Source organism: Ruditapes philippinarum, unplaced genomic scaffold, assembly GCF_026571515.1.
Source record: "Ruditapes philippinarum isolate M1 unplaced genomic scaffold, ASM2657151v2 ctg812_1_1_1_1, whole genome shotgun sequence".
Lineage (NCBI taxonomy): Eukaryota > Metazoa > Mollusca > Bivalvia > Venerida > Veneridae > Ruditapes > Ruditapes philippinarum.
Window position 1 is genome coordinate 1942 of NW_026862783.1, and position 272501 is coordinate 274442.

The following is a 272501-nucleotide window of genomic DNA, read 5'->3' on the forward strand; positions in this document are numbered from 1 at the left end:
TCAATTCATTTCAGTTCACGACAACTGAAACAGATATGGAAAACAAAAGGCGGTGAATGCAATTTGGTGAAATTAGAACTTTGTATTCCTTACCATTGTTTTATTTACTCCTTTTGTCAAAAATGCAATTGATTCGAGTGTCGTGGGAAAAGGAAATCGTTTATGTTGCTTGATGGCATTACTTTAACCGAGAATTCTATAAACAATTATGATAAACTGTCTTCCCCGTGCCTAAAAAATGTTTACTTTAATCAAAAGGAATGTTTATTATTCGGATATATATCAAAACACAATATCGTTTGGACAAATGTTTCTGCCAGTTTTTGACACGGATAAGAGATGAGACGATCTAAAAGGCGCCATTTTATTGCTTTGAACGGTTTCTGACATGTCGTAAATTTACACATTTTGCAGCATCACATGCAACCATGCATTTTACGTAAACGCTTTTCGGCTGCTTCTCATATACTTACTGCTGTTTAAAAACATTTCAATATATCGCCCCATAAGTTTTCCTTCAAAATGACAGCATCATTAACTTGAATCATGTTTTAATAAGATCTATTTCTTTTTAAAGATTTCAAAGATATTTCCAAAATGCTGTCTATGAAAGTATATACATGTACATAGATTAATAAAACGAACAAGTGAAAGGATTTTTTTACTTTTTTTTTTCAAAGGTTTCTTATGGAACAAAAAAGTGACAAAGAGAGAAAAAAATGATTGGAAAGATAAGAGTAATTTATTTTTTGAATAATTTTGAACTGGTCATAACGAAAATAATTCATAACTTGTGTTCAATTATATTTTGAACAGATAAAAAATAATGAATGAAAACTTATTTAACTTCGATGATATAGTATTATTAAATATACATGGAATAGAAAAGTTATGATTTTTTTGGTAGATAACCTGTTATCGTGTCCAGCAAGTCATTATTTTGTCATTATAACACACTTGATATGATAATAGCGTGTTTCGTATCATTAAACATGGACAGGACGAAAAAATAATCGAAACCGAATGATTAGCTTGTTTTCACATGCTAATTGATACACGACTCTCACCTGTACTGTAAATTTACCGATGAAGAAATGAAGCAGGGATGTTTTTGTTGTGTAGTTAATAGAAAAGATGCATCTTCTTGTTTTAATATCACATACAAATCTTACAATAGCACGCAATGTAAAGAGGTATAAGCATCAGAGGTAGATACATATGAATGAAATGGAGAAAGAACTGAACATCATAATTATGCTCTCTTTATCTACGGATAAGTTAAAATGAAACGGAAAGCCACGATCGCAAAAAAAACTACTGAAATTCAACTACAGGAATTGAATTTTAAAACGGTGAAAAAAGCAATAGTGCAGTAGGACAAAACCAGCTTATATCATGTCACTGTCGTCTGGTTAAGACAATAAATCGTTTTCTTTCTTAAAAAAGTTCTCTTGTTTTCGGTGATATTTTATGTTGCTTTAATGGCTATCTATCAATCAGTCTTGTAAAAAAGTTTACTTTCTTCAGTTACCATCGTCTCTGTTATCTTTCTATGTGAAACCTTCTCCATCCCAATATCTCCGATCTGATTAATTATTTATAGTAAAACACTTTCCAAGTATACAATAACATGCGCGAACTTATCAATCATATGTATTTTACTAAGCACAGATACATATCCGTTGACATAGACCTATCATTTCCAGTTGAAATCCTTTGGGTAAGTTTTTGTTTCATAGGTACACATTATTTCACCTCATTCGGTTCCATTTGTTAATTATTTCCTGAAAAAGTCAGCATAGATGTGATATATTGCTCATAGACATGCACACGATACTGACTTTTAATTTGTTATTGATCACCTTTCTATAGTGACAAAAATATAACTGATGATAACAAGCTTTAAATAATAATACAATTGAAGCAAAAGAAAGAAATGAAACAAAAGAGACATTATTGTACCCCAAAGCCGGTATGATTCGGATGACAGATCGTGTAATCAGGGTAATTTAGTTACAGGCCTGAGGAAACATAGTTCATTTCATGAATTTAAAAACAATACTTGTAGGCCCAAAACATGATTTACACAATCTGTGCACCAAATGGTGACAGCAACAATCATACGATAATGTATTTTCGTGGCGTCAACAGAACTCTTAGCCACCACAGAATGCTTTTGTTATTTGCCTTGTTCGTGATAAAATATACTTTTGGACCAAAATCTGAGGCAATTGCAACTTTTCGATGTTCCGTTTTGAATATGAGGTTCGCAATTTGGTCAACAATCCTTCAATAACGTCTCTTTGGTGGCGTCAACTGAACAATGAGCCGCTGCAGCTTTTTAAGATTCATTTGCCTTGATTGCGATTTTGTAAAAGTGTCATCGGGCACTCTTTATCTGACCTTATTTAAGATTCGTTATTTCATAACTGCACGAGATTAGAACAAGAACTGTTGAAGCGTCTCAATATGTTTTATTAAGTACGGGTTCTCACATATGAACATTTTAAACAGTTCATGCCGAGAACTACAGGGAATATCTTGTATTTCCTATTCGAGCAATTTACAGTCAGATGACTTATTATTATACACAATTTACGCAACTATTTTGGTTCATTCCGAAATATTTGTTTAAAATACAATAAAGTGTTTGTAACTGATTGCGCCACGATAGCTGGCATCATTAGCAATGGCTATCCGTATCCTTCTTTCTATCAAAGTAATATTCTATTAGCCGAACATCCCAGGTTTCAGACAGTGTGAGAAATACTTCCATGGGTTGCAGAATATAGGCGGATACTCTGGTGATCGGCAACTTACACGAAACGGGTCCTCGCTCAATTAAAACTGAAGTAAGAAAATGAATTCTAGTAATTATGCAACATGGTTCTAATGGATATTTTACATCAGAACATGCGTCTGTGCTTCTGTTGTACACGGACGTCTGCTTTCCCATGAAAACCACATAAACATTCGTCTTACTGAGAAAACGAGAATTTTTAGAAACAGAAATCATTTTATGGCATGAAGTCAGCCCCGCCTGATATGATATTGTTTGTAATCTGAAAATGATGGAAAATGAGTAAATTCAGCTATTTGTTTACAACTGCAACTAAGTGGGTCTAATTAAGTGCTTGCCGAAGTATATGATGATGATTAATGTGCGAGATATTCCAGAGTTTATTGAAAGGAATGAGTCCATAACTTAAAATAACTTATTAAGAAACTTCTTCGCTTGAAATTAAAAGCTAATTTATTAAATTTATTACGTCATTTTTATTGTAGATGACTTTCGGTTGTTTTTTATGTTAAAACCGAAACAGAATGGCAAACGTTTTGAATCAAAGAGTCACTACATGTAACTTTTTGAAAACACACATTACTAACAGAGAAAACGGTAACTGTTGTTGATTTAATTGAATATCATCCCATAACAACAAGGATCCAAAATAAGTTGTTTAATAGGTTTAGTTCAGTTTTTATTCAGTTATGTATAATGCCTTTGGCCAATGTAACAAATATGTATTGATATGTTTTGATGATACAGGCGGATATAGGTACTAATGTCATCGAGTCAATTATTACATGTATTTGCCCGGTGACTAAATCTAGACAATTTTAAGGTACTCATATCCTCAACAGCACAAGAGAGCACTTCTTTATCACTCCCACGTGTAACACTTTTAGACTGTTTTAAACTGATGAACAGCAATAAGCAATGAATGATATTTTATCTCGTGATGACGCCGATATGTTATTGGTTCGAGGCTATTTTAGTCCTGACCCCAGGTGTCAGCTAGGATCCTCGGAGCCAGTCGACGGAATTACGGTATAATATCTTCGTCGGTGATAGAGAGCTTCATTGACTATTTATAGAATTTATAAAAGCAACATGTTATGTCGCTATGACTGTCATTTTAAAACCTAATAAAATCTTATTACTATATATATGACCTTACTGTGAAAATTTGGGTAATATAAATACTTAACATAAGTGATATGACTATAAACATTACAGTTTAATAATTTAGGAAGAATAAACATAATGATTATGTTATGGTAGAAATGTTCCCATGCCACTCTGACAGGCAGGCATTGCAAAATTTTTGTTGTAATAACCCAGAGTAACAACAGTTAATCCTTAGTAAATTGTAGAATTAACACACTATATATTATATGTACATGTATATTATATAATATTTTACATAATCAGACTGTTCTTACATTATTAAATATAAGATTTATTAGGCAACGCATTTCATTTGATAAATATTATATTATAGGGTGAGAAGTGGTCTGAAGATAAAATTCTTTTGTGTTTTCTTTATGTTGTATTTGTGTGAATAAATCTTTTTACAAATGTATCTTTATTCTTTGATTTAACTTCTTTTGTCAGAATCGTTTTTTTTTTTTTTTTTGTTAAAATAGATCACGTAAAACATCTTTGAGCACAAGGTGTTTAATTGAATCTTTTAAATGTGGACAATTTTCATTAATTGTTTTGAATCATCAGACGGTGTTTATTCAGATAAGGTCTTTGATATGGTACAATTTGCACAGAGAATATATTCATGGTCAAGAAATCAATTTAAGTTTTAATTAAGACGCTGGAATGACAGCTATGTACGATCATGAATGATTTCAAGAGTAATTTTTTAAATACTTTCCGTTTTATTATCAAAATGATGAAGTTAATCTTGATTAAACCGGGCTTTATCCAGTGAGTAACCGGAAGTCTGTGTCGTAGGCGTATGGAATAATTTTACTTAAAGATGAAACATTCTTGAAAAATTCTTAATAAAAGGAAACTGTCAGCTATATTTCATAGAACATTTTTAATAATGTGATAAAGAGATTCTGAGTTTATTAGATTTTTTGATGTTGTTCTTTCTTCACATCCTTCACATGCTGGAAGCAAAGTGATTAAGCATTTGCTGCCCATTGCTTGCCAGGCCAGTCTTGCACATCCATGCAGTCTGATCAGGCATTATACTGTTAATATCCCCAACACAGAAAATGGACAAGTCCATTTAAGAAATCATGCAATTTAAGTGTTAATGGCAGTAATGTTGATGTTGAGTTGATGTTGAAAATCTCAAACGTAGATCTATTGACTGGTTCTTGTTTAAATTGATTCACGGAAGGCAGGGTATCACTTTTTAAAAATATATTTTCGAAACCATTTTCCAGTTCTTTTTTGCGTCAAGACTAAGATGAAAGCGTGTTATTAAAAGAATTGATCACTTATTTTTAATAAAAAATAAGTTTCAAAATATTTAATACATTTATCATAATGTTTAAATAACAGAGATTTCAGGACTTTTTGTGACGATATACAGTGCCAGTTATCAAGTATGTTCAATTCTTGCTAAATAGAAGATATTCAGTTTTGAAGATTTCAGTTTTCCAAAGTCTTCTACCTACTGACTATTTTAATTTATAAATGTTATTTCAATTTAAAACATGCACCTCCTAGTAATTTAACTTGGGATAATAAAAACTAAGAACACAAATATTTAAAATGCAATAAAGGATAGTTCAGCGTATAAATTTGCAGATTGATCGATCGACGTACTAACGTATAACTTGGCATGAAATACATGAATGTAAATATGATATATTTATTCTATATACATAAGTTCTATATGTCACTAGAGTTTAATATCAATACACAAAAAAGGATTAAGCCCCGCCTCCTCATCAATCCGTTCAGTTATGAGGCGTGACTCTCTATCAATCATCCAGTCAAAATCCAGGTACGTACCAAAATAGAGCTGTCAATTACATCCCGTCGCTTCAAATGATTGCACGCGCGTTTGGATCAAAGGGGAACCGATTGTAAAGTCAACACAAAATAAGAATGATATCAAAACACATTCAACGGTGCGTTCAACATTTGGACAAGGTTTATTTGTAAATGGATACACTGGTCTTTTTTCATTGAGAAATTAACGGATTTATATTGTGTATTGATTTAATTTGCAAGTGGATTAGCATGACAGTGTAAAATGGGATGTAGTGGTTAGCAGACGACAAATTTTATTTGAGAGAAAGTTTCGAATTTATGAAAAAGTTTTATCTATATTGGAAAATACGAGTGTTTAGTTCCTTGAACAAGATATAATGCCACTGAATTGCTTATTTGTGATTTTATGCTAGTTTATTTGTTTACCGTTTTTATTAGGATTATTATTTTATAGTTTGATATTTTTCCAGCGGATATTGAATTTCTCGTGCAATGTCAATATGAATCGAAGTGTACAGCACGTGCGTCCGCCAAGGGACATTTACAGGAATTTACGTGGATTATATGTAGCTGTTATTGGAATTTGTCTTCTGCAAGTTGTTAAAGGTAATTTTGTCCAAATTTAGAATATTCTTTTGGCTATTAAAGTGAACTGTGTCGGACCGTTTAGATGGAAGAGGGGTCTACCAGTGTTATCTCAGTTGGTCGTACTTAAGATGTCTGTCATCAAAGAATTTTGATAAATTTGAAGAATGTAAATTAGTTCATATCAAATGAAATATGTGGGACACAATGTTCTGAAAATTGTAAAGTAATTCAAATAATGGTGTGACATGTTTTAATGATTATTTTCAAAAAACAAAATGGAATAAGGCACCTTTATTTTGTCATTAACAGTCACCACATCAGTTAGTTTATGAATGTTGACAATTTATATCATAAATGTAAAATGTGAAATGTAGTCTTAGTGAAGGGTTGATGTAAAGGTTAAACTTTATATTGTTAGTGATTCAGAATAAATGGCAAAATGACTGTACTATGATGCATATATTTTTCAAACCATAATTCATCATTAAATCACAATTTATAGAGGCTAATAGCTGTAACAAAAAACAAATGAATAAATGATACCAAAATAAAGATATTTGTTTAGGATCTATTGATTGTTTTTGTTAAAAATTCAATTTTTTCCTTAATTTAAGTATTAACATTCATCGAAAGAACTGTACAGGGATAATCATTCTGTTAAGCTATAATTTAAAAAAGACAATCTTGAATGAATCTTGGCAAACACAATTTTTTGTAGTAACTAATACATGTTAAATAAGGATTATATTAAGATGTTTTTGTTTCTTTCTATAAGGATTGGCTTTTCATTTTCCATGATTGTCAAATAGCTTAAAGTCCCTTGCAGACACAGGGGAAAAAAATCGTGGAATCGAGAAATCAACAAGAAACAGAGATAGGAAAAAAAAATCAAGGAGAATTCATTGAGACAACAGAAACCTATGCAATACATAATGCAATCTGTATTTGAAATGTTTCAACAAGTTAAAACAAAGATTGGTCCAATAGTCTCAATCCTGATTTTCCAATGTTTGGTATCAGACTCTAAGATGCTGATTTTAGATTAGACCAGAATCAATGTATTTAAGAAGGAATCTGGTGATATCCTAGGGTTTTAGTGTCAAATATATGACACAAACATTTGGGCTGTCTTATCAGATAATAGCTTTGTATCTGATAATTATCCAACAGTTTCCCTTAGCAATCAATTGTTTCAAAATCTAGTAAAAAATAAAGGACAGATATTGATCATTTAATTGTATCTAAGAAAACTGACATTTTGTAATGGATTTTTAAATGTGTATTTGGAAGGTAAAATTGGTCCAAAATATTTAGACATGTATTGTGGAATTTAAGCTATTTTATTTTACATAGGCTAAATGTGCTAAATCATATTTTCCAACAAATGTAAAACTGTAAAAAAAATGAAAATGGGATGTCTTTTAGTGAAGGACTTGAAATAATATATATGAAGTAATTTTTTGTTTCTCCACAAACAATTCATTAGTTTAAAACAATGCATGATATTGTTGTTTTCAAATAAAAACTCTTTTGCATTCAATATTATTAGTACAATTTTCAACTTATCGTAAGATATAATTTTATAAATAATTCTGAGATGTCATCTCTCGATTGTCGTAGCCTTTTTTTCACATGTTCTCCCCATTAGTTAAATCTTTTGAAAATCATTTATGCAAGAATGATTGAAATGTTATTAATTTGTTCAGCAAGGAGACATTAATCAACATCATGTTTTTATATTTCTAACTAACTGCTAAACCTTTGATCACTTGAATAAGGCAGCAACAATATTCCTGAGTTCTGTATGAAAAAAAAGCCTTTGATGCCCTGTTTTAATATGCTGAATTAAACTTATTAGCACAAAATCTCATTAATTCTAATACTTGCCAGTTATAATGGAAGGGTTTTTTTTTCTCTCCAAGGGGGACAACTTTTGAAGGGATAAATCACTCAACTAATTGAAAATAGTGATCACAATTTTGCTTCATTTATGAGAATTATAAAAATTTTCATTATCAATGAATTAAGACTTGTCATTTTGATAATCTGTTTTAATTTCAAATTATTTTTAATAATTATAAATCTGATTCCAATCTGCCTTTAAATGTCATGAGTCTGGGAGAACTGCCCATGTTCAGGTTTTTTTTCATACAATACTGTGACACAACGGTAAGAAACTCTTTTATCTAGCTAGCTCTGTCTGAAAAAAACTACTGTATTAATAGCATTTGGAAATAATATGCAAATGAGGCTATTTTCTTCATTGATTTAATTAATGGAAGGTCAGCAGAGTGAAACCATATCCCTGAAGAATTTATTTGAGAGATAGAGTTTATATTCTAGACACCATGAGAGTATAGAAGATTTCAGTGCTGTAAGATTTTTGTTTAAGAGACATTGATTATCCCAGTATCAATTATTATATGCTAACCAAAGATAGTAGTGCATTATTGACTTTTACCATAAGTTATATAGCAGATGCATACTGATATTAACGCTTCAACAATAGCGCCTCAAAATCGTGGAAAGATCTAAAGAAATGAATATTATTCAATATTTATAGCTTTAAGCACCGTTTCATAAACTTTATAGTTTAGGGCAGACTTTTATTAATACCAAAGACAAAATAAAAAAATATGCTGTAAAAATACACTTTTATCTTCACATGATTTTGATGTTATTAATCCACAGTGAACATTATTTTATGATATAATATTTCATTGTATTTACAAATGGATTATTATTGGTCTTTTTGACTCATCTAATGAAAAAACATTATAAATTTACTCCTCCAGATGATGCAATTTTTATATGAATATGACTTAGAATTTTAGGAAAATTTATTTCCTTAAATCCAATATAAACAATGTTTATATTGGATTTAAGGAAATAAATTTTCATAAAATTCTTAGACTTTTGAAGATTATTAATGTCAAGCAGATCTTTCTGACATTTTGATTCAAATAAAGGGAGGTAACTAATGATTATTTATGGTTTTTTCTTAACCCTTAAACTGCTGGAACCAAAAGTGATTAATAGATCCCTTCTCTGACCTTTGAATAACAATAAATTACTCTTTTGTTAACAAATAGGTTGTGGTTAAATTGTTATTGTATCAGATAATAAGAATTAGACAGGTCAGGGATCAATGCTTTAGCCTTTTCCACCAGCATAGCCAGGTTAGCCTGCAGGGTTGTATGCTGTTGGCTGTCCAACAAAGTTTTCATTTTGATACATCCACAATTATTAAAGGACAGCTCCAAAAATGGAAGCTGGACAAATCCATTTAAGAAATTCAGCAGATGTTAATTAATGAAATAAATGTAAAAACTTATTTGTTAAGTAAGATATATTCTGTGCTTTAAGAGAACTCAGGTTTATATACTTTTTAAATACACATATACATGCTTAAATGAGAGAAAAAGTAAACTGTGCATGATATAAATTTCAGCAATTAAAGTATTGTAGGTAATGTTTAAAGTCTAGCCATCTATATCACATGATTATGTATAGACGCTAAGGTCATCAATGTATCAATTTTATTGTCTTTCCTAGGTGTGAAACGTTCATTTCAAATGCAATGATAGCATTATATGACTAAGACAAATTCTAAAAAAAAATGTCTTAAATTTGTCAAATATTTAATAAACTATTAAACATTTCTAGCATTCATTTGTAGTTTGTTACAGTATGGGAGCGGTGTTTATTTTTGAATTTAAACAAATGTTATGATTTTTCTCCCAAGCAAAGAGCTTGATGTCTGTAATAATTTGCAAAAGCGAAGGAGTATTGAAGCTTTACAGACATTGTGACAATTTATATCTACTTTTTATTGTAATTTGTGATTTACAGCCATAAAACAGAAATGTTTAATCAATTTGCGGGTAGCTAGGGAGTTTCAGCATGTCAGAAAGAGAGTGGAGGAACAAAGATTCTTTTCTAGGCTCTGCATCAGCAATATTTCCCTTGATTTCCTCGGAGATTATTTTCTTTATGACAGTTGTGACACTCTGTAACTCTGTCTATCTTTATTCTGTAATTAATTTAAACTTGGTGAGATTTTTTTGGAAGATGTATTGTTGTTTTTTTTGGATGAAGTTTTATTTATTCGAGTTTTTTTTTCTGTTTTGAAATATCATAAAGATATTACTAGCATTAGACTTTTTCATTAGGTTAAATACCAACTCGGTTTAATTTAGGTTTTTAATTATGCAAGAACATGTTTTTATTTTTTTCTCAGATTTAGACTAATAAATATTCAAGAATCTACTATATAAATTAGCAGGAGAGGTTTGAAACATTGCCAATTCAACCCTAGTATTAATTGTCAATTAATTTTATTGGGGCACTTGAAGTAATAAATGTTGTGCATTAAAAGATGCAACAGTTGAAATGCTTAGTTTGTGCAATCAAAACTACTTAGTACTCTTGTTGAAAAATGTGGATCTGTTTTTGTCATTTTTAATTGAAAACAGGTTTATTCATTAGTAAAATTAGAAGTGTGGTTTTGCTGTGCAATGAAGTGAAGATCCGTGAATTCATCGAATGAAAGCTTTTTAGTGATTCTAATTATGATAGGCTTGTTGGGCGCGCTGTGAGCTAAGACAAATACATTATGTTTTAGTTATTAACAGCCGTGGCATTTATTTCTATGTACTTGTTTTTATGGCTATTAATTGCCTTCTCAGATAGTTGTGTAATCCATCTCTTATTTAATGGTAAATTGAGATATGTTCTTATTTATAGTCAGTTGAAACCCCTGTTTTTTTGTTATTATGTACAAACACAACAATTTTTTGTTACTAGGTACAAATCAACAATATAATCTATTATGTATAAATGATTATATTGTATGTATATAGAACTAATTAACACCAATGTATAGGACCCTTGGCAACTTTGTTAGCATTTAACAAAATCAGATTTAAGTTATCTCCTTTAAAAATAATTATATCACTTTTATCATAGATTTATAGGTAGTAAACAATAAAATTATCTCCCTTGCAAATACCACATTTATAAGTGATCTCCCTTATCAGTTAGTTTATCAGGATGCAGTTAAATTGCAGCTATAAAACACAGTGTCTGGTCAGTGGGATTGCTCATTATCATTAATCAGCTAATTCTCACATGAGAAAGTTGAAATGTAAAAATGAAAATAAAAGTGCCAATGTTAGCTCACAAGACAAGTTTAATGTAATAGTTAAATTTGGCATAAGTGATCAGACGGGCTGGACAAGGAGATGTCTTGTGTTGATAATCCATGGGGAGTAATTAGCATGGTCATTAAAAGGGCAGTTGGTTATATAGATAAACAAATGCCATCATCCTGTCAATGGATCATGCCACTGTTTAAGTTGTTAAGGTACATTGGCCTGCTGTTTCAATCCATAAATGCTTATGTTACATGAATTTGTAAATGTTGCATGCAAATTAATATAATTACCTCCCTTTATGAGTGACGAGAAAGAAAAAAAGACGAAATTTTCGAAAATAAATTATCTGAACGATATTATCTCAAATGTTTTACTAGGCATTTACTGTAACAATCTTGGAGATAATTTATTGAATTGTAAACAAGTGAAAGTCTTAAATATCTTTGAAAATTGTAAATTGATTGAATTATTTAAAGGTTGCATATAATTTGAAGATTCTTCTCTAGATTATTAAACACACCTGAATATACTGTATACATTTATAATAACGCATTACAATAAAGGTTGCATAATTTTTACCTCAGTGGCAGTTGACATTTATTTATTCTCTTCACATGCAATTAATCTTATTTCTAGCACAACATATATGCTAAAGTTTAAACACCAACTTTTTACTGCAGTTTAAAGATGACATATTTCATGTTAGATTTAGATCAGCCAGGGACCAAAGCTGAAAATTCATTAAAAACTTGCATTTATTATACACTGATACCTTTAACTTCTTGTTTTCATTTTAAAGTGTGTTTTATGGCTGTCACAATAGGGACTACGATGGGATACCAGGTCGACCACAATTGCTATCTAAAACAACCAACAACTCAGAACAGAAAAATATATACAAATTTATTTACAGAAATGAATATTTATAAATGAAAAATGATTGATTGTATATGATAAACTACTATGATAAGTCACTGCACAAACAAACACTATCAACGTATCTCAGTCTATTTCTCCCATACAGTTTCTGTCATGTTTCTATAAAGTGGTGGCGTTGTTTAACAAAATTCGTCACAATGGCGGGCGTCTTGTATAAAATCTTATCAAGCGTAACTGTACTTCCTACAGTGTTGGCACAGTTGATAGGATCCTGAACAAGGGCATGCGTCACCCTTTAGCCATGGACATACGTGTGGAGGGCCCGTGTCATCTTCGGGGTGTCCTCAAATAAGAAGCTACAAAGTATAAAACATGATAAGTTCCATGATAATCAAACATAAGGGTATAATAAAGTCCCTTGGAAAAGACTCGACCTTTGTCGGTTTCCAATAAAATAACGTGCTTCTTTGAATAAACAAAATGTCCACTATAGTACACCATACATTCCGTGGAACAAAAATTCAATCACATCCGCATAATACTGCGTTGCAAATATAGTCAAAAATACGCCACATAATAACCACCAATAAATAAACGTCTTCCAAAATCATGCCACTGAAGATCCTTCTCTAGAGATACGTTAGTTTTGATACGTTGTATTTACTTATAACAAAAACTGATGATAAATGAAATGAAGTAAGATGATAACGTAAATTAAATTGATTGAAACAAATCATTACGATACTGCAGCATTTTACATAAAGTTACACAAATACGGTAGAACCATAATAAATTATTTATGAATAGATAATATATATCTATAAAATATTCACGGCTCCTATACAATTACAATATAATTAAAACTTCAATTAACATACATCAATTAACATGTCTCGGTATAAATTTGCAATAGCGAAACACTAGAATAAAAAGAGCTTTTAAAATTTTATCTGCAAAAATTTAGAAAATTTAGAAAACAATAAATTACTGCCAAATAACTAAACCTGAATCAAATAAACTATAATTCTAATAGAAAATAGTATTTTACGAAATAGCAAAAATTTATGAAACAAAATCACTAGAAAATTAAATTTACCTTGTACAAGCTGTAATTTTATGACAAATATAATTTGTCTGTCACCGTCATAGTGACCTGTATAACGTCCAGTGCATTGCAATATGTCACTTAAAATTTAGTCATTATATAGCAAACTACTGAGTACTGAGCGGGAAAACAGATCGTGCAAAACATGAACAATCGATTTGCACGAAATAAAGCTGGGACGGCGGGAAAAATAGTAATGTGAAATAAAGGCCCGTCCTTCAAATACAGACATAATACATATATCTGGTTCATAAAACAAAAATGTAACTTTCTTATTACTGAAAGGATTTTTGTGAAATAAACGGCAAAATGTTTAAATTGATACATGGAAATTTATGCAAACCATAAAAATACTCTAAATAATAATTTCACCCGAAAACTCTAAATTGAACAAAAGATGATGCAATCTCACATCAATGAATATAGAGTAAAAATGAGGTTCGGCGTGAAAATATAATGCAATATTTTACAAATGTACTTTCACTTTGTGACAATGGCTTAGATTTTCCCAGCTTAAGTGCATTTATATAATGGTGTTTCAAACATATTAATGGCTCATAGTATGTTTTTCTTTTCTTGGGTTATTTACTCCGCTTTTTGCAGTGAGATATTTTAAAATTTGCCGACAAAACATGTTTCATAGCAACATTTTCAACTAGTCATGTTTTGAAATACATTAATGGTGTTTATTTGAAGTTTTAATTTTCATGATTTAATGGATTTGTTCAATCTATAAAATCTAGCTTAATAGGCCCTAAATTATACATGTCTGATATCTGGCTGTGTCTAATTATTTAAATTTAAGGAGAATTATGTAACCTTTTTTTAAATTTTTAAGATTAAACTTAGTAAATTATCAGTTGACAGTTTGATTGATCTGTTGTTATTTTGTCTTTCTCTTTGAAATGGAAACTTTCATCCAAAATTGGAGAGATGCTGTGACAAATGACAAGAAGCCTCATAGAAAGTTCTTACATCACAGTATGGGGATTCCAATAAAAATGTGATTAAATTCAAATCTTAATTGATATTTATCTATCTTCCGTAGTATGTTGTTTATAAGTTCTTTGTCCTTAGAATTATCTTAAGATTAAGTGCACCTTTGCAACTGTAAATCATAATTTATTTTTGTCTCTCTTAACCAGGTGTGTTGAAATAGGCAACACTTCAAACTGAAATGATTGTAATTCTTGCATGCAAATTTAGCTTGTCATCGGAAGTTTTGTGTTTGAAGGGAAAGGTTGGCCCGAGATAAGAGCTTAATTGAAAACCACTTTTACCAGTCCTCTTCAAAAGTGAAAATAAATTTGAATCTGAACTTTCAAGAGTAATTTATATGTCAAACAAAAAACTTTACTGAGCTTTATTCTTATTCAATCTTATCAAGTCAAATTTCAATAAAGTTTGAATTAATGTCTCATAAAACGGTTTAGCAAGTAGAAGCTAAAATCTCTACACAGCAATAAAAATCGGGATGAAAAATTACACACAGGCTTTTTAGCAGGTAATATAGAAAAGAAAAGTTTGAATTATATTCTTTTTGAGAGACCATTTGTCATTGAAGCCTTCTATATTTAAAGACATTAAAAATCTTACATAAATAAATAAATATAGGTAACTTTTCAATATCAAACTACCAATTTGTGGCATAGACATCTTAATTGCAAGTCAGTGTGACTTATTAGCTTAACAATTACAGGTCATTTCTATTATGACAATGATTTAAGCAAAAGGTGTAATTTACAATATATATATATATCAATATTAATAAAGTTTGTTAGAAAAATGTTATATCAACTGAAGAACTGTCTTATATATATGCATGATGTTATGGCAGGAAAAGGATCTTGTTTTTATAGATGTTTTTATGTATCATAAATTCACTCTTTTCTTCAATAAAGTGATAAAAGACTTATCTCATGATTCAGCAGAATGACTGTTATGGAATGCTGTTCAAAATTTTGACATAATTTATAAAACTTATTTTCAAGCATGCTTATTTCAGGTCTCTATTTCCACTAAACAAACACTTGACATCAAAAATTCAGCGCGGGTTAGCAACATAGGTTTTTACGTAACTTTGTAGCTAAAATTACTGTTATCAGTAACCATTTAAGGAGATAAAGTAATCAGTAAGAAAGTTTACTCGTTGATAAACGAGAAGAATCTCCCCTTGATCTTGTGTACAGTCGTTATATAATGTATTGTAATGTATGAGAGGGACACTTACAACACACCTGGTCTCATGCCAGCATTCACAATAAGTTCAAGCTGAAAATATTTGACTGATCTGTACTTTTTATCGATATTGTACAGTTGTCTATGAGCTTCACTCAGACTCCGCTGCAGTTGCTTCCCTTTGATTACTTTTCCTCAGTCAGTGACACAAAGGTGATGATGGTTAGAGATGCTAGTTAATCAAATTGTTTCCTACATGGGAGAGATATTTATTGTATATTGTTTATAACTATATAATGATGACAACTTGTGCCCATTATAGAGTGGTAAACATATTTATAGATAACAGACAGATGACTGTTGAGGTTTTATATAATCCCACGCTGGTTCTTTCATAATATTTTCATCAGCATGCCTTGTACTCTTGGCCACCCTGTATAAGGTTAAATTGTTATAATGAAAATGTCAGGTTTCTTGTCTTAATGATGGAAAGATTATTTGTTACGCTGGGCAAAGTTTTATTGTGTCTCTCTCTACTTTGTACAAGGATGGGAAATTTTTTATAGAATTAATTTTATCAAATAAATACGAAACCCTTTTTCAAGTTATACGCTTTCTGCTTTCTGCGGTAGATTTAGTTAATATTGTTTGACATAATAAACAGTAGGTTATACCGAATGCAAACATTGAGCCACAGGTCATGAATAAATTTGAATTTTTCTACACTTATATATGGAGGGATGTTCATCCGAGATGTATTCATTTGAATAGTATCTAAGTTCTCATGTTGTCGTGAAAAAGTAATCTCAGCTGCTTTACATTTGAAATAACGTTACGATACCATTTATGACTGTTACTCGGTTACTTGGGGTAAGATCAAGGATAAAACATTTAGATATATACATACAAAAATTCAAAGTTTTTAAGCAGTCAAATGATCACATTTTTACTATATTATGGCATTTCTCGAATGCAAAAAGTCCATGGCTGACTGGTACAGGTTGACCCTTCAACATCTTTTGGACAGGATTCGAATCCCAATACAGACATTGCATATTAAGAAAGCTAGACTGTTGTATTTGTCCTTACACTATCTTGATGTTACACAGAATATACAATCAGCAAGGGGTAAAGTTCTCACTATTTTTCTGTTTTTCTTTTCTGATAACAATAATTAAGTGAAGAAAGTGCAGATTTCTGTGAATGAATTTTAAAGAGATCCAATCAAAATGACTTATGATATGCTGTTGCTCTTGGCATGCATTTCATTTTATTAGATTGTTTTAATTGTGTCATATTCTCTAGATAACATTGTCATCAAATAACATTCTCATAAATTTAAGTGTGAAATTGATAAATATAACTTTGGCATAACACATAACTCATGCTCTCAAATGACAGAAATTCTGAAATGAGAGATTTTTTTCTTAAACTGTTCATTGTTTACAATGAATAAATTACAACACCGCTTTATTTATGATTTAGTAATTGGCTTAAACAGAAGAGCATGTGTTTAAATATGATCATATTTAAAGATAAACTTTTGACTTCACTACAGTTTATTCTAATTAGTAGACAAGGTCACTTGAAACATGCATAGAAGATAACCAGTCTTGTAAATTTTGTACTTGGTGTAGGTTTTCGTAGTAACGAAGACAAATCTGCCATTAAACTGGCTGCCACGTTAGCTTAAGTCAGAGGAGAGTGTTAAGTCCAAGAACTTGAGATCACAAGTTTGATCCAGGCACATGAGTTTTGTTGATGGCTTTGACCTTAAGATCAGTTTCAAATCCAGGGAATTTCAGGTTCAATCCTCGGACCATTCCAGGCTTTGCTGGTTTGGTCCTCGGACAATATAAAAATTTCTTAGTGACAATTGATCTTGGACATTTAGTCTAATGGTTATTTGTCTCTCACCCAATCATGTGGGATAAACGGACAAATTGGAAATTACTGGTTAGTTATCCAGATTAGCCAGTTAAATGGATTGACCACCTAAATTGACCTAAAACTGAAAAAGAAACTAACAAACGGATCTGCGGAAAGTGTTATTCAAGCTAATGTTGGAAGGTTCTGGAACAGAAGTACAGAACTTACAAATTAGCTAACCAACTGCCAGTATATACTTAACCAACGAACCATTCATAAAAAGTTTTTAATTTTAAATCCTATATCACCTTTTAAAAAATGAGTTATTCATTGAACTTCCATTAGCAGTTTATACTAGCTGCCCTTAGGCTCAGCAAGATACGGTTCCAATGTGTGACTTTTAATTTTTAAAGTGAGTAAGCTGAATGCATAGGAGTGTGTCTAGTAAATTAAACTGAGGTACAGGCAGGTTTTGGACATTGTTTTGAGAGGTTTAAAATTGATTTGAATAATGTATCAAACAGGTGACTGTCATATCTGCTGTTGGCAGTCTGCATGTGATAGAGAGGAATTATTGAACTTTTATGGTATTGCCCAGTTATCACCTTTTGTTAGAAGTGTGCAGATGATAATTATATCTGTGGGTGGGATAGTTGGTGTATGGTGTGTGTATGGTGTATATGTTCAGCAGTTACTGGGTGAAATTTGCTTGTTAATTCATTGGTAATAGCACAGCAGTTTTGATGTAGTAGGATAGAAGTGTGAAGTGTGCAAACTACTGCAGCTGTTCTAAGCATCTATGGTGACACTCGGGACCTGCTGAAAAAGAACTTGTTTACATATTGTGGTGACATATCATAGATCACTGATACATATTTGTTAAACAAACTCTCAGCATGGTTGATATATATATATTTCTTTACTCAAATGGAACAGATTTTGTAACTGAACCGAGATAAGTTTAAAAAAGAAACTAATCAATTTTTAATTCGATACTCGCCATATTTTACGAAATTTGATAATTTTAGTTCATACAATAACATTAACAAATTGATACAGTTACTGTTTAGTGGTTAGCAAATTCGCTTTATTATGTTTCAGACCTCAGAGGGATTTGGTTTCCATTAAAGAGATCAAGTGTTCTAATTTAGAGGTGATTTAGAAATATTTTGGTTGCCACTGTTTTAAAATAAAAAGTTGTAAAGATTTGTCCAGGTGGTGTGGTGGACAAATGTACCTGGTTGGTTTTAGTTGTACATTAATTGGTGGCAAACTTTTGACAAATTTGATCGGTTAACGCTAAATTTCTTATTGATTTGCGTGTTTTGTTGTTGTAGACACTAATAGTATGGTACAAATGGGGTAAACTTCGGGTAAAGTCCGTGAAATGGTTGCGATAATTTTTCAAACATGACGTTTTGATTTCAATGACTTCAATGTAAAGCATAACACAGGTGTGCAACTCAGATTGGGAAGATTTAAAAGTGGGGGGGGGGGGGAAGTATTTTAAGTTTATGATATAAACTATATATCAGGATAAAATCTAAATTGATTATGTTGGTCGCTTGAAATGATAAATGTGGGAGATTTATTTGAACATGTTGTACATTAAGAGTTAAAGTAAGCCATCTTCAAAACTTAATGACTGTGGTTTTTATATATATTTGATAGATTTGTCAGTGAATATATTTATATATCTATCTCGTACATACTACACAAGATTATAAGGTTTTTCTAAGTTGCATTTTGTTATATCCAATAGACTTCAATTTCTATCATCATGTAGTTGATTATAGCTGATTGTCCTTCCTGTTGACATTTTTGCAGTTCTGCCAAATAAGATGCTGTTATAGAAGGTGACAACACATGTTGTATAGATCTATTAACTACAAAAGATCTTTGGTTTTGTGGATTTCATTACTTGTTTTGAATTTATTAAAATACTTTGATGTAAGATTTCCTCCTGCTAAATATCCTCTTGGGTGCTCTTAGATAAGACAGGGAATGCTAAAATGAAACTATATGATGTTATGAAATTGTTCAAAATTTAAATCAAATATGACAAAAAGAGGAAAAGACCATAGTCAGAAAAATAGCATTTGAAAGCATCAGATTTTAAAGATGGTTGAAAGAAAAAAATATTATTTTAAAGGATTTGATTTTAAGAGATTGTTTAAGATTCAGTTTGATTATTTTTTTTATATCAAGATTGAATGAATTGTGTGATAAGTTACTCTTTCAAACTTAAGAAACCGGTGAGAAATTTCACAGAAATGGAATCTGACATGATTAATTACCTCACTTAAGTTTTAAAGGGGAGAATATTGATTCTAGAGAAACAGAAATTAAACACCTCTCAAAAACATGCAAGGAAAACAAGAACATTTTCTATTTCTGAGTAAATTGATTTTGTAATCTTGAATCATCCGACATTATGATTGGTTTCGTCCAAGAAAAAAAAAACAACAAGATTTCAAGTGTATTCACACTAGCTTTTAATTGATTTTACAATTAATGACAAGTTGAACTTAAGCATTGACAGTTTTCTTAGATGCTAAGAATATTTAACTTAACATGGAAATTGATTACAATTGATTTTCTGTCATACAGACAAATAAAAAATTTGCTCAGTTATATGTTCAGAGGTATCCTTAGAAGGTGTTTTATTGTTTTTATAGCAAATTTTCAATGTAAATATTGAATGGTCTGAAAACTAATATCAGGTCAAGTGTTTGCTTATTAATAATTGATAGAGAGAGATTGGCTCAGATGTGAGCACTGATGAATAATATTGATGTAATGAAAGTCAATCCAAGGCATTATGGGAAGGGAACGACTGCACAATATCATGCTTTTAACAGAGCGAGAGGGAAATATTTGATTTGGTGTGTTACGAATATTTGGTTTTCAGTTATAACAATGGTGTAATGTACTGGGACTCTCCAGTTCTCTGGTGGTCTTCAGTCCTATTTGGCATCATTTCAGGCATGTTTATAGCATTAATTTATGGCTCTCTTTTGGAAATCCAACTCACATTTGTGTGTGACAAATGTTTAAAATCTTCCAGTCATCTCTTTGATTTTTAGTTTAGGGAACAAAAATGTACTTATTGTCACATTTGATACTATATAGTTGGGTACCTGAGCAGTTCCTGGCCTTGAATCAAATCCAATCAAGAACTCACCTGGTTTTCTTGTCCTTATTGCTTATTTTACTGTGGAACCAGGAAACTTAAGTAACATAGCTTTAATAAATTTGAATACAATAAAAAAACCAATACGGAAACTTTCATGTCACATCAAAATGCAGCAGCAACCTTTGATGAACATGAAAGTAAAACAGTTAAACGGAACAAAATATTGTAAAATTGAGAAAATTTTTAGTCAAGTTTTGGTTTGGTCACATTACAAGATTTCAATGATGGATGTTTTATGACCTGAATAAATATTCATCATGCATAAAAAACTAAGGAAATCAATTTGTTCCCAATTTATTTCCTGGTGTACGAAGAACTTCAAAGGAGGGAATTCATCAGATTGCTTTTAGGAGATATATTTAAGGTATTAGTATTAAATCCTGACAAGATAGCGCTATAACTTAGATTGACACAGATTAACAAACTTTTAACATGACCTGGGAAAAAATGAATGAGGATTATAGGTTTATATCGTCAAAAAAAAACTTCATTCCAACTTCATTTGCAAAAAAAAAAGTCAGAAAAAAATACTGAGTGTTTATATCATTTATGATATCCAGCTAAAAATGTGTACACTGAACACTATACTGTAGATTACCTTATTAAATTTCTCAGCATTGTTCCAATATTAAAATGAGTAGACACATCAAGACTGCAAGCTGCCTTAATATTTAACAATCGGCAATGCAAAGCCATTTATTCAGGAATGTTTTAACATGAAAGAATTTATAACAAAAAAATGAGGATGACCATAGTTTATAAATCATATTTCATTTGTTTTATAGTGAATGTAACATGTGCCAGCTGTCATATTGGTGGACACTAAATTAAAGACGAGGATTTATGTCCACCTAGTGTCCTTAAGCTACATCATAAATGCTAGCTTCATTTACATTTATGGTTTACTTATCCTATATTAAACCATCTCGCTCTATTTATATTGATCTAAGTAAAAAAGAAATATACTTTTTCAGTAGTTTTCAATATTAAGGGACTTGGATCACTGCATAAGTTTGAATTTTATATTAATTTTTTTGATAAAAGGTTGTAATACTTTGTCAGAGATGTGTTAATAATCTACACTTAACTTATCCCCACTAAATACAGTAAATCAAAGTTGACATTGCTGACCACAACACATGTTCAAATTGTCATACCAAATTTATGGCTATGTATTAATAATAATGAAAAAAATCACAGTTATTTATCACAGTGCAAAATAATAACAAAATGTTAGACAGTTTAATTCCTAAAATAAAGAACAACAACATTTTATGACTTTATTAAAATATATTACAAAACGATAAACATAAAATTTTGATGTCAGACCTACCAGAAAGTGCATAAAATCTGATCATAATAGATCAGTTAGAAGCCCTAAATAATATTCAATATTAAGTATTGAAATGATAATGGGAAGTAAATGAACAGTTTTATTGCAAATAATTGCAGAAGTAGGAGAATCTGCTACATTAAACACTAAATTACCCATACATCATGGGACAGGGTGAACACCTGAATGCATAATGAATTTATAAAACCTTATTTAAGACATCATGCATTTTGATTACCGTTACATCATGCATTTTGATTACCGTTATGTTCTGATATACTGTCATATTGGAGGTTAACCGAATAACATTGGGTTTGGCAGATCGAAGTATTATATTCCCAAATTAAATATTCACAGATATTCAAACTTGTGTTTTAACAGTTTATTATTAAAAGTGTGTCCTGGTTTTGTTGCATTTGAAAATAATTGTATAGCACTCTAATAGTATCATCATATGTAACATTCTAAATAGCGGAACAATAACAAGAGCTTGTTAAAGTTTCTGTAGTAATTATTTATGCGTGTTTTACCGCATGTGTATTACAATACCAATCATAAACATCATATCATTAGACAATAAAGAGCCCATTTATAAAACTTGTGAACCCCCATGTCTCGTAAAACATAAGCGAAAATGTATCTAAATACATAACACATGGTTTCCTCGGCCTGCCAGAATTTTGGGTCGCCACTCTGTTGTGTCTTTGCCGAACAATTTACGATTAAAAGACATGTGTAACAAGTTAAACCTTTCATCTAAAGTTGTTTTATGGGCGATTTGTGAACAGATTTTCACATTTTATTATATGTATAGTAATGTATGCCAAGACATAACTCTCTGATTTCATTTCACAATGTTTCTGTTTAGTCTCGTGTCTAACTTGTCATTTTTAACATTTTTAAGACTTTTCACCAATATGCTGTCTTACACTGTGACACCTTTTAGTCAATTCCTGAAGCGATCTGTATCTCTAACGTGTAAAGAATATGGTCACGTTTTTAAAGTACATTATTTTGTTGTTGAGTAAACCAAGTATATAATTTTATGCTACTTTTTACGTCAGGTGTAGAAAAAACTTAAATACCTGGCATCAAAAAATTATATTTAGGAGTAACTATATTTAGTAAAGTGCGGTTAGTCGATCTGGTCTCATGATAATTTGTTTCTGATCTGATATGCAGCAGAAATAGCAGTATTAGTATTATTAAAGGGTTAGATTCTAGTAGATTAGGTCCTAGTGTGGCATATTGCAGGTGTTCCTATTGTCCTTATTTAAATGTTAAATTTTTTGTATTGTTTTCTTGATAAGCTGTTGATAATTTTAATGCTTCTGTGAGTTTGTAAGATATCTTGGGATATAGATGGAGGATTAGATTAAACTATTATCTAAGTTTTTTTTTTGTAAAATGACAGATTTTTTGACAATTTTGGGCTTGATGAAACTGTGATATGCTATTATTCATGTTGAGGTTATAATTTCTATTGTGATTTTAAAATAAAGAGTTGTCAAAAATATTGTTGTGGGTAAAAGGATCATTCTTGAAGAAAAGCTTTTCATGACTAGTTACTATATTTTGATGTTTTGAAGAAAGTTATTCATGACTAGTAGCAATATCAAACAGGAAAAGATCAATCTGCGGCAATTAAACATTTTAAATTATAAATTGCTGGAGAGAATTATAATAATTTGTCTGAAATAACAACTGAACATGGCATTCTCATAATCCAACTATCAATTATTATCATATTCTATCTTCTTATTCTTTCATACCTTTAAAATCGTTTATTGTTCATGATATGAATAGATTTTTACTATTTAAAGATAGAATAATGAATATTCAAAAACTGTCAAAATATGATACAGGCAGTGTTTGTTATGACTGCCTATTGAATATGATTGTATAACATATAGATAACATTAAGTAAACATTATCAGCACATTATTCCTGCATTGATATGTGAGAAAATACTTGAAACTTAATTAACCATTAATTTAAATATTTTTTTCTGTTTTGTAACAAAAGGTTTCTATCAATCAGCAAGCAGATCTGCTGCTTTGAGCACAGATAAACCTTTTTGACAGGCAATGATTTATCGCTTTATGGCAAACTGTATAACCCAATATGTCCTATATGAGGAAATGAGGAAATTAGAATGTGTTAATTAGTCTGTTAATGTAAAATAACCATGTATGGAGTATCATCTACATAAATTATGGTAATATGAACTATTTCAATCAAAAGCTTAGGGAACAAACCACAGTCTAAACCCAGTTGTAGCCGACAAAGACTCTGCCAACATTATTGCTGCAGACATAATATTTATTGTACTTCTAAGCTCAGTCAACAAATTTGTAAGCACAAGCTCAGCCAACAGACCTGTTTAACAGATCTGTTCTTCCAGGTTCTGCAAACACCTATAACTTGCAGGCTCATCCAACAGATCTGTTTTCTCCTAGATTCTACAAACACCTATACTAGTTGCAGGCTTGTCCTCCAAGCTCTTCTTACAGACCTGTTCTCAAGAGATCTTCATTTTAAACAGCTCTGTATTTGCCGCATTCTGTTTGCCTAGCAATATAGTTATTCAGGCTTATTGCTTGCCTCTTGCCCTTTACAGCTTTGAGTTTGAATCCGGAATGTCCATGGTGTTACTCTGGTGCCTGTTTGTGCCTGAAATAATTAACAGAGGGGCACCTGAGGTAAAGCTGAAAAGACACCATATGACATCTACAGTGTTGGTGTAATGTAAAACTCAACCAAAGACAGAAATTCGAACTTATTGTATGACGTTTCTTCTTTTACAAAAGGCTACCACCGCAATATATGTTCAGCTCACTTCTAAGAAATGTTTCCTCTTTAATGTAACAATTTGATTACATTATGATATTACAAAAGTTACTATGTTTTCTCTTTAACAAAGTTTCATGCATAATGAATTGAGTTAGTTTTTTTCTCTGTTTTTTGATAGATTTGAAATACAGTAGTTCATTAAGTAAATGGAATTAATAAATTGATGACAACCCCTTGAAACCTAATATTATAAATGTCTTGTCATACTGCAAAGATTGACAAGTTTGTGGGAAGCTGAAATCATTACTGTTCGGTAGATGAAACAAAGAATAAATTTTAGTATCCCTTTGGTAGTCATATGATGGTGAATGGCCCATAAAATAAGAATGCTTCCTGGTTGTAGCCCTATTTATTTCTGTCCAAATAGACAATAATGGTGATGAGTATGGAAGAGGCCCTTATTTGTCTCGCATCTTTGTTGATCAATGCACATCTTGGTCTGTTTTTGCCATTTTTGGCAAGTTTTAAAATACTATGAATCAATTTATAAGTTTTTCAAATATTTTGAGTCAGAAAAATTATTCCATTATTTTAGTTGATATTTCGAAATTATTTATATTCAGCATTAATTTTGCAATGTTCGATTTTTGGAGTGTACAATAAAGGTTAAGAAATATGGTCAAGTAACTTAAATCAGTAAACATTTTCTTATACAAAGTAATTACAGTTTGTTAAAAAAAGTCCAGATATTTGTTTTGTTATAAGGAAACTCCTGCAGAAATTTATTGTTTCATTGCTACTCTCTTTCTACTTGGGCCTCAATTTTTTATGGCTCTGTAAATTAAATAGAACCCTAGAAAGTAGTGATTTTCTCAGAATAGGCTGTTGTTTTAATTAACAGTGACCATAAAATATGAAAAGCCTGAATGGTTTAATGGTGGCATGAGTATAGTTTGGGAGACATTAACATCCTCTGGAAAATGATTAAAGATTCAAGTGACTTCATATGAAGATGAGCCTGTCACAATCTCTGTGACAAGTTGTATAGTTATTTGACAGACTGTAACTTTGTTTTTGTGTTTTATGTCAGAAAAATTAAAAATTCTATTGGATATGATTTTTGTGTGTGAAATATTTGTGTAAGATATAAACATGGGTTTTAAAGTGGTTTTAACAACTTTATATGTATGAGCAACAGGTTGTGACAATAGTCAGTTTATTTTGATATAATGTAAATACATTGTTGATTTATATCAAATATTAATCAATATTGTTTCCATCCATTAATTTATATTATAATTTCATTTGCTTGTATATTTTCAGGTGAGTTCATACAGTGTGTGACATTTTGAAGAGGTGAAGGTGTACAATAAGTTAGTAGACTGGTATTATTATAAGCAATTTTAAAGTTCTAATTCAAGATGAAAAAGGTAACCAGTCAAGGAATAGACTGATTATTCAACAAATTTAAAAAAAAAACAATTGAATTTTCTAACAGTAATACATTATTTAAAAAACAAGTCTTGGAGAAAGAGATTTGAATTGTCTGAGTGTTAACTGTAACTGATGGATTTTCTAATAGAATATAAGAACATTGAGCCTGCAGGATTCCTCTAGGAGGAATAGAATTGGTCATAAAGCGACTATTTTCTTGTTCCCACTGGCCTCTTTTAGTTTTTCTTGTACAATTTACGTAATAGATGAAGTGATAACATTATTACTTTTGGTAAAGCTTCAATCAATTTGAATTGTTTCACCCTAGGATATGACACATTTATAAAATTGAATTTGACTTTTTGTTGCTATGGTAATACTCTTTCACATGCTAAAAATATTAAATGAAAATGCACACTTACATAAATGAGATTTTTACCAGGGAATAGGTCTGAAGTATGGGGGGAGTCATCTGTCTGGGATTTTGTCTTTTATTAAGATCTACTTCTTGATATAAATTATGTGCCTGGAATATCACAGTGCTGTGACAACTTCTCAATTATTCCTAGAATTTTGTCTTCAGTTGTTTAGAATGATTACACTGAACAGACCCGTTCCTTAGGTCAGATATCTTTCTTTTACAGAAAAAAATTACTTTGTAGCTTAGATATCATTAATTTCAATTCCTTGTATTAATTATTCATAAATCTTTGTTACAACTGGCATTAATAAATATTTTATGCCGGACTGAGGCAGACACAATATACAGTGTACTTAATATTGCTGCGATACTCTGTATCAGCCTCCGTACCATATGTCTGGGACAAATTCCAAATACTAGTCCATATTAAGAAGATTTGTCTCGGCTAACTGAAATATTTCTTAACCATGTGACACAATAGACACAATTTATGATCAGCACTAAATTGAATGAAAATGTCTTCTTGTCTGGCATTTGTTTCAGGACAGTCTTTATTGAACTATGCCTAAAAATTAACTTAAAAGTTCCCTGCGCTTAATGGAAGTCGCAGTCAGATTTACTCCTACATCAAATTGTGAAACTAAGTCGCACATAAAACTTGCATGAGGATAACGGGTTTTAGAAAGCATGTAATAGCTGCAGTAAGGGATAATAAAAAAGCATCTTGTAGTTTTATAGCATCATTTGCAGCTATTGTTTCATGAATTGAGAGCCGCTACCATTTTAAAGCATATGGTATGATATCTCAGTGATAGTGCCACAAGGTTCAAGCGTCCAGTCATTATATCTTCACTCAAAATGCATTTCATTAATTCCTAAAGGAGGTAATGTGTCATGAGGAGAAACTTCCATGAAACTAGAACATCAGATCAGATTTCCAGGCCTTGCAGGCCCATTATTAATGTATTTTAGCATTGAATGTTTTGGGAAATAGATTGATTGCATGGTAATATCAGAGACATTGATGGCATTTTTGGCCAGGAGTGTATCATTATGCGTACAGGCACTTTAATTAAAACGACTGATTACTATTGAAAATTAAGCTGAATATGCATTTTCCAAGAAAAGAAGCTTCCCTGTGTAACATATCATTGATGAATGAGAAAATTGTTTCATTGCATTGAGTGGGTGTACTGGTGTTTATGGATAACGCACAACTCTTGTGAGCATTTTCATTTAAAAGTTGGAAAAAGATTTTAGTCAAATTATTTGCCGACTTGCTTTAGGAATCAAGCTAGAGCCTTATTATTATGCTTTAGAACATCTTTCTGAACTTGTTTCATAAAAAGTATTTATCAAATTACAACTCATGTCAGATCCTGTATATATATAAGATGTGATGGAACATAGATATGATATTAGGATGACCAATAATTGTTTCTTGAATACACCAGTCCAAATAAAATTGTTTTAATTTGTAGTTTTACAAACTTTTAACTTCAAAGATTGTTTGTACCGTTTGTTTATCTATTAGTAAATGTTTGGACACAACTTAAAGAGACATGTCAACTTAAAAGTCAATCTAAGGACAGACTATAAGCCCAAATGGGTGTACAACATCTGCTTATAGTCAAAGTAATCAGAATCACTGACTCCATCTATGTTTTTATTCACTGAACAGGGTATGAACAAGATTTAAAGACATACGAATATTTTTCAAAATTCCTATCTTGCTTGCAATATATCCGTTGTTATGCAGTAAAAAGAAAAGACTGCCTTTTATCTCTGTGTTTCTAATGGGTAAGTTGTAGAGGTGTCCATTTGTCTGTCTGGGTCTTTTCTTTTCGCAGCTATAAGGTCACATGCAGGTCTGTGTTTGATTCTATAATAGCAATTAAGCAGACTGCTTGATTAGCTGGCTTAAGAATAAATTCCTCATATGGTACCTCAGTGTGCTTTAAGCTTCTCTAAATGTCTTAGTTAATCAGGGCTAGGACATCCTAGGTTAGGTTTGTGTGACTTTTTGGATGTGATAATATAGTGGACATTGAGATAAGCGTTGACCATAGTGGATTTTTGTTTATATACCAGACTGTTGACATTGGTATCTGACATATCGCTATGATAAATTGACTTGCCTATTATTCTAAACTTAGAGAGTAGAGATTTATTTGTTAAGCACAATTTCATTCTCTGATAAGATTTTAAAGTATGGATATATTCCAAGTACAAAGCGATTAGCTGGCTCTTGGGATCTGGAAAGTTGACATTTTTCCACAATCTTCAATTCTTAATGTCATTACCTAGACATTACTACATTTATCAAAATAATGTTCAAAAAAAAATATGGTAACAAATGTGCTGCATATTTCATTTAAGTATAAAAACATGCAATGAAATTGTCTTTTCTGCCTTATACTGTAACAAAGTGCTAAATTTCGCAGTAAAGTAAGAATGTTGTATCTAAATAATGCATTAACCTTAACAGTTTTGTTTACCTATTATGGTTGTAAGGGCTTGCACATCAGAGTAATGCCCAGGAAGTAATTAAGTGCTTTTAATTGGGTTTTAGCAGTATCTACTTCTCTTAAAAGGCTGTATATTTTGAAGTCTGCTTAAGGTAGTCCATCCATCAGAAATGTTGTACGAATTCAGCCAACTTTGCCAACTTTATATAATTTGAATTGTATAAGGTTTATGAAATTTGCAAAAAGTGCATAATTTTCCCAAGGCTCAGATGAATGTATAATTTTTGTAATAAAAAAAATATTGTATGACAAAAGGTCTGAAATTTCAAATATATACTGCAACAATACTACTGAAATTTGTACCAGTGTACATATAAGTAAAACATAGAAAAATAAGTACATAATTTAAAGTCCCATAAATGTTATTTTGACTAAAATGCATTGTTTAAACAAAACCTTATAAAAAAGAAATTTAAAACCAGATGATATAAAAAAAACTTTTTTCTCAAGAAACTGATACTTTTATCATGAAATAAATTGTTTTCGCTTAAATTCCACTCTACTCAAATAAATCCTTTAATAAAAAATGTGGTGTCAAAAGTCAAAGAAAAAAACTATTATCGTTAGTTTCATATATTTGTGAACGTAGTTTTTGAAGTGTTCTATCATTGGCCTAAAATCAATTTTGTCTGTAAACTTGAGCAAACACTTCAAACTATGAAAATGTCATCAAATTTGAAGGCAGATGATTGAAATAAAGTTTACAGGGACTTTAACTGATAAGATATAGGGTTAGAGCTAAATCTATAATCGATAAAAGTTGTGTAGACAAAACTTTAGATTAACTTGATCCTCCCCTGGGTGGATGACACCTGTTTAATAGACTAAATTGTTCCTTAACCAACTTTAAAGGGTACATTACAAACTGTTTAAAATATCTTGACGGGTATATCAAGGAAATAGGGGGAGGTCAAAGAGAACCCGTTTTATGTGGCTTGATGTTCCTTCGTGAATATCTGCGCATACAGGTCTGGTGTATTGTAATTCATTATGTAGAAATAAACTTTCTTATCAACAGTGTTGACGTTCTGTTTGCTTATGGGGAATTAATTTCGGGTACAGAAGTGAAAAACTTACCATATCTGGTCAATTTTATGTCATACTAAGTCACCAAGATATTGCTTGCCTCAGCTTTCACTAATTTACCAATGTTTGTGCTGTTAACTTAAGATGGCCAACTATGACCTTTAATAGAGAAGACGAAAGACAAAATGATTCGGTAACTAGCAAATACACCCAAATTAGGAATGTTATCTTGCGGAGCCCAGGTGTGTGATTACCGCCAGCAAACATACGATGACATAACGCTCCACTTAATGATGTATAGTTTTGAATAGTCCCTCTGTTTTCAGAGATCAGTAATGGAATGTAAATTAGGAAAACATTGTTTTAAATTCACTTTCGATGAAATAAAGATAATCCCATAATTGCCTTCTGAGCTATTGTGGTTACTTATGCAGTTGTAAAGTGGCATGTTTCAACATACTAAATGGTTTCGCCTAATGAAATCTGGAGAGTTTATGAAAGATCAACGATGTTTTCAGAGAAAATGTTTAAAGAGCTAAGTTAATTTGTTACAACCTGTAAAAATAAACAAAAAGAAAATCCTGACATGAATTGTGCACCGGTATCTACCTGGCATGAACAGAAAACTCTTGATATTTCATATGTTTAGGTTTGTACAGCTTGTTTTGACACAAAACAAAAAAATGTTTAGAGGAAATGTAGCATGCTAGTCAGCTGTTTGTCTTAGTCAAAACAAAACTGTTGAATAGTTATTTGATTTTTTCAAACTGGTAAAAATATATATCAGAAAATAATTATATGGATTGTGTAATTATTTTTTATAGTTGTATAATTCTCAATTATAATTGTATTTTTAGCGCTGCATTTTGGGGAAAAAAGTGAGGTATTGTCATAACCCAGTTAATATCAGTATTGGTTACAAATGTAACCTTGATGAAATAAAAGAAAATTGAATTGTTAACCTTTTTGGTTAAGTTCTCATTTATGATCATTCACTTCAAAACTAACTAAACTATTACACTGAAACATTATATTTTGATGCACCTAGAGTAAGTACCCTACACACCCATTTCTAGATAAAATGGTTTAAATACATGTAAAGGTCATTGCAAACTTAACAAAAAATAAAATTGCCATTAAAGCAAAGTGCATTGGCCTAAGAACTTCAAACTATGTGGGTGCACCCTGATGCAGTAAACCTGCCACACCCATTTTAAGTCAAACGTCATTGGTACATTGAAAGGTCTTAGTTCAAGGCCACAGGGACCAGATCATAACATAAAGTTGGCCATTAAATCAAAGTGCATTGACATAGCAACTTTAAGTTTTGTATATAGTAGGTATACCTTTACGAGTTGTACCTGCAATGTACATTTTCATGTTAAAGGTGAAGGTCACTGATATCATTAGGAAGCTTTAAGAATATAGACACACTGATAGTTATTGCATGGAAAAGAAACTTTGATATCTAATTTAGAAAGTAAAGATTATGCTTTAAAGCTCATATCTTGTGGCTTGTTTTATCCAAACATTCCAGATTTCTCTGTCCTTTGGAATGATATGCTGTCCTAAATATACGACCCTCAGAGGAGTGTATTACAAAGAAATCAAGTTTTTACTGTATTACTTCACAAAGAGATGTCTTTAAATTCTAATTAAGCAGTTATATTTCCTTGGCAACTGAACCTATCAACATGTTTCTATAGGGATCTGCCCCCTTTTTCATCAACTGTACCATGATTACCATCTGTTGGATATGCCCCATTTCCATTTGTTTACATTTTCCCAGGGACATGTTTCTTTATCACTATCTACAATTTGTACATGAACTGTTAAATTGAGTAATTTGCTACGATTCTAACATTCTAAAATTACTTAACCAGACTCTTTGTGATGGTATGGATTGCTTGTATAATGATGATATTTACTTAGTGTTAATTCCTCACATACAAGCCTTAACCTGTGTAAAAAGAACTGAGAACACACTAAATTAGATGCCATTTTAGTTAATTATAGATATAATAATGTTGTACTCTAAGGTCGACCTAGCTTTTGTCAAAGAAAATTGTATATTTCTTTCCTGTTTAGCCATGAAAAATCTTACCATAACATAAAACAGGCATAGCAATTACTGGAGAATAATTGCACCATAAGAGGATGACAAAAACTCTTGATTTATGCTTGCTGCTCGCTTTAAAACAGTAAGCTGTCATGTTTCTAATCATACTAATTACAGGTAAGGTAATTAGACAAGACAATATAAACATCAAGTATACCTTTATATACTTGTGGTTAAATGTACCACACAAGTATATTTGGACTGTTGTTTATGTAAACAAGAGTAGTCCAGGGAAAGGAGGGACATTAAAAATACATTTAAAATCATATAAGACGAAGGTATTATGCAAGAAAAGTTTGTTATTTTACTAGATGTTTATGAATGACTCAAACCATTTATCGTTGATATGGAAGAAGGAAAAAGAACTGACATATTTAGAAGAAACCATTTCTGAAGAGAAGGCACATATAATCATTGACAAGAGGAAATGTGTTTGATGGAAGACTTATGGGTAAACTTTGAACATTGATACATTGACATGACATAGCTGTCTGCCCACTGATCATCATATTCACCTGGCTATAGACTCAAAGTATGGACATACTGACCACATAGTGACCAAATACCTGTCACACTATAATTACTGATTGATTTAAGGTGATTGTATATACAAGTTATTAATTCATATGTCAAATCAGTCGCTAATTATGTCTCCTTAATTTTATATGATTTTTTTGTGCTCGTCTTTCATGAAATTTATCGGAAAGTAATAGTTTGCTTCTGCACTGAAATTCACCGAAATGACAAATAGTTTTTCTGAGTTGTAAAAAAGAATGTGTTAGCATTTCTTCCAGGCAAAAACTACTTGTTGATTAAAACTGGTCAGAAGTATCTTGTACATTCTAAAGATTAATAACAAATCAATTTTTGTAAAATAAAAACACAAGAAAACACGATTTCAGTGAATGATTAATCTTCTCTGTTTACAACGTTGCTATACTGGTGTGTTTGAGAGTAGCTGGATCATTTCTTTAAAGTTACTGCTGCTAGCCAAAAAATAATGTAAGAATAAAAATATTGAAAGTAGCCTCAGGTAGTCAGTAACATGTTTTACACGGGATGTTACCTACTTACTTGGTCAGAATAAAACCATTGCTACAGTATTTAAATGATTAGTTATTTTATTTCTTCATAGTACATGAGGAAAATATTGACCAGTGTAATGAAATGTGTTAAAAGAAATGAGTTTAAGCCATTATCCAGGTTAACAGCTGTCACCTTGTCCAATTAGCAAGGAGAGTCGGCTACAAGCTTTAATCAGATACATTTGTCAGGTATTTTCTTTCAGATTGGCCTTTATGATAAGGGTTCATGTTTCCTTTATGATTTTCTTTATTTTACTATGTAAGGTTTATACCCTTTATTAATTCACATATCTTGTCCTATGATCTCTAATGTGTTATCACTCTTTTTATCACTTACTTAACTTCAGTTATAACAAAAAAGGACCCATCTTTTACCACATTAAAAATGGTAACTTGGCCATGAAAATATTTTACAGTTGTGTTAAAATGTTGATATATAAGATGTATAACAATCTTGTTGAATGAATAATTTATTTAAGATTTGTCATTCCTGACAATATATCAAATGATGATCCCTCATTAGAAAAGGTTATTAGATGTAAAAGGACAGTAATAATGCACAGGTACACAGTGTCTGTAATTTTCCAGTGCAGTTCATGTAATGAAAAGCCCAAAGTAATGATAAATATGACTTGTGGGTACACAGGTGAACTCTGAACACACCTTGCATTGACCCATAGAAAGTAGAATTACAAGAGATTCCAAGTGACAGGTGACCCCTTTCACATTCTCTAATTAGGTGGACAGGTTTTGGCACATGAACACTTTCACAAGAATTTGTTCTGCTGTCAAATGCCCCATTTAATCTTAAAAGTACTGTAATTTAATCTGGGGGAATTAACTACTGGCGGTGTGCTCCTGATTTTGGGGTAGTTAGGGGATCTTTTGGGTGATTTACTGTAGGATAGTCTGGACTGGTTCACCAACAATTGTTGCATTTATCTGTTCTTTAATCAATGTTTAAGGTTGCACAATATGTATAAGCTTTGCTTTGTTTCTTGAAATTTCAAATTTTCTAACTGTCAGTAGTTCATTGTAATATTATCAGAAGTTCCTAGAGTAGAATTTTATGATTAAATAGTTAACTAATTTTATAACAATATTACTGTAGGAATGCCCTTTGTGAACATATTACACATAATCCTATCATTATCTTATCATCACCATAATTCTAAGCTTAAGAAGTTGGAACTGTTGAACACAGATTTGAAGGCATTTTTTGTTTTCTTGTAAGTGATGATGTGAGAATATTTGTAATTGTATTTACATGTTTCTGACTGTATTATGAGAATGTACTGACAGATGGAGGAATGATCCAGCTTAAATCATCTCTGACTAGTAGAACTGTTTCACACAGCAAGGTGCTGTACAAACAATGCCACAAATTACCTGAAAAATCTTCCCCTATAACACATACTTTAAGTGAGTTTTTTTTTGTTATTGTTTTTTTCAGCTTGATTTGTAGCTATATTCAGATTAATTCCTAAGTTATTGCACAACCTTGGCAAAAAAAGCTCTTGTGTTGGCAATTAACTCATTTTTTATTACTCAGTAAGTTCTTACCATGGAAATAATGTCACTATAAAATTTACTGTATAGTTTTTATAACATTTAAAGGACTTTCAAGGTAGACTAAATGTGCAAAAAAGACACTGTAAATCTTTCGTAGAAAATTGTTCTTATATTCCCCCTGCATCTAGTAATTGGTTGTTTAGATTTTCAAAGGATTTGAAGATTTCCGAAAGGCAGCGATTTAAACATTAAAGGGGAAGCTTATTACCAATTTACATGGTAATTATTTGTAATTACTCTGCTGGTGAGATGCTCCTGTTTCTCCAATGAATTGTATGTTTGTTAATGCATGTCTGTTATGTAATGCGCGGCTACACATAGTTTCACTTTACCAGTATCACAAAAGTAATGCAACATTTGGGAGGTGAATTTTCCTTGTAGATTTTCTGATATTACGTTTATCTGTTCTTTGAACTAGACATGGAATGTTTCAATAGATATATACTTTTCATTGACATGTAATGTCTATAAGCTGATGCCTAATTTTGCTGTTCCTTTCAAATGCAGTTGCTAAAGCAGGCGCTATGAAAGTAAGATCAAGGCTGAAAGAATATACCCTTACTAATTACACCATGCAAAATGTCTGAAATTAACCCGTCCATCTTTCATTCTGGAAATAATTATTCATTTTATTTTGGAAAATTTCATTTTAAGTACTGACTGAAAAGTCAACAATGCAGACCATAATCAGAAGACATTGATGTGCCAGCTGATCTTGGTCTGTACTTGGTGCCAGTACTTGGTGAAGTACTTGGTGCATGGGTAGAATCATTTGGTGACAGCAGACTAAGGGTTGATGATATAAAGTTTTACTTGAAGCCTTTGTACCATGAGGCCAATACATTAACATTGTCTAGTCTTTTTAAGTTCTGGATAATTAAAGCATTTTATTTGAAAACAAACTTTAAAACATATGTCGGCATGATTTTGAACTGTGAGAGATTACTTTCAGAAGTGCATTTTAAATTGATTTATTGCCAGATAAATAAGTGAAATGTGGCAATATAGCCTTTTATGGCTTGTCATAAAGACAAAGGATTTTCTCATGAGACAAAGGCAAGATTAACTATTGTCATTTAATTTTATGTTTTACAGAAGAAAGTGAACTTTGGAGATTTTTATCAGTGGAGCCCACACCTTAGATTAGCGCCATGTTCATTGATTTGCATTCAAATCCTTTTTCTATGTCATAGCCCTCTGGTTGAAGTACTCTGTAATTTTAACGATTTTTATCTTTATAATGAAGTGGGAAGTTTAAGGCTTGTTTACAGGGGGGTGATAGGTGTCGTGAACACCTGCCAATCAGTCAATCTCTTTACCACAATTTTTTTGGTTACAATTCAGTGCTGTACAGTCATTCATGAATCGGTTTGTTACCACTAAGATAATTGCGTGATTGTTTTATTTAGGGCCAGTGACCATTGGTTAAGTCATTACATACTTTTTGTTCGTGTGCACTCAAATTTTGAAAAGATCAAAAATCGGAATGTAACTGCCTCTATGTTTAATAAAATTTAGCATGCGAACATTTTAGTATCATAACAGTCTTGAGTATTTATTTGAAAAGTAATTTTTGAATAACATGTGTCATTGATTGAATTTCACGCTTTAACAATCGGGTTATTTCAAATTTTTATTTCAGTATGATTTCAATCTTGTTCATTTGTATGAAGTTTGTTTGCTCATGGGGATGAAAATTATAGCATATGCCTTAATGTAGAATGATAATAAATGGCCTAATGTTGATCAGACACCTGTTAACATTTCTTTATATAAATATGGAGCATTCAGCTCGAAACTGTACCCCTCCCACTCATTTGGTGTGCAGTGTCCCGCTGTCACTACTGCATTGAAAATGTTTCTCGTTTAACTTGGTTTTATTTGACTAAACTTGCTGAAATTGAAGCATTCATTCAGAAAAAGCCGTTAAACACCTGGCTTTATTAAACTTTATTTATTGCCTCTTGTAAACTTATAATCTGTTTGATGTTATATATTTAGATTTACTTTGTAATTTCTTTTTAATTCCAAACAAAAGATGAACAAGTCTCATTATTTTTTTTATACTTTTGATTTTCTATTTTTAATATTTTTCAAGTTTGATTAAAGTATGTTCAGGATCAATAATGTTAATAAAATAACAACAAAGTAATGGCCCTTATATAATTTGTTTTGTCATTGTTTATAGATCGAAATTGGTCTGGGATAAGAACCCATGTTGTCTGATTGATATTAAGTCCGACAACTTTGATTTTGTTTTTAATTATTTCATTGTGAAGTATTCATTCTTTTGACTTTTGAATTTACTGACATGGACCAATTAGCATAGCCATTTATTGTAGTTTCAGTGGTGTTTTTATTTACTGAAACTTCAATAGACTAAGGAAGGCATTTTATCACTGCAATCACCTTAATATCTTGTTTTTTATTGCAAACATACTTGAAATTTTATGGGTCACCGCAATGAAATTCAGAATGAAATGTTAAATCAGATATTTAATGAATTTTGAATATCTATGTCTTGCTGAATTAGACTGAACAAGAGCTTCCAAGATTCTGATAGGGTAAATTATGAAGCTATGTTCAATCAGTCATCGGCTCTGTTAACCTGTCTGGCCCAGCTATGCTGTTAGTAAGTAAGTAAGTAAGTAAGTAAGTAAGTAACGACTTTATTTAACGAGGCTTACACATTCAGTTTCCCGATCTTCCATGTGGGCCTCAGCATAACATTATTACAATCAGTTTACATGTACACAACATATACACAACATATATACACAAATATTATTAAAATAGATCAATTAAATTGAAGTAATGATTGATACAGCAAAAGATGATATGATTGTACAATAATACAGAGAAAAAGAGCAATATGTACAGATAGGTCAAACTAACATAGTACCTGTTTAAAACAATATTTAGTACATATTTAAAACAATATTTATACTTATGGAAATTCAAATGATAATTTAAGTGATATTATTATCTAATACATATTGGCTCATGAGTTATTTTAAAATATAACTAAAATATATCTATATATATACATAAATTTAAGTTCAATTGGAGTAGGAAATCATCATTTGGCATCATTGAATCATAAATTTTCCTATTGGGAAAATATGGGACAAAAGTAAAAGAAACGATAACAATAGTAATATAGTAATAATAAGAGTACATATAAGTAATTTATACAACAGGAATAAATCAACAGCTAGTTTAAGGTGAAAACTGCCATTTGATATAAGCTGATTGAAATTTCCGAAGAGTATCGGAATTTCTTATATGTACTGGTATGTCATTCCATATTTTTGGTCCAGAGTATGCGAATGATTTTCTGAAGAATTCTGTTTTAGGTTTTGGTATAATTAGCTTTGCATTTTGTGCTGATCTGAGGTTTAAGTTGTGCCTTTCATTTACTGTCTGGAATTTATTTTTCATATATGTTGGAAAGTCAGGTTCATTAATTGATTTATACATAAGAATTGACTTTTTGTATATGATTCTTTGGTCAAAAGACATCCAGTTTAATTCTTTGAATAATTCACTTGATGGTGTATCAAAATTTTTGTCAAGGAGTATTCTTGCTGCCCTTTTTTGAAATTTAATGACATCAGATAGTAATTCGTTATTGCAGTTTCCCCAAATAGTACAACAGTAGTCCAAGTGAGGCAGTATGTATGCATTAAAAAAAAGTTTTCTTGAATGAAGATTAAGATACTGTTTAAGTCTAAGAAGTAAATACAGCTGTGAGTTGCATTTTTTTATAGTTGACTGGACCTGTGTTTTCCATTTAAGATTGTTGTCTACATACATTCCAAGTAGTTTTTCAGTGTTTGTATATTCTATTTCTTGGTTATTAAGAAACAAAGTAGGGGGTTGCATATTATCTGTTTTTGTGCTTTTTATTGATAAATGCATAGCTTTAGATTTCTGAGCATTCAGAACCATTGCATTTTGCATGCACCATGTGTTAACATTATCAAGATCTTTTTGAAGGTTGCTGTTTACTTCTTGTAAAGTATTGCCAGTAGTTGTCAGAGAAGTGTCATCTGCAAACATATCAGTAATTGATCGTTTGATATGAAATGGTAGATCATTGATGAATATAATGAATAGAAGGGGCCCAAGGACTGAGCCTTGGGGTACACCTGAGACAACTTCAGCTGGTTCAGATAATACACCAGAAACATTTACTTTTTGATACCTTTCTGACAGATAAGATTTAATCCAATTTATAGCTTGTGAAGAGAGATGATAAAAAGGTAGTTTTTCAAGTAGTAGGTTATGGTTTACTAAGTCAAATGCCTTAGATAGGTCCAGAAAAAGTGTACCAACAAGTTCGCCATTGTTTAGTGTATTGATCCAGTTATGTGTCATTTAGCACCACACCACACTGCAGTGTTTATACAGTTTCCCACCCAAAGCTATCAATGTTTATTTGTGTTCCTTCAGTTTGCATGACACTAAGGAAATGCTTATACACACTAATATTACTGTTATATTTACATCTCCATACAGGATTAACAAGTGCATTTTCTTAAACCTTTTTGAGTTGTCCCCCTTTTTTGTAGATAACAAGATTATCAATTCCCTATTTGATTTAAATATTTACCTTTTACTTTTAAGATTTAAGATAAAACACTTAAATGATATGTAAAGTTAGTGTTTTTCCTACTTTTCCTTTTCCACAATTAACTTTTTGGACTGATATTTTTCTGATATTTTGAGTTGTCTCCCTTAGTTGACACTAGCCGTGTATGAAGTTATTTTTAGAGTTTATAAGTTGAGAGCAATTACATAAAATATGATGTACTGATGTTACATACCAACTCCCTAGTTGTAATCTTAATGTTTCAAACAAAGTGAAAATTATGGCTTTGTTTGAAATTGATCAGTAGAAAAAACAACAAATAACCCTTCAAAATGTTTGACTTTACCTTAAACATTTAGTGTTCAAAGTTTTGCTAGAAAATGAGGGCACTCCTTGAAGTTGAAACAAAACAAGGGGAGTGATCCTAAAGGGTAGAGTTTCTGTTTTATTTATGGACTTGAGATTGTTTTGATGCAAATAAAGAGTAGAAATTATAGCTTTGAAGAGGTGAATGAATGGTTATTGTAGATTCCTACTTTATAGGATTAATCATAAGCATTGGAGCCAAGGGGATATGTAACAATTGAACTTCTTAAAGGGATTAATATTGCTGGCTTTGAGAGGAAAATAAAAGACTGTTAGACTGTCTAGTAATGAATCAGGCCATACATTAGGTGTATACTCTCCCCACACCAGAGAAAAATAGCAGAATTTCTGTCTGCTATTTAAACTTATGTGTAATTTATCTTTGAAAATAGAAAGGCTAAAAGGTTTCTTGTATTCTTTTAGTTTGAACTTTGATTTGAAATTTAATAAAAATAAAGATCTTAAACATAATAAAAATAAAGATCTTAAACATAGTCAGTTGGCTGCAAACTTTATCATAATATAACTTGAGCTCTACCTTTTCTCTGGAATTTTTCCTTCAAAGTATTATAACAAAAATATTGTGAAAGGCAAGATCATGTTTGACAATTTCATTTATTATTAATTCCATTTTAATTATATATATATATATATATATATATAATATATATATATATATATATATATATATATATAATATATATATATATATATATATATATATATATATATATATATATATATATATATATATATATATATATATATATATATATACATGTATATTACACAGCAATCCCAAATATATTACTCAAAAAGTAGATGTTGTAATGACTGGTATTTCATTTTAAAAGAAAAAAAAATGCAGCATTTGAGTACTGAATTTCTGTGTTGTCTAATCTCCAGACAACTTTGCTTTTGCGAAAAAAGGAAAGAAAACTGGAGAAGAGTTGAATTCTGGGAATCCATCTGTCAATTTTGGCTTTGGTGCGTTTAGTGTTAGTTTCACCACCCATTTCATCAGACCTCATCACAATAAGAGTAATAAGAATTTCTGATTGTGTGGGAATTCTTTATCCTGTGCTAAAAAAGCTTTTTCCTCAATGGCTATCTTCCTACCTTTTTATACCCACACAGGGATTTTGTTCTCAAAAGAGATTATCTCTGACTGGTTGGAAGTATTCCCTGTGAGTAGTGGTGTAGAAATTGTAGAAATCGAGTAGCAGAGTTTATTGAACAGAAAATTATGGTTCTGTGAAATATTTCAACTCCCAAATGAAATCACACTCCAATATGATATTATTGATGTTTATAACTTTTAAGATAACTTTGTAGGAAGGAAGTGCCGCTTCAGGATTAAAGCATTTAAACAGCAATATTTCTCGTATTTCTGCTAGAAATATTATCTGAAATTGTACATTGCTGAAATCAAAGAGGTATTTAATGTGTTTTTGCTGTAAATCCTCAATATAAACCTTTGAAATAGGTGTTTTCACATAAGTAGAAATTATTGAATTGTAAAATTTCAGGAGAAAAAATGTCTTAGATATTATAACAGCATGTGAGAAACTAATACATTATGTACCTTTTGTAATTATTTTGACTGAGGCAAATTAAAGAATTTCATTTACTATCTGGTTTAATGCACGTAAGAATTGCGATGTGTAAGTGGTTTGAAAAATGATAGAAAAGTTATTTTTAGCTTCTATATACGTTATAATGACGCAGTAAATGTTGTCATCAGAATACAAATTAAGTCAAGTACAAATGACATTTCTGATGAATGGCTAGGAAAATACTTCTTTCCGATTTTCTGAACGTAAAACCATTATCTCCACTAGGCAAGATGTCCTTGAATGGTAGTATAAGACAATGCTTTAGACCATAAAAAGGGTGGAATAAATTGCAATAGGGAAATCATGGACAAGTTGATTAGAATGAATTGATGAATATTTTGTGTTGCTGAGGGAACCTATGAACATTTCTTGGCATTGGTTCTAGGTCACATTGCTTATCAATCTTACAATTCATCATTATGTCATTCTAACATTTTCATTAACATCAGCATACTAAGCTATATACAGTGATAATATCAAGAGGATTTCGCTCAGTAAATGAATTTATTCTTTGTTTACAGTTTAACAGGAATGAATATGATATCAATCAACTTTTATAAAAACATTTTGTTCCATCAGTTAGTTAGGCTTGTTTCAGTTGAGATGGCTCCTAACATATTTTCAATAAAAGCCATATAAACATTCAAACGTCCATATCGTGCATGCGTCGGAACAGTTCTACGAATCAAACTGTCTGCTACAGAGGAAGCTATTCAGGAAGTAGAATTTGTAGGATGTATTACTCAACATTTGCATGTGCTTTGCTCCTTTGCAAACAGACCGAAGTGCTTTGTTGATTGATGTTGGCATGCCTTATTTTTATGATGAAAAATGCGGATTACTCGCAAAATTAGAGAATGCTTCTTTTCAGTTTTTTTTTTTCAAAGAGTGCAAGCGCATTGTTATTTGTTTGAATGCATGTTTGACTCGGTGACATAAAGCTAGATTTTATGTGTTTTATGTTAATTTCTGATCGTGTTTTATGATAATTCCTCATCTAATGTTTTTGCAATGGATCATGGTCATATCCTTGTTAAAATCTATTTTAAAACAGGAAAGATGGGATTTTTGCAGGAAAACATTAAAAATCATTGAAATGCAAAGTAGCTAGTTGATTTAATAATGCATTCCAGAAACGAAACAAAAAAAGATGTCACTTGACGTACTGATCTTGCAGAATTGCTGATGTTGTAGCTGCTTCGAACATTTTTATACACATGCAGAAGATATAAAACACTACTTATATTGCACACCTGAAGGCAGTCATTCAGAATTTCAGTAAATGAAAATCATAATGGCTTGTCAACACTTAGAATTTATAGTTTCAGTAAACGTAAAGCATAGGGTGTAAATTTGTCAGAAATAATTGGGAAACTCATAATTATTGTAGTAGATATTATAGAATCGTCACTGATAAAATTTCAATTAACATTATTAGTAATCACAATAAAACAATATTTAGACTGTTGGTTAATTGATTATTGTTGTTAAAAGAGATAAGGTCAATAATCAAATAAGATCACATCATCCTGTGCACATTGGTTAAACTGGCCGACATTTATTTGGGACGACATTATATTTGGGACGGTCATTTTCTTAATGCACTATAATGAGTACTATTGCATCTGAATTACAGTAATCTACTCTGTATGGAAGTGACCTAGGAAAATCAATCCCTTAAATTAATGTCTCTATCAATGTGTTTCTATAAATGTCTTGTAGATGTATCGCTGGTGTAGTTTTTCCATGAATCATCGTGTACAGGCCAATACTGAATAATGCACAGATCACAGTGACAAAAACATGAGATGTCCATTTATACTAAAGTGTCCAGCAATTATCCATCCAGTCTTCTCAAATGACCAACCATTATCATATCCGTTATTGACATCCACGAGAAATACCGTCCTCAAGTTTATAGCGCCTTTTCCTTTTGATTTGTCGAGTCCCGCCAATGTTCTTTATCCCAGAAATTCTATTGAGTTCAGCGCAGATCATGATATTGTTTTTTCTGTATTTAACATATTTACTTGTGCAGGTCTAGTACGCTTAATTTCAAGTGAATACTTCAAAGAGTTCTCTGGAGACGATATTGGAATTCAGCTCCTGGAGACGTCACCATTGTCAATCAGTTCCAATCTTTCAGCTATTTTAGAGGAAAAGCTGATGTCTTGGTTATAACTATATTGTTATTGTTATAACTTTGTCACAAACTTGTAAAAAAAAAAAAGGATTGAATTTTCGTCATGGAAATGCAATGCTCCTGTTGAAAATAAAGAAAATTTCACCTACTTAAATCATCATGCAAGGACAATTCCTTGCATGTTTCTCAAGATGATTTGGATTATTACGAAGAATGTTTTCTTTACAAATTTTTCTTAAACGTTTTTTAGAGGAGGGATAGAAATATTTTTTAACTGTAAGAGAATAGAATAATGCTTGCATCCATCTTACTTTATACCCAGACACTTGATTATTTTTTAAGAAGGATGTGCACAAGAATCTTTGCAAAAGATTATAGTGGTTGCCGTGGCAGCCAAGCAAGAAATTAAATAATGTAAATTATGACATTAGTGTCACATTCAGGAGACAATATCCACTAACTCTTGTCTCCAAACTACCTTACTATCATGTCAGAAGCCATATAATCAGTTATGGGTCACAGTAGTGACCAGAGGGGTGTCGAGGGTCAGTGACTGACCAGATGACCATTCTAGGCAGGCACGGAAAGTTGATATTGTTCTAATTAACTGTATGATTCATAGAACTATTGATGTGTAAGAACTGGAAAAGAGGTTTTCTATTTCATTTATGGAATATTTTAGGGTTCATGGTTCTAATAATTGTAAGGTCATATTGGACCCTTCAGTTATTACAGAATAAGCTGCCGTTAGTATGTTAATCTATCTTTATTGCTGAGACTTGAACAAGTGGAAGCTGGAGGAAGAATTTTAAAACAGTCATTTTCATAGTATCTGTACGGCAAAACATTTCACAACCTAATCATTTGTTGTAAAGAACTTTGCTTTAATTTTCTTCACAAAAAAAAAGCGCTGACTGTTATCACAATTTTGTTAAACATCTTAGATATAAAACAGAAAAAAAGGTTACAGTGTACGTTGAATATAAAAGTGTATGACCAAAAACTGAACAAAACTGTTGTGTTCAAACTGGATAAAAAGGAAGAATTCAAAGAAACCACACGTCAACACCGGATAAATGTTAACAAAATTTTAATAAAAGATCTACCGGTTTCGAACCTATCTGGTTCTTCATCAGGATAAATTTTACAAAGTATAAAAAACTGTTGTGTTGTTAATGAAAAATACGAACATTTAAAAAGTTAACCTGATGACGAAGACTGTAACAAACTGAAATGTAAATCTATAGATTTTCATTACCATTATGAAACAAAATGTCTTAACATTGAAATCTAGTTTCATGCAAGCTTATAAGTCAGGAATTTTAAAAGAACAAAAAACAACTCGAGTTGAATAAAGAAATAAAAAGCAAAAACTATATCTAATGCCAAATAAAAAATGATGGAAAGAAAGAACATCTAAAGACGAATGAAATAATCTCTTTTATGCGCCAGGAGCTAGGTGCATGTTTGATCTTGAAAAGTATCGAATCAAATAACATACTGCAAAAGGTCATCTACAGGGATGCAAAAATGAAATTTGACAAGTCCATTGGTAATTTAAGAACAGAGATGACTATCAGAGAAGAGAAAATAATTGGAGAGAATTAAATGTGTTTTTTATCTTGAGAATCTTTAGACAGATAAAGTTTCTAAATTGCATTCTGATGGTACATATGATCTCCAATGAATGTTATACTGTGTACTATGTTAAATGAATCTGACATCTTTTCCATATCTACCTAAGTTTCATAATACTGTGAATCATAATAGTTGAACGGAAAAACATTCCTATTTTTCATGATCTGCACCTTGATTAATGGTTTTATTCCATTTTGTAGAGATATTGACATTTTATTGAAGCAGTCCCAACTTGATTTTTTTCTTTAATAAAGGTTGTACACCTTGTAAGGTGATTATGTAATTATTCACAACAGGGTATTCAGACAATCCTCTCTCAGAACAATGGCTGCAGACAGACACCAGGGTCTGCTCCCTAATATGGCTATGCCTATTTCGAGTTAGTTCAATACTGATGTAATGCAATCAACTGAAAGCAGGAGATACCCCAATACTGCAATACTTTCTGATAGGAAGTCAGACTCTGTACAAAGTATATTGAAAGATGACCTCACCATGCAATAACATTTATTGCTTAACAGACTGATTATTTTTCATGCCGATTCATTAGTTGAAAATCAGAAAATGCATTGAATACATTTTTTACTAGCCGCAGCCACATGCAAAAAAAAAAAGAGAACTTGATTGGATTGCTTTTATAAACGAATATTGTGATGAAGATGTAATATCATATGTTTTTGTGTGGGAACTTTATTATCAATTTGTACATTATATTCCCAACAGGGAGGAAAGGTACGTTTTATTCAAATCAAGCGAAGGTTTTTGTTGATTTTAGATGGAGCCTTCGATAACTACATTACCTGGGGACAATTTACTTTGTAATAAGCTGATACACATCTTAGCTTTTTAACATTGGAAGCTTTATTGCTACTATATGATGTAATGAGGCAGAATAGCTTAAGTGAAACCTTTTTCAAACTATATGTGTCAGTTTTGCATTAGCTAATTAACTGGCAAGAATCCCTGTGCCGGAACGGGATTAAGTAAATGTCAAACAGTCTAGTAATAAGCTTGTTATAGAATTTTCTTTATGCCACTAATCTGCACAGTCACGTCAGACGACCTGCAGTGAACTAAACAGAAATTAAAAATATATTTTTTGTAATAAGGTATTACCAATTTTAACATTACATAAGTTTACACTTGAGGTTTTTGTGTGACCAAAAAGAAAAATGCTGATTATTGATTTTTTTTTTTTATATGTTGCTTCATTATCAGATGATGATAATAATTTATGCAGTGCAGAAATTTAAAAAAGCAAATCATTTTAGTTTTTATGATGAAGTAGAAAATAAATGAACAGATGTTTCGAATTGCATTGCAGCCAAATACTCCGGCGGGGTCTGTCGATCATGGTGCATGGAGGGAAATTTGCTGGTCTACTGTATCTTTAATTCCTTTGTCTTACACAGTTGCATGATCAGGATTGAAATTTACATTCTTTGTCTGACACACACGAGAGCAGTAGATTTCAGCAATTACAGAAAAACTGTCAACACTGGTCACACTACACTAAAGACAGAATTTTAAGTGGTTCAAATTTTGTGTGAAGTAGTAAATTTGCATATCAACGAGATGTCAGATCATTCGCTTTTGTAATTTTCTTTCTTAAAGCTACTAAAAAAATGTGAAAATTTAAAACAAAACAAAAAACAGAAAATAATAAAAAAAAACCACTAAACAGATCAGATGATAGGAATCAAAGATTCACTAATTTTCTATTAGCATTTCCCTTGCTTGGGGCTTCCTGGACATCCAGTTGAAAGAAAGTATTGTTTCGTTATGCAAATATTTAAATAACAGTTGACAAAATATTTTGACAAGATGAAAGCCGGACCAGACTTGACTGTTATAAAAATGGCCAAATATTTATGTTGTAAAGAAAATATATTGTCATTTAGCAATTGTCAATGGCCAGAATAGGTTCCTGTATTTTTTCAAGATTTGTAAACAGATAAATGTCTTAAATTAATGTAATACTATTTTAAAACAGCAAGTTACTTAACGAAAAGATATAAGATAAGCTGTATTAGTGGGCGAGTGGGTCTTGTCCTTAAAAGAATTTAAGCGCGAATATTACAATTAGTATAGCATTATATATAGTATTATGTTCTAGCATAAGTCGTTCTTGTTGGACTTACCATGCGGTCAATTCAGTATTGACAAGCATGGTGGTTTATTGTTAAACAAGTATGCTTGACTTGTGGCTAAATTACCCATACTGTGACTTTATAAGCTGCATAAAGAGCAACCATAATTGAAATTAAGTCCACCTGAGAACTTTTTATTCCAAATTAATAAAAAGGGATCAAAGTGTGATTAATGCTTATCTTGGTTTAAACTGCCTCTTCAAGCCTGTAATAATTGGTCACTATATCCCAGTTTAGCTGCAGCAGGTCAGAACTTTTTATGTTTTAATGACCCTCAATCCATTGTCCTCTCACAGCATGTTTGATGTTAAATCGTTGAATTAGGGGTAATTTACACTGATCTATTGTGAATTTAGTAATCATATAGTTCAGTTTTTACCTCCTGACCAATCATTAAAGATCTTGTCCATCCTGTTCAAGTTGATACACAGTCAAGTTATTCACTTCACTTTGATGAAACTATTCACTCTCGACTAAGTCATTGAAATTTTCATTTGTTTGTATATGAAAGTTTTTAAATCTGAAGGAAACAGAATGATGGTTCTTTCAATAGAGACCTTATTTTCAGTATCATTAATTTTTGCCTATTCAAAGCTATACATAGGTTATAAATACAATTTTTTTTATATTGTATTTCAGACTTGACTTAAATTGTGTTTTAACCTTTAATAAATTACTGCAATAAGTTTGATACCAAACATGGTGAAGGTTGAAATTATCATGTTTTTTTTTGCCCAATAATTTTGTTGACAATAATCATTAAAGCTGTGAAATTGTTCTGGACAGCTTGTTTTTAAAAAGCTCTTTTATTAACTCCAATTATTTCCCTGTGTTTGATCTTGTTTACAGAAGTTCTAATATTGTAAACATTCATTGACCACTGGATCACATTGAGACATTATCTGTTCGGTCACCAACTGGACAGTATCCATTCCGCGTTTGTGATAATTTTTGCCACTTTAAATTCAGTGGTCCATTGTCCAGCTGTCACGTGTTACACATGCTATTGAGGGTTGCATGCAGTCATGCCGAGTGCCATGCCTCCGCCCATTCTATTAAAAAGGGTGTCAGGGCCAGGTGTATTTTTACGATAAAACATTCAGAGTGCCTTGCTAACAAATTGCTCCTCATTGCCTTTAAATAGACTCCCCGCTTTTCCTTTTATATCCGCAAATTCCACTTGAGTTTCCCTTTAAATCATTAAAGCATTTACAAGAACGTTTTCTGATCAATTTATTTCAAATGTAATAAAGGATTAGTTGCAAACGGTAAATGTTTGAGTGTCATTGAATCTGTGTAAGAGCTCTTAAATTATTTGTACAGTGGTAAGACCCATAATGAGAAATAGATTTGCTATTATATTAAAAAAAGAATGGAATTGTTCACACACTTGAAATTATAACATTGAAAATACTATTTATAAAACATGTCTTTCAGTGAGATTTAGATTACATATGGTAGTTGCTAATTATTTTCACAATATTTAAAGCCCTAGCTACATTTACATGTATGCTTTTGCTTATTTTTATTTCACTTTTGCTTCTTTGCCGATTTACAAGTGTCAGTGAACTACTGGGTTATTAAAATATTAACAGATAACGATAATAAATAATATTTTAAAAACTTGCCACCCAAGAATACTACAACATTTTTTTTTTAAAAGTCATTGAAGAACAAAATTTTATCATGCTTGAAAATGAAATTTGCATAAATATGATAACTTAATGGAAGATTTTTTTTTCTGTATATATGATTAAATTTTTAAGAGTATGTGTGACTCAAACAGGCTGTAGTATTAATAGAGAAGTCAAGGCAGATTATGTTTTTTGTTATGATAGGAAAACTTAGAGAATGTTAACAAAATATGACAATGTATTTGTTATTTCAAGAACATCGCAATAAGAGAAACACTAAATTTAAGTTAAGTCTGGCTTGCGGTTGGGAAATTAGTATATTTATATTACTGACAGTCACATAATGTCTGTAGAATCTGATATTTATTTGAATTGTATATCTTCCTTACATTCAACATTTGCTATTTATATTTAATGTTATATTGCTGCACTGAAGAAAGAATTTATAAGATTGTTTAACTTCTATATGATTGTTTAACTTCGGTTTTCTGATCATATAGACGGTTTTATGATTTCATGATTGTACAATAGCTGTCACAGAAATTAAATTTTACTTGAACGTAAAGGTTATTAATTTGTCTACAATTTTATCCAAAGTCTTTAACAATGTGCCATTGATTGTCTGAAGAAAATAAAAAAGAAAAAAGAAAGCACTTCAGGCCTTGTAAGATGTAATTAGAAAGATGGTGGTATATAACTATTGTGCTTCTGCTTAAATATATGTAAAATGAGCCAGAACCTTTGATATCCAATTTTGATATCTGCTGAATTTCTGTTTTTGACTAATCATGCTTATATTTGGAATATTTGGGTCTTGAACTTGGTTTCAATCAATACCTGCGACACTTGATACGAGTGAAGCACACAGAGTCATTGTATAATAATCATCATCATCATCATCATCATCATCATCATCATCAAAATAAAATAATAAAGACTTTATTAAAGAGGCAATGCTCTTCCCTTTAAGCCTCTATCAAATTTTCATATAAATTAATACATTGTATTGTACAGTTACAAATAAGATGTTTGATTAATAACAAATAATAACGAAAGGTATTCAACATACAAAAGCACTTTAAAAACACTGAAGAAAAGAGAATATAAGCAAAAAAAAAGTAGAATATAAACATTTTAAGAATGACATGTACCTTTCAATCACACATATTTATGTATGATTTTTGTGTATTTGTATCTATATATAAATACATGATACATGAGAACTTGTTCCCCTGTAGGTGAGAGGAACAATTAGTGGCTTGTTTTTCTGGCTATCAAAGACATAGTTATCATTGTAAACACTGTTTGTATTACCTATATAACCAACTTCTGTTGTAACTTGATTCTGTTGCCACGGTTAGTAACATGTAAATGTCCAAGGCTTATTAGCAAGTAATTTATGATTAACCATAGTTATTCCAATAAACAAAAATCTTCCCAAGTGTTTCACATCTATTCCAGTGTTTAAACATTTTAAAAAATAATAAATAATGAATGTTTATATATCAATATAATAATTTTCTTTGTTATGACTTTTCAATTATACTGATACTATAAAAGTCAAATGGCAACTCAAGTTTTACAGTGTAGGAAGATCTTGGGTGCCTTTTTGTGTAGTATATAGCTTAAGCAGGCACGTGAGTAATACCAACAGCCTTCCACCAGCTAGCTGTGCAGTAGTTCCCTTGCATGAAAATAAAAACTCTAAGACCCGAAATCAAAACTTTGTTATAAAAGGTTTTTCATAAAATGTGAAAAAATTTTGATCCTTTCAAATATGTTTTTTTTTTAAAGATTAAACATACTAAATGATATAGTGAGGTTTTTTTTCTGGAGAAGTGACCAGTGGCTGACAATATTTTAATTTTCTAGTTATCCACAAGCTCTGACTCATACAAAGAACAAAAATACTGGAAGTGTTTATTTAAGTAAATACTGTGGATACAGTAATATTTTGTGGTATTCTCGGAACAGATTTGTTGTTCTTTCTTGATGTATGAATGCGAGGAATAATAAACATATGCCAGATATGACAAATATTGCTATAGCTTGTTTGCAATCAGTCAAAACTCTACAATATGCTCTTCATTTCATACCAGCATCAAAGAGATGTTTGTGTCCAGTTATCTTGTCAGTTAATCCTAAGATATAGCTTGTAAGGTGATGGTAACAAAACAAAAGTCTTTTGATATAGCCTATAAAGTGACAGCTATGAGGCAAAATCAAGAGTTCAAGACTTAAAACAGGTTGTGTTCAAGACAAAGTTTTAACCTTTATCCTTGTGAATTTATTGTGGTGGATTTTCTTTGTTTTGAACTTGATTTGTCAATTGTTAATCTAAGGGATTTTGATATTGAAGTATAAATTTGGGCGAGTCTGATTGGACCAGCTTGGATTGGCATGCTTACATTGCTTTAAACTTATGGTATTGCAGCTAAGCAGCTTATTTGTAGACTTGCAGTTAACCAGTTAATTTGTTGAGTTGTAGTTAACCAGCTAATTTGTAGAGTTTATAGTTAACCAGCTTAATTGGAGAAAGTTGTAGTTATTCAGCTTATTTGTAGAGTTGTTGTTAACCAGCTAATTTGTAGAGCTGCAGTTAACTAGCTAATTTATAGAGTTGCAGTTAAGTTGCTAATTATGTGAGTATTTTTTGACTGTAGCAGATATTATGGTAATGATTCATAGCATTTTAACTCTACATTTTATCCTGCTGTATGAAACATTTTTGACACTTTTAGTGTGTGTGTGTGTTGAGTTTATTTACCCTCGCCACCGGTTAAAAACCATATGGGCGAGCATATGCTTCATTTATTAAAGGGAAAACACTTTATTTAGTTAATATCTGCATATGTGACTAGTGAGTACAATATTTCCTGCCCCAACAATGCAAAATAATTGCACTGAATGGGGCCGGAAAACGGTGGGATTACATCCCACACTAAGATTAAAAAGCTGTATTTAAAATTTAAACTTAAATTAAAAAGGGGGGAAGACGCTTATACGCGGACGTCTTCTATATAGGGAACAAAAAAAACCCCTAATAATTATGTTTAATGATAGCTTCATTTATTGCAAATCATATTTATAATGTTAAAACAAATATTAAAAGGGGGGAAGACGCTTATACGCGTACGCCTTCTATAACAGACCAACACAGTTAGATTTGTTTATCTTAGTTTTTTATAAACTTTATTTAGCACATGAGAAGGTTTATAAGTATAAACCTTAGCAACACGCCCGAGAACATAGTTTTTTACAAATGGCCATCATTTAATAATTTACTTTTCGTAGGGAGAACAGTGCAGAAACGATTTTGACAGATAGCGCCGAACCACGTTTAGTAGGTAAATTTTGATTGGCCGAAAAATGGTGTGATTTGTATGGCTAGTTAGGGATAGGATATGATTGGTTGATAGTAAACAGATTTCATTGGCGCATTTACTATCCGATTTTGGAGCTTAGCTCGAAGAATTTTGGGGTCTAGACCACGTGGTCTCTGTATTGACATTTCTGCACCGTCTCCCATATAATGCTAAAAATAGTAACAACGGCGTCTGTTGGAGACCAACCACGACACCGCTGTTTAAATATTTAAATACAAGGAGGGGAATAGTACTGATACAATTGGTACATGATCTTATAAGAATAACAATGATATTCAGTAATTATATTGTTATTCTAGACTCTCTATAGACCTATACAAAAAGAATATAGAGAGATAGAAAAATTAAACCCTAAAATGGCTATTAATAACTTGCTTGGTTACCTACAATGTGATGAGTACTGCCTTTTAGAGAAGAAAAAAGCTGCCTCATACTTGTTCTACTCAATGAATTAACGTATGCTCCATTTTTGTCATTGAGTAGATCACAGTATAAACTGTTTTATAAAATATTTGTTTATATGGGTACAATCTGATATGGAGTCTTTGCTAACATTAAGGTTGTCTTTAAGAAAAAAAGAACAGCATTGTAGTCCATAGGGACTTGTTATGCTAGTTTGAACACTTTTAGAAGTACTATTGTACTATTAATCACCAAGGTGTGTGAGGTTTTCTGGATGTTTATTGGTTACAAGAGTTTGATAAATGAGAATTGTAAACTGTTTAAAAAAGAGGGAGAAAGATGTGATTGTTTGTTTTGAAGAGGTGTAAATGTTGTATTTGCAGAAAACAAACTGATTTAAAGATGTCTTTAGGAAATAATATTTTAAGCTTTCTGATTAAACTTGTATTATGATGGGTTTTTTTTTCTTGCAAGACTATTGATGGATTAGAAAAATATTTTACAAATATTAAACAGAGAAAACTATATTATTTTTAGATTGAAAACAAATCTTTAAAAAAAATGAAATTTCAGTAAAATGCATCAAGGCATTGCAGTTTCTTTGGAATGTTACATTTAATTTTGATATTCCTTTGTAATTATTTATGAAAAGATTCCGTGCAAAGCAGTTTCATGATCTTCATTATTTTGAACAAGTTTTGGCTGTTTTCAACCATAAGCTCTAGATCAATAGTCTTCACCAATTAACAGAGGAAAACACACTTTGTAAAAGGCCTTTTGATTAACTTAATGCATAATTATTTCAACTCTGTTGCAATAAAAGTAAATTGAAAATTTGGTAATGTATTTGCTGATTCTGTAGAAAAGTGAATTGTCAGCAGTTTTGTTTTTTCATGCTTCATGTAAAAAAATAAATTGTGGGAGCATTATTATATTTATAATATAAATTTATTCACTTAATTATCTTTCCATCAACTTGTCTTTGAAGGCCTTTGTTTACATGCCAATATTTTTTGCTGATACTTACATAATCCTCTGTCATGGAATTTTAAGGATGATCGGGTCAAGGTCATTCAGACACTGAAAAAAATTAATTTATTACTTTTGTAAATTATTGACCATTTAATTCTTATTAAGTATTAGAGGTACATGGGATTTGAAGTTGTGTGATGAAGGTCAAGGGCTTGGAAGATAAAAAATCTCAATGTGGCGATGTTTTTTTGCTGTGTCAAAATGACTTTGATGAGCATCTTTGGGTGTCATATATATTCTTGTTTGTAAAACTGAATGTTCATGAAAATGTTTATGTGTGACAAAATAGCATTACTAAACTATGAAAAGTGAATTCTTTCTTACCCCCAATGAAATAGTAAAAGTATCCATCCGTCTGTCCACCATCCTGTTTTGATGTTTTTTAGTGAGTAAACTATTTTGACGACAGCAACAACAAATAAATAATAATTTTCATACCATATCAAATGATAGTTAATGAAGAATATGATTAACGGATCAATAAAGATTAATCATGGAACCTCCCCAGGGATTCAAAAATTGATAAATGAGTGATAGTTCACTAACTTTAAATGATGGCAATAAATTCCGAGAACTTTGGCAGGCTTGAAAGTAGATTCTTGATTTTCATGATAATGAAATTAAAAATTTATGAAGTTTTACTTGCGCTTTATGCTGAAGGTTAGGCAGTAAATCATGTATCAAATAAAATGTTTAGTATTCCGAGCTAAATTGGTTCAAGCAGGTGTGATAATCTGATATGATTTAATGCAAAGGTAAATTGCTGTTGTATTTTAAGGTTTATTGAAGTCATAAAAACTGAAATTTGAAGCAGTTTTGAAATTAATACATATTGTGTAATGTGAGTTTTATAACATTTTCTACTTTAAATTTGCTGTGTTCCCTATTTTGATGCTATAAAAATGTTCTGTGGGACAGCATATCATGTAGTCGTGACGATGAAATCAAGATTAGAAAAAACTGTTGGGGTGCTGTAATTCTATATAGTACTTATGCTTACAGTTCTCAGACCATATTTCCATTTTACTAGGCAGGATAATGAGGTCTAACTTTGACAAAACAATTTGCATAGCAAAAGTGCAACTAAGCTTATAATTTAGAAAATATGTACTTATACTTATGATGAAAAATATTACTTATATTATATTATCATTGTATTTGAATGTTTTTAGAAACTGTACTTAAATGACAATTTTTGTTTATTTATTTCAGGTAAGTGCAAGAACATTGCCTGTTTTACTATCAATTGGGGTCAAAGGTCAAGTAGAGTGGATGTAACAGTTCAAGAGTGTTCTGTGTTGGACTGTGGTGGACTATGGCACAGGATTTTTTTTTTTTTTTTTGAAAAGTTTTAAGGGTGAGATTTAACCATATGCATAATATAATGTAATGTGCAGTCTTATTAACTTATTTTACAATCTTTCACATTTGAAAGTCAAAGTCCAAATAAAGGTGTTGAAATTCAATTCAACATACTTTTACTCTGTTAATCTACATCCATTTAATTTTAAGTAAAACCTTATTGCACTATCATTAGAAAGTCTTCTTTAGAAATTGAGAATATCTGTTGACATGATAGCCAGTTTTAACATAAACTTGAGCATTTTAACATTAAACTGAGATGACTATATATTGAAAGATGATAAACTGTAAATGATATTTGTACAATTCTTTGTTGAGGGAACCTTTTGAACTTAGAGGGAGGTGTGAAGTGGCCGGCCATGGGTGACAATTGCAGGGTTGAAAGACTGGTAACTTATTGACCAGTGTCTGGCAAATTATTTTATTGGTTATTCTTTGTTGGTACTTCAATGAAAAGATGCAAGTGTTTAAATCGTGTAGAAGAAAACCATATTGTTGATAGTACTAGTGTTCATTTGAGAGGCTGAAGTCAATTATAATAATCTTTAAAAAATATCATTTCATTATTATTGTTATAAGTGTTAACCTTACCTACCCTAAAGATCTTAAATGGACTTATTTCAAATATTCAAATATTTCAATCTGGACAAAACCATTTATCGTTTATAGGGAAATTTTCAAAATATGTAGTCACTGAATAGCAAACAGTGCAGATGATCACAGGAATAGATGTGCTGGCTGATCTTGGTCTGAACTGATTGCATATCGAGAATCTGTTGCTGCCAGCAGGCTAAAAGTTTGGAAAATACTGTTTTTTTTCTATAATTATTTACTGCAAGTCTCATTTATTGACACTAAGATATTTCTGTTTCGGTAAAATTTCAGGAAATGTTCAAAAACCCTATGCATTTCTATTAGTTCCTTATCATTTTGTAGACAAATGCACAAATTGGTTGAATCGTCTTTTAAATTGCTACACAATACTTTAAGCCCATACAGTATGTTTTTTCCAATGAGAAGTAGATTGCCTCTACTACCATCTGTTGTAAGCAAGTGTTTGTTGCTAAACTGTTGTAACGCCAGCAACATAAAGAACTGGTTACGTCGGTATGCTGATAAATCCTCCAAAAAAGGTAGATGATGCAGGGGAAGCTTGATTCAAAGCAATATCATTGGAGCAATGTGTCCCAATTCACAAAACCATAATTAGAAATTCCATGAATTTTATCTACTTTGACTGTCAGTAATTGTTCTCACTGATTGTCAACATCCCTTGGGTTTTCAGTATTCATTCCCCATCTATGTAGTGTACCTTGCTTGTCACTCACTTTGATTCAGCTCATTGAATTAATGTCTCTCTTTATTTGCTTCCATTGCATTTTATGTCTTCGCAGATTTACTTCAAATGAAGATTTTTCATCTATCCAAATTAGTTTTTTTCCAGCGTCTGACTTATCTTTAAATTGCTACAGATTCAACAACAATTGACAGATTGATTCACTTGTAAGAAAATTTGCTGCAATTCTTAACAATAATTCAAACACTACTCTAGACACAGACTGTCAAATATAGAGGCAAAAAACCTTGTGAAATATAAGTGGTATTCACAGCCAGTGTGGTGTTAAAGGTGTGAGTTGGTCGGTGTTATGCTATATTAGCCATCCTTTTACACAAATTTGCTTCTCATACAAAGTTTGTTCTTACTGGTGGAACTCGTGCACTTAACTTAAGAAAAATGAATATGGATCTAGAATTATGCTTTAGAATGTAAATTTTGTACAACCTAGCACCTTTAAGTCTTCAATATGTTTGTAATATATATATATAATTTATTTTGTATCTGAAACAATAGTAAATATAATACGACTTTGCCTAACTAAAACTCTGTTAATTATATTGAAGTTGATTACGTAATGGACAATTCGTCTTGACATAAAGAAAAAACTACTATAATAGCATTCCACTGTAATCATATTGAGTGTGTTTTGTTCTGAAACTAAGGTTTTTGTTCCTGCTCAATAATCATTTGTAATGGTTTTTTTTTTCATACTGATATTGTGTAGATTTGTGATGTTAGTAATGTTAAATAATGGTGATATATTGGCGGTTTCTGTGTTGCAAAGCTGTTGAGATGGGCAGACAAACCTTGTACAAGACATGATGTATTCCCTCCACAGATAAACACCAGTAATGGATAAGCCAAAACAATTTTTTTGTCCCAGTGAAAGGATTCTCAAATATTGTTCATAATGTTCAAAAGTTGAAAATTGTAGGATTTTGTTTATTGATACTGTACTATTATTATTCAAACTGCTTCACTGATGATCTTAATGGTCAAAATCAAACTTCATTGGTCAAATTGAGGCTGCTTATCAAATCAGTTGCCTATGATTTAATCAAATGACCATCAATAATTGATTAGTCAAGATGATCAACAATTAAATATTCATTGTCAATACAAAGACTGCATTTGTTATAAAAATATTTTATAAGCTTAGTTAATTGCATAGACGCCTGAAAATTAAATAGTTTTTATTGTCATTTTGTTTTTATTTTCATTTTTATCTTGTCTACATTATTCCCTTGTTTGATATCATTAGGGATATTAAATTTTCAACATAAAAGAGCGGCTATATCTTTATCAAATTACCTTAACTAGGTTAAATGAAATACCACAAGATGATTCATTAGCATAATGGTTATTAGAACTATCCTTGTTTTCATTGAAGCTCACATACTGGCCTTTCTAACTACATGTATATAGTCTATCCAGTGATAAAATATCAAAGTTTACTTATTGCTTTCTGGGGAACCACTTCTCTCAAGCCAGTTTAAAAGCTGGGGGTAAGAAGATGGCAGCAGAATTAACTGTTGATTTATATCTTATGATCATACTGAAGATTGAAATTATTACTTGGGTTTATCACTGTAAGCATCAGTGAAAAATGTAGATTTGTCTATGGGTAATAAATCTTGCCAGAGCAATATTGGAAGTTGGGGGGAAATGGAACCATAAGTTTTGTCTTTTTACAACAGAATGCTATTGTATTGATTGGGGACATTTTTATCATACCATTCATTATAATGTGTAATATAGGGTTGTATCAATTCTTCTGCAAAATTTTCTCAAAGGATATGATAAGAATTCCAATTATATAGAAGAACAGCAATATGAATGCAATCAAACATATATTTAAAATCAACTTATGCCAATGATATAAATTACATAGTTAAATCAATATAATTAACAAAAAAAATATTTAAAAATTTCACTAGCAATGTTTTAGCCAAGTTGGGCCTTCTTTAACAAAATTAAAGATATTTTAAAATATAGAAAAATTGAATCCCAATGAAATAATAATAAACCAATAAAAAATAAAATCTGCTGATGATCAAACTGTTGCCCAAAAAAGAAAAAAAAAGAAAAGGAAAAAAATGTGATTTTGACAAGATCAGAACACAAACAGACCAGTACAGATTCAATTTGCCTGCTCCACCTTTTGTTTTCTTCCAGTAAGATTCATTTATCAGGATTATTTTGATATGTTTGTTACATTCGCAATCTGTAGGTCATCTTGATTGGTAGCAGAAGGACTGGAATAAATTCTCTCCAGTGATAAAACCCTCTACATCCACTGATAAAGCCCTTATGTAATGACATAAACTTGGATAACATTATATTCTTCCAGTAAACTTTGATACAACCTTGTTTGACAGATTTAGTCCTATCTATGATGCCACTTATATTGTTAATTTATTTCCTCTTCTTCAAATAAATAAATTTACTTTTTCTTTGTTGCTGTTGAAGAAAAAAAGTAGGTAATGTCTTGACATTCCAATGGTATATGTGGACTTTGAACCAAGTTGGTTATTACAGGGGAAAGTTTTCTTTTTATTTACCTGTCAAAATTATAGTAGATATTTAGATATAAATGATATCATATACATAGTTTTGTCTTCCTGTGATAGATTTATTTGTTTAACTTAGATAATGAAGCAAGAAAAAAAACACATCTCATACAATTCCTTACTTCTTAGAAATGTGTAAGTAAATGTTTGTGTAACAGAAATTTGTTAGACTAATTTTTCTGTCTCAAGTATTTGTGGCATAACAGCTTAGCCAGTAAGAGCTTGCATATGTATATAGATATTTTGATTGTTATTAATTAGAGGCAAAGGTAAGAATACATCCTTTTTGATTACTTTGAAAGGGGTGAGAGATATAAAAAAGTGCATTTTGATAACTGTTGATTAGATAAATAAACCCTGCAGGAGAACAAGAAAGCAAAGAATGCAAATTACTGGCTTATTTCTAATATGTTTTGCAGGGGTATAACAATTATATGTAGTGCAAATGCTGGCACTTTGGTAAGTCCTTGTCATATAAAGTCGCATCACATTTTGCACTGAGAAATACAGAAACAAAATGGAGTATCACATATTTTTTCATCCAAAATCTGTTTACTCATTGCAAATGGCAATATTTCCATGTTTGATTCTAAATTATACTTAAATTAATAATTATCTATAAATGTTCCCAAATAAAACCAGAATTTTGTTGGTCTGTTTGTTGGTTTGTATAAGTGATACTTATATATTATGTATATCATTTTGGAATGTTTTTGCTCAACAATAAATGAAAATTTTTGGAATAAAAGAATCTTGATTGTTTTCGACCACACCCTTGATTTCATTACAATCCACATATTTGTACTGAAATGTCTTTTCTTACAAATCTTTGACTTAGATATGTATGTTCAGAAAAAATGGAATAGAAATACATTTAGATAAGGCAACATGAGAAGAATCTGTTGAATATTTAGCAATTACATGTGGGTCATTCTTAATTCTTTTGGGGCATTTTCATTCTTTGGGTTTCATAAATTGTATTCTTAGCATTAATGTTATGTTAAGAACTGTATTGTATATTCCAAGAATGCTCCTGGGACTGGTTCCTTGTCATAGAAATCTTGACCAGACCTGATCTAATGGAAAAGAAAAGCCATAATATTTACATTAATGCTACAGCCAGATATTCTCTTGGAGCATCTTGACCCATGTCAAATATATATTCTGGATAAAGTTAAGAATCAGGTCTTAGTAATTTAGTTTATCTGGCTATGGTCAATATTTGTCTAATTAAAGATAGAAAAAAACTAATTATGTCTAGCAGTAATTGAATTACTATTCTCAGAATGAGAAATTATTCTAGGCTTGACATGATACTTTTATTGAACACTTTGTCTTTGTTCTAGCTGTTCTAATTCTATTGTTATATCTGTACATCAGTATAATTGCAAGAAATTACACTGTATTTTTAGATAATTCTTAAAACAATGGCAATCATAATTAAGTCAACAGGCCCTTACTTTTATATATAGTCTAAACAATTAGTCTTGAAAACAAAACTGTTGCAAATGTTATTTCATTTGATGTTGCAGGTTTGATTTAAAAGAAGCAACAACAATTTTTTTTCAAAATTAATTTTTGATGTGTGACATTAATGATTGTTTTTAAATAATTTGATAAAATTAAGTTATGTTTGACCACAGCTCTGAGCAGCTGTCAATTGCCAACAAAATGCATTAATATAGATCACTCTCGTTCTAATTATACAAACAATTCAATTGTGTCCATTCTCTGTGTACATTACTGTTGCCCCTGGGATCATGAACACTGTATTTGCCTTCTTTAAAAGTCTGATAATTTCTTGTAGCACTCCCCTATGGAAATTGTGGGCATTCCAATCTCTATCAGCCTGACCATTACCAGCCATTACACACTAATTGGTTTATAATTAGAAGTCAGACTGGTCTCTGATGCTACCATACAACACAAAGCAGAGTCTGGTAAAATGATGGACATGTAATGAGCTACACGTGCAAACTCAAAAGATTTTGGACAGTTTTCACAATGAAGCTGGCATGACTTTATATATGACAATAAGGGTACATCAAAACATGAATCATATGATGGCATGGTCATTAGGTGGGGAAATTAGTTTAGATTTATATTGGTAATGACAAACTTTAGTTTTGCTTTGTCCCAGTTCTCAGTATACTATATATAAGGTAACAACAGTGAATTGATATTTTTGGCATTTAGTATTTCTTTTTTTTTTCAAAATTCTGAAGCCATTAATTTTGATGTATAAGCATCATACCAGACCTTGTTATACCATAATTATATAGGTTGTGGTCAACTGAAATGCACCCCTTCCACCATGAATCATGTTTTTTTTTATACAAATAAATGAAAAAAAACACATATTGCCTTTAAATTAAATCAAAATGTACACAGTTATTTTGTAATTAATAATTAAGGGGTTCTAGTGTTCTGCATTATTTGCTCTTGCGTCTGTTTTGTATTAATTTTCACCAGCCTCAAGATATAAATGATGAAGATTTATGAAACACCTCTAATAGCACTATAAATTTCAGATACAGAACATTTTTAAATTAAGAAAAACATTTTCTAAAAGCTGACTTGGTTGCAGAACTAAATTGTGCAAAGTGTTTAAAAAATTTCCACGATTTAAGTAAGATTTAAAGAAGCAATTATTAGGAATTTAACAGATTACGTGAAACTCTTCTAAAAAATTGCAGTGATATTGCCAATGGTAATAAAAACAAAATGTCAAACTTTCCTCCTACAGTCAAAGAAGAGCAGACATTATTTAAAAGCAATTCCTTTTGTTCTTCAAATTTTCTCTCAGAAAGACCAACATGTTCTTCCTTTTAACTGACTGACTGACAGGCTTTTGATTGTTAATTTATTTTCATATTACTTTTAATTCACCATTTTCTGTTTGCCCAATCTTTCTTATGTTGCAATTTGATTTGATGTAAATCATATGCCATTGTCAAGACAGTATCACATAAACATATCACAAAATGTAAACATAAATGTTGATTTGTTCGGAGAAGACACAGATGGTATGCAAGAAGCCTAGGTGAGGTCTGGCAGATGATCTATCATGGCTGCCAATATGGCCGCTTTAATGGCCACCTTATCTGCTATTGGATGATAAATACAAACAACCCAGCACCTGGCCAGTCAAATGTCATGCATCATTGATTTTCATGTTCCATTAAAATGGAGAAAGAATTTTGGTGAGTTTTTGAGCAAATGTTCCCAATATCAAGACAAGTCTTGTGAGCTTTCTTTTTGAACCTGGGAATCAATCATTTGGATTGAATTCAATCAACAGGAAGCTTTACAGAAATTTATTTTTCTATTTGATTATAGAAAACTTCCTTCCAGTAAACAGTTCGGAAAATTTCATTAGATTTAATGTCTGGATAAGCGTAGGAAATTTATTTATTTTGCTGATTTTGTTACTTGGAAATAATTGCAGTCAAAGATTTTCTATTAATTTTGTGTTCTGTTGCCTGTTATTGTCTATAATTGTGTAACAAAGGCATCTCCAATAGTATCATTGATTGACATTAGTTCAACAAGTTTCTAGGTTAGATAATTGCTAATTCAAGTGTCAGAGAAAAGTGAGTGTGAGAGTGTGCATGATTTTAATGCCTTCTTTGAACTCATAAAGTCTTTCAATATATACGTATCACATGAATTACATAAGTGTCCCCCAACTTTCTTCAGGTGTTTCTCTGAAACTTATAAGATATTTTTTACATAATTATATACCTGAGATTCCCAGATATAAAAGTAATACCAAGGTAGGATAAAGCTTCTGGTGCCATTTTATAATGTTAGTTGGAGACCTAGCAAGTCCAATGACCATAGTGGAGACCAGCAAGACAATGAAACATGGTTGAGACTGAACAAGTTGATAGAAAATGATGGAGACAAGCAAGTTGAAGGAACAGAGTGGAGATCTAGCAAGTCAAAAAACATGATGGGAGAAAAATCGAGCCAGTGGAACATGATGAAGAATGGGTGAGTCAATTGAACATGTTGGAGACTGAACAAGTTGATGAAACATGATGGAGACCAAGCAAGTTGAAGGAACATAGTGGAGACCTAGCAAGTCAAAAAACATGATGGAGAAAAATCGAGCCAGTGGAACATGATGAAGAATGGGTGAGTCAATTGAACATGTTGGAGACTGAACAAGTTGATGGAACATGATGGAGACCAAGCAAGTTGAAGGAACATAGTGGAGACCTAGCAAGTCAAAAGAATATGGTGGAAAATGAGCATGTCAAATTTGAACATGATGGATAATGAATAGGAATAAATAAGCGAGTCAACGAAACTTGTTGGAGAATGAGCAAGTCAGTTGAACATGGTTGAGGGTAAGCAAGTCAGTTGAATAAGGGAGAATAAGCAAGTCAATGGTTAGCTTGATAACTTGTATTATTGGATATCTTATTTTTCAAAAGTCCCAAGTTATTCTTATAATGGCTTTCTACTGAGGAATGTCTGCATGCATACCATAGCACTTGAGAAATGGAGATGTTTGTATGTTGTTGCCAAATGAATCTGGTTTTAACTGTTTAATTATCAGCAAGATGGTATTGACTGCCTTTATAGCTCATTTGTCTCTCAGATAAAGCTTTATTTTTATCCAAATGTTGACATTTACTTCCCCGATTTCCAATATGCCCAGGTGTTTGGCTTCACTTTGACATGTACTCACGATTTTGTGATGTTTTTCCTGGTACTGTATTTCTTACAATCAGACTGATACATGTTCTTACTATAGGTATCAAAGGTAGATGATTGCGTAATATTAAACATTTAAGGTACATTTATACATTATAAATACGGCACTGTCAATTTTAATAACTGTTTGATGGAAAAATCTTTAACTTCTAATAATGTGCTGGTTACTTAAACTTCATGACACTTAACAAAGTCTATTTTTAATCAGTAGATAACTGCTGTAGGAATGCAACTAACATTCTTTTCATTAAATTTTGTTATTTTTGAAGCATTTATGATACCTTTGCAAAATTAAAAAAAAGTCTGCAAATGTACAAAGCTTGCATTAAGTTAGAATAGTAAAATTGCCTAGGAGAACTTGGAAAGTGAAAATATGTTAAAGTCAATGATACGCCTGTTGAAAATTTTGTCACTCACAGCTAATCTACTTGAAATATCTCTAGGAGCATATTTTGTGGAGTATTTGGTAGCCAAAGGCATCTTAATGAAGCTGCTGCCAGTTTTCCACAGCAAAAAAAAACCCTGAAAGTTTTATGTAATTTGTTGTGAAGCAATTAGTGTGATTACTGGCATGTTTTTCCTCTTACTGTTCAGGGAGTTTGTACTACCTGACATTGTGACAATTTGAAGCAAATAATGGAGGCTTATCTAACACCAAATCTGTCATTATATGATACTCATAATTATGATATAATAAAAACTGTATTAATTAATATACCTTGCCATAATTAAATAATATTGATTGTTTTAAAATTAAATATTGGAATATAGATTGAAGTAATTAGAGGATAATTTAGAGCAGTTCATGTTGCATAATGAGTAGTGAGGAAATATATTTGTACAGTAGAAACATTTATTATTTGTGACAATAGTTAAATATTTTTCTGAAATTGATCCACGCCAACAAATAAAATTGTAATAGATTTTATTCCTTAAAATGATTTTCACTTGCCAACATTTCAATTAAACGAGGAATGAAAAGAGGACAGAAATATTACTTTGAATTTTTTGTAACTGAAGAAAATTTGTCAGAATATATTTTATTCTTGTACTCTATGACTGTAATGTCAGTGACATTAGGAGAGAGGATATTTGAAGCAGCAAGTTATAATAATGTCATAACTTGAACCTTCTATATGACGTGGCTGATGAGCAAAAACACCATTCCAATTAAGTTTTATAGGCAACATTTGTGATATTTGGCTCCGACAATTTATCAGCCTTGATTCGTTTTTATTTTGGATATGAAGTCGACAATCGTCGAAAGAAATTCCAAGTAATAATGGAAGAACAATGTCTCTGATATCTCGTGTAGACGATGTGACAAGGTTTAGGTTGATGCATGGAATATAAAACAATGCTAGATATATCTATATACAGTATTCTTTCCTTGATAATGGAATCAGAATTAATTTCCATACATAAGTCTCTTACATTGTTTAATGTCCTATTCTCAAGTTTTCACTAAATCTAAATGTATTAAGTGTAATCTTAATTTGCCATTGAGCATGGGGTAGTTTCCACTAAGTCTAAAAATATAAATGTAACGTTAAATTCCCATTGAGCTTTATTTTAATTTTATGCTTACAAGAGAGATATTGGGTTTTATCCTGGTGATAAAATCCCATTTCAATCACAGTGTGGGTGTTTGAGCTCTGTCAAACTATTTTTGGCGTTTTAATTTTTATAATTCCGTTAATTTGTAAATTTACAAGAACGTTCATTGTTGCGTTTCAATCTAAATGTGTATTTCTTGATTCAAATAGCATATTTTCTAAAATTGATAAAGTTACTCAGCAATAATGACTACAAACATGAATATTACTTTTGTTTTCGCAGCATTTGCATAGCTATTGAATGTGTGACGCCATCTTTTTTATGTGTGTTTTCCTACCCTACAATGACAATGAAAACAGTTGAAATTTGCTCATATTTAATATGATTATTAGGCGTAAAATGAAAAGAAGATTCGATTTTCTTAATATGCTGTATATCACATAATCTAACTTTTATGATGTAAAATGTTCTTATAATGTATCTTTACTGTTAACAATAGGAACTAAATATCAATTGTAAATGGATAATGATAAGTATATACATGATATAGTCTCTTATAATTCTATTGTAGAATGGTCATATGTACTTTTTATCAATTTTTAATATGTTTTATGTATATATGTATGCATATGAAAGAGACTGAAATAAACTAATAAACTATCAAAGTATGAAAATATTCATGTTTTCACTCAGTGTTACACACTTTTATCTCACTTCTCAGTGTGAAATACCAGCATATTCATTCAAAACATACAAATATCCTCTATTTGTTTGACTGGAGGATGGCTTTCAAAAAGATGTAGACCCTCTTTAACTTAAACTCAGTTATAACTGAATATGATTATTTTTTATTGGAACTAAATTACTAATATCTATTATTGTTGATAGTTAATATGTTATTGTATTTACCTATGCATCTAATGCTGATCACTGTTCCATCATCACTGCTCCTGATGTTTCAGATATGATCTGTTTTTGCTTTGTTTAGTTTTCTTCATCTGATTGTTGTTCATCTGGTAAAACCGAGAAACATTGTCCAAAATAGAATATCTCAGCTTAATGCATATGAAAAGTTTATTTTGATAGAAATTAAGTTGGAATGTAATTATAATACATTTAGATATTTGACAGAAATGAGGCATGTTGAGACAGTAAACAATTTTTTCTCTCATGAATGAAAGGAAGTTGGTGTGCAAATCACATCAGAGCTGCTTCTGTTTTGTATATTAGGAAGGAAGATGTGGTTATTCTTTCTATATTTATTGGTTATTTATGAGAGATAGGGTGGAATTATGCCTTATTTTATCATTATAATGGCAAAACAAAGCCTGTGAGATGGTTTCACCTTGTTGATTCTAAAAGATATTCAAGATAAGTTCTGTTATTGTCTACTGGTAATTTTAAAGTTTGCTTCCATGCTGAGAAGATGGAATGCTATAAAATTGAAAATTCATGATTGCCTGTATTAAATCATCATTTTTTCTTAAAGACAAAGATTAGTTAAAGAGATTTTAGACTCCTGGAATAGTTAAATGTTGATCATAAACTTTATTAAAGCATTTAATAGAAATGAGGGTAACTCCCATTAATTGACAGATATTATAAAAAGTTATTAGCAATAAATAAAATAATTACAAAGAGGATTTTTTTATCATTCTTTGTAAAATTAAGTTTTGGAGGAAAAAAGTCAATATTCTCCTGTGATGATTGAATGGTTCAGACAGCATATACTTTGAACCCCTGCCTTCAATTTCCTATCCAGCTAAAGATTGTGCCAGTATTTAAGTTAGACTACTATGGTGCTTGCAATTCCTCAACCCATATTCTGCTAAATATATCTTAAATGGACTCCTCCATCTTTCAATCTGGACAAATCCATTCATAATTTTTAGGGAAAATTACAAAATAATTATTGACTAAATACCATGATCGGATGACTCAATCCAATGTTCTGCACTAGTCATACGGGTAGTCTGTAACTGTCAGCAGGCTAAGGGTTAAAATAATGCACCTTCAAGTAAAGCTGAAAGGTAAAGTACCAAGAGACAGTAACAATGCCGATGACCGAGTTAGATAACTCCCATTCATAATATAGTAATGTGATTGATTAACTGTTTTAGACATGTCAAGATTATCTGTTTTTTCATGGGTATCCAATCAGATGCTAGGTGGTAAAATATTATTAAGGAAGGGAGAGGTCATAATTGAGATGATTAAAATTGACACCTGTCCTTTTGTATTGGTCAGTGCTGAAACTGTTACCATGGCAATGCACACCTTGTATGAAAAACAGTGTAAGTTTCATACAGTGAAAATACCAAGTTTTATGTTAACTTTGTCACATTTGAAGTAATTTATACTACCTCAGAAACACATATTCCTGTTTTGTATGATCTAGTAATTATAGAAATGACCTTATACCATGTTGAAATGTGTGATCTGGTTGCCAGTACTATGCTATTATACTCACACATAATGGTAATACCATTTTTTTCATTATTGAGAAAGTGTAGGACTTCAAAGGTTATAAAATTACTTTCCTAGACAAAGTGTTGATAAGGACAAATCTAGCTAGAAATGTAACAATGTGAAATTTTAGAAGTTTGAAAATATGATATCAAATTATAAAGTGATGTATTAGAACAGTTTACTAGTGGAGTGGAAATAATTTATAAAGTGAAGCCAGATCAGCTTCAATATCATTATCATTGTCAGCAATTTTATGCAGTTTTAACTTCCAGTTTGATTCTATCATGGCTAAAAATGTATCTGTAATTAGTTCCCAGAGGCTTGAATTTGCTCTTATTTCTTTCAAATTGTGCTATGGATAGCCTTGTGTCATGATAAAGCAGAAATGGCTGTAATCTTGTAATGGGCAGAAAAAGATCTTTGGTTATCAACAAATCTAAGCCTTTTGATCCAGGGTTTTGACACACCAAATGTTATATTTTATTATCCCTGCAATTTTGTCAAAAATCAATATCATCTATTAATCTAAACATTTGTTGTAATTAGTCTTTGTTAGAGAGGTAATGATTTCACATGATTTGCCATACAGTTCCACTGTCCTGATATGTCAGATATTTTCAATTTGCTTTTGTAAGATTTGTTTGTAATCAGGTGATATTGGATTGCAAATAGGTAACATTGTTGCTTATTATGCACCTGCTGTTATTGGATTCACGTTTCAAAATACCATCTAGAATTCCGACAAATCGCTAAGTCAATTGTATCCAAGACCAAGTGCACTTTAATTTGTTTGTTACTTCTTTGTTTTTAAATGTGTCTGTTTGATGACATATAACATTTTTTTAGAATTGAATAATATTCATTTTGAAGTAAGAAATTTAAAAATCTATTGAAGTTTGTTTTATTTAACAATGAGATGAATGACTCGTCAAATCTCTATAACGGCTGATGAGATTTTAATGACTTGGGTTGAATCACAATCTCTTTATTGTGATATATTTAGTACATGTGTATGATACCTTTCAATGAAACTTTGTTTTCAACTTCAAAAATAATAAGTTTGTTTTTTTTGGATGAAGTACATAATATAGTGGGAACGAAACATATATTGTTTATGTTGAGAAATTACGGAGAAGTTAGGAAATAGATTGTGTAGAGTGCTGAAGTCTTAATTTTATGTGTTTGGAAAAGAAGTATGTTCATGAATTAATGATAAATGATGGCTATTATGTTTATCCTGTTTCCATTTATTTAATCTTGTGCCCCCAAATGTTAGAGGGTCATGGATTTACTACCAGGTGCATGCTGGGTAAAACATATCTCAGCATCTGTTCTTTCCTCTTCAAAATAATGATGAGTGTTCACTGGTATATTTAGTAGATCTTTGTTAAATTGTTTTTCAAGTGGGGATACCATGTCCAAACTATGTTTTTGCTATATGGGGGCTAGATTTAGGAAATGTGATAATTATTACTAATGGATTTTTGGTGAACATTATCATAATATAGTTTGTATGGGTTTGCTTAGTGGCCGGCTTAGAGTGTGTGAGTTATGATGAACAGTATGTGGGTGGTAAATGAGCTTTGAATGTCTATGGTAGCCATTTGATTTCTTTGATAATGGACTATTAGTACAGATATTAGCATGTTAAAGTAGATCTTTTTCTTAATATTTCTTTTCAGACCAGAGGCTTTAATGTTACCCCAATTATTCATCATATTTTTAAGTATCCTTGATGGAAAATTAGTGAAAAAGGTTGTACATAAATTTAGACATTATTGAAGCTTAATTTAAAGAGCTGTTAACACTTCATACTTTTAATACTCTTGTCAAAAAACCCTTATATGACTTACTTTTTCTAAGTTTTATGATATAAGATAAGAGTATATACAATTATTTCATGTTAGTTCTCTCCATACCAAGGAAGTTTCATTTAGGTCAGAATTGAAACTTATACCATAATGGAAATCTCCTGCTTTGCATTTAATGGACTATTATATCCTGGTATCAGTTTGAAATGTCCATAGATTTTTATATTGGACTGTTTAATTAAGCAGATGTTGCGGTATACAGTCTGGTCTGGGACTGCATGGATGACCAGCTGCTGTAAGCCAGAAATTTACTGCCAGTCTGTCTTAAATCACTATATAATACAACATGTAATATTAAATTGTTTTTGTAAAATACGAATAAAAAATTAATCATGATAACAATTTGATATACAACAATGCAGACAACAAAATCCTGAATATATATTTATGTATTTATTGTTCTTTCTTCCGCTGATTACTTTTTTTATTCAATAAATAATTTATTAACATTTGAGGATAGACAATAAGAAAATATTGTAAATTGTTTTTCTACAATGCTTATAATAAAAAATTCGACACATGATAATTATTGAAATTATTATTGAAAATCATTCATACATACTATATGAGTATTTAAAAATACCACTTTTTGTTGATAGTTAAAGAGACGTGGTGAGGTTCAAGATTTGAAGTCAGCCAGGGGAAAATAAATACAATGCATAGATTTATGAGTACATCGTTATTTCCTTGATATTGGTATCCTTTCATTGAAGACATGCAAATCACCAACTGTGATTGTGCTGTTTGAATGAATGTTGTATTTAATTGAAAGAAGTGATGTTGAATAATATATTGTATATATTGATTGTTTCAGATGGGATTCTCTTTGATCGCAAGTTAAGCTCCATTGCTGTTACTTCAATTTGAATTGTTTGATGTAACGTTTCGAGTTAGTTACTAACTCTTATAATATATTTCTTTAAACTAAAGCTGCTTCAACAAACATCATTCCGTACGATTTCTGAATTATATCTTTCTAATATTGATCACGATTGTGGAGAAATAATGTCGACAAGATGAAATTGAAATCTTACTCAGGATATTAAACGCAAATGAAAACGATGTAACAATTTCATATTTAGAGATGAATTCACGACAATGATAAATTTACACATTCTTCTATCTGTCTAACGTTAATTTTTTCTTCATTGAGGAAACAATTTTCCTGTGCCACAGTTTAGGGCATAATGTACTTCTGTATTTCAAAACAAAAATAACGATTACAATATAAAGACAAAAAAAAAACAACAAGCACTGAAAATAAAATGCTATTTAAACTAAAGACAGATTTTTACTTGAACGTACACGAATTTCCATAGTAACTACTTGTTTTTGTCACAGACGTTATTTAAGATCTGTAGGCTATCTTGTATTCGAAATTAAAATATGATAGTTTCTTTCAATTGCACCTGTTTTAGAAGGTTTTAGTTTAAACTCTTTCAAGCATTCTTGAGCATGTTAAAAGCTGTAGAAATGAGAAACTTTCATTGAGAAATTGAAATGTAAGTATGTAGCTTCAATCAGATAAAAATGCTCTTTTCATGTGTCACTTTTACGTTCAAGTACATACCTTAAAAGCTTCAATTTGTATTTTCAATGAACAATTGTTGAATGGATTTTGTGTCAAAATTGAAAAAAAAAATCCAAACCTAATGCTATAAAATTTACGGGACATTTGAATGCCCTAAATATTGCGAACAAATTGGAAATTAATGACTTATTCAACAAATGCGATATTGTTGAAGAAAGGCTTTTTACTCTAATTATATACTTCTTATAGATTTCTTTAGATAGATTTGATAATTTCTAGGTCACGCACACACTTAAGTATAAGAAATGTGCATGCGATTTATGAGTATATATATCAACAAAAAAATTATTATGTTTACCACTTCTGACGTGAAATGTGTATTAAGACATATTATCAGTCGTCCAAATGGCAAATGTGATAGGAGAATTTTCTTCAATTGAAAAATCATTTTGAAAAAAAGTTAAAAAAGATTAAAGAAAACGTTATGAGAGGTTTCTGCATATTGAAAAGGACAGCGGTGTCATTAAATGTTAATATAAAGGACTGTTTCTGGCTTTGTAGAGTTATAACATCATGTAAATCCAGTTGACATGGGAGACCAGCTTCCCGTCTGTTATTGCAATAATTTATACCGTATTCAATTACTTGAGGAAAAAGTTAAAAGCTTGTCACATCCCTTTTTCTGCTTCATTTGATAACAAATTGATGCATTTTAGCTGATTTTTAAACTTTGATCATCCAGATAATATTTTTAATGCAGGATGCGTTTTTTAAATACAAATAAAGTGAGTGAAATTGAGTACAAGTGTGCATCTTTTGCCGGAGAAATGTCAACATAATTACCAGAAGTTAATGTAGCATTTGTATTCATGATCAGTGTTGCTGAAGGCTTGAGAAAAGACAAGTCCCTATCGAACAAAGATTCTGCAGAGTTGCACGTGTTTGATTGTCTGTCATTATATGCACCAATTTTTGACGAATTAGCAAAATCATACAACATGATAATGAAGTAATCACGTAAGAATGTTTACTTCTTTTGAATGGGCTAATTTGTCTTGGAGGATTTTGTGTAGTAAAAATATATAAAGCTAATGTATTAGGAATGATGTCACCCTTTAAATTTGCTGAAAAGTTAAAATGCAAATAAATTGGAATGTGCAAGCAGTACTTGTTTATCACCAGGCTGTCACAAACTGCAAAACATTTTATAGTTTATTAATGTTACAGGACAACATTTGTGTTGGTGTCAGAACTGACATTTACATTAGTAATCTTTTACCTTTTACCTGAAATTATGAATGGAATACTTTAATTATCAAAATTCTGCTTTAAAAATTTGAGCTATTTAAGTTAATAGAGTCGACATCTCTCACAACTCTCTTTACAAAAACTTAAAGTACTATTTTAATGGCGAGAATTGACTTTTACAATTTACTAACTTGGAGCACTTGGTCAGTGCATGAAATTGTTTGAGCAATCTATTTTATGCCGTTATGATACTACCATAATGAATAATTTACTCAGGAATAAAGTCATTTCTCTATGTTCATCAAGCTGTTGTCTGAGGTATGTCAATAGCACACACTCGCTGTCCAGCAACAGCTGTCCACTAGAAATGTCCGCCCTATGTCACCAACCCTGTCCAGTCATAAATACTTTGATTCTGTACTACTATACCGAAATATTCTAATTTGCAACTTGCATATAACAGCTTGTCCACCCTCTAGTTTAACAGACATAAATGAACAACAAAGAAATTTAACAGCATATAAAAAAATTAATCAGATTATTTTACAATTAAGTTTATCAGATTTAATATCGTCAAGCGATGATTCTATCTATAATAAAATCTGTGTTCAGACTATCAAGGGATCTGAAATTTTCAGCACTGTTCACAGAGAGAAGTTTGTCACCATTGTTATTTAGTTGAGTGCTACTGAAGCTTATGGCTCTTTAGTCTGTTTGATTTGTACAGCAGATAAACATGGCTTCTTCCAGTTGACTTGTGCTGTTCGGGCAGGTGCTTGTCTGCTTGTCACATCCTATATGTCTCTGTACCACCAACCATGTGACCTTAGGCTGTGGCTAAGTTAAACACTGCTGCACCAGTCAAAATATTCTTGTCATCTTCGTCTTGACCAAGGTTACATGTCATATTGTGACTGATAGAATATGAAAGTAAAGATTAGCAACAGAGCTCACCTAGCAATTATCTGTCCAAATGCCAACTAAATATTTTTTGTATGTATATATTTTTATTAATTTGGCAAAATAGTTATTTTTCTGACATCATTAGTGAGTGTAGTAGCTCTAGGATTTCCCCAGGTGTCCTTGATCACAAAAAGATTAATGATAAATTGAAGCAAGAACATGTAACTGATCCCCTATTTCTATTCAACACTGATGTGTACAGCAGTCATGTCAAAGGGCACTGACCATTCTATTATTGTTACACTGTTGAAAGACTGTAGGAAAATTGTATTGAAAAGATGGAGAGATATTGTGTCATTGAAATGTATACATATATCCCCAACAAGTATTACAATATGGGATGCCAAAGTGGTTTCTTAATTATGTTGATGTTTGATATAAAATGAGCTTCAATTAAAGATTTGGCAGGAGATGTTTAAAGTGATCAAACAATGATAGAAGGAGTACTTCCTGTTTCTCCTATCTCAATTTGACTACAAAAATATCCTGATCTATTTGTACAGAGGGAAATCGGCTCTTTTCAATTTATTGAAGAGAAAGTAAATTTGATGAACAAAGTTGGTTTATACTTTGTTCTATTCCTTCAACAAGAAAGTAGGCTCCTTGTGGAGTAAATTGGAAGGTAAATTATTTAGTTTGGCTGGAGCTTTTGAAACTGAAAACATGTTTTTATATGTCTATCTTTCTAGTCTCATTGTTACAGCAGACTAGATATATCTCTTGATTGTAGTGGTAATGATTCCTTTCAGAGCAAAATTTGATGTTCAATTCTTTAATAATGGCACAAAATGTTTTGAATTACCTCAGGAATTTGTGGCAGTTAATGGTATTTGATTTTAGAGAAAGAAACATTTCAGAAAGCAGGTAAATGTATGACAGAATCTTTAATGAGGCTGAAGGCATGTGTTGGCAAAGGAGGGAGTTTACAACTTTTGTTATGTAAGCATCTAAGTTTAATGTAAATGAAGTGTAAAATTTTCCATCCACCCAAAAGTTTATTTTCTTAAACACCTGTATTTAAGTTGAGTTATTCTCAATCTTTACTATTTCATCTTGAGCATTTGGTTTTCATCAACCATGATTCCTTTGTAAATACTCAAAAGAAAATATTTAGGTAGGCATTTGTAGAAAAAGTATTCAGTTTCCATTAGGTATGAACAAACTTTTGAAAAAGATGTTATTGTTTATGATAGAAATTGTTCTGGTGCAACATCAAGTGAAACAGTGAGGTGTGTGGTACATTGTGATATGACTCAGGTCTTGAAATATACTCTAAGTGCAATTCCTACACAATTATTGTAAATACATATCCTTTTATCTAAGGCATTTTATTATAGAACTGAATACTGGTAAAGACCTTGACCTTATTCAGTGCCTTGTCATAAAGAAAGACAACTAAACCCATTACTTCTCTCTTTGGTTCATGGCACCTTATTCAGTGCCTTGTCATAAAGAAAGACAATTAATCCATTGCTTCTCTCTTTGGTTAATGGCACCTTATTCAGTGCCTTGTCATAAAGAAAGACAATAAAACCATTACTTTTCTCTTTGGTTCATGGCACCTTATTCAGTGCCTTTATAATAAACCCGTATTACTACTTTCTTTGGTTCGGCACCTTATTCAGTGCCTTTATAATAAACCCGTATTGCTACTTTCTTTGGTTCATGGCACCTTATTCAGTGCCTTTATAATAAACCCGTATTACTACTTTCTTTGGTTTGGCACCTTATTCAATGCCTTGTCATAAAGAAAGACAATAAACCCATTACTACTTTCTTTGGTTCATGGCACCTTATTCAGTGCCTTTGTAATAAACCCGTATTACTACTTTCTTTGGTTCGGCACCTTATTCAGTGCCTTGTCATAAAGAAAGACAATGAACCCATTACTAAATTTCTTTGATTCATGGCTACGGAAGCATTCTGATCAGAATTTAACATTATTTTTAGCAAGTATTTCTGAAAATCAGCCATAACAATTTCATTTCCACCTGTAATTTTAGCAGGAGTTTTCATCAAGATTTTAATCCAGAATGTTTTTACAAGTGTCTGACATTATCTTCAATATATTTGCTATCTGTCAAAGCTAACACTTCTTGTTTTAGAACAGATTGACCTGGAGAAAACCAACAGTGTAATGGAAACTCAGTTTAGGAAAGACAATGTGCCCTCAAGTGTTGTTAAAGATGAAGTAATAGATACTGTAGGATGGTTGTAGATTTGTTTATAAATTCTTTTAAGATAGGCCAAACTGTCCCATGGAGCCACAACTAGAACTCATTATCTGAAAACCAGTATACTATTTCTGTTTATATACACATCTCAAAGATAATTTCACTAAATGAGCAAGTAAATGTTGTTTTATTGCCCACAACTCCTAACTAAAGCCTGAGCAAAGCAACTTTAATTGGACAGATACAGAAGAGGATGTATGAAAAATAGGTTACCCTTGCTTGAATTGACTCAAAATGATACACCTGTTTCAGGAATTCTGTTTTAATCATTGCAAAAGATCATGAATGTCTTTATCATGACTTTCTAGCCTGCCAATTTGGTTTACCATACCATAATCCTTGTCACATGTTGAGGTTCTGTTTAAAATCATTCAGGAGTAAAACCTTGTTGTATATTAGTAAAATTGGCTTTTAAGTGTTGTAACTACAACAAATTAATAAGGAGGATATTTTTTTTCCCTAAATTGAAGAGATCATAGACTTTGGCTTTTAAATTCGTTAGAGAGGCATTTGTTATTGTATTTTTCTATCTTCTTTTCCTAAAGTTCAAATTGATTTCATATTGTGTAAAATGCTGATAGAGATTGATGTGTTCCATTTGAAGTTGTGTTATAACATTTCAGTAATTATTATGTAAAGTAGATTTGACATCGCTTTGAAATTTTGTTTCTTTGATAGTAAGAAGTCAAGCTGTGGTATTTGGGTATATGTTTGTATATACAGTGTATAATGTATGATGATTTACAAGTTTATATTTACATTTTGATAATATTCATTTCACCTGGTATGTCAATGGTACTCAAGTAATCTACAGGGGTCTGTGCTTGATAATGTTTTTGTCAACTGGTCGTCATTTAGGTTCTTCTCCATCTCCTGCACTTATACTTCATTGTCCACAGTAGTTGCTGTGTTTGACAGATTGTTCACCATTACTAACATGATATGCTTGATGATCTATCTTTTCGGTGTTAACTAAATGTCAGCATGCACTTATATATCTTATATATGGTTTGCCTGTTTATTTTAATGTCCTTTTTCTGAAAAGATAACATTTTCTTTTTGCTCCTGTATCATTTATAGGTTGGTTTTGAGATACACCTTTAATTAAAATATTACAGGTAAAAAATAGTTTGAAAGTAAATCAAATTTTTGTGTGATTGAAATGAACTTTATAACCTGTCCCCTTAAGGCATTTCTTGATTTATGTTCAATATGCCGAGGACCTATATCTGATTATCATTTATTTCAATATAATATTGCCTTGCTCAATAACTTAAAAGATTGTTTACATTAAAAATATTTGCTGTTATATAAAAATAGTATATAGCCCATGTAATATTGCAATAAAACTTAAAAGAGTCAGTGTAATTAATTTTTTATATGGTGGAAGCAATGAGAATGCATTTGTATGACCTTTCAAACCAGATTAAGTTTTCCTGTTTAATATTTCATGAGGACTTTTGCAAATTTCTGATTGAATATTTATCAGAAATAAATTCATTGAATTTAATTGTTTTATTGATGAAACACGGAAGAAAGAAGTGGTAATAATATTTGGAAACTGATTTCAGAATCAGTAAAAGTTTATTACAGCAGTGCTTGATGTATTTGCCAGGTGTTACAATAGATTAGTTATTCCAAATGAAAGTAGAAAACCAAATAACAGAGCTACAGACCTGCTATAAAGTGTATTGACCATTGGACAGTTATCAGCAACGGTTATCTGTAGCAGGCCTCCTGGGACCCTCTTGTTAGTTTTTATGCCGGTAATAAAAGGTACCAGTTACACCTTTATTGACTTCATATCAGGAGAAAGTGTAATAAATGGCTCCCATGACAAATGGGCATGGACAGAACAGCTAGTTAAAACAATTGAAGAAACTGATATACATTTACTGACTGATAAGGAAGGGCTCTTACCTGGTCTCATAGAAACATGTTGCTACATGGGCCAAACATAGTGTGTACATGTTGATATTGTGATTATCACTGTTCATTATAATACAAACAAAATGCGAAACTATTTAGGCCAGTTTTTGTTTGTGTGTGTTTGTGTACCTGTATGTTAAGTATAACTCAAAAGAAGCAATAGTCTGTATAGAAAATTCATAGATTTATAATTAACTTTTTGTAAGAGGAAAATTAGTTAATTAACTTTCTCAAGATTATATTATAAGGAGAGGTGTACTGTTTAAAGCTCAGTTTATATTTAAGAGCAAAGGCCATTAAGCTGATGGAGATATTAAGGGAATGTTTAAAAGGGATCATCCAGATTTATATTAGAAACCCCTTCTGTTTTTCTCATTACAGTGTATTAACCTACTATAGTTATACAATCTTCAAAAGAGCCTGTCTTAAATTAACAGTCCATCTTTATCATAATCCTGCAAAATCTCCTCACATTTTACCCTAACAAATAGATCAAAGTGCCCTTAATGAAGGAGTTGCTTTTAATATAGTGTTTAAAAAGATAGGTCATTATTCATGGTTGATTATATTATTGTTGAGGAAATTTGGTATAATACAGGAGAATATGATGTAATAAGTGATGTTATCACACAGTTAGTTGATGTTATCACACTGGGGTGGGGATGATATCATATATTATCACACAGTATGTGGAGAATCTGCTCCAGCTATCACATCATCTAGCCTTCATCTCCTTGATTACACTGTAAGAACTACAAACAGACAATACAGAAGCTGATGAAGTGGAAACTGATAAGCATACACAACTTGATGGTTACAACATTGTTCGCAGGAGTAGAAACTTTACAAACAATGATGTCACTTAGTACTCTGGATACAGTTGACAAAAAATTACATATCTCTACAGAATTGACAGCTGTATATCTAGTTAGAAAAAGCTTAATGCTTACCAGATGTTATTGAAATATTATGTAACACACAGGACTGTCTTTTTGATAGGTATTAGATTCCTTCATTAAAGACTCATCCTTTACAGAAGACAATCATGAGGGAATATAAAAAGCTGTTTCCATAGCTTTTTGTGAAGAGAAAGTATTTAAGCGCATTTCAATTTACTGAAGAAAGGAGAAATCTCATTTTCTAACACACTTTGGAATGTGCAGATAATATCTACCTAGAATTTGAAATTTTTGTTGAAGTACCATTTTGTTGAAAATGATTTCACTGAAAATGTATCTTTGGAAAAGAAATAATGACATTACATGCTAGGTTTATCAACAGCTTGAATTGTTCTCCTTAAGAATTCATTAGAATGGTGAAACTGAGAAATTCTTAGATGATATTGGCTGTTTGTTACAAGTGAAAAAAAATCTTGTTGGAGGATTTTTTCTTATCACAGGGTGCAGAACATGTGTAACTTTCATCTGATAAGATCTTGGTACAAGCTCGTCATGAAGTTTAGGGAGAAAAAATATCCATCTGTTTATATAATTATGCATGGTAGGAAAACCAAAGTAACATTTTGAGCATGTATACTTTACTTTATGGATTTTGTCGACAGGCAATCCACATAAAGCATGGCAATCGTGAGTTTTAGCACACACTATAGGTTTGATTTATACATATACAAACTTGTGTGAATGATAAGAATCAACTGCATATATATCTGTTCAGTAAACATGGAGTTTCAAAGAACAATATGTTGTTATTATAATTATGCTATGTTAGTATAAACATTATAATTTGTTGAGCATTCAGTAATGTATTTGAAGTTTTTCCGCTCATTCATGATTTTACGTTAATCAAACAGGACAATGGTTGGTTTGACTTTTACAATACTGTTCAAATAATGGCGGTCTTATTGTACCCCTCAAGGGTATTAAAGTGGCAAACTAACAATCTCTTCTCTAACTCTTTACCTTTTTATGCCGGTGTGTGTAAATTACAGGTATGTAAATAGATTAGTTGAATAATCGAGTCAATGTGTATGTTATATTTACAAGATTACCATTGTTGTAAGAAATAAAAGCAGTCAGAACATCCATATTTGCTTTTGATCGGTGTAACTTCGGGTAATGTGTGATTTGTGTATTGAGCAATGAATTACAATGTCTCTCAATATTTATGTTAACAATTTTTATTTCACCTGATGCATTGTATGATCTCCTTAACAGAATAGTATAGTGAAAGCAGAACATAATTTTGATATTTTATGTTGCTCAAAATAGGTTCATAAAATTGTCTATCTTTATAATGTTAAGTAGAAGGCCTTTGATTGAAGACCCAGGAAAAAATCTCATATACATTTTATATACCTTGTAGAGCAGATAGCCTATGTATCAGTTACCTAATAGTGATTGAGGGCATCTGGACATACAAACACTAATGCAACATGTTAGTTCTACTAATTACAGACCATCAGGAATAATTTAGTCCAGGTAAACAGCTGGCCAACAGCCTAATGGTTCCACACATCATCTCAATATTTATGTTCACGCCCAGTAATTCAACATGACAAACCCACTTTTCCATTCACTCTGCATGCTGATACTTTGTTAAACCTAGGAATACTGGCATCAAAGCCATGAGTAAAGAGTTTGGGCCAGTCTGCACATATATTTAGTCTCACCAAACACTTTACCTTTATATGTATATGCTTAAATTTTGCATGCATACATTTTGCATTTTGAGGCAGTATTGAAGCTTTGTGAGCAATATGCAGATCGCTGTTAGCAAATAGTAATGGTTTGTTGGTTAATGATATATTAACTAAAAAAACATGCATTCTTTATAATCTTAATGAGATAATCAAAACTACTGGCATCTTCTGTTGGATTATACCAGTAATAAAACTTTCAATAAAAAGAGAAGCCCAAAGGTGAGTATACTCAAAATGTCTGACTTCTTGAAAATATACCAACAATATTATAGCAGTTTAAATTTGTCTCGCTTCCTTTGATCTCAATGATTGCTTTGAAATTTATGTCAGAAGTTAAGTCATGTTACACTTAAATCTGAATTTAATGCAAAAAGCTGAATGTTTAGTCACATAAATGCTTTTCTAATGGATTAGTAAACATTATGGCACCTGTGGACTGGTTTGCAGGTTAAACAGTTTAAGGTTAACTGGACTGGTTATCAGATCTCCTCATCACACAGGTATAACATTCTAGATGAGGAAGTTGATTGCATTTAAATGTTGAGAGAAAATGAAATGGCCGAATCATCATTACAGTAAATGGATGTTTCTGCTTAACAACAGCAGCAGCCTATCATTACAGTCCAGTAATAAGAATTGGAGTTTTAATGAATGATTTACTGCTTTTTCTATTGAAATGTTCAAGAAAAAAGCCCAATTTGTTCAGTCCTCTTTTTGTTTAACAATGTGTAACAATATTTACATAATTTAGCAATACTTTCCCATGCTAAACAAAAGTAAACATTATAAGATTTGTTCAATGTCACATGTTTTGCATTTCTTCCCCTGGCTTTGTCGGTTTATGACACAGCATGCTTTTAACATGCCAAGGAAAACCTACTCAAAAATCCTTATACATATTGCTGTTTTGTGATTAAGACACTTACTCTTTTATCCCTGTTTTATTTTTGTTTATGCAGAAAACATTACTTCATATAAAAGATGCTGTATCTATTTTATTGGTGTTAATATTTTTGTATCTAATGATAAGTGTTATACCACTGTGTGGGAAGGCGTACACTTATCACCGTAGGTTCTCGGTGTGTTTATGCATTTCCTGACAGTAAACTTAACAAATTGTTTTGATCAACATATGATACACGAGAGCTTCTGGATCAGATAAAGTGGAAAATTTTGCAATTATTGAAAAGATTGTGTTCAGATTAACCCTAATCGTATGGTAAATGTTGAAAGACAGTGCTTAAAAGATTTGTCTTTCAGGGTGGCAACATAAACCAGGAACATGCAATGACCTTCACCTTTGATGATATCATTGATGATCATAGATGCCTGGTTACTTCTTCGGCTCAGGATTTTTTTGCTCTTTGTGATGAATTCCATGTTTACATGTCTGACATTCATGTAAACTTCCAACATGCAAAAAGAGGTGCTCCTTAATTATACATCTGATGATCAATTTCACAAAACACAAGAAAAAAAAACACAACTTATCTACATTTCAACAAAATTTCATTTCCAGTGACATGGTGGGTTGAGTAAGAGAATAATTTGCAGAAATTTAGAGCAGTCTCTTTGAATACTTGTGCACAATGACGTGATGCTCAAAATTCAATAACTTTCTGTCTTTTTATCAAATTGAAATATTTTAGTGCTGTCAAAGGTCTAATAGCATCATTATTAATCACCCTCACAAATAACTCAATGAATTTAGTTGTTTTTTTTAAGAAACATTATGTTTGTATTTTTCCATGCCATGTGTCAAAATGTTAGAAATTTAATTTCCTGTTAATAACTACATGTAATCATTTACGATTGTAAATTCTTAATTTAAGGATATTTAGCAATTAAATATGATTTCATTTTTGGTAGATGATATTTTAAGGGTGACTATTTGATGTAGAATTTTTAAAAAAATCAATGTTGCTTAGTAACGGCCAATTGTATGTGTTAAGAAATTGAGGTGGCCTATAATTTAGGTACATTAATTAATGATAGGAGAATGATTACCAGTTTGCATGTCTACATTTCTGTCATTCTTCAACACATCTACAATGTCTGAATTAACAAACAACAAACAAGAACCGGTTGAACCGGGTGATGCTCCCCGAGAAGGTTCTGGACACAGGAAAGTATAATAAAAATGAACAAAGGGCAATAACTCCAAAATTACACCAGGCTTTGTTTAGGTTCTTGAAGCGTTGCAGTTCTATCCAATTATATCTAGCTACCTACAAAGTTTCATGTTGATATCTCTAATAGTTTTAAAGTAATGTCCAGGACAAAAGTCAAAAAGTAAAAATAAACAAAGGGCAATTACTTCAAAATAAGGCAAGGCAGAGTAATGATTCTTAAGCACTGCACTTCCACCCAATGAGACCTATCTATCTACAAAGTTTCATGTTGATATCTCTTATAATTTTAGAATAATGTCCCAGACAAAGTTCAAAGTGTCAAAATGAACAAAGGGCAATAACTACAAAAGAAGGCAAGACAGTGTTACAGTTCTTGTGCACTGCAAACTTACTCAATGAGATCTATCTACCTACAAAGTTTCATGTTGATATCTCTTATACATTAAGAAATATGTCCCGGACAAAGTTCAAAGTGTAAAAAATAAACAAAGGGGGATAATTCAAAAATTAGGCAAGGCAGAGTTAAGGTTCTTGTTCACTGCACACCTACTCAATGAGATCTATATACCTACAAAGTTTCATGTTGATACCTCTTATACTTTTAGAGTTATGTCCTGGACAAAGTTCAAAGTGTAAAATAAACAAAGGGGGATAATTAAAAAATTAGGCAAGCAGAGTTACGGTTCTTGTGCACTGCATACCTACTGAATGAGATCTATCTACCTACAAAGTTTCATGTTGATACCTCTTATAGTTTTGTAGTTATGTCCCGGACAAATTTCAAAGTGTAAAATAAACAAAGGGGAATAATTCAAAAATTAGGCAAGGCAGAGTTACAGTTCTTGTGCACTGCACACCTACTCAATGAGATCTATCTACCTACAAAGTTTCATGTTGATACCTCTTATACTTTTAGAGTTATGTCCTGGACAAAGTTCAAAGTGTAAAATAAACAAAGGGGGATAATTCAAAAATTAGGCAAGGCAGAGTTACGGTTCTTGTGCACTGCACTTCTACTCAATGAGATCTATCTACCTACAAAGTTTCATGTTGATACCTCTTATACTTTTAGAGTTATGTCCCGGACAAATTTCAAAGTGTAAAATAAACAAAGGGGGATAATTCAAAAATTAGGCAAGGCAGAGTTACGGTTCTTGAGCACTGCACACCTACTCAATGAGATCTATCTACCTACAAAGTTTCATGTTGATACCTCTTATACTTTTAGAGTTATGTCCCGGACAAAGTTCAAAGTGTAAAATAAACAAAGGGGGATAATTCAAAATTAGGCAAGCAGAGAGACGGTTCTTCTGCACTGTACACCTACTTAATGAGATCTATCTACCTACAAAGTTTTATGATGATACCTCTTATGCTTTTAGAGTTATGTCCCGGACAAAGTTCAAAGTGTAAAAATAAACAAAGGGGAATAATTCAAAAATTAGGCAAGGCAGAGTTATGCCCCTTGTGCACTGCACACCTACTCAATGAGATCTATCTACCTACAAAGTTTCATGTTGATACCTCTTGTTGTTTCAAAGTTATGTCCCGGACAAGAAAAGGGGACGGACGGACGGACGGACGGACGGACGGCCGGACGGACGGACGGACAAGGCGGCGACTATATGCTCCCCCGAAATATTTTCGGGGAGCATAAAAACAACACAATGATAAAAGAGACCTGGCAGAGACAACAATGTGTTTGGTTTTTTGTTCCTGCCCAGGTGGGTGCATTACAGAAAATGTGTTGTCAATGTAGTACCATCTGATAAGCCAACATCAAAGACAGGGAAGAATGGAAGCAATGTCTTATCTTGCAAGGTTATGCAAAAGCTGACTTGGCTTATCAGTCGATGGTGGGCTAATTAGTACTTGGGGAACTGTTGTTGCAGGAAACCTTGAAATCTTGTATGAAATGCGTAATGAATCATTCTGTCAAATGAGTTTATGTTACCTTTCTGTGGTTTCTCTAGTACAGATAAACTGGACAGTAAATTATATGACCTTTCAGAATATATAGAAACAAAGTAATTTTATTGAATACAAGTCATTAGCAATCGAAAGGAGTGGCAGTTATTATCTTGCATATTGTTTCAATATTTTACACTAACAATAATTCAATATAAGAAGAAGTTTTTATCTGTAACTTGGCAATTCTGTGAAATGACTTATTGAACTTTCTCAAGTTCAGTGAAAAATTATTCAAAATTCATTCAAATAATTCTCAATATTTATTTCAGGCTTCTAGAGATATGAGGAATATTCAGAATGACAATTCATAAATGTTCAAGACTATCTTGTTTGTAAAACATTGATAAACTATCAAAATAAATCATTGGAATGATTCTAACATTGGGGAACTATCAAAATCAATCAAGTACCACCTCTGATATCTATGTCAGAATCAAGTTTCTCATTACGGGACTGACCACTGTACTGTACTAGAACATACAGCCAGAGGGCTTATCAGACTATCTTTGTATGAGTTTGTAAATTTGATCATTGATCTGAAGTAAACTTTCATGCTGTTCAAAGGAGAGGGCCATGTATCGCCTCTGTGTACAATTTGAACAATCAAGATTGATACAAATCAGGGAATTATGGGTAATTCGTAAGCAAACAATCATATAGGGCCGCATATTGTTTCTCATTAGGAAATAGGCTTTGATTTTGTTACCAATTACTGTTTTACTTTGATATGTTACAGTTTAGAAAAATATCTCCTAGCAGGTATAAGATATTAATACACAGTGTTGATAAATAGAACTGATAGCGATAATGAGAGGGGTAGTTTGACAAGTTGGCAAAGAAAAATGACTCTTTAAAACTGATTAAAGTTTATGTTCTCTTCAAAAATGCATATGGTAGTAAAGTGGTAAAGCTCAACTTTAATGATTGTCAGTGTGAAATCAAAGACGGTGGTATTTCTTATCTGGATTCCATTTAGATGACTTATGGTTTTAGATGGTCAGATTGTATTATTATGGGAGCCTACCAAAAGTATTCCCAGTGGTCAGTTTTAATGGGGAGTTTTGGTGGGGGGCAGTTGATTAATGGTGATGGTTTCACCACTTTGATAATTTATGGGTGGGGTAAGCAGTAAAATAGACACTAGATAGCTCTTTAGTTCTCTGATGACAAATAGCAGTCTGTATTATATGCACAAAACATGCACCCAGTGGCTTCTTTTCTTATAAGAGGATCACAGATTTATTGTTATGACCCTTCTGCTGCACAGTGAATTATAAGAAAGAGACCCCCAGAGAACTTTTGAAGTATCTTATTTCAAAGGTCAGGCTCCAAATGTTCTTTCATCATATCCTGCTTATCAATGTCAAATTTTTTAAAATATTGAAATGTAAATATTTTCTTAAGATCATCAGACACTACTTGTATAAAGGTGAATATCACAAGATTGAGTATTCAATACTTTGAACTGCATAGTTAAGCTACTTCTGACATGGTTTGATGTGTATTTTGGCAATAACCTATGCATCTATTCTAAAACATTACCCTGAAACCTGATAAAAAGATATCATGGATCAAGAAAACTTCCGCAATGAAGGAAAAAAGTGTAAGTTGTCGGCCTGTACCATATAATGTGTATTTTTTGTGAAGAAGTGTTTGTGAGGGCAAAATTCGCCAAGGAAGAAAATGAAAAGTTTTGTGGAAATTTATTATCGTAATAGATTGATTACATTGCAGATTCCTGTTTATCAGATTTATTACATACAATACCTAGCTTTTTGTTGAAATTGATGGAATAATGAATACATAACTCATGGTTTTTATACCATCAACTTGATAAAGATGCCTATTTCATGTAGCGATTAAGATTATAGACGTGACTTTTCGATATAATCCTAGTTATGGGAAAATATATGAGTATTGTTTGTCGAACACCTGAAGTGAATCCAAACTACACGTCAGAACGTTAACATATGAGAAAAATAATGTACCCACAAAATGTCTACTTTAATCTTGAAAATGTACTTTTTTTCAAAATTAAAAAGCTATTTACAAATACATTTCACTTACATAATGTGATTTTTTTGTAATTATTTCTGAAGGTAAATAGATGGTAAGGACGAAGGTAAGGACTAATTAAACAGTCTTTTTGAAAGTCTATTTGATGTAATTTGTGGTTAACTAGACAATCTTTACAGAACTTTATTGGAGTAATATATATTATATAATTGTTGGAAATATATATATTATAGTAATAAATCCCAGATATAATTTTATCAAGGTTTACAATGAGTGGCTATATTATTATCTTGTATGGGCAACAAAGAGTCGGAGCTTTATTCTGCTTATCTTTTCTCATATTGATTTTTGTTGTTTTGTTTATCTGATGCTAAAAGGAAACAAAACATGTCTCAATGTTCGAAAACTAATTTGTACTATTGTAACATCTGTTCAATCTGTCTAGAATCTGCAGATAAACTTGAAATTTTAACATTAGAATTATTATTTTTGTAACAATTTTAATAATACAAATGAACATGCTTGTATATTATGACAGAATTTTTACATGTTTTTGGCCTTTTTGTTGTAAAGATAACAATTCTTGTGGCATGGCCAGCTGGGTATCTTGTCAACCAGTCTAAAGGGTCACTTATCTGCATGGGTTTAAAACTCATCCGGGGCAAGCTATTGTTTCCTTGAACAAGAAGCTGTATACTTACTGCTGAACACTGTTAGTTCCAGGAATAGATGGGAGAGTGTGTTTTAAACTCGTAGCTTCCATTTTACACAATCGAACTAAAAAAAAGTTTGAGCCCTATAAAATGATCAAACGTGAAGTATTTAAATTCTAATAAGAGTGTTACATTATAATTTAAATTTCTATGTGATTTGTTCATTATAATATTATACTTTAGTCTTAATCTGTCTGTAATTTGCACCTGGCAACGAAACCTGAGGAAATAATGTAATATTATAAAACAAATTTACAAAATGCCATCCTATTTCTTTGGCAATTAAAACAGTTAATGGAATTGTTGCTTTTGATTTTACCTATGCGAAGGTAACTGCTGCCTTTATGTATCAATGTGTCATATAAGAACAGAACCTACAAATTCAGCAAGAAAAAAGGTGATATATAAGATAATTCCATGACTCAACATGAAGGAGGCAGAATAAGAATTACTTTGAAAGTAGTAATTTTGTGTATTGAAAGAGTTTTAGCTGAAATATTTGTGTTTGATACACAAAAAAGTAATGTTCCTAAATTACATGGCATTTGAATATTTCTCTTCCAGCAAATCATGTTGTATGAGCAAGCTTTGTGTATTCTAGCATGGAAGTCCCCATGGAAATGTTTGAATTTTCTGAAAAGACAGCTTTTAAATTGATAATTTGTTTGAATTAAAGAGTTGTATTATTGATTAGAGAAAATAGAAAAGTCATAAAATTATTTTAATGCTTATTGATGAAACTGTAAAGTCTTTGTTGTTTGACTATTCAACAGGTGCTATTTTATTGTACATCTAAAAGCGGGTAAATCTGCTGTTGGCTAAAACATTTTATCAACAGAGAAATAATGGACAATAAAAATGGCATAAAAAAGTCCTGGTTGTCCAGTACAATGAAAAAAAGGCCGCTTGAATTTGAACAGAGAGATTTTATTACCCCTTTTTGCGGAATGGTCATCAAAGGTAATTAATGTAATAATGACATAAAAAGGACAGGATTGTGCCCGAGGGTAGGGGTGATCAATGACAAGGAACAGCCCCCTCAAGACCTCTCCTGTCAGTAAGATACAATAATTGGCAACTTATCTTGCTTAAACATTACATCTTTTAGTCTCCATTGCCTGCCACAGAATAAAATCAACAACCATCTTGTAGACATCAGTCCTGAGTTGAAGTGAAACAAAAATTAGATTTACAGCTTTGAAAATTAATTATCTGCCTTATCAATGTCAAGGAGAAAGGTCATTTTGAATAGGGGTGTTGACAGTTATCAACTTCTGATAAAATTATGACACATCAGTGTGCAGTTAAAGTCAATGATTTGTTATTATTCTTACTTATTATTATAAATATCATGATAAGAATCTGTTAAAAATTTAAACTTTAGAAATATTTTATCATGATAAAGGGAGATTGTTTGATTCTAAAGCTCATGTTTTGATTGTTTTTAGTGTTTTGAAAGATGTTGACACTTTATTGATATTTGTTATGACTATTTCTTAAGATATTTTGCAAGTTATAGATCTCAGGAAGTTGGCAGCTGTTTTTGTCACTTTATCTTGAGCAATATACTTTTGTGTTTAACACAGTACATAATTTTGTCAGTTTCATATCCATTTTTTCAGGACTGTTTCTGTCAGGTCTATAATACTGCAGGAAATTGTCAATAATCCATTTGTCATACTTTAAATGTGTTACACAAAATTATGGTGTATAAAATGAAATAATCAATTTCTAAATCTGTACATGTAAGTTTTATTGATAGGAAGGTATTGAAATATTGACATGGGCTAGATTAAGGTGTGAACAACCCCAAAAATTATTACAAGTCTACAATTTCTGGTGTTATAATAGGTGAAAATTACAGGAAAATCTCTGTCTGGCATCTGTATAAGAATTACTGCAAGTGTCAACTACATATGTTACTTCCTTTATATTTCTTATTATAACTTTGATAATTTGGTGAAAGTATGCCTCCATCTAACAAAGACTTGTTATAATTGAATAAAATTATCATATTTATTTATTTATTTATTTATTTATTTATTTATTTATTTATTTTTATTTATTTATTTATTTATTTATTTATTTATTTATTTATTTATTTATTTATTTATTTATTTATTTATTTATTTTGTTTGTTTGTTTGTTTGTTTGTTTGTTGGTTGTGCTTTTTTAAAAATTCAATGTTAAAGCTCAATGAAGTTGATTTAAAATATCATCCTAGAATTGCATAACAATAGACCTTTATTTACATCGTTCATTAACGAATGTTCTGATATAACTGTGAATATACTAATGAAAAATGATTGACAGGCTAGAATTAGAGATGATTGATCATTAATTGGTGCTGATATTTACATCACAGTGCTAATGAATTCCCCAGAGTGAGCATCAAAGCTTGCTATGTGTACATCTACTGCAAAAACTATATCATTATTGTTGTTTCTATAAATTATTGCAGCTAGTGGTTATCAGCCCAGGATGTGGTCTCTGAAGAACTTCCCTCCTGATAAAACTACCATACGCTTTCTTTACTACAATACTCCACCCCCACCATTTCTTGCAAAAAATGCACCTCCACCAAAGCCCCTCAGTTGGTTGATGGCAAAGTGATCCCTAAGTGAAAATTACAACATGACCAAAAGCCCTTGATGAGTGAACAAAAATCTTTTAAGCCAATGAAGGCAGTGACTGGAAGCCTTTCCCCTTCCCTGACAGTATGATACATCTGAATTTTTCAACATCCTGCATTCCCCAATCACACAGTAATCACAGTATCTTGAAATGTTGGTGAAATGATGTATATACAGTACATCTATTAAAAATAAGAAAAATATTGAAATACATATAGTACAATTTAAGTTCCTTAACCTAGAATTTTGATTTTCAAATACACTTCTTCTTAATGTTGACCATAAATAAAATACATGTATGTTGTTATTATGATCATTTAATATGTTAAACATGGTAGATGCCTAAGGTTGCCCTCCCCTGCTGGGCAATGTTGGCTCTTGTGTATATTATTTACATATCATAACTAAACAAACCACCAAATCATTTTAGTTCACCTTTACAATTCTAGCTGTATGGATGGACAAGCTCTGATGTTACTTTGCTTTATGTGGATTTTTTTAATGGCAAAATAAAAAAGCTTCAGTTTCCTTTAAGTGGATCTTATTTCCAATTGTGATATTTGAGCAAGGACTTTACAAGTATTTTTTTAACTGTTTAATGAAAATTTTGTCTAAAAACAACCCTTAAAAACAGGACATAATTTATTGATATTTCTAAGTGGCTATTATCCTTGTTTTAAATTTGAGAAAAAAAAATATTTAAACCAATTTTAGAGGAATTTACATAAGTATCAATTAAACTATTCAGTGAAATATGACCAAGGGCAAATCTTTACTTCTCTAAACAGAAGGTTTACAGTTTTACAATCGCGTAGTGTACAGTCAGTTAGTTCAGTGAAGCATTGAAAGTTAGACAGTCAGTTCACAGTAAAGAGTTGTGTGGTAGAAGTGTGTAGAAGGGTATCGTAGAGGACTGCCCTACAGTTTCTCTCTCAGTATTGGATAGTTCTCAGTTAGCTATCAGTTCGCGCAGTGGATTAATTCAGTCAAATATATTGTTTGGATATTTCTAGCTGTTTAAATACAGCTTTTCTGAGTATTCTATTTATTGAGAAGTATTTAATTAACTAATTTACAAACCAATTATTCAAATGTTTTTGAATTGTGTTCGGTCGTATTGTACAAAGGATTGAAATGTAAACTAAAGGATAAATATAACGACGTTGGACTAATAGTTGAAATGACTATTGTATGGTATATAATAATAATGTTAGAGGATTTATTTTAGGAGATTAAAGTTGGAGTTAAGTGGATTACAGAATCAGTATCTTGCATCAAATCTCTACTCCGGATAGATGTCCAGTTAGATATGGTTGACAGGATTATTTGATCAAAATGTTCAGATTTAGATAACATAGACAAAATCCTCCAGTTTTAGCAGAAAATCTTGGCTATATTGAAACGATATTTTCTTAATGTTGTTGTTATACTGAGTTTAACATTGGGCAGTGATGGATTGATGTCAATGATAAAATGTTCATTTGAGCTGTTCAAAAAATAGTACCTTTGTTTTCATTAAGGTTAACAATTTAGAGATATTTTGTATAGGTACATTGTTTTGATTTTCTCATTGTTAATGGTGGATTGGTAGATTGTTTATGGGAACAGGAATGACAAATGCTGAGTTTTTGTGATATAAAAGATAAACGGGGAAGATAGAAAAAATATGTAAAACGGGAGTACGGTCTCGGGAGACGAGTTGCTTGGGATAAATTTATGCAATGTGTGCACAAAGGAAAGTATGCGTAAAGAAAGAACAAACAATGAGAACAATGAAGGAAATATACAGAATTCAGCTGTTAACATTAACTTTTTTTGTGTTTTGTGCAATTTTTGGAGTAACACAGGGTGTATCTACAGAAATCACAGAAGAAAAAGAAGGTATAAAATATCAGAAAATTAATATAAATTTTTGAATTCAATTTCAAGTAAATAATATTTTATTCAAACCTATAGTTAATCATATTAATTCATAGATCTGCCAGTAATTAAGATATCAAAAAAAAAAAATATGGGTATTGGTGTGTGCACTTGGTGCTTTCCTTCAGATTTAGTAGTAAATTTGCGTAAGTTAAAAATGTACGTATTATAAAAAGAAATTTGGAATAGGGAATATGTAAAAGACATAAAGGTAAAAAAAAATATAAAATGAAAATCTTTTTTTCGCTTTTCAAAATTGTTTAAAATAAAAGTTTTACTTTAAGTGAATGATTGCGCATTCTGCTTATTTCTTTTTCTATTTATTTTCAAGGAATAATTTACGACATTACAATCAAATAAACAATGTTAATGATATATTGTCTATAAAACGAGTAAGTATCTGGTTTCAAACCGAAGCTGGAACATGGCTGTAATTGCCTGTTTTTGTCACCGGTAGCTCTAGCTAAACACCAATTGTTGTAACCAAATCGTGCCATAATTTTCTCTTATCAGCAAAACCAATTTTCCTATCTCGCCTAGTGGCGTTAAAATTGAGAAATAAATCTACATTTTGATGTGCAGTTTAATAGAAAGTCAGTTTCCGTTGGGATTTGATGTCCCGAAGTTTGCAGTGTACATTACAATTGAAATTTTCAATGCCTTTAACAAGTTCGGTATCATTAAACTATTTGTTTTAAATAAGAATTGTTTAAACTATTATTTTCTTCAAAGGGGCCAGTATAATAATTATCCTCTGGTAACTAATAAAATAACAACCATGGCACTCTTTTAAGATTAATTTGAAAATTTGGCCCTCACATTTTGCCTTGATGTTTGAAATTTATGATGTTTTGATAATTTTAAGTTGCATGTCCTTTATAATAAAGTTGCATTTGCACTATGCAGTTGGCTGACTCAACATAATAATGTAGAAAAAACTGTGAACAATTGCAGCAGAAAGCACAAAGCCCAATGGAATATCATGACTAATGGAGTAAAAAAGGAAGTTTCCAGCTGAGGGTTCTAGATCAGGTTTATTGGAATTGATCATCAATTTATTGATGAGCTTCAGTCACTTCACTCTCTCGCAATTTAATTTCCTCCCACCATTTTAATTTCGCTTTATGATCCCTCTATCACAACAATAAAAGTCTTACATTCCATCACAGTCACTTGGAAAAATTGTAGAAAGTATATTTTTGTTTCAAACCAGATATACATATGTATTGATTGGATAATTAAGTTTCATTGGGTGTACTTTGTGTTTGCCATTTACAGGGCATATGTTTTCATACTCCATTAAAATGTTCCCAGGCAATGTAAAAACTATTACCTATGTGAAAAAAAAGTAAATCTTACCTCTTGGATTCTCATCTACAGATTACCCTGATCAATGCTAAAATCAGCTTTTTATTATGTCACTGCCATTAATGTTTTTACTTGCCAAAAATTACATTGCCTATTGGTTTATTCCGTTAGTTAATTATCATTATTTGTGCAAAGGGAGCATTGAAAATTTTATTTTTTTTTATGTCAACTGTATTAGACTTTTTTATTGATATTTTTATAGAAAACTTAAAGATAATGTTCATTACACACATTGTCTTTGAGGCAAATAAGATGAACAAATATCTGTAGTTACGAAAACATTCTATGTCATTAATTGACTGAATTGTCCAATTTCCATCTTTTCAAATCCCTGCACTAAAGTCATGAAATTTTGATGAAATCTGGGGGTACTTTTACAATTGATAGATTACTGCAATTACATGTAATTAAAAATTAAAGAGTTCCTTTTTTCCCATGGTTCCCTTAAATTGGATTAAACAAAGGGATGTAGGAGTTGGCATCACAGCCACAAGATGCTACAGAAAAAGGAATGTGCAAATTGGTAGTTTGCAATTTTATCTTGTGAGAAGTGCTGGTAAATAATCAGATTTCCTCCACGATTTATGAGCTTAGAAATAGTTTTATTGTGCAGAGAAAGAGTTTTACTGTAAGGTCATTAGATTTGTCTCCCTTACTTTTTCATGACCATTTTGAGACTTGTTATATTCTCTTTAAGTTTTCCTTAATTTTACAGTTTATTACTGTTCATTGTTTTAATGGAATGTTTTTTTGTGTGTAATTTCAGGTGATTTTGGCTTTGATGGAAGAGCAGGGCTTCTTGGTGGACCAGAATTTCTACAGGAACCAGATGAAAATTATTATGTCACTAAAAATAAACCAGCAACTATAACATGTATAGCTTCAGGAGCTAAAGTAATATCATTTCAATGTGCCACTGTTTGGATTAAAGAGCACCAACAAACAACATTCATGTCAACTGACCCTCTGACACTAAAAGACATAGTACAGACAAGTATAACAGTGACCAAAGATGATGTTGAGGATTATTTCGGATCTGAGGGGTATTGGTGTGAATGCTACGCATCTGATCAAGAAACGGAAAATTCTGGTGCCATCACTAAGAAGAGCAAAAAACGTGGACATGTTGAAGTTGCATGTAAGTATCAATTAAATGTTGTTTATTTACTTGTTCTTAATCGAAAATGTACTTATAAGGATTAAGAATTCATATCTTGCATATCTAGAGATGAAAGTCAATTTGCAATTTTTTTTTATATCAGTAAGATAGAAAACAAATATGCTCTGTTTTCTTTTCTGCAGCATTAATAATCCCCCCAGATAGCTTGTATGAGCTGCATCTGATAAGATATGTTCTTTGCTTGAAAACTGTATCTGTTAACCAATGAACTTGGTAAGGTAACCTTATCAAATAGATGACAGCTAATTTGAATATATATCTTGGCAAACTGATGGCAACAGATCTGGCTTTCAGCAGAGATGTTCCGCAACTTCTGTACATCTGTATGCAACTTGTATTTCTGACAGAATGATATAGATTATGTCAAAATATGGCCAGAACATTTATACTGCTGAGTATTGTATCATATCCTTTGATGGATTAGTTATCTTTGACCTTACCTGATTGATTAGTGGAATCTGACCTAAGTGAATTAATGATGTAGTCTGACCTTGTAGGTCTTAACCCACTAAAAAGCAGATAGTTTTAGTATTGATACCAGAAAAAAAAAATAGTCATTTGTTTTTTGTTTTTCCCAAAATTTGAACACATTTCAATTTGGCTCATGGAAAAAATTGGTACCAGTATTTCTTTTAATTGATACTTAATTGCTTTGTTTCACTATTATTGATTAGAATCTATCAAGCCATCTTTTTCTCCAAGAACAATTTCAAATTAAATAGATGTCTCTTGCAAGCAGGTTTTGTGACTTCACTTGAGAGGTTTTTTGCATCCTACTGTCGGGGAAATTGATTGAGACATGTAACAATTGGACGATTCTCTTGTAAATTGAATAACAAAAGTATTGATTGTAAATAGAAAAGAGAACCATAAAATAACAGTAACTAAGGTTTATTGCTATACAATTTAATGGATGAGAACATACAAAATCATTGTTATTTCATCAACTTTTCATTAAAGTTGCATGAAAATTTAACTTTCGTGCAATAGATGGTTTCTTGCATGAAAACATATTATCCTTGTATATTTTTTCTATTCACATATATACACTCCAGACAATTAAGAATTTGTAAAATTCAAATCCTTTGACAGTTTTGAAATGAATCATCTTTTCTTTCTTCTTCTTTTCTCTCGATAAAAATCATTGAATTAAATCAAGTTATTAAATAAAATAGCACAATAAAAGTTTTCAATCAGAAATAATTTTTGCTTATCGATCCATGCATTAAAAATTGATAGTAGTCAAACAGTGTTTGTTGAGACCACACACAGGCGTTTAGAGAAAGAAAATGGAGATTAACAGATGTTGATAAATTTTAACAAAAAAAAAATCTACAATCTATAGGCAGAACCACTTCTATAGGATTCAATGCTTAGACAAGAGATGAAGTTTAGATATTGAACTTTCATCTACTACTTTCCAGTGAAAGACATTATACAACAGCAGTAAAGAAATATTTCGAAAGTCTGTCAGAAATGCCTGAAAAAATAGCTATATAAAATGCTATTTCAGGACATACACATATAAAATATTATTAAATTGAATAAATCTATGTAATTTGTCAGTTTTTGTTTTGTAACCTTTTCATCAAAATGTCAGAATGTCTGTATATATGAGATGTTTGGGGCCTGCCCAAGTAGTTTTGGTAGCCGACAAGTCTTTAGTCAGGACATATATCTGTCAGTCCTTGATGGATAATTAGTTGGTAATTTATTGACATCTATATTTTCTCCCATGATTAAACTCACCACTGGCTTTTGTCATTCATGTCACTAAACATATTATTTCATTTACTGCATTTACTGTTTTGCAAGGTCTGTTTCCTGTCACATGATTGTTTGTAAAAATAAAAACAAGAACCACTACCAGCATACTACTGTATTAAAGAATCTTGTAACTCCTTCAGTTGACCATTACATTGAGATTTGAGATTTTTGAAAGTTTTCCTAGTAGTTTAAACATTTTAACCTCTTATTTTGTATTTCAAACTGATTTGTGCTTTGAATTGGGATAGGATAAATTTACTCAAGCGGCAAGCACTTGATTAGAATAACTTTAACTCAATAATTTGTATTACAATTTTACATTTTGTCAAAATAAGGCTGCAAGAATCACCATTTGAATTTACTGTTTAAATATTTCAGACTTGCGGAAAACATTTGCTGATCCACCACATGGAGCCCGTGTAGAATTGAAGGGTCAAACTTTACTAAGATGCCTACCACCAGATGGAAAACCATTACCAGAGGTAATATTAGTACAATGATGAGTTCAAGGAAAGATATTAAAAATATATAAATATGTGTGTGTTTTAGAGGATTTTGTAAAAGATTCAGACCTTTCATAAGTATGTTTAGGGTAATAAGTATGTGAATGGTTCAAATGCATGGATATCATGTCTTGAAAAACTTTAATGAAGAACAAGTTCAGAAAGAACATGTGACATCCTTAATGTAATTATAAACAGTCTGTTTACATGACGCTGTATATATATCTGTCGCTAAAATGCATGTTCATTTTTCCATCTATTTATTTTGTTATGCTTTGTAAAGCCAGTAACGACTTCAGTTCATGTATTTAGAACAAAAACATTAGAATGAGAAGTTGGTGAAAATGACAAAAAAGTTACTCACACAAAAAAAGTAATTTAACCACACAAGCCCACCTGGCTGATTGATAAGGTCTGTCTCTATATATTACACTTTCCTGCTAGTTTTCCTTCATACATTACACCATTCACAGCTCATTTCATCCAAAAATGATCATTCAAAACAACATTTCAACATTTTTTGGCCTAGCGACAAACTAGTTTAAGCTGTGTGATTTGATGGGAATATATATATTTTATGATCCATGTTAAAGTAATTATGACAATCTGAATTTCAAATCTTGATTCATTGGTTGTACCTTGTTTCGCTTTGATGTTTCGCTAAAACAAAGCCTGGGTAGCTCCAACTTTGTAACAAACCGTGACAGGAACGTATGTCTGCAGGCAAGGAAACTCATAAACAAGAATCTGCAAAGCTTACCAAGGTTTTAGGAAATTTTTAAAAAATGTGTTTACTATATACATGCGTTTCATACCAGCCCCGTACAACAACAAAAAATGTCTAGGCTTTTTTTGCAATTAAATATGTCATTGACCTGTTTGTTTATTATTTCAAGCTCCTAAATTTTCTATAATGCCCCTTGTTCTCTGACCATCAAAGAGGAAAAATCTTATAAGACAGCTTTTTTAGCTTTTTTCCAGATTGTTTAAAGACATAAACCCAGCGCTGGAATTTAAACACATACCAGGGGGGTAGAAAAAATGTTTTTACAATTTGGAAATTCTATAAGTGAGCGAAATAGGGGAATAGGTTTCAAATAGGGGAATAGGTTTCGTCACGAAATCTCTTTGTTTAATATCAGAGTATTACTAACTTTAGAAGCTGGCTACATGTAATATAAAGAGTAAGGATTAAAGATGGATTTTACTTTGACATTAAAAGTTTCTTGAAAGACATTTCACTGCTTGTCTTCATCATCTTAATGAAACAAAAAGATTTAAGTTTGGCAAGGGTAGTGATATGTAAGATTATTTGAAAAGCTTTGGATGATAAAAAAAAATTATGCCGAGAATCTTTTCAAGATATTTGAACCATTAAAAATTGGGATATTTTGCAGCTAGCAAAATTTCTCTATCTGATAGACCTCCCTTTATTGTCAAATTGAAATTGCCTGCATGCGTTTATTTTTACAAAATTTCTAAAATTAGTTTCGTTGCTCTGTTTGTCAGTGTGAAATGTATGGCTAGTAATTTGTATGGAACCATCAATTAAAATATAATTAGTCTTGCCAGTCCATCTGTCATTCTCCTTGCATTGAGTGCAGAAAAAAAGGATAATTTTATGTTTAGATAGATGTTCGGAGATAACCTTAACCATTTATAATGTTTTCCATTATGGCAAAAGAAATCAAACATGAATATGGTATGGTTCAAAAAGAAAATATTGAAAGTCGCTGAAAGGCGATAAATTTTAGTAAATCGCAAAGCTTGAAATTGAATCAGTTATCAGCTAAGATCTGAATGGATGGAAGAATTCATAATTGTATGTTAAACTTAACATATTGGTTTATAACGCAGAACTAAGTGGGTATTAATATTGGTAAAAAAAGTCAAAATTGTATGCAAGCGGAACTACTTTATGTCTATGATCATTATAGCATTGATAGAAATAGTTTGCAATTTACAGATTATCCTTCGTTTCACTTATTTTGACAAAGTTTTAATTTCTTTAATAAGGGAAGATTATCTTTTCAAGATTACAATCTTAGTTTCTTACAAAGACCATGCAGGAGAAATTGTAGACTGAATCTCGATGTACGGATCATTTTTCAAATTTCGGTGATGATTAGTTGAAATGATTAGGCTTCCATCATTATCTTTTGCCTTTTCAAGGTTCTTTTGGTTGATTACATTTACTTTTATGAATGAACCTACAATCTTAACTGGCCTCATTTTTTTCTCATTTATTTTTGCCTTCTCTTAAAGTTTAATTGTTGTTCATATATTATAAAATAAAGAAAACTTTGATGAAAAATTTAGTGATGTGAAATGTGATCAGCCTTGCAAAGGTTACCGATTAAAAAATGCATTTGTGCTGATTTTAATGTCTACGCCAAATAATCTTAAAGGAAATCTAGAAAATTAAATAATCATATCTATGAAAGAAAAGGAACTTAAATGGTGTCTCGTTTCGTTCCTATGGCTAACATTCACATTTTTCACTCCCTCCGATACAATGAATTTGAGTATGACATGCCATATTAAATAAGTATTTTGATATCAGATGCAGGCAGTTGTTCGTATGTGCATACGAGACGATTTGTCAAATTTCACGGAACAATAGACTGAGCTACAGCTGCAAGCTTACATCACTGAAAAAAAATGTCATAATCTGTGAAGATAGGCTTCATCATTTTACCAATTAAATAGTATAACTAATGATGGTAGGATGATTTAGTGGGGATTTGAGCGTAAAATGAGCTTTTACTGCAGGACTATTGAGAGTTATATTGGCAGGTTGCCTTTTCATAATGTAATTTATCATAACAGTCAATCGGAATGAATTGTAAATTATGATGAATTACATAATGTATAAAAAAATGTTATATGGCAGTGTCTGTTACATGCTAATTTTTCATCTGGGAAAAGCTGGGAAAACTGAAACTTGCTGTGAAATAATGTATTTGCAGCTTATGCTGGCTCTTTGATGTCTGATAATGTTAGGAGATTGCAATGTTGATTTTAAGAGTTATTGCCCTTGATATGTTTACACCATTTGCTTAATAAGTTGAGAATTTGCTTGTTGACAATAAAAATTGTACCAAAAAAATGAAATTGTTGTTATCATAAGATGAGTACAAAGTATTTTCCAGACCTTTATTTCTGGACATTGTATGCATAAAACAATTTTAATTTTGTTTTATAAGGTGAAAACCATTTTCAAAATTATGACGATATTTGAAGAAATTGTGCTAAGTTATTATGGTAATATTTGCAGGTGTATTGGTTAAAGAATGGACAAGAGATTGATGTACAGAGTGACTTCAACTTCATTATTGCCAGTGAGGGTAACTTGATCATCAACCAAGCCCGACTGAGTGATGCTGGCAACTACACATGTGGTGCTCGGAACATGGTTAAATTTGTCCATAGCAGAACAGTACCCCTTGTTGTCTTTGGTAAATACTCTAATTCCAATGTCCTTTTATATATGCATGATTAAGTAATTGATATTTAATTGACAAAATATTTAAAACTCACAGAGAAGGTAGAAGACAATCCTGTACAAACATATTCGAGCTGTATAGTATCTTTCTTTTTTGCCTGATACCAAGTACAAACTTGAGGTATCTTACATGTGTGTGAAAAGGAGCAGTGATGATTTGATATGCAGGGATGTAATGAATAGTTTATGTCAAGATGTACCACAGCCGTGGCATATAATGTATATACTAACAAATGTTTTCTGTCAGCCAGCATTAAGCCTTAACTTGAATATATGGGAAAACGCATGTTACATAAGTAACCTATGCCCGAAATGTTTCTACTGGATAATTGTATGTAATTATTCTGTAAATATATAGGGTATGATGGCCTCCAATGTACAAAAAAAAATCTAATACCTTTTGTTTTTTTACCAAATTTCAATAATTGAAGTAGACCATTTGATTTTTGTCTGCATTTATTCATTGAATATGACTGTGTGTCATAATGTAATAAAATTAAGAAAATACTGGGAAATTTTAACATTATATAAAGGGCTAAATATACCATTTTCCATCAAAATTTAACATGAATTGTGGAGGAAATTGAAATTAAAAAGTAATTACCAGAAAGCAATTATGAAATTTAAAAAAACACACTAATTGTTTCCAAATGATTTATTTTTATTGCTAATGTTTAATACAGCCGGATTAGGGAGGAGGATTCTCTTTTTGGCGGTGTTCATGAATTCCTCATTATTTCTGTTTATAACTTCTTTATCATAAATTTTTCACATAATATACCATATGGTGCGTACTCTTTGGTCTTTAAGAAAACACTCTGTATGTTACAAAACCCAACAGCTGATTACATAGCAAATGAAATGTAATAGTTCTAGCCTTAGGCACGTTATTATACTAAGTGTTAATTAAGATTAGCAAAAATACCTCTTAACATTAACAGAAGTGCAGCATTTAGTTTCCTACCTGGGAGTGATAGCAGCAATAATTTCTGAAAGCCACAAACTTTAGTTCAATCTTTAAGATCACTTTTAATGTCCTCCCTGTAATTGTTAACTTTTCAATTTATCAAAGCTTTAGCTTATTTTCATCAAAATCATAAATTAAAAGAATTGTATTAATTACATACACCGCCTGAAGTTATTAAGATATTACTCTAATAAAATATATTTCCATGTAAAAAGCTGCTTTATTTTTTGATAAAACAAATTGCATCTCTTTCACCATATGAATATTGGTTTTCAAGAATAGCATTAGATCGTAAAAAGAAATTCATTACAGAAAAGAAAGGCACTATTTCTTCATTGGAGTCAGGGGAGAATAATTTACTTTAGTAGTTATAGTTAAGTTTTTGCTAGTTTATATGAATAAATAATGAGGTATAAGACAATATGGTAATAATTCTGGCAAATATATTCAAGATCAATGTTTATTGTCATACACTATTAGATTACTCCATCTTATTATCAGATTATTTATGTAGGTATTATATACTGCTATATTATCTTGATACACTAAAATCTCCTTATTGAGAGACTAGCATGTAAATTACAATGTATTTGCCGGCAAAGCAAATAACGCGGCCATTATTTTCTAGAGATTTTATTGTAAAACTGTTTGTCATTTTACACCTTAAAGACATTGATTTACCCTCTGAATCATGAATGAAAATTGCTTAATCCATAAACTTTCTACAATTTATTGAAATAGTGATTATAACCATTAACATGCTGGTGTCTAGTCTTACAGTCTAAAGTTAACATGGGAAAATTAGCCCTCAGTCTATTCAGGTTTTAGCTAAATGCTTTCATGTCGCCAACATTGCATGTATGTAGATATGATTATGCTGTCAGATATTTTTTAATTGCTTTTGATGTATGTTATTTTTTGTTGTTAAAGAGATGAAATGGATTGGTGCAGTAATTAAAAATTTGTAGAATTAAGGTAAACTTTTAAGTGCAAGGAGAGAAAGCATGAAGAATGTACAATATCTTATTTATAAGGCCAGCCCATATGTTTATATATAGTCAGTAAAGGCGTTGTTTTGTGAGATACTGCATTTTATGTACATCATTATGGCTATTTTAGAAAACTGTAGAATATTACAAAGTCAATCAATAACACTTCTATAAATAAATAAGTCACAAATATATGTAAAAATATATATTTAAACAACAAACTCAATGTTAACTTGTATATATTACAGTAAATGGTGGATGGTCCACATGGTCACAATGGACGTCATGCTCGGCGTCATGTGGGCGTGGCATCATGAGGCGTCAGAGATCATGCAGTAATCCGACACCCAAAGGTAGCGGAGATGATTGTCCTGGGGAATCTGTCCAGAGAGAATCTTGTACTTCTATATGTCCAGGTAATTTTAATAATGTAAACATTTACATGCGATAAGAAATTGTCACTGAAATTTTTGCAGAAGTGGAGTTTTGAAAACCATTACAAAGAAAAAAATGTTTTAAGCAAATGAAATATTACTTCTTTTCCAGGTGACTTGGTGTATATGTAATATTTTGAATGGACAGAGAGTGGTCAGCTTTTATTAAGATAATATCAGCCTTATCTTATGACTAACCACAGCAAATCCTTCAAAATATCATACTTTAATAATAATAAAACATTTTCCATTCATATATTTCTTGCCAAATCATATCTGCCAGCCGTCTGCATATTTAGGTTTTATATAATTACATTAAAACCAAACTGCTCAAAGATTATTGATGTAACCATAAAATCCCACTGTTTCTTGATGGTTTTAAACTGTCAGACATCTTTGTAATACCAAACCAATTGAATTTGTTCTAAATCCATCTTGTAATTTCCCAGTTGGTTCAAGGGAAAGCTTGAGGATAATTTAATTGTTCTTCAAAAGATGTTTCTGTTTTGTCTGGGTTATGCTGCAATCAAATGAAATTGACCTAAACAGCCATTCTGGTACATTACGAACAAAATCCTGTTTCTTACAACAGTTTTGGCATTTTTGCACATGATTTGTGAATTATATATGGGTTTTAAACAAGGCTGTAAGTAGGCGACCATCCGTTGTTCATTAAAAACTGTAATGAAATAGAGCTTTTAGCTTTGTGGGTTTTTTGCTGCTGCTTTTGTACTTGGTGTGTGTTCTATATGTTTGAAGGCACGAAACAGCGAATTATATTTCTCTTTCTCGTGACATTGGCACAAATTATATATGATTTATTTAATTACACAAAGAATGACTCTATATGTACCAGTTTACTTTTCTCTTCCTTTCTAATCTAACTGGAGAAAATGCCTCTTTTATCACACCTACCAGTACCATGTTGGGTCTTATTTTGTACCAGATCAATTGATAAATTTTTATAGAAAGGAAATTTGAAAAGATATTCTTAAATAGTCAAATTTCAAACAGATATATCCAAACAAGGGTAACCCTAAAATATCTCTGATAGGACTTCATAGCCATTTTCATTGCTTGGTCTAAGTTTCAGTGGTACAATTTGAACTCTAGAAACATTGTAATTAATGATGATGTCACGAAAAGAAAAAGCCTGTGTATTGCATTACATAGTACTAGATCAAGATGACAATTCATTTGTCATGCTTTACAAATTGGAAATATTTATTGTGAAGAAAAATGAAGTATTTATTGTAGATATAGCTAGTATGGCCATGAAAGGAAGTGAGATTTTTCTCTGATACAAGAATATGAGTTGTTACGCAGCCGTTACTGCTCATTGCTCATTTTGACAGCGCCATCTATTCCCATTTGGGTATAATACATCAGAATGACAATGTTTCACACAATTCATCAAAAGAAATAAAGCCACCAGCATGGGATATATGAAAACTGCTTTTTACCATTCCACACAGTTTCTTATGTATATCATTTCAGTAATGGATTGTCCCTTTTCAATGGGAAAAAATAACTAGATCGCAGAAATTACTCTAAGGACTTTGTCCATATCATTGCAAATATAGAATAACTAATAAAAAGATATTCCTGATATTTCTGTACACACATTTGGCAACATTGATAAAAAAGACACTCTTCCTGATAGATAGCTATAAAGAAATATTCCCATATTTGTTTGCCTGTGGTATTTTCCTTTTAAGATTCTGTAAATTGTTTTGATTTAAATTAAATAAAAATGCCTAAATTACCATTATTTTGTACCCGTAAGGCCTTTTGAAACTTTTAAAAACTTTTTTTCATGAATTTTTAAAGTGCATTTTAGTAAATATTTGTTCATTGTCTGTGTTTTTTCATGTTTAAATGCAGTTCTCATAGCTGTATATCTAATTATACAAGGTTTAAATTGATTAGCAACAATGGTGTAATTAACTTGTGAATGTTGCAGCACCAAGGATGAATTATTTATGGTAGCAATTACTAATCAGTACATGAATATTGGAGTAATAAAAGCTGAGCTGTCTTTTATGAAGCTTTGATCATTTTTATTATCAAAACTATTTGAAACAACCCTAATTATCTGCCTTATTGAACTGCTGAGAGATTTTTTTACAGTGTTCACTATTATTAAATATTTCATTCTTCTCTTTCATTTCTTTGTTATTTCATGTTAAGACTTGTAAACATTTGAGCAATCTTAAGTAGTTTTATTTATTATTTTCTTCATTGAAACCATGAAACAATACCTGTCACTTTTATTAAAAGTAATACTTAACATTTAACTTGCATGCTTACATGTAGAACAAATATTATATCAATAGCTTACATAGAAAGATCATTAAGTTAGAAGATGTAAGTCATTAATGATTTATGATACATTATTGACAAGATACTTATAAAACTTGATAAAATAAGACTCACAATATTTTTTCTGTGTTTTCTGTCTGACAAACAATAAAAACATTAACAAACACTTCAGCGCAGACATTTTGTCGCGGATAATTGTGTTTTCTAGGTATTACAATTCAAACTCTTATAGGTGAAAGTATACCACGCAGTTTATATAACAAGAGTCTTGAAGCAGGTTTGGGTTATGTAAACTAAAAGTTTTGTTTTTTTTAATTTCTCTGGAGAAGAGTAACCAATCCTCTGGGTACTCTAAAAACACTTTTATCAGAATTTTAGCACACTATTTACTTAGACAATGCATTGTCTATAAGTGTGTTATCTTTTGTTTAGTGACTAGTGACAGATTTTTTCTCTTTGGGTTATTACTTATTCATGTGGGTAATATGGTCTCAGATCTCTCAAAACACCATTAAAATAGCCTATTAAATATAAATTTAGCTTCATTTATTTAACTACCAGTTTATTTAAAATGATAAATTTGATTTTGGATATGTACTACACTCGGCTTTTTACAATTAAAACACTGGAGAATTTCCTCAATAAATTCTCAAGTTAGTCATACAATGCCCATTAAAAATTAATGTTCACCTTGGTACTATTTTATATAAAAAAGAAAGTTAGATGAGATTACACTAATCAGACAAGAGATAATTATTTTTGTTGGCCTCGCTGAAAAACCTTCCTATAAGTTATCTTAACATTGTCAGAAATGATTAATGGCCCTCAAGATGGATGAAGGCTATAAATGTTAGTAGCAATCTATCCCCAATTTACCTTTCCTATTTTACTGGTTATCAACATCATCTGTTTTGCCCTTCAGTTCATTTTCAATTTTGATATGGTAACTCCCAATTTAATGTGCCTTTAAATGACCTTGTGTCATATCTCTGATTGTAATACACTCTTGTTTCAAATCACTTTGCAAGCTGTTGTAGTGAAAGTGTTATAAATGTGTTACAAACTAAGGATTCTGTACAAAGACACTATATCATTAATATTGATCATTATTATTGATTGTAATCGATTCAGTGCACATTTGTGCAAGGTTTAGATGCATGCAATTTGTTTGCACTTAAATGGTAACGTTGTAAGCATGTTGCGGAAATTAAAGCGGCACTGAAGATGAAAATAGAAATACTTGAGACAAGTGTTTTGGAGTTGGAAGCATTTATTGGTCCATTTAGAATAATACCTTGACATATGGTCTAGTTAAACTTGTCTGTGTTCTAGCACTCCTATGGAAGGCTTGTGTCCTATGTTAACAGATGTAGCCAAAATTATAATGGTAGAAAATTTCTTGTAATGGTCTCCAGTTTTAAAATATATATTTTTAATGAAAGAACGTAAATGTATTTGTACCCATCTAGATGCAGTATAGTTGATATTACAAAAAGAATAGACCCTGTTGTGTTGGTTTGCTGTTGAAACAAGGAAAACAAAACAAACATGCTTGTTAAGATGAACGAAATGTTCACTTTTATGATGGTTTATAAAATCAATTTTTTTGCCATGTATGATTGATTATAAAGATTATTTAATGATAGTGCATTTATCAATATTTATTTATTATTTCTTCAGTGGATGGTTTATGGAGTCACTGGTCTTCTTGGTCAACTTGTAACACAGACTGTATACATCATCGCCGTAGAGCCTGTGATAAACCGTCTCCGGCCAATGGTGGTACTTACTGTCATGGAAACGACCTTGACACACAGAATTGCACAAATGGAATGTGTAGAGGTAAGAAAAGAGTTTTGTTTCTCAGTTCTTCTTGATAGGGAGGTGATGGAAGAAAATGGTATGAAGAAAAAGATTGCTATAAAAGATTTTATAGTCGTTCATCATTGATCTTCTTTCTAATTCATCAAAGAAGCAACAGTCATGACACTTGTATATAAATTTATTTTAACAGACTGTTTTCCCTGCTATGATACAACAGTGAGTGAATTTGAAAATTTGGTGCTCCCATGGTATTTTCCTGGAAAATCAGTTTTTATTTACATAAAAGATGGCCCACAATCTGTGTATGATATGTAAACAATGCTTGAATAAGAGTTGATTGAAGACCTATGAAATAATGATGGAAGTAAAAACAATGCTTACCTGGTGAGCTGTTAGACCCACCTGTAATTTTGTTAAAAAGGTTATGACATCTAATGATGATATGGGGGAGTAAACATCCTTTAACCAGTCTGTAAACAATCTCAGCCATTACCTTCTCAGACTGTGCCTTATATTAGCCAGACTGTGCCTCAAATTAGCTGTAACCAGCACACTAATGGAGTTTACATTGCTGGAACCATTCTGGTTTTACTCTTTTATAATCCAGGTATCATGCTCAATTAGCCAAATCTCAGACTTTGTTAAAACATTCCTAGAACAGAACCTAAGTAACAGGAAAACAAAGAGCTATGGAATTTGTTTTTTGCTGTGTTTATTATTCTTCATTATACTCATTGCTTCTTAATAGGAGGACCTGGTAGACATGTTTTTTCACAGTTCCCAAAGATCTTAACTAATATCTATGCAAATTTATCCTCATTTTATCATCTGTCTTACTTGGGTTTTTTTCATTTTAATGATTTAAGTGCACATTATGGTTAAAATTGTATAATTGAAATCTATGGAGACAAAGATTTTATGTGTCCTGGTTCAAACCCTGAAAATTATGGGTGTTTTAAGTACAGTACATCTTTTTTATCCAAATTGGACAAACAAGATGTAATTGTTAGGAAGTGTGTTGCATTAATACTGGAATACCATTGGCTGATCCAGGGCTGATCCACATAAGACTCATCTGTCGTAAATGTTAATGGATTTTAAATGTAAGAATACAATAGCTTACATGCATACCATTTGCTAACGGTTTTATACATTTATTTTTGCATCAATATGTCATCTGTCCTGTCAGTGTCATAAGCCGGTGATTGAAACACTGGTAAAATTAATTTGAATTTAAATGTGGGAACTGGCGCACTATGTAAACTTGAAGCAACGCCTGTCAGGCACAGCCAACGTGAGCTAAAATGTTCAGATGTGCATAAATTTGCATACAGTATGGTAAACGGTTTCTTAATGTCTGTATCCTGGTTGCACTTGTCATGAATTTTCATTATTTTGATTAGCTATGAAACAAAACTTTATTCTGATTCTATATTTCATTCAATTTTAACCAGTGTAATTTGACATATATATCTGATATATATATTTGCGTATCTCATGAGAAACAATAAGATAAAAATGAAATATGTAATTTTAAGGTTTAAAGTATGATGGATGTTTGTTTATGATCCATTTTGAAGTGGATAAGCCTATGACATTTCAAATATTTGTTTTGTTTAAGGAGACAAATACTCTTATTCTGTTTTTATGACCAAAAGATATGTTATTGATTATTATTAGCATTATATTTAGCTGCCAAGCCATTAAACACTTAATTTGAACTACTACAGTCGAACTTTGTTCGCTCGAACTCGGAGGGCCTGTGCAAATTTGTTCGAGCGATCGGTAGTTCGAGCGAACCGAGGTTGAACAATAATTATATAGAACATAGGCTTAAGGTTTTCCATCTTATATCGGTCAAATGATAAATACGTCAATAAAACTGTTTTTTAGTACATCTGTTTGTCGAATACGTCATATAAAGAATTATTATCCCATTGAAAACACTATTAACAGTGCACGGTTCTAATCTATATTCATGCATATTGTAATTTGTTGAGTTCGATCGGGCGATCATTATCCAAACTGTGAAAAATGTTCAAGATTATTATGGGATGAATTTTATTTTAAACAATGAATCGATACAATATTAAAAAACAACATTTTACAGCAGCATCTATTTGTAGTCATTTACTAAAATAAACACACGTACAAGTATCATTCTATAAATAGATTACACTGTTACAATTCACGTTACATGAACCACGGTTGTAATTAAAGCCGTCCGGGTAAACGTCATTTACTTATTTATTTACTTTGGGCATTTCAGGAGTTACTTTCTTTTTATCGTTACTAAAGACTGCAAATAAACAATTGTATCATAACAAACAAATCGGTAAAACACCTTTTATTTTGTATCAATCAACCATAATTGCCTTTGTCACGATCACGAGGTGTTAAAAACATGCGTCGCCGACTGTCAATTATTTAGAACATGTCGACCCGCAACTTTTGTTGTCTGTTTGAGTTCGACCGAATAGGTGTGATTTACACTATATTCCTGCCGAAGGGACCGGAGATCAGGTTCGAGAGTTCGAGCGATGGGTGTTCGAGCGATCCGAGGTAGAACAGTAATATATTATATAGGAATTTTGCCGGGACTTGGCGATGAGTTCGAGCGAATGGAGGTATTCGAGCGATCCGAGTTCGAGCGAACGAAGTTTAACTGTATATAAACAGTATTTTATAATATAAGGACATAAAATTATAAAAACTCTATCATTTGAGTTGTTAATTCTTGATGGAAATGAGTCAATGGAATGTTTGCACTCTAAAACAGGTTTTATACTGTAACATGAGGTCAGCTATGACATATATTTCATTTAATCTAGTAAATATGGTTGTATACCAAGTTATAAACTGTTACAGATACACATGGGGCTATTAAACTCAATGAGAACAAGGATGTTCCCCCAGCAACAACAAAAGTTGCTGATACAATAGGTAAGGGTCAAGGTCAGGGGTCAAGTCCCTCCTGTGGCATTATCTGAACAGATATTTGGTGAAACATTTAACACTAACCAGTTACCAAAATTGTTATATGTTAACCAATCTGACATTGTTTTGTTCTGTGCTAAAACCAATAGCATGTATGTATACCAATAACCAAATGGCTACTGCTTTGTATGTTGTAGGATCCATAAGAAGATAAAATTGATAACATATCCATCTTACATGTGGTACATGTATTCCTATTTATTTTGTAAAAAAACTACAACCCAACTTTGCAACATATTTTTTTTTGCAGCATAATTCATTTTTGCAACATATATAACAAGCATTTGGTTATATTTAGACCATTTCCTGTTTTTGGGAAAGCTTTGACATTTGTTTTTATAAATATGACATTAAAATGGCTTATCATATTAGAGGATTGGAATAAAATGTTATGTCTCTAGGTAATAAATGTACCATTGAGGTAGAATGTTTTCTAAGTAACCATGGCATAATTAATGCCAAACCACACCCCTTTTTACTACATAGTTACTTAACAATATGTTTGAAAAAAAATGTCAAGATTTTTTCCTAAATATTTGTACAGTTCAAAGGAGAAATAATTGACCCCTGACTCAAACCCTACTGTAGATCACACTGCATAGAATTATTATTTTTAGTTACCAATGAATATGTTATGAATTATATTTATTTATTTTATAATTTATAATACTTTGTACCTTACACTATCCATAGGATAATAGGAAAATATAAATTAAAATTATATCTAAGTCTAGGCTTTTGTTTGCACATTTTAAATTAGATTTTATCAATTTTTTGGCCTGAAAACTTTTTGAATTATTTACTTTTATTTTGCCTAACTGCATGATTTGTTTTTCAGCATAACTAGTAGTTTTTGTTTATAGATATAACAATTAATTGCCTGAAAGTTAAAAAAAAGAGTAATATACCTCGCAAAAAAAATCATAATTGAATAAATTAAAAAAACAAAAACAAACAAAAAAACTTGCAGCTTGCACATAATAGCATGTCAGTGTATTGTTTTTTATCATTTTTGTAGAATGTGTAATGTTATTTATGTAAAATGTAGTGTAATAAAATGTAGATATCCTGCATTTGTTTGTGTAGTACATATCATACATATAGTGCCAAAGTCTTAAGAACATGTGACTTTATTGTGAATAGACACTTAGCAATGCATATTTTCCACCTCTTCAGTAATACTCATTTAATCAATTTTCATTTATTACTGGTGTCTCTTGTATCAAAGGAAAATAGATAAGTTATTTATGGGAGGTTTTGCATTAAAGATGATGATAATGATGGTTTTGATGCAAATTTCCAACATCAACTGTAGTTAATATTCTATTACTTACTCCATCTTGCTTTTATCATAAGATATTTTAGTACCTCTTGTACTCTAAAACAGCAATTTCATGGCAAATCAATTATTCTGTGCAGACACTCTTTTTTCAGGAATTCTACTCTTTTAGTATACATATTTGAATTAAAAAGCAAAAAAACATACTATATTAGATTTAAAGACTTGCTAATGATACAATGATATGTATATTAATAAATTATATTTTTTTGTTACTATAGTAACTGTAATTTTATGATTTCAGATACCACAGCAACAAAAGATAATTCCTATTCTAAAGTTTTATCAAGACCTGGTGGCGCAAGTGATACTGAACCATCAAGACAAGGTTTGTACACAATTTTATGAAAAAGATCACTAATAAAAAGCTCTTTTGTAAAGCCTCAATTTTTTACCTGTTTTCATTTAAAGCCTAATAAAATATTTCTGGGATGTGATTGATACATCGGCAATCATAATTTTTAATTGTCCAATCTGTTTTCTGGAGGGAATCTTTGCTAGTGATATCTGTATGTTTTCCTCTTTATTGTTTTTTTAACCTAAATGATATATGACAATGGTAGGAAAAAAATATTTAAAAAAAACTTCTTCTTTTTTTTTGATGAAGTGGTTTTGACCTTAATTATTGCTCTTGTCTTGTCAAGATGTCATTGTTTATATGCCATAAGTCCTGAGTACCAAACTAAAAAAAAGTGAAGTGAATAGTTCACCTGTGCAAGGACCACCTAACTTTACATAGTTTTTGCACAATTTCTGTCTTATTTTCACACACAGCTGAACTATTATTTTTTTTTGTTTGTTTAATAATTGTCAACTTAGAGTGATGACATTTCCCTAATATTGTACAGGTATGAGCATTTAAGTTTATTATGAAGCGCCAAAATGATACCCCTGGTTAAATGGCTTTTAAATAGGTTTTTGAATTAAAAAAAGAAAATGAAAAAAAAATGCAGGGTTGTTTACAAGAAGACTGAACTTTTAAGTGTTAGATTGATATAAAACATTTATCTTAATATTTGAATCAAGCATTGTTTTCTTGTCAAGATATGTACCAGTCTTAAGAATATGTATCTGACATAGAATGATGTGAAATATTTTTCAAGTTTTACATTGTTTTAATTGATATTCATGTCAAAGGCCGTATCAATTTACACCTACAATAAACTACATTAATGTTATAGGTAACATAATAAGTCTTTTAAAATGTATATAAGGTTGACATCTGTTGTTAAAGAGGGCATATTTTGTCCCATATGTTTCAGTGTATTACAATGTGATTTACCACAGCTTTTGTTTGAACCCTGAAATAAGTACCTATAATTGGAAATCTATTCTTTGATGTGCAAACAGCATCCAACAAGCTGTTCAATTAATAGAAGAAAAATTGACACGCTATTGTATTTACATATGCTTGAACAAAACTGATTTGATCCGATATAAAAATTCTCTTTCCTCTTAAAACAACCTAGGTTTAATTAGAGTGAATTGGTTATCGTAAACAGTTGCTTTAGGCGGAAATTAATTTACATTATTGTACTCACAATTTGGTTATCAATAATAAAAGAGAGAAGTTTCTCAATTTGCTGGAAAAGCTTTTTCCTTTTTCATGTCAGTTGAATTGATTCTCTAATATTCCCTCTAACAAGATGCAACTCTGTATTTGTAAAAAAGCAAGACTTTTTAGAAATGCTAGACTAGATTTCTTTTCACAGAAGTTTTGATGTGTTTATCTTCTATCAGTCTATTGTTTATGTGGGGGCTACAAAACTGACTCCATCGTAAATTCATTTCTTTAAAAAAAGCATTATATTAAGGTGACAAAAATTTTTATGTTGCTCTTGGTCTTTTTTGTTTGATTAGGATAAATTAGGATAAATAAACAGAAAGAGAGAGAGTGACTTTACTAACCTTTAGCAAGTAATGGGGCCTCAGTAAAGGAGTGGTCAAGGTTACTGACTTCAAATTGCTTTTTAGCTTACTTTGTATGTAGGGAATCCCCCGCCCCCATCGTACGGTGTTAGCAAGTGTTGGACATAAAATGTGTTTGTAGTTTTTATAGAAGCAACTTTAAGCAGAAGTAATTACAACAATATGGCCTTGAATGTAGCTATACTTGTTCACCATCAGTAACTGCATCATCATTATAGCAGGCGAAGGAATAACTCTTCAGGTTTAACATGAATGATATGGAACATCCTATTGTTATGATTACGCATCAATAGTTATTGAAAGCAATTGTTAGTTTGTTTTAACGGCAATAGCTTTAGACAAAATCCTGGAATGTATCAAATCTGAAACTAGAACCATTCTTTTTACATATCCCATTCAATAAAAAAAGACTATAATCTTGTACAAGTTCTATTGACAGAATTATTTGCCCCTATTATGGTAATATAAAAAGGAAAAAACATAATGAATAAATTTAAAAACAATTATTGCCTTAATTTAATAAAGTTTTGTTTTATAGGCAAGCACTAAAAAAGTCGAGCGCGCTGTCCTTCTGACAGCTCTTGTTCTTTACTTTGTATGTTCAAATCCCAGCCCAACCAATAAAGTAACTTGTTAAGCAAGTGCATTGACATAAGAAATGTGTTTGTGTATTTATAGAAGAAGCTTCTGAAGCGGAGAATAATGAAAACATCACAACATATATCGCCCTGTGTGTGGCTATAGCTGTGTTCATCATCGTCATCGTTGTCATCATCATTATAGTCAGGCGAAGGAATAATCATCATCAAAACATGAATGATAGAGAACATTTACCTAATGGAAGTAAGTATATTTACCCATCATTTCATATTCTTTTAAAACAATTGTATATCCTTGGAAAAAAAATTTAACAGGACAATTTAGCTTTCAAGAGAAAAAAATCCTGACATTCAGTTCAAATACAGTGAAGATAAAACCATTCATTATTTACACTTTATTCCTACATTAATAAAAAAAATATTTTAATTTGCTACAATTCATAATTGAATGAACTTATTTTCCCCTATTGAATGGTTTAATAAAATAAAAACAAGCGAAAAACACACACAAAAAAAATTTCAAAACAATGGTAACATTCGCATTTAAATAATTTCTTCTAACTCTTTCATTTTACTTTACTATAAATTATTACAGAGTATTAGAAGTAACTTTCAAAATCTGAATATTTGTCACTGTTTTGTCAAAATTTAGAAAAAAAATAAAAACTGGCTCTGTCCAACAGTTTAATTCCTTTCAAGATATTTTTATGGACACAAATAAAAATGTTTACCCTTAGTAATTAACATAAAATCTATAAATTTTCCTCTCTTAAATGCCTTGTAATGTCATTGTTTCATCTGTTAAAATGAAGTGTTATAATCAGAGGAACAAATAAATTAGTTTTTTTTTATATTTTCAAATAAATCTGTCAGCAAATAATATATGTCCCCCAACTGTACGTGTTTTGAGGGGGATATTGTGTGCAAGTCGGCAATAACAGACATATTTAAGTCCTTTACATGAAACATTGCATCAATTTTATGGGTGGTCTGAGGGACAAAACCTCAATTAGTCAGTTGCAGGGTATTTCTGTTTGCCTGAAAAGGTTTTATTAATTCCTCCATTTATAGATTGTTTGATGAAAAATGGGGAAAAGGTTTGGTATTGTATGAAACACCTGCAGTTTAGCACAAAAAGCGATTTGTTTTCAATGAGAAAAAAAAAGACCTTTCACTAAGTGGTATTACTGGTTCACTGATCTTTCATGTTAAAATAGTAAAAAAAAAATGAAAGCTAAAATACATATGTTTATAAATTAAGTTATAAATTTCAAAGAAGAAAGGGAACAAAGACAGAATTACATTTGCGAGTAAATAAATAAAACTGCCGGAAAGAAATTGCGTCAGTTTATATTGAAAATTATGATTGATGGCTGGGAATTGAAATAAGTAGGTTAGAAACTCATTCTTGCGTTGGTTCTTAAATTTATTTATAATGTTGTAAATATGTTTGTCACATTAAATTAGTATGTTCAGGCAATTCACAACTTAATAAGAAATTGAGAGCTAGAGGAAGGGATAATAAAATAAAGACATTTATTATTAAACAGTTATTTTGAAAATATGAATGAAAAAAAAGTTTATTGATCAAATCAAGCTATATTGTTTATTTCTTATTAAAATAAGGTATTATACTATTGACTTTGTATTTGTAGATATTCATGGACATTTGCATACCCATGATGAAAAGAAAATGAAAACTGGTAGGCCCTATTTCCTTACTGTATCCATGCTTTCAAGGCCTATAAATAATGGTCTTGGAAAAAGAAATTCATACAAAGCTGTCCTCACAAGTTATTCAAACGCAAGAACTGAAGATTCTGTTCATATTGTCACAATTTAAGTATGTTAAAGCATTGATATTTTCAATCAATCAATAAATTTATCAATGTTTCAGTTAATGATAAACTTGCTTAGAAAATGACCAGCGTAATAACTTTGACAATTTTTTTCCAGAGACATTGTTGTCGGCCTATCAACCTGATTTGACACAAGTTACAGTTCCACCTCCGTCTACGCCACTAGATCATCCAAACAATAATCACATGCAACGTGTCAACTCATATGATAAAATGCCACCTACATATGCAGAAATCAAAGAAAATAGACTCAGTGCACAGATGGGAAATGGACTTCCTAATGGTGTTAAAATCATAGAACCTACACCAAATAATATGTTGACACATAACTCCTCAATGGATCAGTTAGCAAGAAAAAATGATAAAAACAATATGGTGATTGTGAACCCGGTAAATACCGGTGATCCTCGCTGCAATGAAAGTGAAAATCTTAGAGACAGTCGTGGTTCACTGAATTCTGTCGAGTTGCCAAGTCATATAGACACTGACGCTGTGACGTGGAGTACATTTGATCATAGGGGTGGCAGGTTGATGTTGCCAGAGTCCGGAGTGACCCTGCTCATACCAGAAGGGGCCATTTGTAGGGGGAAAACTGAGGAGATTTATATGGCTGTCTGTAGAGATGACAAAGATAGACCAAAATTATCAGGTAGGTTTTGCGGCATAAAAGTAGTTTTTTCAAATCCCTACACAATACCAAATTATTTTTATTATGTTTGGAAACTAAAAAAAAAAAATGAAAATAACGAACATCTAGTCTTAAAATGAATGGATTTAAAACTCTACGCAGCAGTTATTTTATGTTTTATTAAACAAAAGCCCTCGGCTTTTCCTTTCTTTCATTAAAACAATGCCATTGTTACAGCTTTTTTACAGTTTAAAAACAAGTGTGGAAACAAGATTGTCAATTACAGTGTAGACGTTAATTGTGGCGTGACTTGTAACTATGTTGTTCTGGACCATTATCCATGTAAAACATAGCATTAAGGGGCAAAACATTAGGTGACATAATGAAATAACATCATTAATGTCTCATTTTTATGACTCCTGTTTTCCCTGCCTATTGTTTCTGAATCGCTAAATAATGTCTTTATAGTAAAAAAAAGCTCTGCGCTACATTTATGTCTTGTTAGAAATCTAATATGGAAGATTTTTATGTAACATTAAAAGCTATTTTACTTTGGTCATTTTGCTTAAATTAATGGGATTTTCGTGGTTCTAAAACATTGTTATGTTGTGTTTTAAGGTGGCTCAGATTTTCATTTATTTTTTATTTTTGGGGGAAAATTTTCAGTTAAAGGAATGTAGTTTTTAAACAAAGAACAACTGAAAACAGGCAAAATAGTGTTGAAAAACAATATGATATTTTTCTTCAAATGTAAAAAAAAACTTTCACAAAATTAATTTACAGAAGTAAACTTTTTTCCACAAGAGATTAGTATGTTTCATGCCGAAGCAGAAGATCGAAAGGCCAGTATATTGTAATAATATAAACATTAAGTTCTAAAAGAAAATATTACATAATTTTACAGAAAAGCAGACGATACAGTTTTTTTTTCCTAAAGAAAATATTTCCTAAATTTTACAGAAAAACAGACGATACTAAGTCCAATAGTTTTATGCGGTCCAACGGGGATGATGTTGCAGAAGCCTGTTGTGTTATCAGTACAACATTGTGCTAGTATGAGGCAGGGAGGCTGGAAACTCTCCATCTGCTCCAGTAGTACACCGCTGGAGGAACCACCACAGTGGCAGGTACAACATGATTATGTGAGTTTAAATCCCCGCAGAACAAAAAAATGCTTAATGTTGTGATATGCTTCAGTTTTGTGAGAAAAAAAGAAAGAAAAAAAGTACAACAGCAGTTAAAAATTGCATGATATATATTATTATATTATACCTCTAAACAGAGGTTCAATATAGTTTACCACTTTACATGTTGATCATTTTATTCCGGAGGGTGGCGTTATGTTCCCCTTGTAATGTAATGGTTTGTTAGAAATTAATAGTTCTAAAGTTGGTTTCTGTGGTTGATAACCAAAATGACAGTAGAATGGCAATTTAAAGCTGCTAGTGTCATTCATTGAACAAGAGTATTCATGAAATTTTAGCAAGCCATTTGATAAATCAGTTTAATGTTTCCTTTATACAAACTACATGAAGTTATCAAAATAAAATATCCGGCTTGATGACCTAATTTCGAAGTTATGTAATATATCTGTCTTGACTGAGGGATATAAATCATTTGCATGTTTTGCAAAGTTCATATATTTGTACTTCTATATTAAAAGAATGCTTTAAGAATGTTTACTTCCATAATGGTTTTATGACACATGTTGTAATTGCCTTAATTAACTGCATATTTCATACATAACACCTGTCTGACAGCAAAATTTCTACTTTCTTTTTTTTATAGTTGGCTGTCACCTTGGGTCAGGAAACAATTAACACACAAATCTACACACAAATAGATGCTACACATTGTCATCTTATGACAGAATATTTACAACGGTATGCTCTAATAGGTGAGCCTGTAGCACAGGGTCGTGCTGTCAAGATTCTGAGACTGGCTGCTTTCGCACCTTCACTACCTCCATCAATGGATTTCAGCATCCGGGTCTATGTTGTAGAAGACACACCAGATGCATTAGAGGTACAGAAACTTTTACAGTTAACTCTTACTATACCTTGTTCTACACAGATGACATAAATAAGTTATTATCATATTGTAGCTACTGTTCAGAAAGTTAAAATCTCATAGTTTGACTTGATAATCCCTAATGTTATCAAAGTAACTTACATTAAATAAAACCAGTAACAATACCAGTAACAGATCATGGGTAAATAAGCCAATTGGTCAATCCACATACATGTTTTTAAGTTTTCAAAGTAAGAATTAGCTCAGTACCTCTTTAGGATTTGGAAATGAAAAGGAATTTTTGTTAAGACAAGTTATGAATAAATCAGAATAAGGATTTGTTTATTATAATAATGACGGCAGTTCATTTAAATTATACATTTAGTGTTGATGCTCTCTGACAGAGTGATTTTATATGATTGTGATTATTTTAGGGAGTTATGCAAGTAGAGCGACGTCTAGGTGGCCGGTTGTTAGACAAACCAAAGCAGATTCCATTCCAAGATGGTGGACATAACCTTTGTTTGACAATAGAAGATCTTGGCAATGGTTGGAGAAGTAAACTTGCTGCTAACTATCAGGTATATAGAATTATTGTTTAATTTGAATTTACTGGTTACAGATTTGGTCAGAAATTTGAAATACTGACTTCATGTCCTTAAAAACTTTTTAAGTGTAATGCTAAACTGAAATATTAAAAGATTGTTAACACACCAGAGAATAACACCAACAAAAAGTAAAGCTGTAGGAATCTGTCTTCTTGACAAAATTGAGATTTTGAAATCATTGAGGGAGCCTGGTCTCTTGCGAACAAATTTTTTTTCTCCAAGAACTATTAAAAGAATGATGATGTGGTTTGAGTATTGGTCTGTAAGGGGGAAGTTGTTAGAAAATTAGACAATTCTCATTAATCTCTTAAAGCAGGGTCATTTGTTAAATATTTTAGATTTAATAAAAGTAGGATCACACAGTGTTCATATCTGAAATCTTTTGTTTCGACAGTCTGGATGTTTTTGAAGTGTTGTTTCAATCACAAGTTGTTAAGATGTCTGCAATGGCTGCTTAAAGCAGTATGATGGATTACTTTTCAATGGACGTTTTCACTCAAATCGAGGCATTCAATTGTCCTTTGAAAAATCAATGATGTTTTAAAGCAATTACCCATAAAATTGGTGAGGGATTATTAGTTAAAGATTACAAAGCACCAGATATTTTACAGACCAGGGTTGGTTAAAGTGATTTTGGACTAAATTGTTTTTGTGTCCATGCGCCAATAACGTGCTGTAGTAAATATGAAAAATTACCCATAATTCCACTTAATGGATCTGAGGCTCATAATAGTTAATATCAAAGTTTGGTTATAATAATAAAACGATTGGACGCATTTATAACAGCTTAATCACCAAGTAAATAATGTGAAAATTATGCAGATTATTTAAAGCAGACTGAAGGGATATTTTTGCATTTTATCTGTTTAGCACATGTTATGTTTAAAAGAGAAATCAGTCATGGGATTTTTTGTTAAAATTTCAATTACCAGATCAAGGAAGGCTGTAGCTTGGCAAATTGACTAAATCCTTAAAATCCTGAAATCCATTATGTAAAGGATTATATAATGCGACTGGAGAATTGTACTTTTTATAAATGCAACTTATTTGCCCAACTTTTTTTTCCTCATAAAACTTTCATAATGATATAAAAATTTTATGCTGATGTTTCCAATTAACTTTAATGTAAAAACATTAAAATCTCTAAAATCTTCAAAAGCAATAAAAGAAGATTCTGAAAATTTGAAAAATATTGGAATCTTGATGTACTTTTGAAATTAGAGTCAAAGTGTCAAATACATATAGTATATGTATTAAGATGGTACATCAGTTTTTTTGGGGGGTTTTTAGGGGTGGGGGGTGGGGGAGGAGAACAAACTTGGTATTATTATAATGAGATCATTTAGATAAAACCTTTATTTAAATCACGCTCCTGTTCATTAAATATCTAAACTGTATTATCCAGCCCTTTTGTAGATTATTATTAGACTTGACAAGATTTGTTAGTTTTTTTACTATGAAAAAAAAGATAAAGGAAATGAAAATCTTAAAAGATGATAAATGAGTTATAATTTACATTGAAGCGTAATCTGCTATGTATCATTTGTGTTTAGTTTGTATGATAGTTATGTAGTTAATTGTGATAGATGAGCGGAACTGAGAAACAATTCTCATCTAAAACAGATCTCATCATAAGAGAATCTAATTACACCCGTTATTCCAAAATGTTGTTTTCTATGTAAACAAGTAGTGCTGGGTGTTGGGATCTCTTTTTTGTTGGGATTGTTCATCAGCTTCAGTGTCCTGTTTAATGTTAATGGTTCAAATGATGTTATCCTTTCTTTATCTCCAATGATTAATGACCACTCCATATAAAACCTTTGTGCCGAAAAATGACAAAATGGAGGCAAACTATTAACATGACTCTACACATGTTTAAGGTTGTCAGATTTCAGAGAAAAAATCAAACAAAGAGGGTTAGATCAGATAAACTGTATTTATCTGCTATTCATGCGCATTTCTGTATGTTTTAGGTGTGTGTGTGTGAAAGGTTATGTAGGGTCAGGGTCTAAACCTTCATGGTATGGTTTGAGAATTGAAATATGTTTGTGTGTGGTTGTGGTGGGGGGGGGGTGAAGATATTGTTGGTATTTTCATACAGAGTGATTTGACTTGTGCTAATTTTCCCTGAAGAGGTTTGAAAAATGGGAAATGTAATGGTTAGATGTTCATCTTGTGATACCCTGACATGTGCCAGTGGTTAATAGGCACAAAATGTTCTATCATTGATAAGGGCTCTTTTGAAATGATCGGATGGGGGAAAATGGTACATGGGCCTTTGTTTGATTTCCATGAGGATAAGAATTGATAGTCAAAAACTCATTTTTTCTTACTAATTGATGGGGTTAAAAAATGAGAATAGATTTTAAAAAACAACATTAATTTGCATTCAGTTTCGGTATCAGTAAATGATCAATTCGCATTGAAGTGAACACGCGGACAGCTGTGGGAAACATTTCCGATTTTAAGTGACAGATTATCCTTTTGCCGATCTGTAAACATTATATAATTATCTTCATGTGATAAATTTTGGTTTAAAGATTTAATTTGAGGGTTGTATCTTGAGAGATTTTTTTCTCTTTAACTAAAACTGGGTCAGATTACAATTGTATCAGCAAAGTTGTAAAACTGGTAAGGTTCAATTTAGGTTCACCTTATAGAAAAGTTTATGTCTTCGATAATTGGTGCTTTTATTTTGTTCAAAATATATCTTTTGACATGTATTTGAATTAAGAAATATTTTTTGTTTCCAGGAGATACCTTTCCGACACATTTGGAGTGGGAACCAGAACAATCTGCATTGTTCGTTCTCGCTGGAGATGGTTGAACGTGTACAGGATGTTATACGTTGTAAGATTCAGGTCTATCAGAAAGCTATCCTCAGTAATAGACAAGTGCTCAAAATCAACACTAACTTTAAAGAGGTAAGTTGTTTTTGGGGTTTTTTTTATCTGAGGTTGTATACTGTTGGACAGTGTAAGAGTTAACTGTCATGTCAATAATAGTGTCATATATTTATATTTCTTAATATTTTTTTATAATTGTATGAATACTGCCATTGCCTGCAGTATTATGACATTGAAATTCCTATTTATTATCTAAAAAATGTAACAGAGTAGAGTAGAAAAAGGCATGGTGAGGTAATAATATATTGAAATGAGATAATTTTTTGAATGAAGTTTTAAAGGTTTTATTCTCATTGATATTTTCAGCCTCCTACGTGCTCTAGCCCAGTTGCAAATACACTAAAAGGTCGGTCCTCCACTGTCACCTCGGCAACAAACTCGAGTTCTGGTGTAAGTTCAGTGATAAATGTTGACACATCAACTGCGGCCTCACGTTTGCCATCACATATAAGGAATCAGCTGTGTGTGTTGTTAGATACACCTTGTGCTAGAGGCAATGACTGGAGAATGCTTGCACAGGCATTAACTGTAGATAGGTTAGTATATAACTTAGACAAAATCACATTAAAATGTTGGATTTATTGTCTGTTAGTCAATATTATAAAGTTACATTACTGTATGATTGATTTGATCATTCTTACCCTGAAAGAAATTCCTACAGAGCATATTTGACATTGTTTCATTTTTGTTATATATAAAAAAATACTGCTTTATAAGATAATATTAAAAGTAAAGTTGCCTATTTAAATGTATGGACAGTTATCTGAATATGCTGATGTATCCAGGAAATATATCATTTTTATATTCCCTCATTTTATATATAACGATTTTTGTATTTCAGGTATATAAATTATTTTGCAACAAAAACGTCTCCGACAGAACATATATTGGACTTATGGGAAGCAATACATCGAGAAGACACTGCAGTCACTGACTTAATGAATATCTTACGTGTTATGGGACGCTTAGATGCTGCCGCAGTTCTAGAAAAAGATATCGGCTCATGGTTATGAACCACAAGTGGTCTATTTGACAGAGTATAGTGAAAAAATAAAGTGAGCAATTCACTCTAAAAATAGTTTATAGTATGCTAAATAAGAAAGGTGTTGTAATGGTCAGAATTGTGTCCCTTCATTTAACTCTGCTGTGAATGATGGAGGGCGATATAGTCTGCTTGAAATATAACAGTAGTATTGCTTCTTGTCAATACTGGAGGTTAAAAGTAGGTGCTTCTCACCTTGAAGTTAGACAATATAAATAGTGCTTTCTGGTGAAGTCAAACTCCAAATAAAAATTAGTGAACAGAACTAAAAAAAAAAAGAGTTTTCTCAAATGTTTTCCTCAGATGGTGAAGCCAAAAAGGTAGACTAAGTGAACTTGTCGGAGAAATGATCAATAAAAACATACGTATGTGTGGACCTATTCTTACCATAGTGTTATATGTCTGACATGGGAGGAACAAAGGGTGAACTGGAAGAGAAAACCCCAGACAAAAGACTGGTTCTATGCAAAGTGTGATATCTGCAATATAAAATCACATCTTGTTAGAGAAAACTGCTGACTAATGTGTCAATATGTGGATCTGATGTTGTGTGGGAACAGCTTAAAGCTGTGTTGCACGACATGTTTTATTTACAATTTATATTATGTATTGTAAATGGATACTTTTTCTTTAAGTCTGTGATCTATAAATACCTAGCATGAGAATATATATCCTATTTTGTATAGGTACTTTTTTGCGTCAAATTTAGTCCAATGTTGTTTTTTTTATTCTTCTTTTTTGTATCATTTGGATATAGTGCTGAGAGTAAAATCTTATCAAAAGTGAAGAAAAGGATTTCACAGGGCATTGTGTCATATTTGAATAAAGCTTAATATGCTTAAATCTCTCTTTTTTTTTGTTGAGTGCAAATTTCTTATTCAAATTCAGGTTCAAATAAGTAAAAAAACTAAATACAGAATAACATCTGTGTTTTAATTTTAAGCATGAACAAGATTTTAAGATCTGGACAACACAGTGCAAAGAGTACATGGTTGCTATGCATGTCTAAGAACTACTTTTACCTGTAGCTCATTAATATGCAAAGCTTGTGAACATTTTATACATGTAGGGAGAAATATTTTACCTGCTTACTATGCATATATGATCATATGCAAGTTTGGAATTCACAAAAATGATATATTGTGCTTAAAAACAGAAATAAAATGTGCTTACATAGTAGTTAAAATGCTAATTTGCATTTGATGCAGCGGGAATAAATTCTGTTGTTCTTATATCTATGTATTATTAGTTTTATTATTTTTTTTGGCATTTTTAAGAGGCAGGAAGCTTGCTGTTGGAATTAGATTGACATTATATCATTTAACTAGGAGAAATCATGAAATCTACTACACTTGTTAAGAATGTGTTCAAGACGTGAAATATGATACTGTTTTTGGAAGTTACCATAGTTACTGTTTATGATTATTTAATGATACATAGTTATATTGTTTTTTATTTAAAATTTGTTATTTGTGCACTTGTAAATATGTATATAGAACTATTGATGTATATAGAAAACAAATTCGCGCAAGGAAATATCATATGCAAAGGTAGCTAAATCTTGCTTGTTCTAATTGTAATGACTTGTAGGATTAGTTTCCCTTAGTTTGAAGAGAAACAAAAAAAATAATACTTAACTTGAACTATACTGTTTACTATCCAGATATCTTATGTTCTAGTCATTGCATTAGAATAGATAGTCATTGATTATCTTTTATATAAATCATTACTATGATAGGAACAGAAATTTATCCAATTATATTGTAGTAAGAGAACTACATAGACAGTGAGTCAGAACTGACTGAACTTTACACAGAATGTGTTTGTCCACAGTAATATAATCAGACACCCGATTTACTATATTACTATATATCCAAACATTATTATGCAAATTCATTCTACTACAAAAAATGTTTATCTTCTTTGGAGAAAAAGGTAGTTAATTAATGAAAGAAAAATATACTAAGAAATAAAAAAAAGGTTAAATAATCAGTGACTGAATTAGAATATTTGCAAGGTCAGTGGACGCTCTCTTTTATACTGCATTGGTGCTAACTACAGTTATTCATACCATCACTTCACACTTCATACAAATCTATTTTACCGGAAGCCACATTACTTTCCACAAGCTTGCATTTTGTATGTACTCATCTCATGTTATATATATATATAATCAAAGGCTTTAAGAATTGGAACAGGAAATAGTCAATGCTGAAATCAAAATACATGTTACAATCTTCCATAGTAGAATCACCTATATATGAATAATGTGCCATTTGTGAACAGTTTTTGTTTTTATTTGGCTAGTGTGAGTAGTATCACGTTTTTAGCTATTACTATTGTATCCTTGTATAAAGAAATCTTTGAGAAAAAAAGATAAGAAAATAAGGAAAAACCAATATTTGGCATTTTCATTGAATTTTAGATAAAGTATTTAGACATTCATGGGACAAAGAAGCTTGTGCCTACTTTTGGATAATGTGAAGTGATTATAATTCAGTTTAAGTTGTTTTTCATCGACATTAAAAGGACAGTGCAGAATTAATTAATAATTCACCTCACATACTTTTTTTTCTGTTTATTAAGAAGTCCAGGACATTAGAGATTAGTTTTGCTTATCTTCTATATATCTAACATTGAAAGTTGAATCTCTAAACTCTGCAGTGTATGTACTTGGGTCAAAATGCAGTCAATGTAAATATAGAATTTGATTGACGGACATTCCTGATATATTTAAAGCTATTTTCGGTTTAACAGAGCAAGATGAACAGCTGTGATTACCCTAGGTCAAATTGATTTTCAACCCACTGAAACCAAAATATCACAAGTTATAAACCTGTTTTGTTTTCTTTTGTTTTCAAGTTTGTGTTAGTTTTGAGTTAATTTCATTTTTGTTTTAATTAGACAAAACCAATATGTTGGTGAATACTATATCATCTGAAAAATTCTTAAATCATCAGAGATATTTACTTGTATCTTTCATTTAATCTTTTGACAATGACTAAAGTAATATTATTTTACCTTTTAGTTAAGATTATTCATCTGGCAATGTTTTTAAAGAATGACAATAATACTTTTAAATTTCACTGGTGCTTTCATGTCTGTATTTTTGCTTTCTATGCTTAAACATTCTCATTCTCAAGTTCTTTACTGCAATGCTGTCATTGGTTATTTTTTAGCCAATCAGAGTGCAGAGTTTTGGACTGGTTCAGATTAGGAATTAAGCAAGTCATTGTCTCATATACATGTAAGTCATTATTGGAACAGTGTTCCATTACATGACCCCCTATTCACCACTGCCAAATTATCACAGAGAGAAAGTAACTGTGCTGGTAGATAATTTACTAAAATTAATATACCGTATTTATGATTGTTATTTCAAATGTGAGCACATTGTGAGCAAAGAAAAACAAAATATAAAACTTGGTAATGCAGGTGATAGATATACAGATTTACATTGTTTTCAACAAAACAGATTACATGAAAATATTCTTATGATTAGACTGTTGTAAGTAATTTGGCAGTACAGTTTTAGCTTTTCTTATTACTTATCCATATTTGTATTGATGCAGAAATTTCCATTTGAATTTGTATGAATGACATTTTATTCTTATTTATGTTTGTAAATAATGAAAACTACAAATTAAAAAAATATGTCAAATCAGATGTTGTTTGTATTTCTTTAATTATTTTCTTTTATAACCAGAAGCCATCTTATAATGTTAACATGTATTGTAGTTCTGGTCCTTCGGGATCATTGATTAAAGCACTTTAAAATGATTTTGAGTCGAGTACCACTCAAGCCGTGCCAGGGAGCGTGAGAGATGTTGCACTATTTCATTACCCCTGATGTACAGCCTGAATCAAACCGAGTCTTCAATTTTCATGTAATTTTGCTGACTTTAATGCTTTGGAGTGATTATGCCACAGCTGTAGATAGGGTGTGTCTAAGATGTTGTGTTGAAGTACTAAGTAAAAGCAGTTATTAGCTCGACTTTTCTATGAAAAGGGGAGCTATCCTACTCGCCCCGGCGTCGGCGTCGGCGTCGGCGTTGGCGTCGGCGTCGGCGTTGGCGTCACACCTTGGTTAAGTTTTTCGTACCACCCCACTTTATTTCAGAAGTATTACAAGTATGGCTTTGAAACTTACCATACTTGTTCACCATCATAACCTCCATCTACAGACAAGAGTACATAACTCTGTCAAGGTTTTGACAGAATTATGGCCCTTTTTTTGACTTAGAAAGTGTATTGAGCTTGGTTAAGTTTTTGTACCACCTCACTTTATTTCAAAACCATTGGAGGTATTGCTTTGAAACTGACCATACTTGTTTACCATCACGACCTTCATCAACAGACAAGAGGACATAACTCTGTCAAGGTTTTTGACAGAATTATGCCCCTTTTTGACTTAGAAAATACATTGAATATGGGTAAAATCCACTTATTGCCTTAACCCTTTGAGATATTGCTTTTGAAACTTTTAATGCTATTTCACATCATTACCCCCATCTGTACGCAAGAGAAGGTAACTCTGTCAAGGATTTGTTTTTAAAAATTAAGGCCTTTTATCGACTTAGAATCTTGGTTAAGTTTTTAGTACCAGTCCACTTTTTGACTGAACTGTTTGAGATATTAATTTGAAAGTTGGAATACTTGTTTACAATCATGATTCCCAAACATGTCCAGGAGAAGGTAATTCTGTCAAAGATTTTATTTGAATTATGGCCCTTAACTGTCAATGTTTTGTATTATAGGCAAGCACTAAAAAACTTAAAAAATCTAAAAAAATTCATTCCTATCCACTTGTTCACTTTACCATAAATTATGTCATATAAACATTGCTGTAATATTCAAGGGTATCAAACAACTAGTTCACTTTAAAAATACAGAGATTCTTGTATTGCCTTTTACTGCAAAAACTTTTTTTATTGGCAAGCAATAAAAAAGTCGAGCGCGCTGTCTTACGGACAGCTCTTGTTATTATTGCACCTAACTTGAAAGCAGATAGATTGTTTACTCAGATTAATCTAGAAATCTTTTTACTCAGGTAAGGAAATGTGTCGGAAATTTTCAAGAATCATTTCTGCCTGTTAAGAATGAAAATGTCATTTGACTTTGGAAATAAAACATTTCTAGATGTTCAAGTACTATGCAGTACAATGGAATGATAATATTTTGATTCAAAATATGTGTATGCCTTAACAGAATTTTAGTGACACATGACATCATTAATTATCATCAATTAGTGTGCTACTCCTGGTCTCTGTCACAAGATAAGTACACGTTACACAACTATGAAATACCCTCATCTACCCACCTTTCGCTGCAGTTGCACTACTCCCTACCCCAGAGCAGTTCAGTGCAGTCATAGCTTGCATCGAACATGTCTCACCCTAGTTTTCAACATTTTATCCTCTTTTAAACAACTCATAAACCTTGCGATTAACGATGCGCAGACATGTCAACGTCCCCGCGAGGGGCCTGACATTAACGGAATAACAGATAGATAGATACTCGGAGATCATGTGGTCATTTTTGAAAAGTCATTAAGACGTAGATAAAGCCTCTAACTCTTTTCTCTTTGATGTAATCATTAATGGTAACTTTATAAGACATTTGTTTTCAAGGGGCGTCCATGAAATGAAAGGATAATATATTGATTCAACATACAAGTGGTTTAGGTCGTTGCCTTTCATCGCTGTAGGTTTGAGCCGCGCGAACGTAGGTGATCCATTTGTGCCTGAAATAATGCACAAAGTCAGAACCTGGAATGTTCCCTCACCAGTAAACGCAACCATCACCTCGTCTATATATATAAAAAAATCAAATGTTATGTAGGCTTTTCACCTCAGCCGAAAGGAAGACGATAAGGATAAATATTTAAACATTACACACGTAGATGTATTTTATCAATGCTTTCCCAACAAACTGCTGTAATGCCGTATGAAAAATATGGTTGTTTTTTATTTTCAAAGTTTTGTTTAAAGTGAATCGATTTTTTACCAAGTCAGATACAGGTAGAATAAATAAAAAAAACTTTAATGGCGAAGTGAATAATGAGTTGAAAATAGATTTTCGCTAAACTAAAAATGGAGATGATGTGTCTTTAAATGTAAACTATTCCAACATAGTCTATTGTTAGTTTTTGACGAATTAAATTCCAATCCAGCGTGAAATTGAATCTATTTGCCATGTTCTCTTAGAATACAGAAATAAAATATCTTCAAGTTTCAAGAACATAGACTCTACATAATTATCTGTTAAGAAACAAACTTATAACCCGAAAGTGATTTAGTATTGTTCTCTTTAGAGCCAGAACTGTCTGCACACCAAGACTCTATACTTTTGGTATCTCAATTTTTGTATTTTGATATTGAAATCTCTTAATTTCCAAATTATAAGCACGGCACATCCAGGTAAACGATTACGTATCACATTATCAAAGCCCCTTTATATCTTGAGAATGCACTCTATAGGTTTTAAACTTTTAACTCATTGTCCAATGCCTATTAAGACCAAAATTTGATCAGAATAGCCATCATTAAATATCTGGATTTTTGTTGTTGTTGTTGTTGTTAAGTATTCAGCAACACCGACACTGTATTAATGGTCGTATGACTACTTGTGGTGAAAGACGTCAGGTGTCTGTTGTTGCTTCAACTTAAAAGCTTGTAATCAACCCTCTGTACAATCTCAAGATGTTGTAGTTACCATCAGCCAGGGTATACAAATGTATGTTACTTTTGACAGAACAAATCATAGCATACACATTAAAAAATAAAATAACCCACTCGGGTCAAGTACAAGTTTAAAAAAAACAACTCTAATGTATCGCCAAAATGGCAAAAAGAACTTTACTGCAAAAGAAGGTGTGCAAATATTCTGTAATAATGACTGCGAAAATACAAAATCGATAGATGAGAAGAGAAAAACTAAGGGATTTCCACTATGGAAATATCGACGTGACAGGGTTCTAGACCTTGTACACTATTAAGTCTGTACGAGAATCATGCGTAGCAGAGTCTTACTGTCCGAACAGACTTAATGCGATAGACTGTGATTTCCATCTATAAATTAGAGAATAACGGAATCTCAAAAGAACACCCAAACGACAAAATTGAAAATGATGCAAAAATTTTGTTTTCATTGCTTTTGATAAATTAGAGGAGGTACCTTAGAAACAAAAGTCAACATAAGCTCATATGCATAGTTTCATTTGTTTTACACCAGTATGCGTTGAGGATTTTCGTTTAGCTTTATCAATGTATCTTTACAAAATTTTTAATGTTCTCAAAGAATACAACCCGACCCGGAATCTCTCGTCAAGTATTTTATGCCAGAAGGACACCCAGCCAGTTTACTGTTGGCAGACGCTTCTACCCAAGTTCCCGCCTAAAAAGATAAAAGGGCGAGATTTCCTTGTCTTCCTCAACGAGTGAAACTGGTTATCAGAGACAATTTTCTAGAAATAAGAGGTTATTAAATTTTATCTTAACATACTGTTACTTTTTAAATTCCCTATCATAATTCAAACTAAAATTCGAAGTGCTAAAATACCTAGCTTTATCTTCAAATGGTCCCAAAAGGATTCTGTAAGTCAGTGATGAGGCAAGACTATAGTAATGGACGTCTTCGTCATGAGCATGATCTACTGCAAATAATAACAACACTAACGGGTCTTAAATATATATTCACTGTCGATTATAAAGTGATGGTTCACGTTACCAAGCTATTTTGATAATGCAATTTAATGAAACCGAGCTGAAAAAACAAAATAACTTCATACCATGTATATATATATTGATTCTTGAACGGATGAATAATTTAACTTCCTGGTTCTAAAAAAGTCAGATTTGGCTGGGCTCCAAGTAAAACGTATAAAATTACATTTACATTAGCCATTACAGTTATGTTTACATATTGATTTTTACAAACTTGGTTACAGATCTTCACAAAAACGAAACTGACGATATGTTTATACATACGTAGTTTTCCACATTTAGAGAAGATAAGGACAGTGGTATTTATAAGTTAGATTTAAAATGGCAGAGAATATATTATATAGGCGGACAATGACTACAAAAGAGGAAGAAATGGAATCGTTAGCACTAAATAGTTTCTTGGATAATATTGAACTGAGTGAAGATGACATTAAATCAAGGGTATCGCTGTTTAGTTATTTGGAAGCATTAGCTGGAGCTGTAGATTATCAACCAGATTTCCAACAAACATCTATTACTGGGTCTACAATGGACGGTGTATACTGGAAAGGGTATGAATCTGACCTTGACACGATGGTACGTTTATCTTATGTGGCTGTAGTTGAAAATGGGGACCAAGAAGTATCAGTGAAAGGACCAGTGTTTGAAATGGTACATGAAAATGTTCACCCTGGCTACACAAGGCTTAAGCTTATAAAAGATGGTCCTAGAGAGGAAAACAATATATTTGCAACTACACCGGACGGTGCAAAATCATTTTGTGTAAAGGAAAATGGTGAATATTTCTTATCTGCATACAAAATGAAGTACGCATCGAATCTGTACTTGCATGTTCCAGAGAAACCGCAATGGGTCGTTCAGTCCAGTTACGCATATGGTGTCGAGTGGCCGGATGATGAAGAACTTTTAGAACATGGACCGGCAATTTGCTTTTCTGACCACTCCAAGGAAGACGAACCACCTTCTGATATGGTTCCTTCTTTTACATGTCCAAACTGGCCATCAAAGGCAATGGAATGGGTTACCAGGAAAAGAACTCATTGGCCTTCAGCTGAAATAATCGAAACTCTTGTAAAGCAGGGGTGCAGAGTTGTTCCCGTTGGATTCAGGGGAAGTCCGAATAAGCATGTTGAGTGGAGAATTTCTTTCACTTTAACTGAACGCAGTTTGATAAGGACTTTTAATAACACGCAATACAAATGTTATGCTTTGCTGAAAATGTTACTAAAGGAAATCATTGATAAAGAGGTGCCAGAAGTACTTTCGTCCTTCCACATGAAGAATACATTGCTCTGGACCATTGAAAAAACTGATGCTGACATCTGGAGACCAGAAAAGATGACATTCGCTTTCCTGCAGTGTCTAGAAAATCTGGCTAAATGGGTGAAGAAAGGATATTGTCCAAGTTATTTCATAGTTGAAAACAACGTGTTCGACTTGAAAGTAATTGGAGAAAACCAAAGGAAGTTGGTCAGTATTTTCGAGAGGATAATTGCGGAAAAATGGAAATGCCTTTTGGAGTGCGAGACATTTAAGAAAAATGAACATTTTATGGAGCTCATACAAGAGCAAAGCGAGCTGTCCTTCACCAAAATTATTGAAAATTTCAAAGGCGGCGATCCTAATCAGATTTGGTTCAATCATGACAAGAAACTATTTGAGAGATACGAGCATGCACGAACAGAGATATTTAGCCAGCTTGACGGGCATGCTGATATTGACCTTACAATTGTCGATCATCACGAAATGATAACGAAGCTACAAAATGAGAGGTCTCCCTCGCAATTTCACAGTACTGCTGTTGAACCTCTTGTCTTGTCAGTGATGACAAGTCTTGGGTCACATCTTTTTGCCAAACATCAAAATAAAGGAAACACTGAGACGCTTACAAAAGCAAAGGAACTGATGGAGAAGGGTATGGCATCCGATGCTACATGTGGACCTCTTAAACTCGCAAACTTTGAGCTTATGAATGGAAATACATCACAATGTTTACAAATCACAACTGATGTTTTGGCAAATCAACATTTGGTACAATCACTGCTTCCCCAGTTTCTACCAAAATATATCGGTACAAGTGACGAACAATTAGAAAAGTATGAATCTTTTGTTTCATCTACGTCAACAGTACAGGAGCGTTTCCGAAGCTCAGCAGCACATGCGGTTGTCTTCTTTCCTACTGAAATCGATGCATCTCCTAAAGCAGTGCGGTTTCAATTGAATAGCCGTGTACCGGAGTCTATGGCGCATTTGCGTTGGTTGAAATGGGCAATATACGATCCGCTTGTGTACGCACATTTTTTGAGGTTCCTATGCTATCAAAAGTTGCAAAATGCCGACAAAGGACAAGAGGAGCTACAAGCTATTGAATCTTTGATTGATAATGATCAAGTAGGATATGAAATGTCGGCATTCAACCTTTTAGGTTTCTCATACGCGAGCATGGGTAATGTTGAAAAGGCCATGGGATTCTTACTAAAAGCCAAAGAGATAACATTATTGCCTGACGCTGGCCTGTGGCAGTTTGGTGGCATACTAAGCACTTTGTTGGGTGGAAGCAAGAAGAAGGACTAAACTAAGAACCAATGAAGACATATTGTAACTTGATTTGACTTTGTATCTTGATAGTGTAATCGTAGAAACACATCTACTTCCGATGATCGCAAAAACTGATACAATTTGTATATTTTTGATACAGTGATCGTAGTATAGACTCGCAGTAAATGATACAGTGATTTTGTTTCTACACTTTGGTAGTATTAGTTTAAGTCAAGTATAGAAGTTGTTGAAAATTTGTGTTACATTGATTCATAATGACATTGTTTTTCAATAAGTAAATTTTGATTTAATTAGAGTTTTGATGCGTAACAATCCCAATCTTTTTATATAGTAATAGTATAATTCTGGTGATATTTATATACATGACGTATAATTAATGTTTATGAATGATGTACATATGTATGGTTGATACATACTGCTTATTTATGCATAACGATGCTTATGCATGGTTATAGTTTTTATGCATGACCACTGCAAAATCTTTTTATTTTATACATGATTAATAGATAATGATTATTCATGATTAACTGATAGATGTTATGTAAAAATTCACTGTTTTTGTATACCCCTGTTTGTATACCCATGCATGATTGACACATGAAGACGAGTATTTTTTTCTATATTGTTCGTTGGCAATTATTTAAGATAAACTTGTTCTTTACTAAATATATCGCAAACCAAGCTCTGTTTTGCCTTATACAATTCTAACCGTCTCCATATTTTCAATAAAATTACAAATTAAGCTACTTGATAAAACAGTTGAACCAATTTTAGTATTTGTGGTTATACGGTGTTATGGGAAGCAACTTATTAGAAGCGCTTGCTTTAATAATCATGAAAAATCAGTGGCAATCTTGAGTACGTTGGGGATTTTGTTTGTATCATAAGTTTCTTAAACCGGCTGTATTCAGTTGCAAGTAGAATTAAAGGGATATTTCTTATACTTATTTAACCAAAATATTAGCATATTTTGTATGAAAATTTGCAGAAATATTTTGACTTTACGATGGTATTACGATCCATATTAAATTATGGGAAAGTTTTTTTTTAAAGATATTGATGGGGGTTAATTAAATGTAGAACACTTATTTACTACAACAATTTTGTATAACAAATAACCTGGCATTTCTACATGACTTTACTTTGAATGTTAAACAGAAATGAAAAATCTGTAGCATTTAGAAATATGTTTATTTTGCAGCCCATAAACATTATCATTATTATTATACACATATTTTTATAAGAACAAAACAAACAAAACAAAAACATTTTATAACTAACCATAAAGAAGTGTTCCGTTTAAAGAGACAATAGGAGAAAAATGAGTGTTGAGTGTTTAGATGTTTGTAATTATTTACATTGAACTTAAATGTTTACAAATATATTTAGCCTATAAAATGTATTTGTTATTGTATTTGTATCATAAGAAGTTCAACCATTCATTTAACAGCACAAAGCTTTACAATATAACACATTTTGAACGTCTCTTCCCCGGAAGTGGACTGCTCCGTCTGATATGGGATACTAAGGAACTAGCCCTGGTTTGAGCCATGCGGAGATCTGTTCTCATGCTGGGTCGTCGGGCGTTTGGTTGCACGGCTCCACAGGCTTCACTAATTTTACGGTTGATTGACCCAAAAATACCTCTGTTTCTTCCGGTTCCATGATATGACGGTGTCACTTTTCTATGTAGTGCAGGGCTCATTTCTGGTGGTAAATTAGCAAGTTCAAACAGTCGAATGAACATTTTCTCAATATTGATGTTTAACATTGCAGACGTTTCCACGAAATCACACATTGGTCTTCCCGACAATATTGTTGAACTCTCAGTCGCGGTAACAGCACGCATTTTTGTAAGGTCACATTTGTTTCCTACAAGGACTAAAGGAGGAGGTAGATGACATGGGATCAATGTCGTTTGACTACAATACTCTTCTAATTGCTGAAAGATTTTCTTGGCTTCGTCGAAAGACTCTCGACTGGTGATGTCAAACACAAGTAAAAACATATCCGCTGAAATGAAAATAAAAATATGAATATTATAAAAGCATAAAATCTCTATTGAATATGAAAATGTATGATAACAGAGTGATAGCAGAGTGATACTTATAGATGCAGTAGGTACATTACTGTTCATCGTCTGTTACCGAATCACAAACTTTTGGAGTAAACAAGACTCGAGAAACACTCCAGTCTTAATAAACCAATGACAAAGGCAGAAAAAAATACAAAAGCAAAATGATTATGTAAAATATAACATAATATAATTATCTCATATAGAAATTGACTCTGGATAGTATTTTTTCCTGATTATTCATTGGAAGACCCGGAAATTTGAGGGCAATAACTGACCAGGCAAATGAGCCGATGTCTGGTACGTAATAAGACCAAAAATTTTAACTGAAATAACAAAAAATGCTATTTATAATGAAACAAACCTGTCACATATGATATTCTTCTCATGGCTGGAAATGGGTGGAAACCGGAAGTGTCGAGGACGTCTAACCTGTACGCTTCTCCGCGAATCTTGTAAATCTTCCTGTAAAAGTTCTCCACAGTTGGCACATATATACCATCAAATGTGTCATATATAAATCTTGAAACAATGGCCGATTTCCCCACTTTACTAGAGCCGAGAAGAACAAGTCGTCTGCAGTTCTCAGGTAACGCATTTTCACCTCGATCTTGCAACGACATTGCCTAAAATGAATAAAGAAAATGATAAAGAAAAAATCCAAACTGTATTTTATATGGATCAGAATAAAACAACAACAACACGACTGATACAAAATTAATAAATAAATGTGACAACTTAGATTCATAATGAATAAAGCTCCAAACACTCGAAAAGTTAATAAAAGTAATATTGACACTGAATGCGATTTAAATCAACTCATGCAAATGTGTATGTTATGGTAAAAAAAATTAAAAATCGTAAGTGACGTTTGTATTTAGAATTTTAGATATGCTATGATAAGAAAATCGCTACAAACCATTATCCCGTTATGTTATTTTGAATTGCCTTGTAGCAATGGTTTGCTGACAATACAAACATAAATACGGTAACTGACAAGGGGATAATTGACTGTCAAATTTCTGTGTTTGTCGTCTATAACTGGAAGAAACATTGTTATTGATTTGGTTCCATTCTTTGTATCTTTATGTTACAACAAGTAAACAACTATTGTTAAGGAAAGGCAAAGTATAGCAACTCTTCCGAGGTGTGCTTGGTTCATTTTTTTCCACAGAGCATTATGATATACTAAAGATAGTTAACAACTTGAAATGTGTCCTTGGACACGGATGCCCAACACTCCACGGTTTTATCAGTCTACTGACGTACAGAGGAAAACAAAGCCAGCAAACCCCCAACTACACATGCTGACAACAGTCCTGTAAAAGTTCATAAATTGCAAACTTCTACTAAATCAAGGGCAGTAACTCTACAAAAACTGGATAAATCCATAAGCAAAACTTAGTGAATAACTATGCATGCTGACCAACATTCTTGTGAAGTTTCATGACTCCAGGTCAAACACTTTTGGGCTATGTGCCAAACAAATTGAAAATTGCAAATTTATACTAATTCAAGGGCAATAACTCTAACAACACAAAATTTAACCACTCACAAACCTCAGGTGCACAGCTTTGCATACTGATCAACATGCCTGTAAAGTTTATTGATTCTAGCTCAAGCATTTTACACATGACACATTTTGGAACGGTTTTTACTAGGTTAAGAGCAATAAATATGTCATGGCAGAGTCAATGAAATACATATATACAAAGCAGAAAGAATTGAATGGACCATTACATGTAAATATTTTTTATAGTAAAAAAGTAATCTGAACTTTTCATTCTTTGCAGCTGAATATTGACACCTATTTGAATACTGTTCCCACGCATGTAGGTGAGTTATACAAAACATGAGGAACAATTGTATATTGTTTTATCATAACATATAGGGAGATGATTTTTAAAATATTTTTTCTGAAATTATGATACATTGTATAATGTCAAACACTTTTATAGTTTTCAAACAAGCCATTTCAAAGTTTCATGATATGCTCCACACAAAAAAACAAAGGGAGATCATTACAAAACGTCATCAGGTCATCAGTCAGAGTTGACGTTCTTCAATCCAGATCAGTCAATCTATTTCACAATCTATAACCTAATATAAATAGAAATCTAAACATCTCCTAGTCTCTATCTATCGGTATCAATTCATTTACAGTTATGCAAATTTTGCAAAAAAGGGAGATAATTCAAATATGGGACCAGTAGTTCTCCGTGTATCATATATTCAAGTTTATATTCAACTCTTGAATAGTTTTATTTAGAGTTATACTTCGGACAAGCAAAACGGCAACTGAGAAGACCACAGGGTCACTCCCACATACTACTACATTAAACGTTGTTTGTTGGAGGTGTCTTATGAGCTTGTCTAACATAAATGGGCATATATAGTTCTATAAACATGTTACAATTCTTACCCATTAAGAAAGATTTGTAAAATAAGTGACAAACAACAAGTCAGTGTATGATTTATAAGCATTTATTACAGTGTCCCTACATCACAAAAGCAATCTATATATATTTATTAGTTTAAAGCAACAAAATACTACACACACTACTGTTAGCAATTACAAGAGAGCCTCGGAGACCCTTGTATTGCTCACCTGAGTAGAGACTTCAACAACGTTCACCCTATGCTTGGGCAAGTACCATCACTACTCCATGACAGAAAGTATAAAATGTATTTATATATGTATTGTATCTAATAACAGTGACCTTGATAAAGCAACCTAAAATCACACATTAGGGTAGGGACTTACAGTTACGTAAATTTACCTACATAAAATGTGGAAGATACTAGTTAATAATTGAAGGCTGAATCACAAAAAATAAGAAATCTATTCTGACGCATAATGTACCAATGTCAAAGATTTATATGAGGTACATTTATATCAGACATCTAACGTATAGCTCATTAAAAACATGCTCTAAGGACAGAAAAATAGACAAACGAGCTGCGTCACGACAAAACCAACATAGTGGGTTTGCGACCAGCATGGATCCAGACCAGCCTGTGCATCCGCGCAGTCTGATCAGGATCCATGCTGTTCACTATCAGTTTCTCTACTTGCTATAGGGTTTGTAAGCGAACAGCATGGATCCTGATCAGACTGACCAGGTCATTCTTTTAATAACCAAATATCTAAATCTTGGTCTTGTGGTTTCCGAGAAGTATATTTAATACCTTTTCATTAAAGATATTCTATGCTCATCTTTTAGTAAAATACTTTTATAGCAGAACTTAATTGAAATTGAGTATACTCTTCACGAATATGTCTAATCTGAATAAGTGAATGCATAAACTAAGTTTGAGAAGCTGCATTTCGCTTTTACTTGTCAAATTAATTTGGCCTATCCTTTAAAAAACTGCCAATTTTTTAATGACACTATATAATCATACTGTGATTACCTGTAGTGTGTAGAGTTTAAATGCAACATTTTTCCTCTTTTTGTATTCAAAAGATGTTTATTTAACTTTTCAAAAGAGACAGTATAGTTATTATCAGGGTTTTTTTTTTCAAATATCAAATTTGAGCATAATACATTTTGTATATCTTTAAAAAATAAACATTCAAAGTCTCTTTCTAGCATATGTGCCCATGTATGTATCATACAACATACAACAATTTAGGGAAACTTGGCAGAGCATCCTACAATAAAAATCTCAGGTTAGTTCATTTAATTAGGCTAAACTATTAGAGAGGAGTTGTTATTTGGACAAAAAAAACAGCTGACGAAAATAGTAGGACAGCAATCAATCCTAAAAGCTCACTGGAGTATCATGACCATTGTCATTGTGCCCAGGTGAGCTGAAGATCTTACAACAAACTACTATATGTATCAATAAAATTAAAGGGTAATGATAAATTCAGAAAAACTAAATCAATCCAATAGCTTTACATGTTTGACTATTTTACAATGTCAAACAAGTCTAGATTTTGGTGATAATGATGACGATAATGATGATGATAGTTAATTTCAAGCAATAACTGCCTATACTATTATTCACTAGCAAAAACAACCTATTTTTCTCTATTGCACCTTGTACCAGGATTCACTTGCAGATCATTAAAATGAAAAACTAATAACAAAGTAAACATGAATGCCTTGTTTATTAATTTATGTTATAATTGAAATATTTCATAGACAAAGTCAGGTGATGTGAAACATAAAACGATTATTAAATTTACTCACTGCTTTTACAAAAAGTCTGTATACTTAGATAATAGTTACAAACATCAAGTGTATATTGTGTAAAATAAGTATAGAGTGTGAATACCACAACAGTATAAGGTTATATCATGGATGGAAATACCCTGACATAACAAAAATATAGCCAGAAAGAACAAATGAGTTCATGTTATACAATGAAGTTCTCTATAAAACTTCTGTGATGTATGACCAACTGACATGAAATTATGCTATCTCTTTAAAGTGACAGTTTTCCAGCGAGTGACCTCAATGCTATCAACAGATTGACTATAAATGATTCAACTGTAACAAACTTATATATATATAATTTTAAATTTTACTTTACATATTCATATATTATATGTTGATGAATGAAAATAAATGACAAAAAAAAAATAACACAAAGAACCCCTTTACATCTAATGCACATAAACACAACATAGGAAACAAAATTATATCTCACCATAGGTGGAAACAATCAAGAAAGAAAACAAACCAAAGACAAGTAAAAAATCATAAAATACAAGACAAAACTATCATAAAAACATTTTAAAAAGAGAAAATACTTCAAATACATTAACAAATGATATAACAACTACCACAATAAAAGGGCTTGGTTCACTAACCCCATAAAAGTGCCCTAAAATTTTGAAAAAATAAAATAGCTTAACCAAATCAAATGCGTTTGTTTTTATGTAGACCTATCCTAAACCTGTACAAATATGTAGCCCATTAAGATTTTGTGATGAATTTTTCCAACAAAAATATCACTTTCACACACCCTGGTTTTAACTAAACTGGCTTTTTTGTGATTTTTTTGCATGTTTTATCCTAAAAATAGGTATGAGCCACCACATGTGCCAATTTATCACTTGGCATCAGTGTTCAATAAATAAAAACAAACATGAAAATGTATGTTTGCAAGTGGCACACGTGGTGGCTCATATCTAAATTTGAACTTAAGGCACAATCATAATTGAAAAAATCATGTTTAAAAATTCAATTTCAAATAAAACAATTATGTCATAACATGTTGTATCAATAAATAAATTACAAATATTTATAATAGATAATTATTTCAGCAATGTCTGTTGTTGAGAAACTATTAGACTTAATGTTTTATCTGTTAAATATAATTTTCCAACAACAAGGACGAAACGATATTTTCGAAACGGTTTGAGTACGAATACCGCTGTTGCCAACGATAAATGTTTGTAAACAACGACACCACTACAAACAAGGTATATTTAAATGTTTATTATATTCTTACCCCAAAATAAATATTTCACATTATTAAACATAGATCTATATATATTTTAAATACTGTATACTTTATTTGAGAATAGTCATATTCCTCTAAATTAAATAAATAAACGATCGACTAGCAGCAGCGGTGCAATCAAGTGTAGAGATCCAAACTTGAATGGCTTCAATCTTAAATGGATATGTATGTGAACAAATTTTATTGAAAATGAATTTACAATGTAATTAAGTTATGAAAAATATGAAAACGGTATTTGAAATATGTGCTATAAATGAATATTTAAACAATAAACAGAGCCGTCTGCAGGTAATTCTATTTTTAGCTCATGCGTGCGATCGATATCAAATACTTGATTACTTGGCGCTCAATTTATAAATTCCGCTGTAGCGCAGTGGATGAGACATCTGCTTTTGACGGGAGCGGCCCGAGTTCGAATCCCACTACTGATGAATTTTTTTTTATTAGTTTTTTTTTCTTACAGATATGGTCAAGCATTACATCTGCACAATTTGCAATAGAAAAGCAAATCGTCGAGACAGAAGACCTGTACCGGCAAATATTCAGAAATATTTAAAGAAAAATCTGTCAATTACTTGCACACCCGATAGTGTTGTGTGTTCTGGATGCAGAATCAAATTTTATAGAAAACTTAAAAAACCAAAAGAATCAGGTCCCGTACCGGTTGATGAGAGGGGTGATGCTGGCGATGCACTCGTTCCGCCGTCCACAAACGAACGATTCACTAGTCCTCCATCGGTAAGTGCACGCGATTACAACCATAATATATTTAAGAAATTAATAATAATCAATAAGTAACATTACATGGTATAAATGCGTTGTTTTAATGTTGTATTATCTGTAACCTAAATAGATATTTAACATGGACTGTTAGGCACACGTTCCACAATATATAACATAGGTAGCTTAAATCATCATATTTACTGTGTGTTTGAGTTTGAAATATTTTTTGTCAAATGGGATTGCAGTATTTTAATTGTTAAATATGAAAATGAGATGTATATGCTTAATTCAAAATAAAATATATGTTCTGTTCTGTTCAGTATTTTAAATGAATCGTAACACATTTACTTTGGTAATCAGCAAACTGTGAATCAATGTAGTAAATCGACTGTTTATAAAAATATTTTAATTTGAATTGAAATGAATATAATTAATTTAAAAACACCAAGTTTGTTAAAAGTTTATTAGTACACAATTAAATTGGTCACGCGGCCAAACGTGTTCATTACTACGTATTCACAAATCAGTCGAGCGGCTCTTGGTAAAATTAAGTTTTAAAATGCTCAACACTTACTTATAATTAAAACTTCTTAGGACATTATTATTATACCATTTCTTACATTACAGGTAATGCTGAAAATCTCTTCCACAAGCAGAAGCCACAGCCGCTGTTTCGTGTGCAAAAGGCCTGGACCAAAGTTGGTGTGCCTTCCAGCAGAAGGGCGCTTTACAGTCTTCCTTGACCACAACATACTAGTACCAGCAGACGCAAGGTGTTGTCCAGTCCATATTTCTGATGGGACTCTGACTCAAGACTCTTTTTCAAACATACAAACGCTGACAAGTACCTCTTTGCTTAATCGATCTTCAATATGTAATATACTTCAAAAAATGAGAAACGCTTGCCTAAATCAGAATACATCACTTAATTTTGATGCATTAGACGAACGTGATTATCCATCTCTTACTGGGCTTACCAAACCACAGTTTGATGATTTTTGCAGTCATTTGCTTCAACACATTAAAACAACGCCTAAAAGGTCTCCAAGAACAACCGTTGGACTTTTTCTTGTTAAGCTTTACTCTGGAATGTCCAATAAACTCCTGTCTACAATATTTGGCTTAAGCAAGTCAAGCGTTCGCCGCGCAATTGAGACCGTTCGTCTAATATCAATGAGAACATTTGTTCCGCTATATCTTGGCATTGAAACTGTCCCAAGGTCAACCCTCATTCAGAACCACACACGCCAACTTGCAAAGACACTTTTCAACGCTGATGACAACCAACTGATCCTTGTTCTTGACGGAACATATATTTATATCAATAAGTCAAATAACTTCAAGTTCCAGAGGCGTTCATTTAGCATGCACAAAGGCCGCCCATTGGTTAAACCTATGGTTGTTGTTACAACAACGGGTCACTTTGTAACTATAGTTGGCCCTTACCTTGCAGATGGCAAAAACAACGATGCGGCTATACTGACCCATATGCTACGTGCCAATATTCAAAACTTCCGGGAGTTTTTACAGGAAGGAGATATTCTAGTAGTTGATCGTGGCTTCCGGGATTCGCTGACTCTCCTCACTGATCTTGGAATCAATGCTGAAATGCCTGCCTTGATCAGCAAAGGACAAAAGCAGCTATCGACGAAGGAAGCTAACTCCAGTCGGCTAGTTACAAAAGTATGTTTAAAGGCACATCGTGCATCATAAATACATATTTTTGTCATTCTTTATAAATGTCAGACAAGTTATAATAATGCTTTAATAATGAATTTAGAGTATGTTTCAATTAGATAATTTACAACTTAAGAAAATAGCGCTGAATGTGTTGTAATATATCGTAAAGTAGCATAATATATACAAAGTAGTATTTTGACTTCCGTACAAAAACTTATCCACTATGTAATTAAACCAATTGTCAACTGTGTTGGAGTAGCAAAAATCATTGTTTGTGTATAAAGCAAATGAGTATTTTATGGAAAATGTAACATGGTACTTTTTTTAGGAATAAATTGATAGCATGAATTGATGGGCCTTTAATATATTTAATCGGGTTTCGTAGAATATAAATATTTGTTTAGGCAAATGAAAAACATTTGATGCAGTAACCATATGCTACGTTTTTTTTTAAATTAGTCTGCTTTGATAAAGCTAAAATGTAAATACATTGTAATATAATAACTTATAAATAATATTCAAAACATTTTGTTTTCTTTACTCATGATTTATGCGTACATCAGCTTTTTTTTCAAAATAAAGTTTCTCAGCTGTATATTGCTTAGTACGTATTTACGTTTTTTGGACGATTCATGTTATCAAATTATCATTATTAAAAAATTAATAATACAAATAATCATGTCATCAAAATTAAACAATGTCTTTCTTAAAGAGTTGAACGAAATATATAAGTTATGTTGATAGAAGAAAAGTATTGACCTAGTGCTTGAACTAACCACCCATAGTTTCAAAAAAAGACAGTATTTCTAGCCTATTTAGATACTATTCAAATTGAGTTTATGTATAAAGGTTGTTTACCTTAAAACTTAAATGAATATAGTGTAACGTTTGTGTTTTTTTGTAATTATACAATTTCTAATTTTCAGGTACGATGGGTTGTTGAATGGGCCAACGCTCGAATCAAACGGTTCAAAATGCTTGCAACAGTACTTCCATGCAGCCAGGTGCCCTTCATTGGAGACTTTGTTAGGATTGTATGTGCTATATGTAATAAATACCTTCCTGCACTGAGTTCACCGTCTCAGACAGAGGCAGATACGCAAGTTGCCCAACAAATGTTGTTGTTGGCTGAACGAGCCAATACTTTACAAGAGTATGTACAAGAGCGTGGTCTCGAACGTAAGTTTAAAGTATGGAAGTCGGTTGAGGATGTACCGTTTCCGCGACTGTCAGAGGAAAATCTACACGACCTTACGCTTGGTGTATATCAGTTGAAGCTTGCGTCCAGTTACATCCAGGAGCATCTCACTTGGGCATATGACATACATGTCCATGTAGATGACACGTCACTACTGACAGTACGGTTGCAGAGTCGTCACACAAGCAGCAGACGATATCTCATGTGGATACGGTCCAGTGATACGGCAGTAGAGGCTTGGTACTGCCAGTGCCGTGCTGGGGCACGAGTTGTTGGAATGTGCGCGCATGTTTCGGCCATCGTCTGGTATCTTGCTTTTGCTAGGCATCAAGAAAGCACGCGGTACGGTGTAAGGGACTGGGGTAGTCATCTAGAAGATGCCGCTACATTCCAAATCAACTCCAGTTCTGACAGTGATTAAACATTTGCAAATAATGAATACAAGAGACAACGGACTTTTACAATTGTAAAATTATAAATGATTCTTTATCTTTTATCATTTTTCGGCTTTTTAAACTGTTAAGATAATCGACAATCAGTAACTTAATCAATAAGAATATTTGGTAATTATAATACAATATAAAATGTTGTAATTATTATTCCTGTAGGTACATTTATTGACTTTGTAAAGAACTTTTTTTGCCAGACAGTCAATAGCTTCAGTTACTCATATAATTATGACAAATTAAAATAATTATTCAATTTCTCTTACACAGTGTAAGATGAAGGTATCAAAATGAGTATTGAACCGCGTCACTCGCTGATGAATAATCAAAATATTACTGCGAGCTGTACAATCAGTGCGGATGTGCGTGAACAACTTTTTTTTTGGTTATAGAATTAAATAAAAAAGATTATTTTTTCGTCTGAGTGATAAATGGAACATATTTTCAATCAACATGATCAAATTCAAAATATTCTCCATCGCCAGTCCGGCCGTGAAAATATATAGAATCTTATCATATTTCCTGAAAATATTTTCTAATTTCACTCAAACGAAAAAATGTCCTCTAATTATATAGCTGTATAAAGAAGGTAAATAAATACATGTAATAAAAATGGCGGAGACTGTTTTTGAAAAAAAATGAAATAAACATGTACAAACTCAAAAAGAAAAGTGAAATTGAAAATACATGATTTTTTTGAAAAAAAATTCACTACTTTTGTTATTGCTTTAATTATCGTCAGATAATAGGTCCGAAATGAAACGAGCTTCATTTACATAATATGTGTAATATTGAAATTAAAAAAGTAATATAAATAGGTATTTATGTTTATTAAGAATCTATATTTTATTTCTCAGTTATCTAAAATAAAGAATTCAAACGGCGCTATGAAACGTCAAAATTTGCGGATTATTTTCCCGCGTCGATGACGTCGCGCTAACAATGTACATAATACGTACATGTTTCTCAGGCTTAGAAACAACGTCATATATGATAATAATGAAATATAAATAGCTGATTTTAAAATAAGATTGTTCAAATCTGAATTACTGTAAGTTTCAACACTTTTCGAGGTTGGGCCAAATTTGATGGTTAGTGAACCAAGCCCTTTGGAATATTAAAACAGAATATAAAATTTACATTAATCACTATTCATTTACAAAATGTATAATCATAACATTTTTCCCACAAAAGCACAAAATACATTTAGAAGATCCTGGCTACATTTATTTACATACAATATTAAAAATTATTACAAGACATTGAACTCAAGACTCCTGGTTGCTTTAAAACTGTTTTTCATTTCTTCTTTAAAGAATCAGTCAAAATAAATTATAATTAAAGTCAACCACTGAATGTCAGCAAATGAAACACTTGCGAGCATTATTTTATAACATTTGTATTTACACACATGTTTTTAAACCAATGCTCTTACATCATGTAGATCAACAAAATCAAATCTTTTCTCCACAAACAGCTGACATGTATCTTACAAATTTTCAGGCTGAAACAAGAGACGAAATGAACAAAAAAAAGTCTTCTGCTTCTTAAGTTCAGAATATACTATGTTTTCTTTTCAAACTCAAAACTAGGATATATATTACACAGGAAAGAGGTTGCTCAACTCTTGACATTACATGTAACAACATTAATTCAATAGTTAACATACAAATAAACAGGTATAAATGTTAATAAAGATATAAATCACAATTAAACAACAGATTACTTAATGTTACAATGAAACTCATAAAATGTGTACAGAATAAGCAAATGATGGATATATAATCAATGATATCACATTTAAATTATGTACAACATAGTTCTTTACGTCTTGAGATGTCTTACATATCTCACACTTTTATTATCACTAGTTGAGTGTTCAATCTAACCTACAGTACATAGTTTTGTTCTTGTTATTCTAGTTTTTCAAACCCATCCGAAACAATCTTTACAACAAAGAACATTTTAGATCATAAGAAATGACCTATACATTATTGCATGTCACAACGTCTCTTATATCCCAGGTTATGTTACAATATTTGATTTATGTTCAGGAGATGAGGATTTATGAAAACTGTCTGACACACCAGAATCACATGTTGGATCTTTCTGTTCATGTTTATTCTGTTTCTCATCTGAAACAAGATATCAATATTTCATTTTGTTATTTTAACACACACTAGGTACAATAATGAGAGACATATGCCAATAGTATAGAGTTACCTGGTAAATTTTTGTACTATTATACAGATACCTTTTGATGTTTTATCAAACTGCTTTTTTCAAATTCAAACATTACATAAATGTATCTACATAAAAGGTCCGTAACAGTTATGAAACACATTTGTTGTTTGCTTTTTTTCAAAAATAGTAAAATATCTCATATAACTCAAAATGATCCAACTCATTTCTTTATATTTACCAGAACCTGAATCAGTAATTTTCTCAAGATAGTCTTTGTATGTTAAGTCTTTACATTTGCCACTGATTAAAATACATAAAAAAACTTAAAATCTAGCTTTTTAATGAATAAAATTTTACCTATCAATGATACATTTTTCTGTAGAAAATTTGAAACGTTCATAGAATTTTATTGTAGAAACAAAGATTCCTAATTTGATCATGAAAGTAAACCTTACCAGTTCCTGTAGTCTGGTTCACTATATCTTTTAATAAAGTGACACAGTCTTCTCTCTTTATATCCTTCAATCCTTGTAATAGTTTATCAACTGTACCTCCATTCTCCTTTAAAATAAGAAATATATTTATGATGAAAAATAAAACAAAATGTATGTTAATTCTATAACCATTGAAATGATACTATTTCAAAAACAGTCACAGTTCTGCAAAAAAGTCATTTTAAGAGAATAGGGTTTACTTAAAACAATTGTAATTTTCTTATGCTACTTTAAAAGTTAATGTAAAATCAGGTACGTATATTAACATTAATATACGTACCTGGTAAAATCAAGTGTAAGAAAAATTATGAAACTTTTCAACCCTTATAACTTTGACCAAATCACCACTGCAGGGGCTGACCAGCCTGATCATCTTATCTGTCCAAAATGTTATACAATCGACTGCTAATTTTAAGTTGGTTTATTTGTTTCTGCTTTAATTTTAGACAATTCCAAAGCCTGATAAGTCCAGTATAAAACTTCAGCAGACTAATGGTATACCTCATAAAAGTTGAGAAGCAGTCTAGTTGGACTGTGATCTCCCAGATGACCTTGCATCAACATCTTCATTCCTAGCTTATCAGCCAAAGCCTGCCAGTCCGAGCCTTCACAAGAAGGATCTAGCTTATTGGATAGAATAAGTCGTACAGGGTAATCCACCCGACACATATCTCCACCTGTAAATCATACACATGTACTTTAAAATAGGCAGAATATATCTCCATATATAAAATTTATTTATTTACTTTATTTATTTACAATTCTTAAAAATATTCATACACAATGAACTTGTAATCCTGATTTTTGTTATTAAAAAAAAACAACATCTTTAGCAAAGAGGCCAGGCTTCAATGTTTCGTGATATATTTATCGAACTATCGGTTTCGGATAATATATACGCTTCATCTGGTTATAATTATTAATTGTGTGTTATATAAAATATATTTGTATATTATAAATTTCAGCTCATAAACTCTTACAAGCACATGATATCAATATAATCAAGGATGAATATAAGAACCTAACATGTCACTGATTTACACACCTGAATGATACACACCTGAGCATATCCCTAAACTGCTACGTCCACTATCATTGGAAATAAACCGCATGGATGACATTTTAGTTGTAACATGTTGCATACTGTCTGTATCAGAATCTGATAGACTTGAGTACGGCTCTCCATTTAAAACTCGAAGAATCTGACAAAAGTAATTATTGAACATTTAGTAAATAATTATAAGAATGTAAGAAGATTTATTTTAATTAAACATGAGTGCCAGCAGTAATAATAATCTAGTCAGGTAAGCTTGCAAACCTGTGCAGTCTGGTCACACTCTATATTGTTGGTTGCTGAATTTAAACTGTTTCGATATTGAAAATCCTTGAATTAACAATGGACTTTGCAAGTTTATTACATAAAGTTAGCAGCATCGTGCTCATTGAGAGTAACTGAACTGTCTAAATGTCTAAAAAAAAAATATTCATTCACAGATATATTTATTGTACTATTCCAATGAATAGTTTCTTAGTATCACTTTTCTCCAAAATTTCAAAAATGCTTATAAAGTATATAGCTTCCTTCTGGTACAAACTGTGTTCAGTTATAAAACCATCTTTCAAATAATAATATGTCACTGAGTACTTTTAAACATTCAAACAGCACAGTCAATTACACAATCAATTATATAATATTTAAAGTGAAAAAAACTGAACAACTTTTTATCTTTTCACAAGGTAACAAAATTAGCACAAGTTTTTTAAAAGTGATGGTATATAAACTTAAAACACTATATATATAACACACACCTTTTCATTACAATTAGCAAAGTCTGCAGGTATTAATCCTTTCCTAGTGTGTTCTTTAACTAGTTTATTGCCTTTTCCATGTTGACCGTCAACAGTATCTTTATCTTTTTTCTTTGGTTCTTTTTCTGTGTCTAGATCTTTATCATCAACATCATCAGATTTTTCAATGTTTTTATTGTCTGCAATATCATCATGTGTATTCTCTTCACCACTTTCTTGAGAATCACTGTCTTCAGATTCATCCTCGTCACTAACTATATCATCATTCTCAACATTAGGGTCGGCACCACCTGCCATTAGAAGAGCTACCATGCCGACGTTTCCACGACCACAGGCCACATGGAGGGCTGTATTACCATCAAATCTCTTCATGTTCACATTAGCTCCGGCCTGTTAATATATTAGATTTATACATAAACTGATGAACAATTCTAGAAAATATGTTTTGAAATTTTATCTAAAAATGGTGAATGGTTTTGCCCAGACTGGAAAATGGACAAGTTAATTTATGATACTAAGCACTGAAAGTGTAAGGAATAAACTGATCTACATGAAAATGTTAAATTAACCTTTTCATTTGATATGGTAAGATGTTCTATTGATATTGTTAAAAAACATCCTGATTTAACCCTGATGTATACATAAAAAGAAAGGGTGTTCTGGAAGAGGGAAATACAAGAGGGCCATGATGGCCCTGAGGTCGCTCACCTGTATATAGCCCCCCCCCCCCCCCAACGTTGCAGGGCCAATTTAACCCAAGGGCTTTTATTTGCACAAACTTGGTAGACACCCATAAGAAGATGTTTTATGCTAAACATCTAAGCTCTAGCTAATTGGGCTTTTTAAAAGAAGATTTTTTTAAAGTTTTTACTATACACATATAGTTAAAAACAATGACACCCCTGGGGCCGGGCCAGTTTTGACCAAAGGGCTTTTATTTGAACAAACTTTGTAGACACTTACTAGAAGATGTTTCATGCTTAATATCTAAACTCTAGCTATTCGTGTTTTTTCAAAGAAGATTTTAAGTCTTTGCTATACACATATAAAGAAAATCAATGACCCCCGGGGCGGGGCCAATTTTGACCCCAGGTCTTTTATTTGAACAAACTTTGTAGACACTCACTAAAAGATGTTTCATGCTTAATATCTTAACTCTAGCTATTTGGGTTTTTCAAAAAAGATTTTTTAAGTTTTTGCTATACACATATAAGGAAAATCAATGACCCCTGGGGCGGTGCCAATTTTGACCCCAGGGCTTTTATTTGAACAAACTTGGTAGACACCTATTAGAACATGTTTGATGCTAAATATCTTAGCCATAGCTCTTTGAGTTCTTTAAAAGAAGATTTTTTTAAGTTTTCACTATATGCATATAGGGAAAATCAATGACCCCCCGGGGCGGGGCCAATTTTGACCCCAGGGCTTTTATTTGAACAAACTTGGTAGACACTTATTAGATCATGTTTCATGCTAAATATCTTAGCTCTAACTCTTTTGGTTCTTTAAAAGAAGATTTTTTAAGTTTTTACTATATGCATATAGGGAAAATCAATGACCCCCCTGGGGCGGGGCCAATTTTGACCCTAGGGCTTTTATTTGAACAAACTTGGTAGACACCTATTAGAACATGTTTGATGCTCAATATCTTAGCCATAGCTCTTTGAGTTCTTTAAAAGAAAATTTTTTAACTTTTTACTATATGCATATAGGGAAAATCAATGACCCCCGGGGCGGGGCCAATTTTGACCCCAGGGCTTTTATTTGAACAAACTTGGTAGACACCCATTAGAACATGTTTCATGCTAAATATCTTAGCTCTTACTCTTTTGGTTCTTTAAAAGAAGATTTTTTAAGTTTTTACTATATGCATATAGGGAAAATCAATGACCCCCTGGGGCGGGGCCAATTTTGACCCCAGGGCTTTTATTTGAACAAACTTGGTAGACACCTATTAGAACATGTTTGATGCTCAATATCTTAGCCATAGCTCTTTGAGTTCTTTAAAAGAAGATTTTTTAAGTTTTTACTATATGCATATAGGGAAAATCAATGACCCCCCGGGGCGGGGCCAATTTTGACCCCAGGGCTTTTATTTGAACAAACTTGGTAGAAACCCATTAGAACATGTTTCATGCTAAATATCTTAGCTCTAGCTCTTTGGGTTCTTTAAAAGAAGATTTTTTAAGTTTTTACTATATGCATATAGGGAAAATCAATGATCCCCCGGGGCGGGGCCAATTTTGACCCCAGGGCTTTTATTTGAACAAACTTGGTAGACACTCACTAGAAGATGTTTCATGCCAAAAATCTAAGCTCTAGCTCTTATGGTTTTTTAAAAGAAGATATTTAAAGTTTTTTCTTTCGGTTGCCATGGCAACCAGAGTTCTGCATGGAATTAAATTCTTTGAACAATTTTTAAAGGTGACCACCAAAGGAACATTCCTGTGAAGTTTGGATGAAATTGGCTTAGTGGTTTATGAGGAGATGTCATTTAAAGTAAAAGTTTACGGACGGACGGACGACGGACGGACGACGGACGGACGACGGACGGACGCCGGACGGACGGACGCCGGACGAAAAGCGATCACAAAAGCTCACCCTGTCACTTTGTGACAGGTGAGCTAATAAAACACGAAACAGTAGCAGCGCAGGAAGTGTTAAAGCTCATCTGTTAAAAAACCTAAGTTAAAAAGGGGCATAACTAAAAAAAAAATTACACCTTGTCATGATAAGCAAGTATTTCAAGTTTCATGTTGATAAATTTTAAACCGTTTGAATAATGGGCTACATTACAGTTTTTAGCAAGACAAAGATGCCGCAGCAATCAAAATATCTAGACTACTTCTTCAAAACACTAACAGATGAGCTCAAATTTACTAAAATAAAAGAGATCTAAATAGTCCCCACCTGGAGGTGCATCTTTGACTATTGTCAATATGCAAATGCATCTTTCTCTTATACAAGACCTTTATCATTTTTCAACATTTGTTTCATCACCTTCCTTTATATAATATAAAATATATAAAATACCTGAAGGATAAGGTAAGCAGCCAATGATAGGTCATCTGTTTCTACAGCATGATGTAAAGGTGTACGCCCACTTTTTCCGTCAGCTAAATTTACGTCTGCTTTACCATATACCAGCAACTTCATCGCTGTCAAGTTCTCTAACTGGGCTGCTAGATGAGTTGGTGTAAAACCTGAAATGAACCAGATCAAACTAAACTAATCAGCAATCATTTTTTACAAATTATTTGCATAAACAGTAAAACTAGGTTATAAGAAACTTGTTAGAACCCTGACATTTTGATTGCTATATCCGAGGTTTCATATAAGCAATATAAGGAAAAAGTATCTTATAAACAACTTATATAAAGTAAACATGTATTCCGTTTTGAATTTTAAAGTAAGATATTGGAAACATTTGATACATTATGTCAAGGAATAATACTTAAATAATAATACTTAAAAGGAAGTGCGTAAGTGGCCTAAAAGATTTTTTTGTAGGGAATCTACTTGAGTAAGTCAATTTTTTCTCATATTAACTTTTAAACACTTACCATCATAACATCTCATGTTTAGTTCTGGGAAAGGCTGTTTGGAGCTGACACCTGGACGTAAATATTTCAACAAATTTTTAAGGCAGTCATCTTGTCCATACAATACAGCAAGATGAGCCGCAGTGTAACCATTACGGTCTACCAGGGTGGTATCAGCGCCGGCACGGATCAACAAGTCTACAGCATGAGGCTGTTGTGTTATAACAGCAAGATGAAGAGGGGTCTGAAATACATTTTATATTTTAAATAAACAGTGTCAATTATAATTTTTATCTGCACAGGACAATCTGGGACTTAGTAATTTTGGTGTTTGTCAAACATTATAGTATAATTTAGAATTACAAGTTTCTAACTGATAATAATGAAGAATACTTTCTGTTTAACTTGATTATTGGTTTTTATTACAAAATTATATACATGACTAAACATTACTGGATGGAATGATAGACACTAAAACAGTGTACAAAACACTGAAATGGTGAAAAAACATGTTTTTGAACTCAACAGTCTACAAAACATGTGCCTTTGACAAAACATGTGTTTTGAACTCTAAAATAGTATACAAAACATGTGCTTTTATTTTATCATCTGTAATTAAGCTGTTACAATCTTTTGACAAACAAGGACACCATTCAACATATTCATGTATGACATTTTAATAAATAAACTAACCTGGTGATGAAAGTTATAGGCATTTATCCTGGCATATGCATCTGGAAGAGTTACCATGACATCTAGAATGTTCTGGAATACTTCATATCTTTGGTTGATTAAGGCTGTATGCAAAGGTCTGAAACAGAGATGTTTAAAATTGTACAATATCAAAATAATCTTTACTTATTGTGTCCACCTTTTAGACAATTTTAAGCTGCATGCCTTCTGGTTGAGCCAAAATATTCTTGAGAAAAAAGTACTAATATTTTAAGAGAAGTAAATGGATTCAAGATTCAAGTAATAACTTAATGTTTTGTGTGATTAATGACTGATTTTTCTGTATTTATCACTATATTTCTAATATGTGACTAATGCAGTAAGTGCTATTTTTGCATATTTTGACCTTTTTTTGGTAATTTACTTTGAATGTTAATGTTGCTTGCAATTTGTTAATAACGTTTTTGTTCACTACACAATATTTTACTTATAAATTCATTAAAAAAATCATTAAAACTAGAGGATGCTTTTGTAAAAAAGCGCATGTCTCCCCCACTGCTGAGAATAACTGTGAATGGAAACAGGAATGGAAATGGAGAAATTGACCAACGGTCACTGTGACCTTGACCTTTGACCTACTGACCCCAAAAACAATAGGGATCATCTGCTCTATAAGACCAATCATCCTATGAAGTTTGAGGGCTGTAGGTCAAAAGGAACTCTAGTTATCATCCGGAAACGAGAAATTGACCAAGGTCACTGTGACCTTGACCTTTGAACTACTGACCCCAAAAACAATAGGGATCATCTGCTCAATAAGACCAATCATCCTATGAAGTTTGAGGTCTGTAGGTCTAAAGGAACTCTAGTTATGATCCGGAAACGAGAAATTGACCAACGGTCAGTGTGACCTTGACCTTTGACCTACTGACCCCAAAAACAATAGGGATCATCAGCTCTATAAGACCAATCATCCTATGAAGTTTGAGGGCTGTAGGTCAAAAGGAACTCTAGTTATCATCCGGAAACGAGAAATTGACCAACGGTCACTGTGACCTTGACCTTTGACCTACTGACCCCAAAAACAATAGGGATCATCAGCTCTATAAGACCAATCATCCTATGAAGTTTGAGAGCTGTAGGTCAAAAGGAACTCTAGTTATCGTCCGGAAACGAAGAATGGACAGACGGACGGACTGACGGACAGGGCAAAAACAATATGTCTCCCCCCGAGGTGGGGGAGACATAATTATCATGAATCTGGATCCATGTTGCTTTAAGTCATGAGTAGCTAATAATGATTTATGTTTAAACTACTTTGCTATTTTTGTAACAAGCTGGCAATTAAAACTCTCTTCTTAAATTTTCTAAACAAGGATATATGTATGAAATGTAATAAATTTAAAGTTTTTAGCTAAATTCACTTGAGCTTGAATTTCTGAACAAATTCTTGCAGTAACTGTAAACACTTCTAAAATTTTTTTAAATTTTTAAATTTTATTTTTTTTTAATTCAAAGCATATGGAATGCAGTTTTAAACAAATTTAACACTAGTAAAACATATGAAATATGAAATGAAACGGAATATTTTCCTCAAAAAATATATCTTACAAGTCTCCATCTTGATCCTGTACGGCCATTAGAAATCTCTGCACCATTAGTAATGACCTGATATCACCCGACGCCGCATAAAACTGTAACGCCTCTGACGTCTTCATCGCTAACTTCAACATTGGGTCCATTTCTGTCTGTGCTGAAAACATAAATATATATGTTTATAAAATCATCATTCACATCCTATATAAACTACCATTTCCCAGAAAACACTAACATATACAGTATGTTTATAAAATGGTCACCATATTCCAACTTTTTATTAATGCTGTGAAAAAAACCAACAAAAACTATTCATTGATAGTAAAAGTATATGATATTAAGAGTCTTATTCTAATAAAAACAAAGACAACACAGAAATGATACAAATTAAAGCAGAAAATCACTTATATGTGTTTAATTACAGTATATATAAAAGAGTATTTATATCTGATAAAATCACAATCACCTTTCCTCACATCAAGCTTTATTTTTCATATTCCAAAAAAAAGTATATTATATTCCTATATTCAATAAATTCAAAACCTGATGGAATATCTCTTTTGCTTTTAAATTATATATAAAATTATTTTCATAGACATAAATATATATACATTGCAATATATATATAAGGTATCAAACTTAAAGCAGGATTATTGTTAATAAAATGCATAAATTTATGTTTAACCACAATCTTTAAACATTTAAATACCAGTACTTCCTTTCTTTGAAGTACTGAATATCAATTTTCTATTTTATAGGGTTTTTAGCATGTTTGTTTAATTTATTTTTTTTCAGTGCTTCCTTAAGGTAATTATCAGTACCTTGATGGGATAACACGAATTTTCTTACACTAAAGATTAAAATTTTCTTCCTGTTAGTTCACTGCAAAGATCACTATCTCAACACAAAATGTTCATATCTAGATTTAAATTTTACTAAAATACAGAAACCCTACTTTTTAAATCCAATGCATGTATTAGGAAGTGTTCATATTGTATCATCAAATATTTTCCACTGTTAAATTTATATTCTGGCATAGGAAGAATGATTTCTTAAACCATTTAATTAATTATGTGACATTTTAAGTAGAATTTTCCAATTTTGGTGAATTTTCTTAATTTCCTGTTCTCTTGTGTACACTTTTTTCTGTATACATGAAAAATTTAAATGGTTTTTTTTTTTATTTTTTGTAATGGTATCTTTTAAGTTTAAACAAATATTTACATATCAGAATTTACAAATAGGATATGAAGTAAAATTCAATTGTAAACCTTCCAATCATGTTGTATTTTATATCTTTACCCCTACAGTGCTAAATGAAAAAGAAAGAAAAAATGAAAGAAAAAACTGCCAACTATGTTTTTTTCTTTTTTTAGAAAAATCAAGATGATTTTTTTTCAGCCAACAGTGTAGAACCAGGCTCTATACTGATTAATTAACAACTATGAGAACTTCTCAAAACATTCAATTAAAATGAAAATGGATAAGCAACATTGATATTGCAAGACTGTATATAACAAAAATATCATGGTAGATTAAATGAACTGTTGAACTATTGAAACTTGAACTGTTTACTGCTGACAATTTCCCTCCAAATTTGTCTAAAAAGAAACTTGTAAAAAAGGGTCTATGTGATATGTGAATAGGATTTTTTAACTAGTAATAGAAAGAAAAATTTCAAGTGCACATTTACTTTTACTTCACTTAAATTGAATATGATACTGTACCCATCCTGCCAAAAAAATAAAGAAAAAAAAGAAAAAGAAAAAAAGAGCTAATTCCATTAACTGTTGGTTTAATAATTGTGAGATTCAATATACAGAAGCAGAGAAATTTGGTAATGAACAGTAGTCATACCAGACTGTATAGAGCAAGCACTGTGGTCTTGTTCTACACAGATGACATAAATAAGTTATTATCATATCACAGCTACTGCTCAGAGAGTTAATATCTCATATTTTCATTTTTGTATTTTACTGGATAAAACATCTTTCTATTCCTTTGTTCAATCATGGTTACATTAAGTTTATTTTATGTTTGTTTGACATTTTTTAGGTCACACTGACACTGTTATGGTCATATGGTGACTTTCCAACTTTACCAGCGTTAGATGTCAGGTACCACTCTGTATGTTATTAAATTTTCAGGCATCAGTGGGTACCCGTGTAGAACCAACAACAACAGCTGGGCGGTGGATATGGTATTATGTAAAATAATATATCATATAAAAATGATCATGATTTTTTAAAATTAGATAAAAAATTTCTTTAGTACTTCATTTCACAAAAATAACAATATCATGTAATGACCATCACTGATCAAAGAAAAACATGACTAAAACCAGTATGAGATTTTTATACGACACAAAACTTGTACAAATGTAGCTAACTTTTAATTCTGAACCTTCTAAAACAGAAAGTGACTAACATTTGCTGTCATTACATAACCTGGCCAGCTTGTACATCCATGCAGTCAGACCAAACTCTATACTGTTGGTAGCTGAATTTTTGTGTTTTGATAAAGAATTCCCTTAAACATTAAATGATTAAATGGACTGTTCAAAATTCAAAGAAAGGCAAATCCATTATATAAACTCAGCAGGATCAGGATAAAGAAATCAACGACACTTACCAAATGAAAATGTTTTAACAGCCGAAGACTTTAATTCCTTCATTTCTTAATTTTAATCTTAACAGACTAAGTTTATAAGTTATATCATTTAATTAAGTAATCTCTTTTCTTCAAGTTTTTTTTCTTTTAAATTATTGCTTTATGCATTAAAAAACAGAATTATGAAGTTCACTTTTAGATAACAATGTCTTAAAAAGTAGAAAATGGGAAATCCCTTAGTGAACAATACAATAATACAAAGATGTAAACCGTTAACATTTTTTTCAAAATATACAATTATAGTACAATGACCTAAATGAGTAAAATTACACAGGGAAACAATGATTGTATCAATTTCAAACCTGACTAATCAAATTTCAATCCCAAGTTTTATTCAAATACAATAAAGGAACTGAATATTCATTCATTATTCATTCATACTTTTGAAAAAAAACAAAAACGTAGGAAAGGTCACTTATTAAAAAAGAGTCTATTCTTAGTTTATTTCTTATACAAGACAACAAAGAGTGAGGGAGGTATAGATGACACTATGTAGATACTATATAAAACAAACTGGCTTTTACCCAAAGTGGTGGGTTTTATCTGTATATCACAATTATTATAATATCACAGGACAGTTTGGTTAACCACAATTACACCACCACTATTACAATTACAACCATTATACAAAAAGTATGACAAAACAAACGGTTCACCACAAAAACTATCGGCATGAAATAATTGTTATAGTATCAAATTAGAATAGAAGAACAAAATGTGTCACCTAAGTGCAATAACTAGTTAACTCCTAATAGATTTAAAAGGACTTAACCCATTACTGCAATAAGGTGACAAAATGGCAGAACAAATTTTGTTATAATATAAAATCTAGAACAAATTTTAGAACATGACTTTTTCCAGTTTCATATGATCCCACACAATGTTTATAAGTACCCATAGAGAAGTTATAGTTACTAGAGCATTGATTTATTTCTTACCCTAACTTTACTTTCTATTTTATCAAAAGTTTAATATGAATTTGTTGCATTATATACACCATTGATTATATTTACAAATTTACAACAAAATTTTGATTTGATATTTATGCATCACATCTTCAAAAGCCATTTATTTCAATAAAAGCACTTGCAATATACCATAGTTCTTGACAGCTTCTATGCAAATTTTTTGAAGAAATTGTAAAATGTATTAAAAGAAAAGTACTAAAAGAATAATAGCACCTAATATAACTGCTAATCAAAATTAACTGTATATATGCAAATGGTAAGATGTAAATATTGCTGATATATATTTGAAGATAAAAGATAAAATTATATGCAATTATGTTACTGAATATAAAACAACTTTTAATTTCACCAAAAAATTGTCCAATAATAAAAAATGATGACATGTTCATTACCAGAAACAAAATACCTTAAAGTAAGACATATGATTCTATTTACCCTGTAAATATCCTTAACAAACAATGATACTGTTGAAGTTACACTTCATAAGTGACTTAGGTTGTTTCCCCAAACTTCCCCCAGGAGTATAACAAACCACTTCTTTATATAACAGTTGATATCTCACAATTGGGGGGAAAGTTGATAAGATGCTTGATCATTCAAATTATAAACACAATAGATAGATAGATATGGTATTTTACATGGGGAAATTTCATTTCATAATCATATAATATAGAATTATAAATTGCATTTTCCGTGTAGATATAAAGGAATGGTAATTTTAGAAGCATAGTGTCTACTCTTGAATGCATTGTAACAAAATTTTAGCTGGGTAGACATGATATAGCTAATATTAAAGCCATCTAGTTTTCATCATCTATTGGTCAACATACAGAGGTTAAACTTGTGTAGTGTTTCCTGAAACTTGATCAGTTTCCAGGAATTTAACGCAACATTTTACAATGTTTACTTCCGTGAATTTTCATTATAAAATTTATGTTTTAATAATGAAAACTGCAGGAAATTAATGATTTTGCTGAGTAATTCAAGTTGTAATAGATTAAAAATAGAATAATAACTTGGTACTTTCCTGAAACAATGACAAGGTTATAATATGGAACAAAACTATTAATGATAATTATTTTTTCTATTCCATTGTGATATTAAAATGCTTCGATCTCACCATGGTCAGTTACAAATTCATCATGGTTAGTCCATCACACTAATTTAGCAGGGTTCTTACATCGGCTGCCAGTACAGACTGGAATATCTAGTATGAGTGTAACTGTTTACACCAGTAATGAGGCTCTGCTGAGGGTCAGCTAAACAGTTACCCATGAGCTAGGTATTCTTGTCTGTTAAGACAGCCGGAGTTTGATTTTTTTTCTTGCAAATTACAAATCATAATTAGGAAGGAAATCTCAAAAACTAATATTTTCATTAAGCATTTTTTTCTTATAGTAGCATATGATTTTACATCTATTCATTACGGCAAAATGATGTCATTCTAAGAATGTAATTCATTCATAAACAGTGTGCTAGGATGACCTCATTAAAAGCATGTGTCTTGTCTTACATTGGGGGATGTAAGACAGGTTTTTCTAGCACTGGTGTAAACAGAAGATAATCCTGTCTCATATGCCAGAAAGTACAAGAACAAAGTAAAAGTTAAACTAACCTGATGTGTCAGTTTTCTGCACAGACTCGGCCTGTACACATGTTTCTTTAGTGGTAATAGTTTTCGTAGTTACGGTTGTTTCTTTACTACTTTGTGATACAACAGTTTGTCTTGAAGTGACATCATGCACCGAGGGGATGTATGGTGCCGGTTGTTCCTGCACTGGTTCTGATACAGTCACACCTTTTGTTATTCCAGGGTCAATCTTTGCCGACTGCGGTATAAAATTACCAGGTGATGCTACTGATCTGGAAACCAAATCTGACATGTCAAAGTTATCAGCTCTAGCACTGTCGACCTCATCATAATCTTCACAAGGTTCACCTCTAGGTGGCGCTCCATCTACCATGTCTAAAACATCAATAACGTCCTGTAGGTCTGTATCCTGAGAACCTCTTGCAGTATACCTACAAGTTTGCTGGGTAAATGGCTGTTGCTTTATGTAACCATAGTTTCTATATTGACCTTGGTAACCTTTATTCTCCATAACTTGGCTGGCAGCCTGGTTGTATTGATCAAATAAGCTTGTATTGAGTGGTGAGTTCAGCTGTGTATGCGACAAAATGTAGTCCATCTCTAAATTTTCAGATGACAAATTTGAAACTTGTACAGGTTGAGAAACCGGTTCTAATTTGAGATCATTTATTGTCATCTGGAGGTCTGACTCAATCTGTGCCACCTGGGAATTTAACATACCACTCTCTGATACAGGCATGCTCTGCATCTGTGATCCCATGGGCATTTGTGGAGACATAGCATTATTCTGTGGAGAGCTTGGATGAATTTGATGCTGTGGAGAAAGAGCCCCGGCTCCAAACTGTTGTACTGATGCCTGGCTCATATTCTGAGGGGAACCCATCATTACTCCACCATTATTATATGGTGATGTGGCAGACATGTTGCTACCAACAGAGTTATCCATCGCCATTGTTTGACCTTCCATAAAGTATTGTGGGGAACTGGCTCCTTGCATTTGAGCCATAGGTGGGCTAAGGTTGGAGACCTCTTCATATACAAAATCTGTGGAATGTGACAGTATATCTGCAGAAGCACCTGAATATAGAGCTGGTGAATTGGTCTGATGGAATGATGACAGTGTTCTCTTAGCATGCAAGACTGGTCTTCCTAAAATACAATGATTACAATTAATAATTTTTTTAAAACAATAACAGCTTTATTTGAAATTTCATAATTTCATAGAAATACTGATTAAAAAAAACAATGAAAAAAAAAGTCCCATTAGGTCTTAAAATTAACATCACTTCATCTATAATGAGATAAAGGATAATAAATATGGAACATTTAAAATATATAATTGTTTTATGTTTGCCATCCAGTTTAAAATTCACCAACTTACCTGTATTGCCTAGATTTAGTGGTATCTGTCCAAACTGATGAGCTGATAATGGAAGGCTATCAAACTTTGGTATTGCTGGAAAAATACATAAATGACCCTCAAACATTGATAAAACAAAAATAATTACATAATGACATAACTTTTGCCATTTTTTAAGGAAACATTTCAAGAATATAAATAATCAACAATTTAAATCCGAAATATCTCAAGGTCTTAAGGCTTAAATTATTATATGCTTTTTCTCCTGCTTTTTAAACACTTCATTTACTTCAACTCAATTAAATTAAGCTTTGAAGTAGAGTGCCTCCTCATTTCACATCAGATAGTTCAGGAAATAAACTTGAGTCATTAAAATTTAGATCACACCTATTTTCAACATCAAGCACGAATCAATTTAAATTAAATATTCGTAAGTTTAGAAACTATGGTAACTTACATCCTCCATTCTGCATGCCGTTACTATTATCTGTACTTCCTGCTCCACCACCGTTACTTGACCCTCCTATAGAGGGTTTCATGTTGTCAAAACCACCAGTATGAGGGTAGTTAGGTATCAGTTTTCTACGTTTACGGTAAATATCTTCTTTATCTGAAATAATAAATTTAAAATTAACATAAAGACATTGAATGCTGAAAACTGAACTTGATTCTAGTAGTCTAGTACTGGTATTGAGACTGCTGAAGTTAGCTAGTACTGGTACTCAAGTACTACACCCACTAGTACTGATGCATTTCTAATGCTGGCATTAATTAGCCACCAGCAAAGTGGAAACTGCAAAATTGAAAATATTGCCAGCTTGTTCATGCATGACAGTTCTAAATGCAATCTATTGCCCACATACACTAGCACTGGCTTAAGCAGAACTCAACATTTATACATGAAAATGGTTTTTAATTTAGAGTTTCGGAACATCCCTTGATGAATTCATATAACATTGATCATTGAGCCTACAATGCGACACTTTTGTGCCATTCCATGAAAAGCGGTATACAGTTTCCAGTCTGCAAATATCTGCTGTGGTCTGATCACAATCTATACTGCCTGCTCTATTTATAACTCTAATCTAATACTGACGGGCCTTTTAAACTCACAACACATTTTACTTTTAACTCACAGCACTGAAATTTATATTTAACTAAGTATAGAAAACTTGTTGCAAACCAATTTAGGTCAAAGACAACTAAAGGTCATGCTGATAATCAACAGCTATAAATTTCAAGGATAATACTATAGTCATAATAAAAGGAAGTACATGATTTGAAAAAACAGCTCATTCATTGGCTACATTTATTTCAAACCTCTAAGCGACAACAGGCCACAGATACAATGTATAACTAACAGCTTATATCAACTTGTTCATGCATATTAAGTTTGGCATTTCCTTATTACAAATTACTAAAACAACAACAACAACAACAACAAAACACATGACAAATTATTAATTTTATAATATGTTTTAAAAACTTCCCAGACGTTTTACTTTGTATCAATGCATTTTGTAATACAATCATCTCAAACCACTTGCACCCCATTGGTGTGGGTTTGAATCCTACCATAGACTTTGGATCTTTTCATGTAATAAAGCTATCTAGCTGGCTTACATAATATTAATGGTTCTATTCAGGTCCCTGTTTGTGCCTGAAATAATGCACAGAAGGGCATCTGACGTCTTCCTTGGAACATCACCATATGACCTATATTACATCACCATATGACCTATACTGTGTAAGACCAACCCAAAAAAAGTCTATTCAAGAGGAAGTTTCAGTCACAGAGATAGTTTCTAAACTTATGTAAGTCCTTGAAAAAAATTTTTTTAAGGTCTGGTGTATATGGAAAAGGTTACTTGTATGAAATTATTACCTCTGATTCTGGGGTAGTAGGTGAAGGACTTTGGATCACTTGATTCACCGTCAGATTTCCTCTGTAACATTACCAGTACATTGACAGGAGATTGAATGTTTACATCACGATACTCTGGTGTCTTGAAGACAATAGCAAACTAAAAATAGAATTTAAAAAAAAAATAAAAATACATGTATGATTAATTATATCAACATAGAAACATCCTATTCTTTTGGAGCTTTGCCTAACCATTAGTTTGGCAAAACATTATTTATTCCAGCTAGATATGTTTGTTTAACACAAATGCCCCTGTCCCAAATCTGATGTTTTACTGGAATTTTCTGAATTTTAATAATTTGACCTTGAAACTCAAGGTCATTAAACGGTCAAAATCATATTGCAATGTGTCAAAATGAATCTCTTGATTAAAGGTATGATGTAACAGAGAATACAGATGCTTGCTTAAAGTATAAAGATTATGTGTTTAAATTTATCCACAGACAACTGACAGACAGACAAACACAGACAGATAAAAAGACATACAAAACATACCCCTAAATCTACTGAGTGTGAGTGTGTAGTGCAGAGGATATATTAAGGTAATAGGAAGTTTTCCCTCAGTACATGCATACTCTAGAAAATGCCCAGTTAAGTCACAGGGCAGATCATTCTTTCATTCTTTATAATATCATACAATATTCAGGTATGGTGATTATTTATATTGTATAGATCAATTCTCTTTTCAGTTTGTTTATAATGTATTTCAATTGTGCAGAGTCATGGTGTACTTCCTAGTTTATATAATTATAAAAATTTGGATCATTTTACTGTTGAAAAAAAAAACAAAGGTGAAAATTGCATGCCATTTATGAAGAATCTTGCATTAAAATGAGCTGCAAAATGCTTTGCCCATTCATTTTTAAGTGCAAAGAATGCTTATAAATACATATTCATTAAAATGAAAAGTACAAATTTTACAATATAATACCCTTGACAACATGAAAATGAAAATTGTAATAAAATGGTAAAAGGAAATAAAAAAGATTGTTCTTAATGCATTGCTTACTCAATATCATAGTAGTTGGGAAACCATCTACATGGGGGATTTTTTTTTTCAGTCATAAATTATAATAGTTATTCAAACTATTGAAAAATCCCCCAACTTTCTTAAATTTCCTTCTCCATGCAAGGTTAAACATATACAGTATTGATATAATTGTGTATTATTACGATATCTTATATTTCCAATAAAAAACAAGTATGACCTTATCTTTTGTTTACTTTCTTTCATCAATGTTTAAAATCAATACATTTCAACATTATGAGTGACAGTGCACAAAATATTAAAAACTATAGTATCAATTATTAAGAATTTAAGTTTTCTGGAAATGTAGGTATGAGCTTAACCTGCACTGAATTTGGACAAGTCAAAACAAATTTCATATATTAAGCAACCAGCCTGCCTTGTTATGTCTAGTGCAAAGAGGTGAAAGTCTGCACCATTTGCTGTTCCCATATTGCACAGTGAGATTGGTGCCCAAATAGCCAGGGATAGTCTAACTAACAGTAGTGAAGGCATTTAGCAAAATAGTTTACCATCTGAGTGTTCAAGTAGGTCTGAGCCATTAGCATAGGTCTTACAATTGTCAAAGTGAAAGTCTTAACTATGCTCAGGGTTAGGGGGCAATATCTAATGCAAAGGCAGTTAATTATATAAGCATGATTTGCATCAATCCTTTAAACACTAGATCAGCATTGCTTACATACATTATCAGAGCTTTGCTTATAAATATTATTTCAACATGTGTTGCATAAATCATATCAATATTGATTTGTACATTTCATGAGTATTACTTGCATAAATCATGTAAGCATTGCTTTCATAAATTATATGAGCATTGCTTGCATACATTGTTAAGCATAGCTTGCATTAATTATACAAACATTACTTGCATTAATCATATGATCACTGCTTGCATAAATAATATGAGCATTGATTGCATTAATTATATAAGTATTGCTTGCATAAATAATATGAACATTGCTTGGTATGATAATTGCTTTCATACATTTCACAAGCTTTGGTTTCAAAAATCATGAGCATTACTTGCATAGATCATTAATTATAAGAGCCTTTCTTGCATCAGTTATATAGGAATTTATTGCATCAACATTAATTACATTGCTTTCATAAATTATATGGGTTCATAAAGAGGAACATGAAATATAAACAGCTGTGTTCTGTATAAACCTGAAGTCTTATTGAAATAAAGATATTTTTAGTGAAATATAATAATCTAGCAAATATTTATTCAAACTTAAATTATTTGTGCAACATGCATTTAACAACAACCATGTCTTTCCTTGTTTATTTGTATTTTCTTTTTGAAAAACACTTCAACAGAATTTCCAAATAATGAGATATTACAGTTTCACTTTCTATCTGCAAATTTATGGGTACCATAATCATATAGCAAATTATATCATACCATATGATGATATAGAAAACTGGTGAAAAACTTGGAATTTTTTTTTGCACTGATAGAATAAAATCAAGAAATGTCCTAGTAAAATAAATTTTCAAAAAATTCATTAAAATTTTACCTCAATGTATATTTCAATCCTTTGCAAACATAGATAGATATCCAGTTTCGTTTTGAATCCCCTCTTATCAAAGAAGGGTAATACCCTCATTTAGTTATTCAGTTTTACTTCCTAGTGTGTGACCTCTTCAATAAATGTTAACAATTCATGTACCATGGCCTCTATAGAAGACAAGTCACCCAAATACCACCCCCCACCACCCCACTCATGAATTTGGCAAAATTACAAACCATGAAATAATCAGTAACGATTCATACGCAATTTTATTGAAAAATGTTGTCATTCTTCTTATTTATTCTACAATTCTTATCAAATGTTTTTATGTCAAGGAGACATAACAAAATCAGACAACAACAAAATCATACAACTCAAATTTGACCTGAAAATTTTGTATGAGTGACAAGACATTTTATCTCTGACCAGTCAACTTGTTTTTCGTAGAAATGTTACGATATCTGACTATAATCTTGATTCATTCTTGCATATCCTTAATATAAACAAGATTAACTGATTGCCTATCCCATGAACAGTTGTAATTTTATTTTATTATTTTTGTACACTACATATTTTAAGTTAATCTAAATGACAGTCATAATATCACAGTTCTGTATTACGTCATGCATTTCTTACAATAAGTTTTATGTCCTTTTCAAAAAAGTACAAATTAATTGAACAGCATCAATTCAAATATAGAAACAGGATTTTACTCTTCAGTTATTACCAGCGATCCTATGATTATATGAGTCACTATTTAATATTAACATTTTAATCACTTACGCATTCAAATCACCATTACGTCAAGACGTTTAAAATACGCATCAAGATTATTTTATCCAATTAATACCAAATAATACCTCTTAACACTCCAAAGTTGTATTAAAAAATAAAAGTCAAATCATATGGGAGCTATAAGTTAAAAAGTATGATCTATATGTATTGATAGGGTAATGGTTTATTCCCTGTTCTATATACAAGAATTGGTAATTGTTTACAATCCAATCTGATTCATAGTAGAGGGGAATTTTTTATAAACATTTACTGTAGGTGTCAATTTAAACTTTATCGGTTTAATCATAAATAAAGGTTTAAATCAAACTGAGTGTTAAAATGTCAAAAAAATTTTTTGGCAGGTAAAGGTAACAAAGAAAGCAAGGTTTATCCGAAATTCCCCTACTTCTTTTAACTTATACGATGGATGTATAATAATTTGTCCACTGTTAACTAAAATATCAACACTTAACCTTAATTATTATCTGCAGCAAAGTGTTTTCAACTGTACAAGAAATATTTAACTTACGAGGTACTATAAATTAATTAAAACTTTAATTGGAGAACGAATTGTAATTAAAGAAAGTGGATGAGACAACCTAGCACTTTGTTTGATAGGCTGACCGCTCAAATCTAATTGACCTAGTAACTGTGATATCATTGTGGTGATTTTCCAGCTTTAAAGCTGCTAACTTCAGATAAGCTAAAATATTGTAAGAATATCAAATTGAAAAATACTTAGATTTTACGAAAAGTAAAAAGGTTCAAGATTCAAGTTATAATTTAAATTACATGTTATGTGCAAATATGACTAATTTTGCAGTATTTATCACCATATTTCTTTTGTGTTACTAATACAGTAAGAGCTATTTTTGCGTGATTTACGTCAATTGTAAGCACCATTTGCAATAAGTAAATTAATATCTTTGATCACTTCACAATATTTTACTTCTAAAAAATATTTACAATTTTTCATGAAAATTAGCATGAATCTGAAGGCATGTTGCTTTAAGTGGTTATATCAACCATAACTAAACACCTTCTACTTAAATACTTTTAACATTATATAACCAGGTACACATGACTGTTATAAGAATTATCTAAGAGTAACACTATATGACTTTTTGACAAATGTAATTTGAATGACTTGTTGTTTATAGAAGTAAGAGGTGTAAATCACAGATAAAGGTATACTTTGGAAATTCGCAAACTCCTGGGGAAAATATAAAGAGCACCGAAACACGAGGCTATCTGATTTGTACGAGGGGGCATAGCCCCCCGAGTATTAATCAGATTGCCGAGTGTTTTGGTGTTCTTTCTCTTTTGTATCATAGTCAAACATAAAAGCACGTTCCCTGTTGTCACAATATGAAACCCCGGCAAAAATGAATCAATGAACGAACATCTGAATATGACATTTCTGTCGCTTTCCCTTTCTCTGCCGTCACAATATGTAAACCCCAGCAAAAATGAGCCAATCAATGGGCATGTTCTGGAGTGCGGGTAACTAATACCCGCACTCCAGTTAACGCACTGTGCATGTATATGTATACGATTTAACCCTGACACATTTTCAACAGAAAGGTCTCCAAACTATGATACAAGGTCTTTTGGGACACAGATATAACTAAACATGTATCTTCTAGGCTTATTTTAAATCATATTTCATCCCCTTAGATTATAAAAGAAGTTTACCCCTTACTGTATAAAGTTTCAATTTGTGGAGTTTTATAAGAGAATGCCCGTCATGCTTAAGTCCAAACTATTATATTTTAGTTAAATTATTGATAAATGAAATGTAAATGCTAGATCTATAACATTTTAACTATCTGAATGTTAGTTGCTACAATTTAACCAATAGCCTAATACATGTAGTGGCAATTGATTATCTATGTGACTAATGCTGACCAAGATCACTTAGCATTTGTCAAATGCTAGGTGATTTTGGTCAGCTTTGATTAATAAATTTTGTATGCCAATTAATCATAGTCTCCACTGTTTGTGGTTTTAAATATTCATAAAAACAATGAATGGTTTAAACTATATTGAAAGATGGACAAGTCCAATTAATATTCTGTATTAGGTATGGTAAGGGACCTCAATGTGTGTGTGTGTGTCATCTGTATAGAGAAATACCAGCCAGCAAATCTCTATAGTCTGACAAGATTTTATATATTGACTGATTTATTTCATAATCAGGTTAATGTTTGTTTGTTTTCTGGTTCTGATGACTATTTTAAAACATTATTTGGTCATACCTAAATAACCAGAAAGTACATGTAAATATTTTGTGACCCGCTACTAATCCTGTATGATATCTACATCAGGGAGACTAATGACCATTACACCCAATGTCCGAGATCAACTGTCAATTGAATTTTTACCATACCTAAGGATCAAACCAGCAACCCCTTAATAAATAATCTGATGCTTTCTCTATTGAGCTAAGCTTGTGGATTGAGATAAAGATATTTTATGAATTAACAATTGCAAATTTCAAATTCAAAGCTTGGCATGTCCACTACACATTCTAAGTAGGGTACAGGCCTCATGTACACAAAGAATCTATGTCAAAATCTAGATATGACATAACAGTTACGAAATTACGAAAATAAAATGATGACTTTACTCTTTTTAAATTAATTCAAATTTCATCTTGATCTTAAAATTGCTCCATATCTTTATATGAATATTTTTGTAGTCAAACTTCTTAAATTCTATCATCAAATGAGTTGGTTTTTATGCAAATTAGCAATGATAAAATTTACAAACTGTCAAAATGTATAATTCTTTTGCCAGATATTGTAATCGCAGGATGCATAATTATAAAATAAAGTAAATGAAAAGATAAAGATTACATTTTCCTAATGTAATGAAATAATTGCATAAAAGCCTAAGAACTTAATACATTTACATGTAAATGGAAAGTCTTCCTTCTCTTAAAAGGGGAATAACTTAAATAAGTTTACTAAAATTATATTAATATAAACCTAAGAAAATATTAAATGAACATTAGAAGAGAAAAATATAAGTTTATGATTTCACAATCAATATACAGTTTTTGCCTCTTCCATACTGACAGTAGCATTTCCCACTCCTCAGTTACAAATGTGTAATGCATCTACTTTTCCAGAACAATTTTTATACATAGATATATAGATGTACATATAAATACCCATTCCAAGCATGCCTTAAGGTTTACTGAAACACATTAATAATGAGTTGGACAAAAAGACCAGCCAGGTCTCTATAATAAATAACAAGTTTAACTAGTCCATTCTCAGTAATAATATGAAATAAAGGCTTTTGTAATAATATTTCAAGGCATTTCAAGTTATGATGCATTTTAATAAACAGGCAGACTAAAAAAAACTTCATTTTTAACCTTTTAAGATCATAAGCAAGATTAAAGCAAAATGATAAAGAGACTTCAGAAGTCAAGAAAAGGAAGACTGAATTTCAACCTATATTCATATATTAGTTTTACCATATCTTTTACAAAATCTATTTTCTATTTTACAGAAACAACACATATAACAAATAAAATAATTATACTACATTGTATTTTCAATTTTTGACCAGTAAATATTAATTCTTAATCAAAAATACAATAACTATCTAAGATCAAACAAATATAATTAAACAAACATGGGAAGGTCACCATGATCAGTGTTACTACAAAGCTTGAGTTTCAATTATTCACACATACTAACCATGTTCTTTTAAATTCTGTAATATTATACTCTCAATCTATATATCTATGCCATCAACAACATAATTTACAAACTAAAGATCAGTACTTTGGTCTCTTTTTTTTGCATTACATAAGACAAATCCATTTTTCAACCTTTTTGACGGGTTTATACTAGTTTTCCCATACCTGCATTATTTCAGATTTAAACATTTGGTTGAGCTTTAAGTCATACTAATGCTGAAAAGGAGCAATGGCCAACTTTTCATCTTTTCTAGTGAAGGAGAAGAGTCTAAACTATCTCATAATTATTATAATCAAACTTTAATGTCCATGTTTGCTTAATGACAATTCAATGTTGAAAAAAATACAATATAAATCTGAATATTTTAATACAAATTGTAGAAATTTCATTCCTTGTTCAATGTTAAGAAATACAACAACTCAAGTACAAATCACGGCACATACCTGTCTATGTACATCAAATGGTCCGAAGAGACCGTACGATTCCCATACAACATTTCCTTCTGGATCCTGCTCCACAAATCTCACCATTATATCATCTGAAACAAAATAGAATGTTTTAACTCTTATCCTCTGCTGGCAGCAACAGTAACTACCCATGTGACTATCTATGTTGCCTAAATATGAGCTGCAATGCTTGTCATTCAGTCAGTATTTTATTTTGAAATTTTCCCCCCAAAATGACAAATGGTTTTGTCCAAATCAAAAGATGGACAGGTCCATTTTAGATATATAGTGTGGTAAGGGTTAAATGTGAATAATCATCAAAATGTTCAAACTTAGTGGTTCATAGCTTAAATGTGAAACCTAGGTTATAACCTAATTTCATTTAAAAAAAGTTTAAAATGAAAGTCACAGAAATGGGAAAAAAGAACTCCTTAAACTGCGAGAAACTGTAGTAAAACGAAAATGGAGACTGTTTTTTTTTGTTTTGTTTGTTTTCTTTTTCTTTTTTTTTCAGATATAAAATTTAAGAGTACAGGTAAATCAAATATACCAGTATTTCTTCTACATGTATTTTACATTGCTTTTAGGTGTTTTATTTTCTTTCTTGAAGGAATTTAGAAATAAATTTACTGAACAGAATGTCTGAACATTTTTGAGAGAGGGAGGGAGCAGGATGGTCAGGCAACACTCAAAAAATTATTGAATGCATATTTCAGATAAAGAGTTTTTGCAGCTACAATAACTGATCTTTTATTTATTTGCACTTAACAAACTGGTAGCTATTACACCTTGAATTCTTTTAAACACAAAAAAACAAGGACATAAACAAATATTAGAAATGTCAACACTAATGATGTTATGACAAAAATAGATAGCTAAAAATAGAAACAAATCATCTTAATGTGTTAACAGAAACTGGAATATTTTAAACAATTATTCTTGAATCCTTTGAAGGTATTCTTCTCACCAGAAAACTTATGATATCTGTTAATCTATGCCCAGTTTCCATCATTTTGAAACAACCAATGGAATATGCAATCAATGCTTAACAATGACATCAAAATAATAAGAAAAGATCAATGTCTCTGTTAACTATACTTTAAACACAATGGAAATTACAAGGACTAAAACTCTTACCTTTCTGAACTTTTTCACACAATAAGAAGACTTCATCATTTCCGGTACAGCATCCACTATATTTATCCATTCGACATATCTTTAACGCATTGGCACCTGGAGCTTCTGTAAATATAAATAAATTTTACATAAGAAAGCTATTAATATTATTCAGAACAGTTTACTTTATTCCTGTTTTTACCTTTTTTGGGGTGGGTTTGCATTGGGTAGAAAAGCTGTAGTGACATGTGGTCAATTCTTAGGTAACACTTTGCAATTGAAATGTCCCTCATTCAAATTCTACAAAAAAGGACACTTTACATTTTCTGGAGATTAACCACACATTTTTTCTCTTCCCCAAGTTTTAGTGGGTACCTGAGATGGAAGAATATTGCTGTGACAAAATAACATGTGGACAAAGAGTGGAGTATGGGGTAAAGCTCTGGACTCTTAATCTGGAGGTCAAAAGGTCCACAGGTGAGATTCTTTTTTATGCATAGTAAGGACGTCAAGAAAGCAGTTAACCCCCAAACAAAAGGAAAAACAGAGATGGAAAAAACTTGGACTGTCATATTTGGAGAGAAAGACTCCCTTAAGAGATCAAAATCTAACAAGTCTGTCAGTGTGAATATACATTCAGCATAAGCTGCATGAAACTTAAACACTTGAAATGTCTCTACTTATACATTGATACTGTCAAGGTCATAATAGTGACCTTCAGATATACTAATGGAAGAAGTGCACTACCACATAACATTATTTCAGGTTAAGATGGATAACTGGATTGGACCACTGGGATCCAGTACAGCAGCAGGAGTTCTTATATGAAACTAATTAACTTGATTTAAACCATTTGTGGTGAGGTGGCTCTATGATTGTTATTTTTACATTAAACTCAACAACAGCTGTATATCAAAATTCAAGTTTTACTTAAAGACCTGTCACTTATGACTGGCAAATTACTCCACATACATGTACTATCTTTCCACAGTGCCTCCCTCTTGACATAGAAGACCGCAGAATTGTTCACTTCATATTTCGTATTTATTTCTAATAATTTTTCAAATTGATTTAAGTAATTGTTAAGAGGAAATTTCATAAAGAATAACTTTCCAGTTTTATTTTGTGTCTTTTCATAACAAAAGGTTGTTTTTTTTAAATGCTTTAAAACTGGAACCCTCATTTATTATTTGATGAGTCAATTTATCTGTATGGATTGAATTTAGTGATTTAAGCAGGAAACTAAACACTTGCATGGAATATACCATTTTTAGGATTGATTGTAAAGTACATGGAAATATTTACATAGCTATATAGGTTAGTGAATTTGTCTGTTACATACAAACTCACATTAGTTTCCTAAAAAATGATATTTTGGTTTCAAATGATGCTGATTAGGCTTACTTCAATAGATGAGATGGAAATTGGATTCCTTGAATACAAGGCTGGCTACAGAAAATGTTTAAGCATATATATTTTCTATCCTCCAATAAGTTAAAATTGTAACTTTGCCAGCAATTTATGTCTTTTTTAGAAATTAACTTCATGATATATATAACATGTTATCCTTTACATCAAATTTAATTAGTTTATTTTTAAGTACTTAGGAAGAGGAAAGAAATAATTACCAAAGGGAAATAATATGAAAAAAACTGTCATAGTCATGTAGCAATATGCAATGTTATGTTAAGTTTCTTTGTTTCAAGTGTTCAGTACAAGGAAGTAAATTTAATACTGGGAATAACTTCAGACATTCTGCATGGTTTCGGTGACCTGCATTTCCTGTACAGTGTCAAGATTTAATACAATTTATTGTTGAGGACAAATCCATTGATTGTAGAGGTATGCTACAAATAAGATATTACGATCATGCATTATAAAGACAAAAAAGATTTTAAAACTATACATGTTTTCATAACAATCTTCTGTTTGTTTATTCAAAAACATTAAAACACAATTAGAATATAGAATATACTAGAAAACATACAAGTATAAACATACAAAATATACAAAAGCTAAACAATCCACTCATCTTTAATGTAAATAGGTGGAGTAGTGGGGCATTGATCAGACTTTGTGGATAAAAAGTTCAAATAAGCTCAACAAGAGCTGTCGGTAGGACAGCAACGCTCGACTATTCTTAGTGCTTGATAGTAAAAAAAAATGCTTGATATAGTTACCACCTCCTGTTTACAGGTTGGGGTCATGATGGTGAACAAGTGTGCAAAGTTTCAAAGCCATATGTCAATGGACTTTGAAAATATTTGAACTATTACAAAAACTTTAACGTAAATTCTAAATCGAAAAAGGGGCATAATTCTGTCAAAATGCTTAATAGAGTTACCTCCTCCTGTCTACAGGTTGGGGTCATGATGGTGAACAAGTGTGCAAAGTTTCAAAGCCATATGTCAATGGACTTTGAAAATATTTGAACTATTACAAAAACTTTAACGTAAATTCTAAGTCGAAAAAGGGGCATAATTCTGTCAAAATGCTTGATAGAGTTACCTCCTCCTGTCTACAGGTTGGAGTCATGATGGTGAACAAGTGTGCAAAGTTTCAAAGCCATATGTCAATGGATTTTGAAAATATTTGAACTATTACAAAAACTTTAACGTAAATTCTAAGTCGAAAAAGGGGCATAATTCTGTCAAAATGCTTGATAGAGTTACCTCCTCCTGTCTACAGGTTGGGGTCATGATGGTGAACAAGTGTGCAAAGTTTCAAAGCCATATGTCAATGGACTTTGAAAATATTTGAACTATTACAAAAACTTTAACATAAGTGGTTACGCCGACGCCGACGCTCGGGTGACTGCAATAGCTCTACTTATTCTTATCGAATAGTCGAGCTAAAAAGGGGCATAATTCTGTCAAAATGCTTGATAGAGTTACCTCCTCTTGTCTACAGGTTGGGGTCATGATGGTGAACAAGTGTGCAAAGTTTCAAAGCCATATGTCAATGGACTTTGAAAATATTTGAACTATTACAAAAACTTTTATCGTAAATTCTAAGTCCAAAAAGGGGCATAATTCTGTCAAAATGCTTGATAGAGTTACCTCCTCCTGTCTACAGGTTGGGGTCATGATGGTGAACAAGTGTGCAAAGTTTCAAAGCCATATGTCAATGGACTTTGAAAATATTTGAACTATTACAAAAACTTTAACGTAAATTCTAAATCGAAAAAGGGGCATAATTCTGTCAAAATGCTTAATAGAGTTACCTCCTCCTGTCTACAGGTTGGGGTCATGATGGTGAACAAGTGTGCAAAGTTTCAAAGCCATATGTCAATGGACTTTGAAAATATTTGAACTATTACAAAAACTTTAACATAAGTGGTTACGCCGACGCCGACGCTCGGGTGACTGCAATAGCTCTACTTATTCTTATCGAATAGTCGAGCTAAAAAAGTAATTCCATGTAAACATAAAATACCTATCAAGATGACATAGTTTTCAGCAGTCAATAAGCATTCATGTTTTTTGGGGTATTTTTTATTTTATTTTTTTTATGTTAGTTTCACTAGATTTTACATTTGGAAAAAAAGATAATTTTAAAAACATGTCATTCAAATTCTCTTGAAAGGTTGATTTAATTACATCTACTTTGGGTACTACTAATTACTTATTAATTAATTCTATTATTTCAAATTATTAAAGAATATTTCAGGTAATTCCTTATGGCCAGCATTAAATGCTGTTATGGGTGAATAATAAATGTAATGATGGCAATGGGTAACCAGTTAATTGGATACTAGATCCGACATCCAAGTAAAGCTTAACAAAATTGATACTCAAGTTCTCAGTAGAAAATAAAAGTATCACTTTTTGATGTAAATTTAATTATTCTGAAATTGAAAATTAGAATTTCAAAGATATAAATTATGTCCACTATAAACCTGCTAACATGAATCAAAACAGAGACACAAAAATTATATTGTAAATTGACAACAGTTAACATCTAAACGGGGTAATCAACAGTTTGACAGGTGTTCTTGGTGTCCATATAGGCAATAAACAGCAAATCTATCACTTATATCATTACCAGTATGTTGCTGAAATTTTTTCTTAGTTTCAACTATATAATACATGTAAGATATGAATAACACAAAAACAAATGTACATAATAAGTATAGTGCAAACAGGTTGGGGTACAAGTTATTACTACATTAGCAACAGCCCTTCCCTCTGAAATTTGTTCTCAGGTACTTGTAAACTGCTTTGAAGGGCTACAGCTTTAAGAATGTCTTTTAATTAAGTGATTAATTACAGTCTAGAGTCAACAATATAATTATTTTATTTTCAAGGTGATTCCTCGCAATTTTATTACAACACTATTCTGTGTACTGACGGTGTCTTTCTTATGAATAAATTACCATCTTTTTTTCTTTTTGACAGGTTTAACAAAAACAGAAGATAGATGGAAAATGGTTGTACATTTTGAAAGTCCTAAGAAATCTTCTGAGTAACTGAACACTTGATTGGAAAGATGACCGAGTACTCTTGTTTTGAAATGGGAACTGAATAAATGTAAGGTAAAGCTCTTGAGTACTCTTGTTTTGAAATGGGAACTAAATAAATGTAAGGTAAAGCTCTTACTGCTATCATATATAGGGTCTGATATAATAGATTCCAGTGCTGCTGTAACATTGCCATCATTGTCTGTTAGGTAACCTTGGTAACACAGACGTACAACATTTAACTGCATTCCTTTGGCTTGAGATGCTGCCTCCTGTTTTGCTCTCTTCTTTTCATCCTCTGTAACAGAAATGAACATAATTTGGGGTTTTCGTTTAAAAAGATGCTACAACATTTCTAAAGATTTGGCAAGTACTAGTACCAGACAAAAATTAAAGTAAAAGAATATAACCATGGGTGATTGGGTCACTCATGTTGGGGATTTAACAGGCTATCCAGTATAAATATAACCCATGAAAGTATATATTTGACTATGTAGCAGAAATTGGCAAACCATATATAGGTGTGTAACAGAAATTAACAAAATATTAACAGGAAGCAAAACTTTATAACAAAATTTAAGTTTGCAACTTAAAATCTTTGTGCTTATGTTTACCTTAAACCAAATGAAGCCACAAGAACAAAAAAGGATCTTAAAAAGTCCCCCTAATATGAAATTAAAAAACTCAAAACCAAGAAACACCCATTAAATTTAACATGTAAAATATTATTTATAATAGTAGTATAATATACAAGTTACTATAAAAATAGGTTATTTTATTTCTCTTTCCTATTAATATCATAATATGTTAGTTACAGTATCATTTTGCATGTAAACAGGTGCAATGTAATTATGTGGAGAAAATCTTACATGATAAAAGTATCAAATGTTTACCTTGCATAAATATAACAAAGCAAATAAATGACACATTCTATATAAAACCATATAAAATATCAGAGTAAAAAGACAAAATGCAAAAAAAATATACAAAGTATAAAATATAAACTATTTGGGGAAAGTGTGAAATTATCTATGTTCAATACACATTTAAAATTAAAAGTTATGCACACTCAGGCTATAAAAAAAAGGTAGATAGCATTTAGGTTTAAGAAACAAAGGAGATGTTTCAGAGTCAAAAATGAATTTAGGATACACGTATACATTAATTACTCTCACCCTGTAGTGTATCTTACAAACATCATGAAATAACACTGGCTATTGGAAACAGTTTAACATTTATTATTATCAATCTATATTACAGTAGTTGTCAGAACGACAAACATATCTGACAACACTTGTACAGAACCAAGCCATCAGACTACACAGACTCTGTACAGTATTACAGATGACTGTTTAACCTTACCATTTTTCTATCACACACCCTTATATTAACCCGTACCATGATAAATATCATTAAACAAAACCATTCATTTATGGGAAAATTTCAAATTAAGTACATTTACTGAAAAAGTGAACAGTGCATACGACAGGGATGTTGAGCAGTGCATTCGACAGGGATGTGCTGGGTGATCTAGATTTGCACTGGTTGCATAGGTAGTTTCAGTCACCACTAGCAGTTATTTATCTGTAAGTATAACTGGTCAAATTTTAATGTTCACCTTTTAGTACGACAGGTCTGTTCCAGTTATGCAATTCCCTCATCTTTGCCTCCTTTATGGCATTACATATACGCTGTTCTAATACCTCAGATGCCTTCTTTCTTGTTACATGTTGTATGCATAAGTTTGGAAATCTAAAATTAAAGCAATAACTCATTTCAAGTAAGTATTAAAGATTGTTAGTCGGTTGGCTAAGTTTTAAGTCACACCGACTCTGTAAAGATCATATGGTGACCTCCAAGGTATATTAATTTTGTGAGTTTAACAACAAACTTTCTGTAGGCCAAATTTACTCGGATAACTTCCACACATGAAGTGAGGGGTCAGTAGTTTGAAGTCTGCCCCTTTTAAGAATGTATTATTTCCTGATGGTTTCTCATATCTAAATACAACATACATTGTATATGCAATCTAAAAAAGGATCAACGATTTTATTACAATATAGGTATTTCAAAATACATTGACAAAATAATAAAAGTAATGAATAAGCACATTTCAATTGATGATATCAAATTACCTAGTATCATTAATTTTTTTAGAACAGCTGTTTTATAATGTTATTAAAATTACTGTTTATGTATCTTCATCTTTATTTATTTGCCATTTTATGTATTAGATCACCCTGTCTTATAACAAAACATAATTGTTTGATATAAACAGATAATTACGAGATTTGTGAGGTGCCGGGTTTCACATCGACTATACACACACCATCAGTACAATGTTTACCAACAAGTTTATGAGCGTGAGACTTTGGCACAGTCTCATCTGTTACTAGGCTGACGCTTATCCTTGCAGGTCCATGGTAATTACGAATCTAAAGATTAAATCAAGACATAAATATTTTTATTAGTGATGAAACTAGTAGATTTATTTGAGGATTTGACATCCTTTCTCCATGGCTATGGTAACATGGTAAAGATATGATCACATAAATGGGCTATTAAATGACTGTATCTTACAAAATAACAAAAACAAAGAAAAACACCCCCATCACTTTTAACCAGTTCAGTTGTTCATTTTAATCCAATGAAAAGCAAATCTTCTAGTAATTAAAATGTAGTCATTCTGGAAGTGTTTTAAAACATTTATTCACAATATATAAATAAATAATTTTGACTGCTAATGAACTGTAAAAAAACAACTACACCCTACTCTTTTTAACACATGTGGAACAAAATAAACATTTCTATTCAATGTTTTTTCTTTACTGTTAAATACAAAATCAACAATAGAGCTCTACCAAATGCCCATTTATCTAAACATTATTTACTTGATGAACAGTTAGACAAAATTCTTCCTTCTTATCAGGTTTTTCACTAGATTAGACTAGACTAGCATTTTCTTCCATGTTTGAATTGAGTCATAGTGACAGAGAATGAATGTCTTAAATTATAAAACATGCCAATACTATAGACAAATGTAGTCATGTTCTACCTTTACAGCTGGAACCGTCTTTCTGTGACGCTCACTTGAAGCCCCTTGCAGGCCTCCGTGTGATGGACCTTCACACTCGTAACGAAAACGAAATCCTCTCTGCTGTGGCTGCTCTATTATCTTGAGCCTTGGTTGACCATCATCTTTAAAAGGTAAAGATAGAAAATGCCATTTTAGTCTTAAACTGGGGTGGATGAAGACAGAAAAATACCTCAGTAACCTGTCTAAGTCATTATGAACAAAGAAAACATTATAACAATGATCAGGGCAAACATTTTTTTATTTGTTTAATTTTGTATACTGACCTGTAACCTCTAGATGATTTAGTTACTATAATACTAATAACATTATTAAGGGGCAGCACGAAATACCCAAATATACTCAAATATTGCCCAAATATACTAGAAATAATTGTTTTATACTTAAAAATGCTGTTTTAATTATGAATTACAATATACACTTTCACTAAGTTATAATCAAGCATACCCAAATATACATTTTCCTATTATTGTGTTTTGAACCAAAATATACCCAAATATAGTATACTCCATTAAAGCTATTAATTTCTTTTCAAATAATACAAAGAACACTTGTATGAAATTTCAACATAATTAAACTCTAAAAAATTAAATGTAGACAACAAATATAATCATACCAGACAACAAATATAATCATATCTTTATCTTAAATTGCAAGTTAATGAACCTAGTAAGATAAGCAAATGTCACAAGTTTATTCTCTTACAACATCTGAACTGCCTGTTTCAATGGAATGAAAGAAAGTTATAGCCGACTAAGTCATATTATTTTATAAATATTAATTCATTTTCTGATTATAATCTGTATTTTATACAAACAAGAATCTGTATTTTATACAAACAATATGGAATATTGCTATATTTGGGTATTCCGTGCGGCCGTTATTAAGCTTGCCTGTATCTTTATAATCATAATTTATTCTTGACATATCAGACATCCATTCAATGTCATATTTTTACTTTCTCTGGAGGAATTTATAGCAACACTTAATATTTAATTTGTCGCATGTTAAACTTTAATCCTTCCTGCATGAGTCAAAACAAACACACATGTCTGCAGCTGTTTTAAACCCTTAATTATGAGGATTTAACTTACAGTTTGATATCGATCTTCATGCAAGTCTCGTTCAGTAACATTTTTACTGGCCAAACAAGACATTTTGACACTGTCTATAACTATGTAATAAAACTACAATAATATGTTGTTTACCTTCATCACTAATATGGTCCATCTCATAATGTCCATTTATCTGAGGACTGTCAACAGAATCTGAGGAACTTCTGCTGTTCCCATTCTCCTCCATTTTGAACTTTGATCTACGAAAAATAATTCTTGAACTTATTGTTGAACGAAAAACAACATTATGTAATTTAAAACTGTAACAATAATTACGTGTTTAGTCAAACTATTCGTACACACAGCAATAAGAAGGGAAACTACCGAATTACACTGAATCTATTTTTAGTAACAAACTGGTAAACAACCTACATTAAATAAACGTCCAATTTCATAAAGGTATGCACGTGTACAATATGTTGAAATTGTATGTATTCAAAAGTATCTTGTATAAATAACTTATGTTTTGCCTTTTTTACTTACCTATGGCTTAAAATCGATTTAAATTCAAAACACGGAAAAAAATATGAAGTTAGGGAAATTCCCACTTTTCTCCGATTGGCTTCCTATTTCGGTAAATTCCGTAAGTGTACGGATTTATCCGTAACTTTAAGTGTATTTCGGAACGAGTAAACATATGCGGACCAAAAACTTTTTGCAGACGACACTAAACTATATTCTGTCATTAATCGGCACAGTGATGAAACTCAACTTCAGGACAATATATTCGAAGCGTGCAATTGGGCAAGTAAAAAGCAAATTGATCTTCAACACAAAAAATGTTAAACTATGCATATTGGACAAAACATACCATGTGATTATTTTATGAAAGACTCAAGATTTTAGAAATAATACCTGCAAAATTCAACAAGTAAATGAAGAAAACGACCTGGGCGTGATCTTTGATTGTAAAATGACATTCAGATAGATAGATAGATTTATTTCGGCAAAGGAAGCATATACATAGTTGACAATATAACATAGGATAAAATAATGAGCATTATTAAATACTATATCACATACGAGTAAAACTATGACATGCTCACCAAAACCAAGGATAACACAAAAAAAGGGCAAAAAAACTCTTATTTCCATTGTGGTCCTTTGTATTGGCGGCATGACATAGAGAGGCAAACCTAAATATAATCATGTTTAAAAATACTAATAAATCATAAAAATGTATATCACAGTCAAATCTTGAGTTAATGATAGTCCTGTTTACAGCTAGGATTTAAAACACATTACTAAAATTGTAATAAGATAAATGGCAGACAATTTAAAATCCTGAGCCGAAATATGTAAAAACATGTTTAGAAATTTTTTAAATACTGTTCATAAGATGACTTTTGATGGCAACCTTAAAACTTTGTAACCTGTTGATCTCCGTTAACTTTACAGGTAAATCATTCCATAATTTAATACCAGAGAAAGCAAAGGATTTAGAACCCTGGCCTTTGACCTTAGGTAGACAATATCCACCCTTTTGACTAAGTCTTGTACTATAATTATGTACGGAATCTTGTGAAATAAAGTGTTCAGACATGTAATCCGGACTCAGGCCATTTTTTATCTTAAAAACATGACACAACATTATCTGTTCAACTCTTTTGTGGACCGGTAACCACATTCAATAAACATATCAGCGGTAAAGTAAATAAGGCAAACAGAAACTTGGGACTTATAGTCAAAAACTTTACTTAAATGAAGAAAGAAATGTTTCTACAACTTTATAAATCTCTTGTAAGGCCTCATCTTGAGTACAACTCTGCAACTTGGTCACCTAAATTAAAAAAGATACAATGCCAATTGAAAATGTCCACAGAAGAGCCTCTAGAGTATTAAGTGAATTTTCCTGTACAGAATAATGCGAAAGACTGTTACAATTAGGCATTCCAACTTTAGAATAAAAAGAAATAGAGCATACATGCATTGAACTAATAAAATATATTAACAACAATTGATAAAATAGACAAAAAATATTTAAAAATACGAGAAGGAGCCATTACCAAAGGTCACAAGTATAAAAATACTCAAGCCAAAGACAATAAATTACACAAAAGAAAAAAACACATTCAGTCATAGAGTTGTGGATTCGTGGAAAACACATTAAATTCCAAGGTCAGATGCTACATCATTGAATTCATTCAAGACAAAATGGAATAGGCTATGGATCTGCTAAAGTATGATAACCATAATTAAACACGAGACGTTGATATGTACAACACTAGAACCCCTCACCCTCATCAAATCTTAGTAGTATTTACATGTTGTCCTACCATTTCTTCAGATTCGTTAAAATAAAAGCTTCTATTTTAAGTCTAATATCTTCGTGACAAAAATAAAACTTTTCCTGCAGATAAAATGCGTTCATATCTGAGCGGTAGATCTACAAAATTTATAAAAAAAAACCTCCGACAGGTAATTTTTACCATTTCTTGCACGTGCTTATCCAAAAATTGAGCTATGACATCATTAACCCATTACTTCATGAGCATTTTGTGAAAAATGGCTGTTTTCATTGAAAAGTCTTCGTTACAAGTTCAAATTGCTATATAGTTTTATATAAAACTATAAAAACTGCTTCAATACTAATCAAACTTGGCACAAATGTTAACTGGACCATTGCCTTTGCAACAACATGCTCAGGCTTAAATTTTCTGTAACCATGGCAACGAGGGGACATCTCAAAATTGCCAAAAATCACCATTTTTGCATTGACTTTTTCCATCAAAATTGATTTCAAAGTGCTGCAACTTCTCAATGGATTGAGATAGAATCACCTTATGATTGATCTGGGGTCATTTTTAGCCTTTCACAAGCCCAAAATTTTCTTGGCGATGAGGGGGACTACTGCCCCCCTTCAAATCCCCCAAACAGAAGGGGGCACATCCCCCTTCTGGCAACCCGCTTATGTATCTTTTGGATGGGGCGGCGCCGAAAAAGTGGTCACTTTTTAAATAACATTTCTCAAACAAAAACAAGTGTTGGGGGCCTAAATAAGGCATTTTTCACCATTTCAGACAACAAGAAGGCGGGGGGGGTGAAAAAGGCGATTAAATCGTGTGTATCGCGTGATGGGTTAACAGACTGAAAATGATGAAAGTACTTGAAATTACGCAAAATCGCGTTTTTCCATGTTTTAACACGGCCTATCATATAAATTTGAAGAAAAAATGTTGTTTTGTAGATTTTTTGATTTTTTTTCATTAAAGGACTCCTGACATGACAGGACTGCGGATATTTTTTCGAGATTAATGTTCCATTTGGTGTAGACATGATTGCAAAATGTCCAATGGGTGCGTCCAGAATAATTATTCAAATTGTGAAAATGACGCAAGATTGTTAATCGCGCTACTTAAAGAAAAGCTCAAAGTAAGTTTCAATTTATTTACTTTTCGGAGAAAAAATGGAAGCACTGCGGCGTTGGCCGCCGCCAGTGTTCCGACAATGCATACTCAACGAATATACGTATTGTAAATGATTTACATCTTTGGAATGAGATCAAACAGTAATCCAAATCGTAAATGAGGTGTCTTTACACATACTTATAATTCAAAGACAAATATAGTGTAGATATTGATAAAAATAGTAGGGATTCTATTATTAAAGTAACTTATAATTTTTCTGATGTATTACGTGAGGTAGCAGATCCATTGTTTTCTAAATCATATATAATATAATTGTAAGTCGTATTTTCTGACCAGTCTATTATAAAACAGGTCGACTGGTTTGATGTAGAATGCTCAAGGGTAAGAAAGCAATATATGTAGAAGCTTTAGGCATTTTTAACAGTTTAAAGTCGAATCAATCAAAGTAGATTTTTTTTTGTAATTTGAAATAAACGTAGAAAGATTTGTGCAGAAAAAAGAAGTATATTTTTGAACAAAAGGAAATGAATGATATTGGAAATGAAATTTAATTCACTCTAAACCTTAAGTTTTTTGGAATTATTTTAAACGCAAAAATAAATCTACAAACGAAATATTAATTGAACTTAAAAGGGGAAAAGCATTTGGTAGTGATTTTATTTTGAATGAATAATTGACTGAAAGTGTTGACATTTTAGGGTCGCACATTTGTGATGTTTTAATGCAATTTTAGATTCTAGATATTTTCAAGATAAAAGGTTGTACTTGTATATAAGAAAGGTGATAAGTAATAGAAAGAGCATCGAAACACGAGGCTATCTGATTCGTACGAGGGGTCGTAGCCCCCGAGTATTAATCAGATTGCCGAGTGTTTTGATGTTCTTTCTCTTTTGTATCAAACACGTTCCCTGATGTCACAATATGAAACCCCGGAAAAAGGAACCAATGAACGAGCATCTGAATATGAATTTCTATCGCTGTCCCTTTCCCCGTCGTCACAATATGTAAACCCCAGACAAAATGAACCAATCAATGGGCATGCTCTGCAGTGCGGGTAACTAATACCTGCACTCCAGTTAACGCACTGTGCATGTTAAGTATATGATTTAACTCTGACACATTTTCAACAGAAAGGTCCCAAACTATGATACAAAAGAGTTAAGACTGATGTTAACAATTATAGGTGTATAACACTAGTTAGTTGTTTTTCTAAGGTATTCACAATAATCTTAAATAAACGTATCACGTCCTTTTGTGAAAATAATAATGCTATATCTGATGCAAAGTTTGGATTTAGAAATGGTAAACCAACTGTAGATGCTTTATTTATACTGTTAAATATAGTTCAACATTTTTTAAATGAAAATAAAAAATTATATTGTGTATTTGTTGATTTAAAAAATGTTTCGATACTATATATAAAAATGCATTGTGGCATTTCTGTGCAGAAACAGTTCTACGTTTATTTACTGATGACTGTCTACTGTACCGAAGAATAAAAAACAGCAAAGAACATGAAATTCTTCAGCAAGACCTCTATCAGCTTGAAACATGGGCTAATACCTGGGGAATGGGCTTTATAAGTGTGCAGAAATTTTACATGTCATACGATGCGCGCGCATCCTCAAAGTTCTGATAAGTACTGCGAACACTTTTTCAACCGGTATTTTGAACAAAAACGAGTAATGTAAAACAATCAGAATACATATGAATTTGATTTCTTTTGCAAAGAAACTGTTCTTACTTCCAGTTTTAATATTCCAAATGCCTTGACACAAGTCTCCCCTTTCTCGTCAGTATTTCGTGTTGAATGAGATTTTAATTTGATTATGGGTACTGCATGCGTACACCCAATTATTTTATGATGTTAAAAAAGTGTTTAATATATTATATGATTATTGACCTGTTCAATTGATAAAATGCTTATAATTTTTCAAGTATTTTTTTTTTTAATTTTGATAATGTATTTATAAAAATAATTGCCTTACCGACTGCGTATATATGTTGGTTTTAGGAACTGAATTCACTTACCGAAACACGACTGGTTTGTTTTTTAGTTTAATAATATTTTACTGCAACTAATCTTTACATAAATACATTAAAGTTACATGAATGATACAAAAACAAATATTTACAAAGAGATATAGTGCAAAAATGAATCGGGCTACAAGTTACAACAACATTAGCAACAGCCCTCCCCACAACGTCATTTTCAAGATCAATAACCCTACAAGAAATTATTATGTCATTGTTATGCAAGCTATGCTAACATTTCTATATGACCTTGCATGGAAAACTAAGAACTAGGGGGCGTAGACGGCAACTTGCACTTTGAAATTTTCCAGTACCGTCCATGAACAGGCTCAATAAAACCGGATTGTCGATAAAACCGTGCCTGCAACATTTTCAATTTTACGGTGTTGGGCTTTCTTTAGGGATTGTGTTTTGCTCTATTTTATAACATATGCAAGTTAACCAGTTGTACTTCGGCCGAGTATCTTTTTGGCTTGCAGCCGTGGCTGCAAGCCATTTCATATGGAAAACTTGTTCCGGTTAGGTGGTTTTCTGCTTACATTTGTAAGTGCATGTTTGAACGGGAAACCAGCTGAAATCGTGCCAATCGCAACTTTTCGGCCTTTTTCGTCACTCTTCGGATTAATGATAATAGCCGATGTAGTTCCGATTGCAATCGTGACAATTCGGGCAATTCCGTCATACTGCAGAATCAATCGAATGCTGCGGAATCAGAATATTACTGAAATCTAAGCTATTTTAGTTATACCTCGGTAATCCCAGTTTGTTTATATAAATAGGATTCGTATTTTTACTTGATTTATTGATTTAAACCGTAATAAATTATAAACGAAATTGTTCCGTTTCAATTCTTTTTCAAGACGCAAAAGTTAGTTTCTTTTATAATTGTTTTTTGTCTGTATTAGTTTTATACAATAGAGGATGTTGACTGTAGTAGTATTCCGTCTTCAAATGGTGGTCCAATTAACACAGAATATTAGTGCATGATCGAGTTATATTTAGATCTATTGAATTTGGTGAGGTAATCTAAAAATAGTCCATGCATAGCATTAACCTTACCACGTGATGATCTATAGATAGCGATGCTTATTAATTGGTACCACGTAACGAAGTGGAAATGAAATGTGCACACTTGTTTCCTTTCAGTATGATAGATAGATCTCCACGTTAGTATTTTTACGATTGATTATTTTCTTTATTAGTTTTATACAATAGAGAATAGATTTCAAATCGTTTTGACAAAAATATTCGTTTTTACAAAAATAAAAACAACTAAATATGTTGGGATGAAGGCACAACTGTGCAAGCCTTTCCTTTTAAAAGGAAACTTTATTTAAAGATACTTCTTGTTTTCTCTTCATGCGTCCAGCAGTATTATTATTTTGTGTCGCGTTTTAATCAGATAGACTGAACTGCGTTCATCTCAAAGCGTTACCGGAGTCAGAGTGAAAAAATGTGGATACCAGTCTGATTGTTGCTACGCATGACAGGATATGACGTTAACAGTCAAAAGTACCCGTATATTGATCTCCATTGCTGTGGTCGGGCGCCTTATGTGAGTTGATTAATATTTTTAAATTTTCTTTATCTTCCCGTCGTTTCCTTGCTTATTTTCTGTTTGTTTATAGATAATGGACCTTTATTGCGTAACAATGCATGAATAAATACTATTTAAGTTTTGCAGAACATCTATTTCTAGGAAATTTTGGATGTAAACAAGATGTCACGTGTAGACAATTTTTGAAATGTCAATATTTTTCTAATATGTATCAATACGTATTGCTGCATTGCAAACATGAACAATCACATGTCTTTCACCAATTTTGTAATTATGAGTTAGGCATGTTGTCTTGCACATCAGTTTGGTGCCTTTCGCGATGTGAAACTTGTCTTAGAAATCTAGATTAGAATCCATTCTTGCCATCTTGGTAATCGTGTTCTTGGTAATTTAACATCTATTTTTTAACATGTAAAATCCAATAATACAATGAATAATATGAAATTAGGTGCTATCTATGGCGCTGAAATCTCTACTGATTTGATATCAAGCATAACGTGTTTAGTATTCATGCAACCAGATCTTTCTTGCACTTAATATTTAAATGCATGAATTTTTTACTGTACTCGGAAACAACAAAAATGGTGGTGATCGAAGTGCTTTGAATAATTCTGAAAATCTCCATTTGATGTGGGAGCATATAGCGTTGCACTTGTCCGTCCGTCAGTCCGTCCGTCAGTCCGTACGTCCCGAAATCTTGTGAACGCAACTCCTCTTAAACCGGATGGCAGATTTTGCTTAAACTTACAGGGATGAACAACCTTAATGTGTAGATGGTAGTAAAGGAAGGAATTTTTGCTGCGACCAAATTTAACAGAATTATGGCCCTTTGTTGATTTTTTCACTATATACTATGTAGAAATTTTGTGAACGCAACTCCTCTTAAACCGGATGGCAGATTTTGCTTAAACTTACAGGGATGAACAACCTTCAGGTGTTGATGGTAATAAAGGAAGGAATTTTCGCTGCGACCAAATTTAACAGAATTATGGCCCTTTGTTGATTTTTTCACTATATACTATGTAGAAATTTTGTGAATGCAACTCCTCTTAAACCGGATGGCAGATTTTGCTTTAACTTACAGGGATGAACAACCTTAATGTGTAGATGGTAGTAAAGGAAGGAATTTTTGCTGCGACCAAATTTAACAGAATTATGGCCCTTTGTTGATTTTTTCACTATATACTATGTAGAAATTTTGTGAACGCAACTCCTCTTAAACCGGATGGCAGATTTTGCTTAAACTGACAGGGATGAACAACCTTCAGGTGTAGATGGTAGTAAAGGAAGGAATTTTTGCTGCGACCAAATTTAACAGAATTATGGCCCTTTGTTGATTTTTTCACTATATACTATGTAGAAATTTTGTGAATGCAACTCCTCTTAAACCGGATTGCAGATTTTGCTTAAACTTCCAGGGATGAACAACCTTAATGTGTAGATGGTAGTAAAGAAAGGAATTTTTGCTGCAACCAAATTTAACAGAATTATGGCCCTTTTTGATTTTTTCATTGTATACTATGTAGAAATTTTGTGAACGCAACTCCTCTTAAACCGGATGGCAGATTTTGCTTAAACTTCCAGGGATTAACAACCTTAATGTGTAGATGGTAGTAAAGGAAGGAATTTTTGCTGCGACCAAATTTAACAGAATTTTGGCCCTTTGTTGATTTTTAGTTTTCAACTTGTGGCACATGTAGTCCAAAAAATATTTGACCTAGAGTCATAATATTGACAGAACAGTGGCGTGTGGGGGCATCCGTGTCCTATGGACACATTTCTAGTTTTTCCTGATTTTGTGCATCATTCTTTTACCGGAAGTGTTATTTGGTACACGTCTTCTAGCAATAATCTGGATTATGTAGACGCTCAAAAGTGCCATGATATCTATATTTAGCCCAAAAGGATTTTAAAAAATGGTGGTACACAGTTAGCTAAGGATTTTTCTCAAACTTGTTAAATATATATATTTTTTGAGGGCCCCGATTTTTTGATGTGATTTCAGTTTCATTTATTCATGTCATACATGTTATCTAAGAGTGCTACAGCCCTCTGTGAATTAGGAAAAAATGACTTTTTAAAGTCTTGCACTATGGTCCCAGTCTTCAGAATAACTAACTAGCCCAAATTAATTTCCCAAAAGGGGAAGTTAAAATTATGACCAGTCTACTTGATCAGTAAGTTAAAAATATAGTGACATTTTGAATAAAAGTAAAAAAATACAGGTTATGATAGCTCAGAAATACATGCTCCCCTAAATGGGCCTTTTGAAATGTTTTAAACTTATTTATTTTGTTTTAGATAAGACGTCCCAGACCTTTATATGAGATTTAAAGATGCAAAACATAGAGCAAAAACTAGAATCAACTCTCGGCAAAAGAGCAGACTTAGATAGTCGACTCAAGTCAGCATGTTCCAATGTTCTGACTCAGAAGATAGATTTCCAGGAATCTTCTAGGCCACATTCATCTGTTAGTGATATGCTGAAGGGCAAATATGTCAACCTGGCTCCTGCTACTACAGTTTCAACCCAGAAAAGTCCAACAAGTGAGTAGAAATTTTTTTAGAATAGGTAGTTAAAATTTGTATCTTTATGTGAATCCACTTACGCCCTGTTACCATAAATAGAGATAAATATTACAATTAGGTAATATACATTTTAAGGATCTGCATAGATCTATCATTCTGTGTCTTCGTACAGATTTTGTGAGTATCTTACTTATATGGGTCTTACACTCAAAAATCATTGTAAGGAATACAAATGATTGATAATTACAGGTTCAAATTCTTGTGAAAATGATGGTGAAGGCTTGCCAAAACCAAAGCAAGTCCTTTTCAAAGAGCCATTGGACTTTAGCTGGAGATATCAAAGGAGCGGCATGGACAAAAATGGGAAAACAGCTCCTGAATGCTACTTGCAGTTTTTGAACACCCCCCACCACTCAAAAATTATATACAAGGGACCCCTTTTCTCTGTGTAATTTTTTGGAAAAAATTTTTATATATCCCTTTAAAGTTTTTCTACCAAATCATGTTTTGGAACAGACTGTGCTTTAAAGACATATGCCATATTTTTTATTTTTTAAAAAAAAGAATGTTTATGACTTTTTTTTCCATGACACTAGTATTGTTAAATTGAAAAATAATCATCATCATCTTTTTTATCAGTTTTCAATATAAATAGATGCTTGTCAGATGATATTTGTGCTTTTAAGTGAAATAAGAGGCCAAATATACAAATTTAGTCAACAAAGAAAAAAACAAAAATAGAAGGTGATATTTGCCCTTTGTGTTTTTTCATTTTTTTTTGATAAGCATTTTAGTAAAAAAATTGAAAATTTTTTAAATTTTCTGTATAATTTGGCTTCTGCAGGTCGATTGAGTAACGAAAAGTGTATATTGTGTAATCTGCAGCGACTTACCAAGTTGTCCCTAAATGCAGGAGAAAGTCTTTCACCAAAGTGGTTCACTAACAACCTTCAATGTAAGTTTGTTGTTTTGGGTATACTCAAGTGTTTATTCAACCTTTTGCTTTATTTGAGATTTGAGCTTATTGTATCATGAAAAATACTTTGTATGTCCTTTGTATGGCAATGAAAAAATCCCAAAGGAATCTTCTATATTTGTTAAATGTTTGTACTGTTGTTGCACCTTTTCTGTTTCTTTCCTATCTGTTCAACTTTTCTGTTACCTCTTATGCTTATTTTCTGTTTCTTGGTTGTAATCCTTTGTTCTCTTAATATTTATATCCTACTTTTTGTAAGGTTATTTACTTAAATTTTCTGTCCTCTTTATGTTTATTTCTTATATCTTCTATTCTAGTAGTGTTTATTTTCTATATCTGATATAAGTGTCTGTTCTCCTTATGTCTCTTTCCTATTTCTTTCTTCTATTCTCTTGCACTCCTGTTTCTTTTTATGTAGGGATAATGGAAGATAGTTTATTGAGCCTTAGTACAGGTAAACAAGAGTAGGATTATTTCCTTTCATACTGGGCAAATTTTCATTTCTGAAAATTATGTTCTTTTGAATTTTGGAAAAATTATATATTTTATTTACATAAGGATTGTGAAACCTAAAGAGAGTAGCCATATTGATATTTCCTCAGTCAGATAATGATGTGATTGAAAACACTCTCATGTGACACAAGAGTACATAAATTATGTTATTATGAAAACTGTTGACTGTTAGAGGCCGAGAGGCTTTGATTTATTGCAGTAATATCCCAGGTTTGTTATTATTGAGCAAATCATTATGGTACATAATCTTTAAATATTGTTTTATAAAGCACTTGATTCAGTAACCTGATTATGACAGACTTTAACAATTATTAAACTAATTTTGTGCAGATATTGGTCGCCATTTCCGAAGTGGGCGGCAGGAGGATGCTCATGAGTTTTTACGTCTCAGTCTTGAAAAGATGCAAAAGTGTGCTCTCTTTGGCTACAACAAGTAAGTAAAACAGAACTAACACCCATTAAAAAAATGGCTTGACATTTTTGAATAAGTGGTTTTGAAGAAAAAAAAGGTATGAAAAAAAAAATATATTTAAAGATTGCATCTTCAGTATTTACATAAGGTAATGCTAGAACTTTTTGTCAGTCTATTAACATTTTGAAAATTTGCATTGATAATAACTTGTATAATGAGTCTGACTAAAACAAGGTCGGTCTGCATGTCCATAAAGTCTAACAGACTACATATATTGTCAGCATGATTACAGATAATGAAGTCCATAAAATACACATGCTTTCCTAATTCAGTGCAGGAAAAGTCTATCTGACAAATTTAGTGGTGTTTTAACATTAAGTGTTAATGTGTTGTGTACATATTTCAGTCTGGACAAGTACAGCAAAGAGACTACAGTCATTAACCAGATATTTGGTGGATACCTTCGCTCTCAAGGTAACATGGTTAATATATCACAACTTTCATTGAGTGATTAAGTATTTTCTTTTTCTATTTAATAACTTATAAGCCACTTGTGGCGAAGGGATTGCCTTTAAAGGTGACCACCTGTATTACATGTATAATAATGAGAAATAACTGCTCAGACTCAGATAGCAAGCTTTTGAAAAAAAACATAAAAAAGTAAAACAAAGTAACAATAATGTAGCCTTAAGAGTGTCTGCAATAAAGACGAAATGGAATAAATGTGTCATTAAAGATATTTGCAAGTTTATTGCATGTAACCCTTTCTTACAGTTTTGTGTTGCCGCTGTGGTCATAGATCCAATACATACGATCCACTCTTAGACATCTCTCTAGATATCAAGTCAGCAGACAACATTGAGAGAGCATTTCACCAGTATGTAGCTGCCGAGAAACTTGAAAATGAGAACGCTTACAAATGTGAAAGGTTTGTTGTTGTTGTTGTTTTTTAATTTCTAATTAACTTCATTATTTAATAATTTTTAGAATTGTTCAATATTGTATCCACTTAGTGAAAGGTGATGAAAAAGATTTAATGCTTGAAAGATAAGTTGGAAGGTGAATGATAAAGAAATAAAAAAAACTATACTGAGTTCATCGGATAATGTTTCCACATTTTTTGCCAACCTTCAGACAGCCAACAGGATAGATGGACAAGGACAAATCTATATCCCCCTTGTTCAAAGTTATGGCTTGAAAAGCACCTTGTTACTTTATTTACATTCCTTTTGTATGTTTTCAGATGTAAGCAGAAGGTGACAGCATTTAAGCGTTTTTCCATCCACACAGCACCAAATGTTCTCACAATACAGCTTAAGAGGTTCCAGTATGGTGTATCTGGTGGTTTCTATGGCAACAAGATCCATAAGCCTGTGCGCTATCCACTGGTTCTTAATATTCGTCCTTTCATGTCTGTAAAAAATGTAAGTCATTATGATGGGGTGTATAATATTGATGATACAATGATCCCATCTGGCTGAATCAAATTTGTTCAAAGTTCCGATCTGAATTTCACTCAAGTTGAAGAATAATTATTGATAATAATAATAATCTGGAAAGATTATATTTACCTTTAAAAAAAATTTCAAATTGATCTGTAGACACACTTATAAATATTAGAAAAGCACAATTTCTTTGATAAAAAAAATTATTGAAAAGTAGGGTGTATAATATACTTATTTATATTATATTGCCTTTTAAATGATGTTATGTACATTGGTTATATTATATTCTCAATGTATTAGAAGTGTTTTTATGCTCCTCGAAAAATTTCGGGGGAGCATATAGTCGGCTCCTTGTCCGTCTGTCCGTCCGTCCGTTTTCTTGTCCGGAGCATAACTTGAAAACCCTTGGAGATAATTTGTTTAAACTTCATACAGTGGTAGAAGGCATTGAGGGGGAGTGCAGTGTCAAAGAACCATAACTCTATTTTGCCCGGTTTTTGAATTATCTCCCCTTCTAGAAAAATCTTGTCCGGGGCATAACTCTAAAAGTATAAGAGATATCAACATGAAACTTTGTAGGTGAATAGATCTAAATGGGTAGATGTGCAGTGCATAAGACCAATAACTCTTTTTGTCCTAATTTTGGAGTTATTGCCCTTTGTTAATTTCAACACTTTGAACTTTGTCCGGAAAATAACTCTAAAACTATAAGAGATATCAAGATGAAACATTGTAGGTAGATAGATCTCATTGAGTAGAAGTGCAGTGCAAAAGAGCCATAACTCTGTTAAGCCTCATTTTTGAATTATCTCCCCTTACAGAAAAATCTTGTCCGGGGCATAACTCTAAAACTATAAGAGATATCAACATGAAACTTTGTAGGTGAATAGATCTCAATGGGTAGATGTGCAGTGCATAAGACCAATAACTCTTTTTGTCCTAATTTTGGAGTTATTGCCCTTTGTTAATTTTAACACTGAACGTTATCCGGAACATAACTCTAAAATTATAAGAGATATCAAGATGAAACATTGTAGGTAGATAGATCTCATTGAGTAGAATTGCAGTGCAAAAAAACCATAACTCTGTTAAGCCTCATTTTTGAATTATCTCCCCTTTTAGAAAAATCTTGTACTGGACATAGCTGTAAAACTATAAGAGATATCAACATGAAACTTTGTAGGTAGATGTATCTCAATGGGTAGATGTGCAGTGCATGAGAATCATAACTCTGCCTTGCCTAATTCTGGAGTTATTGCCATTTGTTTATTTTTACTTTTTGAATTTTTCCAGAACATAACTCGGAAACCATAAGAGATATCAACAAGAAACTTTGTAAGTTGATAGATAACAGTGATTGGAAGTGCAGTGGAAAGAACAGTAACTCTGCCTTTCCTAATTTTGGAATTATTGCACTTTGAACTTTTTCCAGGGACATAACTCTGAAACTACAAGAGGTGTACTTTCCTGTGTCCAAAACCTATTCGGGGAGCATCACCCGGCTCAAACCGGGCTCTTGTTACTTCATTGTAGTTGTAAGATTGAAGATGAAGAAATTATTGGTAATGTCTGTTTATGTTAATAAATATTGTCAAAATTTAAGGGACCACCAATCAACTACACTTTGTTTGGTTCCATACAACATGAAGGCATGTCTTGCAGCTCTGGACATTATGTTGCAAATGTTAGATGTGGAAAGAATTGGTACCATTTCAATGATTCAAGCGTAAGTATTATTTTAAGTTAGTCTTTCTTGTGTTAATTTTTTGAGGTCATGGGTTTACCAAAAAATCATGATTTTTGTATCATAATGATAAAATTCAATAACCACCTTGTACAATTGTGTATGGGAGTTTTCTAAGTAAATTTGAATCCAGTCTAAATAGAATTTTTGATATTTCTATTCAAGTCTTGCCATGGTATCCTTAGACTATTTAGGCAACAGACAGTTACACTATAGCCTCATTATAACGCTCATGGTGGGGTCCAATGTCTCAACACCGCGTTCTACCGAGGCTCTCATTAGAACGCTCATTGCGAAATTACCGCATTACCCCACCCACCGCATATATATATAATGCTGACGTTTTACTTACTGTTCAATAAATATCGGCATTATCTTTTTCTTAAACAATTCAATGATGTAAACATATATTATATTCACAAATAATACTAATTATATTTAAAAGAAACAGAAAACTATCGAAAGAAAAACAAATCATGAATGTAGTGTAAACAGTCAGCCATTACAGTAATGGCGTTTGATTAATAAGGGGACACAACTAAAGCTGGACTGTAAATTATGTTAATCAAATGCCAATTACTTCCTGTCATGGCCGCTCTCTTTACAGTGCAGGATTTTAAATTGATTTTGGACTTGTGTGGGTTATTTAATTCAGCGAGGTTTACATGTCAAAGATATGTGTGTGAATTTTAGTTTATTTATACTAACCACAGGTTGCCCATGTCACAGTTATGATATGAATTTGAGATTTTGGAAACAATTTGATGCATGACTGACGGACAGGTAAAACAACAAAGAGCGGATAAACACTTACCTGGGCATGTTTTTCACACCTTTGGCGCTCATAAATGTCCTAATAACAATTGTTTATTATACTTGACTGTCAAATTGAACAAGCGTATAGCGCTCTATGACTAGATCTACTTAAAAAAAAATTTTCGGAGGGAATTTTTTTTTTATATTTTTTTTTGGGGAGCCAAGATCTATGAGCACTATACTGAGATTAGCGTTTTAATGAAGAGCGAGATATTGAGGCTTCAGTGTATATGTATGGGTCTTTCAGCTGTTGTTAATGCGACTGTTACTTTATTTTGACAGAGATATGTAAGGAATGGTCAGCACTGTCTAAACGAGAATTCTGCCTACATTTTGTTCTACATCAAAGAAACCGGAGGTACACCGCAAATTTGTCCTGCTGTTAAAGTTCAAAAGACAGTTACCAGCGTTAAGGTATGTTTTCATTCTGACCTAAGTTCATTACTTAAAAGTTTATTCTTTTACCTTTAAACTAAAGGCATTACTAAAGATAAGAAAATGTTTTACATATCTGGCATTGAGATGTGACATAGCATTTATTAGAAATATAGAATAGATCACTTGATATGTCAAATAATATTAATAATATTTATTGTTGTGTTTGATAGGATAACTATGAGAGGAAGGACAAAACTCAGACAAATGGATTTGGTCATTCATCAACCATTGTAAAGACCCCATCATCACATAACCAACAAGTAAAATCAGGACTTCAGCCAAAGATTGCCACTCCTACAAATGAAGCCAGGAATCAAAAGATGAATGGACAACAGAGCCATAGAATGAATTGTAAGTTGATTTATTGTTCAATTTAGTTTATTTCTATATACTTATAAAACATATAGAAAAATCATGGGAATACTTTTTACACCAAATTAATATTGTTAATACATTTGTACTTGTTATTATGTATCATTGAACCAAGAAATCATATCAAATGTTACAAATAGGAACGTACATAAGGCTTTTGTATCTGTTACAGACCTGTAATATATATTTCAGCTGTGCCAAGCAATGAGATTGGCAAGACCATCAAGTCACCATTTGTGCCTCTTTCTGCTCAGCGTGAAAAAGTTAAGTTCAATATTGGTGGTGATAAGAAGATGGGAGAACATAAGACCCCTGAAAGGCCAAAAATGAATGGACAGAAACAGGGATCTCCTTTGAAGACCACCACACCAATCAAGTCTGAGGTGCCTTCTTCTGGAAGATTGGTGATGAAAATACTTGTAAATGATGGGAAATCTTATACATGGGAGACATCTCCAGATGGTGAAAAGAGAATCATCTCTGACGATGATGAAGTTGTTGCTAAGATGAGCAAGGGACAACGTAAAAGATTGAGGAAGAAACGGAGTATAGTGCCATATGGAAACGATTCAGATAGTGATTGGAGTTCCAGCAATTCATCTCAAGACCAAAGTGCCAGCAGCTCTAAGAAGAGCCGTAAAGATTATAACCAGGAACAAAAGGGGTTGGTGTTTGATGGAGCCTTAAATACAACCACCTCTGTACCTGGAAATGCTCATTTATACAGCACTGTCACCATGAAAGATAAGGTTAGTCACTCTACTCCTCATGTAGAAAGGTCAAAGGACATTAAGATGTTTTCACCAAAGAGTAGCCATCAGTCTCCATCATTAAAGAGACAGTTTAATGAAACCTTAGTGTGTGATATTTCATCAACATCTGCAAAGCACTCTGGCAATGGTGAGTGGCGCACTAGTATGGAATCAATGCAGTCTCCTTCAATAGGTTCAAACCACAGTCACAGCTCTGTACATAGCAATGGCTCTACAAGTGATTGGTCAATACAGAATAAGGACAAAACAACCAATGGCCATTCTGAAAGGAAACCTGAAGGCTGGACTATCACACCAGGAAAGAAAGATAAGGGTTTCAAGAATGAATCAGAAGAAAACGTTCGAAATAGCAGTGCTTCAAGAGTTGATACCAATTGTGCCTCCAGTCCATTTGAAGATGTTAGTGATAAAGTATGCTTGATAAGACAAGAAAAATCTAGTGATGAAAATACAGAAGAATACAGGAAGTCAAAGAAGCATAAAAAGCACAAGAAAAGAAAACACCATGAAAGAGAGCACAACTATGCAGAGGTTACTGAAGAGTCTTCCAGCAGGTCACATAAAAAGAAGAAAAAGAAGAAGCACAAGCATAAAGATCGTGATGAGCACAGAGAGGAAAGAAAACATAAAAAGAATGAGAGAGAGAACAGCAACATTGATACTGAGAGAGAAGAGAAACCATGCAAGAAAGTTGACAGTGAGCTAGATGAGGGACACAAGCAAAAATACAGGGAAGACGAGAGAAATGAAAAGCACCACAGGCACAAACATGGCTGTGAGGTGTCCCGTAAGAAGAATCGTAAGGATTCAGAGTCCTCAACTGAGTTTGAGTGGGTAGAAAAACAAGTTCCTGTACGTGACTCAGTGTCAGAACCAGGTGAGTTTACTTATTTTATTGTTTCATTTGCTATCTTTATAGAGAATACTAGTCAATTATTACCATGGTAACATAATTATACTGTGATATATTTTAAACTTCAAATTGATAAATTCTTTTGTCCTAAATGGCCTTAATTTAATTTGTGAAGAAATTATTTATTTGTATGTTAGTAAAATGATTTATATATTCTGGTTATCTGAAATTAAATGTGATTAAATATTTACGTTTTAGTAACACCTAGTCATAGATGGGATTATCATGTAAAGGATGGCTATAAGAGGGTATCCTCCAGTGGCACATCAACGCCAACAATATCCAACAGTTGGGATGGTTTAAAGGCTTCCAAGGTTGCCCAGGAACTTGAGAAAGTCTCCTCATACAGCTATGGTGCACCTGGTTAGTTCATCTTGTGTTTTCTTTAATAAAAAGTATATGTTCTGTGCTTGTTTTTATTATTGGGGAAAAAAATAACTGTTGAAACTTTTACTGAGATAAAATGTAAGGTTTTGTACATAAAACCATCTTAAGTTTCAATGGTTTAATGTAATGATATTGTTTCAACAAAAGCAAGATGGTTTTATATTAGTTTGATATGGCTGTCATATTTTTTTATTGGATAGTTTTGAATACAAGTTTAATGTAAGTTAATATCGAGGGTGAATTTATTTTTTCAGTTACTGGCTGGGATGGTAATAAATCACAGATGGATGTTGAGAAAGATAGAGATTATATCAGTCATAAAAGAAAAGATTCAGATGAGGAATATGACGAAGATTATGACAGGGGAAAGGTAGAATATTATTCACACAATTAAGTATGTTGTAGTATGTTGTAATTCATTTGCTGTGGTTTTTCTCAATTGGTTTCGGGAAAATTCTCACTAAGATTTATCACAAAAAAAGTTAAAAAGCAGGTGTAAGTTCAGATTTTTTGGTAAAACTGCATGAATTTAAAGAAATTTTTAATTGGGGGAAAAGTCTTTTACAGACCTCTGTTATATAAGGTGAAAAACCTTGTTAATAACCAATAGTCATCATATTCTTTAATGTTTGGAATCTGTGCAGGTAGCTTTCAGAAGATTGAAGGTTCTACTGTGTCAAATATAATGCATATAGACACTCTTTATATGAATATCAATTTATAGTCACAATAAGACCTTTTAGTGGAATTAGATAATTGGATTTAAAAGACAACGAAAGAAGACATTTGTTGCAGCTAATTACTGTTAAGGTATTAGGACCCTAATGGGCACTATAAGGAACTAAAAAATTGACATCATAGGTCAGATGTATACCTTAAAGTACACCTGTATGCAAAATTTAAACAAAGTTTACCGTACGGAAATCAAGTTATGGCCACTTTTCTGAACTCAAGCTAGGATGTTATGAGGGCCCTTTTTTAGAAATAAGGAACCTTTAAATAATCTGCAATAACTTTCTAATGAAAAATGTTTTCCCATCAATTTTTGGTAAGAAACAAATAGTACCATTCAGCTAACAATCCACATAAGCAAAATTATGGTTTCTACTTAAAATTTATGAAATCTGTATAAAAATGTTACCCTACCCCACCCATTTTTACCACGTGTCTGACCATTTTTCTACTTAGGGAGCCTAATTTAAAAAAATCTTAAAATTTACCCAAATGAGTGCCTGTTTTCAAAGTTTCCCTAAATTTTTAAAAAAGTATATTGGTTGATCTTGTGAAATATGAAATACTTTTACCGTCTAGTTTTGATTATATTACACTTTGAAAATATCAGGTACCATATTTATTACTAGATTTAGCATAATTTAGCCAATAAATACCTATATAAATTAAAAAATCAAAATTAAACACTTTTTTCTTTCCAAATGTGACATGAGAGATACATAAATAATGTAACAAGAAAAAAAGAAAGAAAAAAAAAGTTGACCCATCTGGGGATTGAACCCATGGCCCTCATTTTCAATGTAGTTAACAGTAGTTCTAGCCTATTTGAATACTCTTCAACGCGGAGGTAATGCATTAGGGTGCTAATACCTTAAGTTGCATAGAGATCAGCATCAAGTTTGAACTTTATTTATTTTACAGCTTGTTTTGAGAACTTGATTATATTTATGATTAGTTTTTACTTTAGTGAGGTTTAGAATTACGGATATTAATAGGTTAGTCATTGTCTTTATTTTTATACTCTACGCATATTCACAATATTTACACTTGGTTAAGACATGAATCAGTATAAAAATTTGTATATATAGGTGAAGAAAGTAAAGCACAAGCACCATACAGAACATCGAAGTAATGGTAACATGTTCCAGCAGAAACAAGATCAGATTAGCAGGTCAAAAATCAATGTAAGTTCTATGTAACTCTCTGTTCTCATCTCAGTTGACTGTTTGCTGGCATTTAACTGAATATACACTAACTGAAGAGTCTGAAGTAAATAGTTTTTGTATATAACAGATAGTGAGTTCTTGTAAAAAAAAATATTATTTAATTGTTGGTGCAATATAAGCAATAATATAGTTGTACAAAATGTTTTCTTGTATTCAGCATATTACAAAATAAAGTTTCCTTTTCATATCACAGCATAGCATTACTAAATATTATTGCATGATAATTTACAAAAAAAGAAGAAGAAGAAAATGGTTGTTGTATTTCCTTCAAATGACAACGCTCACTAGTTCTTGTCAGCAATAGAAAACGTGTTACACTTGACTTATAATGATAAAAATGTGAAATGTCTATATATATATATATTTTCAGTGGTCAACTATAAAGATTGGAGACAACAACCCATTTAAAAAACAGCAACCAGATAGACCTCATCATCATCAAAACTTGACATAAATACAACAAACTCTAACCATTTATTTATGCACTTTTTATATAAATATTTATATTTTATAAAGCGATCATGTTTAAAAAAAAATATGAGAAAAAAGTGTGAACAAACATTTTTTATACAGACTGAAATATTTTTATGATTTTAAAATTGTTAAAGATATAAGCTGCTCATTATTAAAATAGTATTACTGTTGAGTGAATGTTTTTGTTTCTCTTTTTGACTTTTATGTGGAAGTTTTGTGACTGCAAATATTAATGTTTTAGGAAACTTGTGTTAATTGTTGGTCAGGTCTTGTATCAACAAAGTCAGTTAGTTATATTGTACATGTATGTATTGTTTGATGCTTTCTCCAGTGCTTTGTTAAGTTTTTATGTTGACTAAAACACTTATTTGTTTGTTACGTAAGATTTTGTTTTAATAATATTATAACTGAGGTGTAGATATATGCAAAAACAGAAAATAGCTGTAAGCCCTAGGGACTGTGAGGATTTAATTATTTGAAGTGTTAAAATTAACAAGTTACTAAAATGTCCCTGAGAAAGAAAAAGAAATGCAAATATATTAAAATTTTATTGATGTAAAAAATATAACCAATATATTCGATCTAGGGTAACTATGAAAAAAAAAGTTTATATTTTTAGTAGGGAAAAAGCACAACTTAGTCTTTCCAACTAACCTATTGTTTCACACTAGTCCAGTGATATGGTAATATGTTTCATTAAACCTACTGTTCTTTAATGTAAACTTTTCTCTGACTTTTGCAAAACAACAACCCAATCCTTAAATTGTTTATATGTATTCCTTGGCTTTATCAGAGATCATTATCTTTAACAGTAAACTGTAGTAATATATATTTTTATGTGTTCATTTATATACATATTTGCTTCCATTGAACAGTTTCTTTTGATTAATTTATGATACATATATGCAATACTTTGCTTAAAAATTTATATTTCATCTGTTGGTTTACAAAAGATGTAAGTCTATTCTACTAAACGCTTGCACTATTTTTAAACACCTGAAAAATGACAAAAAAGTTTTATAATGAGGATAATGTTAATGTTTTTGATGTGTGTTTAATGTTGCTGGATATTTTTTGGTAAAATTTTAAGGTTTCTGAAATTGTATATATCTTGCTGGCAAGTAAATAATTATGAATATTTGATTGTTACAATAATTTGTTAAGATAAGTGTGGCAGTGTTATGTGTTTAAATTATATAAATAAATATTTCCTTTCAACAAAGTTTATGGTGAATGAAGGCAAGTTTCAGTTAGCTTTCTTGAAATTATGACATAAAACAATACTGTCACATTCAAACCTTAAAGAAAATATGACCAGAAATCAGTATATTTCAAGTAAGCTGTTATCTTTGTTTTGTGAAACCAAAGTAAGGCAAGGAATGTAGGTTAAATTATTGCCTTTGTTAGTGAAGGTCTTGCATTTGATGTTTTTTTGTATATTTTGAGTTAATATTTACCATGTACATTAGCTTTATATAAATTATTATGGTCATCTTGATATTTGTAAAGTGACAGAGGGACAACTGTATGACTTGTAAGAGAATAAAAGTTCATTGTATGACTGTAGTTATGTCTATAGTTGTATGCAGATTATTTGATTTATTTATATTGATTCACAGCTGTAGATTTGAATCCACGCAGATTATTTGATTAATGGATATTGATTCACAGCTGTAGATTTGAATCCACACATTTTTTTTGTCCCCCGCCTTTTCGAAGAAAAAAGGGGTATATAGAAATAGGCTCTGTCCGTCCGTCTGTCCGTCACACTTTCGTGTCCGGTCCATAACTTTGTCATAAATGAAAGGAATTTGAAATAACTTGGCACAAATGTTTATTATAATAAGACGATGTGTCATGCGCAACAACCAGACCCCTACCTCCAGGGTCAAGGTCACACTTGCTCATTTAAGGTCAACATTGCCTATTTGAGGGTATATGTCGTGTCCGGTCCATAACTTTCTTATCTATGAAGGGATTTTGTAAATACTTGCCATAATTGTTCACAATAATCAGATGATGTGTCATGCGCAAAAACCAGTCACCTACCTTTAAGGTCAAGGTCACACTTGGAGGTCAAATATTAACATAGTCTGTTACAGGGTATATTTCGTGTCCGGTCCATAACTTTGTCATTTATCAAAGGAATTTAAAATTACTTGGCACAAATGTTTGTTATAATAAGAGGATGTGTCATGCGCAACAACCAGACCCGTACCTTCAGGGTCAAGGTCGTACTTGCTCATTCAAGGTTAACATTGTCTATTTGAGGGTAAATGTCGTGTCCAGTCCATAACTTTCTTATCTATGAAAGACTTTTGTAAATAATTGCTATAATTGCTCAAAATAATCAGACGATGTGTCATGCGCAAAAACTAGTCACCTACCTTCAAGGTCAAGGTCACACTTGGAGGTCTAATATTAACATAGTCTGTTACAGGGTATATTTCGTGTCCGGTCCATAACTTTGTCATTTATCAAAGGAAATGAGATAACTTGGCACAAATGTTTGTTATAATAAGACAATGTGTCATGCGCAAAACCAGACCCGTACCTTCAGGGTCAAGGTCGTACTTGCTCATTCAAGGTCAACATTGTCTATTTGAGGGTATATGTCGTGTCCAGTCCATAACTTTCTTATCTATGAAGGACTTTTGTAAATACTTGCTATAATTGTTCACAATAATCAGATGATGTGTCAAGCGCAAAAACCAGTCACCTACCTCCAAGGTCAAGGTCACACTTGGAGGTCAAATACTTACATAGTCTGTTACAGGGTATATTTTGTGTCAGGTCTATAACTTTTTCATAGATCAAAGGATTTTGAAAATACTTCGCACAAATAGTCACTATAATAAGAGGATGTGTCATGCGCAACACCTGCATCCCTACCTTCAAGGTCAAGGTCACACTTAGAGGTAAAAAATTAACATAGTCTGTTATAGGATATATTTTGTGTCGAATCTAGAACTTCTTCATAGTTCAAGGGATTTTGGAATAACTTGGCACAAATAGTCACAATAATAAGCCGATATGTCAGGTACAACACCTGCACCCCTACCTCTTAAGGTCAAGGTCACACTTAGAGGTCAAAGGTAAACAGTGTCTGTTATTTGGTAAAGCTTAACATGATAAATTTTTAAATTCCATGTTTCATTTTTTTTCTTTAACAAATTTATTGTTACATTTGCAGATCTAGCATTGATCATAATTTTTGACTGAATGTCCTGAGATCCATACCTCAATCTTTTGAAATAGCACAATTTTATGCTTCATAGAAAACTCCCGAGGCGGGGGACGTTGGTAACTCTGTTACAAATTCTTGTTTGATTAATTGTTATTGATTCACAGCTGTAGATTTGAATCCCTACATGGATTTAAATTAAAACTGTTTGACTGGCATATTAAAGTTATTTGTTTGAATTAATCAGATGTATTCCCAAGCCTTAACATATTTAAGAGTGGCATCAGAGATCTTGTCACCATATTACAAAAAAGTTGATGTAATTTAAAATACCACATCAAAAAAAAAATCTGTTTATGTAGGAAAAGACATTTTAAACATAAGAGTTTTAAATTATTACACGCTTTTCAGTAGTTTTGTTAATTTCCAGTGAAAATTAACATAAAGTTATTTCTCAGTACCCAAACTGTATCTGAATGTGGTTGTAATGATTGAAAATTTGCTTAATTAAGGGCAGCACAATTATGTTTGCATGTATCATGTTCTAATTGTAACAAAATTTGAGAAATGTTACAGATTTTTTTGTTGTTGACATATCACGGACATCAAGATTTGATCATGTTGTGAAGGAATGCACAAGACTTTTCGCATTAGAATCTTAAACGATGACTTTTTCTGCTAGAAAAGCATGAAATGAATTTGAAATAAAAATTTGTCATTTTGCATATCAGATTAAATTATATTTCACTGGTGAAAATCGGCTTTAATAGTTTCACTAGTGGCCAAGTCACTCATGAAAATATTGTATCTGATGTTTACTCAATGAAATTTGTTTTCTATCTTGCATGCAAAACAAACAAAATAAATATCCCTTTATATGAGATAGTATCTTGTATATGATAGATATACAGAAATAAAATGAAATGAGCCGTTTCATGACAAAACCAACATAGTGGGTTTGCAACCAGCATGAATCCAGACCAGCCTGCGCATGTGCAGTCTGATCAGGATCCATGCTGTTTGCTATCAGTTTCTCTACTTGTAATAGAGTTGGAAAGCGAACAGCATGGATCCTGATCAGACTGCACCAATGCGCAGGCTGGTCTGGATCTATGCTGGTCGCAAACACACTATGTTGGTTTTGTCGTGACACAGCTCAAATGCAGAGGATATTGATTAATTTTATGGACAAAAAACATTGTGTTTGTGGTAAAAATCATATTATTTCAACTACCGGATATTTCACATAAAAATCATAATTGAGATTCATAAAATATTTAAAGAAACAAAATCCTACATTACAGTTAAAATATACCTCTGATATCTGATTAATTAACTTTGATTTCTTCTTGAATTTCTGAAATAGAAAAAGAGCGAACATTGTCACTGCATTTATTAAACTGTGTTTCTTTATTTGTTTATGACTGCAACATTATATATGATGTTATGTTGTAATTATCATATTAAATGTGTGAAAATATTTGTTATTTATAACAAAATGCAATAATGAGTTTATATAAAACATGATGAAATTTATGTATGTTCTTATTTCTTTATTCCTTGGTGAAAGTTAAATTTAAGAAAATTCGAATCAAAGATATACATGGGAGTCAGGGGTGACAACCCAAGATATTACTTATAATATGTTTACAGTTACACATGTATGTGTTATACATGCCAAGGGTTGTTTAGGAACTTTTGAATTGCATATAACAAAATTTAATCCTTCCATTCCAGTAACAGCATCTGTCATTTTTTCCAAAATAAGTTGGCTGCTTTTAAAAACGTTTTCAGGATCTGGAATAGAGATCAAATGCTGATAATGTCACTCTATTCCTTGCTAATAAGGTTCTGGCATCTAGCATGCTAAGACAAGAGCTCAATTGTTTAACATGCAATGTATTTGGTAGTGAGGTGTACAGTATGGTTGAGCGTTGTCCTGCATTAGAATAACATTCGGACTGCAATTGCTTATGGTCGTACATGCTGCCAAGGTGCAAATTATCAAAAATGGGTTCATTTTGCCATCGACCTTCCTACCTATAGCATAAAAGACCCTCTACCATATCATGTTTTGAGATGCATACAGTACTGGTGCAAAACATTCATTGCTCTGATGTGTCTATATGTCAAGTCTTGGTGAAATCTAGACTCATTAGCAAACAAGAGTTTTATTGCAGGGTCTCCATTGAAAGTGGTCACATTCTCTGATGTGGTTATTTGTCAAAGGAACAGGAATGGCAGGACGTCTGGCATTCATGTATCATTTGTTGTATTTTGCAAGTTGAAGTAGCAGTCTGGAAATGATTACACCGGGTCTGAACAACAATAATATCTGGGTCTTGTGCATGTGTTGTACACCTAGATAGACCACCACGGTGTAAGTGTGATACATTTCCTTTGTGTTGGAAACAATTCCACATTCATTGAACAACTTTGTTGGAAACATTCAAGGTGTGGGCAACATGCCTATCTGCAACATATGCCTGATGGCAATTTAATAAGAAGGTATCATGGACAAAAATATGCCTGCAAGATATTAAATAAATAGCGAATTTAGTCTTGTAAATTAAGCACAAATGATGATTTTTTCCATTGGATGTGAAAGATTAATTATACAGTCTATTTTTTTAGGTAAAACTGGTAGCATATTTGTAATAGATTGTTCGCATTTGAAGGGGCATAACTTTGTTAATAATAATTTTTAACAAGAGCGATCAGTGATCGCATGTGTCGCCTCATGATGGCCAATTTCATGTTGGGACAAGTTTTTTGACAAACAGACAGACAGATGGACAGTGCACAACTAGACTTGGTACTGATCATTCCTGTAAAGTTTGGATGAAATTGCACTAGTAGTTTATGAGGAGTAGTCCAGACAAGCTTTTGTGTATCTGGCAACACACAGAAAAAAAACACCTTTTTATCAAAGGGCCATAACTCGGCCAAAAATCATTCAACTGGAAAACCCGTGCAATATGTGCAAGGACTTCAGCTACAGATCAATCCTGTAAAGTTTCATTGAAATTGCATTAGTGGTATAAGAGAAGTAGTCCGGACAAACTTAAAAAATAAAAATTATTAAAGGGCCATAACTCTGACAAAAATCATTTAACCAGAAAATGCTGACAATATGCACAACTAGACTTGGTACTGATCATTCATGTAAAGTTTGGATGAAATTGCACCAGTAGTTTATGAGAAGTAGTCCGGACAAGCTTTTGTGTATCTGGCAACACACAGAAAAAACACCTTTTTATCAAAAAGGGCCATAACTCGGCCAAAAATCATTCAACCGGAAAACCCGTGCAATATGCGCAAGGACTTGAGCTACAGATCAATCCTGTAAAGTTTCATTGAAATTGCATTAGTGGTATAAGAGAAGTAGTCCTGACAAACTTTAAAATAAAAATTATTAAAGGGCCATCACTCTGACAAAAATCATTGAACCGGAAAATGCTGACAATATGCACAACTAGACTTGGTACTGATCATTCCTGTATAGTTTGAATGAAATTGCACCAGTAGTTTATGAGAAGTCCGGACAAGTTTTGTGACGGACGGACAGACAGACGACGGAGAAGTGATCCCTTTATGTCGCCACTACTCCGTAGAGGCGACATAATAAATTACTTGAAAAATCAAACTTACCTTGTGTTTTTATATGATATACTTACATGCCAAATATAAACATAGAAACTGAAATCCTTAATTGAAAAGTTGTCCTGCAGAACAGAAAAATTGGTTGAAAAAGGGCATAACTCTATGATAATTGCAGCAGAAATCGAACTTGACCCATGTTTTGATATAACATACTTACATGCCAAATATAAACACAGACACTGAAATCCTTATAAAGCTATCCTATGGAAACCAATAATTTCACCCAAAATTTGAGTGAAAGGGGGCATAACTCTATCAATTATAATTTGATAACAGCGAAAATATAACTTGACCTCTGTTTTCAAAATAACATGCATACCTACATGCTAAACATAAACACTATCATTGAAATTCTTCAAAATGAATGCTGTGGAAACTAAATGTCAAGGGACAAAGGATTGAAATGGGATAATTTTAATTGGCCATTTTCATTTTCTTTTGTTTAATGGAGGATCATTGGCCTTTAATCAATTGTTACAGAATAAACACTATGATATTATTCGCTTTTGTTCTGTTTAATGGTCCTCTGTCTATTTCTGATTGTACAGATGGCTGGTAGGATGGACGAGAGGCTAGCAAACAATATTTTGAAGTCCATTAACAGGACTGATTGCTATCAGAGGCACAGTTATCTCTTGTTAAAGTTTATTCATTCCAAGTTTAATTGGACCAATTGAATGACTTGATTACTGGAGTTACTGGTAATTTACTTGAGTCCTATAATTGTGATTCTTAGTAACCTCAATAAAAGATTAAATGACATTAAACAATAATACAGCAGGTGGTTTATATGAACCTCTTAGAAGGGAAAGTATATGGCCTAGGCCTAAGCCACTGGTATATAGAACCAGGCCAGTCTGTACATCCACGCAATATGACCAGGCTCTATATTGTTGGTAGCTCAAAATAGAATGCTCATATAATCAATTCAATGAAAACAAACGCTTTTCTTTAGCTTTTGACGTTTAGTCTCCTGACGTTTTTAAGAAAATAAATAAAATCCTCCGAATTCCATGCAGTGCAAATCTATTACATAAACACTGGTTAAAGGCTGATGAAGGCAAATTTCACAGTAAACCATTACTGTTTTGTGATAGACTTGGGCAAATAATGTTATGTTTTTTTTCCAATTAAAGTATAACAACAAAGTCTGTGAATGAATAAATTTATTACCTTTCTGATACATAGTATGCAAATTAGCTAGTTTTTGTAAGTTTATTGTATAATTCTATCATCTATACATATAGAAGACTAGTAGAGACTTGAGCAGATATCCTACAACATAGTACATCATGTAAATTATACACAAACTTCAGTCATAAGTTTGTTTACAAAATATCCACTTAATATCTCCATATAAATTCATATCAATATTAAATTGTTTAAATGGCATTTCATAAATACATAGATTAACTTTTAACACTTAATTTGTAAATATTTTACTTATCAAAATGTAAATTAAAAGACATGCATGTTATTTTGGTGATTTTTTAAATTCATTTTATGTGCATATAAGCTAAAAATTGTGTATTTCTTAAACTCTTACATTTAAAGTCACTGTGATAAATTCCTGCAGCACTACAGATAAAATCTTCATCTTATTTAAAAAGCCCGAAAGATTTTAATAACGTTTCAAGGGACATAACACAATTAAACTTGAATATAATACACCTTGAAAAAGAGCATCATGTATTTATGCCATTTTGAAAATTAATTTAGATAGGTTGAATGTTTCAACAATATTTTTCAAAATAAATTCTACTGATGGTAGAAAGGACATTGTACTACAAGAAAATCTATCTCGGGATAGAAAATTATAAACATAAAAAGTGTGCCTATTAGTCTAAATTATTAGATGAAGTACAGTAAAGCAGATACTGATAAAACAAGGTTGCCAGCAACCTAGCTTCATTACTAAAATGAAAACTACATATTCTAAATAATGTCTACTGGCTGATAAACATGTCAAATAAATTCACAGAAAGCCATGCAGAGTTATATTTTAGCAACACATTGTCAATGTATTTTTCCAATCCTATGATCTAGTATAAGTGTATACAGATCAAAGAATTGGTGTACACATAACGGTCATATTTATCCAGCAAGATACATGCCAACATTGTATATACAACTAAAACATGTTAAATTATAGTTAACTGGCCAAGCCATCTTGGATACTGTGAACATTCTTACAAAAAAAGATTGTTTAAATGTAATAAATTAGACAAATCATGCCAAAGGAGCCCTTATTTTTAAGTCTGTTTACTTTTCTGTTACTATAAAGTACAAAACATTACTTACTTATTTTGATTTAAAACAAGAGCGATCAGTAATCACATGTGTCGCCTCATGATGGCCAATTTCATGTTGGGACAAATTTTGTGACAGACTGACAGACAGACGGACAGTGCACAACTAGACTAACCACTTTGTACTGATCATTCCTGTAAAATTTGGATAAAATTGCACCAGTAGTTTATGAGGAGTAGTCCGGACAAGCTTTTGCGTATCTGGCAACACACAGAAAAAAACACCTTTTTATCAAAGGGCCATAACTAGGCCAAAAATCATTCAACCAGAAAACCCGTGCAATATGCGCAAGGACTTGAGCTACAGATCAATCCTGTAAAGTTTCATTGAAATTGCATAAGTGGTATAAGAGAAGTAGTCTGGACAAACTTTAAAAATAAAAATTATTAAAGGGCCATAACTCAAACAAAAATCATTGAACCGGAAAATGCTGACAATATGCACAACTAAACTTGGTACTGATCATTCCTGTAAAGTTTGGATGAAATTGCACCAGCAGTTTATGTTGAGTAGTCCGGACAAGCTTTTGTGTATCTGGCAACACACAGAAAAAGAAACCTTTTTATCAAAGGGCCATAACTCGGCCAAAAATCATTCAACCGGAAAACCCGTGCAATATGCGCAAGGACTTGAGCTACAGATCAATCCTGTAAAGTTTCATTGAAATTGCATTAGTGGTATAAGAGAAGTAGTCCGGACAAACTTTAAAATTAAAAATTATTAAAGGGCCATAACTCTGACAAAAATCATTGAACCGGAAAATCTTGACAATATGCACAACTAGACTTAGTACTGATCATTCCTGTAAAGTTTGGATGAAATTGCACCAGTAGTTTATGAGGAGTAGTCCGGACAAGTTTTGTGACGGACGGACAGACGGACAGACAGACAGACAGACAGACGGACAGACAGACGACGGAGAAGTGATCCCTATATGTCGCCACTACTCTGTAGAGGCGACACAAAAAGGTATCATTTCACATTTTCCACTACAGAATGCTTACAGTTTAGTTACGTATTATGTAAGAAATAATTGCTGTACATATATCGTACAGGAAACCACATAATGAGCTGATAACTTGTTTAGCTTTCAGCTATGTTAACTTATTTACTCATATTGAGTAAGGTATTATACAATGGCATGATCAGAAGCATTTTAACTTTACAAACAAAAGCTACACATGCAATACTAAAATAGTCTTTTCAACATTAAAACAGAAGCTTGAATCATGGTATCTTATAACTTATCTCAGTTTAGTAATAATTCAAGAATAAATAATAACACAATTTATACCAGTACTATCTTCTTTAAGTTAGGAAGACTTTGTTTTTTCATTCAATTCATTAGTTTTATTTGAGACAAGAAAAGAAAATGTGCTACCAGTATACCATGCAGTGAGTTAATGCATACTGCAAATAGTCTCCCTTTAATCCATCAAAATTCACACACAAAAATCTTAAGAAACACAATCAAGAAGGAAGTTTAGATGAATTTTGAATGCAACCTTAATAAATTCACCATGTAAATTTTTGGTGATTTTATTTTTGAATAATACCTCAGTCCTTATAAATTTGATTTTTTTTTCAACCTGCACTAATGTTGTACATAAAAATCAAGTTGTTTTTTATTACATCAAATATTTTAACATATGATTACTTAAGTTAGAGACATGCTTATATTTTTTTATTCTAATATGGTTTGCACTATTTCATAATCAATTCAAGACTGAACTCTTGTGCGAGTAAATTTATACTATCATTATGACTTCATTAAAGACATCACAATTAGATTAATAATGTCACTGTTGAATGTAGTTCAACATATCTTCATTGATTCTCCTTTATCATAAGCATTGTACAATGTAGATTTTATAATCATTTTTTTATACTATCTTAAAATTATAAACTTTATTATTAGGATGCTTTTAATTTATAATTTAATTAATCAGATTATTTTTACTATTTTACTGCACATCTGAAATAAAACCATGCCTCATTGAAAGCAAAATTAGCATCAGTTTTTCTTATTGAATAATTTTCATTTTTCAGAATGCATGTTCATCATTATTTAACACAAAAAATCATAATTATCTAAATTCAAAGCTCATCCATACATTTTTTTGTACTAAACAGACTTGTTTGAAACCATATTTACTACTTCAATTTACACCCAAAGGTTTTGTTCTCTATAATGTGAACTAGATTCGTTGCTGCGTAAATCCATGCATTATATTTCATCTTATGACTTGAAAATTATCATTTGAACACAGAACAGAAAAAGAAGTTTAAGGAGAATACCTGAGTCAACGCAAAATTAATTTAATCTCAAGAGAGAAAAAAATCTGTCACCAGAAGGAGAAAAAAGATGCAAGCATAATATGGGGTAAAATGATTGTTTAAAAAGATGATCACAATACACAAATGAACATTATGTACAAATGACTGGTTTTAACTTTATTATTATGACTTATTTACAAAAATATACAATATTTATATTCCTCCTTTATAACATATAACTTTCTGTGAAGGACTCATGATAAAATAATGAATGTAAGTGTTCATGATGAAGGAAAATAACAAAAATTGATGAATATAAAATGAAAAATTCAGAATCTTTTAACAAGATAACAAGCAAAATTTACTATAACTTGCTTTATGAGAAAAAAACCCCAACAAACAAACATCATATAAGGTTTTGAACCGTTATCAAGTCAATGAATATTACAATGTCTATATTCGAATTTTGAACCAACAAAGTTGACTGCTAACTTGTCAACATTAATCTCTGGTAAAGGAGAAATTATTTAAGCAAACTGCCCAGGTAAAATATACTGCCCTTGAATAATGTACAGAATTTCCGACTTCACTTGTTATAGTTTTCTTAAAACAAACTAAGATTTATATAGTAGTAGCTTTTTTGCTTTTACCAATCACATACACAGTGGAATTGTTTGTAACTAAAAACGATATTGTTTTCTTCTAATTTCATATATCAACCCTAAAGTGAAGTTATTTCAAAAGTCTTTAATAATGGAAAAACTAAAAATAATAATATCTTACTATAAATGGATGGTAACTAATTCTTGCCCAACAAAAAATTAATATTACTTTCTCCCTGAATTTTTTTTACAATATACACAATTAATATTCCTTGCAAAATATCATAATCTTGTGGCTTGCACTCATTTTTCTATTAATAGTAACAATATCATGAATTTTTTAATTATTTCTGACATGTTGTATAACAAAGTATATGACTAAACATCATACTCATTCCAATTGTTGTGCTATGATATCATATACAGAAAAACATAGCACTCGTTTGTCATGACATAAAAATATACTGACATTTACAACCTGATACTTATACAATCACATTTTGTTATATTGAATTTCAAAATGAAAATATAAGTAATGAAAAGAAAACCAGTTCATTTAAATTATGAAAAATCAAAGTAATTAGGTAATTCTGTAAAAGTAATTGTATGACTCAAACATTAAAAGCATTCATAATCATAAAATAATTGTTATAAATACATGTAGATTCTTTAAAATAAAAAAATCTTTTCCAAACAGAAGCTTTTATAACTCATACTAAGACCCTTAACTCAAATCTAAATTCCAGCAAAACATAATAAAATATATATGTTAAGAAAAATTGAAAATAGTTTCCGTTACAAATGAAATCAGTACAGTCATTTACACTATATACAGCAAATCTTCCTACACAGGGGAGACAACTCACACCATCAAATCATGATTACACTTACATATCACAGTATTAAAAATTTCAAATACCCACACTAGTTTTTACTGGCATACAAGTAAATATTACACATTTTATCATTACCCTAATATAATAAGGTTATCAAGTCACTTTGCAACGTTGTAATGTAAAATCTCACAAGGAAACAATTTAAAACGTTTATCTTTTACTGACACATAAGTTATCACTTTTACATCAGTAGAGAGCCACATTCACCAGATAAATATAATTTCATGATGCATGATGCACATTTCACAGAAACGTGTTTTGATATTGTTTATATAGACACAGTAGTATGACATGTGTTATTAAATGAACATAAGTAATGCAACACGCAATTCTTACTCTCAATACTGTTTTGGTGGTAATTCTGATTCAGTTCAAAAGTGTCGCTAAACCAAAATAATTTCATTCTCATTTTGTGACCACACCAATGAAGTTGTGAAAAGTCAAGTCTATAAATGTATTGGTACACAAGTCTAAAATTTATGGTCTGGTGTTGGATAGAAGCTTGGTTTACAAGCTTCTTGCAGACTCTTGATCAAATCTGGATCTCTAGAAGCTTATTTAGCTTGAGCAGCTTTCTTCCTCCTGGCATTCAGCATGTCATAGAATGGGTTCTCACTAATACAAGACCTATAAATAAACAAAAATAAACAAATAACTTTTTTTTGACGATAATAATACAAAATTAGAGATAATTGATAAAGAAAAGTACAAGAAATAACAGAATTCTAAAATGTCATATCTAATACAGCAAGGCTTTTCAAGCTAGTTAGGGAAAAGGCATCTGGTTTAAATTTAAAAAAAAATCAGCATTTTGAAAGATTTTAGAAATTTCATGAACTTGAAAACCTACTATATACATGATCATACAACCTATCACTTCTTTTAAGATACAAGTCAAAACAGTTTAATTTTTTCCATATAGCTAAAACTGCTTTAATTTTTGCTGCTGTTGGGAATTTAATATTTAAATTGGGGAAAAGACGGTATTTTTCATTAGGAATTGGGCCTTATATGGTGATATGACAGAAATACTGTGTACAGAAGTCTAAATCACAATATCATTCTTTAATTAAAAGCAGTCATATGTAATTAAGCACTGTTTAACTGCTAATTCTGCTTTCGGGCAGCTGTGGTGATGATATAGAAGGATCAATGGCATCTCCTAAAGTCATACCTGCCTTAATTGTTGGTCAGGCCTGCCTTAATTGTTGGTCAGGCCTGCCTTAATTGTTGGTCAGGCCTGCCTAAATTATTAGTCAGTCTCAACCAGCCTAATTCCAGTTGACAACCTAATTATTTGTATTTACAATGAAATCCATTCAACTACAAATGAGCAGTAAAAAGTTCAGGTAGGAAAACACCCATTTCATAAAATTAATTAAAAAAAGTAAAGTTTCTTACTTTATACACTTGATCCATTCATCTTTCTCATCTGCTGTAGCTGCTGACATCTTGTACACATTGTGCTTGCCTGAAATTATCGAGATTTTCTTACTACAACCATTAGCCTTTGAATTTCTAAAATTTGAAGTTAGCCAACAGTATAGAGCTTGGTCAGATTGCACATATAGAGGCTTGCCTGGCTCTATACTGGTGGCAAAGGAAATTCATTTTCAATCTAGCAGGGTCAGAGCTAATAAATCAGTTTGAAAACTCTAAATAAATGCTTGTTGAAATTGTTCTGTAACATTATACCATTATACTACTTGTGATAATGAATTATATGAACAACAGAAACCCAACAGATGCTCATCCATAAAACCCATGCACACTATAATAACAGGATTAATTTTCCTTTCCATTCTCACACTTTCAATTAACTGACCTTGAATGCTTAAACAAACATGATATCAATTCAACGACTTATAGGTAATCGACACAAGCATTTTAAGCTATAATTTCTTCAAAAGCAGTATACCTGCAAACACCTCTTAACCATGAACATCACTTTCTCACTCAGTTCAAATTGTCATTGAAACACTCTTTTAATTAAGTAGATTACAAACCATATACAATGTACAGAATGCTGGGAGTATTTACCTTCTACAACTTTGCCTTCTTTATCCACCTTACATGCCTTGATTATTTCGTTAGTGGTGGCATACAGCTCAAAACAATGTGGTTTGTTTGATTTCTCGTTGGACATTCGTACCTGAATATTTTCCAAAGGTATAATACCCTTTGGTTCCTTGTCCTGAAACATAAACAAATGTACTTTGACATAAAAACAAACTTTCAAATCTTCTCTCATCTACACTTCCTATGAGTGTATTAAATTGTTACCACTCAATTTATGTCATATTTGTTTTAGATATTTCAGACATCTATTCATGTTAAATTATTTTGTATTTTAGTCCAATTGTAATAGTTCAGGCACATAAACAAGACAACAAGGGCACGTCTATTTCTCAAACGTAAGTAAGAAAACAGGGATGTTTGTATAAATACTGAGTGATATGCAACAAACAATACAATGACTGCCATTTGAATATGCTACAACTTACAGTTGGGACAAAACACCTTCCAAAATTCACCATTTTCTTTTGGTGGCTAACAGTAGAAACAAATGGTAATTTTTCTGATGAATTTTATGAAATGATGCAATGATAACATTTATTTGTTGATGGTAGATTTAACTTTCAATAAAGGAACTCCAAAAATATAGAGTGGTATGGTTGCTATAATATTTTCAGGAATATTTTTGATTTGATTAACTAAGACTCTGGGCATTAAATTTGATATCAAAATCCACCTTGACATTGATTGACATATAAAAAAAACAACAACAAAAAACCCAAACATATTCAGACATTTCTTATTGACTTCTAGTTTTAATACAAACAGGTTTCTGCCACTTACTTTCTAAGTTCACACTGACTTTTAAAGCCATAAAAAGTAATTTTTTCATTAAATGTCTAGGAATTCTATTTCCAACTGTTTGTCTGAAATTTGCCCCACTTTTTACCACATTAGGAAAATGTCTGTTTCCTTCAAAGAAAATTATCTAGAAACTGATAACTTCCAAGAAAAACGTCTCTGTTTAAAGTAAATGTGTACTGCCAAGTTGAAGTACAACAGACATTAACAATGACCTTATAAGATGATTTAATGATGAATATCCATTGCTGAATCATCCCTACACTTGCCAAAGACATCACACAAATGAATTGTTATTGCAATTAAAATACTTTCAGTACAAAACATATCAATGCCATTTTGGGTTGGGTGAAGGAAGGTAGGATGGCAATGGGGGGATTTCAAGATACACAGATACTAACAACATAATATTATGGTGGTTCTCATTAGTTGAGGAAAATATGTCATCTCCCCTATACAATCTTTAAGGCAATAGCTGATACTTTAGTAGAACTACAAATCTTTTTGTGCTAGCTGGAGACCATTCTAAACTGGAAGTGTCAAGCCCCAAGCCAGATTCTAACATACAAATGTGAGTGGCAAATGAATCAAAGACCACTAAGCCAGAGGACATATCAAATGCTTATATAGCTTCTACCAATTTTGTCCCTTGCTGGGCATCTGAACTTTTGAATTATGCCAAATTTCCACAAGCTGAAGATTGATGATTTACCTTAAATTACATGTAAATGTATATGAAAATATTTAACTGTACTTACAGTTGTGAACTGGAAGTAATATAGACAGTTGTCATTCAGTATAAACCACCTCCTCTTCCAGTTCTTGTAACGACCACCTGAAACAAACAAAATACCACAATAATATATGTTCATGACTACACTTAATACACTTTTCAATATGAAGTTCAAACTATATTAAGAAAAAATCACTATGATTATTGTGGAAACAAAAAATACAATGTGTTCATCATTGTTCCTTTTTAGACATTTCAAGATCACATAAAACTTTATTTCCTTATTATTATTTTTTTCAAATAATTTTAATGCAATAATTTTTGGGAAAAACATGTTCCTGACGTTTTTTGTCACCAAAAATAAATTAGTATTCTGAAAGTTCAGAACATTTCTAGTTAATTAATTGATTATCAATAAAAAACAACAGATATACAATACATTGAAATTAAAATCATTACAACCGTTTCACTCTCAATACATATATAGATCATTTACAAACATAACCAGATGCCTTGTGTGTTAAAATGTTGTTATTTCTTCTTGCTTTTTGTTGTTGTTAAAAAAGTTAACAAACCATTTTAGAAAATCAAATCTTATAAATGGAGGATAATAACGGCATTAAAGTCGACATTAATTATCTGTGTAACCCTTGCCATGCTAAATAATGTAGTAACAATGCTGACCATGATCAGACAGACATCACAGATGTACAGATCAATCTTGGTCTGTACTGGTTACATGGGTAGATTCAGTCAGTCCCATGAAGAAACACAACATATATACATTGTATGTTACAAAGAGTTCAAGACTAAAAGAAAAATCTCTGAACGTAGGAATATCTGCAGTGCTTCAAACAGTTTTCAAAATCAAATGTGGTTAACTGATGTGCAAAACCAAAAATGTTCCTTCTTGAAAAATACAAAAACTAACGTTAAAACATCCTCATAACTTATAGAAATAAAAATTATCCTGTTGATTGGTTAATTTATCTGTTGGTGAGAGCATTGAGAAACTATGCAGTTTCATGGTTCTATTTTCATTTCTTTCCCCATACTTCACAACCATAAACAGCAAAGTCATTACCAGTGTTGAAAACAATATATCTTAAGGCATTTATCTTTCCAGACTTCTACACTTATATTACATTTCTTTTTTTCATTTTAAACTTTGCAAATTTCTAAATGAAAACCTTTACCAGGTACATGTATATTCAATTTTCTCCTCAGTTAAAATGTGGAATAATATAAACAAGTATATTTTATACATATATAAAACATGATTATGTTGCTAGGTAATTACTATAACCCTGCTATGTGTATCCACAGTGCTAGGAACATTCCAAAAATAACCTGTTTCTCGCACAAACAGTGTTTCCAATACAAAAACAAAACAAACAAAAACAAAATAATTAGGATATCCATGCTTGGCTAGCCAACGTTTTACATCAATAGATGATCATGCCTTGTTAAAACAGCATGCAGAAAATATCATATGAAAAAATGTAGATTACAAAACTAATTTCAATAATCACATATAGATATACCATTGACATTATATGCAAATATATTTATCATATGTAAAGCCAATGTTTGTTAGGAAAAGTAAAGGCATGTTCACAAGCAGATTATAATGTTTGTAATGTAGTGACGATATGGCTATATATGTTCTCTAATGAAGCAACTTTTTATACACCGATGATATTTTGCCTACATGCAGTTACAAAATCACACTTGTAATATTTTCAATGTCAAAATTGCTCAAGACATTTCCAAAGTGTCCGACAGAACAGTCATAACATTTCTATTAAGTTATACGTGATGACACAATTTGATAAAAGTGATGAATATAACAAGAGCTGTCAGTAGGACAGCACGCTCGACTATTCTAAGTGCTTGATAGTAAAAGAGCCTTGATATTGTTAAATTTTTTAAGTTCATAAAAGGGCTATTTTTTTTTTTACAAATTCATGCTATAGGCCTTAGAGAGAGTCTAATTATACAGAATTGGCTTGACTATTCGGAAGGTAATGTCACAAGGGTTTTTTATTGAGTATAATAATACTAATTACCTATGAATACATAAATTTGACAGAAAAGGTACAAAGGCTTGTTATTAAGATGTTTTATCAAGTAAATCACTACTTTATTATTATGAATGCATAAAATTGTCCCAAAAAAGGCACAAACCCTTCAGTAGTTATTGAGATAACAGCTTACAAGCAAAACTTTACCATGAATTTCTAAGTTGAAAAAGGGGAGAAAAATCAGCCTAAAATGCAAGATAGAATTATGGATCTTTGTCAGTGACCTACAATTATGACACTAAATGCATATGTGAAGTTTTAAAACAAATATCTTTAATAGTTATTGAGATATGTAAAACTTGCATGTAAACATTAACCAAGAGACTAAGTAGAAAAGGGATATGAATCAGCCTTAATGCAAGATAGAGTTATGGAACTTGGTCAGTGACATACAATTATGACCCTCCAATTATGACCATTAGTGCATGTGTAAAGTTTCAAGTAAATATCTTTGAAGACCGTTAACCTTTAACCAAAATTTCTAAGTTTCAAAGGGGCAAATTATTCTGCAAATATTGCAGACAGAGTTATGCAATTTTGCAAACTTATGTACATTGTTACTATAAATAAGTATTTTAAATTTCAATTGATTATCTCAAGCAATAATTGAGATATTTGACTTTACAAAAAACTTTAACCAAAATTTCTAAGTTCCAAAGGGGCATAATTCTGTCAATATGGTAGGCAGAGTTATCCAACTTGTCAATCTGATGTACATTGTTACTATAAATAAGTATTGTAAGTTTCAATTGAATATCTCAAGCAATAATTGAGATATTTGACTTTACAAAAAACTTTAACCAAAATTTCTAAGTTCCAAAGGGGCATAATTCTGTCAATATGGTAGGCAGAGTTATCCAACTTGTCAATCTGATGTACATTGTTACTATAAATAAGTATTGTAAGTTTCAATTGAATATCTCAAGCAATAATTGAGATATTTGACTTTACAAAAAACTTTAACCAAAATTTCTAAGTTAAAAAGGGGCATAATTCTGTCAATATTGTAGGCAGAGTTATCCAACTTGTCCATCTGATGTACCTTGTTACTATAAATAAGTATTGTAAGTTTCAATTGAATATCTCAAGTAATAATTGAGATATTTGACTTTACAAAAAACTTTAACCAACGCAGACGCCGACGCGGACGCTGACGCCGACGCCGACACGACTACAATAGCTCTCATATTCTTCGAATAGTCGAGCTAAAAACAAAGTCAACTACTGATTGATATTTCTGTGTGCCATTTCTTTTTTTTTAAATACTTCCAATCCAATGGAATGAAAAATGACAAGCTTTTTAAAATGTTAAATCTATCTAGATCATGATTAGTTTTACAAAAAAAAAGTTTTGATGTCTCAAAGCCAGTTAATACAGTCATGTGTAAGGAATGAATTATTTTCAATTGTTCCTCAAGTGTTGATATAAAATAATAAAATAAAGTCATGATTCATCAATGTGACACTATGGTATACAGTGAAGTTTTAAAGTGCAATTTCAATGCCCAATAAAGGATTTCAATCAACGATACAATGAAGTCAACGCATGACATAATTTCAAAGGGAAACTTCTTGACATTAGGCATATGATATAATGTATATAAAGCCTGATAATACTTCTTAAACAAATATGAAAACATTACTGTTTCAAAAATAGAGCCTGTTTAGCTATTTTTAATATGATGAAATGAAAAAAGAGCTATGATAAAGGCAGAGTGTGCAGATGAAAAAATAAACAGTCAAACTAAGCGAATTCAGCCAACCAAGCAAGGAAATCGTAACTGCCGTAAAAAAGACACCTACCAAACTTAGTAACCCCTGTTGATATAAATTATTACCAGTATTATAATAGTAATCTAGTAAAGTTTGTTATTATTATATATAGATATGATGAATATAGTTAGAGATTTATAGTGGACATGTCAGCTCACCTCAAACATAATATATGTATAATATTTATATAATATGTATATTGTTTTACTTTTTCTTCTAAACATGAAAGCTACTATTAACACGTCCCCTACTAAATATCTTAAATGGACATGTCTTTATTTTAATGTGGACAAAACCATTCATCATTTTTAGAAAATTTTCAAAATATATACAGACTGAATAGCAAACAATGCAGACCATGACCAGACACACATGTGCAGGCTGAACTTGGTCTGCTCTGGTCACAGAGGTAAAATCTGTTGCCAACAGCAGGTTAAAGGTTAATACTTGTCCTGCTGAATTTTATGCAATGAACTTGTCTTGACTTTAATTTATGGGTTCGAATTCCGACAGGGACTTTGAATTCTTTCATGTGAGGAAGCTATCCAGCTAGCTTACGGAACATTGGTGGTTCTACACAGGTGCCCGTTCATGCCTGAAATAATGCACGGAAGGGCACCTGAGGTCTTCCTCTACCAGTTAAGCTGTAACGTAGCCATATGACCTATACTGTGCCAGTGTGACGTAAAACCCAATCAAACAAACAAACTTAAATTTGACTATCTGTAGTAAATTTGAGTGATTTCATTATCAAAATAATAAAATGGAGCAGTTAACCATATAGAACCTGTCTGATTATACAGCACTGTTAAGATTAATGTTACTTATTTCTATAATGATCATCATTTTAATGAATAAAAGACAAGAAAAAAATCTATTTTTTTATAAATTTCGAGATGAAAAAATTAATTGTGGTAATCAGTTTTGATATTTAATAGAACAATGCTAATTTAGAGTTAAGATAAGATAATAAGTATATTATTTGATTTGATGATTAAGAACTCTGAACCAGCTGTATTTATGTGATGGTTTTGTCCTTCTTTGTAGGTGAAACAGTCCATTTAAAGTTTAAAGGATTTACAAGAAGTGAGCTACCAACAGTAAAGAGCCTGGTCAGATTGCTAGTCAGGCTGGTCAGACACAGGTTGATCAACTTTGGTTCCAGCAGGAGTTTGGTTGAATGATTACATACACTTAAAGCTGCATGCCTCCAGCTGAGCCAAAATATTTCAAGAAAATCAAACTTGAGATAAATGAATAAAGATTTTAAGAAAAGTAAAAAGATTTAAGGTTGAAGTAATAGTTTACATAGTAACAGTGATTAATGCCTGATTTTGCATCATTTATTAACCCTATTTCTACTACATGACTGTCACTACCACAGTAAGAACTATTTTTGCATATTTTGACCTCTTCTATGGTAATATATATGTGGATTGTAAGTACCCTTTAAAATGTGTAAATAACTTTCTTTGTTCCCTTCACAATAAGTTACTTGTAAATACATTTTCAAAATCTTCACGAAAAAATAGCATGAATATGGAGGCATGCTGCCTAATGAAATGCTTTGTTAAATAAAGCAGAACTGTGGAAATAATTTCTGAATATCATGAAAAGTATTATAGTGTAAAAAAAATTAGGTGAGCTGAACAGGTCTTTTTATAATTGAACAAGGCTTTAAAGTAAGCCAGAAAATAATTATTTGATAAAATTGCAAAGAAGTACAGTATGATTCCATGAAAAACATGTAAGTTATTTACAATGTTAAAATGATAAGTTATAAATAATAAGAAGAGAAAGTAAGAAAAATACGTCATAGAGTAAAAGTCAATGTTTAGATCTTCATACCAGAACAAAAGGAAGACCAAGAAAATTTAAGCAGCCTGAATCATTGTCCAAGATATAGATAATTTCAAAATAAATAAAAGAGAAAGACAGTGGGCTAGACATAAAAGCAAAAACAACTTATCTAGCTAAAATTAAACTAAAATTAACAATCATCTTCAATATTTCCTTGAATTTTTACCAAAAAAAAACAAACAAACAATGAACAACAATTTTTTTGAATACCTAGACAATCTATTTACTGGCACGATTGTTTCACTATTGTAATTAATTAAGCATTTTAACAAACACAAATAAATTAACATTGAATTGAAAAATAAACAATTGCAGACATTTTTTTTCTTTTCAGTAATTCAATTCATGTAACAGTAAAAAAATGTTAAGTATAAGAAATCAGTCCTATTTTACATCCCTAACTTCATTTGACATTTCATATAAAAAAACAATAACTTAATCTCACATAACTAAAAGAGAAGCTAAACATATAAGACATGCTAGACTCAGAACCTAATCATGCTGGTGAATTAACCATCAATCAGGAAGTGACCTTTTCCAAGCTTCATTTTCTGTCTCATGCAAGAGTTATTTGTGAACCATTCCTTAATTATCACAGAATTAGCTTCATGCTTCTTATATTTTCATGACAGACATTGTGTTTGTGCAAACATGACAGAATATAACTCCTCTAATTTTATTATCAGTTTTGCATATAGTTTTCTACATCAAGAAACATTGCACTTGAGCTTTCTCTCTCTCTATATATATATATGCATGTATATACATGTATTTCTATGTGTACAGTGTAAAAGATATCAATCACAGATAGTACATATACTGAGAACATTGTTTCATATAACTACATAGCTGTTAAAATTTAAAACACTAATGCAACAAACAGAAAGCAGGGAAACTTAGGGTGGGGTAAAAGAAGGGCTAATAAAACCAAGAGTTTACTTTCTTGCTTCAATGGATACAAATGTGTATTAAAATGCAATCTTACATAATATTATTGCACTTTTTTTATAGCCATTCCAAAATAACACTTTCTCGCATCAAAGAAAAGCCAGTGAGTTTGAAAAAAGCGCAACTGGGAAACAAAGCTTATGAAAGCAATAATTTACCAACAGTTGACAGTTTGAAGATTTTTATAGTTAAGAATTACTTCTTTGTTTCCTCCATTCAATGAAACAATGATTATTTTTTTAAAGAAAGAAGAAAATCAAATGAGCATGATTAAATGAATGAATTCAAAGAGATGACTGATGTGTTTATATGGAGATATAACATACCTTGTTTCCAGAGCCAGCCCTCCTTGTCTGGGTTAAAGAACGTATGCATCAGATCATTGCCATCATCCTCCGGGATCTTAAATGGCTCTTTCTTTATACTCTCATACAGGCTCTATATAATATACAATTTATCTTTACCTTGTCAATGTCTCCATATTTTTTATGTTTTTTATATTTTCTATATTCAATTGACAGTCTTACGAACTAAAATATTTTCAATTTAATCTTAATAACGATTTTTGTGAGTCTGTCTTTCATGTTTTCATATACCATTACATTACACTGAAACAATTAATTAATTTATTAATGGTTATAAATATTTCTATAGAAAATTGTCAATGATCTGCAATTGTATACATTCTATGATAATACGTGACAAAACATTAATTTAATGTAAGATGAAAATACATGAATCCAGTTCTTGGTACATTAATATTCATGTTGTCTGTATTCAATACCATAAGAGACCAATTACCATCATCTCATATAAAGTGTGTATTCCAGTAACTTGTCAGTAACGTATCAATTACCAATGTCAGCTTAGATACAATCACTTGTGTCTTAATCCCTCACTTATTTTTTATGTGACATACTACATTAATGCTTGTCACATAAAAATCTTGTATGCCATAATTTCAGCTAATAAGAAAGCACTGTGCCACATACCATATTGGGTTTTGGTGTTGTTGGGTTTTAAGGCGCACTAACATAGTGTAGGTCATATGGCGATTTTCCAGCTTTACTGGTGGAGGAAGACTTCATGTGCCCTTCCGTGCATTATTTCAGGCATGAGTGGGCACCTGAGTAGAACCACCAATGTTTCATAACTTAAGCTAGCTGGATAGATTCCTCACATGAAAGAATCAAAATTCCCTGTCAGGATTCAAACCCACAGCAGTGAAGGGCAAGTGGTTTAAAGTCAACGACCATAACCACTCGACCATGGACGCCACTTAATATGAAAGTAAAAGAGTTTTTCATTTTCATTACATACTGTAAGAAGATCTGGAGGCAGATCTCCGCCATCATTGATCCCACGATTCATTGTGATAAATCTCTCCACTGTTGGTTTGTCCTTCACACTCGGGTTGTGCAAACTTGTGTTCAACATAATTATGGCAAAGGAGAGCACATAGCATGTATCTGTAATAATAGAAAGTAAATCTTTAGAACAAGTAACTCAAGTCGATTTTCTAGGGGGGGAAATATGGTTTATTTTAGGTTGGAATATGCTCCACATTGTATGAAAACATGTACTTGATTTGAGAATATGAGGAGGATTTTTTTTGTTGATAATCATCATAAATTATACATTGTATTTCCAAACATTATTTTAACAAATGCTTTGAAAGAAAAGTAGATTTGTCAATATACTCTTAAAATATACTTGAAACCTGTTTTATATATTTAACTATATATTTTGGTAAACTATCAATATCACCATTATGATATAAGTAAAACACACAAAATGATACCTGAGCTAGTGAAGACTCCTGGATTGAGGACACAGTATCTCTCAGCGAAGCACTCCATCATTCTGTCAATCTTCTGAGCCTCTCCTGGTAGTCTAAAACTCCACAGAAACTGCCTGTATTGTAAATCATAAAATAACATTTATATTTATCATTTTAAAAATGCTTCAAATTTTTAGTAAATTAGTTTTAAATGTGAAATGTGAACCCACATTGTCAGTATTGTTTCTCTTAGTGCGTGTTAAAATAGTGGGTGGGGGTAGGAACAAAGTGAAATGAAGTTTTATTTCTCTGATCCGTTTCTGATTTAAAATACAGTGTATATCATATAATACATATGATGGACAACTAAACAAAGGTTGTATGACTTAATAATTATAACAAAACATTATTGCAGATTTAAATTCATCAAAGAAACAATCTGAATTGGACTTAAATGATTTATAAATGAAGTAGAGAGATGTACACAACATAAGTATATTTTCAGGCACAATTTACATCATGCAACATTTATACTAAGTCAACTTCAATCTTTACCTACTCTTGTTTAAATTACTTCTATCATAATTATCTCAAACCAAATGATGCCTATTTCAACACATCAAAGCTACTGTATAATTAACTTTTTTCCTTCATCACAAACATAAGCAGAAATAATTACTTACATGCTCAAAAGAGTTATTTCAAAAAAATATGAAATATCCTTCATGATAATATGAAACAGCAATTTATGAATTAACTTGTGAAAATACAAAATCTAGAATTTATCTGTATGCAACAATTTTGTCAGTTTCTGAACAAAGAGGTGCTAAAATTTAAGTACCGTAACACCCAGTCTACAGTTATCAAATACAGTATGTATATATGATGTATATACCAGAAAATTCATATTGATAACTATCTGACCAAAATTAATGGGCATTTATGATTTTCAGTGTATCATCTAAATTTGACTAAATAATTATAAAATGGACTTTTCCTCCCTGTAAGTTTGGAACAGGATAATTTATTATTTAAAGATTGTTATTTATCAAATACAGTCTAACTTGCCCATGCGACCACGTGTATTAAGCGACTTTTGTCTTAAACGACCACTTTAAATTCCCCCCGATCATTTTCTCTCTATATTTTTAATGTATTAAGCGACTTTTGCTCAACGCGACCAGCGACCGCTAATTAGTCACATAATTGAGAACAATCTTTTCATTAAACGACCACTTTTACCTGTCAAGTAATTGTGTTTTTAGAGAACGCCGCATCGTAATTTCACAAGTGTCAACAATCAAAACACAACAAATAAATGTGTGAAAAACTCTATTTCCCAAACCGTTTTAGCGTAAGCAGTATACGCGTGACGTGTATTATCCAATAATATCGATTAAACAATGCAACGCTCCGCCTCTACTGATGTGGTAAAACATTCCCACCGCATAAGAAAGATGTCATTTTTAAATTTTGACTTTTATGTCATGCTTTGTGTTAAGAGACCGTTTCATTAAGCGACCATTTTGGGTGTTTCCCTTGCGCGGTCGCTTAATACAAGTTTGACTGTATCTTTAAAGGGTGCAGTGGTCTAGTGGTTATTTGACTTCAAAGGTCAGCATTGCCAGTTTGATCTCCCGCTGCTCCAACTAAAGTAACTAACAAAACTTTCATTTGAGATTTTAATAACTGACGTTATATGAAATAGTGCTTAACTCATGCATGTATAAGAACCAGTTCCTAGAATAAAGTAATTTCTATACCAGTTTGCTACAAAAAGTAAAATAAATGACAGTCTTCCGAAGTGACACGCTTATATGGCTATCAAGTGATGACTATAAATATATTTCACACACTTTTTATATTTTGAAGGGAAACAGTACAGAGTCTCGGCAGCCTATGCAGAAGTGAATTATTACCACTGTTTAATGATATAGAAACAAACCTGAGAGCTTGAACAAGTATCATGTCCGAGAATTCATGTAGATTCACAAATGCCTTCAGTACAGCAATGTTGAAGTCAGACCTGAAATACATTACATAATAATAGTTCAATATGGCTAACAAAATCTTTGCTGTATAAATAATTATAAATTAAGGTTTGATACCATAAGGAAATATATGTATTAACCCCAAACTGCTGATATTCAAAGTGAATACCCCACTGCCACCAATATAGAGCAAGGCCAGCCTCCACTTCTGTCAAGAATGACCAGCTCTATATTGCTGGCTTATTAACTAAACTTTAAACTTTCATCATGATTTTCACAAATTGTTAGTGGACAGTTCCAATAATGAAAGGTAGACAGTCCATTTAACAAATTCAACAAGTTAATGATTAACTTTTCTTCTTGAAAAAAGGAAATTGTCAGTAAACAGCTTACAAAATGAAACTAATAAAATGCAAAAATGCCAAAATCTTGACATAGAGTAACTTACTTTTTATAATTTTCAAACTAAAATCCATGTAAAATCAGATACCAAAGAAAACCCTATACTTACTTTTCCCCAAGATAGTCACCAATGGCTGTTTTGTTGAGTCCTTCACCAGCATATAGGAACTGGGCAACATCTTCTGGTGTATTCTGGAGTAACTGATGCTCTATCAGGTATTCAATACCCTAAAAATACAAAATATACAACAACTTAATATTGTTATCAAAATAGCATGAATATTTCCTTTGTTCCACTTTTGACTTTATTACATGCTAAAATCCAGTGTCGGTATTCAATGACAATTTCATGGGGTTTTCAATGACAAACAGGTATGTAGGGATAAACAATTTTCATCAAGATAAATAAGATTACTAGTATTTGATTTATCGAAACACTGTCTTTATTGGATTGTAGGAGAAACAGTTGTTACAATGTCTTTATTTTCTAAACATGGTTTCTCTTGGGAACTCTGGATAAATCTGAGACAGAAAACATAACCTGTAAACAAGTATTTGATGTCAAAACTATGGTCATATAGAACAATGACACTAGAAAAAAACAAGAGGGCCATGATGGCCCTGAGGTCGCTCACCTGTATATAAGCCCCCCCCACCCCCGGGCCAATTTTTACCCAAGGGCTTTTATTTGTTTATTTGAACAGACTTGGTAGACACCCATAAGAAGATGTTTCATGCTAAACATCCAAGTTCTAGCTCATTGGGTTTTTTAAAAGAAGATTTTTAAAGTTTTTACTTTGCACATATAGTTAAAAACAATGACACCCCTGGGGCAGGGCCAGTTTTGACCCCCGGGCTTTTATTTGAACAAACTTTGTAGATATTTACTTAAAGATGTTTCGTGCTTAATATCTAAACTCTAGCTATTTGGGTTTTTCAAAGAAGATTTTTAAGTTTTTTCTATACATATATAAGGAAAATCAAATGACCCCCCCCCCCCCCGGCGGGGCCAGTTTTGACCCCAGGGCTTTTATTTGAACATACTTGGTAGACACCCATTAGAACATGTTTCATGCTAAATATCTTAGCTCTAGCTCTTTGAGTTCTTTAAAAGAAGATTTTTTAAGTTTATATAATATGCATATACTATATGCATATAGGGAAAATCAATGACCCCCTGGGGCGGGGCCAATTTTGATCCCAGGGCTTTTATTTGAACAAACTTGGTAGACACTCACTAGAAGATGTTTCATGCTAAATATCTTAGCTCTAACTCTTTGGGTTCTTTAAAGTTTTTACTATATGCATATAGGGAAAATCAATGACCCCCTGGGGCGGGGCCAATTTTGACCCCAGGGCTTTTATTTGAACAAACTTGGTAGACATTCACTAGAAGATGTTTCATGCCAAATATCTAAGCTCTAGCTCTTACGGTTCTTTAAAAGAAGATTTTTTAAGTTTTAACTATATGCATATAGGGAAAATCAATGACCCCCCCGGGGCGGGGCCAATTTTGACCCCAGGGCTTTTATTTGAACAAACTTGGTAAACACTCACTAGAAGATGTTTCATGCCAAATATCTTAGCTCTAGCTCTTTGGGTTCTTTAAAAGAAGATTTTTTAAGTTTTTACTATATGCATATAGGGAAAATCAATGACCCCCTGGGGCGGGGCCAATTTTGACCCCAGGGCTTTCATTTGAACAAACTTGGTAGACACTCACTAGAAGATGTTTCATGCCAAATATCTAAGCTCTAGCTCTTAGGGTTGTTTAAAAGAAGATATTTAAAGATTTTTCTTTCGGTTGCCATGGCAACCAGAGTTCTGCATGGAATTAAATTCTTTGAACAATTTTTAAAGGTGACCACCAAAGGAACATTCCTGTGAAGTTTGGATGAAATTGGCTCAGTGGTTAATGAGGAGATGTCATTTAAAGCAAAAGTTTACGGACGGACGACGGACGGACGACGGACGGACGGACGGACGCCGGACGAAAAGCGATCACAAAAGCTCACCCTGTCACTTTGTGACAGGTGAGCTAACAATAAAAACTGTTTCTCTGGAAAACATTTTTGGAAATAAAGTTGGCCATTTTATTACCAGTTTATTCCCATCTTCCCATTGTTAATGGTATCGGTGACATTTGTTCAAAGAGGTAATCATTCTATCCAATATCAAGAAACAAAAGGCATACAGAAACTTTATAGCTCAATCTGACAAAACTCTTACACTTAAAACTGAAACATGCATTTGTACTTACAAATTCTTGCATTATTTATACAAAATGTTTTCAATAAAAGTTTCTTCATCCATTTAAAGGCATTTTACACACACAAACTTGTATCATTGTGTGGTATCTACTTAAATGACAGAAACCTTAACATGACTGAAATAAGGAAACTACCTCTGCAGAGCAATACCCATTGGGAGGCAAAGATTGGGTGGTGCAAAGATGTGTTGCTTTAGAGAGATAATATTTAATGTGATGTGTAACTTAGGAATAACTGTTACTGTTGTTGTAATGAGGTAGTCCACAATAGAGGGCCAGCACTCTGTAGAGGGTATACTGTTTTTGTGTTTCAAGGGACAAAACCCATGCGTACCTTGAAAAAATATCCCTAGTACTTGGAGTTGCCTAACGTGATAAAAGAGATAATTGTGTATCTTTTCAATAAGTGGTGAATAATTGGACAATGATTGAACCACATGCCGACTTTGATCATCTCTGACCAGACCAACCACAAGAATTCAGTGAAATTACTGTTTGGGAAAACTAATTTTCTATGATATTAACATTATCTGGTACAACAATTTATCTCACATTATAAGATGATTCAATCCACAATTATCCAACAAGATTGGTTTCACAGGCCTCTGGTCCTTCTCAAACATATATACATTAACCAGGTATCTCAGGAAAGTAAAATATATATTTATATCAAACAAAACTTCCCAATATACATACACATAAAATCTGTAACCATAAGTAATACCTTTTTATCAGAATTATTAATTTGTAAACTTTTGATATCTGATTGGTCTACTTCTTATGAATTAACTTCAATTAAGACAACTTTTAATAACAAATAGCGATTAATCATTAATTACATATATTTATGAAACATTACACATCTTAAAGTTGCTTTTAACTTATTTTATGAATATAGTAGTCATATGTATATTAATTAATGAGCTATGATTTTATTTATCTATGTCTGTAGACTCATTTTCACCATGAAACAAATCTTGCACTGGTACAGTGATTAACCACTGCTTACGTCAAAAAAATAGATGGGGAAATAATGACAGCCATTAGCACTAAAGTCCATTTCTACATTATGATCCAACTAAAACCTCCAGTAAATGAGAAGTGAAGTATTCATTCTTCTTGAAAAAAAGCAGACATAAAAAGTCCAGACCTGTTATTTATGAACCATTTCCCAACAGATTTGCCTTAGGTTTTGTGTTGAATTTAAACCAGTCAAATGTTATATTAAGAAATTTCTCAATCTAGATACTGAATTTGACAGTTTATACATGTACCATAGTGCTGACAAACTCATTTCATTCTAAGTTCATAATTTTATTACTTTTCGGATTTGCAAAAGTAAGTAACTTAGGCCTTTCAATATCAAAGTTTTAAAACTGACAAGCCCACACTATTAAATCTGACCGTACAGATAACAGGCAGACTGGCTTAGTTCTATGCCAATGACATAGGCAAATCCTTATAGATGACATTGGCAAATCTCTAACGATGACATAGGCAAATCTGTATCGATTACATAGGCAAATCTGTACCGATTACATAGGCAAATCTGTATCTATGACATAGGCAAATCTGTATCGATGACATAGGCAAATCTGTATCGATGACATAGGCAAATCTGTATCGATAACATAGGCAAATCTCTATCGATTACATAGGCAAATCTGTATCTATGACATAGACAAAACTGTATCGATGACTCAGGCAAATCTGTATCGATGACATAGGCAAATCTCTATGGATGACATCTATAGGCAAATCTGTATCTATGACATAGGCAAATCTGTATCTATGACATAGGCAAATCTGTATTGATGACATTGGCAAATCTGTATCGATGACATAGGCAAATCTGTATCAATGACATTGGCAAATCTGTATCTATGACATAGGCAAATCTCTATCAATGACATAGGCAAATCTGTATCAATGGCATAAGCAAATCTCTATCTATGACATAGGCAAATCTGTATCGATGACATAGGCAAATCTGTATCGATGACATTGGCAAATCTGTATTGATGTCATAGGCAAATCTGTATCAATGACATTGGCAAATCTGTATCGATGTCATTGGCAAATCTGTATCGATGACATAGGCAAATCTTTATCGATGACATAAGCAAATCTCTATCGATAATAAGCAAATCGCTATCACAGCATAGGCAAATTGCTAGCACCACTAACATTCAAGTAGTTTACCTAATACCTCCTTACTTTGTTGGACCTGGCCAGTTTCCTTATTTAATGAAGCTATTAACAGATATCAAATGAAAATGAAAGTCAGTCAGCAAGCAGTCTAGAGTTTGGCCAGACTGCAAGGATGTATTGGCTGGCCTAGCTTTAAGATTGTGGCTAAAGTTAATTACTTCCAGTAGTAACAGACTAAGAATGAAGTAAATTTTGTGTTAAGGACCCTTTGATATACTCATTGTTCCCACAGTGTAATAATATAGTGCTTACATTACAGCTAATTAAACACCAAATATTGACCAAGTTCCTCAATTATCAAGTACAACATGCACAGCCTATAATTAGGTTTTGTGAAGTATGCATTTTGTATTTTTATACTTTTGTTCACACATATAACACATGCTCATTTTATTACGATTTAATGCAGTTTATGATTTCTGTGGCACTATACTGTTTCCAGCCAACAATTAATATAAAATCTCTCTGTTAACATTTACTTTTCCTATGCATAAAATAGGTGGCAGAGCAACAGATAAGCTTTAAAAGTGAATTGGGTATTACTCCATCATTTCCTTTGGAATTGGGTATTGGCTCCATTTAATTGGGTATTCCAAAACTCGATACCCTATGATTTCAAGATTAATTGGGTATTCAATTATGAAGATATGAATTTTATGATTTCAATATCAATAAAATTTAAACTTTTTTAAAAAGAAAATAGGATTAACAATTTACTAGAACTTTTCACAATTGTTTTATTTTTTATATAAAATGCTCATGTTATATTTCATAATATTTTTAACAAGTTCGTTTTCTGACTGATTTTTGATTTACGACTGTTTTGACGCCATATTGCTTTCAAAGCGTCTATTGATACAGCTGGGACCTACTTATTGACGGTCTCCGCAAAATCAACGGTCTCTGCCGGTCTTTAAAGACCGTTGACCTGAGTAGACAAATCGACGGTCTCATGCTTTATTGATATGGCTTAGTCGGTCTTTGGAGACCGGGGACCGTCGAAGACCGGAGACCGTTGATTAGTTAGCATTGATTCGGGAATATTCGGATAGCATGCATATCGATATTAATTTGTCCAAAACTACGAGCGTACGACAGATTAATTTTGCGGTGATGAAAATGACAATACGCACGGGTTTTTAAGACAATTGCGTATTTTATTTTTTTTAATGGGTTTTGATACGCATTCTTAAAAAATCAATTGCGTATTTTATAAAATTAATTGCGTAAATACGCAAATACGCACCTTATCTGTTGCTCTGGGTGGAAAAATTGATGGATTGATTTTTGTGAAACCTTTTTTTAATATACAAATATACAATTTTTTAATAATATAAGCTATTCAACTGCCAGGTAGATAATAAGTTACCAATGCAGACAAAGTCTGAAAGCCAGGCCACACATCTGTATAGTCTGATCAAGCTCTATACAGTTGGCTGCTAAATAAAAGCTGCTTTTAAAGTCAAACCCCTTAGAATAAAGCGGGTCAAGTGTTGAATTTTCCTGCCAGTTTTAGAAAAGCATTGTTCGAACATTTTCTCTAGTTTTGCTCACAACAAGGCATTTTATAAAAACATTTTGAACATTTAACAATTAAGATCTTATACAATTTCAACAGGTAAATAATTAAGTGTTTGATGTTTTAGAGCCCATTCAACAACACTTTAACACTATTATATAAATAGTTTTCTAACAAGAATTTAAATGTACTGCCATTAAAATAGGGTCAAATGCTGCAAAAACTGAGGATAAAAGAAAGAGCCAACAATACACTTGATTGGAACAGATTATACAACAAAGAAGCACCTGTATTACTTACAAATTTCTATGGAAATACTTTTATGATATTTCTGGAACAAAATGTTAAACTTTCCCACCTGGCATCTTTAATCAGTTACAGATATCATGTGCAGGCAGGAAATCAAAAACGAGAACATTTCACTGCACTTAAAACCTACAGAAAATATGCAACATTTTATAAACAGTCATCTATTTTGGACAGGATTTATTTATCAAAAGCCTAAAAAGCATACAAGATAATTCAATTATGTTAAATCATTAATTATTTTCATAATTCACTTACATTTTAGAGAATTTACAGAAACTTGCCAAATCATACATTTGTTTCTTATTCCCAGCAAGCATGCACCAATTTCAAAAATGCATTTAAAATTAAATTATACATCTAAGAGTGAAATATATTTCAATTGATGCCAGGAAACTGTTATTCAGAGTTAATGAAATTTTCAAGACTCTTATCATTTTCTCTTATAAACTCCCCTCCCTATGCTAGCACATTAAAATAGCTAAAAACAAAGGAACACTTTATATGATTGGAAACAATGACCCAAAAAAGCAATACTGACTAATGCGGCAAAAAAAGCAGTTATTGTTATATGGGATACAATTATTTTATTATATGATATTATGATAAAACGAATGAACAACTCTCAGAGTAAATTTCTATGAATGTGTCTGGTATAACAGTTACCAGACATCTACCCAACACAAAGCTTATTCTCAATGACGTCATAACAGCTGACCTCAGTCACTGTATACGTTTTTTCCTTCCAGAAGTACAAATTATATATAGTGTCAGAAATTGTTTTATTCCTGTCAAAGACTTTAAAATAAAACAGCTTCCTCCTTACTCATTTCATAATACTCTAACAACACATATGGTGCAAGATATTTTGATTTAAACAAAAAGGCAAGGCATTTGATATAACAAGTCCTAGACCCTTGGTGAAATGTTCTCTACGGGTTTTACAACTTCTCATGTCACTCATTTTAATGGAGGCTAAATGGTTCTAGACACAAAATATATTATACTTTTATATATATAGAGAGACTATCATTTTATGGGGATTTAACTCTTCATACCATTTTAACCATTGGCATGTTTTATTGTTAGGATTAAACCACATTAGAAAAATTCTGTTTTATTATTTTCATGTCAAATGAAATTGATTTTTCTGGTCAAAACAAAGCAATTGCTGACAGTATTGTATCAGAAATTTCTTTGTGAAAGGACAGTGATGTCTGAAATTCATTTGCATATTGAATAAACCCTTGGTCCACTGAGGCCTTTCTTGAACTGTTACTAATTTTCTCGATTACACCATGTAATTAAAAACCTAATAATGCCTGATTAAATGGAAACATTACCTTGATTAGACTTAATCATTAAGCTTTTCCTCAAGGGGAACTTTAAAATAAATCTACACCCTAAACTAAATTATCTTAATTGAAATATAAGATCCAATTTCAACATCCAAGTAAGAGGAAATGACTTCACAAGATAAGTAAATCGGTCACTAACTTACTATAATTGACATACATTACATAAAATTTTCACTTGAAAGCTGCCATATCTCAAAAACAACTGCATATAAATCAAATATCAAGTATTTAAATCAATCACATTAGACAGGGAAGAGGTTAAATATCTTGTGTAAAAAAATCTTTCAAATTGCAGTGAGAATAACTCCTATTGAGAATTGTGAACAGATGTTAAGGGCATCTTAATTGGATATTAAATAGCATTTAATAGTTAACTGAAAAATAAAATCTCAAAAACTTGTCTTTTTTCAATGAAAACCCAAACAAATTGTATTTATAGGATAACTGAAGATTTGGTTAAATAAGTCTCAAAAGGTTATCACAAAAAGCATAATTATAATCAGTATCAAAAGTATCTTAATTGATAAATTTGATAAATGTGAATATGTACATGTACTATTTATTAATAAATCAGAAATTTAATTGTCCCATTTTCAGACCAAAGTAAAACAGGCTTTTCTGAAAAGTATGCTCCTAGCATCCAATACTGTTTTTTTTTTGGTTTTAAACAGAAATTGTCTGGAAACTTAAAAGATCACACAAGTCAAATTCTTCTATCATTATGCCCCTTTAATCTTTCAGTACTGTGTTAAAAGTTGCAGACATAGATATTAACTTATATTTCCTCAATCAATATGTTTCAACTGAAAGACAGGAAAACATTTCTATTGTAATCATACTTTCATATAATTTATTATGAAACTGAAACAACAACAGTCAGATTGACCACCATTTACATTACTTCTAACAGCAACCCATTAGCTTTAGGCCATAAAAAATTCAGAACATTATAAAAGATGGCCTTGTGACAGTAATCATAGTGGACTATAAACTAGGAAGAATGTAAAAAGTAAATTCTGCATGTTATTATTAATATATGTTTATACCATCTTCAAACACTTTAGCCAGCTATAAATAATTCTACATTCAATATTTAAGTACCTCCTTATACTGAAGAATTCAAACAGAGAAGATTAGGCAAAATGTCTTTTTATGGACGAAGAAAAGGATCGTATTACTTTGAAACAATATTTTCAACAATGACATAATTGTTCAGAATGTTATTAAATTTCCCTGAATCAATTTGGTAGCAAACATGGCCAGCACTGCCTATGGTTAGGTAAACATTTACAGTTTCCACGGTAATCATATATAACCTTGTCATTATCTTGAACTTGTATCAACAAAGGCTTGCTGCTTTAGTTTGTTATATTGATTACAATTATCTTCTCTTTTTTTATTCTCTACAACAATTCATCTATCTCAAACCAGCAGATGATTTATTTGTTGACTTAATCAAACTAAATTAGATAATCTTTGACATACTAAAAATTGCCAACTCTATAATGTGAGCCAGCCTTAGTAAATTATATTGTCTAGTGACACTGACCAATGAGAAATTATCTACTTGGCACTTGTTGAAAACATGCATGCCAAAATTCCTGGACAGCTTTCTAGGACACTCATAATGGATGGGATGGTGTATGTCAGTTCGTAATATTAGTATTTATATTTCTTATTAAGTAGAAATAATACTGCCACAAAAAGTATGTGTAATTGTGTGGCAATAAAATGTTTACGTCAATGAAATAATGATTAATATTTCATGACATCAAACCAAGACTTATGTTTAACAAGCAATTATCATAGTATTGCAAGCAATCCATAAGTCCCCTACCGGTTAGAACCCCATCAACATTCTGAAGGGCCATTGGCCATTCACTAATGTTTCAATTTTTCTCTATTTTAAGTAAATTTGTTGGAAAAGTTCTTTAAAAGTGATCACAGGAAACAGTTTTTATGAACAGACAGACGGACTGAAGGACACTCTAAAGTTAATATTTGAAACATCCCTGTTACCAAAATATAACATTTAAAAGCAAAATTCTTAAAGAGGAGATAACTCTTGAATTAAAGATGCAATTTCATAAAAATTTTCAGCTCTTTTTGACTAATCACAAATATTGTTTTATTTGCCATGTTTTAAGCCTATTTGTTGCCAAGGCAACTGATATTTTATCAAATAGGAAGAACGGATAAGACATGCATAATCTCAAGACTGCTATCTACCCATATGTCAAGTTTCATAAAAATATTTCCAGTACTTTTTGAGTTATAACTGGATTCAGTTTATGTGTAAAATTTGCCATATTTTCAGTCTATGTGTTGCCATAGCAACCAGAATTTTCAACATAGGAAGAAAAGAAAAAGACATGCATAATCTCAAGACTGCCATCTACCAATATGTCAAGTTTCATAAAAATATTTCCAGTACTTTTTGCGTTATCACTGGATCCAGTTTATGTGTAAAATTTGCCATATTTTCAGCCTATTTGTTGCCATAGCAACCAGAATTTTCAACATAGGAAGAAAAGAAAAAGACGTGCATAATCTCCATACTGCCATCTATCCATATACCAAGTTTCATAAAAATATTTTCAGTACTTTTCAAGTTATCGCGGGATCCAGTTTATGTGTAAAATTTGCCATATTTTCAGCCTATTTGTTGCCATAGCAACCAGAATTTTCAACATAGGAAGAAAAGAAAAAGACGTGCATAATCTCCATACTGCCATCTATCCATATACCAAGTTTCATAAAAATATTTTCAGTACTTTTCAAGTTATCGCGGGATCCAGTTTTGTGGACGGACGGACGGACAGACGGACGGACAGACGGACGGACGGACAGACGGACGGAGGGTAAACCTAAAGTCCCCTCCGGTAAACCGGTAGGGGACTAATTACCTATTAGAAGCAGATGAAACTGTCACATACATTGGCAACGATTTGCATTTACGTAATCACACTGAAATTGCTTAAAGTTGTTACAGCTGGAACTGAACTTAAAAACTCAGAGTAAATACCTTTCAACAAACAGTCTGTTTTCTAAATCTAATATCTACATTTTAACAGATCAAAGTGAGACACGTCTGTATATATATATATGTTTTTCAAGTATGTTAAACCATTAAGTCAGACCATACATTTTAGAACAATTTGTACTTCCTGATATACCACTTAGTTCCACCCTCTGAGGTTATTCCCTCTAGAATACCTTCCTCCTAACAATCATCATGATATTTACAAGTAATTTCCACTTCCCCACCAAAATGTACAACAAATCAATTCATTTAAATGCCTTTTCGCTCCAGCACCATGAAATATAGACCCATCAAGTGCCAAAATAAAACTGACTCCTAAAATTGTATTAGCCAAAGAGGACACAAAGATCTTGTTCTTTTTGCTCAAAATAATTTACTCTCCGCCAAAAAAGTTAGTGAACCTAGAAAAGAGAGGGCTGACAAGTTTATCAGAAATAATTCAATCACAATTCCGGGCTGAGATATGAGCAGATTATTGATGTTAACTTCATCTTTCTCTATAAAACAGCCTACAACATCTGACAGGAACAAGTGGAAATGGATTTACTGAATTACTTGATGGATCAAATTAGCATTTTGTTTAAGTCTGACTAGATTAAATATAAAAGTGAACAAGGAAGTCTTTTGACCTCACCATGTCAGCTAAATCCTTTACTTTATTCTTGTTTGTTACATTATCACCTGAAAATTCTCATATTTCAAATTCCCGCAAAAAAAAACAACAACAACAAAAGCATGATAAAGACAGTTTCCTCATTTAAGAAGTACAAAAACCTTATACAAGAAATGTGTTTCAATTGCATTTTTTGTGAAACACAAAGAGAGATCTGTTAAAATTTCCAGTTGCAATCAACTCAGGGGCAAGAACTCTTTACAATTATATATTCCAATGATGTAAAGCTCTAGGTCAAGACTCTCAGCAATTATCCCCACAAATAAAAGGTCACCTATGTTAACAACATCCAAATTTGAAAGACAAAAAAAGTTTAACTTGCTTCATGGGTTGATACTAATTAAGAAGTTTCATTGTAAAATTTAGCAATGTTACAAAAAATTCACTACTATGATTGTGTCAAAAAGTAATTTTGTGAAGCCAGTGCTATCAGAAAGAATTAAACAGATGTGACACAAAAAAGACATTTCAACCATTTATTGACAAAAAAAAAGACAAAATCACAATGCATAATTATATTCTGAGAAAACAAACTGGTTAACTGCTATCATAATTGTCTGACACATAAACTTTAAAAAAAACATATATTCTTAAGTCAATTTCAAACATTTAAAACCCATCCCTTGAGTAGAAAAACACACAAAACAAGGGATAAACACATACATCTTTCAGGTGATGAGAGCAAATTCTTGCCTGAAAACTATAGCAATTAGTAAACCATAACATCCCAAAGATGTAATCAAACTAAATCTGATCAATATGTCTTAACCAGACATGATCCTAGTAATTATCTCCCAGATAATACCACAGTGTGAACCTCAAGGTAAAGTCAGGTAACATGAGGCCCAGATAGTTCCAGATGGTATAGATTGTTATCATTATACATTATTCTTTGATCAGAACTTCATAACTGACTATAATGATGATTTAGAGGTAGATACACTAAATACAGATTGAAATACAGAGGTAGACCTCCCCTGTGTATGCAACAATACCATTAACTACAAAAAGTATACACTTTAATTAGATGAGCATTAAATGCATTTAGAGTTTGAAATTATTTTTTGTCTTATATGATCGCAGTATTTCAGATGAATTGTAAAGCATGTACTTTGGTAAATTAGCAAATTGTGAATCAGTCCACTCTAGTAAATCAACTGTTTATAAATATAATTAAAATAGTATGTATTTACAAAATTAAATTTGTCGCGTGGCACAGCCACACCTGACCAATTTAATTTTGTAAATACATACTAATAAACTTTAACCTATACTTAGTATAATTTACACAACTTTATTACATCCAAAACCCAACACATACAATCATGTAATAATAATTGTGTTGAAGCAAAAATTGAAAAGAATGGAATATAACTATAAATACCTTTTTCACCATCTAGTAAGTATATTAGTTAAAATCATAAATTTCTAATAGATGGCGAATAGAATGAAGAAATTTCACCAAACTTCAAAGCCATCAATTAAAATAATTTACTAACTTATTGCTACAATTTTGTGTAAATATAATATGAGCAGATTAATATATTTTCAGCTTAAATTTCTGTTTTATTATAAAGGAAATTTACCTTTTTCGGGTCCATGTTAAACTTCTTCTTGCCAATACTGATCTGCTTGGTCTTCGGATTGTTCTTACTGAAAATATATGGTGGTATACATGAATACATGAATATATATCAATATAATATATAAACTAAATTTCATACAAAAGTTTTGAAAAAGACTGAAAAAATGAACTGAACTTCATGTTTATTTACAAAATATATAAAGTGAAGTGAATGTGAAACAGTTACTGTTGTCACTCAATAATGTTGGCTGTATAATCGATATTCAACTACTGTATGTATATTCCCACTAAATATTAATTAAAGTTAATTCAATAATTTATCAGTGAAATATAAAATTTATTGAATATTATTGAATAATATTTCATTTATAGTTCAAATCAAGACCTGTCCACAGACAGCACACTCCATCATTCTCATTGCTGAAGTGAATACCTAATGTAACTGGGTTTTTTTAGCAAGAAATACTTAAGTTTAAATGGCTTTCAGGAGAAATACATTTCAATTTCTTTTTAGAACAAGTATCCCAAGTTTTTCATATTTTTTGAGAAATAAACATTAACAGACAAGTTACATACCAAGTGAATAATTTTTATAGTTTCTGAGAAAATAGACCACAACACAAAACTGAAAGAAAGGGTCATGACAATTGCTCCACTTTTACACTTCGAAAAGTGGACATAAGCAGAAATCAAGAGAAATCTTCCTTGTTCTTCATGGACTTGGAGCATTTCTAGCAGTGAAATATATTCCATATTCAACCTAGGTAATCAAGTATCATGCTATCTTTATCATTAAGCACACATTAATATTAGCTGGTTTTCTTTTCTTTGGAGTTAATCCTAGTTTTTCACAGCATTTCAGGCATTTACTTTCCTTGTATTTGCTAACTCTAACTCAGCTAAAGCACTAATTCATGGTTTTCTTAAAGCAACTACTAACTTCTTAACAACACTAACAGATGAGGCATAGATGTATTGTCTTTAAAAGAATCATCAGTAGAACTTATAGCTTACAAATCTGAGGTCCCCAAAAATGAACTTTCCCAACTGAGCTTAGTTGCACAAATTTAAACATATAAGAAGATAGATGTATACCTTTCCTCAGACCCATCGTCCATCTGCTCCATTTCATTGGTAACTTCTGCTATCTCATCTTTCAGTTGCTGAAAATATACAAATATATATAATTATGCTTTATTTTATATGATCATCTATATTTAAATTTTATAGTCCATCTGATCATCATCATCATTATCATCATCATAATCATTATAATATTAATAATAACAACAATAAGCATCATCATCATTGCCATTATCATCATTATAAAAATAACAATAATAAACTAATATGTTTTTTTTTACACTACACATATTTCTGAATATTTTTCCTTTATGTATTCCTCTTTATCTCATCAGCATTTTCACTGATTGCTTTTCTTTTCAATTTTTTTAAGGACATTAAAATTGAAATATCACAAACCACAATAAAATAAAAACTGTTATGACCAAAATGTAAACCAGGAACAAACATAATAAGTACCTCCTCAGTAAAGAGAACTTTTCCCAATACATCCTGCAAAAGTCCACTTATTCAAACACTAATTGTATTTATATCTGAATATATTCACATCTTTTTTCAATTTCTGGTCATTAACAAGAGAACGTGTAAACAATAATATTTATAATCAATCTAACCTATAATTTATCACCATCACACAACAAGGATAAACACTCCATTATGCCTTCATTATACTGTAGTTAACAATTTGGTTAGAGAAGACATTAGCTTGTACGGACATCTGCTGGCCGTAGATAATATAGTTAAGTAGAGGTCAATTGTAGAATCATAAACCATTTTAACTATGCACGTTTTTATGTCCATTTTATGTCCACAGTTAAGATAGCTACCTAATTGGATAATGTTGGACCACACAGACAAGAGAGATGATCAGCTACAAATCACTGAAGATCATATAAAACTAGCTGAAATTAAGCTATAATAACTCTGAGTGAACCAGAACTGATCTCAGTCTCAAATATCAAAAGGAAAGACAAAACAGATAGTGTAAATAATATCACTTAGCTGAAATTCATATGCATGTGCCTGATATGTAAACTGGCTTTTACTAGATTTTTATTACATTGATCATGGCTATATTAATCCTTTTGAGAAAGAAATGTGTCAACTTGTTTTTTGTCTGTATCTCTTGCCCTCCTGGCACCTAGGGGCAACTAAACATACCCATGCAAATTGCAACCTGCTGCAGACAGAGATCAGCTGGCACGTCTGATTAAGGTCTCAATTGTTTGCCATTCAGTCAGTACATATTTTTGAAATTTTCCTTAAAATGATGATTGGCTATGTCCAGATTGAAAGATGTTTAATGTGGTAATGGGTATACTATTTTTTTTCCTTCAATACAAGCATGTGTTTAAAGTATCAAGCTTGACCTTTGTGAAGAACATTGATTAATTTGCATATATCATGACTATTTATGAAGCAAGAATAAAAGTACTTATACTAATTAAATACTAAAACTAGAAAGATCTATATATAGCTCTTAAATAGTGATAAAATAATTAATAAGCTGTATACAGAAAAGGTAAAACATGAGTGATATTACCTATAAAGTAAACATGACTGTCAACAGACTATATAGTAAGTTATGCAAATGCAGCTGTTTTATCTCATCTATATATGTATACAATTGAAAAGAAGCTATAAATCTGTCATCAAGATACATATATATGTATAACCATCTTAATTTATTATATCTAAATTTCTTTGACCTATTTTTCAAGACATCACTCCTACTCTTTGACATCTACAAATCCACTATATTGTAAACAACAATAACAACAACAGCAACAACATTCTTTTAAACTTAACAGCAAGTTTTGTACCAACTCATTCAAACAATTGAACATTTAAGAAGGAATAGAGAGAAAGATTATAAACCACTTACTATAATCAATATGTTAGTATATTCAATGATAAACAAATCATTTTTGGAAATCATATCTAACCAATACACATGTATATAAAATTGTCAAAGTAAAGGCATAAACTATATCTAACCATGATTGATCAAATGAGCCGCGTCATGACAAAACCAACATAATGGGTTTGCGACCAGCATGGATCCAGACCAGCCTGCGCATCCGCGCAGTCTGATCAGGATCCATGCTGTTCGCTTACCAACTCTTTTACAAGTAGAGAAACTGATAGCGAACAGCATGGATCCTGATCAGACTGCGCAGAAGCGCAGGCTGGTCTGGATCCATGCTGGTCGCAAACCCATTATGTTGGTTTTGTCATGACGCGGCTCAAATGTATTGGTCACTCAAGTAATATTTCTGAAAGACTGGTTACACTGAGATGATCTTTATGATACCATTACCTAAATTACAAAGAATCTCAAGTATAACCACACAATGAACAATGCTTTGAGTCAAGATTTTCTTGGGTTGTAATGAATAAAGGAAATGGATTAATTGGAAATGAGCTTTCCACTTTCTAAGACTTTAATATTTTCTAGGTGCTTCAAGATGAGCTAAAACATGTTCAGTTCTGGAAAAGTTGTTCACTGATTCTAATCTACATGCCAAGGCTGAAACCTGTATTAGAAAATCCCTGCAACATTTCCTCTTGACAGTTCCTACCATGAAAGATAAACACCCTGAGAAAGCTTCCCTGTCAACATGGTATGTTTTGAGTAGGAAACTTGTCTACTTTCTGCTTCATTGAAAAAAAAAGCAAGAAATGAAAATACTTATAAATTAATGTGTATCAGTTTTAATTATCATGATGGTTTCAGTAAATATATTATTCCATCCAAGATCATTCCTATAAACCATTTCATAAGTATATACCAGCTGTTTGTAGAAATTAAACATACCCTGTAGTAGTTCTAGCATGCTCTAAGGAGGTCAGCTAGAGGAATGAAAAATAAAGACTTCTATTTACTATCATTAGGTACTACTTCATCTAATGACTGTGTATTAAACTTTTGTCCTTTGACCTTTCACCTTATTTTAAAAAACAACAAGGGCCATCAGCAATCAACAGTGAAAACTGATCTCATTACGAGCACTGTAACATAGAATTCTCTGAAAGTATAATTGTATATTATTTATTTCCTGTTACAGAAATAAGGTATTATGCTAATTGACATACAGTATTTTTTCTGTTTTAATTAACAATAAATACTTTAATTGAAACAGGTATTTAACTTACTAATTCTAATACTCCTTTCCTTGAAAAACTATTTTATAGGTTTTATTTATAAGAAGTATATGAGGATAATAAATTAACTTTTGCCCCCTAGCACCTGCTGGGCACATGTGTTTTACTTGTATATATTATAATATGTGTTTACTGACAGGTATGTAGAGGAGATATGGCTATATGATCTTACTGACAAGTCTGTCCAGGATATGTCTGTTGTGACCATGATTTATCAAGTTTTTACCTGCTGGAAAGCAGAATGCTTGAACAAATCTATTCTCAAGCTGAGATATATTCATTTATGTCTGCATGCATCTATCAAAATTCATACATTCTATAATAAATATTAAGAGCAAACAATATTGCAAGAATCAGAAGCCTTCCGGTTAGCTCAATAAATAGAGCGTTGGACAGTGAATCGGGCAACCCGGGTTCGATTCCCGGATGGCGCAGGTCACTTTTGTTGCGATTGATCATGAAATCTTTTCTACGGTCATAAGCACTGTACCTCTGCTCTGGTATTCACAGAAGTTTCAGTTCCTTGAGAAGTGAAGGCAACTAGTATTGGTAAACTGCTTGACAGCCAGCCTGCCCAGGATCGATGCGGTGGTTGAACTGTGCTCTGGTTAATTCAATGTGGCTTATTGCCGTGATCCGGAGTGAAAACTACCAACACCACCACCACTACTATTGCAAGAACTATTTTGTCCATTGAAGCTCTCCTTAGAAGGAGCATGATGACAAAGTTTTCATGCCAAATAATTTTGTAAACACAAAAGAAAGGCTTCATATATATAATCAAATCAAATGAGCCAGTTTACAAATTAGAATTAAAGATTTACACATTTACTTACAATTTTTTTAAATCAAACTTGCATATTTTTCTTTCACTTGGTAAAATTAGTTTTTAAAAGGAAACAATGAACATTACTTAGAATGGAGAGATACAAAATACATACTTATCCAATGGATGATAATGCAGAAATTCGTTCAATGATAAATGACAATGACTTGAATAAATACCAAACACCTATATTAAATTGAAACACAAAACCAATGAACTTTTTTTGTTACTATAATGTAACTACCATTTTAGCTTTAATAGAAGTATTTTCAAGAATGTTAGAGCAGTCACAACAGCATTATAATACTGATTTAAGACTTACATGTAACTAAATAGGTGACCTTTCACACTTCACATTTAAGAATAGTTTCACTAAGATATTGTATTTCAACATGTGTGAAAGTTGAGACAGTTAAGTAGTTTCTACTTTATTACAGAAAATGTTACAGTACTAGAAACCTTTGCTGATCTAGTTGGAATGAAAAAGTCACTCAGAGTCAGCTATGTATAGATATAGTTAAACTATTACTATAGTATATCATAAAAGCTAACTTTGCTAAGTATATTACTTTTCAGTATTGACACTTCTGGTTTTCAAATTTGAAAGAGAAGTAATGTTAGCTAAATATTTCAGAATTTCAACTTGGACATATTAACCCATTGGGCACTAAAGGATCAAGATTTATTTAAAATTGACACCTTATCAGGTGACTCAAGTCCATGAAGAATTGATTGGGGGATACTCATAGTCATTTTATCATTTACCAATAAACTCATTTAATTGAAACTTATAATGATGTAGTTACTTTTTTAACAAAGACCTAAGATCAATGCAATAGTGTAATTTTTTTTTTTGCAAAATATTCCTCCCAACTGCAGTCGATTTGTACAGCTGATGAACTTCTGTAGACTATTTATTGCAAATTTGGGGGGTTTCAGTACCAAAATTAAGCAAGCTCAAAGATAAGAATCTGTAACTCACAGTTTAGAATGTAAAAGCTTGATTGGTTCTACATTTGTGGCATAGCTCATTGCAAAGGGTTCAAATGCCTATTGATCTTAGTGAAATATTAATTGCATGAAAACCAAGAATTTCATGAATTTTGCAGATAATTTTGCAATAATTAATTAAGTGAAATTCTGTAAATGAAAACCTCTAATAATCTTTTAATTAATCTGTATAAATGTTCTGCTTTTAGTGCAAATGTTATATTCCCAATAATAATAAAACTCACATAAAACTGATGATTTTAAATATTTCCAATACATTGTCTAAATGAAATGAAAGGATTAAAGAAGAAGAAAAATAATTTTTGACAATAAACATTTCCAGCTCACGCAGTTTATTACAGCTTCATGTCCATTAATTAAAAGAATTCCTTTGTTTGGTATTCAGTCAAATTGGATGCTATTCTCCCTTTTATACTTCCTCCAGCACAACAAACTTTATTTCTGTTCCATTCATTTCCACCCCAGACAATATCAACTGTGTTTCACATTAAACAGCAGCATATGGTAACTATTACAATCTTTATGATCATAATTTAAGAAAAATGCCACTTCTTGAGAATTGTGTAATTAAACATACAGGCATAAGTTACCACTACAGACATGTGAATTGTTTACAGTAAAAAGCTTGAAATCTTAAGTCTGTGCATGTTTTTCAATATGTTTGGAGAGATTGCTTTTTTTCAAAGCACTTCATTGAAACTCAAAGAAACTTTTTAACTTTTATCTATGCCCTTTTTCATGCTGTATTTCAAACAAAGAATATAAATAACTTGCATGTACCATTATACTATTGTATTAAGACAAAATGCTTCTACAGCCAACATGAAAATAAGGGAAATAAACATTTTTCAAACTTATTATCCAGTAAGTTACAAAATGTCAATGGACTCTTCTGACAGCAATTCAATTTTGAGCTCTCTGATACATGTATATACCAAACATAGAACTTTGCATTGATCCAGTCACAATATTAGTCAATGATACAAACAAAATGTGGAAATTTTTTACATTGTCAACTTTTTCAAGACATTTCTTAATTATTTAATCAATATTTTAAAGCATTTTTATTGTTTAAATAAAAAAAATTATCAAAGTAACCAGCAGTGTTTGCATACTTGTAGGTCTACCATGATTGAAGTCCAGTGTTTATCACCAATAAGAAGACAATTCTTATTTAAAAAGCGAAATACCACTTCCGTGTAAAACTTTTACAATTGCTTTTTTATTTTGTCAGAAAACATTGTAAATTGCAGATATAAGACTTCACTGTAAGAAAGTCTATTTGATTTAAACCATACAACCAGACATTTCCTGCACCCCACCCAGTGCAATGTGTGCTTTAAATAAATATACATTTATATACACCAAATATTTACACAAACATACCAGTTTTAGCTTCAAATCATACAAAACATCTGTGAGAAATTTCAAAAAAAATTATAATCAGTGAGTGTATCATTTTATAACTGAACTTATTCCAGTATTTTCACAACCACTACACTAAGCCAAGATTTATGTAATTATATCAGGGAAAGTTTGGAAACAGATCTCTTTTGTACAGATTCTATCTGCATTCCTCCCATTAAAATAACAACATTTATACAAGCAAAATTTATATACTGATACAACAAGTGTTTTTAGACCTATAACAAATCTTTAGTCTATTTAATTACAACTTGCAGCCAACAATGATCTATCAAGAAATATTTCTAGATAAATACTGCCAAACTGTCTAAAAACAGATACTTGACTTAAAACAAAAGCTGACACTGTATTTAAGGTACATGGTGAATCAAATATTCAATGAGTGATCAACAAACAATTTCACCTTATTGCTGCTTCCAAACATGGGCAAAGTACTAGTGGAAGTCATTAACCTTGCAAAGGCTTTCTACTATAATGTCACATTTTACTTCGAAATAAAAATGCTAGCACTTTCACCAGTGATACACAGAATTCATCATGCCAGTGTCACTAAATACTTGTTTAATTGAATGAATGAATTGATATTTGTATCGAAAGATTCCCTTGAATTTTGTTCTTCAGCAGATACTTGAAGTATATAAGAATGCATGGTTGAACTAAATTGCACTGGACAAACAAGCTTTTCCATTTTGACTGACTCACCAAAACATTATTTTCGAAGGGCCAGCAGATAAATCTAAAATACAATGTATATATTTTATGCATTACACATAAAACTTATTTTGTAATATAGTTGGTATTGAAAAACAAAAACATTGAGCCTACAATCATGAATAATTCCAACAACCTAACTTTCTGCTATATGTTTACAATTTTCAATCTCTAAACAGCATGATACTGGGCTTATCAGGCTTTCTATCTAAACCACTGCACTTTTATTCCTTAAACACTAATCAAATGTTCTTTCTCCTGTCAGAGACATACCTTAAATACATCTATTATCACTTTATCAAAAGTAATGAAAGCTTAAATCTAGTTTCAAAGTTCCAGTTTTAAGTAACCTTTCTTAAAAGAATTATTTTGTGTTATGAAATTGTTGTTTTTTTACAGCTCTTCAGACGCTGATAAAGTTCTTTCTAATGACTTTCTAATAAGCCTTAACAGTTTTCTAGTTCTACTAATCATCTTCTCTACTGAAATCAATTTTCTCACAGCCATTTGATATATGCCAAATTCTGACAATTGCCCAAAGTAGCCTTTTTTTAGCCTTTAATATATTTACCATATTCTAACAGTCTGTTAAGTACATAACTATCATCTGCTTTCTCTTAACTATACCTTTTGTGGTCTGTCATTTGTCTTAGTTACCGGAGCATCATATTTGTCTATGTTTAATAGCACTGATCCTCTTAAAAAATCCATCACATCTTGTCATCATAAGAACAATATTGTATTCCAACTATCTTGTTGTAGAAACATGATTATTTTGGCAGTATAATAAGTCATGTCTGATCTGTGTTGACCTCTAGGGTCATGGATGTTCATGCATTAATTGTTAAAATATTAAACACTTACCCTGCACATATAATAGGATAGAATGTATACTTTACATTGTAAGCCATTTTGTTATTATTTGGGCTCAACTTGACATATTGGTTACACATGGAAGTATAGCACCTTAACCGCTTACCTAAGGACTTAAGTCATTCTTTTTATACATCTATCTACCCATTTAAATTTGCTTCTTAGCATTATGTCCCACTTTTACTCCAGAAAATCAATTTCAGGGATTTTTAAACTGAAAGTGAAAAACTAATAACTTTAGAGTTTAATTATCATCTGACTGCCACCTTGGTATTATGCCTACTTAGCAGGTCAGAACCTCAGATAGAATAAAGTGACAAAACAATGCATATACTTGAACAGTTATGTGTTTCCCTTTATTTTTGCTTAGGAAGGTTCAAACATATAAACAAAATTTGAAAACAAAAGTAAAGATAAGTTAACATTTGCAACTAGCTTCCCTCAATGTTTGGAAAGATTATTAAAACATTTTTCAAACTTTCCAAGTTTGGGAGAATTTAACCAAGCGGTGAACAATGAAGTTTTCTCACATAGGAAAGATTGAGAAAACAATTAGCTACTGCTAAATCTCCACAAAATTGATGTGACATTTTATCTAGGAGAGATTACTACAATTATCTTTACATAAATCTTCATCTTTCTTCTGATCCCCAGCTGGAAAAAAAAACAAGTTCACTTTCCTAAAGTTAAATTTTCCTATACATAGATAAAATATCTAATAAATCATTCAGTTTCAAGCATGATCCACTTTCAAGCAGAAATGTGGTTCTAAAAAAATTGTAGGCAAGGTGTGCATAATTTTACAAAACCACTAAATTTATTTCTTAACTCAATTAAAGAAATTGAAAGATTGAACAATCACATTTTTCAAGCACTACAAGTGTCTGAACTGAAAAATTTTAATCTAACAGCTACAGTGTCTTTTCTACTGGCTATCAACATTTAATAAGTTATTATTACAAGTTTGTATTATTTATAAAATCCTTGAATTATTTATTGTTTTTTGCTGTTTCCAATAATTTGTCATGCTGATTTAATTTATTCTGTTAAACAAAGGTACAAATGAATTCATTCAGCTTAATATAAAGTAAATAATACAGGAGTTGATTTAAAAAGGCAGGATACAACACTAATGTAGTGGTATTAATTAACTTCCAGGTAAACCTTTGATAACATAAACAGTGTTCTCTTTAAAAACAATTAGAAGCTCATCAGTTGGTACAAGACTTTAATTAGGAAATATCACCCTACTTCATTTATTACTGATTAAATACAAAATATGATCAAAACATAACAAAGGTCCTTGACCTAAAAACCAAACAAATTTTTAAAAAATCAAAAAATTATGATATGGTTTCTGTTTTTAGCCCGTCTTTAAACTGATGCTAATGTGGCACATGTTTCAAGTTTGCCTGTGTCTAAACTGATGCCAAGGTGGCACATGGTTCAAGTTGGCCTGTCTCTAAACTGAATGCCAATGTGACACATGGTTCAAGCTTGCCTGTCTCTAAACTGATGCCAAGGTGGCACATTGGTTCAAGTTGACCTGTCTCTAAACCGATGCCAAGGTGGCACATGGTTCAAGCTTGCCTGTCTCTAAACTGATGCCAAGGCGGCACATTGGTTTTACCTGACCTAGCTGTATTTACTGGTGCCAAGATTGCACACTGGTTAAGGCTTACTTACTGCAATATTCAGCCTGGCAATAATGCTGCTTTGAATGCAAAGGGTGTAAACACAAATGGGAGAAATTACACACAGAGTTATTGGATATTTTTCATATTCTGTTAATAAAATATTTACATTAAAATGTTCATACATGTACAATACAGTGAAACTAATTAAAGAAGGCGGCAAGAAAAAATCTCCAGTATCTAAGCAACAAGTTATATTTCACTTCCAGGCTTATAAATATCTTATATCTCATTTAAAATCTGAAAAACGAAACTCTGAGAATTTATATCAATTACTAACACATATACACAAAAACAAGCAAAAAAGAAACACTGGGAAAGTAAACTTAAAAGAAATTACTAAATATATACTTTCACAGCCAGCAACTTAGAAAATCAAATCATCTTTCCTACTTACTTTTTTTCTAATAAGAATCAATAAACTTAAGACCTTAATTGAAAAAAGAATTTCAATGAACATTATTTGATTGTATAAGTTGAAATATGAATTAACAAATACTATAACAATATAATCATGTAAAATTATTCTCTACCCAATATTGATGATTTCACAATATATTGTAATATTTCTGGCATTCTGCTAGGCTTGTTCACATGTATTGTCCAGGGTATATTAATCACTTTTCTACTATTGTATTTTATAGCTACAATGTTAGTGACGCATTGATTTCTGATCAAATTGATACAATGCCATCATGTTTTCCTGCCATCAACAATCACATAATACTTACTGGGACATGTTGGAGAAGTACCAGGGGAGGGGGAGGGGCATTTATATTCTATATTTTCTATATCCTTTTGTTCTTTTTTTCTTATATCTGTTCTGCATTTCATTATTTGAAGCATTCTAAACAATTAATAAAAAGGTAGTTGTGTTCCATACTTAATTTTTTTTTGTAACATTGCAAAACTTATTATGTTAAATCTGTACAATTGACTTTTCCTGAATTACAAAATTAAGTCCATTGTTAACCATATGGATTATAATATTTGAATGCTTCTATCAGTCAAAAGTATAGAGTCTGACCGGAAACGAAGGCTTGCTTGGATTTATACAAGTGGCATAACAGGACTTTCATTTTCACTGATTATCAACATTCAAAGGGTAACACTGTAATACATTTCTGAAAATATTAGACCATTATTTTTTTTGTTAAGTTTTTTGTGTTTGTTTGTTGGGTTTAATTCAAAGCAACACTATGACTTTCCATGCATTGAAAATGAAGGCATTTGTGGAAAACCATAGAATTTCTTTAAGCTGGCTGGATAGTTTACTGAGATTAAAAGAATCCAAAGGCACTACTGGTAAATCCTTAATAAAGAGGATTTGAACCTGAGGGAGAAGTTATTTAAGTCAGAAAACATAACCACCAGGCCAGGGAGGGCCCAAGAATACAATAACTTAGAATGACAAAACAGACTAGGGAAAGTGAACAGATTCTTTCCATTGTTATACATTATTATTTATACATTAATTCATTATCTATAACAAGAATACACAACATAACATGCTTGTGGTAATGTTTTACAGGATTCTGATAAGTTTCATATGTACTTTATTACTGAAGTATTCACATAAGCTTACAATCTTCATGCCTTTAATGCATGCATGTTTAGGAATACAGTAGATATGTAATTATATGCATCATTTAAGTTAATTATAATTATCATGATGTGTATCTTATATCTGGCAAATTACCTCACCTTCTATAGCTAACTGTATGTTTGTTTAGGACTGCTTCTATTTCTGTAACACACTGTGTGTCTACCACTAGGTTGACCTGTTTGACTGACTGATTTAATGATTGATTGATTGATTTACTGGCTGATTAATCTAACACAGCCTAGGTACAATTAAATGTATAGACTGTTTGTGCTATAATGTTCTAGAAATATTAATAACGCTTTACTCAATGCTTGACATTTCTTCATAGAACCCAGTCAAATAAGTCAGTTAATAACAAAATCTTCTTTCAGACCATACATGGACTACCCAAAATGAAACTTAGGGTTTCAGCAATCAAATATATAATCTCATACCAACTTAATAAAATGTTTAAATCTGCTGAATTGGCATAAAAGACTTTTCAAGCACTGAATTGGAAACTTAAATAATCAAATGCCAAAATTGAGCTTTTAACAGTTAAAGAGTCTGATGAGATGGCAAGAAAGTGAATGAAGGCTAGCAGGACTCTTAATCCTGATGGTAAAGAGTTTTGATGTTTTTTTTGCAAACAATCAAGAGATTAATGTTCTTTTGACATTTCAAAGTATTATGCAACATTCTGTAACGGTGTATCTTTCATATAAAAGCCATATTGAACTACCCCATCATAATGCAGTTATCTTTGAAAACCATTACAATCACCAGTAATCCCTCAAATAAAACAACAACTAGTTTCTATTATAAGAAAAGATCACTATCAGATGTAAATCCAGATGAAATAAATGCCTTAAAACAACTCTTGATTGTTATAGTCAATTCTATATACAGTAAAATGATGATTTAACCTTAAGATAAATGAAACTATAAACATGTACATTGTACATGTAATAAGAACAAATCAGCCATGAAGAGGTTATTACTGACCACAGATAATAACAGTCTTAAGCTAGCAACACAGCATTATATCAGTACCACCATCTGTACAGAGACACCATACTGTTAGCTAATAATTATTATATTTTAAAGTTCCAAAGTCAATAACAGACAGCTACATGTTCAGGGTACTCAGATGTTAATTACAATATATATGAATAAATAAATTCAATAATTTATTTTATAACATACAATCACAAATGAATAAATGTTAATTAATATAACAACATATACAGACCTGTATTTCTTGAAGAAGTTGTACTTTTCTTTCACGTATTTGATCCAGCAACAACTTCTCATCCGAAGTAAGATCTATAAGCAAACACAAAACACATCCTTTAATAATCCAACAACAAGATATAGCACAGAATAATGTATTTCCAAGCACTTAAGAACTACACATATACATTGCACAGCATTTCTTTAACTTAAGTTTAATAAATATATTTCACAGTGAGTTACAACATGTATGTCCAAATTCAAACAATATTTCAACACTAATTGACAGACAAAAAAAACAACTAAAAACTTTTCAGCAACTTCATAAAATCTGTAGTAACTTATTTGAATTCCCAAAATGCATTTATATGCTTTGTAATAATTCCATATTTAACACTTACTGTCAAAGATATTATTTTCATAACCTAGTATTGAACACAAAGATTGATCTTTTGGGTACATTTATTCCAACACCTATTACATTACGTTGACACCTTTTATGAAATAACAGTGGAAGATTTTATTGTATTTTTAATCCATAGAAAACACACTGCACCAGTTGTAATTTACTTGTCACAGCTGTGTTACAATGGGTGATACACTGCCAGACTCCACCTTTTTTTCTAAATAAAGTCTCTTTTATAGTCAGATGTACACATCACCTCTCCACTTTCACCCCTTTGTATACAGACTGCAACCATGTGAGCTTGAGTTTGCTTAGTGTGGTTCTAAAAATAGCAATTTATTGGAAACAGACTGGTACACATTCATTTAAACAGAATACTGGCTTGCTAAGAAACTGTTAATGAAAATCAGGCACCAGTCCAGCAGGAGAACAGCTGGAGAGCCTTCAAATCATAATTAGTCATGAAAATATCAGTAAATTATTGGCAAGAATCACTTATGTCAAGATTTCAATTTAATTGCCCCATATTATTTTTGTAATATAAATATCATACAAAAACATATTTGAAAATTACAGCTCTCAAAAATACTTTTTACATTATAAAATAAAAGATTTAAATGTATATAGTTGTACATGTAGGTTCATGTCGTTCACTGTATCGTTAAATTAACAAGGACAGTCTGTCTCTATAAGTAGATGGGATCTAAATAGAAAAAAACTCCTCATCAAAATGAAAAAAAAATATGATTACTAGTAAATTTCTTTAGATCTACAAAGTTTTGCGTAAACATCCATGAGAAAGAAAATGAAAAGATAAAATACCATTATAAATTCCTTTCATTTTTATTACAATTTTAGCTTATCATTAACAAAACAACATACTCAGTCAGTGTAGGGTACTGTACCACCATATAGATGACTGGATAATTTTAAGAAACTATATTTTTCATGTAATTTTTCATGTCATTTTTTACCATTTAAAGTATGGTATTGATTTTCTTTGTTTACAACAGTAACATTGATCAGCAAGCAATCACTATGACATGACTCACAATAATGATTACATTGTGAAATCAACCATTATATCAATAAGTCACATTCAGTGACGCAATATACATGTATCATCACTGTTAAACTCATTTAACTAGAAAAACAACATTCTCCAATCTATACACAATCATTAGTAATACACAGTATAATTATAAAACCTTTGATGTTTTGACCCAAATACCTTAAGTTTGTTTAATGTATTCTTCATATTTTTTTGCTTTTATTTTATTTTTTTAGTGTTTTTAAATTGATTCTGTATATTGAATAACTTTTGTTAATATTTGTTGTATACATATCAAATCTTTTGTTTGTAAATTTATATATTATGTCAATTTGATAGAGGGAAGACTGTGCTTGTCTTGCCTAACTGTGTTTGCCTCTTTAAATAAAGGACTCAGACTGAGAGAAACAGAGAAGTAACCTTGAAACTTAATTTACATAGATTAAACTTTAAGAGTATATTATTACCTTGAAAGTTTGATTTTAGTATCTGAGGCCTGAACATCAGATTTTGACATAATGTTGACCGTGAATTCCTTTCTTTCATCAAGAAAACTCAAAGTTTACTGTCTACATTGGTTTCATTCAATTACAACCATAAACTTAACATTAGCTGTTTAACAAGGAAGAAACAAACAAAGGATTGGCTAGCCCAGGCGTATTTGAATAAAATATATGATGGTGTGCATTTATATTATTTAATGATATGGTGTCCTATTTGGACCAGTTTTGTCATCATTGAAAGCAAAGTGAGAATATAGAGAAACTTTAAAAAAAAAATTCAGTGAGCTATAAAAAAAATGTTCAACTCAACGGTTAGTCAACCCATATTTATAATATAATATTACTGGTAATAAGATGCATAAACTTTTTTCCTCTTTCCATCAAGCATTTATGAAACAATGTTCATTACATATTTTTGCTAATGGAGATTTACAAGTTTTATTGAGGAATGCATGCATATTTGTCAATGGAAATTTATGATTGTTAGGTACCCAAGTTATTTTTATTCCATTTTCTTTTTACAAAATATCTTTAATCAATTAATGTCATTTACCTTTCTTTTAATATGCTTAAAGATTAGGGCTGTGTATTGTCAGGGTACAGGTGATACAATATGAATCACAATACAGAAGAGCAATATGCAAACCGGTCTGCGATACACTAGTAAATGCCTGAATGATAAAATAATTATATTCAAAATGTTTTAACAGTACAAATAAACATTACAATTATTTCATTTTTCAGTAATTTTCTTGTGTTTAAGTTAAAGATAGCGAAACTTCTTGTTGCTAGCTTTGGGGTAAATCTTTATTTTTGTATATGTAACACGTTTCGGATATGCTAAAAAATTATGCTGTTTATATTAAAAAGGTATGTTTCATAAGCTTAATTATATAGTATTAAAAGCAAGACCTGTATCAGAATTTCTCCTTCAGTTATTACAAAAAGAAATTGCGAAATCTGGCAATACGAATATTTGTGTCCGAAATTCACAACAAATTTATGATGTACCGAGAGTTTGGACGTTGTTTACAGCCCTATTAAAGATATAATTTATTTGCTTATCTTTGGGTAAAATACATTTAGTGAAATCTAGGAAACATATAATTTGTATAAGAGAATTTTCAAACTATGTTTGGGTAGCTGCATTTCTTCTGACATTGCTGCAATGCAACAAACCATGTACAATGTACGTTTTCCACAGAACTATTGTGTCAATTGTCTATATGCTTGAAATTAAAGTAGTAGTTTACCACTGTCAGACTATAAGTATCATGTGCACAAAATCAATTAAGACAGTTGGACTTAGTGTTGTCCCGATTGTCTCTGAAAATCGATAACTAATCGGATCACCCAAAAATCGGCAACAATCGATAGTCCTTTTTAACAATCGATTATTTTAATGATCTTCCACCCCTGAATTGCCTAGGGCGTTACTTTTTTACACAGAGTCAAATAGAAGTTTCCCGACCAAATCTCTTTAATTCCAGAGGATCCTATAGTCTTTTTTGTTTGCCTTATCAAAAAAGAAATACAGAAAAAAACATGGCTAGTGAATAAGTGGGCAATTTGAACAGCTTTGATTCCTGAAGATCAAAGCAAATTCATCTACGCCTGTCACAAAGTAGTATTAGGTATTTGTGTTGTTTGTTTTGAATTCAAAGAGAAAATCTTACTTTAATCAAGGAGACAAGAGCTTATTTATTCTCAAAATATGGTCACTACTGTATAAAAAATACATACAAGGATTGGTACCTTAAACGAAAAAGGGCCAAAAAAAATGCACAACTCGATTACACTATCGGAAGACAATCGATTGTGGTGATCCGATTATCGATAGTGATTTTTGTGTCCGATACCCAACACTAAAGTCCAACAAGTAACCAGTAGCCTAATCAATTATGGGTGAATAATTAACCCTTTGTATCATAGTTTGGGTACCTTTCTGTTGAAAAAGTGTCAGAGTTAAATCGTATACATATACATGCACAGTGCGGTAACTGGAGTGCGGGTATCAGTTACCCGCACTCCAGATAATGCCCGTGGATTGGTTCATTTTTGCCGGGGTTTACATATTGTGACGGCAGAGAAAGGGAAAGGGGCAGAACTATCATATTCAAATGCTCGTTCATTGGTTATTTTTTTCTGGGGTTTCATATTATGACAACAGGGAACGTGTTGTCATGTTTGACTATGATACAAAAGAGAAAGAACACCAAAACACTCGGCAATCTGATTTATACTCGGGGGCTACGCCCCCTCGTACAAATCAGATAACCTCGTGTTTCGGTGCTCTTTCTATTACTTATACAGACTGTTTTTTATCTACTGTTTAAGTATTTACCCTAAATCATGGGGGTGGAACCATTTTTTTTTGTAAGGAAGGAACCAAAGTCCAGGTATATACCGTGGACTTCCTGATTTGCCCTTTGGCTGTAAGTACATCAAATATTAAAATTGTTTTAGTGTCTATCTTTTCAGGTATCATTGAAGGTACTGAAAACACAAGAGAGATTTAAAGAAAAATAAATGAAAGGGAAAACACTTGCAATCTGATTTACTAAAATTTTATTATATTTAAACTAAAAGGCGATTTATAACAGTTTCTAATAATTTTACAGAGCTGTATTATTTCCAGTTTTATAAAACTTTCTGTCTGAAAACGAAACAACAGAATTTTAGGGATAACAGGGCTAATCCTGGGGGGAAATTTTAGGGAGAAGTGACTTCCTCGCGAAAAATAAGGAGAAGGGAAACAGCCCAATGTGCATGCATTAACATGCATGGCTATACATCCTTAACTATAATATAAACACAAACTATTTATCAGCTATTTATAAGCTTTCCGCTACATATTTGTTTATACTCTATATTTTCATGAAGATTTATTGATAATATTGTGTAAGGAAAAATTAATTTCATATTTTTACTTTCCTCACTTTTAATAGAAGATAAAGTTTCAAACAAAATTTGCCTATTGTTCTGATATATGATCTTGAGTGTGTGTGTATTTGCGTTTATTTATACTTGCCACCGGTTGCCCATATGGGCGAGTCCTCCAGAAGAGTTTTAGTCATTTTATTTTTTTGGAGGATAGTGCAATTACAGATACAGAAAGATGCCCCAATTCCAGAAGCTTCTCCTGGTTCTTTAGCGTGCCAAGTGTTTAAGCACCCATACACGGGACCTCGATTTAAAGTCTCATCCGAAAGACTGATTAGTAATTTTAGTTGGCCAGCCCGGGAATCGAACCCGGGAATCGAACCCACAATGTCGAGATTATAAGTCTCACGCTCGAGCTATGCGGGCTGGCTATATGATCTTGAATGTTGTAATGTCATATTTATGTGCATATAGTTATGCTAATAAAACAATTTTCAAACATCGAAGAATATGTAAAATATGTACTGCAAACATTTGTGCACATTATATTTGATCACTAAAATTATATACATTCATTTCTTATTGAAAAATTTGACTGAGAAATTATAGAAAATAAATTTCTAATTACCTCCCTTTATTTTCATGAAATGTTAAACTTGGTAATATCTTTATAAATAATGCTTTTTGAAATTTACAATATTGATAAATCTTAATCTGAGCGTCATATTTATGACATTAAAACAAATATATATATTGAAACAATAAGAACACTTCTTTCCTGACAAATTTTGTTGTTATATACATGTACACATGATATATGACCAATATGTAGCATGCCGATCATGATTCGTAGTTTTTCCAGGATGTCGTGCCCACGTGCGTAAGCTGTGTCAAATTTGGCATTTCTATAAAGATAACAATGCCAAACACTCTCACTGTCTGCAACATACCAATCGTAAGATTTTTGCGAATTGGCTTTCTTAAATTTTTGCGTAGAATTTTTGCGTCAGAATCAGTAACTTTCTTTTACTTCTAGGTTTGGGCATTTCGCCCTGTAGCCATGACGTGAGCGACATGACAATTTTTTAACTAATGTTAACGGACTGAAATCATTCAAAACTATGATTAAGTTTTTAATCCGGTCGCTGATCATTAATGAAATTGATTATTTTTAATTGACTAACAGTTTTGTGATAGCCGTGAAAAACCCATTGCAGATCGCCTTTACTCGGGTTAAACAACGCGTGTAAATCAATTTGGGAAGATTTGCACGTGTTTAGATGATCGGGAAAAACAATCTATAATTATCGCCAAATCCCGTATTAAACTCGCAAAACTGTCACGCAATTATACCCGTTTCGGGCCGATGCTCTCATTATTTACTGTTTAGAGTAGGCGGTCTATCGCTTTGCAGACAGGTAGAAGGGTAGCATAAAGCGACGCTCTGATTGGATAATGATAATTAGCAGTCGTCATATGAGCGTATACAATCTCTACTCTTTACATCGCCAAGTAATTACTCTTTGGGAATTAAGATTTTATTGGCGATGTTGACTTCTCTTTGATCAATTGTGAGAGCGAAATGGAAATATACACGGCGAAGTTTTCGCCTGAATCGCCCTTCCGGATGAGCCCTGGATAATTAAATGAAAAGCAGTGCAACAAACGAAGGGAAATATTTAAATCACTGAATTAGCCTCTGGAAAATGACGCTGCACTTTGAAGACGATTCGACGATTTTAACTTACCATACATCTAGCCTCAAAATCCAATGTTTTTCCGCATGTAAATGATTTGTATATATTGTGCACCGTACTGCTATTGAAAACAGATTTGATGACGCTTATTTCATCTTTTTGGTGCGAACATTTTTCAATTTTTATTGCCAGTAAAGACGACAATGACTGCAACCGTGGCACAGCGATTTTGTTGTCATGACAATGAGTAGGTTAAATTATTAACAAATTCATATTACGGTATAAAATCCGTTACGCCCGTACCGGGACGGCTTTTCGTCCGATTTTTTTTGGTAGCCTGTAAAAAAGTTTTGGTAGGCGCTAAAATGTTACGGTCGGTAGGGTTACCAGAAAAAACCTGTTTATTTCTTAGGCCTTAGTTCACCCAGAATCCGGGTCAGCTGGGCCCTAAAACGTACTCGGCCCCCGAGTCAGCTCGGCCCTATTCCAACTCGGCACGGGTCAACTCGGCCCACTTTGCAGTTATTAATATTTAGGTTTGTGTTATCACTATTTATTGTAATTATTGTAATTATTTATAATACACCTATTGACAGTTTCCGGATTAGCAGCAGACAGGCTTTTCTTATCAGTAGAATTGCGAGTAAAGATAACCGATTGCGTATCTCACTGTATTTCTGACTTAAATACCTTCAGTGTCAAACAATGTGTAGAAATATATATTGTTAAGGGCTATTATTATCAATCAGTGTGTATGTTAAGGATACCGATTAATTAGGTGATAATTATGATTGACTCATTCATTTATTTGATTAGTGACCACCTGCAATTGTTTAGAAGCTTATGATATGAAGTTAACACGCTTTTGTTTCATATTTTTTTTTGAATATTACTTTTACAAACAAAATGCCTCTAAGGAAACACATTTTGATTAGATCGATCTATATTAATTTTATCGAATCTGCAAGACAAAGAAATAAAAAAATCTAAGTGTACTTATTTCGGCAGAAGTATAATTATATAACAAGAGCTGTCGGAAGGACAGCACGCTCGACTATTCTAAGTGCTTGATAGTAAAAGAGCCTTGATAATGTTAAATTTTTTAAGATCACAAAAGGTCTAATTTTTTTTTAATAAATTCATGTTATAGGCCTTAGAGAGAGTCTAATTATACAGTATTGGCTTGACTATTCGGAAGGTAATGTCACAAGGTTGTTTTATTGAGTATAATAATACTAATTACCTATGAATACAAAAATTTGACAGAAAAGGTACAAAGGGATTCTAATTAAGATGTTTTATCAAGTAAAATCACTGCTTTATTATTATGAATGCATAAAATTGTCCCAAAAAAGGCACAAACCCTTCAGTAGTAATTGAGATAACAGCTTACAAGCAAAACTTTACCATGAATTTCTAAGTTGAAAAAGGGAGAGAAAATCAGCCTAAATGCAAGATAGAATTATGGATCTTTGTCAGTGACCTACAATTATGACCCTAAATGCATATGTGAAGTTTTAAATAAATATCTTTAATAGTTATTGAGATATGTAAAACTTGCATGTTAACATTAACCAAGAGACTAAGTAGAAAAGGGGATATGAATCAGCCTTAATGCAAGATAGAGTTATGAAACTTGGTCAGTGACATACAATTATGACCCTCCAATTATGACCCTAAGTGCATGTGTAAACATTCAAGTAAATATCTTTGAAGACCTTTAACCTTTAACCAAAATTTCTAAGTTTCAAAGGGGCAAATAATTCTTCAAATTTTGCAGGCAGAGTTATGCAATTTTGCAAACTGATGTACATTGTTACTATAAAAAAGTATTTTAAATTTCAATTGAATATCTCAAGCAATAATTGAGATATTTGACTTTACAAAAGAACTTTAACCAAAATTTCTAAGTTCCAAAGGGGCATAATTCTGTCAATATTGTAGACAGAGTTATCTCACTTGTCAATCTGATGTACCTTGTTACTATAAATAAGTATCGTAAGTTTCAATTGAATATCTCAAGTAATTATTGAGATATTTGACTTTACAAAAAACTTTAACCAAAATTTCTAAGTTAAAAAGGGGCATAATTCTGTCAATATTGTAGGCAGAGTTATCCAACTTGTCAATCTGATGTACCTTGTTACTATAAATAAGTATTGTAAGTTTCAATTGAATATCTCAAGTAATTATTGAGATATTTGACTTTACAAAAAACTTTAACCAACGCAGACGCCGACGCGGACGCCGACGCCGGGGCGACTACAATAGCTCTCATATTCTTCGAATAGTCGAGCTAATAATATTACTCATTATTCATTTACCTTAACAACATGCAAAGTTAATACGTTATATATATTTTTGTAAAGTGGGCCGAGTTGGTATAGGGCCGAGTTGACTCTTTTCCGTTCACCCACACCTGTAAAGTCCCTTAAAATTGCAGTGTTTCTGCCAGCTCTGATTTTCTGAGGGTCTTTTATGACCCCCTGTATGATATTTTAGGGGTCATTTCAAATTCATAAGGGTCATGCCAATAAATTTAACAAAAATGTAAAAAAAAAAAACAGGTAACACTTTATAAGTTTTATTTACAATATTTTGTATATTTTTCGTGAAGAAATTGGTCAATCTCTGCTATTTTGGATTATTTGTCATCCAATAATAACGCTGTATTTCTTAAAAATTATGTGTGTTAATTTTCATAGAAGAAAGAAAGTCGATACTATATTGAAATTCGTTCATAGTCGCCTTCTATTTTTCATAGTGCTTCATAGTACCGCCTAGTGACGTAATCAAGGGCCAAATAAAGCTTGACACTAAATATGTTAGTGTTCATCCTTAGCTGTTTTACAGAAATTAGAAACATTCTCCTGATGCTATCGCTCCCTTCGAAGTTTCTAATTTCTGTAGAACAGCACAGATGAACACTAACATATACGCAGACTGCATTTTCCAGCAGACAGTTATTCGTTTGCAGAATATGACGACAACAAAATAAATAATTTTGTCTGGGCGCTTTCAATATATGCAGTAACGTATAAATGCAAGCGTTTATTAACTAGTTGAAATTGGCTAAATGCCGGACCACGGACCCGGTAAATTTCATTTCTCATTAAAATTATAGTGGAGCCCACGGTAAACATTCCGTACATTTTTATACTGAATTGACGGTTTATAGTCTGTATATCTGACTTGTGTTGAAATCAGCGACGGTGAAATTCTTGCGTCACAAAATACGCACTAACTAAATTTCATTGCGTCATGGCTGAAAATAGTGCGCCAAAAACGCAAAAACGCGCTCTGGCAGAAACACTGAAATTGCCCCACAAAAATACGAGAAATCAGTATACCCATAAATGTAATACAAGTCTAGTTAGACATTTCTTCTTTAGATTGCTAATTATCACTCCAACCAATCAACTTGTAACTGGGCGTTTATGCTGAATAAATGTATGGAGTTTGTGAGAAGTTACATCGCCCATCCAAAAATTATCTTAATGTATTTTTGCCAGGCCTAATTAGGTGGACTTTACAACCACACGAATATCCTTGCTGTGTTTGCTAATAATCGAAGATAGATACAGCAGATCGGATAAATTATCATGATTATTTACTAGAAAACATCTTCTCTTGCAGTCTGCAGACTGTAAATTTTCCAAAAAAAGATATGGAAAGCAACTCACCTGCTAAATCAAAGGTATTTTCTCCCCCTCTATCGATCAGCATTGTTGACATTTTCGCTGTAAACAACGTGTAAATTAGATCTTATTGTTTTAATTTTTTTTTGCTAAACTTTCTTTCAATATTTTTATCGCCTCTTCCTGTTTTTGTTGACTGGATTAAATAGTTTTATTAGCGCTAAGAAAATTAACTACCAAAAAGAGCAAGACCATTTTCAAAGTAAGCCTAGAAGTTGATGTAATCTGGTTCCCAGCGTACTCTGCACAACAGTACAATAATGAAATGGTAAGGGCAGCTAACCCAGGCTAGAAGTTGATGTAGAAACGTTTATTTTAAAATATGCAGACGAAAAAACTACATCAGAAGCCTCCGTTTAATATTTACACCCCCTCAACCCATGGCTTACCCCCTAAAAGCGACAGCGCCTGGATTCCTAAATACAATTACTTAAAATGGAATGGCAAATTCGCTATTGTAAAATCACGGATTTATATTACATGTAATATAAATCCGTGTGTAAAATAGTCTCCGGTTGATAACACCAACCAGTAATGTTGTTAGAACAGAGAAGAGCAGAATCCCTAAAGAACAACCAAAACGTCAAAATTGAAAATATTGTAGACTCAGTTTGATTGAGCATGTTTATAGACCGTAATTAAAAGTGCAAGTTACCGTCCATGCCCCCTAGCAAAAACGTGTAGTCATGTAACGTTTGCTTTTATAAATAACTAATCCATCTATGTAAATACTGTAAACTTATTCTTAAATTGTTTGTATTCATGTAAAACTGTACATCTGTTTTGTAAAAAAATAAAAAGGTCCTGAAGATTAAATTAAACTAGAACTATCACTAAATGTGATTAATACTCCCACAAGACTGCTTCAGAAATGAGGAAGTTACAGGTACAGAATACCTTGTTAAAGAATTGAAATGGAGTTATGGTTGTGGGCAATTAAAGATAGTTGTGGTTCTTGTACGTTAAATTTCCTTACAATATGGGTGACCATTGATGAAGTTTTATTGAATTACTCTGTAATAAATCCAGAAAGAGTTACGCTTCTTAATTGAGCACTGCACTTCCTCTCATTGTGCTTTACCATTGTATGAAGTTGCATTGAATTCTAAACATTAGTTTTAAGTTATGCACCGCAAAATACTGAAGATGGAGTTATGGTTATTGTACACTTCCTCTCATTTCGCTTGACCATTGTATGAAGTTGTATTGAATTCCAAATAGTACTTTTCAAGTTATGCTCTAGACAAGAAAAAGCAATGGAAAAGAAACAATGGGCAGTAACTCAATTATTACTCTTAACAGAGGTATGGTTCTTGTGCACTGCGCTTCTTCTTAATGTGCTTGATGATTGTATGAAGTTGTGTTGAATTCCAACTAGTAGTTTTCAAGTTATGCTCCGGACAAGGAAAAGTAACAAAGGGCAATAACTCTGTAATTAGTCAAGATGGAGTTATGGTGCTTGTGCACTGCATTTCCTCTCAATGTGCTTGATCATTGTAATAAGTTGTAATGAATTCCAAACATTAGTCTTCCAGTTATGCTCCAGACAAAAATAAGAAATGAAAAATGAAAAAGGGCAATAACTCTGTAATTACTTTAGATAGAGTTATGGTTCTTGTGTTCTGCACTTTCTCTTAGTGTGCTTAACCATTGTATGAAGTTGTTTTGAATTCCAACCAGTAGTTTTCAAATTATGCCCCGGACAAGTTAAAGTAACAAAGGGCAATAACTCTATAATGAGTCATGATAGAGTTATGGTTCTTGTGCACTGCACTTCCTCTCAATGTGTTTGGCCATTGTATGAAGTTAAAATTGAATTCCAACCATTAGTCTTCAAGTTATGGTCCGACAAAAGAAAGCATTGGAAAAGTAACAAAGGGCAATAACTCTGAAATTACTTTAGATAGAGTTATGATTCTTGTGCACTGCACTTTCCTTATTGTGCTTGACCATTGTATGAAGTTGTTTTGAATTCCAACCAGTAGTTTTCAAGTTATGCTCCGGACAAGGAAAAGTAACAAAGGGCAATAACTCTGTAATTAGTCAAGATGGAGTTATGGTTCTTGTGCACTGCACTTCCTCTCAATGTGCTTGACCATTGTATGAAGTTGTATTGAATTCCAATCATTAGTCTTCAAGTTATGCTCTGGACAAGGAAAATGCAACGGACGTCTAGACCGACAGACCGACCGGCCGATCAACCGACCGACCACCGGGTGACGCCTATATACCCCCCAAACTTCGTTTTTGGGGGTATAATTAATTAAAATTATTATTATTATGTGGTCTGTTTCTGATTTGTATAAATTTTAGTTCTTATTTTACGCACTAACCCACTAACCCTATTCTTGTTCTCATCTTTGCTCCGGTCTGTTCAGCTTAAATTTGAGAAAAAAAAGACTTTTTTCTAGACAATATATTATGTACACATGTGACGTAGTTTACAAAGTTTACTTCTTCCCCCTAAATAATGTATTTCAGGTTTGGGACCACACGCTGCTTTTCATGGAATAGCATGAACGCGTCTCATTGAAGGTTCCATGATGACCGCCATATGATCACATCTTCAAAATGTTTACACATCTTCGGATGTTCCTAAATTCAAAATTTCGCTATTTTCAAGTTTATATGTTGAATTTTGCTAAAACCGGTGCTGTGGAGAGGCGTGGACGGTATAGCTTGGACTTTCCAGTACAGCCCACGAACAAGTTCAATCAAAAAGAGAAAATAAGAGTATGAAACATTTTCAATTTTGCCGTCTTGGGCGTTCTTAAGGGGGTCTTTTTATTTTTATTTTATTTTAGTTATTTCTTTTATATTTTTTTTTATGTATATTATGGTACTAATTATACATATCACAAACAAAAGTATATCTGGCAAATATATAAAATGTGATCAACAAGGAAGGGCGGCGCCGAATCAACGCAACCCCCAAACGACCCAGCAAAAAGAACCAGCATTAAGGAGCCCTGGAGGACCCCAAACCGAAATAGGAGAGGGTGCAAGGCAGATCACGCACATGATAACCACATATATGATACTTAAAAAAGAAATAATCACCTTCTCACATCTTATCGTGTTCAGAAAATGGCGTCACACAACTTATGAAATTCTAACTAATGAGATACTTTACAATAAATACATCAAACCCTACTTAAAACCAATTTGAAATTAAGAAGACTCGCTTATTGAACTGAATTTGCAAGATTGTAAAATTAGTTTTAATATACATCTAATGATTAAAATGATTGCAGAATATGTACCACAGTAAAAATCCTCTATCAACGGGCTTAAATTAAAGTGGTTCTAATTGCGGGATGATTTCTTTATATGATATTGTTATCAAGGATGTTTCTAAATTTTAAATTTTGCCATTTTCATTGATGAATTCTGCTTAAGCCGATGCTGGGGGTATGGGCGGTAGCTTACCTGAAGTCATATGGTAGAACTACAATGTCCTTTCAATGCGTATTAACGAGATTATTATGAGGCAGAGGTATTCTGATTGCCTTTATTGTTTTTTTCCGTAAAGGTACACCTACGTAAGCAGTTTTTTATGCAGGAATAACAACTAAAGGATTACAGTTTAGTAAGGCATGTGGCCTTATGCTTTATTGAATTCGATTTACTAATTATACCTTTTCAATCAAACTGAGCCTGCAACATTTTCAGTTATACCGTTTTGTGCGTTCTATAGGGTTTTACTATTTATACGAGGAACGCACATATACATTACCCTTAATTCATTTGGTAACGCTACTTGTGAGATTTGTACTTATAAATTAAAGATCAAGCAAAAGTGTTAAATCTAAAACATTGCAGATACACTTAAAAAACGATTTGTGTGTCCATCAGTGTTCCAATTTGTAAAGTGCAAACAGTGAACCATATAACAAGAGGGGTAATTCACAAATTCCTTTACAAACTGTACTTTTTAGCTCGGCTATTCGATAAGAATAAGTAGAGCTATTGTAGTCACCCGAGCGTCGGCGTCGGCGTCGGTGTCGGCGTCGGCGTCGGCGTAACCACTTATGTTAAAGTTTTTGTAATAGTTCAAATATTTTCAAAGTCCATTGACATATGGCTTTGAAACTTTGCACACTTGTTCACCATAATGACCCCAACCTGTAGACAGGAGGAGGTAACTCTATCAAGCATTTTGACAGAATTATGCCCCTTTTTCGACTTAGAATTTACGTTAAAGTTTTTGTAATAGTTCAAATATTTTCAAAGTCCATTGACTTATGGCTTTGAAACTTTGCACACTTGTTCATCATCATGACCCCAACCTGTAGACAGGGGAGGGAACTGTATCAATCATTTTCACAGAATTATGCCCCTTTTTCGACTTAGAATTTACGTTAAAGTTTTTGTAATACCTCAAATATTTTCAAAGTCCATTGATATATGGCTTTGAAACTTTGCACACTTGTTCACCATCATGACCCCAACCTGTAGACAGGAGGAGGTAAGTCTATCAAGCATTTTGACAGAATTATGCCCCTTTTTTACTTCGAATTTACGTTAAAGTTTTTGTAATAGTTCAAATATTTTCAAAGTCCATTGATATATGGCTTTGAAACTTTGAACACTTGTTCACCATCATGACCCCAACCTGTAGACATGAGGAGGTAACTCTATCAAGCATTTTGACAGAATTATGCCCCTTTTTTTGACTTAGAATTTATGTTTAAGTTTCTGTAATACCTCAAATATTTTCAAAGTCCATAGACATATTGCTTTGAAACTTTGCACACTTGTTCACCATCATGACCCCAACCTGTAAACAGGAGGAGGTAACTGTATCAAGCATTTTTTTTTACTATCAAGCACTAAGAATAGTCGAGCGTTGCTGTCCTACCGACAGCTCTTGTTTAAAATTTAGAATGGACAAAACTCAACACAAAATGTCGATTATGATGACATGAATGATGCACCATACGCTCAGCCATTTAAACATTCATGCGAATTTTAATATAATAGCAATTAAGATCTTGAATATTTTATTATAGATAGATTTTTTTCTTGAACATGTTGAAGATCAAAGGATCAAAACTTCAGTTACACACAGGTTTACGGCGATGAAATTTAATTTGAATCATGTCTTATGCATATTAATTAATATGTTGATATTGAGTATATCAGTACTTAGATAACTAATATTTCTTTAATAATGTATAATTTAGGTTACCAATGTGCATTAACTTAATAATGCATGGTTAATGGTTAGATCCTTGACAGTATTTAATATTTTCTATTATTAAAATATACAGCCATGCAGTTTAATTACAATATAATAAACAAGTTCAGGGTTAAGATATTTTTCTTCAACAATGTCTTCAAATAAGCATTAAAACATCATAATTCAGTGACCTATGGATAGTTTTGGTGGCATTTGCTTAACCCCATTTCCTTAGTCATATATACATTCACGCCGAAGTTCATTTAAGGAAGGACGGGTGAACGGCAATGATATGTCATTTATATAATATTATTATATTGTGCTTTTTATCATATTAATTATTCAACCTTTTTCATAGAAAAAGTTAATCAAGGAAATTTGAAAAAAGAGTGCCAAATAAATGATATCAAAACGTTTCTGTTCTCTCGATTACGGGTTTATACGAAGTAGAGACGGTTTTCAGAATGGCTGTTGCAGACAGCTGTTTGGAACGGAACATGTGAAGCAAGACAAAACACAAACAGGTCATTTTTTATGTAAACATTCATTATCACTATTATTTCTGCATTAAAGCCTTAATTGGTGTGATTTAATTTATCTTAAGCCAATTAATGTCTTTTACTTTTATTCTATGGTTCTGATATCTTCATCTAGTAAAGTTTTATTTTAATGCAAAATATAAAATGACTAATACATATTTAGAAAATATTTTCTTAAAATTTATCCCATTTATAAACAATGAATTAAGACGTAAGCAAAATATCATCTGGAAAATAATAATTTAATTCAATGACATATATTTTGAGGGGGGAAATAGGACCGGATTGACCAATTGAGCATACGTTTGACACTGTATCAAGACAAAAATAAAGTTAAGTCAATGCTAATACTGTCTGAAACGTAAAGCTAATACAGACGATGCTATATCAAAATGTCAAACAAAACCTGCGAAATTACTGTCGACACATTAAATCAGTAAAAAAAATAATATAAATAACTAAATAAAAACTGTCTAAAATTTACTTATCCTAGACGGGGACTTTCAAATATATACTGTATTACTATTATTATTATTCTTCATCTTCTTGGTACGAAGGACTGAGTAAGTCACTGAAGCGCAAACTTCAAGTAGCTCAAAATAAGGTTGTGCGCTTTATAAAAGACTACACTCCTAGGACTTCAGTGACAAATAAGGTTCTGTCCGATCTTAAATTATTAAATGTCAATGATAGAGTTAGACAGTTAAGACTCAACCACATTCATAAAGTTTATTACAACAAAAGCCCTTCTTATTTAAATGAATTGTTTAAGGTTTGTAGAATATCCAATTTAAGATCCAGTAATTTTAATTTTGTTTTACCTCAAAATGATTCTTATGTTAAAAATACATTTTTCTACAATGCCATTAAAGACTGGAATTCTTTACCAGACAACATTAGATCAATTGACAATATCCAAACATTTAAAACGAAAGTAAAACTTTTTTTAAGTAATGAAAATGATAAACAAGTGAATAATATGTTTATTTATTATTAAATTGATGTGTAACTTATGATAAGGTTTTTGAAAATGTGTATGTGGTACTTGATATGTTTTAGTTTAAAAGAAATTATTTCATTTTGTTTGTGTACAATGTACTTGTCTTATTATATTGAAAAATGTGTTTTGATTATTGAAAATTGTCATTAAGTTTAACTTCTTTATAACTCATTTATTATTATGTAAGTCAGTGTAATAATTTTACAGAAAATGGACCCCATTGGAAATAAGCTTTTAGCTTAATGGGCAATCCTAGGGTTACATAGAACATACTTATTAATTAATCTTATAGTTATTTTTGTGCATTTATGTGTGTGTTTTT

General features: G+C 31.7%; 7 protein-coding genes across 21 annotated transcripts; 4 read left to right on the forward strand and 3 right to left on the reverse strand.

Annotated features, from left to right (window-relative positions):
* The first annotated feature begins 5805 nt into the window (after positions 1-5805).
* LOC132720191 (netrin receptor UNC5C-like) lies at positions 5806-126271 on the forward strand. Of its 6 annotated transcripts, none has more exons than XM_060704236.1 (18): positions 5806-5913; positions 6217-6352; positions 93966-94337; positions 96525-96628; positions 99927-100107; positions 102359-102526; positions 106547-106708; positions 109559-109633; positions 111271-111354; positions 113634-113798; positions 115210-115257; positions 115511-116062; positions 117002-117183; positions 117830-118066; positions 118486-118632; positions 121413-121583; positions 121872-122101; positions 122407-126271. In XM_060704236.1, exons 2-18 carry the CDS (start codon positions 6247-6249, stop codon positions 122576-122578), a joined length of 3156 nt encoding a protein of 1051 aa, XP_060560219.1. In that variant the 5' UTR covers positions 5806-5913; positions 6217-6246; the 3' UTR covers positions 122579-126271. The 6 variants fall into 6 exon arrangements, with proteins under 6 accessions (XP_060560219.1, XP_060560220.1, XP_060560218.1 ...); XM_060704237.1 differs by having other exon boundaries at positions 5806-5883; XM_060704233.1 differs by lacking the exons at positions 5806-5913; positions 6217-6352 and adding an exon at positions 90777-91792.
* A 4274-nt stretch (positions 126272-130545) lies between these two features.
* Positions 130546-133572, forward strand: LOC132720192 (uncharacterized). Its single transcript, XM_060704239.1, has one exon. The coding sequence runs from the start codon at positions 130653-130655 to the stop codon at positions 132903-132905; it is 2253 nt and encodes a 750-aa protein (XP_060560222.1). The 5' UTR covers positions 130546-130652; the 3' UTR covers positions 132906-133572.
* Positions 133573-134128: 556 nt separating this feature from the next.
* On the reverse strand, positions 134129-135617 carry LOC132720193 (GTP-binding protein Rhes-like). The gene is made up of 2 exons (XM_060704240.1): positions 135329-135617; positions 134129-134903 (listed from the first exon to the last, which is right to left on the reverse strand). Exons 1-2 carry the CDS (start codon positions 135585-135587, stop codon positions 134350-134352), a joined length of 813 nt encoding a protein of 270 aa, XP_060560223.1. The 5' UTR covers positions 135588-135617; the 3' UTR covers positions 134129-134349.
* Positions 135618-140892: 5275 nt separating this feature from the next.
* LOC132720195 (uncharacterized) lies at positions 140893-143079 on the forward strand. Its single transcript, XM_060704241.1, has 2 exons — positions 140893-141180; positions 141793-143079. The coding sequence occupies exons 1-2, from the start codon at positions 140908-140910 to the stop codon at positions 142876-142878; spliced, it is 1359 nt and encodes a 452-aa protein (XP_060560224.1). The 5' UTR covers positions 140893-140907; the 3' UTR covers positions 142879-143079.
* Positions 143080-146173: 3094 nt separating this feature from the next.
* Positions 146174-181194, reverse strand: LOC132720196 (nuclear factor NF-kappa-B p105 subunit-like). 4 transcript variants are annotated; one of them, XM_060704244.1, is made up of 21 exons: positions 181044-181194; positions 180654-180760; positions 179407-179549; positions 178638-178786; positions 177970-178103; positions 176491-176649; positions 171914-172018; positions 170774-170868; positions 163261-163399; positions 161833-161985; positions 161397-161471; positions 160040-161164; positions 154802-154943; positions 153212-153329; positions 152540-152762; positions 152010-152179; positions 148977-149366; positions 148228-148369; positions 147669-147844; positions 147129-147234; positions 146174-146624 (listed from the first exon to the last, which is right to left on the reverse strand). In XM_060704244.1, the coding sequence occupies exons 2-21, from the start codon at positions 180745-180747 to the stop codon at positions 146515-146517; spliced, it is 3948 nt and encodes a 1315-aa protein (XP_060560227.1). In that variant the 5' UTR covers positions 180748-180760; positions 181044-181194; the 3' UTR covers positions 146174-146514. The 4 variants fall into 4 exon arrangements, with proteins under 4 accessions (XP_060560227.1, XP_060560225.1, XP_060560226.1 ...); XM_060704242.1 differs by having other exon boundaries at positions 148213-148369; XM_060704243.1 differs by lacking the exon at positions 181044-181194 and having other exon boundaries at positions 148213-148369; positions 180654-180873.
* A 6192-nt stretch (positions 181195-187386) lies between these two features.
* Positions 187387-202477, forward strand: LOC132720185 (ubiquitin carboxyl-terminal hydrolase 36-like). The gene is made up of 16 exons (XM_060704227.1): positions 187387-187517; positions 189822-190067; positions 190299-190440; positions 190880-191004; positions 191869-191971; positions 192357-192424; positions 192725-192878; positions 193194-193374; positions 194999-195121; positions 196238-196369; positions 196564-196744; positions 196958-198415; positions 198650-198814; positions 199093-199208; positions 200659-200754; positions 201167-202477. The coding sequence occupies exons 2-16, from the start codon at positions 189857-189859 to the stop codon at positions 201248-201250; spliced, it is 3339 nt and encodes a 1112-aa protein (XP_060560210.1). The 5' UTR covers positions 187387-187517; positions 189822-189856; the 3' UTR covers positions 201251-202477.
* Positions 202478-211745: 9268 nt separating this feature from the next.
* LOC132720197 (cytohesin-1-like) lies at positions 211746-265607 on the reverse strand. 7 transcript variants are annotated; one of them, XM_060704248.1, is made up of 14 exons: positions 265444-265607; positions 255240-255313; positions 242710-242777; positions 241616-241682; positions 228760-228878; positions 228203-228283; positions 226279-226391; positions 225798-225946; positions 224804-224915; positions 221700-221714; positions 217838-217914; positions 216243-216396; positions 215604-215673; positions 211746-214829 (listed from the first exon to the last, which is right to left on the reverse strand). In XM_060704248.1, exons 1-14 carry the CDS (start codon positions 265493-265495, stop codon positions 214757-214759), a joined length of 1224 nt encoding a protein of 407 aa, XP_060560231.1. In that variant the 5' UTR covers positions 265496-265607; the 3' UTR covers positions 211746-214756. The 7 variants fall into 7 exon arrangements, with proteins under 7 accessions (XP_060560231.1, XP_060560230.1, XP_060560232.1 ...); XM_060704247.1 differs by lacking the exon at positions 265444-265607 and adding an exon at positions 255622-255909; XM_060704249.1 differs by lacking the exons at positions 221700-221714; positions 265444-265607 and adding an exon at positions 255622-255908.
* Positions 265608-272501: the final 6894 nt, after the last annotated feature.

Excerpts from the sequence above, each read along its gene's own strand:
- LOC132720195 (XM_060704241.1), top strand. The coding sequence starts at position 140,908 with ATGGTCAAGCATTACATCTGCACAATTTGCAATAGAAAAGCAAATCGT. Across the intron at positions 141,181-141,792 it reads GATTCACTAGTCCTCCATCG|GTAATGCTGAAAATCTCTTC; the intron begins GTAAGTGCACGC and ends CTTACATTACAG.
- LOC132720192 (XM_060704239.1), top strand. The coding sequence starts at position 130,653 with ATGGCAGAGAATATATTATATAGGCGGACAATGACTACAAAAGAGGAA.
- LOC132720193 (XM_060704240.1), bottom strand. The coding sequence starts at position 135,587 with ATGTCGTTGCAAGATCGAGGTGAAAATGCGTTACCTGAGAACTGCAGA. Across the intron at positions 134,904-135,328 it reads AAGAATATCATATGTGACAG|CGGATATGTTTTTACTTGTG; the intron begins GTTTGTTTCATT and ends TTTTCATTTCAG.
- LOC132720196 (XM_060704242.1), bottom strand. The coding sequence starts at position 180,747 with ATGGAGGAGAATGGGAACAGCAGAAGTTCCTCAGATTCTGTTGACAGT. Across the intron at positions 179,550-180,653 it reads GGACCATATTAGTGATGAAG|ATGATGGTCAACCAAGGCTC; the intron begins GTAAACAACATA and ends TACCTTTTAAAG. Across the intron at positions 147,235-147,668 it reads TGCTTCTCAACTTTTATGAG|GAGAATGGAGGTACAGTTGA; the intron begins GTATACCATTAG and ends CTTATTTTAAAG.
- LOC132720185 (XM_060704227.1), top strand. The coding sequence starts at position 189,857 with ATGCAAAACATAGAGCAAAAACTAGAATCAACTCTCGGCAAAAGAGCA. Across the intron at positions 198,416-198,649 it reads TGACTCAGTGTCAGAACCAG|TAACACCTAGTCATAGATGG; the intron begins GTGAGTTTACTT and ends TTTACGTTTTAG. Across the intron at positions 199,209-200,658 it reads AAGATTATGACAGGGGAAAG|GTGAAGAAAGTAAAGCACAA; the intron begins GTAGAATATTAT and ends TTGTATATATAG.
- LOC132720197 (XM_060704247.1), bottom strand. The coding sequence starts at position 255,682 with ATGTACCCAAAAGATCAATCTTTGTGTTCAATACTAGGTTATGAAAAT. Across the intron at positions 255,314-255,621 it reads TGAAAATAATATCTTTGACA|ATCTTACTTCGGATGAGAAG; the intron begins GTAAGTGTTAAA and ends GTTTGCTTATAG. Across the intron at positions 242,778-255,239 it reads AACTTCTTCAAGAAATACAG|CAACTGAAAGATGAGATAGC; the intron begins GTCTGTATATGT and ends GTATATTTTCAG.
- LOC132720191 (XM_060704233.1), top strand. The coding sequence starts at position 91,633 with ATGTGTGCACAAAGGAAAGTATGCGTAAAGAAAGAACAAACAATGAGA. Across the intron at positions 109,634-111,270 it reads AAAAGTTGCTGATACAATAG|ATACCACAGCAACAAAAGAT; the intron begins GTAAGGGTCAAG and ends TTATGATTTCAG. Across the intron at positions 121,584-121,871 it reads TCAACACTAACTTTAAAGAG|CCTCCTACGTGCTCTAGCCC; the intron begins GTAAGTTGTTTT and ends TGATATTTTCAG.